The sequence below is a fragment of the Ammospiza nelsoni genome, chromosome 7, assembly GCF_027579445.1.
Source record: "Ammospiza nelsoni isolate bAmmNel1 chromosome 7, bAmmNel1.pri, whole genome shotgun sequence".
Lineage (NCBI taxonomy): Eukaryota > Metazoa > Chordata > Aves > Passeriformes > Passerellidae > Ammospiza > Ammospiza nelsoni.
The window spans coordinates 8,688,633-8,976,990 of record NC_080639.1 but is presented as its reverse complement, the minus strand read 5'-3'; the positions used below and the strand labels follow the sequence as shown (position 1 = coordinate 8,976,990).

The 288,358-nt window shown below is 38.3% G+C and overlaps 2 protein-coding genes and 1 long non-coding RNA gene across 7 annotated transcripts; all 3 read left to right on the top strand.

Moving 5' to 3' along the window:
* The first annotated feature begins 28,416 nt into the window (after nt 1-28,416).
* Nucleotides 28,417-29,056, top strand: LOC132075748 (uncharacterized). Its single transcript, XR_009418817.1, has 2 exons — nt 28,417-28,514; nt 28,824-29,056. It is a non-coding gene; the product is annotated as an uncharacterized LOC132075748 (long non-coding RNA).
* A 103,755-nt stretch (nt 29,057-132,811) lies between these two features.
* TFPI (tissue factor pathway inhibitor) lies at nt 132,812-189,785 on the top strand. 5 transcript variants are annotated; one of them, XM_059475846.1, is made up of 9 exons: nt 132,812-132,915; nt 165,232-165,351; nt 172,625-172,825; nt 178,024-178,062; nt 181,352-181,540; nt 182,611-182,769; nt 183,247-183,339; nt 188,879-189,061; nt 189,414-189,785. In XM_059475846.1, exons 2-9 carry the CDS (start codon nt 165,237-165,239, stop codon nt 189,524-189,526), a joined length of 1,092 nt encoding a protein of 363 aa, XP_059331829.1. In that variant the 5' UTR covers nt 132,812-132,915; nt 165,232-165,236; the 3' UTR covers nt 189,527-189,785. The 5 variants fall into 5 exon arrangements, with proteins under 5 accessions (XP_059331829.1, XP_059331832.1, XP_059331831.1 ...); XM_059475848.1 differs by lacking the exon at nt 132,812-132,915 and adding an exon at nt 155,565-155,706 and having other exon boundaries at nt 181,364-181,540; XM_059475845.1 differs by lacking the exon at nt 132,812-132,915 and adding an exon at nt 155,603-155,706.
* Nucleotides 189,786-195,210: 5,425 nt separating this feature from the next.
* Nucleotides 195,211-259,048, top strand: CALCRL (calcitonin receptor like receptor). The gene is made up of 14 exons (XM_059475505.1): nt 195,211-195,294; nt 195,449-195,576; nt 228,091-228,190; nt 229,215-229,359; nt 230,847-230,957; nt 231,874-231,986; nt 234,062-234,153; nt 239,102-239,228; nt 240,601-240,754; nt 241,954-242,014; nt 242,132-242,198; nt 248,727-248,945; nt 249,303-249,344; nt 255,254-259,048. Exons 3-14 carry the CDS (start codon nt 228,140-228,142, stop codon nt 255,473-255,475), a joined length of 1,404 nt encoding a protein of 467 aa, XP_059331488.1. The 5' UTR covers nt 195,211-195,294; nt 195,449-195,576; nt 228,091-228,139; the 3' UTR covers nt 255,476-259,048.
* The last annotated feature ends 29,310 nt before the right edge of the window (nt 259,049-288,358 follow it).

Here is a 288,358-nt window from a genome sequence, read left to right as displayed (position 1 = left end):
TTAATCAGAGTGGTTTCATAAACTTAGCGGTTTAGTGATATTGCAAAAATTGTCTTAAATGGTGTTGCAGATTCCCCCTCAGACATGCTGTCTCCAGATTCAATAATTAAAATGTAAATTATGTGCCTTTATTGAACAGAAAGCTGCTGCCTTCTCTAATGACAATTTTGTGTGTTATGGAATCACACCTTTAACAAAAGATCATCTCAGTCTGACTGCAGATCAGAAGTAACCTTGTAATCAAGAATTCTCAGAAGATGCAATTCAGTCATTAAATCTGTGCTCTGTGGCAGGTCACCAGCTAGGGTAGTGTCCCCTAGCTTAATGAAATATTAAATCAGTAGCTGAACTATTGATCCATCTTTGCAATTAAGTATACTAAAAACATTTAACAATGAAATTCTGGTGTAGGCATGATGCTTGTTTTCTTTCTATGACAGACACCATATGGGGGGGTTATTTCCTTTTTTTTTAGTGGAGTGCATGTCAGTTCAAATTTTATTTCTTCAGGAACAATTTGTAATATGGGCTGGACTCTGAGTGACAATGGAGTGACCAGCACTCTAAAAACCTCTTAATGTTTTAGATGAAAAATTGCAAAATGCTCTGTCCTGACCAACAGACTATTTCTAGGTCTCTCCTTACTGGCAAGTCCAAACTAACAGTGAGGGAAAGGAAACTTCTGGAAATCTTGTGGATCCCTCCCAGCTCAGGGTATTAAAAATAAAAAGCAAACCCCCAATATTTGGATTATAATTGTATTGCTTTTCCAGGCTACTAAGATTTGAAGTTATGTTGTGCACATGGGTAGAATAGGCTCAAAATGCTATTACAGCAGTCTTTCAGTGGGGTTTTTTTTGTTTACTTCAAAACTTTAAAATTGGTTTCCAGAGAACCCTTTGGAAATGAAATTGCTTTCTTGCTTCATACTGGGTATCCTGCTGTGGTGCTGATAGTTGCAGTCAAGCACCATGATTTTAAATATCATGGATCATTGAAACATAACTTTTTCTCATTTGAATTATATATAATAAACATATTATATTGATGGAAGCCCACTTCTCAGGTTGGTTATGATATTTATTCATGAGACAGGAGCAGTAAAGACTGCTTTGCTGGTCACAAGTAATGTGCTGTTTGTCATGCAACAGCTCTGCTTTCAGGAAATGAATACCAATCTTGGTAGAGGACTTGCTAGAGTAATTAAAAATTGTGAGGGAGGAAGTGTCAAAACTAATTTTTGACTGTTTATCTTGTTTTTTTTTGTGTTAATGTGATATTGATGCATTGCAGTTGGTCTTGGTGCATGTACATCTTGGGTACTAGAGGCAAACTTAGGAAAAGGATTCTCATTAGACATTTTATGTACAATTTTCAATATTTATAAGGAAGAATAGGAAATCTTAGCATTCAGTGTTTGGTTTCAGTTGAAACATGCTTTGAGGATACTAGTTTGTATTCACAAAGGAAATTTTTTATTGTGTGCATCACAGAGAAAGTTTATTTTAGTCTGCCCTTGACAAATAAATGTTTGTTTTAAAGGAAAGATTCTTGCAGGAAGTTAGTGGCTCTACAAATAATGAGTCTGGAAACAAATGGAACCTCTCTAGACTTGAGGCCTTATTGGTTTTTTACTGACTCAAAGAGGAGGGGGAAATGTCTAGGAAATATAACCTTTCCTTAGCTTCAAAAGAGGCTAAATAATCATCTGGCATTATCTGTAACTCAAAAGCTGTTCAGTAGTTTTATATTACATTTTAAACATAGTTTGATGCTAGAAATTTCAACAACTACATGAATCATTATTGCCTTAATTTTTTCCCCAAAAATTTGAAGCCCTGAACTTTAGTTCATTATTTAATAATATAAACTTTTGGATTTAATAAAACTTCTAACTTTATCCCTTGGTAATCTAGTGATCAGAAAAGGATCTTTGGTAATGCCTAATTTAGGACTTCACTTGATGTATGCAGAGCTTAAAATTAAAAAAATCAAGAAAACTATTCCTTTCAAGTAAAATAATGGAATTTTTCCCAGGTTTTGGGAACTTATTCTTCCTCCTACTACAGCTTTGATACACATATCATATGTAGTTAGATATTTCATGCATATGTTGTGACACTTTGTGTATGTTATATATACATAGTTTACTTTAGGATTTATACAAATGCAATGGAGATAAAAGCTGTGTACCTGGTTTCCAGTAATTTAATCTGTATCAGAATTTCTTCATGACTTTCCAAAATTTAGTTACTGACTACACTATTTCTGGGTGTAGTGATGGCAAAACATAATCAGTTATGCATTTTTACCCTGATGTGGGTAGGATATGTATTAAATCAACAGATGTTGAGTAAAAACACTTTTGAAAGGAACAAAGGAAATATTACCTAAATCTGGTGAGGTTTTTTGTATGTTTTGGTGAATTTGGGATTTTTTTGTGTTTGTTCTTTATGTCCCTTTGCTTTAAAACTGTCCCATTTGGACAACAGTGAGCTTTTTGAGTTATGTGTTCAAAGTCTTGTATGCAAGTCTGTGCCTTTGGGGTAATGAGCAAGGCATGACTAATTTCTAGCAATTTGGTCTCTGGACCATCTCCTGGAGGGCTGAAATAGTCAGATGAAAATGTTGATTTTAATCAGCCTCTCCATTGCCTGATGTTTCAATTACAGCAAGTCTTAGCTTAGCACTCTGACTCCTGTCACACTACATCTGTGTTATTTCTGTAAGCCTGCCAACAATTTCCAATTCTGCTCACTGTTAGAAACTTCAACCCACAAAAGCACAGCCCCAAACACAAACCTATGCAAGCCTTGCTGCAAAGCCTGTGAAGAACTTATTAAAGCTGACTCTGTTCATTGATGTTCAGTGTGATTGGGCATGAGAAATAGCCTCTGTGGGCATCACTGAGGTCTGTGCATGTGGGCATGCTGAAGTTGGGTGACTTCTATCACTCTGCATGTATCACATCTTGTACTACTTCCTCAAATTAAATTCTGTGTCTGTGGAGCAGAAGTATGAAACTAGCTTAATTTGGATTTTGGTTGGTTTTTTTTGTTTGTTTTCCATTTTTTTTTTAAATTTTTTATTTAATACCTATTTTAACTAGGTTACACTGAAATTTAAAGGACAAGAGCTACAGAGAGTTAGAAACTCCATTGTGGACAGTTTCCTGGGATTTACTGGGTTGAAAGCCCTTGTGTGTTTTCAGACTTTGCCTGGCATGCATCTTGTCAAGGGCAAGGATTACACTGTGGTTTGAAAGGCGAAGTGATTCCCAGATGATTTAGCTAGAAGCTCTGGGGTTTTCAGCTCCATGTAGGAGGTCTGTGTGCAAAGGAAAGGAAAAAAAAATTGTATTTTTTGAAACGGTTTGACAAAGCTGTTCTGAAGCATTAGTTCAGAGCTTGATGCCATATACATCCAAATCTATCCCCAAGTGTGTCCTCTGAAATTACACCAACATGATGGGTGGGGCTGTCCAACATGCAGTTTTGAAGGAACCACTTTAAAAGTGCTGGGTTAATACTGCTGTATGAAAGCTGTAAAAGATATGTGAGAAACCAAGGTAAAATAGCATCATAGAAATACCAATGGTGCAGCAAACAGATCATGCCCCTTGACTGAGTGAGCTCAGTCAGATAGTATTCATTATTTACTGATATTTATTTACTGATTATTGTTCATTATTTACTGTCCACTCCAGTTGCTATTATGCCTGAAGGAATGGTTTGCCAAGTGCATCTCTTAGGTGGGAATAGTGGCAGAACTTCCAGAAGAGAGATGAAACCTCTTAAGTCATGGACACTCAGACTTTTTCCTATCTGTGTATGTGATAGTGAGCTACAGCTCATTGCTCAGCATTTTTTTTGTTCCAGCTTAAAGTATTCTAAATAATTGGATGCTGTTTTTCCTCTTAAATATTTTCTTTTATTTCTATACATATAGATGAACACAGATAATAATTTATATTTTGTTTTTTTAGTCTTGGTATCTTGTCTATCTATTAACAAGGTAATCTTCAGTTGTCCTTACTTTAATTTAGTCTGATTTGTTTGGCTCTGTTCCTTCAGAAGTGCATTGCCTGATATTACATCCAAAAGTGAGAATGGTGGATGATTTTGGTGCCAGGCAGCTTGTATGCTCTGGTCAGCAGTCTCTTGGTTACTATACCTCCTTCTGGGTAGTCAGGATACAGGGTGACAATAACCAAGTGAAGAGGCCAGGATGAGATGACAGTGATGTGACTATAGAAGGTCCCCATGCTGTGATATCTCTTGGAACTGATAGCTGGATGAAAATATTATAACTATTTGTCATTTCTGCAGTCAGTCCTGTGGTGACTGCTTTAATTCATGACTTTATCAGAGTTCTCCTCTCCTTAAGTATCTGTTTAAACTAATTTTCTAGGTCCAGCTTGTACTTATGCACTCTGGATTTTAGATTTAGAGGTTTTGAGTATTTGCAATTATATGGTTTCTGATGTCAGGCCAGTAAACTGTCTATGATTATTGATGTTTTTATAATTATTCTGTAACTCCCAAATATATTAGACTGTACTTTGGTGTACACTAAATCTCTGCATTTATTCTAAACAGATGTGTTCCTTGTTAGTACTTGAGGCTGTAAAGAAAATACAAGTTCACAAATGGGAGTGGAGCTTGTTCTTCTGCGCTGTCAGAGTCTGCCTGCAGACCTAGGGATGGTACATGGACCAGAAGATGGGGACTTAGTGAGGTGTTTCTGAGATTGTTCCCTGGTTATGCATGTGTGGAAAGACTCCCACCCTGTTCATGGTATTTAACATCTCCAGATGTACCCTTCACCATTGTTGTGATGCAGGGAGCAATCTTGTGGAAGGAAATACGAAAAACAAAGGTTTGGGGGCATGTGGTGCATCTCCCTCTGCAACAATTTTCCACCTGTTCTTTGCTGTCCCTTTGGTTTTTTGCCATTTTTCTCTCACTTTCTCCCTGTATTTTAACCTCATCACCAAATACAGGAATGGAAGCTTTATCATTTTCAGAGGAGAAAGTGAACTAATGAGTCATTAAGAAAAAAATGTGCTTTTTGCCAGGCTTCAGGTGCAGTTATTTCCCACAGATGGCTCTCAAAGAAACTTGTTCTTAATGCTGGCAGACAGATTTCTTTCTGAATCATCCAGAAGTAATCTTATATCTGGAACTATTTTTTCTGCTTCCTAGGTCTTTATTCTCTCATCCCCTGCCAGTGAAAACATTTGGGATAATGATTATTGTGATCATGTCATACAGACCTTAGTAGGCCTATGCTCTCAGTTTGTCTTTCAGGATGGAGAAGGAAAAGTCAAAGAAATTAGCTTTCCCCTTGATGAGTTTCCTTTTGTGTTACTGTTTTGTATATCAGCTATACTTGATACCTCGTTCTAGCATCAAATTTTGTCTCATGTCAATGTGGTGTTGTACACTCTGCCAGTTCAAATAATTGACCCAGGTCTGTCAAGGAGTATTCTCTTCAAATACTTTGTTTAAATGCTACGCTGACACAATCAATGTCTCTTGGCTTTGGAAAATTTAGTAATCAGTCTTCAAGTTGGAAGTCATCGTGTGGATTAGTGTTTTTGTGGAGCAGAGTATTTAGAAAATGAATTTTCTATCATGTACCAAACTGCTGTTTTTATATCTTAAATTTATTTCTGCTAGTGGAAGTATTATCTTTTTTAGGCCTTTTTCCCCTCAAAAACTTAGGGAAGATTAAGTGGTTTTGAAGAGGCTCATCCCATGAATAAAGCTTGGCTTGGTCCAAGTTCCACCAGAAGCTGGAACCTTGCAAAAGATGGATTAGGGGAGAATGAGGTCCGAATACCAAGTGTTTTTGTTAAAAGAGCTGTTCAGGGTAGTGGGAGGTTGGTACACAGTTATTTAATGAGTTCTGTTTTGATGTCCTCATTACTATGGTAGAATAACTACACTTCTGTCTCCAACCCTTTCATAATTTTACACAGAACCAATGAATATATGCTGAAGTGTTTTTTTATAAATCAAATTTAGTATTGCAAAAATCAAAAGAAATGTGATAAAATGTGGGCAAGGGTTTTAGCATGGCAATTAAACCTGCTGCACTGAAATTTAGAAAAAAACCCACAAAACACTGGCTTAGCCGTTTTGTCCCTGCACTTGCCACCTGCAACAGATTATTTCCAGCCTTGCTTGAAACACTTTGAGATTGCTTTATTTGTTAAAAACTGGCAATGTGCTAAAGCAGTCCTTTCTGTTAAGTGTGCCATTAATTACTACCTTACATTAATTAAAGTAAATGCAATCATGAGGGCAAGCTGGCAGTGTTCAAGTTAATGACCCAAGACATCATTACTTAGCACAACTTCGAAGCTCATTCAAGCGATTTGAAACTGTAGGAATTAGATTGAGCTATGTGGTCATAAAATGCTAAAACCCATGATTTTAGCCTTTGTGGGAAACTCTTGATGGATTTCATGTTAGTTTGAATAAATTGAGGGCAGAGATAATTGCCCAATACTGGTGTTTGTGCAAAAACTTGAATTTGAAAGAATGTACCTGCTCAAACTTTATGTAAATGTGCAAAGTTTGTGTGCTGTTAAAGGTGAGTGCACTGAAGTACCCATTGTGTGAAATGCTGCCTCACCTTTAGGAAGCCACTGTCCTCACCTGAGATGTCAGCAGCAAATTTAATATAAGACAAAATATGTGAGCTAATATCAAAAAGGGGGGAGAAAAGTAATTGCAGTTGTAGATTGTATAGGCCTGAATTAAAGCTTATTTGAAAGAATGAGTTCTAAACCTTCATTTACTTCAGGCTTTGGAACTTCACTGAGCTCCACTTTGAGTCACATTTGAATTCACATTTTCTATTCTGTTTGACTATTTCTTGTAGATGACTTGAGATTATTAGAACACAACTCTTTGAAACAGTGGAGTGATGCAATGGAGATGGCAGAATCTCTCTGATTCATTTATGATCATGTTTTGTGATTCCAATGGCTATTCACTGATATCGTATTCAGGTGGGATTTTTTGGGCTACTTAGAATGGTTTTGGTCTTTAAACTATTCTTGATGCATTTGCATTAAAGATAAAGGTGTAATTATAAGGAGACATATTAAAGGACCTGTTTAACAGCCTCTTCTGAAGCTACTGTTTGTTTTGGGCACTATTGCTCTTAAATTTGAAATTAACAGCATAAACAAGACAATACTTAATGAAGTCATACCATCAATATATTCTTACAAATGAATCACTTATAGAGTTATCCAAACAAAATACAGTTGGTGTGACTAGAACAGGCTGGTTAAATCAGTATGTCTGTGTGATGTTTCTCTAGCTGTAGGTGAATACAGTCAGTGTCAGCTGGCGAGTGAGGTCCTGCTCACTTTGGTGTCCCAGCTCACTTTGCTCAAAAGTGAAATGAATCTGATCTTGGTTAGTAAAGCAATCCTTTCCTGAATCTGATCTTGGTTAGTAAAGCAATATTGGAAAAAAAAAGCTTTGCTTCAACTTTCTGCACTTAATGTTTAAATGACATTATTGAGGGAGATAAAATGGCTTATGCTGACAGATGTGTAAGGATTAACTTTCATTGCTCTAATGTTTTGCAAATTGTTCTTTTATTTAAGAGAAATAAACTCATTGTGAGCATTGATTTATGAAGGAAGGAATGGGGAATAAACTAATGGATGGTAAGAATTCCTATGCTTATGCTAACATGCCATATAATTGTGCTTTCTGTTGTTTAACTCTTGGCTCAAAACTCATAATCTGAGTCTGATTTCTGTTGTCCTTAATAAATTATTAGGGATTTAAAGGAGAACCAACAACATGGCTATCCTATGGAAAGGAAGTGTGCAGAACCTTATATCTGATGTTTTTAAGACAAGCCATTGGTGTCCTAACCCTATGCCCTTTCCTGTAACAGCAGCATACTTAGACCCATAATCTCCTCTGTGTTGTAGGAACATGACAGCACCTGTGGTGAGAATTGTGAATAATTGTAATGGAATCTTCTGTGGTAGTTGGTACTGGAAAATAACTTTGGAGGGGGGCAAAATTGCCCTTTTCTACAAAATTACTGCTAGATATCTATTTCATGATTATTCTGGGTATGTTTACAGAGTTGCCACAAGATTTGCCTGGGCTTTTATTGTGTCTTCTGTAGGCTATAATTCTTTTTCAAGGCTGCTCTCCTCCAAGGATCTATTACTTTCAAACTGTCGATCTTGGCTTAAACATTTTTAAGGTTCAAATATCTGTCAGAGAGCAGAATAACTCAATGTGACACGTTTGCCCAAAGCACTCAGCAAGAAATCCTGTGAATGATTATCCGTGTCTTGCAACTTCTTCAGGAAGCAATGAGGGAAATAAGTGAATCCTTGCTGAGGACACATTGCTCAGACTTCCTGCCAGCAAATAAAAAATCTGACGTATGCAGCACATAAAGCAATACTGAAATGACAGCCACCTGATGAGCTGCAGTGTGGTAAATAGCTACCCCATTAGAGATGCTGGAGGGAGAAGGCACCAAGAATGCCAAAATATACTTATTTACAGCAAGAGTGGGCAGTGGAGGTAGAGAAGTAGTGAGAAGAAATGAGGCATGAACTTTTTCTAGTTCAGAGCATGAACTGACAAAGCTTTGGTGGCCCTCAGCCTGTACTTCTATGCAAGCGCCACGCTGCAGTAAAACACTTGTGCAGTTCAGGGGTCTAAATATAGACATGTTCATGGTGAGATTGATTTCACAGGGTGCTGCAGATGTCTAAACAAAGCATCTGGGAGACTGAAGCCATTCTAAAGGGGTTTGTTCTTTTTCTGGTAAATGCACAAAGCAAGGAATGTGAAGAACCAGAACATTGTTCTGATAAATGTGCCAATAAAGAAAGGATTTTCACTGCTGCTCGGTGGATCAAAAGACATTTTCTTAAAGTTCAGAAATTTCTGTCATGCTTCGGGAAGGGATGAATGCCAGGGAGTGTTCTTACATTTCTATTTTCCCTGATATGTTTCCCAGAAAAAAGAATGTGACTAATACAGTCTTTGTATCTGAGTTTAAAAAACCAAAGCACCAAACCAAAAACTCAAAGCCACAAAATACTATGTAATACCTCAAATATAATGATTTATTAGTGTAATAGTCCCATTTGGTGTTGATACTTGGTAGTCTTACAGACACAAAATGTATTTTTTCCAGCATAAAGTAATGGGCCTCTGATTTTTGGGTGGCATTATCTCCTCAGAAGCAATGCTGATGATCTGGTATAAGGAGTGTTGTAATCTGTACCTGTTATATCTAGTTTTGTGCTGAAGCCTCACTGGTTAATACTAGGCATCTCAAAAAGTAAATAGAATTTTAGAAGTGCCACCTCTATTTACTGTGGCTGTGTGCTGATTTGAGTGCAGTGGTAATCGTGGTGCAGCTGTGTTTGTAGCACAAACTGCCCCAATGAGAAACAGAAATCTGCTGGGTCTATTTCTGCTTCACATGTTCCAGCCATGGCTCCATAGCTGCTCACTCTACATGGCTGAAGGAATTGCTGTGGTACTCTAAATACAGCCTGCAAGAATTAGGGAGTTGTAAGTTTGGGGTTTGGTGTTCTTCGAAATCTTGCCATTTGTTTATTTTACTTTGTAGTGTGTACTCTGTAATACAGAAATAGATTACTGTTATCCAAAAAGTAAGGTGTCAAACACCTGGCTTTGTATTTATCTGAGGCATGTCTCATTTTCCTTTGGTTTATGCCTTTTCAGTCACAGAAATTACAGTTAGCAAGTTTCATGAGAACTGTGCTGTTTGTGCCAAGCAATGTGATTAATTGAGATGTCTGGCCCCATCATACTATTATGTGGAAGAACTGGTGAAAGTCCTAGTAATGTGAGTGAAGAAGTTTAGTTTTACTTTTTCAATAACTTTCTAATTTCCTCCTTTCTACACTGAGAACCCTGTTTGTTTCTCTTTCCTACCCTGCATTTGAATGCTTAATGTTCAAAACGTATGTCTCAAATTTCCTCTGGACAGGAATGTTGATAAAACAGTGTAAAAACCAAACAAACAATAAAACAAACCCCAAAAAACCAAAACAAAAACCCCAGAAATCAAAGTAATAGACCACTCATAACCTACTCATGTCAACAAACTTTAGAGAAGACAATATTATGGTGGCGCTTTAAGCGGAAGAAAAAACAAAAAGACAGAAAACACCAAACTAAAAGAAAAACAAGAAAATCTGCCAAAACCCAACAGAAGGTGTTGGAATACTTAATTTCTCTGTTAGACATTACAGTGTTATTTTGCAATGTTTAGTGAATTTAAACCTGGTCTACATTGCAATATTTACAAAGTTTTCAGTGAGAATTCTGAACTTTTTTTTTTGTTGTTTGAGGGATGATTGTATCAGTGAATTGCCAGTTTTCAAAACTAACTGTCCTGGCCTCTGGCATTTAAGCAAGTGTTTTGGAGGTATTGTTGCAGTTCAGAATGTAATGGCAGCCTGTGTTTGCAACTTAGAAGTCAATGATGCTGAATGAAGATATACAGATAATTTGGATTGACATTCAGGACCATCTTGGTGCCTAAACCTGCATCTATTCAGATTAATTCCCTACAAACTGAAGTACTAGGGTAGCATGGCAGGAAATTACTTTGTGCATAAATATTTTATCTTGAACATTTTAACAGCTTTGTTCTTATGACCATATTACTCATCACTTTCACACTAACAGAACAGTAGGAAGACTTATGCTGCAAGTTAAGACTATATATAGTGTGGAATTTGTGTTGTGTGTATTTGCTAAGAAAGAAATGTGCTGCACTTCTCTTGCTTCCCTCTATGAACTACGTATTAAATGTATGATTATGCTGGGGTCTTCTATGTGTGAAGATAGCACCATAATCCCCATGCAAAACAGCATTTTAATGCCTATTTCAAGTTTTAATAGGAGCCAGAGCTCTAACGATAATTAACCAAGTATATGGGAGTTATAGACCTCTTAGGTCTTAATATAGAAAGGTATATAATTCAAATAATTCACTATTCAATTATTGAAGGAGGCAAACACCACTGGCTGGAGTTAGGAATGATGTCTCTTGTAAATTGCTGAGGCATTCCTTAGCCAAGTAAAATAATAAATTGTATTAATTGTTCATCTGCTGGTTTCTTGAATTGAGAAACAGGGAAATTCGTTATTGTTCCAATTAACTTTGGCCTTTTTTAATGTGATAATTAGGATGACGTCACATAGGAGACCTAGATCTAGTTGATAATAACACTATTAATTCTTGGTCCTAATTTTGATAAACTTCTCATCACTTGCTATGTTTCCTGATCCTTTCTGAGTAGGGGAGCATTCTTCTTCAAAGCAACTGAGCAAGTTTGTGCTTTGTCACAAAGATTCTGACAATAAGTTAGGAGACAGTCCTTGTTATTGGGACATGTATTCAAGTAATGCAGAAGTTAGTTTTGTTAGTAATGAAGCTGTGTAAACTCGACCTGAAGACCTCCAAGTTCAGGTGTTATTTTTGTGTCAGAGAAGGAAAGATATCCAAGACTGGCCCTATTTAATCCATGATTTCAAGGCTATGTGTGCATAAACCTGATTTTTGATTCTCTAGAGTTTTTTCAAGAACCTTTCCGGGGAATTAACTGTAACTCCACCAGTAGGTTGCACCCTGTCTTTTTTAAAGCCTGCAGGTGGGTTTAAAGTGACAGCTCTTGTCTTGACATCTTAACATGCATTTGAAGATGAAAGAGTTGACTTGCGAAATCCTTGTTGCAAATTTAGAAAGATGTTGAGAATTAAATGGATTATGATATTGTATTAATATTTATAAGCAGTTTTAGAAGTTAAATCTTCAGTTGTGTAGGAGGCTTTTCTACAACATGATATGTCATGTTTAAGTATATAGATTTTCATATCAAGAAACCTGTTTTTTTTTTTCACTGTGGTTTGATCTGCTTTAACAGATCAGAACAAGGCTAGTAGCTTTATGGGCTTTGATATCAGCTCAATTATCAGATGTTAGTATGCAATCTACTCCTTTAAGTAGCTCACATACAGAAAAGTTTGAGGTCTGTTCTGTGTTATGCTGCTCTGAAAAATGGGTTGTAGTGGTTGGCTGGGTGAGGTAGGTTTTCTGCTCCTTTTCAAAAAAGTTGGCTGGAGAAGCCAAGTTAGCTGTCTGAGAAATCTACTTGAATGACTTAATTCTTTTAAGGCATGCAGTATTTCCAGTTTAAGCACAGATGAAGATCTGCTGAATTATGCTGCCCTTGCTCCACGTAGCCCTCTATTATTTCTAAGGGAGTGCTAAGGTAATTTATGAATAAATTAGGAACTGAGCTGAATCACTCCCTGTGTGCTTTTATTGAATAGCCTATAGCATTCTTTTTACTGCAATTCAACAGAATAATTTCCAATGCTTTTTCGACTCTTCAGATTTTCTTATTTTCCGTTCCTTGGGCTATTAATGTCCTCTAATTGACTCTGAAAAATCACAACTTCTTTCCTATTTTGAAGCACTTTTATCAGTAACTCTTTAGCTTATCTATGTGTTCATAATCTTCAGAGGAAAGAGTTCCTGAATTACTTCTCATGGAATGACTTAGTCAAAATCTGTAATTAAATTCTTAATTCACTTGAGAATAATGTCAAGAAAAGAGGAGTTGCTATGTCTTCAGGTCAAGTGTGCACTCCAAACTCTATGTAACTTCACTTTATTTCATTACTGCAGCTATACAGTACAGATATCTGTGCAGGCACAGAAAACCCTCTCTGGGAGGAGTTGATAGTTTTAGTCTGACCCATACTGTCTTTTCTCTCTGAAGTACAGCCTGAAGGTCACTGTGAGGTAGTCAATAATTAATAACAGCAGTGTGCCAGGCAACTAGACCTGATTACCCTTGATGTACCTTCCACATCAATGTTCCTCATTCCCAGGATATGCTCCCAGGTGGATCTTGGAGAGGAGTGGGGGAAGGAAGGAGCTGTTCTCTGACTACTTTTTACTCATTTTATTTTTGAGTGTTTCTAGAATCTAGCACTGGCAGCCTTGTATTGAAATTATGCTGCTTGAGACGAGAAAGAAAGCAATCAAAGCCTCCACCTCAGATTTTGGACTACTGCTTTCTTTCAGTCTCTCTCCAAACATTTTTGTCAATCCTATACAGCCACCTAAAGATTAACTTCTATGAAACTAGAAATTAAACTCTTAGTCCCAAAATTTTCAGTGTTTCTGGAGATATCCACTGAGAACAAACACCAAGATTTCAAGTACTTCAAATAAAAATGTGTGGGAAAAACTACAAAAGACTGTCAAACAGGTGTAGCACAGCTTGTCTTTACACATTTCATTAAACAAGAAAATTAATTGAGGAGTGAATTAGATATTATACAGACTATAAGTAATTACTTCAAATCTAAAACATTTCTAGTAACCTTTCCCTGCTACTTCACAACTGTATATTCTCATTTTAGCTCACAACCTTTGCACTCAATTCCTGCCTTACTTGGAGATAAACCACCTCCTCAGAATGTTTGAAAGAAAGCAATTGGATTTCTCACGAATTTGAAGTCTCTATCAATTTTGCTGCTGCATGCACTTGAGAACTTTCAGATCACCTTGCAAAAGGTAGCAAGTGACAGGCAAGCAGGAAGTTCCTAAGTATCCATGCTGTGCCATAAGATTTTCATACTTGCATCTGCATCGTTTTGTGTATCAAATATGTGACTTTAAAAAGTTAAAAGGTATTGTGTGTAAAAGCTAATCAATCTAACAAACGTGGACTACAAATGGTTATAAATATTCCGCACTTGATTCTTGGACAATTGCCACTAATTTCCTTTGATAGAGAATATATCACTCACAGTTCTGTCATTTCTACTCCCACTCACACATTTTCTTCTCTATGTTGAGAACAATAAGAATGAGTACAAAAGAAAACACTGAAAAACATTTTTAATGCTTTTCTGTTTATACTGTATTTCTGTATTTCCAAGCTCTTTAATTCAACTGGGGAGAGGCTTTCAAAGCATCTTTTTTTCATGCTATCCCTAGCTTTTATACTCCTTTGTCTGACTGTTGGAGTCTGAATTAAGATTTTTCACTTGCAATATGGTAACAGAAAAATTCTGAGTGAAATATTTGTAAGTTCATTGTTGAGTACTCCAGAGCCTACATCTGAATACAATGCCACAGAAATTTCAGAATCCTGGCCTGGGTGCTTGAAAGATGGAAGAATGTTGGGAAGATTTAATAATTAATTTCTCACCATGTTTTTGTGTGTTTTTTTTTAACATCCTGGGGGCTGCCAAATACCCGTGTTTCTCTTTCTCTGTGGTTGTGTACCTTCATTAATAGACACCAGTGCAAACTTCATTGCCCAGCATTAGCTTCTGTTGCTAAGCTTCCTCTGTGTTCCAAGGTGTCGTAGGCTGGCATTGAGTCTACTTCACTGACACCTCCTGAAGGGACCACCTAACTCCTGAAATTGTAAGGAATTTGGAATGCTTCTGAGTGCTGGGTGCACAGATGTTTGACCTTGAGCTCAATTTTGAACCACCTCTGTAATTCAGGCTACAAGAGTGCCACTTGTCAGCTGTACCCATCCCTCTGAGTCTGGCTTCTCCTTACTCTGAGGTTTTCTAGAAAAAATACTGAAGCTTTTGCCTGTTTAAGTTTCTGGAATGCTTACAGTTATTGCACATTAGAGAAAAGCTGAGGTCTCTCACAGTAAGATTTCTGGTGTGATAGTCAGCCTTCCTGGCCTGAATCTTACATGCCTGCCCAATGTTAGCACTGCCTTGAAAGTGGCTGCATGAATCAGTAGAGAGATGAGTGATTATTTTCCCTCCTGAGGTGCCACATTTGGTGTTACTGTTCAGCAGCATGCTTTACCTTACTGCAGGTTTATACATTTACAGAGAAACTTGTCAACATGATCTATGTCCCCTTGGTGTGTAGGCATCACAGCAAGGGCAGGTGGCTGCTGTGTGAGAAGCTTTGCCCACTCTAATTCAGCAAGCCAGCAATAGCCAAAATACCTTCTGGATTAAATGCTGTGTTCTGCAATTTTCTTTTTCCTCAATACTGAAGTGACTAAATTCATAAAACAGTAAAAAATTCAATTTAGGGACTAATATTTGTGTAAATTATAAATCAGAAAACTATTTTTCCAAAGCTCAATGAAAAGCAGTGGACTTCTTTAAGGCAAAAGCCCCTCATTTTCAGGTAAACCAAACCATTCTTCTTAGATTTCCTGCTGTTATTTACTATCTGGGTTTTGAAAGTGAATATTTTAAAAATGTGAATCATAGGAATTGTTCCGACATGGGACTCTCCTTTTGTTTCTTTCCTTCCTTCCCATGTTCAGTATGTTATTGATTCTGACCAAGAATAACTTTTTCCTGAGTGGAGATGAAGAATCTGAAGCAAAACTCAAGTTTCCAAAAAAGTAAACTACATGCCAGTTCTTCTCAAATATAGTTTTGATTCATAATTTATATGTGCACACAAAACTGGAACACACTGTCTATTGCCCACTTCTAAAGTTCTTAAATTGGTTCTTGATGTCTTGAAAAATATCTTCTGCAGCTCTTAAAAAGAAGGTGTTTGTAGGAGAGGGTACTTAAAAAAAGAAAAGGTGGTACTTGGTTCATATTCAGTATTGGAAGTTGAAGTTTTTTCTACTTTCCACCATGTTATTTAATTTTTTCACCATGTTATTTTTTTTCTCCCTGACTTTTATATTCTATATTTAATTTATTATTAACCTTTCCTCCAAGAAATTCACCAAGTCTGACACCTGTGATCTTTCCTGTTATCCGTCTGTGCTACACTTTGTTCAATGCACTGCAGGGTCTCTCCAAAAGTACTGAATACGCTTTGGAGCTGGAATACATACCTGAAGAACTTATTTGCTGTTAAATACTTTCTGAAAGCTTTTAAAATAGTACTTTAGTGAGAATCAGTGATGCAGCAATGTAAGCGTCCTCGGTTAAAGAAAATTCAAGTGTTATTTCCACAGTCTAATTCTTTTGCAGAGTTCTGTATTATGACACCCTCATAAAACAATGAACATTTAACCTGATGTGTCTCTATTGGATGCTGAAGGTTTTCTGATGGGTCACTTTAAATACCAGCTGTTCACAAATACAGGCTATTGCTTTGTCAATGAGTTCAGAGCACTATAGAGTTACTAATTTAACAGTTGTAAAATAGATCCTTCTGCTGTGAATTAACTTAAAAATGCTTGGATTCTTCCTAATGTTCAGGGATTATAGATCAGGCAGAAGGAAAAACTCATTCCTTCTCCTACAGGTAATAGATGTTAAGCACTTCAAAAATAAAGGCACTGAAGAACTCGTGGCATTAACCTTAAACTCCCTCATTTGATGTATATCATAACATACTCTTCCAATAACTGTTAATATTCCATGAATTACTTAAACATCTTATGTCTTACTGCTGGTTACACACTGTCAGTCTGTCTCACAAACTGTTATTCCTGCCATTATAATGTTATTTTTGTGTAATTCAAACCACCAGCTTGGTGCATATAGAAAAACAGTAATTCACAACTGGGTAGGCTATAACAGAACAGTTTTTGTGTCACTGGGGGCTTGGTGCCTTGGGGTATTTAGCCAATTAGAATGGCAAGATATAATAGAAAAAGAGTTTGAAAATCTACTGTAACTGCTTTGTGTGTTCTGCTTAAGCTTTCTCTGGGAAGCATTAAATTGAGTTACAAGGCTGCGGGTACAGTCACATTGCACTAATGTGGCTCTTGCATGCAGTCTCTCCACTTCATTAATAGCTCCCTACCAATTTTGCAGCCTGTGAGCCTTGAGCAGCTGTACACTGCTGATGTTCAACAAACTCAGTGTACGAGTACTTTTAACTCATTTGGCACACTTGTGAACAATTTAAATAAGTGCTATTAAATAAACTACCAGAATGCCTCTGTTAAGAGTTTAGCAATACCTTTCTTAGTGTAGTGCAATGATATTTTTAGAATGCTAGAACAATCTCTCTACAGCATGTTGTTTTTTTGGCTCAGTATTTGTCATGTAGAGCATACACAGACTGAGTTGTTCACATCAAAAACCTCCTCTGAGGCTGACTTTAGGGTTTATTAATCAAATAAATAAAAGTTTGTGTGTGTGTAATAAAAGTAAATTTAGGAAAAGGCCTAAATTTAGGAAAAGGCCTAGTAGGCTTCCTGCTTTAAGATGTAGCTCCTCTTGCCAAAATTTTCCAGACTCGGGTAATTTTTCTCTGCATTGCTCTGCTTCCTGATTGACTTCAGGGCTTGCACACCAGACGAGCACACTTGGAGAACTGAGATCCAGCACTGCTTTCTAAAGCTGCCTATTGCTCAACATCCTGCATAGTGAGTCCTTCACTAAGAACACTTTTAAAGTGTGTCTGTACTTCAGAATGTCCTCACAGGATTGGGAATTGCCTGTCTGTCCAGCTAGAAGCTTTGCCAGCAGCCAATATCTTAAAAGTATGAAAAGGTTATAAAATATTACTGAAATTTGCTGAAAGGATCTTACTCATCCATTAGGTCTGTTAAGGAAAAGAATGGATTTCATTTTTCAAGCACACAAATTATAGCAAAGTAATGCTACTGCTGAGACCTGCATTAATTGAAGCAACTAGTTTGTCTTGGTGCCTTCATAACCTTGATGGTGCAAGGTAGTTCAAGGGTCTTTGGAAGGTTTTTAGGAGAAAAGGGTACATTGCTGCTGGTGGCTGGCAGGAGATATGTATCAAAGCTTAGAACAACCTCACATCTTTTCTGTTTGTAACTGATTCATTATTTTTACTTAGTATTATTTACTACTAAATTAAAAAGCTGAGTTGTAATTGTATGCTGGCACATTTAATGACTTTTTCCCCTGCTTTAAAAAGATACTTGTTCTGTATGTGAAGCAGGCTTCTTATTTTCTGACTAGCCTTACACTGGTGTGACAGCAGTGCCCATCTCTGGGGTGCCCTGGGGAGGGGCTGCTGGGCAGGGTTGCTGGGCAGGGCCATGGCAGCAGCAGCTCTGCTGGCTGAGCAGGGGCACTCCAGGATCAGGTGCTGAAGCACCAGCAACACCTTTGTCACCTTTGTCATGCTGGCAGGGGACAGGCAGGGGCCTGGCACAGGGATGAGCAGACCTGAGAAGGGTTTGCTGTGCTGTGCAGCAGAAAGGGAAACCCTCACATGCGTGAGCTCCCTGCTCCTCCCAGCAGCAGCATGCTGGCACCTCCTTAAATAATGCATCTTTCCTCTTGCTGGGGTAGCCCATGAGGATTTGTGACCGGATTGAAACTGAAAAAGGAAGAAGCATGGCATAGGTTTGCATTCCTTCAGTCCCAAATCCTCCGACATTGTTATGTTGTTCATGTTTCTCCTCTAAATTATTTGCTTGATTATCTACTCTGTCTGGAACTGGTTTTTCATCTGCACTCTACTTGCTTTGCTTTCCTCTTTTTCTTTGTTTTCCTCCTCCCCACAGAAATAGCAAAAAATCCTTTTTTCCCACAATTTTGCTTTTTGAGCATGGTGAAAATGAGAAGTAACTTCCTGCCTACACTAAGGCTGACCCCTATTTACAAGATTTTCAGGTTGAGAACTACAGAGTGAGGTTATTTGAGGATTAAGTGTAGGAAGAGTCTGTCATGAAGTAAACACCATGCAAGGTGGCACTAAAAGTGAAACATGGCCTAGATTTACTGGGACTGAAATTGGTCTGATGTATCTTTGCAGCTGGATACCAGAGCAGGCTGCTTTTAGTGTTCAGTCTATTTCACAGATGGCAGTGTACTACTTCTCTTCCATATAGAAGGACTTATGTGAGCTCACTTGTGCCTTATCTAGCAAAACAAAGTGAAACATTTATGCTGCTACAAGAATGTTCTGGCAGGAAAAACATGAGCACAAACAAGGTACATTTTTTCCATTTTAAATCCTGGATATTTTGTGAAGTATCAAGTGGAGCTTTCACAGGCAGCTTGGATAGGAATAGCTAGCCTCTTGCCATTTTTAGCACTTAGTTAACTATATTTTACCAGAATTCAAGCCCTTATTAGTCATATGTGAGTCCATTCTGTCTTAACTAGGAGATAAGTAAAAATCTTTATATGGTGTTGATATTCTAACAGCTTTTCTCTGTTTAAGTGTTTATATAATATCAGCTGATACTGAACCTCAGCTTTGGTTTCTCTTCAGGGGCTGAATATTATGACAATTATCTGAATGAATTTATCCCTGATTAAATAAATTCTATTTTGCTTCAAGACTTCATGACCATAAATTTCTGTGATCACAGTTAAAATGGCCCAAGCCCTGATTTATCTGTCAGGCATTTTATAAGTGATTTAAATTTTTGGCATTCTATTGCATCCCAAATTGCAGTCACTGTCTACACTGACATTACAGCAAGAGCTACAGCAGCTTTTCTGCTTACTGCTTTATTCCATTTAGCAGTAGAGAAACACCCATGTAGACAAATGTCAGAATAATTAAATACTTATAATAAAAATTAAAATAAACATGTTTTCAGGGTATTTTCCTGATAGGAAATTCTGATTTATGAATAAAAAAACATTTGATTTTGATGATAAAGTTGAGAATAATCATAGAAATAATAAAGATTTTTTTAATAGAAACATAAGCAAAATTGATTGCTCCTGCTAGGCATTTAATAGGTTTGTAGGTTGGCTACATCTATGGGATTATTAAGCATCAGTTGGTAGTTTGGGCAAGTTTGCTTGGGTATGTTATCAAAAAGATTTCTTTTTCTGGAAAGTTACTTGAGGGTGATTTGTAACTTTATAGATCTGACAAGAACGGGTTTAATGTCTTTAGGAGCACTTTAAGGAATTTTGGGTGGTTGCTTTCCCAGCTGAATCTAAGAGCAGTGTCTGTGGAGAGTTTTGTCAAAGAGTGGCTTGAGGAGAGAGGACACAGCCGAATTGATTTGATAGAGATGTCCTAACTAGGGCAGAGGCCTTTTTGCAGGCAGGGTGTCTGTTGAGAAAGCAGCAGGCTAAAGAATGGAAAAGTACAAGACCGTGGTTAATTCCAAATCTTGCACCTGCAAAGATAACGTGTCCTTGGGCCTAGCGGAGGATGATAAAGAAATGGACAGCAAGGTGTGAGATGTAGAGAATGTAGGCCCAAAGGAATGTGGATGAGCTAATGGTATAGTTTAACCAATAGATTGCTTGGCTTACAGAATATTCATGAGCTTATTATTTGCTGTATAAGTGTTTGATGCTTTCTTTAATAAACTGGACCTGTGATGAAACACCTGGTGTCCGGGTCTCCTTCCATGACAAGTGTCCCCTCTTACTATGACTAAATTGTTTTTCTCTTTTGTATCTCACCAAAAATTGGGCTGCCTTTTCTTTTTTTCCTTCTAGAAATAAGTTCTCTTATGTAGATGCTTTACTGTACCATCCTGTACACAACCTCCCAAATGCTATCCCTAGATTCTAATGTGATTTAACTTAATCCACAGAGATTTTTGTGAAGATTAATTGGCTCTGAGTCTATAAATCCTGATTTATTTGATGTCTTAAGCATACACTTAATTATTAATGGTGTTCTACCTATATTTAAGGAATCAACTGTAATGTTTGGATAAGGATGTGAATAGGTGAAGAATGTATAGAAAATTGGTAAGAATGTAGACATTATTTTTCTTAAAGGGCATGAATGAAAGTGGAGACAAAACTCCTAAGAGCTGATAAACTATCTTTAAATGTGTGCTCTAAAGCAGAATAGTGATGGGTTTCTTTACTTGATTTCCCCACTCTTCACATCCATCCCCCAATTACTTTTCTCAAATTGTAACACAATTTCTTTTTCTTTGTAATGAGTAAATGGAAGTGTCTCTTGGTAAAACTACTTCAGTTAAACTTTTGTTAGTGCAAAGTGTGCTCATTTCCTCTGTGGAAATAGTGGAATCTTTCCTGAACCTCATTGAACTAAATGCTTGGAATTACAATAATTATGCAAATTGAGACAGAATGGCAATTCTGCAGAAGTGGTTGATTCCTGCAGACTTTTTAAAAACAAAACCCCATTAAATGTACCTGTCACATCTTTCTGTGAGGAACACCAGAAAGCATTTTTGGAAGCTGACAAAATGGTTTTTAACAAGTTTGGCAGAGTCTCTTTCAGACTCACCTCTTTAATGTGCATCTTGATACAGAATCCAAGAAAGTTCTCTTTGTCAAGAGAGTATAATTTTTAATTTATTATTTTACTCTTTTAATATATACTTGCATTTAAGCTGATTTTTAAAATTCAGTATAAACATGTAATAAGTCACAATGAAGAGAAATAATTCTGAATTTTGGGTTCCAAAATATGGTAGTTCAAGATATGTGATCTCATCTGCATTAATTTTTGAAATTAAATGGTGTTTCATCTAACAAATGCAAAAAAATATTCTTGTCACTGAATTACCATAATGAAATATTGTTTAAAAGAAGACAGTAATTTAAAGTTTCATGCTGTTAGGTCTTTTTGTTGTTTTGTGCACCTTAACCTCTCAGTACCAGGATTCTACTTTATGCTGCTACTTCCCTGTGATAACTCTAAAGCCAGCTTCCCAGACTTATTTTGCCATTTGACTTTTTAGGGATTCTTGTACTTCTGTGGTTTTTCCTTTCTTTTTCCTGTGCTGCTTTTTGGAGTAGTCAGAAATTCTTCTCAATATTTACCTTCAAAATCCTTCTTACTACTTGATCCTTTTGTGGTGCCTAGAGATGCTGTGTAATGTTATACATGGTAACATAATCCAACAAACTTGTCAATTTTGAACTGTTATAGGCTCATTGAGAATGTTACAAGCCCCTTAACCTTTGCAGATTCTGAAGAACTAATTCTATCATATTTGAAACCAAACAACGACAACAGAAGTGCTGAGAATCAAAGTTATTCTGATTACAGGAGTCTGCCTTTTGACCAGCAAATATACAGCTCCAAGTACGAGATGTAAATTTGGTGGTGGAAAAAAATAAAAATAAAAAAAGCTGTCAACATTGCTTTTGTGGCTGCAGTGAACAATTTAACTCAGGGACCTTTGCCCTCTTTCATGTTAGTATTGATCATGTAAAATATTAGTGTCACCAAGTGCTCCTGTGCTGAAGAGAGGAGTGTACAGCTTTTACAGATTTAGCTCTGGCACAATCCCTGCTAAAGAGCCTTTGTTAGGAATGGGAAAGCTGTACACCTGTCTTTGAGTTTCTGTGTGGGTGATTTAAGCTAATTCCCCTGGACCAGTTTTATGTGCCATATGGGGCTTAGGGTTATTTTAAGGCAATTGCACTTAAAAGGAATTAAGCAGTTGCCTAAAGAAGAGTCCTTATTTTTCTTTTCATGTTTATATGATTTTATTCCTTGTTTTCTTGGTTTTATTAAGAAAATGACAATATTAAGAGCCAAGTCCAGCTTCTTTCACCCATGGCTACTAATATGTTTAAGATCAGAACAAGTGGGCTTAATTGGAAAATACTTCCATACTGCTAAATGTGCTATAAGTGACAGCAGAAAGTTCATGTTGGAATAGTTTTGTGCTATAGATAAAAGGAGTTACTGATTGCTGGATAAGCAGATAACAATGAACACTGGCTCAGACACAAAATGCCTCATCTTCTATCATGCTGACAATTTTCAGACCAACTACTGCTTTGCTTAACAAAGCTTACATTTACAGCAGTAGATATTCCAAATGAGGAATGTGACAGCTACTGTGGGGGAAGAAAAAGGCTATTTTTCTCTTTAGATTCTTTTTAGCTGATTAAATAAACCTCTGATCTCTAGTTTGATATTTAAGTTTTTGAAGTCTGTGGAAGTATTTGCCACCTGATGTACCCGTATAAACATAATATTTCTTTAATGCTGCCCGCTGTGGCAATCATAGTTTAGAAGAATAAGGACACAGCTTGTTCTCTCCTGTTAACTCTTAAATAATTAACCTTAGAATTGTGTTCACTTAAAAATCACAGGAAAATATCCTAAAATGTAGTGAATTTCAGAGCATTGTCTCCATCAGTCACGGCTGTGTCTATAAAAGCAGAGACAGCTCTGATAGGGGTTGGTCCCAGTGTGACCTGACTGGGGTTGCTGTCACCAGAGCCACTGAGGGGAATTATCCCAGTAGGGAATAGTCATTTGTGCCTAGATGGTATCAGCCTCCTAAAGTATTTGAAAATTTGCCTAGAGCAGCTTCAGATCTTATCATGTCTCTAATGGTTACATTTTATTGGAAGCTTTGTGGACAGCCAGATAAGGGAAGCTTATGAATGTATATTTCCATGGTATCACAGTACATAAAAATCCCCCTTAACATAGAAAAAATGGAGTGAACACTTTAACTCTAGTTTAACAACTCCATGAGCAAAATTTGACTGAACACTTTAGTTTAACAACTCCATTTTTTTTTTTTTTTTGCTTTATTTGTACAGGCTTTCATATGACTACTAACCTGTAGGACCTGTGAGTTTTAGCATTTTTGGTGTCTAAAACTAACTATTTGCTGCTTGTGGTAAAAGTTTTAGCTAAGTTTGCTTACTTAAATCACTGCTTACAGTAGTGGCTTTGAATACATAACAAAGCCATATTACATACAAGATATATACTTGTAAAGCATCATAGTGAAAAGTCTTACTACCTGCAAAGTAAAAATTATATTAACAATTCAAACTTATCACCTCAGCATGTTTTATTCTAATACAAACCCATTAAAATATTTAACCAAATGAGATCACTGCTGGTCTAAATATACTTTGAGTATTATACCTATTCATTTCAGTGTAACTGCATGTGTTATCTAGTACTTATTTAACTGAAAGTAATTTTCCTTGTCTTTCTAATATTATTGAAAAGTCTTTGAAGTATGATCTCTTTTTAAGAAGCAAATTTCAAGGCTATTGGTAATAGAGAAAGTGAAAGCAAGCTGTCATGTATGTTCAGTGGTATAGAGAGAGCTGATGTTCTCTGTGTATGGGGCAGATGCACCTCAAGTCTCACCAAAATGAGTAAATTGTTCAGCCAACATCCTGTGTGTGAAATTAGCATAAGACAATTATTTTTCATTACTTTTTTAACTTTTATTGCATGTTGCTCAACAATTAAAATGTGTTGTTGAAAACAGAAGAATCTTGCTGACTCCATAGAAACTTTTCCATGTTTCCCATTTACCCAACACTGGGTCACAAATGAAGTCACAGCTGCAATAACTTCTGAAGCAAACAGTTCAGCCACTTAAATCTCAGTAGAAGCCTAAAAATTTTGCAATGGTATTCCAGCTTTTCTCATTGGTGGTTATAATAAAAGTGGGCTTGGGCAAAAAAATCTTTGTAAATGCTATGACATGGTTCTAGGTGGATGATAAGTTAGCATAAACCCTATTTGGATCCTATCATATGTAAACCAGGAGAGCTCTAAAAGCTCTGGAAAGGGCTGGTCTCTAAATCAGGTTTGAGCAGGATAATTTTCATTTCTATCAATGCAACTTCCTGCATGCTCAGGTGGGGCTTTTTCATGCTTCTTGTCCTATTTTAGAGATTAAAGTAATGGCCTCTGATTTCAGGATTAAAAAAAACCCAAACAAACTGAACACTTAAATCCTTAGAACAAGCTTTCAGTTCTGCAACTAAAGGTTTAGCTATCTGATGTTCTAATTAGGTCAGGATTTAGTAGACAGCATTGACATCTTTGCTTTGTGCTCAGGGTGTTGTGTGAGTTGTTTTGGGGTTAAGCTGTAATTCATGGCCAGCCTTGTTTCACACTCTGCTTCATAACTTCAGCAAAAACCATCTTTAGCCACGTGTGATTCAACCTTGTCACCTTTGTGGGCAATGTCATGTTGTAAAAATTAAGGTATTTAGAAACAATAGAGCAGAGATGAGCTGAGAGGTGATTCTTGTAGGTTTGGTATTTTTTGTTCAGCTGAGGGGAGATTTAGTTTCAAAGTACAGTCTTAGATTTTGGAGAAGTTGACTTAGCATAGGTCATCTATTGTTTGAATTGAAAATGGGGCTGTATACTTAGTAGCACCAAATTGTGTGTGGTTGCAAGACTTAATGTTTTTCTTATTAATGAGGCCTGTCTTCAGCCCTGGGGTAGCTTTGTAGAATAGCTGGTGAATAGCCCTGGAACTGCAGTGCTCATCCTGGGAAACATGGGAGGGAATAAACCAGGCAAGCTCTGTGCCACACAACTCTTGTGATGGGAATTGGGATGGAAATTCCTGCAGTACCTTGGATGTGTCCCTGTGGCAAGGACTGGATGTCTATCTTTGAACTGCTTGGGAAGCATTATGCATGTCTGATGAAACTCTTTTGTCTTAGGGTCTATCGAATAAAATCATATCTGAAGCTTGTGGACAGAGGAATTAATTGCTAGGTACTGCTGGTTAGAGAAATAGTATAACTTAATTTATTTTTCCAGTTGCATTTGACAGTTATAGCCTTGGTGTTACTTCAGATCACTGCTTATTCTTTTTCTTAATTAGCTGATAAGGACACTTAAAACTTGGAATCCCCAATGACTTTTGTGTGGATATAGATATGGAAGTAATTAAACTGCACTTTTGAGTGCTCTTGACGCTCATGTGCTAATAAAACTCTGTAAATGTCAGGTGGAAAATGGAATATAGCTACTGTGCTAATTTCTGCAGTTTGTAGAGATTGAATGGTGTGATAGAAATCATTCTTCATTTTTGCTCCATGGAAAGATTCAATCTAACAGACCTCGTCAAGATACCAACTGGAAAAGTTGAAGTTTGTGACAATGTTGCAGCTCTTGGAGAGACCAGACCCTGGTCCGCCTGGTCTTCTCTTCTCACAAGAATTTCCAGGAACTGGGTAGTGCTGGCTGCATAACACTGATCTGTCCCTCTTACCCAGAGATGACTGTATTTTAAATACTTTTTCTGACCTGGTGACGCACCAAGTGTCTGTGCTTTCTTCACTATTAATAGAAGTAGTATAAATAGGTGTTGAGATTTTAGTTTTTTCTTTTTCCTTCAATAGGGGAGACCAATAAAAATAACAAGTTCCTATTTTGGTCTTAAATTGCACATCAGGAATGCATTTTTAAATGCTACTTCTGCTGCTATGCAGTTATCTTTGCTGAAAACAATGTTCTGTTAAGTTGACTATTGTGAAATCTGGAAGAATTTAAATGTCTTTTGCTAGCATTCAATTTTTTTGTTTTGACAAATTTGGTAGTGTGTAAACCATAAACTTTAATTTGTTTAATTTCATTTATGGTTACTTGGTGTTTTCTTTGTCCTAACCCCTTTCTGCTCTTGATCAGAAATGTAAACTGTCTCAAATACTGTATCAGTTTGTATAATCAATAAAGGAAAATAATTATTTAGGAGTAGATTAATACAGTGTAATCAAAAGGGCATTGGAAGAGTTGCAGGGGGTTAAAAAATTAAATAACAGTCTTAGCTGGAGTGGTTGAAATAAGAATGTTTATGCTTATTAATGGTTATACTATGAAATGAATGTTATCATTTTTGTGTGCTGGGGGATATATTGATGTCTATATCATTTCCTTGCCGTTTTAACTAAGAGGAAAATATGCAGCTGCTGTTGCAGCAGTCATGTGTGAGATGGTCATCTCTGACACCTTGCAGGGAAGTGCCATTGTAACAGGTACTCCTCAGGTAGTAGAGGGGGACAGTAAGAGACATTGGGGGTCAAAACCTACACAGATATTTGTACACTGATTGCACCAAAGGACAAACATTTATCCAGCAAGCCTTTTTACATGTGGGGGTTTGTAGGGAACTTTTTCCAACTGTGATTTAACTTCCCCAAAGCAAACCCATTTGCTAATTCTGTTGATCTCCAAGCCTATTTTATTTCAAGGAGAGTCCCTAAATGATTTTTTCACAGCTACTCCAAAAGGAAAGGGAGTACTATTTATGTTTTTGTATTGAGAAGCAAATAGTTGCGTTGCACACATGGTTCAATGTGTGTATCATTTCAGGGAAAGTTCATCCTTTTCAGATCAAAGACTTGAGTCTTCTGTAAATAACCAAAGCAGTTTTATGGAAATGTTTTCATCACTTATGTTTGGCGTTCTACTTAAATGTTTCACACAGGAATGTAATATTTATGTTTGAGGTTTTTGTTTATACTTTGGTGTAAGAACAGGGATTTCAGTTTCCTATATCGTATTAATTTCCATGAATTTGCATCTGTCCACTTACAATATATTAAGGATGCTTGAGGCACTTATGTGAATAAATCTAGCAGAAGAAGGAAGGCAGAGAAATAGTGGTCATGTATGTCAGGATGGCTCAATCACAAATACTGGCTGTAGCAGTATTATGCAGCATGGTTTATCCTCTGAGATGTGATCTGCAAATTTCACTAAGATTGATTTTCTGAGCAAAAATTGCCTTATGCAAGATCAATGGCCTTAAGTCTGGTTAGCACTAAATATCATATATGTGAATATTAGTTATGACTGCTTGGTGAAAGCTAGTTAGATTGGTGGATTCCTAACAGAAAAATGTATGTCAGTACAAAACCACAGGAGCAGTTGGACAAGGAACACCATGCCCTTGATTGCTTTGATGTTAATAATGCCCTCTGCACATTTGATCAGCACAGGATGTAATTCTGCATCAGTGAAGGGGGGTTTGTGTGCTTATTTCTGTTTTGCTTTTTCTCTCTTTGCTGCACAATTCCTTATTCAGCATTCAGTTTATTTTTTTGCCACAATTCATCCTTTAAGGTGACCAACATGAACAGGGGGCCTGTGGGATAAAATGAAAGGGAAGCATGGTGCTGTGAAGATGTCTCTGCCTTTGACTTATGTTTCTTAGGCTCCAAGAGCACCTAGTAGTTTTCTGCTCAAGAAACCTCCTTGATGAATGCTGTTGGAGGCTCTTGAAGTGCAGCCTTTGCTAGGTTACAAAAACAGGCTGTGAAGGGTACCTTTCCTAATGTATAGGTGAGGATGTCTTGAAGTCAAAAAAGCAGCTTAATGCATGTTGTCTCTTTATGCATTTGTTTTTAAAACTACCCATACCTTAGTGGACAAGTATTTATATAGAAAAAACTGATTTTCACCCTACATTTAATTTTAGTAGTTTTTGTTTTCCCTTATCCTTCTCTCCTCAGTTTGTGTGTGATCATTGCTGCTGACTGCTGAACTACAACATCTGTGATGAATAAACTAAAGGAACACAGCCTGATGTTTGGGTCACTGGCTGGATTAGCAGGAGTTCAAAAAAACTCCAAACCTCAGACGTTCTATTGCAGGTGTATCTTATAAAGTTGCTCCTTTTTAGCTGTTTCCCTTTCTGGGCATCAAATGACTTTTGTGCAGTGTTTTCAAAAGTTTACCTCCTGTTTTGGCTTTCTGATGCCTTTTTCCAGAGATTTAGCCAGCTACGTTTGAAGTATTTGGGATTGTTGGACTCCTCTTCTGCAGGCACAATAACAGACCTACAACAACTGTGTTTCCAGGCACTGGTATGAAATAAAAGCAGCTGGCTTGTTAGCCCAGTCTTAGCAGAGGAATTTGCAAGCCCTGTGACAGCGACTGATGCAAATTTGCAATCCTAGTTAGTTTTTGAACAAAATAGTAAATAACAATAACTTCCAGTATAATGCTGGGTTCCTGAAATCCTAGCTAAGTAATTTTGGGGAATAGAGAGGATTCCTCTAGCTTAAAACCTATGTACTCTGTGTTGCAAACCTGCTCCCTTGAAAGTACTTGGGAAATCTTTACTTTCTGTATGGGAATATCGCAGAACCTGTGTAAATTTTTTTTATTTTCAGGATGAAATGTGAAACCTTCTAATTTATGACTCATAAACCCACTGAAGCAATGACACTACAGTCTGTAGTTTGAGGCTAGGATCAAACTGAAGAAAGGAAGAGCACATGTTAATACACCAAAAAATTAATTCCCTGTGATTCCCTGAGTGGTTTACAAGCAGCCCATTGTTTGAAGATGAAGCTGAAGAAGATGAAGTACGATAGGAATGACTTGACTGTCACTTTGAAAGAAAGGAATTTATAAATGCATGAAAGAGAAGGGGTTGTTTCTGTTTGTGCTTGAGTACATTTCCCTGTAGGGAGACATGTCAGATGCCATGGAAATAAAAAGCAGCTTCTTTGGCATGTTGTATATTGATTGCTCTGTCATCGACAGTGATCTCTGCATTGATCTGATGTCCTGCCACACTTCATGCCCTGTTCTTTGCCTTAATGCAGCACTAATAAGAGTTGTGATAAGTGGAAATATTATTTAACATGTTTTTAATCTTAGCAAATAAGAAATAATGTTTTATCAGAAGTGTTGTCAGTCAGTGCTGTTAGTGTAAAGTCACACAAAGTCACACATGCAGTGTAAACACTGCTAATTTGAGCATTAGGGAACTTCTGTCTCAGCATATTGTACATGTCTAGGCCATGTGTTTTTATTGTGAGGTATAAAAAACATCACACTCACTCTGTCTTCTGTGCTTAGCTGAACTTGTAGGTCTGTCTCTCAAATTCTCTTTAATGAGTAGAAGTACATTCCATTTCACGTTTCCCGACCTCTACTCCATGTAAAAAAAATGAAGTAGAAACATCATAAAATAAAGGAAATATTTTCATTTTAGTCTTTGTAATGATTTCAGGAGATTTTCGTTGGCCATTTCAACAATTTCATTGTTGTTTCTTTTACTGCTTTTTACTAAAAAAATGTACTAGGCTTATTGGTGCAGGACTACATTTCCATGTGATGTGTTCTCTAGCTCTGTGGAGTGCTTGCCTGCCTTCATTTCACTGACTCTACTTAAAATGCATTTTCTGCTTATAAAAAAGGGAATAGAAGTCTTTCTTTTATTCAATATGCTTAGAAGTTCTGGGGAAACCATACTTGAAAGACAGAATTGATTTGGGAAAGTTATTTTCCAATTGATGGTGAAGCCTGACACTAAACATTGTGTATGAGCTATGTGGTATTGGAACACAGACTGCACTACACAAAATGTTGACAGATGCTGCTTTCATAATATTTGGTGGTGTTCCTTAACACAAAATACACTGCCTGACAAATCTTTGGAGCAGGCTCAATGTTCATTGCAAATTGCCTATGATATCTCATGGAACAACTGGAATCTGGCTTTCTGAGGAGTAAGGGCAATGCAACTTCAAGTTCTTATACGAAGAGTTAATTTAATGTGATTTTGCTATTATGTCAGGAGTGCAACTCAGTTGGAAACAGTCTGTGTAACACCCGGTCTCTTGGAAGCTCTCCCATCACTGGGGAGCAAAGGCATGTTTAATTTCATGGAGGAAAATCCCCTTTTCCTTCTCCTGTCTCTTGAACTTAGAAGGCACTTAACATTTTTTCCTGCAGAGCTTTTTATATCAATGACTGGTTTGTTCAAAAGATGCAAAAAAAAAAAAAAGCTTCTCATGATTACTTCAGGATGTAGCTTGTAAATGCAAAATGGATCACTGATTTCCTCTCCTTGGAATGCTGTTCAGTCTCCAGTGGGTTATCGTAGGCCATTTTCTTTGCAGATAAAATTTTTCCCGAGGCAGTTAAGAACCATAACTTATGTTACTTATGTTTTTTCCTTTCTTTTGGGAAGAAAGTTGAGTTAGAGGCTCAGCGGCTACAAAAATACTCCAGCAGTCCAACTTCTTTTATTTATTAATTTAAAGGAAAACTTGTAGGCTTTTGAGGAAAGGGATCTTGGTATCTTCCGTTCTTTGTGATAACAGGAATTGGGTCTTTCCCCTGCAGGGGAGCTTCTCTCCTGTCATTTGTAGCAGGCTGCAGTCCCCATGTGGCACCTTGCTGTGGCCAGCAGCCCTTGGCTGGTCAGCTGGAGAAGGCACCCCTTTACTGGACAGGATGAAGAGATGTCAAGAAAGCTGCCCAAGATAAGTTTGAGGTGTTTGACAAGATGACGGCGATTTTAAGGACAAGTGTTGCAGAACACATAAGCTTTTAGTTTAATGAAGTTATTTGCAAAATAATTTTCATTTCCTAACATGGATACTGGGAAGGAAGAACACAACAGGTGTGTTTGATTTTTAGTTTTGCTCTTCCCTGGAGACTCTTTCTTTCCTTCTGCATCTTTTTCCTCATAGCCATGTGCTGCTTGATTCCTTCTCTCTGTAGTTGTACAAATTTTGTGAGAATGTTCCTGGTTGGGGCACATCCTCCTCTTTTCTGAGGTCTGACCATGCCAGAATAAGTTCTGAGTCTAGGAACAAGTCAAATAGAAGCCTCCAAAAGGTAAGATTTGGGATGTAGTGGCTTCTACTCAAAAAAGCAGTGTTTTGGGGCTTGTACATAGTGTTAGACTTAGCAGAAATTTTTCTCTTTATATTCTTTTAACTTTATTGGTAAAAATTCTTGTTTTTCTAAGGCCATGGCTTTTCTTCGGAAATATTCTCTAGTTTGTCAGAAAAAAACAGAAGGATTTGGGAGCAGTGAAGAAGAGGGCAGAGTAAAATGGGAACAGAATCATATCATTGTTGTCTTAGCATACTGCGTTCAGTACTAATGTACTGTATTCTGGGATGGTGAAGTTGTATTGTTGATTTACTTTCTCAAATCTGTAACAAGTATTTTATGGGGCTTGGGAAAAATTACTTGGCATTGCTATATTGTGAAACTGAATTATTCACTTATTTGAACTTAGAAATTATAAAAAGATACTACCAAATAGTGAAGGTAACAAACAGATGCCCTGATCCTTTCACTGCCTTTCCTGAACGTGGTTCAAGGAAATTCAGCTGCAGCCTTTTCAGGTACTTGTATGCTTGTTTTCTCTACTAATAGAGAAGAGACACATTGCCAATAGCAAACGACAAATGCTGAGTGATACAGGGAGTACCAGCTTCAAGAAATATCCAACACTGCCTTTCCAGAACTTGTAAAATCTATCCAGATTTCCATTTTGCATGCAATTTTCTAGTCTTTCAATGATGTCTTATGTTTCAGATCTCTCTATAAAAATTTAAGTCTGATTTTTATGTTGAACTTAGGTATTTGACAGAGGTTTTGTTTTGCAAAAATCCACAAACATTTTTAACTGTTAATATCTAAGTTGATGCTTAAACATTTTTGATCATCTTCTGCAAGGCAAAACATATGTTGTATTCTGGCACTAGACTTTCTTTGGATTTCTCTTTAATGCTATTTCCTGAGTCAGGCTATGCCTCCCTTTTGCAGGTATAAATCAGAATAGTAAATGGAAGAGAATGGGAGACAGGACCTCTAATCCCCAGTCTGTCAGTTGTGGCTTTAGGCAAGTCACTTAAATTGTGTCTCAGACTCCCATAAAATGGGATAACATGTTTCTTGCTCATCAGGGTATTGTATGAATCGATTCACACTTGTAAGATTTTGCAGAATGCTTCATGTTGCAGCATTTCACTCAACCTCCTGCTGCACTCCCCACCCCCTGCTGATTTCTGGATTTGCACTGGCTAAAAGAGACATGATGAAGAGAAGGAAGTAATTCTAATTAATATTCAGAAAGATCGAAGTGAAAATGAATATAAACATGAAGATGCCACTTAGAGCAATATTGTCACAGAAATCCACAAGTCAGTAAAACTGCCCAGGGTCATTTTTATCCTATGGTCTCTTGTCAGGAATCTGATAGGCAAAGGAGATGTGTGCTGGAATTTAGTGGACACTGTAGGAAGGCGTGAGAGCAGCAGGCTCACTCTGCCCTGTGCTGTACCAACTGCATAATACCCCAGTCATTTTTGAGCCAGTGGATGCTGTGGCTCCTACAGGGTCACTTTATCCCTGTTCTGGAATATGTCCTCTGCTATAGGAGTTGTTTACACAACCCTGTCTGCGCTACTGCAAGTGCAGCTGGAGTGTGCTGTGGACACAACGCAGGGCATCTGCTGGCAAGCTCCTATGGCAGGCTTTGAATGATACCACAGAACTTCCACTGCATTTTTCTTCAATTTAAATTGTCTAGCCTTATCTTTACCTGTCTGGAACTCAGCACAGATTGTAGATTGGGAAGGACTCATTAACCATTTAATTACCCTTTATGAGCCAGACTAATGATAAGCACAGGCTGGACCATCTCATGTAGGCAATTATGGCTGCAGATGCATTTGGAGCCAAACCCTGTTATTCCTCTTGTGTAGATGGAGCAAATGCCATCAGAACATCCCAAATACTAATCAGGCAAAATAACACTTCTGTAGGGAAATTGCCTATATCAGAAATTCTGATGAAGGCAAAACCTGCTGAGCAGTATATGTGATTTGAATTGAACAGGTGCGGCTTCATCAGTAAAACTGGGGAATGCAGACCAAGACAAAGCCTTAATCTGACTATTAGTTTCCAGAAAATACTCCCTGTGTGTGTATTTTAAATGCTAATTTTAATCAGTGTAAGAGACATCTAAACTAGTCCTGGAACTGCAGTCCTCTTGAGAGCAATAGGATTTACAGTGTAGCCTGTTTTCTGATGAGTCTCCTCAGCAGTCATATGAAGAGATGCCTAAATGAGCAAGTATTGTGTTTTGGAAGCTTGTGACTTTGAAAATGTTTCCAGCTGAATTTAAATTTAAATTCCAGCTGAACGTTTCTCTGAATTTAAAATACTAAAACTGTAAATTTCTGAGTATTTGGGCATTTGGTGTGAGAGAGCCTGATTTGCTTGTGGCACTCTATGTTCAGGGTACTAATATGCTCCTGGTCAGATAAAAACAGGAAAATCTGGGAGGAGGAATGAGAAAGGAGTGTAAGGAAAGTAACAGAAGACTTGTGTGCCATTACCCCATATGGGACACAGCACTGTGCTACAGGAGAACAGTAAATAGCATTGTTTGCTGTGATGTGTGAGGAAAGCTTTCCCCTTATGTGCCATCATTATCTGCCTGTGATAGCTGTCTGCATGGATTTAATAATGTCATTAATTACCTTAGAAAATATTACTCTGATCTGATTTCTTTTTATTCTCAAGCAGGCAAATTGTAAGAGTGCCCAGAAATAAAATATATGAAGTGGTGCTGTCAATTCTTTCTTCTGATCCTTAAAATGTTTCTTAAATTAGCATTACAAAATAATATCAGCATCTATAGTCATGGTCAAATCAATTCTGACCAAACCCCTGCAGGCCATGGTAGCAGTGTAACTGCAGTGTTCTTATACTATAGAAATGACACAGTTCAGAGCTCAAAAGCCTCCCAGAGGTGGTTCTGTGTTGTCAGTTCTTTGAGTAATGGATGTGTAACACTGTGGTTTTTCAAAAAAGGGCTGTGTGGTTTAAATACCCAAAAATCCTGTGGAGATCTGCTCAGCAAATGATAATTTGAAAATCCTTTTTAGGAGTAGGGACAGCTGAAAAGCAAAAAAGTGAAAACGTGAGAAAAGCTGAATAAATTCAGGAAGGTTAGTATGATTGAAAATGAAGACCTGTTTAAAAATTTAGAAGTCCTCTGTGGTTGAAGAAACTCTAGAGATAATATAATCCAATTGAACAAGAAAGTATCATGAAATTGTGCCAACACTTTTGATTAGTTGTGAGATGAGTGTCTCTTCAGAGGGAAATCAGATAGAATTTGAATAGTGATAGCATCTTTAATGAGCCATTTTGAGTAGTCTTTGTTTTGAGCTCAGGTTTCCATTTATGTGCAAATACACTGCATTAGCAGACAAAGGCATCAAAAGCAAAAATATTATCATTGTAAAAATTAAATTTGTCTTTCACAACTTCGATTATGTGTGGATTTTTAAAATTGAATCCAAATTACTATTCAAGAAGTGAAGATAAATCAATCATAAATCTGAGTGACAAATAACATAAGAGTCCTGCTGGGTCTATTTTGCTCAACTTCCTTTCTCTGACAAGGGCCAGCAACAGATGTTTGGAGAAGAGGCAGGAGGAGAGAAACACAGAATAATTCCCAGTCTTTCTAGAGGGAATATTGGCAGATTCCAGAGATTTGTGATTCAGGGACTTCCTGCTTTAGAGTTAGTCACTGCTTTATAAGAGAGTAATAACTAGATGCTCTGGAATCTGAGTTTGTAGGTTACTGTAAATTGGTTCAGATGGGTTTTGTTAGATCAATTCCTACATAGTGCACAGGCATGTGTGTGAATTACCCTTTCCATTTGCAAAATGACACCCTCTTAGAGAGAAAAACAGGAGAGAGAGAATTTGAATTGCTTTTTTGACCCCAGAAGACTCCTTTCAAAATTCCTTGAAACGAAAGTATTCCTCACAGGAATGAGTAATAGCTTACCAGATGAAGAAAATGTGTGTTTACTGCTTAAAAAGATGTCTGATTGACTTGATTGAATGCAGACTGAAAACTAAAACTTTATTAAGTTTTGGTGTAGATTAGCCAAATGATCAGCAAACATTAAATATTTAAATGAAGAACATTATAATCCTGTTGTGGGAAATTATCCAGAAATAAAACAATGGAGGGGAAGCTTGGACACAATTTAAAACTAGTGGAGGCCAAGAGGTTTTCTTCATTTAAAAGCATTCCTGAATCAACATTTTATTATCTTTTCCATATCTTTTTGCTGTGCAGCTTGTGCTTGGGAAGTTCAGGGGTGTTGGGGATAGAATAGTTGTCTTAGAATTGAAACTGTTTTCATTAAGTAGTGCAAAGAAATACTATAAAAGGTACAACAATAATTAATTCCAAATATTGATTTTGTAGTTCCATACAGCAATTTTCTGAAAAAGATACTGTATGTATATTTGCATGTTTTATGGTAAAGTTACCCATTGGGGCAGCAGTAATTTTATTGATTTTTTTTTTGTAACACAACTTCTGAGAATATTTTTCTACCTCTGAGACTGTATTTCTTAAAAAGAACCCAAACAGTGTAGTCAGTCCTAAGGATAGTCACTAGCACTGTTGTTTCTTTAAGTTCATTTATTTGTTGTGATTGCCTATGCCTTAATAGTTTGCATGCCAGACTGTTGCTCTGCACTCTTGGATGTACGTGAAAGAGGGAGTACGTGCTGAGTACATTTCTTAATAATTCTGCATAATTGGTGCTCATTTATTAAGCAGGCACTGCTGCAATTGATGCCCAAGGGATGAGGAATGAGCTTCATGGGTGATGGGTGAATGCTTAGCACTGTGAAATGAAAATGTTTAATTCATGTCTATTACTTTTCCATTTACTTACATGAGAACCTGTGTAAAATTGAGCTGAAAAGTTACTCAGTTTGGATTGCCTCTGAGCAGATTTATTCCAGGATTAATTGCCTCAATTGCCTGCAGTTTTCCCTTCCCAATTTTATTGACACTGACTGCAGAGTACTGTCACTTGCTTTCAGTTGTACACAGGAGTTAATCAGCACAAGTGCTCTCAAGATCAGGCGCTTTGTCTCGGTGTAGGATACGTGATTATTCACTTGGATACGATCATCTTCTCATCTTTGCCCCTTCCAAAAATAGTATGCAGGAGGAAGCACTTTACTTTTCAGTGAGATGTTTGCTGTGCTTTTGTTTTCCTTTTCCTCTTCTAGTTTTGCCCTTCCTTCTCAGGTTCCAGACCATTTTCTAGGTACTTTTTTTAAATGCTAGAATCCAGCAAATGTCAATCACTTTTGTTACCTAGTCAAAATTTGATTGCTGAGTCTTTTGGATTCTGTGTTCCATGACAGAGAACAATTAGTTTTGTACATTTCATTTCTATCATCAGTTTTTTTTCTAAAAACCCAGGGTGATTTGACTTTATCACTCTGATATTGATTTTCCCATGAGCTTTAATGGCATACTTAGTAGTACACTGTGTGGCCTAAAATACTGAATAGGTGTCAAGAATATAAAGTGAAACTGATTCTAATTGGTTACTCAGCTTTTTCATCCCAAATAAGTGTGGAACTTGTAATTTCTTCAAATGCACAAACAGGATGCCAATAGTATAGGTATTTTTCTGCAGTTATGGGCAAATAAAGCCTCCTACATCATACATATGTCTTCTATGGCATTAGAACACTGTTCTGGACGACTTTAAATTTGTGCTGACTGACCTCAATCAGCATTATTTTATTTTGAAAAAGCTGAGTAAAATATTGAGGAATGCCTTGAAAAATGGAATACATCAGCACTGCTTCAAAGAATTTCACCATGTGCTGTTTTGTTTGGCTACTGCAAGGGTTAACAGCAGTCATTGTTTGTAGGATCTCCAGGTTGTTTGCTGATTGATACCCATAGTGGTGTTGCTGATTTATGCAATGTCTGAGAAGAGAAGCATTTTGTTGAATTTCTTTCAGTGTAAGCTAACACCTTCCCAGTTACCTTCATGTTATCACACCTCCAGCACAAGAGTTGTGTCTCTTGATGCCAGCCTAGCCTGTGTGGTGTCAGCAGGTGACAGTGCTGCACTCGTTCCGTTACTCTGGGAAGTTTGGTGTGATCAAGCTTTCATCCTCACCATGAATGAAACTTGCTCTAGAGTTACTACACTGCATCTTTTTAAGTCCTTATGGTTTCAGCACTGCAGCAACATCATGTGGCAGGTATTCAACAAAGGCTTGGAGCAAGTACAGAGACACAGGAGGTACTTGCCTCTGTCATAATTCTTTCATGTTGCAGCACGTATTGTCAAAATGTTAATTAAAGCATTACTTCAGGTGTATTCAGATGTATTTAACTTGTTCCTTAACAATTTGGCCTGTTTTAGGTTTTTTACAGAAAAAAAATCAACTCTGAATGTACCAGCCATAATGTTGCTTTACAAATTACCTCTTTCAGCCATGACTTCATTTTATTCCTGATTTAGTTTCACCTCATGTGGAAAAATTTGATTTAAACTCTGAAAATGTTGTTATCATTTTCTCACTTCTCAGTTGCATTCAGTTTGATGTTTTCAGGACATGATGTGATTGGAATGGGCCTGTTGGAAGTGGCTTGTTTTTTGTCAGCTTAACACCATTTCAGCCTTCATCTGTATGTTTCCCCAATCTTTGGAACTTCTCATGCCATTTTTATAATGCTTCTGTCACTTACTAATGAGGCCCTTGGCATATAAAGAAAGTTGATATCTCTATCTATGTTCATAATATTTTTGGGTGTTTTTTTTGGTAGGAAACCTTGAATACTCAAAGGCCAAGTTTTTAAGCACTTGTTTAACTCATTGTATTGAAAGGTACTAATATTGGCTCCTGCATTTCTACTGAGAGAAGAATAAGAGGGCTGTGCATAAATATCTTCAGCAGTTTTGAGGCAGGAACTCAGCTTTAGGCAGACCCTGCAGTTTTGACTGCAACACCAGGAGTGGATTCATCACATACAGAGAACAGTGAAGTCCTGTGATTTGCATGAATCTTTGCCTGTTGCTGCTTGTACCTGCTTTTGGCTGTCTGTCTCTTCCCATCCCTTCAGCATTGCTGTAGTTCTCAAATCTTTAGTTCCAGCCAATATTTGTCCTCTTAAGGCTGCCTGGAAAGTGTGAAAGGGCAATTATTCAGTAAATTTTCTCTTTGCTGAGCAGGTGCAGTACTAGCAAGTCTATTTTATCTGTAGTGACAGAGTTGGAGCAGCTCCCTTTGAAGGAGCTCATGGTGAGCTGTCCTCCATTTGCAGTCCTGAGACCTGAGCTTGCAGGGAGGGGCTTTTACCAGTCTGTTGGAGTTTGAAATTTCTATTGGTTGAAACAAGTCATGTTGAACTGCCTCTAATTCAACTGCTGCAACTCATAGCTCTAAACATGAGAAATATTTTCTGTAGAAGCTGAACTTCATAAGAATGTAGGAAAATCCATAAGGAAGACACTCTAGTCAGAAGTTTGGAGGCAAAATGGGAAGAGATTTAATGTGGAACTTTAACTCTCATGAGAAATACAGGAAATGCATCATTAAACTGCAAAGAGATGAGCTGTGCAAAGATGAAAGCCATAAAAACACTCTGTGGCAGGAAAAACAACAGAAAAGTAATAGGTGCATGGTCTGACTGTCAGAGGTGCTCAGCACTTCCATCAGTCACTGTCAGGAATCTCTGCAGCTCCTTGGCACATCCAAAGCTACCAGAGGCAGTGAAAGACAGACAATTTTGGTCCTTATTCTCAAAAAATCAAAGAACATTAAAAATAGTACCAAGTGAGGTTTTTGCTGTCTGCTGCATGCAAAATGCCTAGCATGTTGCTTTGTGAATCCTGCATCGTGTGTATTTCCAGCGCTTACTGATTTTAAATAACGATTTGTTCCTTTAACAATTTACCACATTACAACATCACTGTTTAGGAATGAGCATCATCAGACTTCTCAAAAAGATAGCAAAAACAAAATTAGAGTCTTTAGAAACAGATTAAAGCAAACTAAATGAAAGAATTTTCCTCAATTTGCATGGTTGAAGGAGAAAAGATGGGGTCTGCAAACAGCATAGGCATATTGGTAGATTTTTCTTGCACAAAAAGTTGTCTTTTCATTGAAAAAATGTTTCAGGGCATCTAAAAAATTTGAGAAGTGCAGTGAAAGTAAAATATTTTATATCATTGCAGAATAAAAAAGCTATTAAGAAATATATGTGCAAGGAGGATATTAATTTTACTGCTAGTACTTCAAGACTGATTGTTCCATTTTCTCCCATTCTGGGAAAAGTACAAAAAAAAGGACAGGACTTCTTTGATGTAAATGAAAAACTAGTTAAGATGATGAATTAATAGAAGTTGTAATTCACAAATTCTCATAACTGATGTAGACTATTCAGTTGAAAACACTTTTGTATCAGTAGTGCAGCAAATAGCTTTACTTCTGCATGGAATTTTGATACTTATTTCAGCTGTATAAATCAGAATTTTATTTAGACCTTCTATGTGAAACTGAATGTATTTCTGCAATATATAGAACAACTTTGGAGACATTTTACAACTTGAGCTGAGCTCAGAGTGATGAAGAGGTTAGTATTCAAATAAATAGAGGAGTCATTAATCAATGGAATCCATTATCTAAGATCTAATAAAATTGGAGGAAAAGAAAAGCATCAGGGTACTGATATAAGGGCTGATCATAGGGGTCAGACTTGAGCAAATATTCTTGTGCAGCTTCATGGAAAGCAGCTCTGGCAGTCTCAGTCTCTTGTTCCTGCAGGTGATGAGAACTCTCCAACAAGGGAAAGAACCTTCATGTTTGCATGCACTGATCTCTTGGGTAGGCTCTGAGGGGAAACACTGAAATCTTTGGATCAAGGAAAAAACGGCTACAGGAAAAAAGGGGAGCACACTGAACTTGGAAATAGGCATTATGAAGGCTTTCATTTTTTCAGTCAGCTTGAGCTGATAATGGAAACGTTCATGTGATATTAATCAGAATATTGGCTTCTGCTATTAGTCTAGAAATGCACGTTTGAGGAATGAGCTTATTTTCTTAAATGTAACTGTCATTGATGAAGAACTAAAGGTCTTTTTAAAATAGAAGAAGAAAAGCATTAAATCCATTACTTATGAAAACAAATATTTTTCCGCTGCCTTTCCCTGATGGTTTTTAAATTTCTACAGTAACATCATGGAAAAAATTACCTTTTCAAGATGTAACAAATCAGAATGGGATTTTGTGTTTGTTCCATTATTGTTCCAGTACAACAATTTCAGCAAACACTTTAATCAGTGTAGACATATGAAAAAAAAAGAAGAAACAAATAGGATCGCATGTCATCCATGTTTGAATTCTCATGTCTGTAGGTCCAGATTTGCACAGAAAATTTTATTTGAATGGAATTGTTTTCAGTTGCTCTAATGTGTTCAACTCTTTTTCTGTGGTCATAAGTTTACTGATGTGATGTTTCTAATTTTTATGACTGCAACAGGCAGTGCATATTAAATCTTTGGAAGGCAACATTTGACAAAATGAGTTTGGTTATGACTGAATTTATTTTCAAGTCTCGTTCATCCAGCTGGAATGTTCTTTTTAGCTGATGTTGCAGCACTATCTCAGGTACAGAAACTAGCTAGCCTGTCAGCAGTTCTGTTCTGAGACTGCTTAGGCCTAACTTAGTCAATGTTCCCAAAGTTTATACTGTACTGACTTCCCAAAGTTTAAACTAACTAGTTTATACTGGTTTATGCATCTTTTTACTAATGCGTGTTCCATGTTTTATGTAGTATTTTGCTTAAGGACTGTTTTCAGCAAAATTTACCTTCATGTGTATGTATACTCTGCACAATCAGTTGTGCACAATCAATTGTGCAGCTGTGATTGCACATGAAAAAGGAATGCAGTCAGTATTTGCAAAATGTTTGAATTTAAGTTTAGACTGAACCACCTGCAATTTCCCAGCTCTGCTGCCTTCCTCTGAAATAGAGCTAAGCTGTGCCTCAAGTCAACTTGTATTTCTTGGAAATGCGTGATGCAGTAAATCTCAGCACGTAAATGCTTTGGTACCTTGAGAATACATTGGCTGCTGGTGTCCCTCTAGAGCTGGGTGCTACTGCATGTGTTTATCCCAGCATTTAACCTGCTGCACACGTATTTTGTGGGCTAAATTGAGTTGCCCTGTGAGCGCATGCACCCTGCCCACAGCAGCGTCGGTGGGAGAACACACCTTGCTCCTGTTTCAACAGGCAGCCCCCTGCAGAGTACTGCTAACCTAGACCTGCCAGCCTGGGCTCTTCATCTCCTTCCTCCAGGCTAAAGAACCCAGGTTAAAGTTAACCTAGTTTTAAGCTGTACACAGCAGGTCTTTGCTCCTTTTTCACCTTGGCTGAAATAAAAGAACACTTTTAGGATACGATTAGTGGTGCTTGCGCATGGAGATATTTCTCTTTGAACTTTAGAAATTACTTTCTTCAGAGCAAGCACCACCTGCTTGTAAATCTTTCAGTGGATGTCTTGCAAAAAAAGGAAACTTGGGTAAAGCTGTGACTGACACAATCTCATGTCAGTCATGTTTTAACTGCTCCCTGCTGACACTAATGGGGAGTTCAGAAATCTTAATGTCATAATCTTGCTTTAAAACACACAGGCCCTGAGTCCACACACACATTAAATGTTAATATGCTGATAAAAAGGAGCCTGTAGTTATCTTGCTAAAAGCTATTCATAGGCAAATAAGATGTATTAAAAGCATAACTGTTTTATTGCACTCAGATGACTAGAACAGCTCCTAATAGTGTTTCTGCAGAGATAAAATACAAAACAGAATTATTATACCTAATGTGCCCATAAATTTGTATGACAAAGGTTTTCCCCAACAGCAGGTATAATGGAAAAACACCCAGAAGAATGTAAAGACTATTTATTACTTCAGTGGACCAAGTATAGATTTTTGATGTGGCTTATTTCCATTTGTTTTATATTGGTGAAGACAGTGTAAGGGACTCAGGAGAGCAATAGAAATGATGTGTGATGGGCTGGGAAGATGAAGTGGAGAAGAAACACTTTTTAGCCTAGCTTTATCTATAGGGGAGTTTGGACAAATACCATTGATTACAAAATTATGTTGAATGCTTTTGAAAATGCATGAAATTTGACAAGTTTGAAAGAATGTTTGAGTTACTCATGGAGATTTTTAATCTCTAACTTACAATTTTTCTCACAAGCATGTCTGTCATTTGTCCCGTTGACAAGAGTAAATTATTTGAAACCAGAAGATTTATAGCCATGAACAAAAAATTAATTACACACCTCACGTGCATCACTATTGACTGAGTTGTCTTTCCTGTAGCCTGCTGAAATTAGATGATGAAGTGGATGGGTTTTCATGGTGTGTAGCACTGTGCTTCAGCTAATTACCAGTGGACAATAAATGTGTATCTCTCTCCCTCAAATACTGTACCGGGGAGTAGTTAGTTGGCTTCATTGCTAGGGTCAGGCTGTGTGATGGGGAGCTGGTTTGTGCAATATTTTGACTTTTCCATTGAATTCCATTGATTTCCATTGAATTTTTCCAAAATTCAGAGTTGGGACTTTCACAGAAGATATAGACAGGTGGGTGGGGAAAAAAAATCCATGGAAATCCCTCCATGGAGCCATGTTGCATTATTTATTCAAATGCTTCTTGTATGGGATTTTATCACTTAGAATAAGGCCCTCTGGACAGAGAACTATGTATTTATAGCATGCATGACTTTAAATCAGTTTTGCCTTGCCCATGGTATCATGGGTATGAAGTTTGAAACATGGAAAAGCAGTAAAGCTTGTCATGTTGGCTTTGTTTCTTATACAAAGAAAGCAAAAATACTGTTGTCACTCAGTAATTTCAGTCAGGGGTAGATGCAAGCAGATCTCAATTTAAATTGTCATTAACAGAATCACAATACCCAATAAAATTGGGTTCTGACATTGTAATTGAAGTAGATAAGGCACTGAGAGCTCTATGTAGTGTAAGGGAATTATGATATGAAGCACAGGAGGTCATCTTTGTCTTATTATGAAGACCCATAATACAAGAATTCTTTGCCATGCAACTACAAACCTGAGTCAGGGGAGACTTTGCCTCTCTATAAACAAAAATGCAGTAGGAATGTGATAACCTTGCAGAATAACAATTTTAATGACAGGGATCTTGTGTGTGTGTATCAAGAGCTTTAAGTGATTAATATTTTTTTCTTTGCTATTAAAATGTATATATGTCAGTTTAACCACTGAAAAAAGCTGCTGAAAAGCATTTCTTTTTCCTAGGCTTCTGTTGCAAGTATAAATTGCAGTATAAAGATTTGAAGGCTGATGTTGCATTACCAAATCTGACATTGCTCCTAAACAAAAACCACCTTGCTCTTCTGGGCCACTGTAAATCCCACAGTAACAGGAGGAACGAGAAGACACTTAACTGTAAGGCTCAGTATTGATGTTTTTTATTAATACCACCATTTTGATTACATAAAATACCAGAATTATTGCTTGGATAGGTGCCATCCATGCTGCTTTTCAGCACTGGCGAAACTACTCAGGCAGAGCTGGGCTGGTAAAGTGATTTTAAAGCATTTTAAATCAAAAGCTCAATTTTTCAGTATTTCAGAAGCTGTGATTTAAATATATATGTGTTTGCCTCTACCCAAATGTATTTCAAGTTACAAATGAAAGCAAATAGTTGATTTTACTTAAACTGTTGCCAACAGACTAAAGTGTTTTTTCAATTTCCATTCAGACAATTTGGATTGAAATGAAATCAAGGTCATGCCATATACTGTTCATGTTTATGAATGCTGCCTATTTTGACCTCCTTTTTAAACCTATTGGAAGATTTTTGTTTTTGTTTTGTTATCTAAAACTGACTTTGCAGATTTTTGTAAATAGATTTATGTTCAGGTTCTGCCAATATTTATTTGCTAGTCTGTGCAGATACTGAAGGTGTGACACACATATATCAGGATGACAAAAATTCATTAGCCTTTATTATAGGCAAAGCTGAACCTCTGAAGTGGTAATTCAAACTGTCCTTTAAAATGCTAGCAAAATTGAGATTATGCCTGAAGAGAATCCCACTACAGTCTGCTTTTTGTTCACTGCTTGTAATTTACGGACTCCTGAGACTCCCTGTCTCTGTGTTTAACTTTATGCATGATTTGCAACTATACAGTGTTCTCCAACATCAAATTTTAAGGTAAGGAGACTGGAAAAGGTAATTTTGATGCAATTCATAGATATCTGCACCCTGTGTTTCTGGCCTTTTTGAACCAAATTCTTTTAGGTTTTTCCTTCTCCTTTTTCTTTTTTTTCTGCTGTAGATGTGGCTGTACCATATTTTATGGTGATGAACTTCATGATCTTAAGTAATCTGATCATGCAAGTTGATCCCCTCACAGTAACTTACCTGTTCTGGAGCAATATGGATGCTGAAAAAAGTCTCTTAATTTACTAATAAGATTTTCAATCAAAAGATAATGTATTTGGTGATGTGTGCTCTAAAAACGTTGGAATGTGATTTTATTTCTTTTCCTGTACAAATATTTAAATTATGTATATTTGTGTATGTATTGATGTTGTTTGTGCTATGATTTAAATAATGTAAAGTGGTTGCCTAACTAATACTTTCTCTAGCTGTGGTAATGAGCATTATCCCTTAAATGAGCCTCATGTCTCTTGTAATAGTCATTTGAGGCAATACTTATTAAAAAGTGAAAATATGATTTAAATTGTGTCAGTTAAAAACTCCCAAATCATGGGCATTGCCTTCCCATCAATCATTACTCTTCCTCTTCTATTCCACAATCCTGCTTGTAGTACAGGTGTAATACTCTGCCTTATTTCAAAAGGAAACATTGAACACCTGCTTGAAAGGAGATCTGTCAAGAAAAACACCCCACTAACCAAAAAACCCCAAACAATTTCCCTTTACCCCTATCCCCATTAAATGGAGCCCCTCTGGGGTTTGGAGAGGCTTGGTTTCCATGGTGTGACATCCTGATGCCCTCAGTTTGCATTGAGGGTTTCTTAATGCAGTTGGGGTTCCTTAAATTGCAGTGGCTGGGGAAGTAACTCTTGCCAGTTTGGAAATGGTTGTTAAATGTGATTTTACAGTTACTGTTCTCACCATTTTACAAAATCCCACTGAGATTAATTAGTGCCAGGGATAAGGCAGGGCAGAGGAGATTTACAAAGCTTCCAGCACTGCATTCAGTATTGATGGCTAAAAGCCTTGTGTTCCCCACAAGGGGAATTGATGTAATTTGTCTGAGCACTTGGTGTTTGTAACATTTCTGGGATGTTTTCTGGAGGAGCTGGGCTCTTGCTTGAACAGGCAGTGAATACCTGATGAATTGTCAGTGAGGGTTTGTCAGCTTGGCGTTGTTAATATAACTGTGTAAGCAATCCAGCACCCTACAGAGTTATTCCTCTCTGGTCCTTTGCCTAAGGCTCCCTCAGCTGCAGTTCTCCTTCAGATACTGTGGTCTTTAGTAGGAAAAAGACCTTTTCCTCTCCTTTCAAAGATCAGTGCAGGTAGATGATAAATCCTACTCCTGGAAGGTAGCTTGTATGGTTTGAAACTACAAGACGATACAAATAGAATATCTAATTACTCTCATACAGCTCTGTATATGTTATTCCAGAAGATGGGTTCTGATCCTTTATTTTAATATTCAAATACTGATACAGGTTAAGGGCTCTGGCATATTGGCAGTGGAGGCCATCAGTATTGTGGGGGCTTTTTTTAAACAGATAAGTAGATTTTTCTACACTGAGCTACAAGACTATTGGAACCCTAGGTCTGTGCTCTGGAGGCTCTTGCATCACTTGTGAACTTTGCAGCACTTCATTAATGAGGTTAATTTCTGGGGTTCTGCCTGAAGTTGAGCATGTGTTGAAATGTGTCACCCAAGCTTTCTGCTTAGCTTGTGCTGTTACATTGCCTCCTCAAAGTTTCTGCAGAACTCAAACCACCAGGCATGAGAGGAACAGGTCAGCTTTTGTTAGTATTGTCACTGAATAATATTGGAATTCAGATCAAAAGCTTTCCTTTTTAAACCTGATTTCCATGGCCTGGGCTGTGTCATGACACAGCCTTTTCACCAGCTGGAGCTTTTGGGGCCAGTATTTGTTCTTTTATAATTACTAGTTGTTCTATTATGAACTAGACATTGTGTGCACCTTTGTTCCACTGGCCCTCTTTTGATCAATAAATGTGTTCAGTTGCTTTTCCTTGCTCATCTAAAGACTTTCTGCATCTGTTTTTTGTGTGACTTTGTCTACAGCAGCCAGGATGATTTGCTTTTCTGCATTTTTAGAATTGGAAAGACTTCTTGTAACTCAGAGGTAGAGGGGCAACAATTAAAAAAAAAAAAAAGACAAACTAATGCCCAAATAGTCATTGATTATATGCTGGGTTTTGAAAACAGTGATTTTTGTTGATACACTTCTATTTTTCTCTCAAAAATCACAAAGAGTGTGATAGTCCATTTGGTTTCTTGAAATTGGGTAGGTTGCCTTCCTTTCCATGCCTTTGCTCATACAAACAAGATGTCTGGATAAGTAAAATAAAATATTAATTCTTAACTGAACTTTCTACCTAGAGTTTAGGCTAGACAATAAAATATTCTTGACTATATGTGATTATGTTCTTGCTTTATGATTATGTATTAATGGTGAACTGTATTAATTTCTTGAACTTTATAACATGAGTTAAAGTTCTTTCTTTGTTTGGTTGGGGTTTTTTTGTCTGTTTGTTCACTTTTCCTTCTAACACCCTGCCCTTGTAACATCCCATAAGGACAAGTTGGAAATGTTAAATGAATTCCCTTTTTGCTGCTAAGGTATCATGAGGCATGTAATTGCACTCCAGGTGCTGTTTAAAATCTGACAGAGATAAATTTAAGTTGGTGGTACAGTATAATAACAACAGAACTAGACAGATGTTTAACAAATAAAGTAAGAAAAGTTTCAGAGACTGCTCTGAATGGCAGCAAGGTTTTGCCTGTTGTAATTTCCCTTATTGTGCATCTTACTATCTTTCTACTGTTTCTTTGAAGATTTCCTGGTTTGCCTACAGTGACACTCAGTTGCAGAAGGCATGTGGATGAAATTGTCCCCAGAACCTAAAAACACAGGCCATAAAATGCAGGCTGTACAGGTAATCCCTGACAGAGCTGCTCTGTGTAATGCTGATTCTGTAGGTTCTGTGCACTTTGCTGGCACAGCACCTCCAAGGAAGCCCGTGCTGATGTGTCCTTTTTGTCCAACTTCAGCCTTTAATGATTCAGCTGGCATTGCTATTAATAACTGGACCGTTAAAATGCATTATTAGATTAGGCACAATTAAAGGGAATGTTTTAATTCATTTACAATTAAGTGTTACATGTCAGTTTTGTCATGCTTTCACCAAATAAATATTATGCTTTAACATTATGGTCTGCTAGGCTCTACAAGTTTTGCAAACAATCTGGAAGAAATATCTGCTTCAGATATCAAGTCTTGTTTTCTGTCAGAAGTGATACTGAAATGCTTGAAAGTAAGCAGAATCTGAACAAAATAGCCAAGAGCTTTCTTTAAATTTAAATCCTTCTAAAAGTGAAAATGCTTTGTTATGGCTTTAATGTGAAAGATATGGTTTGAAACCTATTTATGATACAAGGATGCTGTAATAGAGACTGTTTAAATGCAAAGAGAATATTTGGTTGTGAGCATAGACACAGAGACCTTCAACAAGAGCTGAAAATGGTTTGTTCTCTGCCTCAGATGGGGCTCCTGTGCCACACCTCAGTGTCTAGCTGGGCACCACCAGTGACCCCCTTCACTGCTTTGCTTAGTGACATTTCCATCAAGATTTATAACCAGGAAAGGAAGGGTAAACATAAACTGCTTCTTCAAATATTGTAGGTCTGAACAGTAATTATTTATCAAAAAAGTATTAAGCTATTTCTGTTTAATAAGTTGATGTTAAGAATTATGAAAAGAGATTTTTGTGGTAACTTGCTCCAGGCAGCACACTGGCTTTGGGTGCCAATTAAAATTCCCTGGTAGAATTCCCTGGCAGGGACTGTGGTGCGTGGTGGGTCACCATAGAGTGAAATACTGTGTTAAGCATGTTATCATCTCCTTTCTTGCTCATTTGAGGGGTTATCACTGAAACCATTCCCCCTCTGAGATGTTTTTCTTTTTCCAAAGCAAAAGGCACTTCCCCTCCTCCTCCCCCCACCCAAATCTTGCTTTGGATTTAATTATAAATTTTACTGCTAGGGTACTCCATCCATTTTAACACTCTCAACCTCAATCTCAATGTGTCACAGCAGCACCAAATTATTTTGTCAGTTTGTGTTTTAATGAGAGCTAGGATCTACTTGAAATTGGAATTAGCTGCTGTAGTTCATGGCATTCAATTTTCCTCGTCCCCGCCTCATCAAAATATTCACCAAGCTGCTTCTTTCAAACTTGCACTTTACTACTCAGAGCATTTACATGAATAGCAATGGAGCTGTTTCAGGGATGAGCAGAATTTATAACTTCTGTGGAGGAGGATGCTTCATCACTCCTTTTAAATTCACTTATGGTCATCAGCACATGAAGTGCTTTCTGTCCTCTACTGTGAACAAAAGTGGAACCAGCAGCCACCTGATTTGATGGAACAGCTCTTTTTCCTTTCTCCCATGCTCTCACTACCACTAATGTGTTTCTCCCACCCTATTCTTGTTTTGCTAATTCTGTTACTTTTTCTTTGTGTGTTCTCTGCCCTAGAGCCTCAGGCTACCCTGCAGAGCTGGTTCAAAAGCTGTCAATTCAGCAAAGCAAAAAAGCACAAGGCAAGCTAGATCCAATTGTTAATTACAGGGTGAGATGTCAGGATTTGTCAACTCCAGCAGATGATGAAAGAAAGAAATTGTGCTTAAAATCCGAGTGGAAGCTAGAATGTTCAAGTAAATGTTCTTTATTAAAGAAAGAGGAATCCAGAAATATGTACCAAAACAAATTGGGAGAACTTCATGTTCCATATTTTTCTTTGTTTTCTTTATTCTCTCAGCATAAAACCCCAGCTCTCTAGAGTTATCTGATGGTTATCTATGCACACACAATTTCTTTCCGAATCACTGGACATGCACAAACAATGGAGTTTTTCAAATATCTAAAATGATTCTTTTTCATTCTGAATTTTCCATGGACATTGATGATATTAGTTTGTTAAACTGATAGTTAGGCATGTATTTATAGAAAAAGTAATTGTATTTTTATAGTGAATCAATATTGCATTTAATACTAAATTTATACCTCATCTTAGGTATGGTCTGTTGAATGAACTGTATCAGGACAATATGAATTTTTTTTTTTAGATAATCAATCTTTTTTCAATTTTCTTTTTGCATGAAATGGTTGGAAAATTGTGTTGGTGGTTTTGTTTTAGTGTTCGGGAAATTTAAAGGTGTTGCACAGGCTCAAAAGGTATTTTTCTATTTCACAGTGATAAAATATGAGGAGTCTTCTCACTGAGTGGTTACTGGTAAATCACAGCAGCCTTAACACAGAAATCTACTTTCTTCTGAGGCATTTTTCTAATCTTTGATAATGTCTTTCCTGTGGGATAATATGTTGCTACTTCAATAGTTCCAGAGAAATATAAGCCAGGGCAAATAGAGCTCTATGATTATTTTATGTGCTTGTGGGTTAGCTTATAGCAGTGCAATCCATTCTGGGAAAAGGACAGTGTGTAACCATAAATTGAGACTGAATTGATTCACAGCTCTTTTTGTTGTGCTTTATTTTCTGAGTAAACACTGAAACAACTGAAAACCAGATTTTTTTCATCATCGTTGTGATGCATAGCTGCTTTATGATCAAAACCACTTTAGTGTGGTTTTTTCTTTTCCATTTTGCATTCGATGAGGCAGAGAAGAAACAGCTGTGGCCTGTTTGGGATGGGGTCCCAGCCATGTGCAAACTGTGAGCACACAGCCATGCAGAGCCAGCACTGTGTCTGTGCACTGCAAACAAAAATGTGCAGGGAAGCTGGGGCCAAAGGAGTCACTGGAGCACATCCAGATGCCTGGAAGAGCTGCAGTTACAGGGCTTTGGGGATGCTCTGCTGTGAGGAGCCCAGCTCAGCCCCCAGGCCATGTCAGAGTCCCAAAGTGCTGTGTCAGTCTCTCCCTTTGAGCTGGGAAGGTGACAACCTGTGATACACCATGTCTAGCACCTATAACAGGCTGCTTTGAAACATCCGTCATGCTTTATTCTTATTTGAAGAAAATAAGCATTCTTTGAAAAAAAGATAATTTTAACTGTGTGTAAGACTGTTGCATGATTACAGTGGAAGTCTCTTCTCTTTCTTGTGTACTGTACACTTTGCAAGTTGCAAAAAAAAGCTTCCTATTAAGCATCTGAGAAGAGGATGCCATTAACAAAAATGAAGCTTATAATTGGATGGAATGGCTAAGCTTTTTCTTCTCTGAGTCTCTGTGCCTGGGTGTAAAGGCACAGTGCTACCTTTCAAATTTGCAGCGCCCCTTAGAAGGAATAAACTGATTTGCTGTGCTGCTTAACTGAAATAGAGTTAATTTTCTTCCCAGTAGCTAGTGTGGAGCTGTGGTTTGCAGTTGTGCGGGGAATAGTTTTTATACCGCAGCAGTGTTTGGGTTATTGCTGAGCAGGGATTGCACAGTCAGGGCCCTTTCTGCTCCTCACCCCGTGCTGCCAGCAAGGGGCCTGGAGGTGCACGGGGAGCTGGGAGGGGACACAGCTGGACAGCTGACCCAAGGGACATCCCAGACCATGTGGCTTCATGCTCAGTGTATCAGCTGAGGGGAACGTGGGCTGCTGCCTAAGGGCTGGCTGGGCAGCAGCCAAATGGTTTGTTTTTAGTTGCATCACTTGCCTTTCTTGGATTTTATTTCTTTGTATTTTTTCCTTTTCGTTACAATTTATTGGTTTGACTTTTTGGGTTTTTTTTTCCCTAAATTATTGTTTGAAATTATTAAGCTGTTCTTACCTCAACCCATGAGTTTTCTTGCTTTTACCCTTCTAATTGTCTCCCTCACCCTGCCAGGGCAGGGAGTGGCCAGCTGTGTGGGGCTTAGTGGCTGGCTGGGGATAAATCCCAACACTGGAATTACTAATTCTACCTTAGGTTTGTCATGCTTGATTCCTTGACTGTAGGCAAATTGTATTTTCAAACCAGCTTCTCACTGAGGTAATTAGAATGATTAGAGTTCGCTGAACTACAAGTGCAATTTTATATGAGGACACAGCTGTAAAAATTTCCTTAGAATAATTTCATTAATGATTATTTGATACCTATATACAACTTCCTTTCTTATTAAGAAAGAAGTAAAATAGACTGAGGTGCTTTCCCCAAATAAATCAATATAACTGAAGAATTAAATCAATGACAGCTAAGCCATTAAGTGTTAATTCATTACCTGTGCTTGCACTTAAGTTTGTGGAAATGTTTGTGACTTTACATTTGCAATTACAAACTAAAAATAAGAAACTGTATTTATAAATAAAAAAACCTCAAACCATTGTTTCCTAAAATTCTGTCTGCTGTACAAAATTTCCTAATTTTGTCCATGGCAGCTAAGAAATGAATGTCTCCTTCGGAAAGGAACAGCGTTCAGCAAATGACCTTCATTATTAGTCATCCATATCTATTTGGCACTGCTGATTGCCAAAAGAGAAATAATTTCCTGAGTGAAAAGATGGGTAAAATGAGATTAACATTTGCCCCTTCACAAGTCACTTAATGTGAGCTGCCTCCTTCACAAACTGAAAATTGTCTGGGAACCCAGTGAACATTTGATTTCAGGAAACCTGGAGCTGGTGCCCTGTAAAGTTCCAGTCTGGAATTCAGTCCTGGTTTCCAAATGAGCATCAACAGCAATAAAGTCTTCTGAAGATCATTATCACAAGCCCTGCAAAATTTTTTTTGAGAAGGGAATATGTGCTGCTAAGAGTTATCATCTGGTTTCAGTGCAAACTGTCACTTCCAGATTTTCTTTCCCTTGATTTTGTAAGGCACAGCAGATCTAACACCTTCAGAGTCAGGGGAGGAGTGATGCTATTGAAGCCTTGTAACTCTTTACCACTGACAGCAAAATCTTACAGATCTAGAACAAATGGCTCTAATGCTTTCTAAGGTGAAAATAAAAGGTTTTTCTTGTTTTTCAGAGTAAAACAGAAACAGTAACTGCACAATACACAGAAATAACCTGGGTGCTTTATGAGAAGTCAGCACAAGGAGCTCGGTTTGTTTGCTGCCTTCTAGGCATTTATGGAAGGTATAGACGTATCAGAGGAATAAGTTATTTTTAAAGTTGTTTACCTCTGGGAAACCAAGTCCTGCAAGGTCATGAAGTAAAAGATTGTTGGAAAGTATTTAATAACTTTAAAAACTTGTTTGCCTCCTGGTGACAAATTAGAGAAATGTATTTCCTCTAAATTTTATAATCTGTAGTAAAAACCACAAAATATCCTGATGTTTAGAGGAGAAGTTTGTGAGGTTTTTTGAGCTTTTTAATGAGTAGAGTTGTTGGTTTTTTTTCTTTTAGGGACCATTTTCTGTACTGTGGCTTTCAATATTAGGTCACAGTACTTCTCTTTGCTTAAAATTCCTGTGCCATTCATATAGTGGTTTTTGTACATTCTGTTATAATAGATTTGATTCAAAACTCACTGGAATTACTTTTTATTGACCTGATTTGTTGAACCATGGAGTCAGAATTACCTAGGCCAGAGGTCCAAGTAATGAGTGAGCCTACATCTTTTTCAAGCCTTGTGCATGTTACTGAATTCTATAGACTAAGAATTTTAAATGCCTTAGTCTTTACAGTAAAGTTCATGTTTTATGCCTTTATCTGGCTGGGGTTCTGGTTTTTGTCCAATGAATCTCTTTCAATAGAAATATTTTTAGCTTGAACCAACTTGGAATACAAATAAAGAAATCCATTTCTCTGTTTTAAAATTAGGGGAAATGGCCTTTGCTTGATTAAATAACTTGATAAGCACATATAAGGGAGCTTGTGTGGATCTCTGTACGACCTCCAGATTTCTAGTGGCAGAGTTCCAGTATGTCTGTAGATTATGCCCAGCCCCAAAATCTTCCTTTTATTCATCTTCATGCAGACAGTAGAATACATGAGGCAATAGGAAACATAAATGTGCAAGATAAGCACCCATTTTATTTTTTACAATTAGAGCCCCAAAAGGCTATTAACACAAAACTTAGCTGAAACCCTCCTGAACTGGGCCCCATTGCACCTGTGATGCATCCAGTGCCAGCTTTTGCACTCCAGCCCAGCTGGAAGGTGAAAAACCCAGAGTTTCCCCAGGTAAGAACTAAGTAGAACTGCTTCCTGTTTCATGCCTTTAGAGTAAAGATGAAATGGGGAAGAAAAAACATATTCTACCACAGCCTGAAAGCAAAACAGTGAGAGGTGACCCAGAGGAAACTGACATATGGAACACGCTTTCATTTATTGCGCTTTCTGATCCAAGTCTTACTTCGTTTCCCCCTATTTGCAGCCCTGGAAAGCTTCAATGTAGGTAATAGACTAGAAACATAATGCTGAATTTCCATCTGCTGTGGGTGGTTACCCTGCCCACACAGCCCAGTGTGACCAGCACAGGTGACAGATCCTGACAGGACACTCGCCCACGTGGCAGTGCAGCTGCTGGAGCCTTGGTTTCATTTACACCACATAATTACTGTTGATTAACGCAGGTACTGATTTGCATGTATTGTGCAGGCTCTGTAGAGAGTCAGGGCCTCTCCATGGCCTGAAGCAGGCTCCCAGGGCATGGAGCTGCCCTTTGCACTGGAAGGGAAGCCAGCAGCAGGAGGAATGGTCCCCTGGGACAAGCCTGGGAGTGACTCTTGGCACAGAAAGGTGACATTGCCTCACTGACATTGCCCAAGTATTTCCAGCCTGGCTGGAGTCACAGCAGCACACTGGGGCTGCTGTGCTGATCTACAAAATGAACATTTTAGTGATGAAAACATCAAATCTTTCTTTTCCTTACCCATTTCTGATAGAACAAGGTGTCTGGGCTTCATTTCCCCATTACAAGGCTGAGGTTCAGCACCCAACTTGTCCTTTCCTCTTTTTAGCATGCTTTTTCCTTTCATGCTTGGGCTGCCCTTTGGGATATGCAGATGCTGGCAGAAAAATCAATGATAGAGATCAGTGGTGTTCTACTTAAAACTTATATTTGTCTTTGTAAGATCTGCTGACTTCTGCTTTTGTGATGCTTTCAGAATCTTCCTTTTTTCTCTGTGGCTGCTCCAAATCAATGATGAAATGGGCAGGGTATGGGTTTATAGTCCTATTGACTTTGTTCTTTTACAAGGCATCTTTACCCTGAATGCAAACTCTCGTTCCTACAATATCATTTGGATCATGAAATCCTTTTAATTTTTTTCTTGTTCTTGAGCCAGCAGTCATTTTCTTGGGTATTCTTTTTGAAGGTTTTCCTGAATGGAAAGTCACAGACTCTCATTTTAAAGGTAATGCAGAGCAAGTGCAATGCTGACTTTACCAGTAAGTAACCTCAGAAAAATATATACCTTATCTTTGCTATTGAGCTGGAAAGAAATAGTATTACCTTTACAGGTGAACTCAGCTCTCCAGCACTGAAAAAATTAAGTCTTTCTAGAATGAGAAAGTTATTCTGAAGGGTTTGTGGTCATATTTTTTCATATTCTCATAAGGTATATTTTCTGTTTTCTTACTTCATTACTCTATTCCAATTCATCCCCTCCTAAGGCACTTTTTGTAATCTTCTCCTAATATGTATTTACCTGCTTCAGGCTTTTGTGAATGGCTATCAAGTGACAGTTTTGCTGTCACATAAACACTCTTATTCAGTTAAGACCTTAATTAGCCTCTCCATAATTTTCTTTATTTTCATTATCCAAGTCCAGTATGCCTCTGTCCTTCTTTCAGTGGAACTATTACAAAACAGTTTGTTTGAGATTCCTTTTTGATCCTCTCCATGGTACATGAATGTACACAGATATATTTTATAAATATGTAAAATTCTATACTATTAAAATATGGTAAATACTAGAGGTGTGAAAATGCTGACCTGCTTGCTCATAAAATAATTATAAAAGCATGTTTATCTAGATATATTCTCTAACTTTTCTCTGTGCTTCTAGGTAAAAGATTTTGCTTGTAAATATACTCCATAGATGCTTTTCTGCTTTTAGAAAAGACACCTATCATGTTTATGCATAGAGTAGGACCAGTTGAAACACAAATAACACCATTATCTTAAATTACATCTGAGTTAAGAATTATGTTTAACTGAACTTCAATTCACTAAACACAGAATTGCAAAATCAGAGTTACAGATTTCATCTTGCTCAAATGTTAGGAACCATTGGATAGCTCAACATTGTCATGTAGGGTGAAAATATTTCCTTACAGAAGTAAAAACTCATCAGAATAACACCTAATAAAACCTGATTTATCAGTTTCACATCTGCCCCATGTTTTGCTTTATGAAGCACTTAATTAGATCTGCTATTGCTGTAAATCTCCCTTGTAACAATATGTGTAATTTGTTCAAAGTAGTTCACAAATTTATTAATGCCTCTCGTTCAGCTGCCTCTCCTTATCAGCCAGAGTGGAGAAATCTGTGACTTTGTCTGAAGTAATTATTTAGCTTAAAATCAATTTCACTGAACAAGCTGGGAATATAATTGCAAAGAGAAATACTTATAAATGATCTGTCAGAGAGGACTTGGGGTGGTGCTGTACTAATCCCAGAAATGAAGAGGCAGTTCTGCCCTCAGTCTCCTCATCCTGGTCTGACACAATAATTGATTGACATTGATTTCATTTAGCATGGGGAAAGGAGATTTAATGGAAGCAATGGTAAAACCTGTCCAAATGGACAGTCATGCTTGTGGTAGATGATAATTTGAAATGAAGGGCTCTCAAGATTCCTTTTCATGAGCAACTTGTGATTTCTTGGTATATGGAATGATGTACAAACAACAACAATGGTGTGCTGAATAACTTTATTTCTATCTAACAATCAGTGAGAAAATCCAATAAAATTGTCTTGACCTTTCCTTCTGCTCTTAAAATTTCTTCTTGTCACATTTTATAATTAAGACTGCCTTCAACATTTCTTTATTGAGGTAATTTCAAGGTCTCTATACCTATGAGCCATAAATGATTAGTGCATTAATTTTGATTTTAAACATTGAGACAATTTTTTTTGGATCATAGGTGAGCTCCCTCCCATTTTTTGCTGTATTTTGTGCCTAATGGCATTACCATGATACTGTCAGAAATAAATTAAGTATCCTATAGATCTTTAGAGCAAGAGACAGAAGGAGTTTTTTATGTATAAGTCCTTAAATCTCTTTCAGTTTAATTGCTGGTTGAAGAGCTTACTTGGTGTTTGAAATGTAGTTCTTGTAGAAATCAGTAGCAAAAAATTGACTAAAGGGTGGGTATCCACCTGTGGATTTCACATAGGAGAAACACAGTATTTGAGTTTAATTTAATAGAGCCCTATTCTATGGCTTGGAAAATACAGAAAATGAAATATATAGAGGGTGTGGTAAGAGTGCTTTCACTACTTTTTATACAGAAAATCTGACTAAAACTGAGAATTCTTAGCTTGGAAGAAAACTTCACATGCCCTGCAAAGAGCGTATTTTCTGATAGTTATTGATGAGACAATAGGCTGCTAAACAAACCCATCAACCTGCAGAAAAATGTAATTGCATGTTTAAAAGCAGCTTAGCTGAGATGAAATAGCTTCTTTTTTGGATGTTTAGAACTCCAAATATTGTGAGGTTTATGCTGTAAAAGCTCTTAAAAAGCCATTTATTTTTCAGTAAATGTATTAGAAAGCTTTGTTTAAAAAGCTTTGGTGACTATCATTGTGTCATCCTCATTTTACCTCTCTGTTACCTCCCCAAACCCATTCCTAAGAGACTAAATTGATGAAATTCTCAGGAAATAAATAGGGAAAGGCAGATTTTCCTGGTAATAATGAGAAAATTAGACAAATTTGGTGAAAATATTCCCATTTAGCTGCAGCAGGAATTAATTTTCAGTGACATTTTCCAAAAGTAAGCATATATTCAAAAAGATCCTCAGGGTTCAGAGGAGGTGATAGTAATTTGCTGGGAGAAAAAAAGACTACTTTGTAAACCTTGATTTTTTTTTTTCCTAATTTAATTTCAAGCAGTTCTTTGTCTTGGTTTCTCACCTTTCTGTAAGGAAAAGCTGGCATGAAATACTTGCAGATTTTTTTACTGCAGTGAATTTTCTAACCAAAGAAGTACTGGATTGTCATATTAGCTAACTGGAAATGTGCCTAGTTGGATTCTAGAAAATTTCATATTATCATTTATAAATTATGTATTCATATAAAATTTAAAAAAATTAAAGTTTATTTTAGTATTGAAGCCTTCTGTAGTGGATGAGAAATAAGTTAAACAGTTATTTATCAAGAACCAGATTTTTTTTCCACATTTCTCAGGCTGCATATTGAAAACTAAACATGCCTCAGTTTGTTACAGGTTAATGAAAATCTTAATTTGCTAATTCCTTGCAACTTACTGTGTCTACTCTCAAATTGCATAATACCAACATAAGCCTCCTATGTTAATTAATTTTTTGTGATGTAATGAATATCTTAAACTTAATTTGTCATCTAGATCTTTGAAGCCTCTCCTCAGATCTGATTCAATGTACACTGATTTTTGGACTACTAGAAAGGAAAAACAAGACTCAAACCCAAAAAACCTGAACATAACCATTATGCTTTATTCTACTAAATTTCTCTTGGTGAATTTGGGGTGTCAAAGGCAGAAATTGCCAAACATGCTCTTGAAAATTCGTTGCAAATTGATTCACTTGGAAGCACAAATGTTTACTTAGGAGTGGGAGTTTTGAATATTGTTCTAAATCAGACAGTTTCTGAAAATTCCCACTCTATTCACGGAAGTGTAACATAAGCAGGAAGAGAGAATTCCAGCCACCTTCCTACTCTGAGATAATTCCCCTCAAAAATGCCACTAGAAAATCTAATATTATGCCTTCTGTAGGAGAGAGAAATTTCTGTTGCCCCTAGGGAGCAGTAAATTATGTTCATGTCATAATTAGCAGCATTAGGATGTTGCATTATTTATAAGGATAGAAACACTTCCAGCAACGTGACATCCAGGTGTTATATGTGGTGGTATGGATGAGCAGAGTTATGTAATTGTTAAATCCCCAAGGGAAGACATGACTCACACTGTCTGAGGCAATCTGGAGGAGTTAATTGCTACAAATATTTGCCAATTAAAGGAAAATGTTAAATCAGAAGATAATTCATAATTAAAATAACATTTTTATGTGAAAGATGGCTAAAACCTAGTTAGCAAGCCACTGCAAAGATGTCTTGATAAACACCCATCTTTTGAAAATCAGCCTTGCATTAGATTGTGCTTGTAGAGTTGGGTACTAATTCAGGGGGATGTTTTTCATTTCTCTGAATTAATGAGATTTCTAGCAGACCTGGTTAGCTTAAATATTTTACTAACTTGAAGTTGATCTGAGAGATGAGTTTTCAGTAGAACCACAGCTGGACTGGGGAATGGGATAACAGGAAAATATTTTTTTGTGTATGTATCCTTCTACACATGAGTAATTAAAGTTGAGGTAGTAATTTGAGCACAGACCTGTTGACATAGACACAGTAATAGCATGCTTGCTTATTCATTTTCCTTAATGTAACTGTGTTACCTTTCAGTATTGGAAAATACAGTTCAGTTTTGAAGATGCACTTTCCAGTAGATGTTACTTGAAGAGAAAGTAAATACTTGTAAAACAAAATGGGAAAATGATATTTTGCCACGGCTTGTACAGGATGCTCTAAGCCAAGAAATAATTGTTAATTAAAACTTACTACTTTAGAGTAAAGAGAAAGGTGTAAAATCTTTCCAGTCAGACTCCTGTGATGCCTACAAATAGAAAGCTTTTTATAAGCTGAGTCTTTTTGTTGCTAGGACTCTCTCTGCAGCGATTTAATTATGAATTGCAAAGTTTAATTTCTGCTTGGAGGAGATTCACCCTTTCCCTGCTGCTCAGCAAAATGAACAAGCAAATTCCTTCACTTGGTTTTGAATTCAGCTAGGGAGACAGATCAAATCAGAGCAAGATAGCCAAGTGCTGTGTAGTGTCATCATCATCACGTTGCTACCAAACAGGAAAACAGGAGGCCAAGAGGAGGAGAGAATTTGGGTACAAATGCATTTCTTTATCCAATCATACTTGTTTTTCTATAGTACTGTAGGCTACAAATCATTTTTCTAGGGCATGTGGCAGGCAATTTTAAAATCAATAAAAGAACACAAAGACTTCTGCAGCTGAAACTGCAACCATAGCTTGGGTTACTGCTGTAAACAAGCATTATTTCTGTGTAAAGTTATTTATAACATTTCATGGTGCTATCATAGTTATAATATCTCTGCTGTTCTGAGCTATTTAAGCCTCTGTGTTAGGGAGTTCCTCTGTGTTCTATTGCTTCAAGACTGTTTGCATCCAGGATTTGTGAGTGCAGTGGTAGTTCTGGTTGGCATTGGGAGGTATTACATTGGGAACAAAAGTGCTTAGCTTAGCCTTATTTTACCAAAATGTTTACCTGTAATAACCCACCTGTCCTTTACAGCAGCCTCCTGAACCTTTGAGCAGTCAGACCTGAGGATTGAGTTTAATTCTGAGTGGTTGCAATATCCTGAGGGGCCGAGACCTGGAGCTCCATTCTCTTTATTCGTTCTGCAAGTCTGAGCTCTCCCAGTGTTTTTGGGAGTACTCTGGATGGAGCGAAACTAGATGGCATCATTTTCACAGCTGTAGAGTCAACAGTTCAGTTGACTCTCTCCAATGAAATCAGAATCTCTTTTGACATTTTTTCCTTCAAAATGCTGACCTTTTAGCTGCAGTACACAATTTCTTTACTACCATAGGAGTAAGAGTTCAGCTTGTTTTATGTACTGAAATGCACAAATAAACAGGGTAGGGGGGCGCATCAATGGATGTGTATCTGCACGTATGTGATCCTCTGCTAGTTAACAGAGGGAAGAAGGCACTTGGAAACAGGCATTTTCAACGATAAATAAAGTTTGTTAATTGTGTCTGTTGGGCTGTGGTTCTGGTGACTCTTGTCACTGCCAAAGCTATGCTTTGTGCTTTCCAGCTCTGCTGCCTCAGGTGGATGGCTGAGTTTTTATTTAGGGCCCATCAGTTTTTTGCTGGCTGTGTTTGGACAGATAATAGGTACAACCCATTTCCGAGCTCAGAAATCAGAATTTACTATGCTTTCAATTTTGTATAGTGGAGTGAGATGGAAATAATAGAGCACCTGTAATGTTTCTTTGGATCCTGAGCCACTGACCTAGATTATGTGACTGAAGTAGACAAAAATGTTCAGTTTCTTGCCAGACAGCCCGCAGTGCATGAAATATCAGGTTAGCTGGTTCACTGAAATCAAAAAGTCTTGAAGAAAAAAGGGGAGAAGTCTGACTATAAAACTCAAATTAAAAAAGGTTTGAATATTAAACAAAAAACCCAGAAAGTGTAAGTAGAGCAATTTAAGTTTTACCTGTCAAAAATACCTATTGATGCTTTTTAGGATTGTTCAGAAGATCCTATTTATGCCATCTATGTGTCTAAAATATAGAAATACCTTGGCATTATTTATATATTTTCAGATTTTTATCTCTACACGTGACTTGTAATGTGTTTTTTATACTGAATTATTTGACCTTTGTCTCTTTGGTTGTTCCATATCTTTCACTTGTTGAAAGTATATTTTTTCCAGTTTTGTTGAATCTGCAAAAGTTTTTCACAGACTCCATTAAAATACAGCTGAACTTTGCAGGCAGCTGAGGCTTAAAGACACCAATAAGATTGAAGAAATCTTGTCTGGTTGCCAGATTTTACATCTAAATTCAGTATTGTTGTGATGTGATTTATTCAGAAACAATCTTCTTGGGTCATGGACTGCTCTGTAAATACCAGTGATGCTCTGGAAGCCCTTGGTGTAACAAAGTTGCTGTTTTTTACCCTCTTAGGTAAATGTTTCTGGGAGACATCATTCTCAAGTCTCTGCATTTTTTCCAAGGTTCACACAGAAAACATCCCTGTCACTAAAATATCAAGCTGTGCACTGGCTGTATTTCACTGTCTGTGGTTGGTGTTAAGGTGTCATAGTCTGTAAAGCAGTTAATCAGGTGCAGAAAAGCAGGTAGAGTTGATGCAGCCCATTAAAAATGATGATAGAAAGATGTGCACACAGGCAGTGATGGGCAGGTTTTCCCTATGGAAAAACCCTTTAAACAAAACACCTCTGCAAGGATTCCTGTTTGCCTTCCTAGGAATGGAAGTGAAGATGCGAAAGCTGCTGGGCTGCACTCTGAACAAGGTGCATTCATGGGAAAAAATGGGATGTCTAGCAAGAAATGAAGTGTGCTTATAATTGCCATGCTATTAGTCTAGCAAAGAGCAAAGTGCCTTCTGACTCTTGTGATTGACTTATGGCTGGGAGAGCAGAGGGCTCTGCTCTGGGTGTTTGTCTGCAGTAATAAGCAGTGGAATTAGTCCTCTGGGTTGGCTGAAGTCCTGCTGTCTTCTCAGCAGCTGGCAAACACAGTGAAATCAATCTTGCATCTTTCACAACTTCTGGGTTCAATTTAGGAAATAAATACAAAAATGATCAGCATTTTTCTAGCAGATGAGAGAATGAAATTTACTGTTATCATTAAGCAACTTCAATCATTAAGCAACAAGGGCAAATACATCACAAATTTATGCATGCCACTCATGCTGCTCAGCATCAAAGGCAGCAGTAGCCTGAGAGTTCTATTTGTTCATCCTTTTTAAATCTTCAATGCAGAAGGGCTTCCTCCAAGAGATCCCTGTGCCTATTTCATTTGGGCTCTAAATAGTCTGGTTGTGGAGTTTGCGCCACTCCCAGTCTTATCTTGACCCTTCTCATTTTGGACTTTCAGGGGAGTGTAACTCTGAGTCATGGGTCTATGAAACTGCTGCATTTTGGTAGCCCTGAGGGGTAGGCTGGGAAATTGGGTTTTCATCTCTCTACACTACCACTATCTTATTTTGCAGCCCCAATTGTTGCTTCTTGCACAGGGAGACTGATATCTACCAAACCTTCTTTAAAATGTTACTTCATGAGAGCAGGCATGGATTTGGTGTATTGGCAGACAGAGTAATCCAACCCTTTTAAAATTAACTATTTCTGCTGTGATGTTTCCCAGTTTCTGCCACATCACCTCCCTGCTGGCACTGAGTAGTGCTGCACCCTTGGGACTGCCTGTCAGGGCCTCTTTTCTGAACCATGGCTCAGGCTGTTGCTGTCAATTTTTATTCACAAAACGTTATTCTATGCTCCAGCTAATTCCTGTCAAGGTCAAACATCTTATTGCCCTATTTAGCGTGTGTAGAATAGCTATAGCATTGTTCAGAGGGAAGAAATACTCTAAGTTGTGGTTTTGTCACCCAGATCTTGTCTGTCTCTTTTGATGCTGTGTTTTTTTATTGCCCTTTTGTGGTCTGACATTATGTTCCATCTTGTAGCAGGTGGATGTTATTTTTTTTTCCCAGTTAAGCAAAACTTCAATAATTACAATTATCTAAAGTACAATTATCTAAATAGAAATGAAAATCCATATCTCCTAAATGGCTTTGCAAAAGTTGACTGTGCAGCCTGGTTTTGTCAAACTAGTCTGCCTAAAAGTGCTTTCACAATAAGTCCTTTGTGTGGATTAGAGGTTATTGATGCTTTGTTTCTTGTGTGCAGTACATGCAATGTGATATTATGTCAATGAGGTTTAGGTGGCCTTTGTAGGATATCCCCTTTTATGTCCTTGAAGATTTATCACGTTTCTTTTTTGCAGTGTGTAATGTGACAGGCAATTCAAGGGACCCATGCAGTTTGTGCCTCAGTTTGCTGTACTGCTGCCTTAAATACACTAGCAATAGTACAGGCTATACTTGAAATTTTCCAGGTTTTGGTTCTCTTGCTCTGCTTTCCTGGGTGTGTCTAAGCAGTGACACTTGGGTCACAACCACAGGTGCTCCTTCTCAAGTCAAGGAATTTTTCAGCTGTGCTCAGTGATGCTGTGTTTTGCAAAGAGCCTGATTCACTCCTGAGGCAAACAGGACATTATGCAGGGAAGCATGACAAGTTTTTCAGTGAGGTTAAGTGGTGCTGCTTATCCTTGTGGCCTCATTTGCATCCACAGCAGCAGCTCCTTTGTCATTGCTGCAGCAAAGGAGGGAAGCAGAGCAATCCTGACACGTTATTTCCGGCACTGCAAACAGCCAGGAAGCCACCGTGCCAGGTAGTGCCTTTGCAGGAATGTCACCAGCAGGGAAAGGACCAAGAGTCCCTGGGTGCCACTGCAGAATACCAATGTTTCCCCCTGTCCCAGTTATGGCCTTATGGGACAGTCTTTTAGGTTACTTAAGTAGTTGTTAATTCAGTTGCTAGGAGATGCAATGTGTTAGATCACTCCAAGAAATGTTTTTAATGAAATCCAAAGAGACTATGGAATAACTCTTATGTTACCAGACACTTGATAAAAAGGGGAATTGGCAAAGATTTAACCCAGTTGTGTATGGTCAATGAAAAGCCCCAGGTCCTGTTAAAGGCTATGGATGTTAAGAGGGTTCCAGAACAAACAGTGTTAGTGTTACAGGCCTGTCTACACTGAGAAATTTATTCTGCTTTTGACCTGGGCTGGAATAAACTTACTACTTAATTTTACAGTGGAACTTACTGCTTTTGTAAAATGTTTTTACATTTAGTTGTGGACCAAAAGCAGAAAAGATGCAGTTGAAACTGATTATTCCCTTTTTTAGCTTTGTGCTGCCTGGGGACTTCATCAGTTGAAAGAAAAGCATTTCATTAAAAACTCTGGCTTCACTGACCTCAGTGAGGAAGGAGGTTTATCCCCTGCCTTTAGAGGAAGTCTCTCTTTGATGAGAGTGAGGAACAAGGATCAAATCCAAGAGCAAGCAGAGTGAGTAGTTTTCTATGCTCTCTCTGTTAGACAAATAGAAACTTTTTGTTTCTCCCTAGACTGTACGCTTTGCACCAGTTGGGGTCCAGAATTAATCCTGATAAAACATTTAAAATTTAAGGAGCTTCAGTGAGATCAGTTAAGTAATTGTGAAAGAAAAGTGAATTGAAGCTTTAGTTTTGACTAAATTTAATAGTGGTTTACATTTCTTTAAATGTTTAGTTAATAGCAATTATCAGACTTGTCCAAGAAACATTTTAACCAATAAAGGACAGTGTTATGGTAGAATTGAATTTGAATCATGTTGTAAAGCATGAAAATGTACAAGATTTCCCATTTCTAAAAGAAGTTTTAGAAATGAACATTGTGCAATTAGCTTGTCTATCTGTCAGTATCTATTGTTCCAAACTGAACTTCAGTGATTTCTTTTGAAGGGCTAATTCTGTCGAACACACACTGAATTTGGCTTCTTTTGATATTTCAAAAAGCTTATTGTCCTTAGGGTTATAGATTCTAGAGCTATTTATCTATCTATTCAATAAATTTCTGTAATTTTGGAATCAAGACTGACAGTTTAACCTTAGCTATCAAAATCCTTTTTAAAATATATACTTTATGCTAAAGTACATCATCAGGGGGTGATTGTTTGGGTTTCCTTGCAGTTGTGCCACCAACTTTTCCTTTTTGAAATTGATGGATCTTTCAAGACTGGAAACAGTGGTTTCTGTTTCTATGCACATCATTTATCTCAGCTGTGAGCCCAAAGTGCAAATAAGGAAAGTTTCCAGTTTTGAACTGGTAGAATTGCCTATTCTCAGCTGTATGAATATGCATAACGACTGCTCTTTTGCTCAGCACTCTGGGGGAGATGATATTGAGTTCTGATTTTGCTTTATATGTGAAGTCTGCACTTTGATTAAATAGATTAAGCAAAATATTCATTTAATTATACACAGTGCATATGTACAGCATCAGTATGTTATTCCTGGGTGGATGAAGTAGCTCTTTCCATCTAATATTTTTGTTTTAGGGTTATTAATGTCATTGTCTCACTGTGTTTTCTCTCAGCTATGATAGAAGGCTGCTGTGCAAAGGATACTATTTGATGTGTGATACTCTTACAAGTGCCAGTAGGGTTGCTCCTTATAGTAGGCACTGAAGAGCAGCTGTTAAAAGTGCTGTGAGGAGTATCAAATTGTGCAAAATACTCTAATGATGGTAAGGCTGTGGACAGAGTACAGAGCAATCTTTCTGATGGCTCAGGTTTTAGCTTTCATATTTTTCAGAATATGTGCTGCTTTAGTGTGTAATATTAGGGGATGGTGAGCTCTCTTCACAGGGCAGGGAGACAAAACAATTCCTTTTCTAGCTGGGGACCAAGGACAAAGGATCCAAATCTCAGGCCCAAGAGCATAAACAACATGGACTGAAGAGAGAAAAACAAGAAGGATGGGACTGCATGGGCTGGAGCTGTAGTCAGAAAATTAATTCCAATATGCAAATGACCAGAACTTAAAAAAGTGAGAGACGCCATGACCAGTTGTGCATTTTGTGGCCATGTTGAGTCCATCGTGCTCTTGTGCTGCCCAAGGTACATCCATTGAGGCCTTTAAATGAATCCCTACTTTATTCTTTAGCTCTGTCTAGTCTCTGTTCTAGGCCAGTCTGCACAAGGCGTAATTTCCTTCCTCTGGAGGCAGACGGGGCTAGAAAAGCCCTGCTGGAGGGCAGTTAGGGATGGGCAGGAGAGCACTGGCCTCTGGCTCACCTTGGGAAGGGCTGAAGGCAGCAGACCCCTCAGCCAGCCCATCACACCTCCTCCCTGCCGGGCTGCCAGGGCTGGGGTGCTGCTGCTGCCCCTCTCCCGGCTCTGACATTTGCCTGCTCTGTGAAACGAGCCTTATCTCAGCTCTGCAGCTGATGGAAAGCCCCAGGAAACCATTGATCTGCTTGCTTTGAATTCAGTGGGCACCAGATTGGGATCATAAGGAGAGAAGATGAAATAATGAAAAAATAGTCAGATATGCATTAGAATCTTCAGCTGCTGGATTATGAAGAACAGGGTGCATCTGTGGGGGAACTCCCATGGCGTCAGTGTGCATCATTTCTCATCTTGAACATATCTCATCAAAGAACATATTTGCTAACTATAAATTCAACATTTGACATTATGAAATCCAGCTAGTTGACTAAATTTAAAAGCAGGTTTGGATAGAAATATTTTTTAAGTTCTGTTGTTGCGACTAGATCAAGTATTTCAAATTTTCTTTCAGTTTTTGCGTCTGCGAAGTGGGGAAGTACTTTGGTGGCATGTTTTTGTAGTTAACTAAGAAAATTTTATAGGGTTGGAAGCCTGGATCCTTTTCTAAGTGGCAGGGACCTCTAGGAGTGTGCGGTCAGCAGCTTTTAGAGTCAGTGATCAGCCTGAGCAGTCCATCATTGCAGAGAACTCATCGATGAGGAAACAACAGTAGGTAAAATGAGACTCCATCTGGGCGAAACTGAATACCAAATAAAAAATTTTCCAAATAGACTATTTTAGGTAATAGAAATTAATTAGAAAAGCAAATAACAGAATTTTCCATAATTGTTAAAATAATTAAAGCTATATAGTCTATGATGGGTATGATTAGAAAGAAAAAAATATGAAAGGTGTCCTAACAGAATTCACTGGATCTAAGTGTCCAAAATGGAAAATGTCACATGGGCAACTGAAAAATACATTGCAAGTCAGCTCTGCAAGACCTTGAACTAAAAATAGGTTCTTAGGTTAAAAAATAAAACATTATTCCCCCTCAAAATATGTGGGGAATTGCAAGAAAATGGATCTCCCCTTGGGGGAAAAACCCCAAAAGTTCTTTTCTTTAATTTCAAGCTAACAGGTGAAGGAAATTTAATTCCCATGGACCAAAAATATGCTTTTCAATGTGTTGGGTTCTTTTTACAAGGTTTGCTGACATTTTAATATACAGCATAGCAGGGAGTTCACACCTGTTCCTGTCCTGAACATTCTGGTACAGAAATTGGTACAGACTAAGAGGAGAACTCTGGATATTTGCCTTGATTACCACACAAAATTTTTCTAAAGTAGTTAACAGGTTGATTGAAAAGGTCTGATTTTGACCTGTTGTGATGCTGGCTGTTGCTTCTGATAACAGTCCTTAGTTTCTAAGCTGATTTTAAACTCTCCAACATTTCCTTTACTCGGAGTCCTAATGTGGATCACAGCTGTTTGTGATAAAGGCACAGCAGGCAACAATTCTGTGACAGAACCTTGAAACAATTTAAATGCAGTAACTTCAAACTGTAAAACTGGTCAACAAAACCAGTTTTTATTTTGTTGCTTTGTCCTGTGCTTTCTAGGTGAAGAGCTTGCATGTACACAGAAGAGCTGTAGAGCTGCACAAGATTTGCAATGCTTCAGTCTCACATATATAAGGTAATCAAGTTCATCTTTCCATTCCTAAGTTATTTTGTGAAAGTGTTTGTGTTTGGTTTACTAAAGCAAAGAAAAAGGTTAGTGATGTGAGCTACATAAAATGTACTTAAATAATAAAGAGAAAAAACAATTAAGTGTTTTCCAGTGGCTGTGATGCAGTCAGCCCCTGATATTTTTCACTTCGTCTCATGTATTTAAATATGTACTACAATCTACCAAAAAATAGGAATATAGAATAAAGGAAATCAAATGCAAATAAATATTTAATGCAGTTTATATTAGCTGCCTTTGTTGAGAATGGCAATAACTGAGGTTCCTGGCAAAGGATCATTGGAAATTCATGTCTGGGGGAAGGAAGTGAAATGAAATACTTAATGTCAAATAGTATGTATAAATAAGATATGAGTAAGGTGCCTATACCAATATTTGACTTAGCATTCTTGGAGGAAAATCTGATAGTAAATCTCATTAAATGGTGTGATATACCAGTAATATATTAGGATAGTTTAATTTTAAATTCTCCTGGCATCAGCTCTTTTAAGAACATGTATTTCTGTATCATGCAAATAGTTTTCCTTTAAAGCACAAATTGGATTACTCTCTGCTGTTCAAATTAATTGTCATATTACTATCAATAATATTGGATAGAGTTTCCATAACTCTTTCAAACTGAAGCATTTTAGTTGTATTGCTGTGTTAATCCCCAGACTTAGTCAGACTCTTAAACCTTTGAAGAAATATGAGAATAACATTGATTCCAGGTAGTTAGAAGAAATTGCTTAGTGAGTTGATAGATTTTCAATTATCTTTTATTAGAGGTGCTTTAAAATATTCTTAGAACAAGAGAAAGTTTCAGAATTCCAAAATGCAAGTGTTTTTATTTGTCAGTGGCAAGCAAGGATAAATCCTGCTCCAAATATCTGCCCTAAAGAGAGAGATTCCTAAAGGTCTTCACTGCCTAATGCCCAAAATACCATTATCTGTCTCTAGCCTCACAATTTAATGGGATAAAACTGTTTAAGAGGTGTTCTCTCTGGAAGTTTTTGTTGTATGTTTTTTGCTTCAAAAGTTTTAAGGATTTGCAGGATCTGCATATTGAGCCCCTTGTCTCTCCTTGTGACCAGCTGTCCTGAAGTGGTCATGACAACACACAGGTGAGTCTGGAGTTGAATCTTAGCAGTAGTAAGATGATGTCTAACAACAAAAAAATGGTGTTTTATGGTTACTCCAGGTATGAACCTGAAGGGCATATTGGCGTTTACAAATGATTTCTGCATGTGCAAACGCTTTCAGAGTAAATGTTACAGCTATTTTAGTAGAAAAGCGTTGTTTTCCCTTTGTGACAGCTTAATAATTAACATCAGGGTTGTATTAAACAACTACTAATGCTTTGAGGTTCCTGGGTTAAATATGTTCATGTGTTAGGGGACTGCTGTGTGTTTGTCAGCTCTCAGGGATCCATCTGTATATGTGACACGGCCAATCCATTGAAGGCTTGATTTCCAAGCCCTCTGTAAAGCCTCTGTCAGAGTTGTCAAACAATGATGAGGCAGAAACTACAATTTCAGCAGTATGTGAAGCTTTCAATGATAGTCTTTTGTGCAATAACAAACACTGGCAGTGGCCTGTGTTGCTAGTCAGTATGTCTAAATGAATACACCCTCAAGGGCAGCCTTGCAAATACCTGTCATTTAGAAGTAGATGAAATTGGAATTTCCCCCTAACTTATTGCTCATATTTCCCCATCCCACAAGTCGTTTTCAGCTATTCATACATGCTCATCGTCTAGGTTGGCGCTAGAATTTGGCGTCAGATGAACAAAGTGACAAACTAACTGTAGGAATCAGAGCAATGCTTTGTAGAGTGCCATCTCTCTGAATTAGGGTGGTGTTTTTGTGAAGCCTGAAGGGATGTGGCGAGCAGGGCTGAAGTGTGGGGGAGACTATGATGTGAAAGCCCTGCATGCTTCAGCCTAACAGCAGTGATATCTTGGAAAAAGGCTGTTTTCTGTTTCTATACGTGCTGCATGCACATGACTATACTTGCATATGAATTTTGTTTTAGTTTAATTTGGGGATAATTTTATTTCATTCTAAGCACAGGTGGTTTTGAAGCACCGTTTAAGCTCTGTTTATTTCAGCCTATGATTATTTGATTAAAAAAGACTTTGGAGAGAAAAAAAGCCTGTGTGTTGAAATTGGAACAAAGTTATGTATGTAAAGGTTTTATACAAATAACAATCTTATGAAAGACATAGGATTTGTTAAGTATAAATTTTACGTTCCAATCATTAATCATTCCTAAATTTTTAAGCCTTAATCAGATTGCAGAGAGAACAGTCAAATACTGAATTATGAGAGAGGTACCCAACAATATCAGAAATCTAGTTCAGCACAAAAACAACAGCAACAAATTTCTAGCAGTGACTTTATGATAGCTATTTACCACAAACTCTTTCTAATGAGGGCATTCAAGCAGTTAACCTTGAATTTACCCTTTAATGTGGTTATACAATTAAATCTATCTCACAGATGTGTTCCCCTATAGATCATTTCTGATATAGCAATGCTGTTTCTGCTTTCATGATTATAAACTGAGTGAAGTATTAAGGCTTTTGTTCATTAATTCTTTGTCTTGTTCTGTAATGATATGATTTTGGACAAATGAGTGTTATCTGCACATCACTGCAGAAAATACTCAAATTTCAAATATAAACAATGTGCAATAGTCTTAACATTTTATTTCAAAGAATAACCAAGCTAATCTTATGGAATCTTATTCAGTTTATAGACTGTCTTGGATTTTTCTGTAATATTTTCTGCTCTTTTTTTCCCTGACTTTCCCCATAATAAACTCAATTCTTAATACAAGATTGGAGTGCTTTAAGATACGGATGGCTGGTGTATGACTAACAGTGTTTAATAACACTTGTGAGAATGACTAAACGTTGGCTGAAAATACTTCTCTGCACTGGAACTGCAGTGAGATTGCTGTGCTGAGAAAATTGCTGTTGAATCAGAATGCTGCTCAAGTAAATAGAATAATTTGTTTCTTTCATTAGGGTCACTAGACAAATTAGCTGCAGCTTTTCCTACAGACTGGCACGACTACATTAAATGTGGGAGAGTGGCAAATGCAGAGAAGTGCTGATGGAACAAGGAAATGATTTGAAATATTAATTCTGTGGAAGTCTGTCAATATTCTCTGCAGATGAAATTATCCTAGTGTACCATGATAAATTCTCAGCTGTAACAAATACAACCAGTCTCTTATTTATGTCTGCACATTTTTATCTTCCCTGAGTCCTTCCAGTTGTTATGAAAGTCAGCAAGGAGCTGAAATATAACAATTTCTTAACTGAACAATTTTAAGATGGGTTGTTAAATCTGGCATTTAACTGCCTGGTGACCTTGTTCCCAAAGATTGCTGCTGTTGTGGTGCAGGACAGGAATCTGCTCCCAGAGCCTGCTGATACTGAATGTGCCACCAATGGAAGCTGTAGCACAGCAGAGGCTGCACCAGTGCCACCCTTGTGCGCAGGGACACTGCAGCCCAGGTGAAAATTCATGTCCCCAGACCCCACAGGTGTCAGTCCCTTTGGATTCACTCTGGGTGTCTGCTGTGTGCAGGCAGCTCCTGCTCATCAGCATCAGGGCTGGGGCTCTTGGGCTCCTTTGCAGGAACTTTCAGTGGTCATGGCCCAAGGCTGGAACAAAAACCTTCCACCTCTAAACTGCCGAACTGGAGAAGTACTTGAGGAAGACTGCAAAACCAACTTCTATTCCTCTTCTTTAAGTATATTGTGTAAATCTCCTCCAGATCACATTAGTAGAGTCTATAAATTTACTTGTTCATTACTATTGTGAATCATCATATACAATCCTTTCGCCTGCTTTCTTTATCTCAAAACCAAGTCCTTTTTTCTTTAGATCATCCACAAATGTGCTACAGATCATTAAATATCACCCTCCATCCACCCTCAATTCTTTTATGTTTCTAGGTACACATCACAGCCATGATTTGTGTATGAAAAATTAAGTCTCAAAACTCCCCCAATATTTAAATGCTGAAATGTATTTCTGGTCAGAAATCATCACCTGCAAGTGAACACAAATGTCGGACTGGTAGAGCAATGTACTCATGGGACAGTTTCTTCGTGAAAGTTTTCAGAATGTGCTGCAAGAATACTTCTTTTTCTTCTAGTTCTGAGGATGTTTCTTAGTTCTTTTATTCTGTTAGAAGGCTATGAACTAGATAGGATCAGAATATTTCTTTATGTAAGTATTCTGATTCAAAGTCCATCCAGATTTAAGTCATCTTATCAGGCTGAAGCAAAGGCATTTCAATATTTAACAGGTGAGAGCAATCTTATCCAACAGCTTTCCCTCTATGACCAATATTCTGTAATAACCAAACATCCAGACATCTCTTTTAGGGGGTGGCAGGTTTTGTTCCCATTGCTTTGTCCTGGGACACAAAGCTGCTCACAGGACAGGGAAGCATGGGGTGAACTCCTTCCCAAATGTGTCCCTGGCATTCTGCAAATGAGAGCCCTACCCAGCCTCCCCCCTGAAAATGTCTTTGGTTAAATCCTGGGTAGATTGTATTTCTGTCAATTGTATTTCTATCCTCATAGTCTAAGAACAAGTTTAAAGTTCAGTATATTTTCCTGATAAAAATAATTTGGTTTAGTTTTAATGAATAAGCTTTTGATTTTGTTTTAGTTTTTAGTACCCTGGAACACTGTGAGAATTAGGAATTTTTTTCCACGCCTTTTGTAGCATACATTAGTGTTTTTGTCTTACACTCCTGAAGTGTAACTGCATGACTGCAGTGTACCAGAAATTACCTTTACCTACCTGAACAGTGAGTTTTTAACTTCCCCTCTGTTATGTTTCATCATGTTACACATGATGAAATCTTTTTTCAGTGACAGCTGTTTCAACTTGCCAGAAAGGCAATAATTCACATAATAATTCAATGCATTTTTAAGCACTGTTAACACATGGAATTTCATCTACTGGACATATTCCCTTGGCGTTTTCCTGCTTTTCCTGCAGCCAGGCTAGAGGCACAAATGTTCCACTGACTATTTTACCAGGAGCAAGGTTTTATCCACTTCTGCCTCTGTAATCCTGACGCTGAGGCAGCTTGGTTTTGTAGGAGAGGCTCAATTCAGCTAGAGAAGATGTCATTGCCCAAAGATAATGACTTTTTTTTAATCTGAAACACAATTTTGTGGGGAAGTACTTTGGCATGAGAAGCAGTGCTGGCTTTTTCTGATACATGATTAAATTTTGCAATATATACTGCATTCAGTAGTCAATCTGTAAGTAGGTACAGCTGAGCACTTCAGGGTTAGGGCTCTCTGTTCTCTATGCAATGCAAAAATCAAAACATGGAGGCAAAGAGCTCCTCACTCAGCCTTAGGAACTTTAGAGATCATGTTTGGTTCTTTGAAACTGAGCTACGTTGTCGGTTATGTTTTGATTGCAGAAGTGAGGTAGAAAAGCGTTCATCAGGAATGTTTCATGTGATGGTATTTTATTTTTGTATTATTTCCCTTTCTTTGTTGTATTTGGTAATGAAAAGAGAAAATGGTCTGAGTCAACTTCTGAAGGCACACTTAGCAAAATAAATCAGGAGAATTACTGTAGCAAGGTGTTGAAATTAAAAGCTAGCGTGTGCTGCCGTTATCCAGTTCAATAAAGGTTTCAGAAGAAAAATACACATATGAATCCGTAATTCCCAGGATAATTCTGTTCACTGCAGTTTAAATTCCACAAGAAAACCCAACAGGAACTCATAAAGCAATGCACCTTTAACAATCTGCATAATGCTTTTATTTACAAATTGACTTTGTTCCAAAAGGAGGTATTTTTTTAATAAGCATGGTGGACAGAAATAAGGCATGGATGGCTCCAGGGACAGTCTGGAGTTGGACATAGTTGGACAGTCAATAAAGATTTTGGTGCTACTTCATAGAACTGGATCTTGTCCCCACTGGTAAAATTTCAGTGTGGCATGACAAGTGTCAGGTTGGTTATGTGAATTCTCTTGCTGAAGCATTCCACTTTACCCTGGCTATGCCTTTGCTAGAGGATGCAGAAGGAGTGATTTTCTTTCTTGATTTCACACCTGTGATGAGGAATGGAAACCCCTCAGTGATGGGGACTGCTGCTCAGTGCTGTGTCCTCTAATTTACTATTTAGGAAAATACTATAGAATTAAGAATTTCAGCTGTGGTTCTCTTGGACTGAGGGACAGAGTTCTGCATAGGCTTGCATCTCAAAAAGAGCTCTTAAACTGCTCAGCCACTGGGAAGAAACAAGTAATTGCTATCTTTGCTGATCATTTTAAAACCCCAACCCTGGTTTTCTGTTTACACATAAAACAGTTCAGGGAAAATATTTTCAGTCTTTTTCATTTCTCTGTAATTATTACTCACTCTCTAACCTCTTTAGCATGCTGGAGTACAGTCTGCTTTCTATTTGATCCAAAAGGTTAATATCTTCATCCTCAAATTGTTTATTGCTAGAAATGGAATTGTGTGGAATCAATTATTTTGCGATGTGACTAATGAATCACACTGGCTTCCTGTCCTATGAACTGCAGTTATCTTACTTGACTAAGCAATAGTTTCCAGCTGCATTTATTCACCCTGAATTCAGCTGGCATCTTTCATCAGAGAAAGTCATCCATTGGTGCCCAACAGCTCTTTTTTCTCTTTTTTAACTTTAGGCTGGGTTACTCTAATCTAGGCAGCAGCTATTTATGCTTCAGATAATATTGGCTGGGTTTTGGTACAACTGTTCAAGTTCCTTCAGGATGCACTAACCTAGTAACTCAAATAGTGATTCCTGAAATTGGTAGACTATTTGGAAAGTATTCCTTCAATTCTCTGTTTACTGATTTTCTTAGTGAAAGGGAAATATTAAAGAATATACCTAAGTTCTGTGCCTAAATACGTTTCATAATCTTGTATCAGGAAGTAATTAAAATTCAATTCCCTCAAATAGTCAGGCCATTTAAGGAAATGTATTCAAGCATAGAATAGACACCACCATTTTTTGGATAACAAATGTGCTAAATGGGCATTTGGCATCTCTACCATTCTTCAGTCATAAATGAATTTTATACTGTCTTTGCTTCAGTGGCAATTTAGGATTGAACTGTTGCCATGCAGTCTATACTATGACACTTAGGGAATCAAATCACAGAGTCATTGGAGCTGACCTTAACTCCTCAGTGATTGAGACTTAGAATTTAGAAATATTTCACTGATACAAATTTTGCTTTATCTATTCTAATGATAGATGTTAGCCAGACAAGAAGTAACCCTTACAGAATTCAGCAGCGTGAGTAATCTGAGTTTTTTGATTAGATAAGTGCTGATATCGGAGTATCAAGATAACTGAGTTTTTAATGCTTAACATCCTATCCCTATTACCATATCACACAAATGTTTATTATTAGTCTCTTTTTGCTTACATGCTTTGAAAAGGATGAGGTCACATACTCCTGATTTTTGTTATTTAGAGAATAGTTTTTGAAGAGTTGAGTAGTTTTACCTATATCTTCACCAATTGATGCTTGAAAGCACCTAATAAACTAACTAAACTATGAAATAATGCTGGCTGCTCTCAGGAACACAAGGCAGGAACTGCACAAGGACAGGAGTGAACAGTATCTCAGGATAAATGTTGTAATTAAGGATATTTCCCTCCTATTTTCATGTGAGGTCAATTACAGTGACCTGCTTCTTGATATCACTGAACAATAATTTATCTGTTTAGCTACAAAATGAGGGGCTTATTTAAAAAATGAAAACTCGAAAGTAACCCACCAAGATCAATTTGAAGCAGCACCCCAGTTAAAGTGGTGATTTACTGCAGATATTCAGAGCTATAACTAAGTCTCCAGTGGATGCAGACAATAGCAAGTTAAGTGTTACCATTTATCAGCTGAATTTGTATCATTACCCCAGAGTGTAGAGAGAGCTGCTTTGCCCTTACTGCTGTTCTGAGAGCCTTTCAGGGAGATGAACTGTTAGAGCAAATCTGGGATCAGTAAACAGCCCATAGGAATTCATCCATTTATGTTGTTTTGGTTTTTGGACAGCAGATACATTTTCAGTAGGAGCTTACTTTCTTTTTTAAAAAAAATCTTACCTCCCTGACATGGCTGCCTTGTGTGCTTTAGAAATGCATCCAATCCATCTCACCATAAGCACCCCCTTGTGTGATGCACGGAGCAGTGAACTGGGGCCAGGCCACTTAGAGGGGATTGATTTTTCCCCTCAGAAATGGTCATACAAAGTTCAAAGAGGGTGAATGAGTTAATATATTCATACTGTTGCTATTTTAAAATGGGTAAAATGTGTTCTGCAGGAGATAGTGGTGGGGAGAATAGGGCAGAGCCACTACTGAGTTTGCTGCTCTAGATATGATCAATTGTCATATTCCATGCTTTGCTTGCTTCTTTATCATAGGCCTGGTGTTTTTATGTACAAGTGATTGAAATATGCTGGCATTTAGCATATTTCTCATGGTTTCCTCTGTTGCTGTCCATTGCAGGATCAGCTGTTAAGATTTGGGTTTTCTTTATTTCATGGCTTTTTTTCCTTCTTTTATATATGATTTTCTTTATCATATCCACTTCCATACTAGACAAGCTGGATTTTTTTCTTATGTATAGCTAAATGAATTTGAGGGTCAGGATAAGAACTATGAATGGATCTTAATTTTGATGTTTAGTTACGTAGATATTTATTCAAGAAAAAACCCAGCAATGTGATTTTTCTATATTGGAAGGGGGCAGGGAAGAGAAACTCCTGAAACTACTAGATTAAAAGTTTTTGGAATGGTTTAGACTGTCAAAATAGGATTGTGGATAGTCTTGTGAGATTTTGTAAAAACTAGTGTTGTGGTTTTTTTCCCTGTGGTATGGCCCTTATGAGTGTAGAAACCTTTGCTTTCTGTGTAAGTGTTTACTTATTTTTCAAGGTTAAATCCTTCTCTGCCTGTGATGGACAAAAAAATTGCATTACCTTTCAATTTCAGTCATTGTAATAATCTCATTTTACTTGTTGTCATTCTAGTTCTTTAGCATTCACGTTTTACCTTATTTTCTAACTTCCTAAATCAACAAGAACAAGCTGGCAGCCAAGCTGGCAGTTGTATGACAGTGCCATACAGAAGGGACTTACAGCTTTTAGGATGTAACAAATTATTTAAATTCTTGCAATTTGCATGATAGTCTCCATAAACTGGCATATGGTATCATGAGAAGGCAAAATGCCAGTGTAATATCAGCTGGCTGAAAATGCTTGGAAATGACAGTGAATACATTTTCAAAGGATTAAAAAGCATGGCCTAAGGAAAGTCCAATGCAAACCTACCCTGAACATGTTTGATTCTGGTTAACATAAAAATAGATCTGCCATGCTTTGAACAGTTTTGATGGAAGTGTTTGAGCTGCAGTGGACACAGTGATTCATCCTTGTAGGAGCAGGCTCATGTGATGTAACACAAAATGGAGGAACATTTCTTACAATTTACTACATTCTAAAGTGTCAGGAATCAAATGTGCTTCTGCACAATAAACAAAAAAGAGAGAAACCAGTCACAGTTGTGGTTTCACAAGTCCATGACAAAGTGCCATTCATATTTAGAAAACAAGGAGTTTGGTCACAGGGTTTTTGCTTCTCCCTACAGCCCAGGGGTGTGTGAATGGAAATTGTTGACTGGAAAAAATGTAAAGCATATACAGCGATGTGAATAAAATTTATTGCAAGTTATCTCCCTCTATTTCCATAAAGTCTGTCCTTGAAGCATCCTGATGCCTTTGGTCTCTGTCCTTCCTTACATTGATCAATGCAAGATCAAATTTAAGGATAACAACAAGGAACACAGTAAGGACAAAGCATCTGCAGCTATTCTTGTCCAGTAGCATACTTGAAACACATGAATAAACCCTGGCTTATTCTTGAAAACTCTCTCAGGCTTTTAATTAAAAATTTTTTTTCTAGTTCACCACATATTTCTGTAACCCTTTTTCTGTAGTTAGAAATTCCCCAGGCTAGCTCTGTTTGGTGCACCCTTTTTTCCAGCTGAGCTGGATGTGTCTTGGTGGTGTTTCCTTGAATGAGCCATTGATTTATTTAGGGTTAAAGCCAATTTCTCTTATGTCCTATTTTGCCCTTTCTGTTACAGTCTTCACAGATTACTGCAGGAACTCCAAGTGGCAATGCTGTTTGTGAACTGAAACTCTAAAGAAAAGTGAAAGAAACCTAAATTCTAATTAATTTAACTTTTAAGTAAACAAACAAAAGTATTCAACAGTTAAAGTGACTTTAATCATATGGTGCTGTTTGATTTGAAAATAGGAAGAAGCAAAAAATAAAGTAGGTACCCATTTGGATCTGCATCAGTCTTCCTTGTACCTTATTATTCATGTTGTGTGCAAACAATTGTATGTGTGAGAATAAATCCTTGGCTGCCATGGCATCCAGTTCCCAGCCCTGGCATGGAATGTGGGCTTTGTGAGCAGTGAGAACTGCATCTGTAATAAAGTGCTTGCGTTCCCATGCCTGCACCAGAGGACCAATATAAACTTTTATGTGGTATTTGTGGTATTATAACGAGCAAAATTGCTGTTATTCTTTTACAGCTTCTGGGTATTTGAAACCCTGATAGCATCCTGAAGAATTTAATGTGATGGTTCCATTTTATTTCATTTTGTTTATAATTCATTTACTATGTTATGCTGGGTTGGAAGGGACCCACAAGGGTTATGGAGTCCAACTCCTGGCCCTGCACAGGACAGCCCTGGGATGACATCCTGTGCCTGAGAGCACTGCCAAATGTTGGTGGAACTCTGGCAGACTTCATGCTCTGACCACTTCTCTGGGCAGCCTGTGCAGTGCCCAACCCTCTGGGTGAGAAACCATTTCCAGCAACCAACCTAAACTTCCCTCATGTAGGGAAGCCACAGAAGGTTTTCTTCTCTGTGAGCTTTTGCTATTAAATGTCTATTAAATAGGAAAAATTAGATCTAGATTTATTATGTGGCAAATTATTTTTTTCCAATTCCAGACAGCAGTTTGGATAATAAGAAAGTATTAAATTTATTTTCAAACGGTTCTGAAGTCCCAGGTGACTAAAAATGGCAAAAAAAAAGAATTGGGAAGGATCCATTTCTTAAGCTCTTCATACTGTAGCTCATATGTTGTAACAACATTATTTATGAAAATGTAGTTTTAAGGTTTTTAGAAAATAGTTTAAATTATTTTTTCACAAGATTTTCAATTCTGAAAGGGTTTCCCTCTAGAAAAGTCTTTCATAAGTGAAGGTCCCAGTCCAGAGTTTTAATCAGACCTAGACAATTAGTCAGGTTTTATTCCCCCGTAAAATGCACCTCAAAGGACTGTTAGTGTCAGGATGTGATGGCATTCAGTGCTCTAGGGCTTAAGGGAGGATTCATCCTATGAAGACCTGATTTCTGTGGTGGCTTTTTAATCAGAAACAGAAATATAAATTAATGATTAAGAATGCTTGGCTCAGTCAGCTGGAATAAATTCCCAAAGGTGAAATTTCCCTGTAGATGAAAGCTTAGAAGCAAAAAAATCAACCAATAAGCTTTGAGGAGCTAATTTGGAGAGGCTGAGCATAATCCATTTGGCTTTAGGAGTGGCCAGGAAAAAGGAGGATGCTTCTTGGTGCTAGCTGACAGTCAGTGAGACAAAAATGCAATGTTGTGCAAGTACTGCTATAAAGAATGATCAGAAAAATAAAAAGGCTTTTGTCTGTTGGGAGAAAGGAACGAATCTGAGAATCATCCACACTCTTCCTCTTGAGGCCTGTCTGAGAGCCTGAGGCTGAATGTTTGTTCCTGTAAGAGAGGCCCACAAATGGGGGAGGAAGCTGTATGAAAATAATAAACCCTCCAACCTGAGAGTGAGAGAAATATGAAGCTTCTCACTTTTCTCTGTATTACCTGCTTTTCCTATCAGCTCTGGCTTGCTTTGGTGGGAGAGGAGAGAAGGCACAGTAGGAGAAATAGAAAGCACTAAGTGTTATTTATTTTCTCTCTTTAGAAACGAAGATAAAGGTGCAAAGTTGGGTTTGACTAATCTGAGTTAACAAAATTTGGTTTTTTTCATTTTTTTGGGTAGCAGAGAGGTAACTTGGAAAAAGGAGCTTGGAGTTTTTTAGCCATTATCTCTGAGGGGAGGGGACTGTCTTTTCTATGATATATTTGAATCATACTTCCCAAGCAGCATGGAAAATTCTAAATACTGGATATTATTTTAGGATTAAGAATAACTTAAATCAAGGGTCTAAACAAAAATTCCCTGAACTCAATGGAAAGGATCTCATTCTCCCCGTTAGTACCTGGATCAGATTTCATTCTCACTGAATAAATGAACACCTTCCCAGACGTATTTACTAAATTGAAGATTTATTTAACTCTTCTTAAAACTGGTTGCTTTCAGAAAGGCACATGTTGTAAATATTCATGCTGGGATAAATTTGCTTGTCAGGAGTATTTAGTGCAAGTGATCCTTGCACTTGGAAAAAACATCTTGTGTTTTTCTGCCCAAGAGCTCCGGTAAGTTTTTGATGGGTACTGTAGGCAGAGATAGACTGTTCTAAATACTTGATTTATCAGGATCCCTGACCTTACTGTCATCCTCTGTGGCTGGCATTATCTTTGGATATTGAAGCAAATAGAATGGTTTCTCTGAAGTGCTGTGCAATTTAACTCCCATAACCTGTGCAAAAGGCACCAGATGTTTTTGAGGTCCCAGGTTCCCCATCTCTGCTTTGAACTCATCTCCCTCCCACATGGCAATTAAAGTTTGGTTACAGCAACAACAGCTTCTTTTTGAAGGCAGTGACAGTGTTGTCTGATGCTCTTAAATTCTGGTTTAAAATACCATCTAAAGCAGTTAAATGGGCAGCACATCAAAGCATGTCAGGAGCTGTAAAGGAAAGGCTGCTGCCTTTTAAGGCAAAATGATAGCAAGATTAGCATATTTATAAGCATAAATGTTTAGAGGACAGGGTTTTGTCCTCAGTTATAGCCCTGGAATAACTTTCTTTGTCATTCAAAACTGAAAAAAAACCTTCCAGATAGAGCAGCCTTATGGGGGCCTAATTCAGGAGAATTAGATATCAGAGAGCTAAACCCACATTTTTTTCTCAATATCCTATACTCATAATATACTTCCTGTCTTTTGCTAGAAATTGACTAGAAATTATCTATATTCCAAACTCTCTATTTCTAATACTTGATTGCATAGAAAAATCTTTTCAGCTGGGTGGCTGGAAAAGTGAATTCTCTATGTTTTTTTCACTATGAAGCTTTAATTTTATCCTGTGACGCTCCAGGGGTGAGTGCCAATGATTTTCTATCTCACAGGGAGGAAAACAGCCAATAATAGATGCAACCATGCTTTTAATGTGTTTTTTTAATATTAAAAATAAAAGATGGAACTAGGGAGAAAGAGGTCATTCATCTTCTGTCAAAAATATAAATGCAGGAAGAGAAGGAACGTATATATATATGTGATTTGGTTTTATATCAAAGATGAATGCAGCAAAAATGCATAATAGATAATAATGCATACTTCACTGCAAAGTGCTATGGAAAATCTACATTTTCAGAAGTTTCCTATGATTCCAACTGCTTTTTACTTAAAAGTAGAGACCTGGAAAGCTTTTATGAACCAAGATGTTTGCTACTGACATTATGAAAATTTCTTTTCACAGCAGAAGTAATTTGCTTGAAAACTTGTATGTGAAATTCCTTCCTCTTTATCTACTTTAAGCCAGAATGTAGCAAATTAAATTCAATAGGGAATAAAGGATAAAACAAGTGGTTTCTGTGTTCAAGATTGTTAGAGTAACCTTATTGCTCCAAGGAGGATATGAAAAAAGTAATTGTCTTTCTATTGCAAAAATTCTTCCCATGTAAGTGCCTCACTTTGCTTGAGAAGCACAGCATTGGTTGTTCACCTCTGCATCCATTAGCCACTTAAACACATTAAAGTGCTTTAAAAAAATTTTACAAAAAATTTAGGCTTTTACTGGTCATTGTTCATGACAGGTTGAAATAACCTTTTTATTCTCTATATATTTTCTTGTATTTCCCACTTCTTATCTTTTGTGATAGAAAAAAGCATCACTGTTTTTAATTAAATGAAGCAATAAAAATCAGATGTTGAAACTGAGAAAATAAGTTCATAAACCTTGACTGTAAACCTTGTGAACATTAATGAGCATATTTTATGAAAAAAATAATCTAAACAAAAAGAAATTACATGATAGTAAGAGATTTAGACTGCCACTCTTTACTATGAGTTAAATATCAAGTGGTTTCTATGCTTCTTATCAGCATTACCAATGTTTTTTCCTTCAGTTCTTGGACAATGTCATAGCAATTACTAGAGCAGCAGTCTATGTGAGTGCCTTGGTAATTCCTGCTGGCAATAGAAGGATTATAGATACATTCCAAATTCAATTTAGCTTTAATCCAATTATTCTCAATTTGGGATTGAGTACCCACATCGTACAGGCACGGACAAACCTCAGGGTTTACCTGGCAGCTGAGCTGCTGGGAGTGAGTCTGGGCACATTTTGGGCTGCTCCCAGAGGTGACAAGAGCACTGCTGCTCTCTTTGTGCCCTGCCATCTGTGACCAAGGGGCTCTCAGTTCTCCCTGTGAGCAGTGACAAATCGCTGCTGCTCCTGGGGCTGCCTCGCTGCAGCCAAGTGTGCTGCTCTGCTCACTGTCACCATGGATGGGCTTTTTGGGACAGCTTTCATCATATAGGCTTTTGCTATGGAAAAAACAATAGTTGAAAGAGCAGTAGATAAGCTTGTAATTTCAAAGTTTATTGACGCTTTGGTGTTTTTTCTCAAATGTTCTTAGGGGCTGAATGATCACTACTGTTTCTGTTGGCTTCAGGGAATCCTATGTCAGAAAATTTCTTTTCACTTCTGTCTCAGCATAATGGTACTGATGAGAGAGATGTGTAATTCTGGTGTCTTCATGTACAATTAAATTCACATCCGAACATGAGCCAGTGTTACTCACTTTCCCATGCAATTTTGTAATTTTTAGTATTTTGCACTTTGCAAAATATTAAAAAGGAGGTCAGAAGAGGTGATGGAATAACACAAAATTCATCAGAAATTCAGGCTGAAAATAACGCTAAGTACTGGTTTGTGAAAGCCATTGCTCACATTATTAAGCATTACTGATCTTCTGAGTGTCTCTTCCTTCTTTAATTCCCAGTGAAGTGATTTGGCTGTGAGGAGCTGTGCGGGTGCTTTGTGTGGGAGTGCTGACACAGCCCTCACAGAGCCCTGCTCAATGTCCCCACTGAGACACTAAGCCTGCTCCTGGTTTTGTATGGGCTGTCAATATTCCCATTCCAGCTCAGAGTGAGCAGTTTGTCCCACCTAAGCTCTCCCTGCATTGTCAGGCAGTGCTGGAAAATCTGCTTTAGCTTGGCACTTGGAGCTGTCACACAGGTGGGTGAAGAGGTTGCCTTTTTCTGTCTTGCAGCTCTTCCTTGCTGCTGGCAGCTGAGATGCTGGGCTAGACTTTATGCTAAATTAAATATGAAAGGAGTAACATTCAGGAAGATGAAGGAAAAACTCTGGATTGGGGCCAACATCAGTCCAACATGGAGTTTATCAGATGAAACATGTGTCTTGTGGTGTGCTCAAGGTGGTGGTTTAAACAAACACTACTGTATGAATCAAGAATAGTATACAGATTACCAAATATCAAGATAATATGAACAAGATAGGCATTTGCTAAAACTCTAAGCAGGAAAAAAAATCCAATATCTTCCAAAGGACCTTTTAATGTTTTTCTCTGTATGCTTTTTCCTCGACCTCAGCTGTCCTGTAAGTCACTGCCTTTTGTAAGTGGCAGTGAAATTCCTACAATAATCTATTGCACAGGTGCATGGATGCTCAATAATGCTTTTGCTGAACTTGCTTTTCAACACAAGCAAGGAATTGACAGGAAGGGTTGTTTTTGCTTAACAAGGATTAATGAGTTTTGATGTCTCTGACTGGGGGTAGTGCAGATGTAAATTGTTTATTCAGCTTAGGGCATTCATTCCAAAATCAGATATACAAGCCTGAGACATCAATGCTGACTTGCATGTTCTCATCATATTTGTCATTTAATTGTCTTGATTAATATTCAGCTTGTCAGCCACGTTATCTGCCCAAGCACTCCAAAAATCAGTAGCTATGGTCTGGTATGGCTGAAACTAAAACAAGTTGATTCTCGTATGAGTTAAAGTATCTGCCATTAAAGTACATTTTCGTGTTCAGTAAAGCATGACCTGTCACCTTAGAGGTGTAGGTTTTATATTTTCATTACTTGATGGTGATTTTGTCTCTTCAAATGTGTGCACCTAACCAGAGGCTTGGAAATGTGGAAATATGAAGCCTTGGGCAGGTGGCACTTGGGAGAGAAAGATTGCATGGAAAAGTGTCAGAAAAGCACTGCACAGCTCCCGGGGCAGGAACTGGAATCCTTAAGGAGCAAGTCATTTAGAGAAGCACTGAGCTGCTTTCTCACAGGCTAAGCATTGATTTAAGGAGTTCTGGGTCCCTTTTTCAGTCTCTTAGTTCTTATCTGGTTTTCTATCATCTTTTATTTTTACTTTTCCTCCTACCCCACCCTCCACTTTACTCTTTTGATGGCATTTAACATTTTCTAGTGTCTTTCACAATTTCTCAGACAATCTTGTCTCTCTTGAATGAATAAGCCTTCCTAACCCTAACACCTGGTAACACTGGAGTTCTTCAAATTAAGCAGAAGTACAATTTAGCTGGAAGATTGATGTAGCAGCAGACAGGCAGAGTAAGTTCACTTAAATTGCAATAAGTAGATACCTCCTAGCTAGAAGCAGGAAAGGGAATTTGTTACATGATAATCATGAACTCGGGCACTTGGTAGTAATGGCATAAGGCTTATTCAGTGCATTTTTCCATGAGATAAAATGGATGATGGGATTGATTGCATTAATATTTACTAAATGAAGGGAATTGGTTTGTTTTCTTCATATTTGGACTCAGATCAGTGGAGTACTGCAAATATTTGCTGTTGGGTCAGAGATGGGGAAGGCAAAGGATATTGCCCATAAGCTGCTACTGCCTTAGTGAGAAAACATCTACAACCATTTAAAAAAAACTTTGAATGCTGCTGCAGCTGTGAAAAGATATTTTTTTTCTACTCAAAACTACTTCTGCTGTTACCAGTACATGACAGGAAGCTTTGTAGCATTTGGATCATCAAAGCCAAACTGATCAAACATGTATAACAAGAAAAAGTGAGAGCATCTATAGTCTAAGTCTGGAATCTCAGCGAGAGGTTTTGAGAGAGTTTTGTATAGCTGAGAAGTCTCCAATGCTTCAGTCTACTCTTCACAAATTCAAAAAAGATTGATCTAGATAGGTCTGTTTGTGAGAATATAATCTGGTTTTACATGTGGGCAATTTACAATAAAATGGGAGATGGAATCCTATTTTCTCATGTTCTTTGAAATCATGCCATTACACTCTGCAGGAATCTTGTTTTGTGGAATAGAATGAATTCTCAGTTATGATGAAATTTGTATCAAGTTCAAGCTTGTAGCTATTTTGGTCTGTACTTCAGCATCTCTCAGAGTTTTCTGAGAATAAGAGGGGTGGTGGTGATATATTATTAATGGTATCCCAGTGCTTTAGTTTGTGGAGGTTTATTTTACATTTCATATGTTGATGGGCCTGTGTGGGCTGTAAAAAAAGAAGTTCTGATGTTAAAAAAAACCACAAATATCCAAACCCAAACATTTTCATCCTTTGATTCCAAGGCAGCTAGTTGTGAAATTTGGAGCTGCTTCCACAATCACAGTTACAAATCCAGAGGGTACAGTCAAACTACTTAAATTGCAGTGAGACTTATAGAATATGTATGGTTTTTTCCATTGAATATGAAAATCTCTGTTATCAGCATTTCATCTCATATTGGTTGTTCTCTATACTAAAGAGCCCTTCTATTTCAGCTTGTAGGCTAGGTAAAAAAAAAAAAAAAAAAAAACAACAAAACAAATGTGTCACAACAGTTCTTAAATGATTGTATTTGGGTTTGTATTGTTTTGTTTGCCAAGAATTTGCATTGGAAAGAGCAAAAGAGTCGGGAAGAAAACCCCTTATTTGGCTAGGTTCATTCATGCTGATCCCTTAGGAGGTTTCCTACTTTCTTAGCCAGATTTATTTTGTCAGAGGTCTCTGCTCTGACCCTATTCTGTCTCAAGCTGGTTGAGAACCTCAGTGAGCTCTTCTCCGGGTTTGTGCTGTCTCTTCTTCTTTGCTGCCATTGAGCAATCCCATATGGAGCATAATCCAAGTGTCTCATCTAGTTGGAGTCAAGGGCTCTTTGATTCCTGTTAGTTTCTGAGAAACTGATGATTTTTCATGTGAAATGATTTCAAAACAAGTTTTGTTTGTGTGGTTAAGAACATGGGCAAGGCAAGGCTCATCTTTTCCAGAATGTCCTTGTATGGACCTAAGATTCTCTGAAAATTCCAGTCACAGAAAACATATTTCTTGAGTGAATGTAACCCTACTATTCATCTGTCTGAGAGAAAGTCTGTTATAAATAAAGGCTAAACAGTGTAATTTTTCTTTCTTGTCAATAGACACCTCATATTTTTCAATCCTGTGTGTTAAATACTTCAGAAGAGTTATAGTAAAAAAGCTGCTCTTTGCATGTCATGAGCACAAAGATTTACTTGAAAAAAAATTTGAAGGAACTTAGTCTAGGCATTAGTAGAAGAGGTTTGGTGGTTTTTTGTTTTTCAAATGAAAATTTCATAATTTTCACTCTGAAATGGATTTCAAATTTTTATGAGTTTGAAGTTCCCTATTTTATAAAGAAACTTCTGCCCTGGCCTGAAAATGTCTTTCTTATTTAACTAAGTGGCTTAATGTGAGTTGGAAAAGGAAGAATGAGTCTGAGAGACTATCTAGTTGTGAGGCTTGCCACAAAAGTGGGAGGAAAAGCATCTAACTAAGCAATAAAAGTCTAATAATGAAATGTGATTGTGTACTACACTTCTGCATGGCACTGTAAAGATGTAAAACACTGTGTAATTGCTGTGATTTATTAATGCATTTGTATACTTTTGTAATAGCTCTAGTACTTTCTAATAACAACCAATACATATATAAACACGTTGTTGGCAAAGCTGTTTTAGTCAACCAACCGCTTCTGAATTTATCTAATTCTTGAGCCATAATTTTACTATGCAATTTGGAGTTTTCTGCATATAAAAAGCTCCTAATTTCTTTTAAATGGGACCTTGAGGAATTCAAGCCTAGGAACAAGTTTATTTAATGGCTTAGTGAGTTGCTAACACACACTGGTTTACAGCTACTTGAAAGTAGTAGATGATTTCCCTTCTCTTTTATGAGATGGATTTCAGTTGTTTTCTCGTGTGGAACTCAAGGTTTAACAACCACCAGGTATCTTCTCCCAAAGTGTAACCTCAGAAAGGGGAAATTGTTCAAGTGGAATAAACCCTGTATTCTGCACAGACTGAGCAGAGTTGCTTTGCCCAGTTCCTCAATGGAACTGAGCAGATTTCAGGCTGCTTTCCATTTCTCAAGCCCAGCAGGTTCAGCCTGACACCAAACCCTGCTGTGGCAGCTGGAGGGTTTGCCCTGAGATCCCCAGCAGCTTGTGACAAATCCATTCCCATCAAAGCTGTGGTCACAGCACAGAGAAAAGAGCCAACTCTTCAGTATCTCCTTTACCAGTGAGTTAAATTTAAACAGAAGAAAAAACAATACCAAAACATTTTGGCATGAAAAAATGGAAGCAATGTTTCTGTTTTGAGCATTAGCCTTATTGAGAGAATCTGATTAATGCATTTGTCAGGTGTTCCTGGTGATTTTTGCTGTCATGTTTATTTTTGGTACCTCTAGTATCTCCTTTCTGTAACATTTCAAATCTTGTTTTTCCTATGCAATATTAGCTTTAAAACATGACCCTATATTTCTACATTTAATCTCATTGCAAACTCCTCCTGTGATAGAGAAAATCCCTTTCTTCCCCAACAGATCTCTTGTAGAAGAACTTATACATTTTTTTCCTCTTGAAAAATAGATTGATGCTTCCTAAAGCAAGTTTACCAATTGTTATGGTTTGGGCCTGGCAAAGCCAGAGCCCCATGGGTACACCTTCTCCCTGGTGTCTGCTGTGAGATGTGACCAGGAGTAAGCAAAGCAGGCTCCAAACTTAACATAAAAAAAAATTTTATTAACTAAACTACACACAAACAATTACTAAACTACACACAAAAGAAAGAGAAAAAAAAAAAAAAACAAGGAAAATGAAAACCTCACAAAAACACTCTCCTCCTCCTCCCCCCTAAATTCCCAATACAATACATCCCTCCAAAATCACCAATCCTAAATCCAACACCACCCTTCAGATTAGACTTTCAGCTCCTCAAGAGGAGGAGGAGTCCTTCCGTGTGTCGTGGTGGCCTCTTCCGTCCTTGTTCCGGTGCTCTCACCACCGAACAGGGATCAGGGCTGCTTCCAGGGTTGTCTTTTTTTAAGGATGCTTTGTCCAGTTCCAGAAAACCACAGTATCTCACACTCTCACCTTTGGGACATCCGTCCCCCCCATATTTTATATACCCCCTGGGGCCGAGGGGTACCCACACTGAATCTTCTCTGGCACTGGGACATTTCTCCCCCTGGACTCAGTCTCTGTATGCCACGGAAAGATAGCTCTGTCCATGGCTACTCAAAAGAGTCCAGCATAAAATGCCACTCCATCTTCTCCCTTCTTTCAACATCTCTCACTCTCTCTCTCTCTGGTGCAGGCCTTCATCACTCACTCATTTCCTTAGTCCTCCTCCACTGTTATCACACGTCTAGGAAGGGTTAATGTTCTGTAGGGTTTTCATTGTCCAAAAGGGGTTAAAAACTCCTTCAGGCGGCTGGACTCCTGGCTGCACCCCCCCCATCTCCTCAGCCGGGCTGCCTGCTGCCAGCACATGTTTACTGAATTTCAAGGTAACACAGGCTGCACTCTCTCTCTCTCTGTCTCTCTGTCTCCAAAAGGGGGGGGGAAGGATGGCTGCCCGATGTCTCTTGTTGCTCTCCACCCTTCCATCCTCCAAGGCCTCCTGACCCCCATGTCTGTCCAGGCCCAGGCCTACCGCATGGCTGCCCCTCCCCCGCCCAGCGGCAGTGGCTGAACGGGGGAGAGCTCCAACCTCGTTCCCTCGAAGTCCCAAGAGAGCCTCCCAGCGCCGAAGCTCTGCTTTTAACCCCTGGGTGTTCTCGGAGGTGTGTCCTAAAACCCACTGGCTACCCTAGGTGCCAATATCAAAATCCAAGCACCCATTGGTTTGACCAGAACATCCCAGAATTCCCCCTTCTTTCTGGTCAAACCACCACACCAATCCATTCTTCTTTGGTCTGTGCTTTATGTTTTGTTTTTGGGTTTTTTTTCTGGGGAATGGGGTTAGCAGGATGTTAACAAAAGCTTAAATATTATCTCTAAAGGCACTTTAACCTAGAGATTTAGATCAAAGGACATAGTCTGTAGGTTTAAAAGGTGTATTGGAGTTGTGTTTTGACTCTTAGCTTGGCAATATGTAATAGGCTTATCAAAGTTGAATCCAGGGAAAAATATCCAGAGGCCCATGTGTCTCTCTTTAAATGTTTCAAAATGAGTCCTATTTCTTTTTGCATAAAGGTTGAAATGGGAAAAGAATTGAGCCTAGATGGGAAACTTGATTTAGACCATAAATTGAGATTTATTTTTTTGTTCCTCTCCCTCTGTTCAAGATCTTGAATGTTCAACTACATTTGCTACAGGAGGCTTTGATTACTCTCTTTCACAATAGGTTATAAAGAATGGTAAGGGAAATGGGATGTGATGTGTATCACAAATTATTTAGAAATGTGAAAAGCAGAAACCATTAGAAAATTCAGCCTAAATTGTCAGCTAGAGAGGAAAGAAGCTGTCCCAAAGCTGAGAATGATCTGGGGTTGATAGGCATGGCAGATGCAAGGGGGCCTATCAGCTGCAGTGTGCCAGTACAAGTTGCTAATTCTAGGTAGATTAGTCTGGAAGAGCAAAGGGCCGTGAAGTGCTAATTACACTCCAGGACACCTGCTCACACTCAGATAACTTCACCCCATCCCCATTTGTGGGATGACTTTTTGCTGCTATGCAAGTGTGGCTAAACATTGTTACAGAACATTCAATTGCTGTTTAGTGCTACCTGACATGACGTCATCTGACAGGATCTCCTTTGGCCAAGGGAGGATTTTCTGTGTTGCTCAAGCCTCAAAATAAAAATTCATCCTGTGTATGTGCTGTACCTGCCAAGTTGGCTCTCTAATCTGAGTTAATAGTCCCTTCATACATAGCACAGTAACCATTCCATTTCAGAGACATTGGAGCTGGAGCCAAAAGTTAATGCATCTAAATTACATAATGATCATTTTTCAGTGTACAAAAATGACCTTAACGAAATGGGATGAATAAGAAGTCTCCTTAACACAGTCCATTCCACCCCAGTTTCCTGCACAGGGCCCAGTGGAGGGACAGCACCCCAGGATGGGATCCCCAGGGCCAGGTGTCTGCCCCAAGGAGGGTCCTGGCAGCTCCCTGTGCAAGGATACAGAGGGTTTGGAAGTCAGTGCCCTGCTGAGATTTCACCTCCAGTCCAGCAGCAAGAGGGGGGATATTTACCCCCCACCTCTGGCAAGGAGTCCCTTACTTGAAGGCTCATCTCCTTTCTTCCAAAGTAGGTGGTTTATAACCCTGCTTTTGAAGATGCAGATGGAGAAAGAGCAGAACTCCGGGACGAAAGCTCTGTTCCAGAGTGGGGGGAACCTGGCTCCTGCACCCACTAGGGGTGCTCAAACCAACCCCTCCTGGCCTCTGAGCTGAGCCCAAAGGGCTGGGTGCTCTGCCTCAGAGTTGAGCTGGGGTAAAGAGGTGCTGTTTGCTTTCTTTATACTTTTGTGTCTCAAGAACATTTCTTGCAAATGCATTACTTTAGAAATTTCTTGTAAAAATATGCTGAAGATAGCCTGAAGGCTCTTGGCAGAGACTATAGCTTTATAATAAATTATTTTTAAGACAAGAGGTGATATTGAATGCTATTTTAATAAATGTCAGTGAAGGCACAGCATCGTGACAGAGGGGCTTTCTTGAGGTAAATGCTTCACCCTATGGAAATGTTGCTGTAGGAGTCCTGATGATTTTCTGCACTCTAGAGGGACTTGCAAGCAGTTCTTTAGGGCTGAATGTCTTTTCCAGCCCCAGTTAGTACAATCAAAGGTTTTCCTTAGCCACAATTATCATGTTCAGACTGCAGTGTGATGATACTTGAAGCCGCTGATACACTGAAATATATTTTCACTGATGAATTGCTGAAAAAGCTGAGCAGGTGGGTGGGCTCCAAACTTCTCTGTGTCAACAGGACTGACAACAGGATCAATAGGATGTGACTAGGACAAGAAAAAATAGTATACAGAGCTTTCCTTGGAGTATTTAGATAGTATTTTGTAGCAGTCCTCCATTTATTTTATGTATTTCAGGGTCAAGAACATTTAGCTCCTGTCTTTGTGAGCAGAGGGCTCTTCTGCTTTTTGAGCAATGCCTGATGAAATGGTGCAATGGTTATCACAAAATGATAAAAATCACTAGCCATTGCAGAGCCCCGGACTCAGTTAATAAATGGAACTGTGAATAATTACAACTTTATAAATGGTTTCTCAAGAAAAACAATTGTCAGAAGAATGAATGCAGGGAATTGCAGCAGAATATTCAAGCGTGTTTTCAATTTCTTTAGAAGTTATGATTAATAGAGTCAGCCCACAGAATCTTTTATATCTGCTCCTGGCCTGCAGAAAGCACAAGGCACCAGCATTGTCTGAAGCCATTTGAATTATGAGAACTGAACTTTGCATTTTACAAGACAAATGAACTTTACTTTTTAAATTGCTTTCAGTCTGAACTTCTTGTGTTTAACCACTGACTGCAGTGTCAGGGAAACAGGATATAGAGTTTGCTTCTAGAGTGACACCATGAATTTAGCAGAATTAGGTAGAGATTTGATTTGGTATTTCAGTATTTATCCTAAACTTGCATCTCCCAGTGGTTTTCTCCACTTTTCTCCCCTTGTTTTGAAATTCTGAGCAATTCCCATTGATAGAAATTTGAGTTTCAAATCCTTCTTTTTTTTCCCATAATGTTTTGCTATTGACAGATAAAAATGAAAGAACCATTTCCTAAAATATTTTGTTTCATTTCTATTACTGAAAGGCTGAAGGGATTTGATTTAAACTCAAAAAAATTTAAAAAGGACATTGTACCAAAATTTTCCCTGTTCAACCATGAGGTATAGTTTAGAGAAGGGTAATAGACAGTATAAGCTTGTACATGCTGAGGAGGAAGTTATTTCTTTCTCTTCATTAAAATCAAGAAGAGACTTTGTTTATAGTCATACATTTGATTCAGAGACTGAACTTCCTTCCTGATTAAATCACTGGGATTTGGCAAGTATTTGCAATTTCTTATCCAGCAGGTCTGTAATATTCAGAGCTGTATCAAAGTAATTAAAAATAAATGTGTCTGAAGCTCAAGTGCTGCTATGTATACCTGAGTGCATGCACACTCTCAAAGTGAAAAACAGGTCATGAAAAACATCTTTTACACAAAACTCTTGGTTATCTTGTATCTGTGTCAGTTTTGTAAATCTTCTTTTTTTCTATAACTTCAATGAGAATATGGAGCAGTCTACTATGAGAATGTATTCATCACTTACTCTGTACACAGAAAAAGAAAAACAATCCTAATAACTGATAGCCTGTTATTCTCAGTGGCAAAAAACAGGGTACCTGATTGATTTCACTCTATAGTTTGCTGATCTTTCTAAAATGAAGGAGCACTTTGGGCAATGTGCTGGCTGTTTAATGCATTTGGAAATGATTATGAATTGCAGCTTATTTTGCTAAAAGAAACAAGCTTGTGTAATTCTGTTCAGATTAGAGTGATCCTAGACCCAGTAGTTTCCAGTTAAGGAATTTACAGAAATTTTCTTAGTTTTGGTTTCCAAGCATTGCCTCTATTTATCCTTCCCTCAAAGTTTATGCGAGTTATGAATTCTGAAAAAAAACAAATCAGAAATGGGTAAAAAACATAATTCCCTCTTCCAAATAGGTAAGTTCTGTTCCTCCCCATTTTCCTCCAGGATCAATTCTCTCATACTCCTGATTTTCTATTCTGATTTGGGCTGACCTTTTCCTTCTGTTCCTGGCTCATGTGGACAAACAGAGCCCCAAATATTGCCCAGCTCTAGCAAAATGCTGGTCCTGATTGCCTCAGAGATCAGCTTTTCTCCTTGCTCAACCGAGAGCCCACAAGGCTAAGCAGGCAAGTTTGGTGGCTCTAAAATGGGACAGAAAGGGGGCTGTGACAGTCCAGGGACTTCACTGAGAGCACTGAGCTCCATCCTCTTCTGCATCCAGCAGAATCAGAACAGTTCCTGCCTTGGGTACTGCCCTCCTGGCCACACCACTTGTTCCTTTCCACCAGCATTTCACACAATTTCCACAAGTCCAGATCTTGGTTTACACTTCTCCCTGCAGTGTTTAGTCAGGACATGAGGGGTTTTTTGAGCAGTAGCATCAAAACCAGGTGTCATTTCTTGTCATTTAGTGTACGCTTAGTGCCCTGAGCTAGAAAATCTCTAGAAAATCAGCAGCAGGTAATAGAAGTCAGCAGCTCCTGGCTCAGGGAGAGAACCTCAATGGAGAAACCCCACCCTGCAATGCTCTGCCCTAGCCCAGGGAGCTGAGTCACTGCATTCAGTCGTTCCTGCTTTTCATTTATATTGTTTTCCTTTGTAATGCTGCTTGAATTCTCTCTCCCAGATGGGTTTTGAGACACAGTTTGGAAAACCCTGCTTTCCCAGCTGTTTGGCACTGCAGGAGCAGAACTATCTGCCCTGGGGCTGGCTCTGTTCATCTGTCACAGACCCCTGAGACCGTGAAACTGAAAATTTCCATTCACACAGACTCTGTGTGGGGAATGCTCACATCAAAAACAAGAAAGAAATCTGGAGGAAAAAAATTAATTTAGCCTAATGGTGGCTGTTTATGTGAAAGGAAAGATCAATATTTGTTAAAGACACAAGCTCACAGATGTCAGGTGAATGGCAAAAAGATTATTATATTTAGGATATTTCTGCCTTTCTTGACCCTTGCCACAACAGTAGGTTTTCTAAACCCTTCTCTCTTCTTATTTACTTCTTCTGAATCAAATGAAATTTATTTAATTTCCTAGGTCTCCAGGCATTCCCAGGGCTGACTTTGTATTAAGACAGATGCATTATATACAAAAAAAATCTTGGGAATGAATACAGATGCATGAAACACTTCCTGTAATACAGGATTCCTTATGCCAAACCAACACTCCTTTAAAACTCTGAAATATCCAATTAAATAGCCTAATTCTGTCTAGTTTCTGTCTCAGCCTCGGGTCAAAACAGAAATGTCATTGGAGTGGCTTTTCTTAAGATAGTTAATATTCCAGTTTATTGGAGTAATGAAGCTTGATACTGGGTATAAATTAAACCTTAATTCACTACCTTTTAAGTTAAGAAAACAGTTCTGAAGTTTTTTAAGGCTTGTTTTGCCTTTTTTTCCCCCTGTTATTCAAGAAATCTGTCTTCCTCTCTCCTCCAGAAAAGAGAATTATTTAAAAGAGAAATATTTCTCTTTTTGGCATATTTCTCCACATTTTTATCATGCATACAAAGCTGAAAAAATGTATGAATGAATCCTCTAGTAAGGAATATCCAATATTTTTATGGTTAACTAAAATATATGAATCTGTGAGCTGTTTATTAGTGTCTAGTGTGTGTTGAATGTGTGCCCAATAGGCTTCTTTTCTGTGTCCTGCTTTTTGGAGCAGATGGCACTGTTTTCATTTTCCCTGTAAAATAAATGAAGAACAAATTTGAATGTAAAAAATTTGTTATATTCTCATAACAAATTAGTATAAATCATCCTAGGAGGTATATTTTCAGTTTTTCATTACATAGCTTTCTCATTACAAATCAGACAGGGATAAGAGAGCAGTAGGATAATTTTCTTTTAAAAACTTAGGATTTCTGTACTTATTGGTCTTTTGATTTGGAGAAAATTAGAAGCAGAGATTCTTTTCTTGATGTCTCTGAAGCAAACATTGATTTTGCAGGGAGTTCTCTCAAGGTATTAGTACTGTGTTGCCCCATCTCTTGAAATTGCTTAAGGTGTTCTGGTGAGTTTTACTTTGCCATGGGCAAAATTAAATGCACTTGCCCACCCTGAGGCTTTAGAAATACTACCAGTATTTTTTGGTTCAGTGTTCCCTGTGGCAGATATATTTAAGGATAGTACCTAAAACAGGTACATTTGTCACTGTCATATTTTATGAAAAATCCCTTTGCAGGAATTTTCTTCTGAGAAGCTGAGAAGCCTCAGAAAATAAATGAAAACAATAATTATCTGATTGCTTGGAATGTGGTCTGGAGGTTGCTTACCAACAGGTACATCTTTGATTGGTTCCATAGGAACTGTTTTTATTTAATGACCAACCCCAGTCCTGCTGTGTTGGGCTCTCTGAGACTGTGACAAGTTTTTATTATTCAGTCTTGTCTAGCCGTCTGATGTCTCCTTTCTCTTTCTTTAGTACAGTTTTAGTACATAATTTTCTTTTAATATAATATCATAAAATAGTAAATCAGCCTTCTGAGAACTTGGAGTCAATTCTCATGTCTCACCTCGTCCTGGGGACCATCATATCACGGCAAAAATTAATAGCCAAACATTTTGAAAAAAGAAATCTATGATTTTATCAAGGGCTGGACAAAACTCCTCTGGAATCAACAAAATTCTTCTGTATAGTTCAATGGGACAGCAAGGTCAGGCCTTCAAAAATAATTTGAATTTCTTGCATGGTCAGAAAGGCTCAGGGGGACCTTGTTCTGCTCAGTTAGGTTTAATGGGGGATGAGTAACTCTCCTGTTTTGCAGCCAGATATCTGAGAGGACACATATTACAAACTGTGGTGTTGCAGTGGGATGGGGAAGTTTCTGTGGAGCATGTGATGCATTCCAGGACATCAGTGCTTCCCAGATATGCACAGATATAATTGATGCTCTTTCTTCTGTGGATTTTGTACCTGTGGTGCTGCAAGGGAGAGGCTGAGTGTGTCTTTACTTCTGACCTTGCAGAATCTGCTCACAGTAAAGAGAGGGAAATGGCAGGGTCAGAGCCCGGGGGAGCCCTCTGTGCAAGAGTTGCTGAGGTGCTGTTTCCTTAGCTAGGGGACAGAAGTAATGGAGCAGCAAGGGCTGGAAGCAAGGCCAAAGCACTGGAGACTGCAGGATGGAAATTCTTCACTGCCTGACAGCTTCTGTGCAGACCTACTGCTCAGGACAGCAAGTACTTTCAAGGATGGTTTCCTTACAAAAGAAGATTTGATATCACTATAGATGACTTCTGCTGAGATCAGTTCTGACATGAATCGGTGTTGGCTTTTCTTTTTCCATAGCAGCAGGTTTCCTTTTTTGTCCCTATTGTTTAAGAGCAAAATGCTGCTTTGGGGGATTCAGTTAATGCTGGCACTAAGAGCTCACCATATGGCAGTTCCATCACAGTTTACATTCCCTCCTACAGAACTCTCAGAAGAGGTATTTTAAAAATTCAGTATTATGCTGTTATTCATCCCAAACAGCATTTTATTGTGTTGTCATGATAGTTTAAAAGAAGATATGTGTTCACTTATAATTAATGAAGAATCAAATTAATTTTTTAGCAGCACAGCAGTGAGAATCTTTCCACAGACTGCAAAGTTCTCTCAAGCAATTCCGCATTTCAGTACTAGTTTGTGGTACTAGTTTTGCCATACTAAACCTAATGAGCAATAAGCAGCAGAGAACTGAAATTTTTATAAAGCAGATCTAAGCCATCTGGTTCCTCAGACTGGGAGAAAATGAGCATGGAGCACTCCTGAAAATTTGTTATTCACAGAGCACAAGAAAGCATGGGCTTTTCACATTCTAGAGGCATGAAAGGTTTCATAGTGAAACCTTTCAGAGGTTTTATAATGAAAAATCTTCAAATAATTACAGCTTCTATATACACTAAATTATTGCAAAATGTTTTTCACATAAATAAACCTCTTGTGCATGCACTGTTTGCTTCAAATCTCCTTGATGGAAATACTGATATCTTGAGGCCTAAATGTCCACTGATGTGCTGTAGCCTTATCATTCACAGAGAAATCTAATGGAATCCAAACCTCAACCTCTTATTTAAAGAATCTACCACAAAGTTAAGGCAGCAGAGAGAAGAACATTTACACTGTAGAGAAACTTCATCTGTCACATACAGAGCAATGTGTATTTCATTAATTTAACACAATTGTTTTCAAAGACATGATAGTCCTTTATTGACCATAAAGCTTGGTGTATATGTTTTAAAAGGGTAAATCTATGATTTATCTTTATCTCACTTGGTTCCCATCGTTTCTAAAGTACATGGTTCTTTTGTGGATATTATTTTTCCTGAACATCACTATTGGATATGATCCATAAGCAAAAGATATGTAAATTAAAGCTGAGTGTGTTCTGAGGTGTGTATGGCTTCATGCAGCCCTCTGAAATCAGGAATATACACTTAGAAACACTGTACTAGGCTTTTAATTAATTATAAATGCTTTAGAGTAACTAGGAATAGCTGCTTTATGTAAAAATGAGAAAGTCCATGATGTAGGTAATTTGGTTACAGAGCATATCAAGTGTGTCTGTAAACCAAAAGAAAAAATTGCTAAAGCACATATATGGACAGAACTTAAATCACAGGGAGTGATCACATTTAGAAAGTTGATTTCTCTCATTTTTGTGTTATATGTGCTCTGTTGTTTGCAAAAAAAACTCCAAAAGTCCCTTTTCATTCAAATAATTTACTAAAAACAATATTTCTCTAAAGTCTTGGCCAATGCTAATGGATGGGTTATGTAAATCGTCTAGGGAGGAAAGGGGGGATTGGAAATTTATTTGCTTAAAATATGTTGAGGATTGAGACCTTGACAGGTGGTGTTATGATCTGGATTTATTTGCTGGTCTTTGCACATATATCAGTGATCAGAACCAAAACAACTTTAGAGTAAACTACACTTTACAAAGCATTTCACTCTTTAGAGAAAGGCCAAAGCATAAACTGCTGCTATTCCATGTTTTTCAATTAGATTTCCACATACAGGGTTAATTCATCATTTCACACTGGCTTCCTAATTTTAGAATGATGGAGTGAGAGGGGGGTGGAACTGGATGTTAAACAGAACTGGGGTAATTTTTTGACAGCTGTGTACTTTCATCTTGAAGCCTTTTCAAGTGATCTTTCATTTCTTCTGCCTCTGATCTTGAATTTAAATCTGAGTAGTAGAGTATTAATACATCACATTTGCAATGGTAGTGTCCAAACTTTTGCATCAAATAACCCTCACATTAATATTGTTCATTTATATATTTGCCCTTGAGGCTATACCATGAGAGACCCATATGAGTCAGTGAAGCACTTTTCAAAGTATTTTTCAGATTAATGCTGAAATTAATTAGCAATTAATAATGAGATCTCATTTCCAAGGTTTCGAACAGCAGAAAAGAAAGAATTACACAGAAAAGAGGAAAAATTCAAAATTTTGTAGACACAGAAACCTCTTTGTTTCCACAGTGACATGGCAGTAGAGCAATCCAAAAAGTAAGGAGTGTTAGACTAAAAGAAATGAATGAAACTGGAAAAAAAAATCCACAGAATGTAAAAGTGGTAGTAAAATAGTTATGTAGAGCCTTAGCGTAACATCATCCCACAAGAGTCCAAAATTTAGTAATGTAATAGGTGCTTAAACAGGAAAAAAATCAAGCAACAGAATAATATGAAACCAACGCTCTGATTCATGTTATGCTTGTAAGCAGTAACTAAATTGTTATGAACATGTTACTTGGGTGTCATTATGTAATAAATCATGAATTTGTCTCCTTGGAATTACATGATGATTTCTAGATACAGCAGAATCCCCCTTGTGTTCAGGGGAAATAAAATCCCCAATGAGCCTCAGATCCAAACCATCCCAATCCACCACTTTTAACCAGGTGAGTCTGAAACCAATTAGGAACGACAGATAAAATAGAATAATTTAAGGTTTGCCCAGAAATTTAAGGGTAGGATTAATGAAAACAAAGTTTAATCCTTTGTTTTAGAAGTGACTTGGGTATGAATGCTGTAAAATAAGGAATATATAAAGGCATGAGTTATATTTGAAATAACCAAGAAATTTTAGTACAGCCTTCAGGGAATTGTGACAACCTTTCAGATTAGCAGAAGTTGTCTAAACACTGAAAACAACACTGGATTTTAAATTCTCCATCTGAGAGCACAGGGTTTGTGCATCATCAAGAGGATGGCCAACACACCAACCAAAACCCCCCACAACCAAAATGAAAATAATATTCTAAATCTGGAGATAAAAGTGATAGCGTACCTCAAAAATGTAATTTCTTTCAGTCAACCATTATTTAGTAACCTAAAATCAAGAAAGATGTAGTTAAACGTCCTTTAAATGTAAGGATTGTGGAGGAAAAACACCACCAAAAAAGAATGTTATTCTTTCCAAATAGAGTAGTGCATGCTTGTTTGAAGAGTATGGCACCCAGTAATATCCTTCTGGGAAGGCAAGTGTTGCTGCCCAATTTAAGAGAAGGAAAATAAAACCATTTCATCACAAAGTGCACTAATCCTTTATTCAAGCACTAGTTCCAAACCCACAAGAACAATTCTTTTCAGTACATACTAAAACTTGGAGTCCTAAAGTCTTTGTATGGTCTGTGCTACATAAGCCATAAATGCATCCCTTTTTTCCATGCTTGTGTTGTTCCTTAGCACATCCTGCAACTAAACAAAACTGAAAGTATTCTCCAAATGGAATTCAAGCCTGACTCTTTATTGACATTTTCCTGTCCTGCATTTATTCAGCAGAAATCCTAGAGAAGCTTTAGAGCTGAGATGTTTAAATTGAAGACAGTTCCAACTTCCAGGCGTTCTCCTATGAAATGGTGTGTGTTTATGCTGCTGCCCTCTTGATTAGGCATGGTTTCAGAAGGATGAAAAAACTTCCCAAAATATTCTGATAAGAATATTTCAGTGCAAATGTTGCCAAAAGCTGACACTAAGGCTATCAAGTGTGAAATGAAAATTAGAAAGTCATTGGACATTGATTTGAATTAACTCATAATGACCTGGTTTATGTTTTTGGCCTCTGGAAAGATTATTAGAACATAAAAACAACTTTCTGTGAAGGGCATAGGAGTATTAATGAACATGTGAATATGAGCAGGAAATGTCTTCTGTTAAAGTCCTCAGGAAACAATCACCTTGCTAAAAAGTTGAAGTAGACACTGGAATGGGATGGAAACACCAGAAGAGTCTAAAAGGGAAATGCTTGAATTTCAGAAGCAGGAACAGTGGCATATCTACATCAAAAGCTTTTTCAGCTTTTAAAAGTGTAACTTAATCATAAACTAGGAGATAAAGCAGCATATGGTATTGTGGATTGTGTCATGTTGGTGCCTCTGCAAACTGACTGAAGGTCAGGTGTAGGAGAGAGGCAATGAAATTCAGTGTTTTTCCATTTTAACATTCTTGGGTACCCCATATAAACATTTGTGTTGTCAGTGGAGCTGTAACAGTTGGTATGGACTGAAAATCTGTTATGTTATTGTGGCTGTGAGAATGTTATTCTTTGGATATACTTTGTAGGAATTAAAACCTGAAAATCATTATGTACTCCTGGAGATCTTCTCAAGAACTAAAGAGGAAATTGGGGTTTATTTATGGGCTGCACCATAAATTGCATTTCTTCAGTTGCATTATCTTTGCATTTTTGGAAAAATCACCACCCTGAATGTAATGATAATCTCACTCCAAGGGCAAAGTGTCTAAACTGGATTTCTTTCTTCCATAGTATTCTAGTTTTGAGATGATAATGCTCTCAAGAAAGGGAGAGACAATGGAGAATTCAAATGCTGAAATAAACATGTAATTCTGATTATTTAAGTAGTGTCAAGCTTAGTTCCTTAAAAGCACCATCAGTTGCATTCTTAGCTTCTTGTTTGAGGGATGTTACCCTAATTATTCATCAACAGATTCCATGAAATAAGATTTTATACAGATCATATACAGGCGTGTTAGAATTCTATACATATGAATGCTTTCTTCTGTGTTTTTGGTGGATTTTGATGCAGTTTTTATAGGATTTCTTTATAAAACCTATATATTTCAGGAAAAAAAGAAAATGTTTAAATTAATTCTAAATATGTGTAATATTTAAAAGAAAACACATTATGATATGTGAGCTACAGTATATTTTGAGGGAAAAAACCCAGCAGCTTTGAAAAGCAAGCCAATCTTTGTGGGATATTTCTGTTTAGACATTTGGCATTGAATATGCTGTCACTAGGAGGGTCTTTATTTGAGAGAAGGAAAGTTTGGAACTAATAGCCAAAACCTCTCTAATTGACCCCTTGTAATTATAATATTGATTGAATGTTAGTCATGTTAGTCGTTCTGCTCTTCTTTTATTCATGAGTTATATGGTGAAAACAAGTGTGCCGTGTAAATTTCTCCTTAAATGACAGTCCTTAAAGTTGAAGAATTTATATCTTATTAAGAGCATATCTTTTTAGTACTTGGAATGGATAAAAGCCCTTAGCTGGCAACACCAGCTGGAGTTTTGATTCTTGTGCTCTATAATCCTGAAGACCTTCTGAAATATTTCCCTATGTCACAATTCCCAACCAGAGCACTGGTGAGAGAACTGTAAAAATCCAGGGGTATTGCTGAAGCTTCACTCTATAGCGAGCTGGTAAATCTGCCCTTCCTGTGATCAGAGCATCTTTAATGGACTAAATGATGTTTTAGAAAAAGTACCTGGTTTAAAGTGACGAGAAGTTCTGATAGTGGGGAAGTTCTTACCTGCAATTTAATGAGATTTGTGCCTTTAGCACTTGGGGGTAGAATGGAGGGAGCAGGTGATTTGTAAGAGAAAGGACGACTATACAAACATTCCAAATTTGGATTGAGAATGTTTCTATCTTGTGCTTTCCTTCTCTGGGTTCAGATTATGGCTCAGGATCTCTAGCAGAAGCTGACAAAATAATTTTACAGGTGATAAATGTGGCTTAGTTGCAGTAAAGTCAGTTAGCTTAACTTAAAGTGCTGATGTGCATTAAATGAACTAATCCAGCAGGATTTTGCATTGTTGTGGTGCTCTTGTGCTCTCCACTGCAAGCCTCACCTGTGGGTGTTGTCAGATTGATGAGCAAGTAAATCATGAGCCAAGTTCTCATTTTTCTACCTAAATACTGCATAAAGCATCTATAAATGCTAAGATATTTAAAACTACTTTGGGAATGTCTGTTCTAAGAAAAAAAGCATCTTTTGAACGCGAAGTCAAGATTTTAAAATTTGTTTCTTTTGTGCAAGCCTCCTAGAAAAGAACATTCCAAATAATCACAAAAATAGACGTAAGTATGCATTATGAATATTGGAAAATGTGTGGAAATACACACACATAATATATATATATTGTGTGTGTCTGTGTGTGTGTACATCAATACATGTTGAGGATAGTGTTATGTGATGGGGCATGAATTTCTCAGTGTAGCATTGTAAAATTAAAATTTCTAGAAGGGCTATTAGGGGAAACTATTCTCAAAACCAAGAAAATTTATTATAGAGTGCGCAAGATATTTCCATATACAAACATTACTGCAGAGTCTATCTAATCAGAGGCTCACTGTGCAGCATTTTATTAGACTTCTTTTAAAATGCGTAAGATCTTGAAAATGAAATCTTATTTCAAGATCAGCCAATGGTGTTTTGTTTGTGAAAAATAGGAGAAGAACACCCTGGGATTCTCTTTCTAGCACAATTTCTAAAGATGTTGTGGCTGAAATTAGCAGGTGAGGTGCAAAGGTGGGCTGGACAGGTGCAGGGTGCCCAAGAGCTCTGAGGCAGCATCAGGGCTGCCAGGGCTGCAGGCATCTTTTTTAATAATGCCCAAAAACTTAGGGAGATTCTGATTTCTCAAAGGTGAAATTTGTTACAACCTATAAATTTCTGCTCTGTAATTCCTCACTTCTCTTTTTGGTGATCCTTTTCTCTTTTTAAAGATAATAATAGGAAGCTGATCTCTATTTCTAGTTAGATTTTTTGGGTGTTCATTTAACAATGCAAGATGGCAAACTCTTAAGAAACAAAAGCAATTGTAGGTACATCTTTGGGGGTTTATTTAACCTCATTTTCCATGGTGTTAACTCCTTAGTAAAGGCATCTCACCCAAACAGTGTACCTTGAAGAGAAGTTTTCAGAAAGATATAATATAAAAACCAAGTTTCTCTATTAGAGCAGTGACAAGGATGGGTGGAGAAGGTAGTTTTGTACTTTGGTTTGAAACCAGTAGAGCTGACAGTTCCTAGGGGTCACTGTTCAACATGAGGGACCTTTAAAGAAATTCCTAGAATTCACCTCTATTTACTCATATGGCATGTATTTAGATCATGTCCTTGGATATTTATCTAGAAAATTCCTCTGATTTTTTTTTTAGGTATTTTCCTTTGCTGTTTATTTTAAAAATGTATAGGCAATATTTTTTCTTGTGGTGCAGAATTGCATGTAAGTCACAAATATAATGTTTAAAATGGCAATGTACAAATAACCTGAACAACCTTTTCCCTGCTGTGCTACTCAAGGTTTTGTACTTGGACAAAACTGAAATAAATACTGAATGTCTGCTATGAAATGAGGTCTAGGACCTAGAAGTAATTGCAGTAAAATATAAATTCAGTACAGTCTAAACTATGTTCACACAAACTTCTCTTACTCCAGATCTTCTCGCAGTGAAATTTCTTGTGCATCCTGGCTGAATTTCTCTTGGGAATTTGATCAAGCAACAAACTCACTAGAAAGACCGTGAGTTCAAACTGAAATGGCACCTTCTGTGCAGATGTTAATGCTGATTCAATTTTAAGATAAACTGCCTGTTACATTAAAATAGCTGAGGGATATTTGGAGGAAGCAAAATACAGGATTTCAGCCAGGAGGAACAGTTGGCTGCAGCATCAGGTGCGTGATGGTTCAGAGCTCTTGGCCCCGTGTAGGAAGGGCAGATGCACTCCTCCAGTGTGAAATAACAAAGGTGGAGCTCTGAAGATGCAGCTTCGAAGAGTGATTATGGCTGAGAATACTCCTAACCTGTCAGGAGACTCTTCCACTGCAGGTCATGGCAAAAAATTGGGGTTTTCTCATTTTACGTGCAATAATGCTGTTTGTGCTCCTTAATGGACACCATAAGGATACAGCTCCTGCACAGAGATTGTTCTCTGAAAGAGAAATTTCTATTTAATATAAAATACAACTATTTTAATGAACACTTGGGAAACTTTCCAGGTGCAATTTACTGTCTTTATCCTGATGCAGGGAAAGAGAGCAGCTGTTTAGTCTGTAGATACTATTTGATCTGGCACAGTTGGGAAAAGAAAGGTCTGCAAACATCTATCCTTATTTATTGATAAATTCCTGTCCTTGAAAGTTATTTTCTTTTCAGAAGTCGTATTAGCATTATAGCAACTTTAATCTGAATACTGTTTTGCTACAAAGTGGAAAATTTAAGGGAAATCTTGTTTGCAAAACCAGAAAACATTATTTAACAAAAGAGTTTTCATTACTGAACCTTCCAAATGCAGCCCAGAATTGTTAACTCACTGCTGGATGTTTTATTCCTCTGTATTCTTTAAAAAATATATGTTGTCTAAATTATGGTAATTTTTTTGTGTGATGGATGATATTGAGATATCATTCTTTTATTTTTGCTGGGTTATTATTTCAAGGAGTAGACTTTAAGTAGTTCTCCTTTTTCTCTTTTAGAATTATTCAGTTGTCCAGTCAAGAAACTTGGAGGGATTTTGCAACTGCTATGAGTGACTCATAGCAAATATTTGTGGTGGGAGCATAGCACTGAAAATAACCCATTTTGTATTGTATTCCAGAAGGGAGTGGGAAGGCAATGAAGGGAAAGGAACTTTGCCTGAAGGGAACTTTCCCTGAGGGGCAGAGTGCACTGAAAAATGGAATGACTGTCTCAGAAAGGATATAAGGAAAAGTACAAGCAGCCCACAGAGAAAGATGTATCCCATAGAAAGCTAGATCTTAAAGGTTGAGGTACTATCAGACTTAAGCAATAATTGTCAAGAGAAAAACACAATTGTATTTTAGGAGGGAAATTAAAACTGGTTAAATGATATTTTAGTCATAAGATAAAATGATGAGTTCATGTTTGGACAATAAGGGTGAAATTGGAGATGATCAAGATATTGTGCCTGAACTAAAGGAATACATTACCTCAGTTTCCAGCCAGGGTAATAATGTGGAACATGAGGATGGAGGCAGGAAAACTGCTGAAATGAAAATAAGCATATCTGGAAAAAATAGGAAATTAAGTGTCATAATAAGGATGAAGAAGAGATAGACAACTTCTATTCCAGAATACTGAAACTGCAATAAAACTGCTCTTTGAAAAAGATAAAGAAGTTAAATAAATCTATCAAACTGGATATAGTAGTAGATAAAAATTTACTGAGGTAGGAATTTATTGACCTGGCTTATTGAAACCTGTAATACTATAACAAATACTTCAAGAAAGAAAACTTAAAGACTGCAGTAAAAGATGAAAAGAGAATTACTGGAAGCTGATGATACCAGACTGCATGGATTGTAGATTGGACAGAAAATTAAAAAGTATGAATCTCATGCCAAAATACTTGGCCTGCATTTTTCTGCTGAGATTGACTCTACCATCTAATAATATCATCAGCATACAAATCTGAAGAGAGGAATTCATTACCTAAGTAATGCACTATTTCATGTATACCTTCTCCCCCCATGTCTTTTAAATTATCTTAGGCTGAAAAAGAAATAGGGCCTTAATATAGTTACATTTATGAGTTGTTCTTATGGTTTGCAACTGTAGAACATAAATTTGTTCTACATTTTAATACTGAAACTCTTTAGTTATTAAAATTATTTTAATTTTTCTAGGCTGTACTTATATATTTTTATTTAGCACAGAGGGACTTGTAGTTCTCAGAGCTGTGCTAGTGTAGAACTATCTGCAATTATTAATTGATGCAATAATTAGATTTTTTTTTGGGTCCCCATGTCAGTTTAACAAGTATGAAAAATAAAAGTAGTTTTCTGGGGATTTGTAGAACAAGTGTAGTACATAACATGCAAAAGCTAATTTACATTTTTTTGTCAAAAAAGTGGTTCCTCTCCAAAGGGAACAATTAGCACTCTTGTAACACAGAGCCAAGAGCAAGTCAGGCTTTTCAAACGGAACACAGCTGACTGCTGTATTTATTGTAGGAAGTATTTTCCAATTTTTTCCTCTTATTTTATTATTAAATCCACATTTTTTGCAGGAAGCTTTACTTTTCTTCAGAAAGAGAAAACCAAAGGAGTGTATTTTCTTGATTATATCTCTTCTCTTTTATGCTTGATCTTACAAACGCTGATTTTCCTTGTTTTGCCTTACAGCTTTTCTGTTTTGAACAGACTTGTGGATTTTGTTTCTTTCAGAAATTAAGATTTTACTAGTCAGAACAAATCAAAAGGGGGTTTAGCTGTCTGATAATATGCAATTCTCTCCTTGGATATTTCATGTACCCAAGTGCTTGATTTTATGGTACCTTGGCATGTTGTATTGGGCACTCATGGAATTAAACCTGTGGGGAGTGCTGTGTCTCCAGCACATCAATGCTTCTCCCAGGCTCTCGTTCCAGAGCTGTTCATTTAACCATTCCATTTGCTTTGAGCTGCTGCTTGTTTGTCTGAGAGGCTCCAGCATGAGCCACTGCAGTCAAACATTTTCAGTTGACCTTAAACCACATCACTCCTCATACTCCTTTTTCCTAAATATGTGGTATTTTATTTCTAATTGTGCTCAGTGTTCAAAGAGAGCCTAACTCTGCCAACCACAACACTTCTTCTGCAAACATTCTGCTGCACAGTGCAAGGCTCTGGTCCTGCTGGAGCCACCACCACGGTGGCAATTAATGGCCCCATGATGTTGCCTCAGAATTTGCTAAAAGGTGGGCTCACAAGGGCCCAGGACTGAGATATGGCGATGCACAGCTAAATATTTAATCTGCTCAATAGTTTATGCCTGCTGCAGAGCAATGGTTGTCAAGCAGACTCACTGCAGAGCAGAACTGCTGGACACTTCCAGTATATTCCTGGCATTTGTATTCATTTCAGCTCTCTGCACAATTTTTATTACATTGTCACCTGCTGTTTTTCAAATGACAATTTATTGGTAAGAAATTCATGTCCTGCTAAGCACCATGTCTCTCTCTCTTCCTCCTCCACACTTGCACAACTTGTCATTTTTTTAATGTATCTTTTGATGTAATTTATAAATTACATGTACATGTTGGGGAGAGACAAACTGAAGTGGCTACAAAGCAGCAGCTGTAGCTGCAGCTGTTTCTTTCCTTGTTTACTGTTGGTTTTTAATCTAGTGGAGTTTAACTCAAAAAAATTGACAAATTAAATTAAATCTCCGTTAATGAGTGCTGTATACTCACTTTCTAGTTCAGAAGGGTACATAAATATTCCAGCACATATTTTAGATTACTACCATGCGTTACTTTTTAATTAATGACTCTGCAGCTGTTTAAATTTGAAACATCAGGTTCATGATTGTTTGATAGAAGAGTGTTAGCTTCAAGAGAGAGATCAATACACAAACAAGATTACCCAAACCCAGTATATCAGCCTGCTGGTGAAACCAAAGTGGCAGCTGGTGGCTGGGTTGATTAGCAGTGTTCACAAACCATGACTCCAGAATGTGTGTGAAAAGGATGAAGAAACCATCCAGGGGGCAGATGACCAAACAATTAAAACAGGTTTTGTTTTTTTGTTTCCCTCTGAAAGAAACCCAGATGAATATTGAATTGATATCTGTTAGACAGAGGGGGGAACAAGGGGAAACAGGAGTTTATTTGTGTTTTTTACCATATGTGCACAGAGGGACAGCTGAAAAGGTGCTCACAGGATCTCTGTGTAAAGCAATCCCTCAAGTTATGCTTTTACTCAGTTATTTATACAGGATTACTAAATCCAGTGTCTGAACAGCAAGAGAGTATCAGGGAAACTTCCAAGTAAAATACAGACAACTTATAAATAGCCAAGTTGTAGGGGTTGTTATCCATTTAGAAAAATCTTGGGAAAACTTTTGTTTTGTGTTTTCCTAATGCCACTTCCCATGCAAGTGCAATTCCAAAATTCTTATACTCATATGGGAGATTGCCACAGTCCTTGTCCCAACCTAGTTTTTAGTGAAAAACGTATCCAAGTAACTCAAATATAAATATTTTTCTGCAAAGAGTGAGAAATAGGAAAAATTATTAAATCTATTAATGTACATATGTAGTATTTCTATTCTTCCTGGATAAGATATCATGAAAATTGAACAAATCACAAAAGTGCAGTTGCCTGTTCAACCACCATGTAATGTGTGTCAAGTGAAGAGACTTTGTTCCCATTATCACCAGCTTGCAGAGATTGTATGGCCCTGCCTAATCTGTGATGCCTTCAGTTTTCAAAACAATATTCTGGACAGATAAAGATTTGCATTCCTACTATAAAGAAAAAGATGGCCTAAGTGTTCTTGTGGTATTTATTTTGCTTGCCACATTTGTTCCAGTTGAATACAAAACTGAGGAGAAGGAATGGGATGTAGATTTTGGGGATCCAGCCCACATATCCATCCATACCATAGAGAGCATGAGACCATGCAGAGGCTGAAGCTTTTAGTTTGTGGCTTTATAGAATTAAAATCCATTCCATTTTTTAATACTGCTTAGACACAGCTCTCCAAGCTACCTTCAGTCTATAACACCGGATTCTAAAGGGACTGAGTAAATGTGAATTGAAGTAGGAGAATTTGAGTTTGGTTTATTACAAAATATTAATGGAAACCAGCTCATTTAAGAATTTGCATATCATTAGACTAGTGCTTTCCTCTAGGCAATAGCCTGATTTTGCTGTGGATTAATAGCACAGGAAGCCTCTGCCAGTTTATCCCTGTTCCAAGTACCCCAGGTTAGATGAAACACCAGTCATATGCAGAATTATAAATCAGTACGTAAACATCTTCAGTTTAAAAAGCCTAAGTTAACTTTAAATTTAAGTAACGCATTATTCTTTTTAGAGTTAGAATTTGAAAAGGGGAATAACATGATAGAGTCCAACAATGTAATGTGCATCCCAAGAGGAATTACACAAAAATTTAAATTGTGGAAAATGCCAATGTGATGAATTGTTTAGGTGCCTGTGTTCCATCTCTCTGCAACTGTGTGGGTTAGATGGCAATTTCTATCTGCTGATTCCTATGGCCTAAAGTGTGAATTTAGCTGCAGTTTTTCTCATGTGGATCAGCATGAATCACCAGCATGAGTAAATTAATACTTATGGCAGAAACACTCCAATTATCTACTGTGTGAGCTAAATATTTAATAATATCATCTGTCAGTAAAGGACTGCTGTATCCTCACTGTGGAGTAGCCTAGAAAAATTAATATATAGGATGTTAATTTGCTGAGTAAATTCACAGATATAACTTAGTTTCTGAGCACAAAGGTAAAACAATTACTTCTTAAGAAATTTAAATTAAACTGGTAAATCTACAGACATTACATAGCAGATACCAGTTATATTTTTTTGCTGGAATAAATGTCAGTATGCTTATTCCTTTTTCTGTACCAAATTATCACTAGCATCTTAATGTCCATTAAAAGAAACGGAGAGAACAGGAAACTGATAATTCTTGTCTTAGGTGAAGTAGATAAGAATTTTCCTAGATTATAACCAGTGAGATTTAATGATCTGATTAGTTTGCCCTACACTTACACCAATTACAGGGAAAGTGTCATGTGTTGAACACCACTGAAATCAGTCTGAAAGCATTAAGCCTTTGACTTTGGTAATGTTTTGTTTCAGAAGTATTATTTTTGCTCTACAGGCAAGAAACAATCCTTAGAACCACAAGGTGGGAATGGCTATATGTAAGGCTATATCTTAAATGTAACAAACAAACTTTAAAATTACTTTATTTGACTTAACTAATCAGTACTAAGATGATATAGAGTTTTTGTAACCTTGTCATGGAGAGATAGGATGTGTCTTTCAATGCATGAAAAATTACTCTGCCCTGGTTTGGCAATAAATGTTATAGCTTTACTGTTTTCTTGGTATAGCTCAGCTATAAATGCTTTCAGCTTACCTTAAGCTATTAAAAAATGATTGTCTTCCAGGGTTGGTAATCAACCCTGAGATTTCCTGCAGCTTTGGAACATATCACATGGAGTGGAGATTTGATCACATCCACCTGGGGTTTGCTGCTTCTGCAGGTATGGACACAGGCAGTAAGGCCACAGAGAAAGGGAATCCTGGGTACCTTGCAGGGAACAAATATTTTTGGTTTGTTTGTTGTGGTAGGGTGTCCTCCACAGTGTCCCTTGGCTGCTATGTAGCCCTTGACATGCAGCTGTAGTGTTGTTTTGATTTTTTAAGATTTTTTAAGCTTTTTGATGTTTAAATTCTTGTAGCAAACTTTCTTGCACACTTTCTGTAAATAACTTATTGTTTTGCATTCTTTTATAGAAGAGGAGAAATTTGATAGGCTGTTAGTTTGTCCAGTGTCATTGGAGAGGTGGCACTTTCACCCTCCAATCCACTGTCGCTTTTGGAAAACCATAAATGTCGGAGTCAGAAAATAAACTTCCCTTTTTTCTTCACCTTGAGAGCAGCAGTGTGTGCACTTGTGTTGTTTCGTGTCCTATAGTGACACTGTAGTTCAAGATGAGCCCAAGATCCAAACTCTGTGCAAACTTGCTGTGTTGGTTTTGCACTGGCCTTGCAGCAGCCCCAGCTTCCTCTGGCTCACTGAATCCATCAGCCTGCTGCAGCACAGAGTGCCCTCAACACAGCTGAATTAATTGAAAAATTCAAATGATTAGTTCTGTTTACAGCAAAACCAGCAGAGTCTTGCCCTTGGTATGACTCTGAGTTCCCAGTGAAAAACAAGATTGATGATTTTGTAGAAAGGTTGAGTGTCTGAACAGAAGTGGTGGCCTGTACAGACACTCTTTTTAAGGAATATCTCTTCTGCAGACCAAAGCACATATCTGGACTCTTTTATCAGAAGAATTATTAGCTTGTTCCTGGAGTGTAGTTATTTGTTTGGAATGTGACTGCACATATATTACATATGACACCTGCCAGTTTCAGGTCCCTGCTGGATGTTCACAGCCCTCAGAGCCTTGGAGTTATGGTACAGATACTGAAGTGAGAGGTGTGCATTATTTCTCCATGAGGCTCTTCTGATCCACTGTGATGACAGGAACGTTAAATTAAATTCTCCTCTCACTTTCAGTTTTCTGAAAGCTGTTTGAGAAACCTCAGTTATTGTCCAGAAAATTGGGGCTCAGCAGACAAGGAGCAGCTACAACACAAGAACATGCCAGAAGGTTATTCAAAAGGAAGCTTGTGATGGAGGATTTTATTATTATAAAGTACTTGCCTCAGAGATTTTTCTCAGCTCTCAAAGTTGCAAAAAAAGGGACTTATGCTTGAGTTCATCCAAGGTAAAAAAGGACAGCTTTGTGCACTTTATTTGCAAATAATCTCCTTTTCCAGCTTGAAATTTGGTCAATAACCCCATTATTTTTTTTATTGTGCCCACTTTATACTTTTACTCATACCTTCTGTTTAAAGTGCTGTGTGGAAAGACTGCTATTTATTTGGAAAACTGCATGGAATATAAATGTGGTAGTCCAAACTCAAAGGTTATTTTTAAACTAATGAATACATGTATTTTCAAACTATTGGTTTCACAATATCTGGCACAATTACACACAGAATTTCCAGTAAGCAAGTTGCACTGGTGTCACAAACTGTAGTTGTATGTGGGCATCAAAAAATTTCCAAAGCAAAAGGTCTCTTCTGTAAACTTATGTTCCATAGCAAAAACATTTTACCACCATTACAAGAATATGACTTGTGGAAAAGCTGTTAACACATATCTGGAAGAAAAATTTGCTCTTTAAAACTGAAGAAAAAAAAATAGTGCTAAAGGATTTTGAAAGCTTAAGTGCAGCAATACATCATCCAGCTTGCCTGCATAGTGTCCTTATTTAACGAAGGAAATGAGAAAAAAAATAGATCAGTGTAAACAGAAAGATGGGAATTCTCATATATTTCATGCAGAAAGTTTGTAGAGTCATTCCCAAAAGCATTGTGGGCATAATTGTGTCTATCTTTTGTGATCAAAAAATGTAGGCACTTCAGTGAGAGATTTGCTGGCTCACAGCACAGGGCAGAATCTGCAATTGTATAATTTGAATTTAAATAGTAGATATTTTAATCTTTGTGTATTTATGGTTCAAGTTTTTTTTCAGAACCAAAACAAAATGTGTCATTTTCCCAAATAACTTGAAGGACCAGCAATTAAAACATAGAGCTTATGGGAGGAAAAAAGTGTTGTCTCACAGGGTGTTTTGGGAGTGAGAGAGTCCTACCAGCAGGGATTCTGGCATTTCCTTTGATATGTTTGTTTTGTTTGCATTTAAATACATTCTATTTTTTCTATACCTAACTATGTTTTTCAGTTTGGGCACTGGGAGGTGAATAATGGGCTGAAATTAAGCAGGTTTTCTATCCTAAGGATCTTTTTTGAGTCATAAATTGCCTTTTTGTGTATAGCAGTTTTATATAATTTGAATAGTTTGTTTTCTGTGCATGACTGTTTGCACACATTTTGTAGGTCAAAAAATTGAATTTTTTTCTTTTTTTATTTTGTCTAAGTTTGATTTCATGTGCAAGCCCTAGTCTTTTATGTTGTTCTGTGTTCTTGGGATAGACTTTGATATGTTGTGCTCTCCCTGACTTCGTGGGAAAAGTTCAGCTTGAAAAGTGAGAGCTGCCCACACGTCAAACTTTGCCCTTCAGGCAGGCAATGTGAACACAGCCTTTTTCAACCTCCTGAAAAGGCTATTTTCACAATCACAGGAAAGAATGAAACCAGCACATTGGGGTATTTTTCTTATATTTTACTTTCCAACTTTCACATTAGTCAAATGACATTTTCCCTTGTGAATTTGACAGATTTTTTTTTTTTGTTTCTTTTAAGACCGATTTTCTCTTTTTAACCATGTGTAAATACTGTTCTCTGACTCTTGACTTAAAAGGTGTTACTTTTCTTATTTAAGCCGAGGTGCTATTTTCAGAGAACTGGAATAAGTGCTGTGTCTGCTTATGTACTAGTTTGAACTCCTTTAAGAATATTCCAGGCTGACGTATTTTCAGAAATAATAGAAATCTATTAGGAAAGCAGTTGCTGTTTTGGTATATGGGTGAATTGGTTGTGTTTTTGTTCTAGCCACCAATCTGCCTTGTTTTACAGAATTGTGGAATGACTTGGCTTGGAAAGGACCTTAAAGCCCTTCCAGTTCCAACCCCCTGCCATGGGCAGAAACACCTTCTGCTATCCCAGGTTGCTCCAAGCCTGTCCAACCTGGTCTTGAACACTTCCAGGGATGGAGCTGCCAGAGCTCCTCTGGCCAACCAGTTTCCTGAATATTTCTCAGGAGTCTGATCTACTTCTCTTCTTGAAGAGGTTTTTGCACCTTTTATGTGTTCTGTCAGCTAAAATTGATGCAATAACTCTCTGTAACCTAAAGTATTTATATTTTTTTAAGGTTTTGCAGCTCTTAAGGCAAAGTAGAAACAAGTCTCCTCTGAAATGACAGTACAACTAGGCAAACTCATAGAGTAAACCTCTGGCTGCCTAAAAATAAATAAATAAAATAATTAAATAAAACTGCAAAATGGAGAGCTGCATGGTGGTGCTGATGAGCCAGTTGAGTGCAGTGTTTCAGCACTTGTGTGCTGCAGATGAACCTGATGACTTAAGGCTTTTCTCAGACTTGCAGCTCTTCAGCTCTATACAACTTTTTCCAGTAGCCCAAGACAATGTTTGTACAAACCAATCCTTATAAAACTGCTCTAAAATACTTCTGTGTGCCCCACAAATAGGGCAGTTGCTTAACTGTCTCATACAGATTTCCACCAAAATCTGGCCCTGAGATTAGCTCAGCTGGTTAAAGCATGGTGCTACTAATAGGAAATTTGTGAGTTTTTGTATATGGGCTATTCACTTAAGGGTTGCACCTGATGATCCTTGGTAATCCTTCCAACTCAGAACATTGTCATTCTCTTCTGTACCAGCTGGGCTGTGTTTGTGGGTTTGAGCTTGAACAGCAGCTCCTGAAATCCCTACCAGTTAGAGGAAAGAGAGCTCCATTTGCAGTGCTAGAATTTCATTTTCATGGCCTCTCAGCAATGTTGTTCAGTCTCACTGCACACAGTACATGTTGCTTTGAGAAAAAAGCTGTAAAAGCTTCACTACAGATTCTCATCCTCTAGTGTGAAACCTGGTCTTTGAGGTTTTTTATTATGTTACTTCTGTCTTGCATGGAAGTTGAATGATAGCTAAAATCCATTTTTATTAAATCTTGTGGTTTTCTCTAGAGCCAGATCCCTGGATTTTCCTGCCTGACCTCTTTGTAAGTTGTTATCTGGAACATTTAATAGCAGTCAATGGTTTTTCCCCTAGTTTTTACAAAGGGGTACTTCATCCAGCTTCATTCAGCTTCCCATTTGTTTCTGCTTACAGAAAATCAATTTTTATACTTGCTCAGCTTTAAATTAGGCCTAATCTTAACTTGTTAGAGCGACTGCTTATAGGCAAATTCAGATTTCTCTATTCACCATATTCTGTCTTCATCCTTGAGACCCATGTAGTGTTGGTAAACACAGTATTTTCTTTCTTCAATCTGTTTTGATGCCAAGATCATTGTCAGAGCTGAGTTCTGGGGACTGGCAAAGAAATATTAGTGTCTCTTCAACATTTTTTTACATTTTTTTGTATCTCTTTACCTTAAAGTCTGAACCAATGTTAGAGTGAAAACAAAAGTATACTGCCTTGGTGTCTGACTTTGGTAGCCTGGGTAGTTTTGTGCTATATTTGCACTTATTCTGTTTATAGTGCTTGTGATGCAGTCATGATTCAGGAGTCAATAACATTATTTCAAATCAGAGACCTCAGAAAAAGCTAAAGAAATAAAGTGAAATACAGCTACTGAGCATCTAATGAGTTGTGCAATTCTGTATTAACTACCAAACCAACCAATTTAATTAGTATCTCTTTACCTGTGGAGCACATTCTGCAGGTGATTGCAAAATATCCCAATATTAGCACCTAAAATTAGCAAAACCAGAAAGACTCCAAATAGAGTGGAGGTTTCAACCCCAAGTAATATGCATAATTTAATGTGGTACAAATATATTCCAGTAATTATCCTGATCATAATATTTTAATCATTTTTAATAAAATTATTTGGTTTTGTCTTCATAATTATTTTTAATTAACCATCTGGTGCTTGGCCTGTGCTCTCTGCTGATGGTGCTCTGTTTCTATTTTTAATTTTTCTGCTTACAGTAATGGGGTCTGGCTGTTTGTGAAGAGTTATAACAGGAGAATCGCTTTGCTTGGCACAAATAAATCACAAGTTTAACAGAACATGATGTTGGTGTTGACTCAAAAGAAAAGATTCTTGAATTGTAAAAATTTTTAGAAAAGTTTGCAACTTAATTTAAGAGGTCAGCACTAATTTCTAGAGTGTGAAGTAGTCTGTGGAGACCATGGAGATGTAGATTTCTTATCACCTTCATACAGATCATTGCCTCCTTATAGCCTTTGTAGTACAGTGCTCTCAAAAAATCAATGTGGATTTAAAAATGAATGTCCATACCTTAATGAATCATTCAACTGTGTTTTAAAAGTTGTTTCACTTTCTTGGGTTTTTTTTCAAAAACATCTGTGTGATCTGAAACAAGAATTGTGGAGAAAAATAAAGTCGGCACAGGGAAGACTTTTATCATAAAGTTTTCAAAGTCCACTTGGCTGAAGTAGGACAGAACTCCCCCTTGGGAGAGACTTGGAGTTATTTCACAAGGTCCATGCTGACTGCAGCTCTGCTTCTTTATGAGCCAGTCCTCATCAATCATGTTTATTGTTAGCAGTCCAAGCTGTGTGTGTGTTAAATTAACCTCTTTTCAATCTTCTTTGGCTGATCTTTTACAACACTACCTCAATGCATAAACTGGGTGTTAAATAATATATATTTTAATTCTCAGGCTGAATCCTTACAAGATGCTGCTGTCTTAAATCATACTTCTGACAGTCTGCTGGAAAATATGTGATTTTTGAAAAGTAACAGAAAACAATTGTTCTAATTTGCCTTCCCATATCACAGGAGGAGACAGCGATCATCTCTCTTTGGAGAGCACTTTCTGATTACATTGGCTCCTGAGCACACCAGATGTCCTTTTGGATACCCAGTGGCAATAAAAATTAGCTGCTCACCTGCTTGAGAGAGAAGAAGTAAAAAATTGTGCTCCCAAGTAGTATGCTTCAAAGTATTTTAAAAATATTTCTGCATATCACAGACCTCTTAGTATTTTCTCCAAATTCAAGACCCCCTAGGGTGGGTATTCCACCGGATTCCCATCAGTGAAAAAAGATTTATGATCAAGATAAATTCTTACAATAGCACTTGAAACCAAGTCAGGAAACGCATGGAAAGCCTTCCCATTCAACAAGTGTGCATCCATGTGCCAGCAGCAGCTTTAGTGGAGCTTACCTGCCTAGAATTAGACTAAACTCTGAGTGATCAAAACAGATCTTCAAAAAAACCCTTGATATTCAAACTTGAATATCAAAAACCTGATCTTCAAAAATATTGAGTCACACCTTGAAAAGTCAAAACTGTAGATAGGCCTGAACCGTCCATAACTTCCAATGGTCCCTGAGCTCCCTTTTTACATTGCCTCTGTGTATAAAAATGGGCTAACAATTTTAATGTGGAGATTACTTTTAGCTCCCTCACAAACTCTTTCTCACTGTGTGACTCAGATTTTGTTTCTCCCTCTCTGTTACTTGCATGGATTAATCTCTAACAAAAAGACTGAAAAGAGCAAGGAACTTGTCTTTTTGTTCCAATCGGTGTGGCAAACTTTATCTTCTACCCTAGCAAAAGCAGCTGAGATACGTGTACCTGATATCACTGAAGGATCTTTACCTTTTCTCAACACAGCGCAGCTCTTGGGAGCTGCTGAAGGGAATGGAACTCCTCACAAATTGAAAACTTCTTTTTTCATTCTTACAGACACCAAGGCTTGGCTTGCAGAAATGAGCTGTGACATGGGGTAACCTCTCCAACGAAGTGCTGCAAGTTTTCCTCACCAGTGGATTTCTCAAAGTGTTCCTCTGTGTATTTCATGATCAAGGCCATGCCTGTAGGGGGATGAATAAGCAGAAATACTGTGGAACAACACCCACAGGTCTAAGTTACAATTTAAATTAATTTTAATTAAATCTGGATAACATATGCATGTTATTTTTTTTATCAATAGAAGGATGAGCAGGTGAATAGAAATCAACTCTTACCTTCCTTTCAGATGGAAAAAAATCCCAAGATGCATTATGAATCCAGCTAATGAGAGATCCAAACAAATTTAATCTAGTGGTCTTTAACAACACAGATCTTTACCTGGGGAGTTCCATCTGGTTTGAGAGCTAGTGTTGAGCTAGCAGGCTTTCTAGTAAAGTATGCCTGTTCTCTGTGACAGATAAAACCAACTTTTAAAGAAAATTCCATTATTAATTATAAGTCCTTTTGAAGCCCAGACTCCAATATCAAAGCTGCAGTTTCTTCCTATTTTTGTTTTGAAAGTACAATTATATATTATATTGATCAATTCCAGTCTCTCAGTAACTGACATTTAATTTCTTTTCTGTCTTTTGCAAAAGCACCAATAGAGTGTTCAGCTCTGAAGAGAAATGTAGCTCTTCAGATGGACTCTGTTCTGCAGTTCTGAGCTATATGAGGTATTTTAGACAGCTTGATTTTTAATAAGCACATTTTGCTCAGATATGGCTGTAAAGAAAGACTTTATAATTCATGGGAGAATCATATCTCCGTGAATTTGATAAGGGAAGATACTATGTGACTTTTATATTTTAATTAAAATAAGGAGAGACCAAGGTCCATCCTCCCTCTTGAGTCTTCTGTCAGCTGCCAGGTTTCATGAGACTAGTGAAGTTAACCCTTTCCCAGCCTCTTGAGGGTGTCTGTGTTCAGTCTTTCTGAGTTCCTGAAGGGGACAGCTGGGGACAATAACTCACAATTTGCTTGAACTGCAGAGCTTGCATCTCTCACAAGAGTTTTCTATAAGTGTGCCTGAAGTGAATGTATTTGGAAAGTGTTGGAAGAGGAGAGGCATAACTGCCCACAAAAGATCTCTGCCTCAGAGTAACCAAACATTCAGGATTCCTGTTCAGAAAGGAGCTGCCTGACCCCACACAGATATGCTGTGCAGCAGCACTGCTACTGCCAGACATAAATGAACACAGTGAAAAATGTCTGACACAAGCCATGTAACTAAACTCTGACGGTCCAGATTTATTCACGGAAGGAAAACATGCATCAAAGAATGCCAGCTTACAAGGCCACTGTCTCTGCCTGAGAATGATTGAGCTGAAGTTTGTCCAGGGCAGGAAATGCATCCTCCTGTATCAAAGATGTCATCTATTGAATGTCATATCACAGGTGAGCACTATTCAAAGCAGTGCATGGCATACATTATTGAATTAGGACAGATCTTATTTTTCACTTTCCTATTTTTCAACATAAATGAAGACAACTATGAGACAAGTTTTTATGTGGCATTATCATACCCGAGGCAGGCAGGGATCTCACAGTCATGGGTCACCATCCAAGGCAATAGGGACACCATTCCTCACCAGTGTAAGCGGACTTGTGTCCTGCCATGAATTCATGCTCACTTTCTCCAGAATATACACACTTCACTGTGTATGTTCTCCACTATATATACTGTACCTTATGTACTGAAATCAGAAAGTTTCTTCATCTCTGTGACAGTGAGCTCCATATCACCACTTTTTCTAACAGCTGGGAAGTTGAAGAGATGCAGTTTGATCCCATTTTATCTCTGCTTATGTCAGTGAAGGGTATTTTGTCTGATAAATCAGCTTCAGAGTGAGACCTCTAATGTTATTTTCTAGTGCAGTGTTTCATAAGTGCAATCACTGAAATGTGTTTTTACATTTGATTCATTAGCTATTAAATGTACCTGAATAAATGTACCAATTTTCTCTGAAGCTTGAATCACACTCATTAAAAATCTGCAGTTTTCCATTAACAGTTAGCAGGGATAGGTGAATTTGCAAGAAGCCCTTACAATAATGTTTTGCACAGAACTGGTGACTGATAGCTGCTGCATAGAGGAATGTTTTTAGTCCAAAGTTGTGACCAGTGCTTTCTGTTTCACAGGTTCTGAGACAAACAAGATTATATGATCAAATAGAGGAAGGAACTGTGTGTTTAATTCAAGCATAGGAGGTTTTATATCCTTATTTATGGAAAGCCACTGTAAAGTAGACAAAACCAAACTCAAAAGGGATCAGGCAAATCCTAGAAATAGAGGTTATTTTGCAGTACAAGTGCATGATTTAAAAGTTGAATGTAAACCTCCAAGTCTCTTAGTAGTTGCACATGCAATCCTAAAGCAATAAAAAAGTTGTTTCCAAGTCCAGAGCTAAATGTAATTTCAATATATAAATCTCACTCTTGGGGAATTTGCGTGTTTTAATTGTTGTTATGCTTGCTTTGGATGAACAGTGGGCAACTGATGGCAAGATTTGTCTTCATATTACACCAATTAAAAGAGAAAGGTTTTGGTGACCTAACAAGAATTACTCCCCTGAGTCTATACATACATTTGTTTATGCTGAATATGGGGGGAAAAATATTTTGATATAATAAACAGAATTTCTGATGTTCATTCTCTTCATTACTAGAAGATAGGATGGTGAGAGAGACAATTACTTGTAATGTGATTATTTGAAACCACCACTTTTGCAGTGTCCTTAACACTGGAGCATCTGATAACACACAGTTTAGTGGATATGAAGTTAAGTCAACTGAGTGGTACTTGGGTGAAAACAGCCTCTTGAAAAGCCATAGCACATTGTAAAAGCAGTAGAGTCAAGGGACACCTAACCAAACAGCAAAGCTGTAACAAGTGATGTTAAATTCACTTACAGGCTTTCATTACCTTAGAGGAGTTTAGGCTCAAGAACAGAAGCTAAAATGCTCAGGAGCAGAGATTTGCTGGCAGTAGGACATCAGACTCTTTCCAAGAGTCACCCAACACACCACACTCAAGCCCTTGACTAAAACAAGACACTTGTCATCCCACAGGATCAGGTCTTGCACAGGCACTGTCCCATCAAAGCCACTGTTGCAGCAGACAAAAAAAGATCTGCTGAGCATAGCTGAAATCTTTCACGAGAGGGAATCTGGAGACGTCTGCCTCTGTGAATATTGTCTTTCAGAAAGCTTTTGGTGTGTGAATTCATGTGCTTACAGAACTTTCATGGTGTTCATTATGTTTAATGAAGTTTAATTTTACTGCCCAGAAAAATAAAGAGAGATCAGTGTGAACTTTTGGCTTGTTCTTCAGTCATTAGGATTTTGCTTGATCTTTATGCAAAGTACTAGCTCTTAAATTTGATGCCACTGATGGTGATGTAAGATTTTAAATTACTTGGATTCAAACTATGGCTACTCACATTTTCACTGTGATTCTAGGGAAACTTTCAACTCTCTATCTCAAATAATAGTCATACTGCTGGCTCACTGACTTCTAAGGGATTTTCAAGCAGAATCAGATCTTCTGCTTGTTTTTAAAGTAGTTTCACTGGAGTAAGAACAGTCTTCATCACGTGAGAATATGGTTCTGTGTTATTAACCCTGTGCTGGGACAATGATTGAAATGCCTTACTTTGAAGTGGCAGTAAGATATCACCCAGCAACTTAGAAATGCATCTAAAATGATTCTAAGTGCATTCACCTTTCCATTTCCTTTTTTTTTTCTTTTCATACAAATCTGGGAATGTGCTCATGAGATACTGTCCATTAAAGAGGCTTTGTACTATTTGATGGTAGAATTCCACTTTTTAAAAAATCTTACCTAAATGGAAGTGCTGGCATTTTTCTGATAGCTCTGGTGATGTGGAAATTGGAGCTGTTTTCTGCTCCCTCTCATCCCCTCAGTATTCTAGTTATGCAAGAGCTAATTTGTGTGGAAATGAGAGAACTGATAGTCTAGCCAGCTCATTAGGTGCAATTAAAAGAAAACCATCCCTCAGGGCCAATGAAAATCACTACCAGAGAAATAATTGTTCATGTTAGAGGGCTGTCCTCCCTTAAGCACAATAATATTATATTGGTGTGTATTATTCATGCACTTCTTAAGGCTCTACATGAAATAAAACTCACCTTCTTGAAAGTGAAGCTGGCCTCTGTCTTTTCTTATAAGTAGAGGTTAACTGCCACAGATTGGCAAACTTCTTTAGAAAGTTGATTTTCCAGTGTCACTTATGTAATTTGATATTTCAAGTTTTTTATTAAACTTTTCAATGAAAAGTTCTGTAACAGAAAATAGAACATTAAGGAGTATAGTATAATAGCTGGTTGAAGTTAATGACTGTGTAGACTTACTAAAAGATAAAATTTTGCAGTATAGATTGTATTGCAACATACCCAATGCAATGATTGTTGAAATCATTCATCTGAAATGATTCTTCAAAACAAAATTATGGAAGCTATGCTGGGATCAATTATATTGAGACTTTCTTTTCTTCCAGCACAGGAGTGTTTTGTAGCAGTGAATATTTCTGGATATGCAGATGAATCTGCTGCATCCATCCTTGAAACTCTGATGTGTGCCACAAGTGGCTGCTTATTTCTCCATTTTCTCAGATATTTAAAAACACAACACTGATGCATGTTCATCACTGCATTCAATATTGACTTGTTTGCTGTGATGTGCTCTCAAGTGTTGATATTCCATCAGTTCCTGTTGAACAGGCTGCAGCCTTTTCTTCAGGGAGACTCTCTGGAATTTAGCAGATCTCAGCATTAGTAAAACATTCCCAATGATCATCCTAAATGTTTCATTTGTTCTCTGTCACACTACTGCCTCAAAATTGCCTTCTTAGACCTTTGTCGGTGATGTCCAGAGATCTCTGGAAAAAGCCCCAACTTTTTGGGTTTTTAAAGTCATAAACGATGATATTTTTCTCTTATGATTGAAGATAATAATAAAGAGCATGATTCTAATTTCAGATTCTCCCCTCTTTCATGTTGTAAAGCAGTATTTCATAAAAAAAATGATAGGTAACTTTGAAGAACTGAAAATAATTGCTGTGATACATTAAATACTTCAGTATAATTGCTATCTGAAAGCCACAAGCAAACCTACTACATTAGTTTTTTCTTTGCAATAAAAGACTGACACTTTCCAGAGCATCAAGATGACTTAATTTGCTGTAGAATAAAGAAAAACATTTGTAAATGACAGATTTAATTTTTTTCCTATTGATCAAGATTGCAATTACTAAAGCAATTAACATTTTAGATCTCCATTAGGGTGCAAGTGAAATCTAAAAAAGTTTTTAAATTACAGGGTGTTATTTTTTTGCAATAAAATGGATTACCAGTAGTTGTCAGGAAGTTTAGCAGTGAATCATCTTCTGATACACAGACAGAAATCATTCTGTCCTTCCAAAATGTATGTGTGCCAAGTAAGGAAATAGTACCTTGAGACACTATGTTAACATTTTTTGTGTTCTTCTATTGAAACAAAACCAATTGGTCTTCAGAATCTTAGCTTTTTATTCGGGTAAATCAGTTAACAGAATTTTACACAGCTGATGAATGATCACATTTGACCTTAATTTGCAATCATCAGTATCACTGTGCAAAAGCTAAGGTTTGTGATTAATGTTTTATAAGGCCAAATGTGTATTGTACACAAGGGCTACACAAGTTTACAAAAATTAGCTTTAAAGGAGCAGTGAAGAGAAAATCAGAATGCTTTGTCCTGTATTTTGTCCAAGGTAATTTGAATTTAATATACTACTTTTGCTTGTAAGCATGAGGTTTAGTTCCACTGGCTCTGATTATCACAGATTTTCTCCTTCCAATCCTAAATTAGGGTTATCATAGAAACACTGAAACTAAGAAATGAAAAAAAAAAAATCACCTAACAGAAATATGAATTATGCCAAGAATGTCCATTAGCGTCATTATCTTAAGTAGTTCTGAATCAGTGGTTTTCAGAATTAGGAAGAAATGTCAGCAGAATGTCTCATTCTGCTACATTATAATTACAGATTAAGAGTAACAAGGTTACCCACCTTTCCTCATGCCATGATGCCCAGCAGGACTGTCCATTAGAACAATAAATATTAAATTAATGGAGGGAGGGGAGGAGAGAAGAGAACTAGGGAAAAATTACCCAAGGATAATAAAAAAAATAATATAATCATAGGGATCTTATATGACCTTATGAGTGACACAACCTTCTATCACCTCCCAGCACCCAGGGGAATTTTTTGGTCAGAACCCCTGAAAAATAAGAATGTCTGTCTGATTATAACATATAACTTATTAGGAAATATAATGGTGGCAATTTTTCTGATACCTTGATCACTTTTTTTATACCTTATCTGCATCTCAGATGAAATTCATGGTGAAACTAACAAAACTTAGCGCTTGAGAAGTTTGAATTTAAAAGTTTGAGATAGAAAATGAGAACTACAATATCCTAATACTAGTAGAAAATGCATCTAGAAAGGCAAAATAGCTGTTGGGACTGGAATGTGGTATTTTGTGCTGTGTCAGTGAACTGATTTGGTTTTTGAAGTGTTTCTTTAAATTCTTTTTATTAGTAACCAAATTCAGTTTATGTCACTGATACAAACCCAATATTTTGGCCCAAGAATAAATCAGTCAGGAGTCAAAAAGATCACTGAGACAAATGAGAGGGAAAATTGAAATCCATTTAAATTATTTTTTTTCCTCTAAAAAATTATTACAGTACTAAAGTGTAACTGGAAGCTTTACAGTTTTGAGAATTCAGGCTACAACACATTAAGAGCCTTTGTAGTCTTAAATAAATGAGAATGAGAAAGAGGAGAAAAAGATGGGTAAACAGCAGCAGTAAAATTGAAAACAATTCAGCTACAGTAATTCAATAAATTAGTGGCAAAATGGGAAGTATAGATCTCACTATCACTAAAGAGTCATTCATTAAACTGAACTATATTTCAATTTTTATTTTTAGGTGAAACTTGGACCTGAGTTTTTTGTTGCTGTCAGACGTATGCCTGTGTTCATTTCTGGCATTATTTTGGTTGAGCTGCCTCAGCTTTATCTGTAAGTAGTTTCTGAAATAAATGCCATTCTTCACAAACAGAGATACTGAAAGAAATGAAAATGCACATTCCTTGAGCTGCTCGTGCTGGTAGACAAAGGAATGGGAGGGAAGAAGTATATAATGTATAAGGTCTTTGAATTGAAATGACTCCCCAGTTCCTTAAATCTCTCTGGAAACAGTCCCATGTATGAAAGAGATCAGTTATAATCTAAATGCTAAGGAATGGTTTCTATAAACAAAAATATATAAATTTTTCTTTAGTAACTAGGATGCTAAAGAGTAAAATTCCTTATTATCTACTGGTTAGCTACTTTGCCTTCTAAGTAACTGTTTCTGCACTGCTAAGCTTTGCATATTTTGGTGAGGAAACAAACAGTACCCTGATAGCAGTAAGAACATTCTGTATTTCTATGATATTCTGTATATTTTCTTTCTGTGGTATCTTGTGTTTGGGCTTAAACTGCAACAAAGCATTATCAGAACTATCATTATTAAAATGCATGCAAGTCTTCAGCTCTCAAGAGATGAATGAACCAGTTTCAGGAAAATGCTGAAACAAAGCAAGGAAAACTCACGTGGAAAGTAGTGCTGGAGGCTCAGCATATGTCTGTGACAAAGGGTGTTTGGATTTGTTACAGTGTGTGTTACCTCTGCCTGGAGAAATTTATTGCTCTCAGGTAATGAGAGCTCCTTGGGAGCACAGGTTTAGTAATTGAGCCACAAAAGATTAAAGCATGAACAAACCCAAACCCTGGTACATTTTGTTTTCTTTGTGACTTCCAAGTGACTGCCTCAGCAGCAACTGCCTTTTCCTTTCCTAATCTGAAACAGTTTCTCAAAGATAAATCATACTAATCATCACATAACCATTCCCTGCATCCACTTCAAAACCAGCAAAGATGCTTTGATCACATTCATGTTTGATTAAGGTTTTTGCATAACAATGAAGAATATTAAATCTTTGGTGAAGCAGAAAGCTGAGACTTTTAGATCTGTTGCCAAAAACAAAGCTCGGCATTTACCTATCTGGGGAATCAACTTGTACTGGATATAAGCAGTCACAGGGCAAATGGTGCTCTATAAATGATTTATTTTTCCAGACAGTTTCAACATAATAAAGGTAAAAGACTGAGTGGCTTGAGGGAGAAGTTGTTGGTGCATGATCTATGTGGTTTTCATCAAGATACTAAAATAGTTGTCCTATAGATGCTCATTAAATGTTTTAGAAGATACTTTAGAAGAATTCATTTGGGTTGAATTATGCAAATATGTGGATACTTGAGAAGAAACTCTTTTAAAAGGGAAAAAGGTTGTTTGTTTGTTATTGTATTCTCATCTAATAGTATCAGTCATGTCTTGTTGAAATAGACTCTGAGTGCCAAAAGTATAATGTAAATTCTATTTTTTTCCTCACATGGATCTAAAAAAAGTCTATTATTTTCATTCTGACTGGCTTTCTTCTCATAAAGAAGTAAGGGATCACTTTACTTTTGAATCTGTTCATGGGAAGTGAATCTGCTTTGGCTACCTATGCCATAAGAAAAAAAATTTGAAGTTGTTTTCTTCTGTTCATTATGGACAGCAAATTAAGAAACAAGTAACTACATATTCCTTATAATTACAAGAAAGATGATTTTTGTACCAGGGTTTTCTCATGTAAGACATAATTCTACTGTGTTTATTTCCTGCCCTCAATTTGGTTATTTTCTTTTTCTTGTTATCAAAACAGTTCAATTGTAAGTGAAGAAGAGTCCCAGAAATTGCAAGGTCTATTGAAGAGAACTTGCTGTGCTTTAATACAACAAGTAATAACAAGCAGTGCTTGACCTGTTTGTATATAGCACAAGCTGGGGCAACAAAGTGGTAGCAAGAACTACGAATTATTGATCTTTTTCCTGCTCTTTTTTCTCCTCTTTCTATTAAAGCATTGATCTCCACACAGGGAGAAGTTCTGTTACTGTTGTATTGAAGGCAAATTACTTAAGAACCTGAAACTCTCTAGTTTGAGTCAGTGTTTTCCTTGTTTTTGTTTTTAATTAGTCATTGCCAACAAAGATAGGGAGCAGGTAGTTATGGCAATGGAAACCACTAAAATATCTATTGTTCCTTTGTCCCTGTGCCAGGATCAACAATTGCAGGTACTATTAAGAAGCCCATAAAAATATTTGCTCTGGGAAGAGGTTAGCAGTGAGAAAATATTAAGGTGAACTTTAAGTAGTGAAGAAACTACTGAAAACCCTAAAATTATCCTTAGTAGAACTGGAGACATTTTATGACTCAGTCTGTTTCTGCAGCTTGTTTCCACTAAACTTTGCCTAATAACATGCTTAACTTCTCTTCCCTCATCTCCAGTTTTAGTTGTTACAGAACACAGATGCCTGCTCTAATAAATAGACAAAATTGATGCATGGTTATATTTCCTTTCTTATGTAACCTGGTTCTCATTCTCTCTTTTTACTCCACACACTTTTTGCTCCATGTCCCTGTGCTCACCTCTAGTCATATATAAACAGCACAGAATTTAATACACAACAAAGTGGCTTGTGTTTATTAAAAGTATTTCAACCAATACATGATCAATTGAAATTTTCAAGGTTAGGAGCAGTTGAGCAAAGAGTATTTATGCTACTCACTGGGCTAGGAGCAGGAAGTGCCCTTGAGAATTTACAATATGATTTCATGGAAGATTAGGAAAAATCTCTCTCTTAGGGTAGCCACAGTATCTGAATTCACCATATCCTCTATAAATTTAATGCAGATATAACAGTCTTTATGCTATTATTATCATTTTCCTTAATAGAATATTTAATTTAGTTATCCAAATAATACAGTAAAAAAATTTAGGAAGTTTAAATTAAAATTTAAAAATTTAAAATTTAGTTTAAAGTCTTCATTGTGTCAAAAAAGCTCCAAAATGTAGAAAACGTGTCTTAACCTACGCAAAATAGTTATGATCTCAGTTAATAAGTCTGTGATGTCATCCTGAGTACCACAATAATGATTTACTCACTGCATTATCTATCATCTTGAAATACAATAAGATAATTCATTTTCTTGGCTTTTGTTTTGAAGTAAACAGTTTTCCATTGCAACAAAAGAGGAACTTTCCATTGATCATGAGTTATGGTCATTGGAGGGGGCCTTAAAGGATCATTCTTATCTCTAATTGAGGAAAGTGAGATGGCTACTGCTGTTTTCATGCAGCATAAATACAGATTTACTTGAGTCTAGACAGAATTGAGGTTACACCAGATAAACAATTTTGCACAAATTTGACCTATCCATTTTTCTTAATTTAAACTATTCACTTCAACTAGTTATTTAGTAGCTGATAATCACTTTAGAAAATGAAATTTTTACACAGTGTTTTTTTCCACCAAATAAACTCAAAGCCATATCAATATCAATTTGTACTCATTATACTGAATTTCTCTGCAACTGTCAGAAAGTTACTTAAGCATTTCAAGTTATACCAGCACTATGGTATTTAAAAACTTATTCAAAATATGTACCCTAACGGACTGTCATTCAATCTTTGATTAAAACTCTACAGAAGGTTTTTGTTTTTCCATGAGCTTACCAATGCACAACAAACTTTTAATGCAAATTTTCCTAAGCTCTGTCATCATCAGCTGCTCTTAGTTCCACGTAATCTCAAAGGGTTTTGTATGGAACCAAGAAACACCTCAAAATCAGCAGTTACAGGGCCTGTCCTGGAGGATGTTTCAGAAAAAGTCAATAAAGAAAGAGAACTGGTCAGCTGGTGGGATGAGCCCTGAGGACGTGGCCTCCTCCAATCTGAGCATCACCTAATAAAGTCAAGGAATATCCAAGGGTAAAAAAAAAATTGATCAATTAATGAAGCAATTGTGTGTCTCAAGAGCTCATGCTATCAAAAAAAAAATTTCTGGGGAGATGACTTAGTGAATAATTCTTTAACAGCTGCAATTTCATCCTTCATATAGATACTCTAATTATACAGGAAAGCAATAACAATTAAAGGGTTATCAGTAGTTCCTATAAAATCAATTGGACAAAAATGAGGAGTGCTGTGAAAACAGGGTGGTTCTCCCCCTCCATCATCTTCACAGACAGAGTCCTATTTCCTTAAGACTGCAAATCTAGCATCTTTGAGCATTGTTTTCATTGCTGTTTCAAAGCATGATATGAAAATAGACAGTTCTATCTCTTCCCTCTTGTAGATTGTTATTTATCACAAAATTAGATGATCTTGTTTTTACAGCACATGCCAAGGAATTTTATAACATTAACTCATCTTCCTCCCAGTGAAGTATATGAATGGCAAAAGCATTCTCTTCAAAGAGATGACATTCTCAGAGTAAAAGCAGTAATATCCAAACAATGCTGAGAAGGAATATGAAAGAGACCATTTGTATTTATTATTCTTTGTGTGAAATAAAACCAGCAAACACAGCAAAAGCAGCCAGCTTAGTGACAGTGTCACATAATTAGGAAATGCTTGGTGAATGAATAAAATACATTTATTTCCATTATACTCTGATCAAATTGTTCTGATGGTGAGCTCTGTGCATATAGAAGAGGATAAGTAAATTAAAAATGTGGTTTTTCTTCAGTCTTTTCCATGTGCCATTATTATTTTACTAGTAAATAGCCCTTACATTTTAGTACTCGTCTGGGTCCCATTGCAGCATTCTTTTACCTTTATTTCCACAGCAGTGTTTCCACAAAGATATCAGCATTAAGCTACATTTCATTAGCATGAAACTACATAGATTTTTCAGATTTGGAATAACGTGTGGGCTGATTGAGTTTAGTGGTTTTTAAACAATTTGGTTTTGTGATATGTCTTCTAATGGAAACAAAATTACTGTTATGCTCCAGCTCAAAATGCTGGAGGCTGATGCATCTTTCCTGGTTGTAATACCATTTAGGGATTCCTTGGATACCTCTCAAGATAGCCACCAGTTTTTAAGAAGCAGAATGTTAAGACTATGGACTCCAACTTGCAATTGGATTTGAAGAGAGGAAAGTGTTGGTAACTCCCTTGCTACTGCAGATATCATTAATACTCTTCCCTGAATTTCTTTGTAGATGTTTAAAAAACACAGGAAAAACACCCTCAAATTAAACAGGAGGATTACACTGGGTGTAAACTCAGGTTGGTAGCATAATTTTCATTAAACTGCTGGCCAGACTGAAAATAATTACATTATGCCACTGGTTCCATCAGGGAAACAGAGTGAGCCCACATTGAGTGAGATTTTATAAAAATAAATTAATAAAGCTCTTAGAACTCTGCGTACTTTGCATATACAAAACCAACCTGGATTTTTTTCTTTGTTTTGTTTATTCATATGTTCATACATTATTTAATACTAGGACTAACAAGAATTGATGAATCTCGTCATGCTTTTCAGAGCCTGAGTTATGGGAAGTGACACAACTGAGAGTTATGCTTGTTTTATGTGGCCTACAGGCTTTATGCAGAGTGCCATAATATATTTTACTCACATTTCTATAATATGACTGTAAACAAATACTAGTTATGAATGTGGTCCCTGTAAGGAGAATTTGTATGGAGTCTGTGTGTGAAGGATTATTGATTCCTGCCAGAGCTGAAAGTGAGTAGTAGGTATGGTATATAAATCAGGAATCCATTATACAGGTGCATTACTGCCCGAAACACTTGCTGGAATTTTGTTGTTGTTATTGTTTTGAACATATGATTATTACATCAAGATATTTTTCTTATTGCTTATACAGTGTTTTCCACTCCTTCACCTCTGGGAGCAGCTGCAGAGTCCCCAGGGCAGGACTTCATCTGCTGACCAGGGATAAGGCAGAGAACAGAGGTCCATGACTCTGAGCAAATTTTCTAGGACTGGAGAAGTGGTGGTACCAGAAGGAAAAATACTTATTGACTTTTTCCATCCTTCCAGAGTCTTCCTTCTGTGCTGCTCATTAAAGCAGCCAAAACCAAGGCACAAAAAGGAGGCATCTCTCACCCTGTATAACAAAGCTGTCCACACTGCTCTGTCCTTCAAAGGGCTCCTCAGGTCCTGAGTAGCGACTTCTTTCTACTTTTTTGCTCTGTTTTCTTGAGCATTTTCTCTCAGTCTCAGTCCCATATTTGTTCTTGTGCTGTGAGGATACAAAATAATAAAAAGGTTTAAGCTGGGAGCTTAAGACTTGCTTTCTCAATTTTTTAGGAATTACTGCTTTTCTAAGTGTAATTCAAAACTCTTGTTCCCAGGTGGTCTTGTAAAGTCTGTGAAGATTGTTTTCTTTCCTTGATGCAATGCTATTTTTTCAAACCATGAGGCAGAGCCCTTGACTCAGCTCTAGTGAAATTTACTTAGCACCCAGAGCAACTGTCAGCAGTGGTCAAGAAAGCTGCTTTGGCATTTCCTACTGGGATTTTCATCCTGTCTCCTGCTTCACACACTTACCAGCTTAGACCTAGCCCCTCACACAGTAACCTTCATCTTTTATCAGCTTTTCAGTGAACATTTTCCTCAGCTTTTTGCTTCTCCACACACTGCTCTTCCTTCAAGTCCTCTCTGTTTCATGCTGCTCCTTCACCCAAAGGATTTGCTGGATTTCTCACCTGATTCTTCAGCCCTTTTTGCCCAGGGAATCAGCTGTTACACTCTTTATGTCTATTTGTACCAGCTGTCCCCCAAAATGCTCTTGTGAATAATTCACTGTTTCCTGCCCAAACAGTACCACCTCAATTCCTCCTGGTCAAACCATTCTGCTCACTGCAAACTCTTCTGGACTCTGCTGAGGAAACCCAAACCCTTCAGCTCCTCTCACTGACATAGCTCAGCGCCTTACCTAAACTCTGCTTCTGGAGGTAAACCACAGCTTCCCACCAAAATCTTTACAACAATCTGAAAATATTTCTGTTTGTGAATATGGAAATCAAGCCTTTGTTCAAGACCAAGGAACTTGTGAATGTTCTCTTTTTTTGTAGACTGAACTAGAGGATGTAGGGTAAAAACAGAGAAGGGAGTGAGCGAGGCAATTTTCTTCTTCACATCATCTCCAGTATTTTGGGGATCATCCTGCATAGGCAGAAGAAATGATCAAGCGTAGGCAATGGGGGAAGCAATAAGTGCAAAAGGGATTTTAAACATGTAGTTCAGGCACTGGATGAAATTAATTCTACTGAGTGGTGTTTAACTACCTCTGGAATAATCCTCCACCAATCTGCTTCTAATCAGAGCTGGCCTGCATCAGAGTGTGCTTGAACACTACGAACAACCAGAGCACGTAGTGAGAGTTCCACCTACATAATGGAGCTAAACTGACTGCAATGATGAACATAACGAGGTGTTACTAGAGCCCCAAAAAATGTATGAAATACAGTCATTAGAGCACATTAACATTAGCACCAGTGTTTATCAGGCAGTGCAGGGCTGCAGCCCACTGTGCTCAGTGCTGTCACCTGGGGTGTGTTTGGAGGAGCAGCTTGTGCTGATTGGGGTGTCCATGTCTTGTCAGGTGAGCCCGTTATGCCTCAGGCACTCAGGTGAAAGCAGTAACACTGAGTCACACTGAGCCACATCCAGAGCAGGGTGACTGCAACTGTAGTCTGCTCTCTTATTCTATGTAAAACCTCTTCTCCACGTGTTTCAAAACACTTTTATGGTGATATTTGAAACCTTGATTCTTTGGAAAGTGACCCTTAATCCCGTGAGAAAGAGGGGTCTGGTTTGGTTTCTTTTTCTTTTTTTCCATATTCTCTGCGATTTGAGGACCATCACACCCTCCAGGCGAGGCAGTGCCGGTGTGTCCGGGGATGGGGGGCTGTGGAGTCCTGGCTCCCTCAGGGTCGGGGTCTGTCCCATCGTTCTTCCCCGAAGAAGGCAGTGCCGGGCCGGCCCCGGGCTAATTGCGGTAATTGATTGCAGGTGAGCCGCGCGCGGGCTAATTGCGGTAATGAACTGCAGGTGAGCGGCGCGGGCGGTTTGTGAGGCAGGAGGGGCCGGGCGCTCCCCATCAGTCCCACAGCCGGCTCCGAACGGGGTTCAGCGGGAGCTGCCGCGCTTAATTCCTCATGGAAAGGTTCGGGTTGTGTTCTTTGTGTGCGTTTGGGTATTTTGTCGGTTTTTTTTGTTTTTGGGGGTTTTTTTTGTCTTTTTTTTTTCCTCGTTTAAGTTAAGAATGATGGCGGCTTGAAGCTCAGCAATCTCCAGGTGAGCGCGGTCCTGTGGGAAGGAGCGGGGCCGAACAGTGATTCACCAATATCGCCATCAGATTTTTCCTAAGCACCTGAAAAAACTAATAATTTACTCACACGTCTTTATTTATTATCTTTCCTCAGTGTTATCACCCAACACGTGCTGGTGGAGGAGCTGCCGGAACAGCCACAGGCGATGGGAAAAGCCCATGGAAACTGCAGGAACGGGATGGGCCGGGCCCGTTTTCAGGTCAGGTGTGCATGGAAATAACGCTTTGTGAAATACTGCAAATTTTGGCTGCAACTTACTTTTACTGCCCTTTTTTCACCCTGACAGACTTTGCTAACTGTGTTCAGTGGCTCAGCTGATGAGGGTAGTAGCTAATCAAATTCTTGAATAATTTGGAATTGTAGCATCTGCTGCATCCTGATAGGAGAGGAAGCAGAACTGTGTGTGGCTGGGAATGAGTTATTAATGAAGCGATTACAGAAACAATGGCTTTGTTCTGCTTTGTACCTCATGAAAGCTGTTAGCTTCTCTGAGGCAGGAGGAGGAGGGAAGAGATGTTTCCATTAGTAGCTGCCAGCATCCCAAAGTGTTCCTCGGGTATTGCAAAGCAGAGCAGTGTGAATTGCAGCAGAGATAAGGGATGGTAGAAGCCACACAAATCTGCTCTGTGCTTCTCTAGATACCATCACAGTGTGTTATGAGTAAATCAGGGTAGCAGCATCTGTTTGCCATGTATGTAAACTGCGAAGTAAACTCTTTGAAGGTAAGGAAAAAATGTTTCTGTTTTGAGTATGAGAACACCTTTTTGTCTAGGTGTTAATATATTAAAAGTAAAATGAACAATAACCCACATGAATATTTGAACAGTTTAATCGCTTTAAGTAGGCTTTGGGGAGCATTTCTAGTAAACAGAGTAACTTTTGTGTTCATAAGCACAATGCTACAACAGTCTGACCCCAGCCTGGGTTAATGGGAAGTGATAGAATGAATGAAAATCTCAGTTATAACACCAGATGCAATATAAGGAGTGGTTTTATTCTCTACCTAGTCCTGGGAGACTAGATGTGAATACTGAGTGTGTTTAGCAGAACTGTGCATTGCTTTCCAGTTAATCATTAGAATAGAGCAAAGCATTTATTATTTTCCAAGAGTGGAAGTAAAACCATTCATAGAATATTGATGAGACAATGTGTTTAAGGCTCAGGATTTTCTTTCCTGTGCAGATTCTGGGGCAATCCACAAAACTCCCATTCCCTCCAGTTTGGCCTGTGAAAGTCACTGCTGCTTAAACTTTCTCTTGTTTCTTGTGGTTGCTGATGATCAAATGATTAGATAATGACAGATTATTTTAGCAGAGTTCTCATGAACTGTGCTGGACAAAGTTGTTAAAGGACAAGTGTTGCATAGTGCTCCTTTGTCTTTACCTATTTTTCTCCCACTATAAAAATACACAAAAATTGATAAACATTTACTTAATCACTTCTGACCAACCCCAAGGCCTGAGTATATGGACTGATTCTTTCTTTCGCTCTCCCTTGATGGAATCTTATTTAGTTAGGATGCTAGTGCTTTGCAGAATTAGGCACCAAAGTTGGCCAGACTGACTAAAACATGGATTTATAGAGTAGAAAGAAAAAAGAAAAGTTTTTTCAGCAGCTTTTATCTGGCTACATTTTTTGTCTTGCTTAGGTTTGACATTCTTTTTGTGACAATAACCTTTTCAAGGCCTTTTAGAGAAAGGGCACATGAGCATTGGAAAGAGTTATTTGTTCACCAGCAATTACATTATTCAAGAAAAATAGGTATGTTACAGTTGGAGAGCAGAATTTTATGTGTATTTTAAGATAATGCCATGATAATTAATATGAATATTTTAATTTTGGCCTTTCTTCTACTTCTGTGCTGCCTTGCCATTAACAGGCAGGATTGTGCCCAGTAAGTTGGTTTGAATGAGTTCAGACTTCAATCTGAGATTAACCCATTGGATAGGAGTGAAAACTGTCCAGCTTGTAACTTAATTAATAAATTCCATTTTTAAATTTGGTAAAATTGTTCTGTAGTGAAGAGCACTTTTTTTGTTCTGCAATGACTTAGTAGAATGGTTTAAGAAGATTCATTGCCAAGCAGCCTCCCCTAGAAATGTGACCTGTTTTTCCTTACAGTCAGTTTGGTGTTCCCCTGCCTGAGTAATGAGAGTTTAACTCCCATGCCATGAATAAAATTGTGAGATAGTGTGAACTTGGGAAAAAATGGCACAACATTTCTATCTCTTAGCTAATATGCGTTTTTTTTTAAATAAATACATGGTGGTTGTGTCACATTTTGAGAGCTTTTGTACCAGCTGATAGAGATTCCTTGATTGAGCAGCTGATTTCTATAAACAGCCCATGTGTAGGCAGGGTAGCAGGAGGGCTGATGGGAGGAGTAGGTTTTATGTTTTTATGCTGATCATAATCATGTAGTGACTCTGGAGTGTGGGGGTGTGCAGAAAAGGTAGTGGAGAGTTACATGATATTTCTGAAAGCAATAAGGGAGAAAAAACCTCCAAAAACCACTGGGGTATTTACTATGCAAGAGGGAACAAGAAGGTGAGAAAGGCAGGTTTGCTGGTCATTTCCAGCTGCAATTGCATTTAAAACACAAGTGTTTGTTTTTAAAGGTTTTTATAGTGGCAGATGAGGGCTTGCAAACTTGAGAATTATCTAAATTATCTACATCTAGATGTGCTGTGAAATAAGGAAACTGAAAGTGATGCTGCTGGAGCCTCACTATGTGATCCTCTCCCTTTTGTTTGAAGAAGATTGTTGATTATCTTTGCTGAGATCAGAGTTGAGTGAGGACAGCCGGGTGCATGGAAACCACGGGAAAAAGCAGCGTGTGGGAGGCTGGGAGATGTAGGAGGATGTCCACCTTTGGGAGGCAGGGAATTTTTAAACTGATGAGCATTTGAGCTGTGAAATGCAGCATTGCCTCAAGAAAATGTATTGCCTTGTTAGGAGAAGGAAAAGGCATTTTTTTTTCCCAGAGTGAAGAGAAACCAGGCGCAGTAAGGCAGGCAAGGGAAGTGACAGTCCCACATTGCTGCCACTTGCAAGTAGGTTCAGAGGACATTGAAAAAGCAAGGAGTCAATGGAATATCCTGTCTGAGCCGTTGGCAGTGAGAATTTCACAAATGAGATCACTGGATCTTTTATAACATGAAAAACAACAAGAGTTTAGATAAAGCTCCATCTTCAGTGCTGATGGCTCAAATCTGGTTGCAGTTACTGCCTTGTTCTCCCTCAGCTTCTCAGATTAATGGCTACATATGTGCCAGCTGTTTCCTTTTTCCACCCTAAATGTGTCTGGAGGTACAAAATGTAGTCCCCTGTCAGAGACTGTGTATACAGAATGGGCCAAATGAGAGGTTTTGGCATTTCACATTTTAGGGTGGACTTGTAATGTAGCTGCCAGCTCAGAGTTGGCTTGTTGCTAAACTGATAAAATACATAATTGAGCCAGGTTTCCAGCCTGGCATGGATGGTTTGGTTTGGAAGAGAAAGATCACCCAGTGACCACTCCCCTGCTGGAGGATCTTTCACCCTGTGTGTGTGGGTATGACCACTCCACCCACCAGGTCTTTGTGATTACCTTACTAAACCTTCAAATGCAGCAACCCTGAAACATGCCTGTTGTGAAATGAACCTGTCAAGTACAGCTGCAACTCTGAGTCTGTAGGGTTTTGAATTTATTTACTTTTTAATAATTTTGTCTTAGATTTTCTGATTCTAGAGACAATATTGAGCCACAATCCCAATACAAATACATCATTACAAATGCCTGCATTTGGATTTGTGGCTGTCTGCCTATGGAATGGTTGATCTGTGTCAGAGCATTCTCTAGCACTATACTTGGACATTTTGAAGTCCTTTCCCTAACAACTTGAATTAATCAAAATGTTGCCAAATAATGCTCCCTTATCTAATCTAATGACTTGTTCATGTTAGCTTAAATACTCCCTGTGTAATCAAACTACTTAACAGAGATATGATTAAGTATAACTTTATACATTAACCACAATGTATGATTTATGCTGTCTACCTTTTGCTGGGGGAGATTAAAACTACTCATATTCTGAGGAATTCCACATTCTTTCAGCTTCTTTAAGCAACTTAAATCAGTTTTCTGTGTTTATAGAAGTTTTCCAAAGATAAGAAAATAGACGGCAGACGTTGCTTCTCTTGTTTTTCTCAAGAATTATTTTTCTCTACTACAACCAATTTGTAGTCTAATGTTTCCTACTAAGATATGTGACCCCAGTCTGGGAAGACATTAGGAAGCAAAATTTAAGACTAACAATGCTCTCCAAATCAAAAAATTCTGAGGAGAGGTGGATGAATATAGGGAAGGATTTTCTAAGGAAATAATTGAGTTGTTCATCCTATGCAGGCTCGCAACTTTTTTCAGTGAGATGGCCCGGAAAAAAATTAATATTTGTTTATATTTCCATTTCAAAACTAGGCCTGAATATCCTTGTATGTGTAGAGCAAGAGTCTGCCTTAGCTGTGAAGCAGCATGGTCTCTGTGGGTGTCATATCCTGTTTTCAACCTGTCTGTGTGTGCTGCACTGCATCCAAATCATCTTACACTGGGTTTACACTTCTAAATTAGCCACAAGGAAGCTGGAATGCCTGGAAGATGGTAGAGGAAGAAAAAAACATGGATTACATCTTAACCAAAAGAACATGCTGAGTGAAAGGGTGATGTTCATCTTGTAGTGATGTACACCTCTACTTTCCATGCAAACTGTTTTTTTTTGTTTTCTGAAAGTAGCTTAAATTGGCAACTAAAGGAATGCAAGAATAAGTATCAAATTTCATACTGCTTTTAAAGTTTTTTCCATTCTTTTAGAAACATAGTGTATGGTATTAGTTTTTTCCTCTTGTTGAGAGAAAATTTGAGGAGATAGACTGGAGAGGTGAGCATAGCTTCTTGTGTTTTGTGGGTTTTATAATGAACAGAGCAAAAACACTTCTGTGACTTGCAGTTTATGGTGCAAGATGGAGAGGAAGTTTGGTGTTCTGCATGTTTTGACTTTTAAAATGGACAGAGATGTGTTCAGGTACTAAGTATTCTCTTAACTTTCATGTTTTATGTCATTCAGTTGTTTTATGTGATGTACATGAACCTCTGTTCAAAAACTTTGTAAGCATTTAACTATTTATGCAAATTTTTGATGCCACATTTTTTCACTGTGCACTATTTATATTTTTAAAAATATAGAAATATTAAATTTATTTTATTACTGTAACTTGTCTCATCTTTTACAAGGCTGAATAGAATTTGGAAATTGTTCAGTTTTAGCATTACAGGAAATGGCTCAAGCTATGACTTTTACCATAAACTATGTTTGCAATCATTAGCACTTCAGTTTCTCTATTAATAAGCACCAGTGTGGAATTACTATGCATTTTTTGAGATCAGAAAGTATGGATTCATCTGGTGCTGATTATCACGTTACCACATGTTAATTATGCCTGGCAAAAATTTTGTTCTTTTCCATTATATGTTTGTGGAGAAGCCAGTTAGTTCTGCTTCATTTCAGCAAACTGGGCTGATGCCCAGACAACTGTTAGCAGCTTCATTGTCATTATTGATACTGAATGGCAAAATTTGTGATTATCAGGGTGAACTGTGCAACCTGAAAGGGAAATTCTTAGACAAACATGTTTATGTTTCTTTTCCTTTCTAGTTATGCCATGGTCAGGATAGCTATGTGTTCACAGGTCCTGTTGTTTTTATTGGGTATTTCCATCAATTAAAAAAAATAGCCTCATTTTTTGCCACTAGTCTTGGTTATAAGGCATCATGGCCATGTGAGGGACATCTGTTCTGATAAGTACCCGAGGAAAACACCAGTAATGCACTCAAACTGTGATTCAGCTGTGTTTCCCTGAGGTAAATCTGCACAGCCAGGACTAAAACCCATTTTAGTGGATAGCTGTGCTACAGTGACTTTGTGATTGTTGCTTTTTTTAAGGAACAGTTGTATTTCAGCACCATCTATAGGTATTTAAAGGAAATCTACTTAGATCCATGGCAGGATTCACAAACGGATTCTGCATTAATTGAAAGTGAGGTTGTTTGTGACAACTGCATAACTGCTCTTACAAACATTTTTCAGCTTTCAGCTTGGTTCAAAAATGTAGTAGCATTCTATGTAATATCTATGAGATATAACAATAAATTTGCTTTATTGAAGAAATATTTAGCATGAAACTGCATGATCAGAGAGCATGAGAGGAAGCTTCATGAGATGCAGTCTTCACAAACAGTGCAAGTTTTGCAGGCTTTGCCTCTTCCTGTAACAAGGGACTGGGAGAAAAATTAAAGGTTTTTAATAATGTCAAATTTTCGCTCAAAATAGGTGGGTTTTCTGTACTTTAGAAAGTGTTTTTATTGATTAAAGCTGCAGAATCTGCCTTCACCCTTAAACTTATTCAAATCTGGCTAAGATTTATAGGTGCCTGGTACATTTTTGGATCCAGTGTCTCTTTACATGGAATGATTCATGTTTTTGAATTGGGAAAGAGTGTCAGAATTACTGGCCTTTTGAAAAAGAGAAGATATGAGATCTTAGGTTGCCTGGTTTTCTCAGAGGAAATAATATCCCAGAAGTCACAAATGCATGAGATCTCTGAAGGAAAATTGTCCCATTATGCCAGTGCCCACTGAATTTCATTTTAATATTTTATGCAGAACTCTAAATTTACATATAGCTTAAACAAAGGGCTTTTGTTAGGTTTTATGGGGTTTTTTTCTGTGTGTTTTTTTTTTTTTTAATTCTCTGTCCCTAATGGTTGCAAAGAAGAGGACAGAAGTGTTTGTTCTTCCTAGTCAAGCACTATAGGCAGTAGAAAGAGAATTTTTCAGGACCATAGAAGGGATTGTCCCTTTTTATGACAGTGAACAGGATTGGTAGCAGATGATATGAGGAAACATCACTGGCAGATCTTTGTGTTTTGTAGCAAGTGATATTTAGTTATAATAGCTGTTCCTGCAGCTTTCTGTAGGAGATGCCATTTGTTTCTGCAGATATCTTTACAATTGTACAGACACGGTTCTTGTGTTGTGCTTTATATTTGCCTTTGGATAAAAAAAAAATCTGCTGTAAATATTGCTACAAGATCTTTTCAGTTGGTAAGGTATTGAAGAGACAAGGGAGAAAGGAAGAAACATAAAACCATGAAAAATCTAAAAGAGGGATAGGCAGCCCTTGCTTGTTGTGGTTTTGTTTATTTTTAATGGATATGGCGACAACGAGAAGTTAAGTGATCTTTGCAAGAACAGTTTAAAAAGATGTTATTCTCCAGAAAGAGTCTGTGGCACTCCTGCAACCCAAAGCAGAAGCAGTCCTTTTGCTCAAACCCTCTAGTGCCTGGCTAGGAGCAGATGTTGCTGTGGGTGGAGTGGGGAGGGTCCCAGTGAAGAGCCTGTGCAGGATCAGACCTAGGTTATAAACCTTGGGCTGCAGTCCAACACCGAGGAAGAGCAATGTTGGAGCCTTGGGCAGGAAATCTTCTGCTCTGCTCCTGCTTTAATGCCTTGGCATGGTCAAGGCTTGAAAGATGATATTTCTGTTGTGGAGCTCCTCATGGCTTTGGGGCTTCAGGAGCCATAAACTGCCATAGATTCCACACTCCCTCTTGGTGAGCTTTAACTCTGTTCCTGCAGGGTTTGTCAGCGTCTGCCCTTCCCTCAGATCATGGCAAGCAATGGTGCTTGTCTAATCACTCTGTGAGGGTCACTGGGGCTCGTTATCTATAATGAAATGCCTAACAATTAAAACGTACACAATTTTAAGGTCAGAGAGAAGTAAGCTGGTTTTTGGCCAACAAAGCTGCTACAGCAGTGATTAGAGGAGTTTGCTCTCATTAATGGTGACAAGCAAGAACCACAGACTTTACTTCATAAAAGTAATATCTACTGAAGTTTCCAGTATTTTTATTTACATTATGTGAGCGATCCAGCAAAAGAAATTACCTTATAGTGTGGTTGTGTGTGAAGAATGTGGTTCTTGACATCCAGCCAGCAATGTGAGCACATTGTTCCAAACACGCTTTGTAAGAAAAGCCAGTTGGGGGAAATGGCCCTGCTTCTCTGCTCTGTGTTTCTGGAATGGAATCTGTGTTTTACGACCTTGGGGAGCTTGTGGAAAGGAATAACATACTGGTCCAATGAATAAAGAGTGTTTCCTGAAGATGTGCTTCAGCTCTCCAGAACTATATCACTGTGAGCCTCCTCCCTTGCCTTGAGAGTTATGGGGCTCCAAGTGCCTTCACTCCTTGGCCATCAAATTGGTGTTTCTAATCAAGGGTGCTGAAAGCACTGCAAGGGCTCACCCTCTGCACAGCAGCAGCGTTGAGCTGCCTTGCTTTGGGCTCTGCTCCATCTACATCATGTCCTGTCAATGAATAAAATTGCTTAATAATGACTTCAATTTGCATATTTCACACTGATTGAGAGCATCTGGTACAATTCTTACTTTCAAATCCTGTTCATGCAATATAGGTCTGTTCTGTACTTCCACAGCAGCAGATAATGCTTGAAGAGTTAACTACTTAATTCCTCAGAGGCTATAATTTCTACTTACCCTCTTATCAATGGTTATTTTCTTTTTTTATTTTCTCTCTCTGATTTATTTTGTCTTATAAAACTTTATGTTGTATTAACAGACCGGATAACTTGTTCTATAGCTTGTTAAATAACTCTATCTTGCAGAAGTTAATCTTAATTAGGTCTGGAATTCAAAAGCCCTAAATTGATACACAGTTTCCAGCATTATCCCCGGAAGCAAGGAATGCTTAAACAGCTCATTTTGGGGAAAAAAAAAAGAAGCATCAAGAAATGAAAATTGATTCTAACTAAATGATTCACTTAATTTGTTACTTCTTAAAATAGACTGCTGTGGACCCAGGTTTTTTTTTTTTTTTTTTTTTTTTTTTGTGTTTTTTTGGTTTTTTTTTCAATTACAGTATTTCTTTTTGCTTAGGTTGTCCATAGAGATGTATCTTTTCTGGAAGTTTACTCTGTGTATCAGACAATCTTTATGGCTATAACTCAGACTTAGAAACCTGAACAAATAAACAAAAGAAAAACTAGTCAAAAATTACAGTGACTGGGCAGGAAGTGGTTGAGCACTTAGCAACTAGGGAAACTTGTTCCTTGATCCCCTCTTTTTATGTTTCAGTAGTGAGTTGGAAGTAGCATGAATTCAAGCCATCATTGACCCTTTTTTGTAGCAAATAGATTGAAATCTTTTAGCTCTTTCTTATCCTCAGAAAATAAGTTATGCCATACATATGCACATACATTTTGGGGCATGTTTTCTGTTTTAATCCAGCAGCTGTGGATGAGCAGAGCATCTCATACAAAATAAAAAAGATTCCTTCATTCAAGTATTTATTTCTTCATCTCCTGTAGATCCAAAACTGTGGGTAGGAACAGTTAGAAAAAGGTCATTCTACCAAGAGGTTTCTCTCTTCAATTGGAACAATCAAGCCTTTGTCAGCTACCAGATGTGCAGGCAAACTGAGAGGTGACCTGTGGATTGATCCTGCAAGACCAAAAGGGCTTGTTACCTCCATTAGCTGCACCATTCATTTACAGTTTTCTTTCTGTTGTCTTGGATTGAAATCACCTTTTTGGAAGATGAATTTAACTAATAATATGCTGAAAAATCCCATCTTTTATTCTGTACAGTAGGATTCACTATTGTTACACTAAGAAATTATTTTCTTCTTTTGAAGTGGTTTAAGTGATTGACCTAGTGGATGTTCCACATGAGGGGGCTTTGTGTGTTTGTGTGTGTTTTAAAGAGCCATGAATTATAATCTGGCATCCTTTTGTAATTAGTCATGATGTGTTCTTCATGTTTTCTTGTGGCAGATTCCAAAGATGAAGTCTTTATAATCAGAAGCATTTGTTCAGATAGGAAACTGCTCTGTGTAAAAAGCATTGACTGTATTGCAATGACTTTAATAACAAATAACTAATGCAGAGACAAATTTAGGACTGTGCAATAAATGTTTATGTAATTTTGTGGTGGTATTGACCAAAGCAGTAACTGTTGTATTTCCAAAGAGATACAGAAGTTCCCCTGGGGAGCTTTTTAAAGCAGTAAATATATTTTTGAGTGCTCCAGAACTCCAAGCAGAGGAAATCTGAGTTCTTTACTACTGACATCTGCTAAGATACCCATTTTTTAGATTCTGGTTTTTGTTTTCAAGGCCTTAAAGCTTATACCAACAGCAATAAGTAAAACATCGTTTCTTATCAGATTGTGTTATTTGTGTCATCCCACAAAACAAAAAAAATTGTGTTTTAAATCCTGGTTAGAGCTTCTGCATTCTTTAGGCTTTGACATTAATAGGAACCCCTTGTGCACAGAGAAGTTGAACCTCACAGGTTTCTGTATGGTCCAGGTTACTGAAACACCTCTGTAATTCAATTAATGTGTTATTCCAAGAAAGTATAGAAAAAGCAAGTGAAGAAATGGAAATTAATGAGCACGTGCTACAAAAGTGTAATGCATCACATGGTGGCCGTGCAGGGTCCACCCTTGGGAATCCTGCTTCCCCCTCTAGTGGTTAAACTGCTTTTCTGAGCTGTGGGCTTCCACAATCTGACAGAGCCAAACACTTGCAGATGTGCCAGAGGATGTTGGAGTATCTCCAGCTGTGAGGTGGCAATTATTCAGCTTTCCACTTTGTTTCAAGTTTTTGCTTCTTTTGGAGGAGAAGAGATTCTCACAAGCAGCCACTGTAATACCAGGGAATTAGTGTGGTTCTTTACTGTAGAAAAATATCATCAGTGGAGGACTGACCTTTTTCCCCACAGCCACTGCTTGGTACCACATACAGAGAATATTTTCTGTGTCACCTATAAGTGGGAAAAACAGTTGGCAGTTGGTGTTATAAGGTTTTATTTGTTGAGGGGTGTTTTTGTGAGTTTGTTTTTTGTTTGTTTGAATCCTTATATTTTAGAAAATCCAAGCATGTGAACAAAACCATCTTCACATATTATACAGTGGGTAAAAAAATCACCAATCCTATTTCCATCCAGAAACATATTGCACTGTTTAACCTCAGATGTGCAGATTGTATTGGGGCTGATAATGCTACACTGAGCAGGCTGGCTGCTTTCAAGGTGGTTTTGAAATGAAAAGTAAATGGGATCTTTGCAGGCACATCCCAGGCATTGGTATAAAACATCAAGGTCCATCTGTGAGCTGGGGGAGAGCTCCAGGCTTGGTTTATAACCAGCCCTGCTGGTTATTGCAGAGCTGAAGGAACTTCCTTGCATTTCACAGACACAAGGAGTAGTTGGCCACAGCAAAGGAATAAATGCCATCTTCCCTCTTTGATAGCAGTAAACACTACTACACCTAAGTCACAAATGATCCTGAGAAATCAGCAGCACCAATCAAATGGAATATTGCTAAGTTTAACCTTTTTCACTAAAGAGCAGTAACAAGTCACCAAGAAACTCTTTCCATGTTTGGTGTTTCAACCACCTTAGCTTTGATACGCCCTACAGACATGCCAGGTCTTGACAATAGATCATTAATTGATTAATCAGCACTCCTTAATTTCATAAGCAGAAAGAAGGGGTAGTTCATTATTCACACAAATATTTGGGTTAAAAGTTTTCTGCTGTCTCTAGTGAGAAAAGCATTGATAGTTGGGAATGATATTTTGGTCAGAAAAATGAGTAATCTCTTTAAAAATCAAAGAACCTTCTTTCAATTATGTGCATCATCTGTGTTTTGCAAAAAGAACTTTAGTTTCAGAATTGTTGTTTTTTTTTTACTGAGGGAAGACATATTTTAGCATGATTTTTTTTTCCCCCAGAAATACTTACAAAACCACCACAGGGATTCATCTTTAAATAAGTGTCTCTTGCTTGGAGCAAATAAAACTTCCTATTTTTTCTTTTCCTTCTGTTTTCCAGCTGGCCTGTCCACCTGCCTACAGTCTGTATCCAAAAAGCAAAATTCAGAAACCCATAAGATCTTTCTGTTTTAAATGGAACAAAACAGTGATAATGCTGTGTTCTTCATTTATTTCTAAAATGTTGACATAATATGAAAAAAAGCAAACTAAAGCACATAAATCCAAAGAAAAAAGTCCAAATTTGTATCCAGATTGATAGCACTAATTTAATCAATGGTCATTGTGTAAGAAAGAAAATTGTATAGTAAATTCCAAGATGCCTGTGTTGAAAATGGTTAATTATAATAGTATATGTTCTCATGAATAATTTCTTTTATTTTTTTTTTCTCATGAGGAACTCATAACTCTGAAAAACACTCAACTTTGCTCTCTTGTTATTTTTGACCCTATCCTCTGTTCCCTGCAGTACAGTAATAGAAACTAATAAGCACCCTGAAATTTGAAAATATTTTTGCCCGTTTATGTATGACTTCATATTCTGTGGAACAAGTCCTGAAAAACTTCATTTTCTCCTTGCATTTTGGTGTATGAACAATTCCAACCCTGGTCTGGGTCTGTAATCTCTTCGAGCCTCTCTTGCTTAAAAAGCTTTCATACTCCTATTTTTGTCAGTTCAGTAGTAAGGACACAAAAATAAGAGAGAAGTTTGCCATTTGTCACACTTGTGAAATTATTTAACCTCAAAACTTGGCATCCTCTGTCCTGACCAAGTAGGAAAGGCTCTGTGTGCTATTACAGCTCATTGTAAAATAAACCTGGAAGGAATAACTGAATGAACAGAGCCCTTTTAAAGGAGGCTGGTAATCACCATCTGTCTTTCTGCATCTATAGTTCTTGTCTTAGTTTCCATTCCTGGCTGGAATCTGTGCCAGTGCATTCCAGAACTGCAGGGTGGCAGAGGAAGGGTCTACCTACTGTAGATCTACCTGCTGTACATGTTCCTCAAAATATTTAAAATTGGAAATATTTCAACCCATCTATTAATTGCATGCTTTCTTTTGCATCTACCATCAAAGTAAGGTGCTTCTATTTATTACTTTTGTTGTTGTTATTATTATTATTACAAAGCATTTAAAGGAAAAAATTAATTTGGTCAAATTATATGTGAATATCTTGAGAAGATGAAAAGCCCCCATGAACGCCTTGTATCTATATAGCAGCTGTTTCTCCAAAAAGCAACAATTTTTTTAAAATAGAATTGGAGGAATAAAATCTGTTGGGGGGAATATTTAAGCATCTTTAATTGAATGTGTTCCAACACAGCACTCTGTAAAAAAATCTGTGTTCAGCTTGTATTTAGCTATTGAGAAGAAACTGTTTCTGTGTTTGATTTACTGCAAGTAGCTTGTATTAAAAGCTTTGAAACATAAGTGCCAGAAACTGTAACTTGTTTTTGTGAGGGTTATCTGTCAAAGAAATTTATATCTGTCTTTTAGAGGAGTCACCCGTGCATTAGAGCAGGGTGTGTGTATTACAATGTCTTAGCTCTGGGCAAATTTTCTTACCCTGTGGTGTAAGCAAGCAAAAAATATCACCCCAGCTATCTCCCAGGCTGGAAAGTAATCAAATAAGCTGACAGGCTTCTGCCAGAATCTAGTGGAGATTTGTATAGTGCTAGAAATAGATTGCAGAGGATCAAAGAAAAATATTGAGTAATTCTTAATCTTCTTTTACCAATAGCACACAAGCTTTATGGAAAATCCTCCTTCACTGCCTGGTTTCTTATTAAAACAGGCTAATTCAGGAGAGATGATGAGAATATTGCAGTGAGAGATTCTTGCCAGTTAAAAATTTGCCACTCAGCAGATCAGGATTTTACTAGAACTGTTTGGATTTTCCCACAGGGTCCACACACTTTTCCATATGTTGTGAATACAGCTTTTGTGAGCATTCTGAACAGTCCTGTTAAACTCTGCTTTACTAAGGATGCACTTAGCGCCCAGGAAACACCTTGAATACTGGGTTTCTTTGTAGTGACCCAACCAGGATCATTGCATTGTTCTCAGTCCTCCAGACTTCTCAGATTCCTTTCTGACTTATCCTCTGGTAGCACTCTGAGTAACCCCAGCATGAGAGCCATCATTAGCTCATTTCTGTGAGAGCTCTGCTGTGGATACAGTTTAAATTGCTTCATTCATCCACTCACTGAGAGGAGCAGCACGCCCGAACCTGTGGCATGAGATAAGAATGCAGCATCAGGAAATTCCTCTGCAGCAACCTGTGGTGCTCTCCTCCTTTCAAAAGCACTGCCTTATTCCAGAGCTGTGTTTAGAGTTAGGCACACACTTGGGAGACTTTGGCTGCTCAGCATTCCGGATGTTTACTCTTTGTTTTGAAACCAAAATGAAAACTCCTGTGGGAGGCATTATGTTCCATTTTCTGTCTCCTGGGGAAGGTGATCTTGCCAGGGATCTGTTTTGGTTTGTTGTTGTTTGGTGTGTTTGCCGTGAAACAGTTGCATGGAAGAGATGTTTTGAATCCCACATCTTCCTTGCAGTAATTTTGCTTCTGAAGAAAGGAGGAAATTATTTTACCACTGACTAATTTGATGGATATCAGCCATCTAAGGTGGCTCTTGCCTAATGAGTTGGAAAGGGCTTTCCCACCTGGAGCAGTCTGACAGGACCTGTGACACACAACTTTTATCATGTCACGAGTTTCAGTACCACAATGTACACAGTATTCCATGTTTGGCACAGTCTTCTCTTGATTGATTAGTTTTAGACTTCATACAAGATTTTTTAAAATTAATTTCTAATCCAGCACTTCTCCCTTTTTTGAAGTGCAATCTGGTATTTACTCTTCTCCCACATGTCTAATCTCATTATTTATTACTTATTTGCTATTACCAGAAAAGTAATAATAAAAGAATAAAAATCTTTTTCTCACTGCTAGGCAACTTAAGCTTTGCTGAAGATGGATGAGTGCTCTGTCATCTGTGAAACAAAAAATTGCTTCCAGTTTCTTGGAGGGCAGGAACTTGATAAAAGATGGGCAATTGTTCTGAGAGTTGTAAGCTGTGAGAAATGGATTTGTAAAGAATTTTTAGAACTTGATAGAAAGCTTGTGCAGTTTTGAATATTTGTATGTAAATATTGAGATAAGGTATGTTGATTTATGAAGTAAATTATTTATGCTATTATTTACTAATAGCAGCATTGTGTGGCAAAAGCTAATAGGCTAAAAACATTTTATAAAGTATTATAACCAAAGAAATATGTTAGCTTCTGATAGAATGGCATTGAGTTTTACATCTCTTGTGTCTCGCTCTTCATCGAGACTGATAATGGAATAAAATCTTTTAAAACACCTCTCAGTTGCCCCATCTATAAAAACTAAGAAAACCAAAGTAAGCACTGTGTAAATATCTGCTCCCTGGTGAGCATGTGCACTGCAGTCGCTCTCACAGGAACAAGTGGCTGGGTTTAGCTGTCTAACGACTTCTTCTGAGCACACTTATAATTGTTTTGCTTAGAGATGCTGGCTTAGATACTGGATAGCAACTGATAAGAGGCCATGTTTGGGTGGTGTTTTCACCATCACCACCCAAAGGACTTTGCTGTCTCTATGATTCCTAGAGAAGCCTTTTCCTCTCCAAATGGAAGACTGCAAGTCAGTGGTCTGGGCAACCCAGCCTCAGGAAGGGCAGGTCTTTATCACCGTAGTTGTTGATAATGCTTTATTTTGGATTTTAGCAGATTGGAAAACAGGTTTCCTGCTTGTGTGCCTGGGTTGCCTTCCTGTGAGTGGGGCGTGAGCAGGCAGGAGGTGATGGAGCAGAAGTGACAAGTGGGGCAGGGGGGCTGGGGGGCTCCAGGGTGCCCACGGTGGGCTGGGGGGAGCAGAAGGCAGCAGGTCTGGCCCCGGGGCAGCTGGGGCTGGGTCCAGCTCTGCCTGCCGGGAAATGCTGCTCAGGCTCCCCAGAGCTGGCAGCACGTGGTGGTGTCCTCATTTGCCACCTCCTTCACTTAACCAAACCCTTAAAATACTTCCCTGAAAATGTTCTGGGGGACTCCTGCTGCTGCTCCTTATGGCGCGGCTTGTGCACCTCCTGCACCTGATTCATTCAGCTGCCGCGCCGCGGGGGAAGGCTCAGCCTGGGGAAACTGGCACGGCGCAAAACCCAAAATGACACGCGAGGTGGCCTGGGCGCAGCCTGGAGAAGCACCTGTGACTAGTGCCTCCCAGTCACCTCCTCTGAAAAGAAAATAACCTTCATTTCTATTCATCCCACGCCAAGATGAAACACAGGAGTGCTCACAGCTTTCTGAGAAATCAGCAGGAAGTCCGATGAATGGCAAGTTCTGCTTGTTTTGTGGTTTTCTATCTAAAAGTGCACTCCATTTAATTGCAATTTGTTTAATTTAACAAAAAGTTAGAAACAGCTAAATAATACTGTAATACTACTAATAATAAATTAGAATATACTTCTAATTGATGATTTTGGTGCTGCTAGAATACATTTCAAGGGGGGTTGGAAAAACCCATGTAAGGAGTCTCTGACAATGTAAGCCACTTATGTGCATGCTTAAATTAGTCAATTTTCAATATTCTGAGCATGTTGAGTTGTGTTTCTTGCACTGTTTAGCCTTGTCTCACTTTTTTTAAAGCAAGAGATAGGTATTTTAGATATTGCAATAGTCAATCATTTAAATTTACAGCTTATGTGAACCTACCAGGAACTATTTTTGAATTATTAAGGAAATATTAATTTAATATGTGCATTTTTATTGATAAATAAGTATATTATTCTGGTATGGTGTGTGTATGTATATAAGTAATAGCTGAAATATGTATAGTTTGCATGCATAAAAAGATATTCAGAAATAAATCTCTCATCAGAGCAGTGGAAATAAAAATGGGCACACAAATTAAAAAGGAAAGAGTTTTAAAAGTTTAATGGAATATTTCCCCCTGAAAGCAGAAATTATCCTCAGGCCTGAATATTTATAAATATTTAACTTGTGATAAAACTCACACTGACTGCGACCTGAACAGGAATGCAAACCCATGATAATAATAAAGAAGGAATAAATACAAGTGTAGTTGCTGGCTGTTTCCACATAGGACACCAAAGCTCTCAGTGCTGCTACAGTGACATCCAGTGACTGAGGCAGCCAGTCCTGGGCTCAGGCTGCTTTTGGAATGAGCCCTAAAGGACATGGATGGGAAGGGATGTTTGTTTGCTAAGATCTTTAGTGCAACACTGGGCTCATTAAGAGGATAATTGGAAATGCCGTGGGAGAATGAACAGGATGATAAAAAGGTAATCAAGAAAAATGATGTGTTGAATGAATCCATATCTGTTTCAGAAATAGGCATTTGCTGAGCCAAACAAGGAATATATTATTTTAAAACAAGTGCTTTGTCCAGTGAGGCAATTTGTTCCATGAGCCTACACACACCCTTTTTATTATTTAACAGAATTCAGTAGGTAATACTTATACTCTATTTTGCTGCAGATATGATCTACCTCAGATCTAAATGCAGCTGTATGATGAAAAGTTCTTTTAATTTTTCAAATTAATGAAACAAAAAGACCAAAAAGAAAAAAGAAGCCTGCCTTTTGTAGGGAAGTTAATAAAATGCTCACTGTCCTTTTACATAAGACATCCCTTTCTCTGTTTTGGTTGAAGATATTGTGATGTTTAATGAAATTCACACTTCATAAAGCTGCTGGCTCTAAAAATGAGTGGCATTTGATTCTGACCTGACCCCCTACTTCGTGAGTTATACAATTTTATTTTATTGGATATGAGTTTTGAAATCTCCACATTATTCCAAATGTCTCCTGATATCTGCTGTACTTTGATTCCTGTAATTAACAGAAGTGGCTTATCTCTGGGCTTTTAAAAGATGTAGTAATGGGAACTAATTTTTAGGATTTCCACTTCAAAGTATGCTCCAAGCTACTATCCATCTTTTACTTTTAAGAAATTGATCAGTTAAAAAAAAAGTATCTGAGTTATATAAGGTCACAAGCAAAAAGAAATGCACAGAAAAATTAATTAAAATAATTACAAGGGAAACAAGGCTCAGACGGAAACAAGAAATGTGAAAGTTTCTCACATCTATTTTCTATCAAGAGGCAGTAGTTTGATTGTGCTACAGGAAAAAAAGAGAAATTAAATCCTTAGGGTTGCATTGCTTCTCCCTGCTCATTCTAAACAATACTCAGATTATTAAATATGCTGGGTATTTAACCCCTGCTTCATCTGGTATCAACACAGATGATATTCTGGTGGTAAGCTAATACTGGGTTTCTGTAGGATACAAGAAGACAAAGTGTTCTGCCTAATAGAAGGAGAACCCTTTTTTTTAAGCCCTGGATTTGATGGAGGGAAAATTTTGAAAGCTCATCTTCTTTCAGGAAAAAAGAACAACAGTACCAGCTGACTGCAGAACCTCTGTACTTCTGCTGGTCAAAGCAGAAGTTGAATTTCAAGAGAATCAATTGCACAGCTGGGCTTAGGAATCAGAAAGGCAGATGCGGAATGTTTTCTTTGCTGCTGCTCAAACAGGCTGGGTAGCTCAGCTTGGGAAGATTTTCAACTAGTAAGAAGTTGATCTGATAATCACTTTCCTCTCATCCATCATTCAGTTCCTTTCCTCTTCTCACCCCTGAAGAAAAAAAGCACGTTAGGATAGTCCACTTACCCAACTTACCTTTGATACCCCTGTTAAAGATTTGACTTTCAAAGCACAAAAGCCCAATAAAAAAGCCCAGCAAAAATAAATTTGGATGTCAAGTGTTGAAGATTCTTCCTTTTAAAAATGTTTAAATATTTAGATGTCTAAAATATTTCTAAAGATGTTTAAATATTTCTAAAGATGTTTAAATACTACATTTCCATTAGTAATGGTATGTGTTACTTAGTTATCGCTAGTTTGGAGTGAGGACAGAAACAAAGCCTAAATTTTTGGAGTTGCCACAATGTGCTATCTCAATGTTCTGCTTTCAGGAAAAATAGTGACCTTTTATGTTCATTTCAGTTTCAGTTGTTAGAAAACCCTTGAGATAGCCATGTTTTTAAATAAGATCCGTGTGTTACAGGAAAGAAACAATAGGAGGGGAGAGAGGAGTGCATCAGAGAGACAGCTCTTCAAGTGACAGCTGCTGGATTCTGATCTTGCTTTCACTAAGGAAGGTCTTTCACTTCCATTCACATGTTTTTAGTCAGCATTGAAATATTTAATACTACAGAGACACTATAATGGGAGAAGTATGAACCAGTAATAGAGCTATTTGTAAAACTCCTACTGAAAGGAAATTAAACTATATTCCTCTCTTTCTCTATGTTCCCCTTTTAGAACCTAGCTAGGATTTTGTGTGGCTGTGGCGACAGTGACTACCACATCTTAGCTCTCCCTCTTAGGCTCACTGGGCTGAGCCAGCTGTGCTGGTGGTGAATCTCCTGCCAGATTGATAAGGATTCTTTATCCTTATGAGGATTCAGAAATGCCCGTGCTGTCCCGTCTCCTAGCACCAGTAAAAGCATTAAGTTATGACTCAGTTTGTTGGAGGCAGGAGGCAGACAGCTCTCAGCTCTGAGACCTAAGCAGTAGGAAAATCAAATGGCATCGCTAGAGGGCAACAAGACATCACAGACTCTGTTTAACTCTGTTAAAGCTCGGGCAATGTCACACCCTCACCGAGGAACAGCTGTTTGAGGAACAGTTTATGTAAGCCTTTGTGTTTTCTCGACTGTGTGACACAGTGAATCTTGCTTCAGAAATGATAACGCCTAAAATATTAGTTTTATTATGTCTGGACAAACAGAATTTATAATACAAGTCTGTATTGCTTTTTCTCTGTTCTGGTACAGTAAAACAATTACAAGATTGGATATTGGTTCATCATTTTAATTTCTGAACAGCATATACATAGGTCTATGGTGAATTATGACATATTGTCCTAAAAACTCATCCACTATATATGAATGAAAATGTACAGGTTAGGAAAATTTGAATTTGTAATTAACTGTCTTTCCCTTCATCCCTCTCAGTCAGCATGAGCACCAATCCAAACTGGTAACAGACATTGCAGGGGACAGTGACCCTGTCCCACTCCTCTGCAGATTTTAGGGTAGTTATTAGCTTTTACCTTCCATTTCCTGCTGTCCTGCTGGCACTAACAGTGTTGTCAGTGTAAAACCAGCTTGCCGCTCTGTGGTGGAAATGTAGGCTGTGTAATGCAGGGATATGGTGGAGAACCTGGCCTGAGGCCACTGCTGTGTTTCAAGGAAGAGTCAGGTATTTCTAACCCTTGTGTTGGAAGCATTTTGCAAATGCCAAGACTTTCACCATTGGTATTGTTATCCTTGCCGACCTCGTGCAGGCCAGCAGAGCTCCATGCTAGGGGTTTCCTGGCATTGCACATTGCCTCCTGTTCTGGCTCTTGGAAAAAGTGAGGCTGTCACCACAAGCAGCTTCATTGTGAGAGCTCCCAGCTGACAATGTGGAGTAAAGGGAATTTTCTGTGGTCAGAGGGTAGCTGGCAGTGTGCCTTTTTAAGCAGTGTTTGTTTGTTCATCAGGTTTGTAATGATGCTGACCTCTTACACAGACCTTGCTTTTCTAATTCCCTCATCTCCCAACTTGTTGGGAATAATTCTATGCACTTTCAGAAGACTAATTTCTAATCACTTCAGCTTTGAACTCTTCAGAGCCAAGTACTGAGTAGTGCAAGTATATAGAAACAATATTTTTCATGGCACCTCTGCTTTAGTTTACTCTAGCTGCACTATTGAATGTATCTGCTAATTGGTACCTCCTCAGGTAGGGACGTTTTCCACTGTGACAGACAAGAGTTATCAGCAGGCTCCAGGGATTAGTGTGATTGTCTAGGCCAGGTCAGAGCTGAATGGAATTCTCTGGTCACACTAAAGGTTCAAATCAGTTTTGTTTTCATCTTCAATGTCTGATTCCAGTTTCAACTGAAGCTTTTTATGTTGTAGTTATAATACAAACTAAATTAGGAGGACAACTAAAATAATGCCTGGCAGCTAAAATAGGAGGACTGCATGTGGGAGCTGGAGAGACATCGAGAGAATAGAAAGCAAAACTGCTTATCTGAAAATGAAATAGTTTTCTTGGAATTTTTCTTTTGAGTATTCATCCCTTGAGCACATGGTGGCATTTTTACTCTCATCCCATTTTATTATTTACCAAAGACATTTTTAGTCTAACCTTTAATCAAAATAAGGGTTTCATTCTCTTATATGTTATTTAAAGTACTTTTCTTTATATGTTTTCCTCCCCTTATTTGAAAATAAGATATCAAATGTGTTTTAAATGGTAGCTTTTCCCTTTTATTTTTTCATGTCTGTGTGGACTACATCTTTCAGAATTCCTTTGAGTTACTTGAGTAAGGTCTTGTGAGAAAAAGGCTGATGTTAACTCATCGACACAAACTATGAAAATTTGTTTTTGTGTGTGTTCACAAAAAAAAACTTCATAAAAACTGCAACAAAAATATCCACTTGAAATTATGGCCAGGCCCAGTCTCAAGATTTGAAATAAATTTGCAATTTCAGATCATTCAGCATCCAGCACAACTAAAACTAAAGAAACTTTCTTTGTCAATTTCTTGTAGAGTGGAGCAGGTTTGAAGCTATCCACACAGATTCTTGTTCATCCATCTAGGTGCGTTATCAAGTGGAGAAGTATGTACATTTTTTGAAATCTATTGAGTTTCTGTTTTGTTTCTGTTGTAAATGTACAGACATTTCTTTAAGTCAGGGTGTAATTTTAGTGCATCTGCTTTGGACTGTCTTTGTTGTGACCCTCAATTAGATTTATGGATAGCACTGATAGACACTAATTCTTACCACAATGATTTTCATTTGCTGTGCTGTGACACAAATGACAGAGTGTCCATTTCCTTTTCACTGACCTCTGCAGCTGGCTTGCCTCTTGCTTTATCTGAGCTGGTAATTAGTAACTGCAGAGTAGAACCTGGCCCCAGCATTTGAACTGTCCCTTTGCTTTGGGAGTGTTTCTAGTCCATTACAGGAGGGTTAATCCATCTGGTTATTGACCCAGTTAATAGTAAGTAGACTCAGCTGACTACTGGCTTTACTCTGAAAAGTATTACAGACATTTTTACAGTCAGGAACAACAGCCAGGAGATCCAAGGAGCTGCCAGGAGCCCTTCTGTTTGTGTCAGAGATAGTTAATCCATTAACTGGCCAGGACAAACTGCCAGTCTCGTTCAGGATGGTGATGAACAGCTGAACATAACCTTCAATGAAAGTGATTTAACTGCCTGTTTGTCTTTGCCCAGAAATAATTACAATGAGTTACAGCTACTGACTGTGTAGGTTATTGTGCTTCAGCTGCTATTTCTGTCTCTCTTACTGGGAAATTCCCATCCTGTGTGTCCAAGACTGAGATTCTGGCCGTGTGTCTCTGCGCACACGAGTTACGAGGTCTCTGGGGTCTCCCCATCCCTATCATCAGCCATGGTACTCTAATGACCCTAAAACTCGAGTTTTGGCACGTACTGGTGTGATGTTTAAATAGATGGGATGTTGTAGCTGCCGGCAGAATAACTTTTGTGAGCAGCTCCAGACAGCCGGCTGAGCAGCGTGGCTTTGTTTGAAAAGAACAAAACCCAGCATCACACCGCATCCCTTAAACTCGCAGGGAATAACAGAGCATCCTCGCGGGCCATGCCAGAGCCTGCCTGCCAGGGACAGCGACTGAACCATCCCACAGCCCCTCACTCTGTCAAGGCGCATCTCGCTCCAGCCCGTGGTGTTTGGCAGCAGCTCTCCCAGCCCCGGGCAGAGGGAGCATTCCCGCCGCTCCTCCCCGGGGATCGCTGCCTGCTGCCGGAGCCAGCCCGTGCCAGGGCTGCGGTTCCACACCGAGCTGCGGCAGCCGAGCAATCCATCCCCGGCAGGCAGGGACCAGCTCGCAGCCCTCCCTGTGCAGCTCCACACCACACCCCTCCAACGCGGATCGCTAGGGGAGGATCGCACCCAGCTCTGATTCAGGAATTCCCTCTTTCTTCAAGAGCTGTTGCTAGGAGTTGGGTGAGTACTTTGCAACAGACTTTCGGTTTTAACGCGGTAATTCTTTTCCCTTTAGCTGCCGAAAGCAGTCTCGGCTGGTGGCTTTTCGTTACAGGCAGTAGTCAGATGTTTAGATTCAAAGTCCAGCAGAGTGCTGCAAAAAGGGAGAGACTTTTCCTCTCCAGATTTTAAACAGCAGAACAACGAACGATTGCACGATTAATACAACTACCGTTTGATTGCCATAATCTCAGTCTCAGGTACTTTAAGCTCTAAATCAGTTCTTGGAAAGGAAGCTGTCTTAAAGCTGAATAAGTTAATTCTGACCAATAGCTTGAGTTTGAAGAAAAGCTCTTGCTTTTTTACAGTGGATGCAAGAGAGGCTCGATCCAGAGTAGTCTGCCAGGCTGCTTCAAATCAGCCTGAGGCAACTAACTTCTGAAGCAATTCGTGTTTTGAGAAGTACAGGAAGATTTTAGGACAATCAAATAAAGCTGTTAAGACAGAAGCCAATTTCACTCACTGTATATTTGAAATGTACCAGAAACTAGTGAATGAGGTGTCCAGTTGTTTCAGTATAACAAACACATTCTGCGCTCCAAAAAACCAGAATGTTTTTGGTGACTTCTGTAATATTTTACTTAGAACAATTGATGTAAACTTCATTTTTAGTAACTTTGTAAAACAAAGAAGTGATTCTAGCCTGTACTTTGAAATATTGCTAGAATTGGCTAATATGTTTTAAAAAATGCAATTTTAATGAAGAAAAAGCCATAACAATGGGAAATGAGAGGCAGGGAGAAAAACAGCAATTTGTTTTGGGGGAGGAGTGTGTGTATGGTCAGTCTGAGTCAGTGCTCCAGGAATTAGCCATGAAAGTGTCATGGGAAACATGTAAAGATATGAACCTTCCTTCCTGAGTGTCTTATGGGCAGACACAGGAAATGCAGCTGTCAGTGCAGATAGGGACAGCAAGGGCGTGCTGGAGGAATTGCCAGGCACCTACTTGGGCAAAGCTGTCAGCCTTTGCCCTTTGGAACCTTCTGCCCATGATTTAATTTCACTAGGAGACATTTATTACTGTCTGTGAGGGCAGCAAGTATCTGTATCCACCACAGATTCCTCTGAATTATTCTTCAAGCTGAATTTCAGAATTATGATCAAGTTTACTTTGGAGGTAGTGCACACAGAACAGTGCTGAGGAGGTTAAGGTGATTAAAGTACATCCTGCTCTGGCCTTTTCCCCTGTCAGATAATGCCCCAAGTGAAATGGTTCATTAAAAAACAGCCATGGGGCCAATTGCTCGATGAATCCATTTATTTGAAAATTTTATGACTTTTATGCCAGAGAGTCACAGAGTGCCCTTTAAATTGCCTTTCAGTAATCTGTGTGTTTGTCCTCCCATTGTACATTACCAAGTTTGTAATTTTTGGGTTTTAAAGCATTTCAGCTCCCTGGCGTAGCTATGTGACATTTAAGGAGCATTAACTTTTTAGTGCAGTGCCCACTAATATTGCTCATGAAAACTTAATTGCTATTCAGTTAGTAATATTCTAAATGCTGAATTAGAGTTTTATGTTTCTGACTAAGGACAGATAGAAATTTAATGACATTGAGTTTGTCTATCCCTAATCTCATTGGAGAGTAACTTTGAAAGCCCAGTAGTAAAACTTTGACCCTTTGGTGTGTATTTTAGATCTAAAGGGAAGTGAGGGACAGCATTTAAAAAGGAGGCAGTTTTCTAGGAAGAGGAAATGTCAATAAATAGAAGGAAAAGTGATCTTAGAAACAAAGCAAGGGTGTAAAAGAAGGAGCATCCTAGCAGACTCAGAACGTGTCCAGATCCCCAGTTAGAGAAGGAGAATTCCTCAGCTCCAGTTCTGCCTGCAAGGACTGTTTGTTTCTCAAATAACTCTTCCAAGTGCATAAACAGTAGACACTGGTACCCAAGTGTTCACCTGCATGGGGACACTGATATTCTTTATGCAATTCTGATTCTGTGCATCTTGGATCACTTTTAGGGCACAGAACATAGACTTTTCCCACTGATATATCAGTGGGATTAGGATTGTTTGTGAAAAAAACCCAATCTCCTCTGGGGAAAAAACATACCGTTACACAATCTTTCACATTCTGGAAAGTTGCTTTAATATCTACATTTACTTTAAAAAGGTGATTCTGGCAGTAATTTTAGCTTGCATTGTAAAATAAGGTGGTATCTGCTTTAAGGGCTTTTTTACTTTCATGATTTTGTTGTCATTCAGTTCATTCTGAGAATGTCTGCCAGAAGGACTCAAAGCATTTGCATAGGAAAAAGAAAATAAATTTAAAATTAAAAAAAACGAATATTAGTAGAACTTAGTAGCATTGAGTTTTACATGACTGTTATATCTCAACTGTTGAGCAAAGTGTTTAAAATCTGTCAAATTCCATTAGTTATTGGTGTTGTTTGTTTGGGCTGCATTCTGAACAGACATTTTCTCTCTAGAGAATCAGGAGAGGCTGATGGGCTCTTACCTATCTGCAGTTGTTCTTCACACTGAAACCAGAGAAAACTGTCTTTAAGAACAGGGACAAATTACTCACTTCTCTGTTTGTCTTATGAAACCAGTTTAACTTAACAATGGGGACATAGTACCCCTGGGGACAGAATGAAGCAAAACCATATGGAGAATTGTATAATTCCTTTCCCCTCATAGTTACTTCACAGCCAAATAGATTTATTTTAATCCTTTTCATTTTCTCTCACAACTCTGTTCAGTTTCTTAATTACTTCCTGTGCTGTTAATACAGATATTTATTTCCCATCCCTAGTATTGCTGCCACCTTCCCTGATGAATAACTGAATGAAGCTCTGAATCAGGTAATTAGAGTTACAGTTTAGTAAGAAATTAAAACTAGGCTTGCTGTAGGGTATGAGTTGTATCACAAGAAAGGTTCAATTTTCTTTCAGAAAATTGAACCTTCCTTCAGAAAACAAAGCATTCCAAGAGAACTAATTTTAATGTAGCTACATTGAAAAGAGTAGTTTCAGCAAGTTAGAAATACAGATTTTATGTAAAGGAAGTGCTCAATTGGTGTTGTTTTTATGAACTTCAAGAAAATATTGGCATTTGCTTTGTGTCCAGAGGAGCTGGCACTGTGGGAGATGAAGGGAATACAATCCTTTTTTTCTATGGCATTGTTATTTCATGTTGGTTTAAAGTGGCTGTAGGATGATAATCTGAGGCAGTCTGAGTCCTGGCTGATTCCCACTGAAGGCAGTTTCAGCATTTCTAACCTTTGTGACCATCACAAATCCACTGCAGGAAAAGTGGCTGTGGTGACTCCAGCTGGGAAGCCAGACCAGGTGAGCTCAATTTGCCTGACAGATCAGGGAAATTTGTGTTTTGAACCTCTGTATGTGTGAAAATGTGATTGATGTGATGGTGAGGTTACAAAAAGTGAATGGGTATGACCAAAACCAGTCTTAAGAGGCATCACTGGGGCAGCAGTTTCCTCCTGTGCCTGCCTGTGGTATTTTCAGCACCTGAGCGTGTGCAAATGGGAAATTACACACCACTGGATTACCTATGTATAATATAGTGCTGAAATTACTCTCCCCACTAGAAAAGCAGGTTGTGCTAAGTTAATTGAAGTCTAAATTCACTTCTGTTTATCCATAAGGACAGCTGAGGCTTGAACACATGGGCTGGACTTTTCCAGTCCAAACTGCTAGGAAAAAAAACTTCATAGCACTTAGGTGTAATTAATATTGCAGCTTGTTTGTTTTGCTAGTGGATCCTGTGCTCTGGGATGGTTTTATTAGGATACTGAAAGCATTCCCTGTTTGAAAATAAGATGGCCAATATTTTTGCTACCAACGGGTAGTTTATGTCTGAGCAGTTCAGGCCTGAGTGTAGAGGGGGTTTTTTATTTATTAAGATTTATGAAATTATGTAAACAAGTTGTTCACGTTATTCCACATGTAAAAATATTTTGATAGGAGCAAAGGATTTCTTTTCTCTGTTGAAAGCTATATCAACATGAAAATGAGATAGTTATGTGATTTGCTGCAGACAGACCCAGTGGTCCTGTGAAAAGTGCAGTTATTTTAATAAATCAGCTTTGACTCTTGCATCAGGTGCTTGGTGAGGGAGTTAGGAAAATTGTTTGGAGCCTTCTGCAGCCATGGCTTTCTGTCACTACAGCTCTAGCTGATTATATGCAGTTCCCTGCTCTTGGGTCATGGGTACCATGTATGGGACACCTGACTGGGCCAGGCAAGAACGAAAACTCAGGGGAGGAGGAGTTTAGGGTCTGCAGCTGTGTCACACCAGAAGGTGAGTGGAGACAGGATGGTAGAGGTACTTAGTGCCAGATGTGAACAGACCAGCAGAAGGGAAAAATAGGCCCTGGATCTAAGCTGGGAAAATGGAAAACGGTTTTAAAGCAAGAGTGAAAGAAGCTAACAAGGAAAATGAAAAAGCAAGACGTCCACAGGCATATAAGAAGGAAGGGACTTCTTGTGTTGGGTTTATTAATTAACTTATTTTTTTATATTTCCATTTTAAAATATGACAAGCTTTTTACTTTCAATTATTTTATCACCTGTTCTTGAAAAGCAGCATTTATGACCTTCATAAAAGCAGAAAGAAGGTGGGAATTTAAATCTGAATTAGTGACATTAGGTTATACATCTTTTTAGCATAAAAGCTAATAAAAACATTAGTTTCTTCCAAATTTTCTTCATAGTTCCCAGTTTGCACTTCACTTTCCAGGTCTCACTAGGTAATTTCAGAGACTGGAATAGTGCAGCAGCAAAGCATTTAAGCTAAATGGTGAAAGGTAGGTAACCAACCAAAATTCTCTTTCCTGATAAGAAGGAATTTGAAGTTCTTGGAGGAAGCAGATGGAGTTCCTTGTCCCAGGACTGACACAGGCTGAAAGCTGCCACAGCAGGGCACAGAAAAAAGGAAATAATTTGAGATGGGAGTGGGATTTAAATAGGTTTGCTTTCAGTCAGTAACGTTTGCATGCTCATGATTCACAGTGCACTGCCTGAATTTATAAAGCTGCTGTGCCAGCACAAGGCTCTGGTGGCAGTCAGTTAAATTGACAGCTCATCACTGACTCAGGTACCACCACCAGAACAGAGGTGGTGGAATTCCTGCTCACCCCACTCTTCATATTTACAGCTGAGGGAATGAGAAAACAGCTCCAGACCAGCACATGTAATAAAATAATAGTAAAGGGAACGCTGACTCTGCCAGCTGGGAGACAATGCTGCAGATAAGACCAATGAAACCTGTGTCACATGAGTCCTAGGAGGCCGTGCAAGATATCACAGGGCACAGACAATGCCTCTGAACTGCAGTGAAATGAAAAGGTCTGCTTTTATATCAGAAGTGCTATAATCCTGTCTAGTTAGGCCTTTTAATCCTTCATTTTAGGCTGTGCTAAAATGGACCTCTGGCCATGCACATCCTACCTTCTGCTATTAATTCCTCTACTTAATTACATCCTCTGCCTTTTTGTGTGTGTGTGTGTTTCTGTTTCCTGGGCTGTCAGTGTGAATGAGTCACTTTTACCATCATTGCAATGTCACTTTAGGCCTTTTTCTAAGGATTTTTTTTTTTGGCTACTATGGGAAATGCTAGTTTTATTTTTCTTTTTCCAGTTAGTGTGTTAGAGATAAATGCCACTCTGGGAAAAAAAAAAAAAGCTTGTGACTAAACATTCAGGGAACTACAGAAATTGGTGTTGAAGAGACTGCTTGGTTAAAAAAAAAATGTCCTGTCTCCAAAGGCTGCAATGGACAAGATGCTGGGTTTTATACTTTTCTGGTTTTGGTAATAAACATCTTGAGATCTTCCTTCTATTTTTGTTTTGGGTGTCAGGTGGAAAAGTCTTGGCTATAAGGCCAGGTAGTGAGGATCTGTTATTGGGAGCTTCCAGTCTGCCTTGGCTACCTGTGTTTCAGCCTGAGGGAAGCTAATGGCACTAAATGAAAGCATTTAATTAAATGAGTAAATAAATCAGTGCCAATTATTATCCACAGACCTTTGATCTCCTTTGTCAAGTAAAATTCTTGTTGTCTGTTATAAAATGTCTCATTAAAAGGGGAGGGAGTTTGGGAGCAGTAGAATGCCAGTTCCTTAGGAATTGTCTGTATGAAATATACACTAATGACATGATGATGTAGAATATTAATGCTGGACTGATACCTGGCTGTCCTAAGCTGGAATCCTTCTGGAGGAAAAGGCTTTATTTACTCTCAGAAGTTTTCAGAATGTGGCTGAAATAATCAGAGAGTTAAACATGACCTCTTTAAAATGGAAACATTTCCTATTTTTCTCATGACACACAGTTTTTCACCATTGTGTGCATTTGACATTTTACTGAGCCAAATATCATAGTTTAAGTATTTTGAATTTTTCACTCCATACAAATACAACAACAACAACAACAACAACAAAAAAATCAGAGTGCTTTAAAAAAAAAAATTACACCAGTATCATAAGAGGCTTACAGCTTCAAAGTTCTGTTACTGGGCAGCTGAACATCCAGTCAGAAAACCTGGACTTTTTCTAGAGGGTTTGGATTTTAATTGAAAATCCAGTGCCAAGTACACTTTGATCTGGGATTTCATCCTTCCTTCAGGAATAATAAGAAATAATTAGACTACGGAAGGATTTAAGCATTTTATGACCAAAACCTTCGCCCCACTCATCCCACCTCCACCCAAAGCTGACCCAATGTTCTGGGACTGTGTGACCTCCTGGGAAGGGCAGCAGGAAGATGAAGGAGGCTGTGTTTGCTCAGGAGGCCTTGCAGCAAGGCAGATAGGCTGCTGCACAGCCTGCATTGTTCCTGTTGGGAACTGGCCCAAGCATGGGGATGCCCAGTTTTGACACACTTTGACCCTTCCTTTTAAGGGAAATGTAGGAGTTGAGTGGAAGAATAGAAATGCTGTATCCTGGGAAGGGTTTTGTTCTCTGTACAAATGCAGTAATTTGTCCTCATAAACACACAGTGACAGTGCTGTATGGTAGCTCACGATACACACAATTCTATTTCCAAATGGAAAAGAAAATAGGAACTGATTAAGGATTTCCACTTCTGCCTGATAGCCTCTCTTCTGCTTGGGGAAAAGCTTTTGAGAATATGGGATAACTCGCTAAAAACCGATTGCTACATTTTGCAATCTAAATCTATACTCTGCGGATTCCTGGAAGAAGGAACCAAAGCTTCAGCTTAAGTGATAAAAACCCAAATTCAAATAGAGTTTTGCTGAACTAGTGAGAGTTTTGATGGTATGTTTGGAAAAACTCAAACATGGAAAATGAGGGCTCAGGGACAAACATGGGATTAATCCATGTGGATAATTAGCAACTTCCTTTATGAAGAGCCACAAGTGAGCCAATGATTACTTCTAAGGAAAACAATTTGCTAGAAATTTCTCTTTCCCATGTAATTCAAAAACTATAAATGTGTTTTGTAATTTTTTATTCCAGTGACTTCACTGGAACCAGGAAGTTTGAAAGTTATTGCTTTATATCTAAGTATCCAATCTGAATATTTGGTGGTATTTTTGCTTTAAGTGAGCCTAGACAATGTCAAATGATCACCAAAATTTTTATATTGTAATGATAATTGTCTGTGCAGTTCTTTGAGTTTTTTTACTTAATGTTTCTCTCCATATCATCTTTATTAGTTGTGGATTTATTTTAATTTCAGCTGATGTCAAACTAACATCACAAATCAGACGTCTCTCAAATGACAAAGACAGTCTTGGACAACTTCAGGTTACCATGCACAGAGTTATTGTCTATTTTGTATTACAAAACTGTATATAAGGGATTGTAAAACTGGAGTTCCAGTTAGAATTATGATAAAGGATGCTATTTCTATTTCTTTGAAAAATACTCTAGCTCTTCCTCATTTTTTCCATTTAGGCATATTTCAAAACTTGTGCATTGGTTTCTAATCCAAGAGAAGTTGTTCTATCTCTGCTAGAAAGCAATAATTTCCAAATCTGTTTGCAGAGTTAAAGAATAGTATTTGAGGAAAAATTTTAAAATCATGATTAAAGGCACAAAATGAGATCTGTATTAGTTTGCAAAATGTTTTGCCAAACTATATGTGGATAAAGCCTTTTAATTGTTCCTGTAGAAATTAGGCTTAATAATTGGGTCTAGAAGGAATCAAAGACATGCAAGTTTTTGTTTGTTTTGGCATGAATGCATTATGATGTGGAATTTACCATGGTCATATTTTCTGGCTAAAAAAGAAATTCCTTTAAAACCAAAACTTTTGTTCCATTATAAAAAAGGAAGAACTCTCAGTAGTTTTCCCTACATTATATACTGAAGCCTTCTAAAGGGCATTGTCAAATTTAAAAATTACCTAAATAGTGCTTTCACCAAGAGTTGTTTTTAAGAATTAATTCCCTTTTTATGATATGCTGCAAACTGGGAAAACACTGAGTATGCAGAGGAAAAAATGGCAAAGTTTTCTAGAGAGAAATGAGAATTGTGGCTCTGATTTGGTGAAGACCATGCTGTCTTCACAGGCATGTTAACAAAAGCACTCAAGACCAAAGAGTGTCTGAAGGTTAGAAACTTCCTAGTCCTTTGATTTTAAGTTTTATTTATTTAATTAACATAGCAAAAAGAAATTTAGTACTGTACTTTAAGAGAAGAGGGTAGGGAACTCCCTTCTATTCCCTATCATGAATAAGGAATTAATCTGTTGGTAACAAAGAAGACATTGGGTCTATTTTCTGATTAAAATCCAGAGATCCTTAAGGAACTTTTAGTTAGTTGGAAAATATGTGTTTCTAAAAAAGTTAAAACAAAAGTTTTCTGGAGTTAATTTCATGTGTGCGTGCATAACCTCATCTTTAGCAACCTGAACATGCCAGCTGCCACGGAATAAAAGCATTTTTCTTCTGTCAATGATTGCACTGCTTCAAAGTGAAAAATAATAGCTCTGAAATTAAGTTCAGAGGTGAAGTTCTCAGTATTAAAGAGATGCACAAGATAGAAAATGCTGCTGAAGGCGCTGAAGCCTGTACTGCAAAAAGTTCACTGATTCCTCTGAAATGGTATTTAGTAATTTGGGAGCTTGCTAATTATAAAATGATTAAACATTTGTTTGAAGATGTTGTGGTAATGAATCTAGTTTCTGCAGATGGAGTAAAACTTGGAACTATTTGACTTGGCAAGCAATGCTAATTGTGCATTTAGCATCACGACATTAAAAGTACCAAGTGTTACATTTTCTGTCATGATGTGTTCCAGGAGGTGATTTCAGTTGGGGCTTAGATTGAAAGCAGTAGCAGCGCCTCTAACCTGGACTGGAGCTGGGACAGGAGACTTGCAATCCTTGTCTTGTGTTTCATTGTGCTTGCAAGAGGTTTATACTAAAAGAGCTCACATTACCTCCAAAGCTCCCAGTTTGTCTGTGTGCCCACAGGGCTGTGCACTGCCCTGCTACTAACTTTTGCAGAATGCTCAAGGAATCTGACTGAATTTGTCAATTCTCACTTTTATGTTACACAGGAGAAATGAAGGGAAGAAAGAAGGGACGTTCCTCACCTTCACCCTTGATCTTGCTGCTCTTCTGTATCGCCGGGCATGCAGCTGCTGAGCTGGATGGCAGCAAAGAAGAGCATGTTGTGGGTAAGAGATCCTAGAAAACACCTAAAACTCAACCAACAAAACCCAAACACTCAAACAACAATGCCCACTATGTTAAAGTGCACTACAGATGTAATTCTGTACTTGAGAACTTTTGTGGGAAACGTTTGAAATTGGTACTAAGTTAAAAATGGTGTATAACTAGGAGGGATGCTTATAATTATCTATTAAGCTTTTGCAAAATTGTCTTCTGCTGGGGCTTCTGTTTACCAAGCTTTTTGGAACATCTAATCCTAATCAAACACTGGGTTAGATGTCAAGATGATTCCTTTAAAGCTCTGCTTTAGCAGCATGGAAAAGTTCAACGTTCAGGCAAGGAAACATAGAGCTGGTTACTCAGGCTTTATTTCCTCACATAGAAAAAGCAAAAATATGATTAATACCATTGTAGATTGATGTTGCTCTGTTCCATGCACAGATCTCTTGAGTCACAGTTAATTTGCAAAGCTGGATTTAAAGATGCTACAATTACTGTCCTGGTAGTTTTTTGGGGCCTTAACCGAAGGTCTTTGTATTGCCCAAGGGATTTGATATCACTGAATAAATAAAGGAGTTGGACTTGATCCTTGTTAATCCCTTCCAACTCTGGATATTCTACAATTCAATGACTGAAAACTCACTAGTCAAAAATTTTTGGTAGAAAAGCAATGTGACTGTTAGAAATGGGAAGGTTCTTGATTTTTCACCATGGTAAGATCATTGTTTACTTCACTGAAATTAAGATCTCTCAGAATTCTAGACTGGATATCATTGTGAAGGGTATTTCAATTTGTTCCCAAACAATTCTGAGAAAGATGAGGGAAACATACTCTGCTGGGGCCACACTAAAATATTCCTTTTTCCTTTGAGGAAGTGACTTGAAACTGTGATCACTTCCCTAAGCTGCAGAGGATTCTGGAGTGGATGCTTTTGTTTGATAAGTCTGATTTTGAAGCGCAAATGGAAGTGAAGCTAAGGGGAACCTTTTTTGCTATTTTTTGTCCTATTTCTATCCAGATTATTTCTCTCTATCAGACTTTTGCAGCAGTGTTCTTTGAGCCAGAAATAGTAGTTGTGCACAGTCATGGCTATACTAATATAGGACCGTGTCACAACTAGTCACTACAATTTAATGTATTTGCTGTTCCAGGTGAAGTGTATGACTAGAATGGCTGTGTAGTAAAGACTGGTTCATGCAGAACAAACTTGTTTCCCTTAAACTCTGAAGTACAAAAATGCCCTTTTTGTTTGAGGGCAAAGCCACATTTATCTTTGCCCACAACTCTTAGTGCTGTGTAAATTCTTAGCCAATCTTGCAGGTCGTGAAGGCCAAACCAGCTTGCACATTTTGTCACCATAACAAGAAATCTGATGGCTTAATTTTTTTCCTCTGTTTTCTTTGTTTATAAAAGAAAATAAGTAAATAATCTCAAGGAAATTAAATAGTCATTTTAATGGGGATTATTTTTTCAATGGTTATTTTGCAACTGGTTACTTAGGATTATGTGACCACTAACTGATTTAGCAAGAGAAACAATTCTGAACTTCTGGCTTTAATTCTGAAGTAAAAACCCATCAGATGTGAGGTTTAGATATTAAACTAGGATCCTGTTTTTGTGACTACTGAGGACTCAGTTGTAGTGTTTAAATAAAAAAGCTTTTGCTGTACTGTTTTCACTAAATATTTAGATTGTTGTTAATTAAAATTTTATTTGTGGTTTCTCAAGATTTAACTTCTGGACTCAGACTTTACATGTCAAAATTTTGTGGGCTGCAATATCATTGATAACATTTGTTTTTGATGTTAGATGATTATAAAGCAATGACATTTTACCCCAGCATTCCATAAATTTCAGGTATTAAAGGATAAAATTGATTCTGTGCATCCATTATTTTTAATGTCATACTTTTGGATCACATTGAGTATAAGTGCTTTGTGAATTTAAGAAGTGGGCTTTTGTCTATTTTAATCACAGTAATAATCAAGATTGCAGGGTCAAGCCCAATGTAATAAAAATATTTTTAATTTGTTCTCTTCCAGCAAAATCTGTCATTTTTTCCATCAATAGATAAGTGTAATAACAAAAATGAAAGGTATAAAAACAACCAGGTTATGCATATTGTTCATCAATCCCTTATGTGGTAGGCAGCACTGTAGCTGATGTTCCAAAGCCTGAAGAAAATGACTCACAAATTGAATGTGCTTTTTATTCATATGTGAAAGCTTGCCAAGAATAAATGTGCCTGCCTTAAAAAAAGTGTAGGAAACACAGGGTAGGAAGAGCACTGAACAGTGTGTGGGTGGGAAGCTGTCAAACTGACAAAGATGGAGAGAAAAGAAACAGCTATTCATCAGTGACAAGGTGCTTAGTATTGATACCACTTACCAAAGGGAGACATTGCCAAGGAAGGCTGGAAAGATGACAGCATATCTTTATAATTAAGGATAACCATGGAAATTCTTATAAAGTTAAGGAGACATAACCTAAGCAAACTAAAACAAAGTATTTTTACATAAAAATTCAGAAATACTTGTGATCCTTATTCTCCCAATTCATATCTCTCTTTTCTGAAAAGCAGCTCCTCCATAACGATTACCTTTCATATTTATTGTGCTTCAGGTGCAGTATAGAAATCAGTTCATTTTCCTAATTACAGGGAAGTCTTTTTATCAAGCAGCCATGTGGATTATCCACAAGAGTCTGAAAACCAAATTAGAGTCTTTTGTTATGCCTATATTCAGAGGAAAGGTTTTGTTTTCACTGGTGCTAATGTAAGAGGATTAGAGGCATCATTCACTACTGCTTTTGTAGCACTGCCCTGCTTTCTAGTGAAGTGATAACAGAGCCTTGCCTGGATCACCTGTGCTCAGGTGAGCATCAGGACTGCCTGCAGCCTTTTGGAGCTCTCTCAGTGAAATGGCTGCACTGAAATCAGGAGTGGTGTCCCCTTGAGTGGCAAAAGTTGCTGTGAGAGTGACAAAAAAGATGGGAATGGCTGTGCTGTATACAGGAACAGCCCTGGCCCCATCTTGTTTGACAGCTGCAAAAAGCAGGAAGGATGAAGGACTGGAGGAAGAAAGGAGTGGCAAAAAATACCTGCAAGGAGCTCATTCTCATTGTCAGCCATTTCTTGGGCTTTACTTCGGGTCTTAACACAGACTGGGGAGTGCAGTGGCTGTTAAACAGAGCAATGGGTGTTTAGGGCTCATGTAAGGGAGCCATTACATTAAAAAGTTTAAAACAAGGGAGAGGAGATTTTGCTGGGTTTTTTTCCAGTTTTAGTATGGGAAATAATAACTTCTGTGTGACAGTGAACATCAGCTGTAATCATTATTTAATGTATTTATAACAAAATGTCTTGGTCTAGGCTAGTACAGTCCTGCAATTATACCAGAATTCTTTATATATTTGAACCAGGTGTCTAAATTGGATGAGTAATAAATATCCAACAGAACTAGATCTAACATGGGAGCCTAAATTATTTTTTTAAATGACACATGCAATGTGCTATACTTTAGGAGAATTAATGCAATCATAAATACAAGATGGAATATTAATGTTGAAGCACCTGTGTAACAAGGTTCTATTTTCTGTTAAGTCAATGGAAGTTACAGAGCATTACAAAATTAATTCAATGTTAAAGTGATTAGTATTAAAATCAATGTCAAAAGGCAAGTGATTTTGTGTTGGATTAAGGAAGAAAGCAAAGGACAATTATTCCACTCTATTTGCCACTAGTAATGTGTCAGGTAGGGGATTATATTCAACTCTCAGCAGCACATTTTACCAGCAATCCAGACCAATAGGAATCATCCAAATAAGAGTTATGAGAGGATTAGAAAGCAAGGCCAACAAAAAGATGAGAAGAAAGGAGTTTATTTAGCATGGAGATAATTAAGAGGAGATAAAATCTTCCAATTAAAAGAGAATAGGTAGAGATTTGGGCTACTGAGCTGATGCCGTGAGTGCAGGGCAGCTGCTGCACCACCAAGGCTTCAAGCAGCCAGGGAAGCCACTGAACTTGGAGAGCCCAAAATCAAGCTGGAGAGTATAGGAAACAACATTCTCTCCTGCAGCAGCCTTGAATTGCAAGACACAGATGGTGAATTGGAAAGTTGAAACTGATTTACCACGTGTGTATATATATGGGTTTAAATTATTTTGTCTATGCATTAAGTAAAAATTATTTAGTATATAATGAAGAATATTTAGGCAGCGTATTACCAAAAAAAGGGCTGTCTTACACAAAGAATAGTGAAATCCTAGCACTGACTGCTTCAGATTTCTTGGAACTTCACTTGGATGAGAAACTCCATTAACATTCATTCAAGTGTTGTCTTCCTCTGTTTCTGCTGAGGAATTTTCACTGACTTTCTTGACAGACATCTTCAGAAAATGTCATATCCTATGCCTTTCACACCTAAAATGTAACAACACTTTGTCCCAGTGTTCAAGAGCAGAGGATGAGTCCTTACACTAAGAATTAATTTTGTCAAGGTATATTCCACAAATGAAACAAGTACAGGCAGATGTGTGTCTGTGGGCAAATACTCCTGCTTGCCTTCTCATCTGCTGCTCTAATCTGAGAAGGAAAGCTAATTTTATATCATCTGTGTGAGTTAAGTGCTCCCAGGTGTAAAATAATGGGGAAGAATTCTTTCACTGTTTCCAGACAGAAGGATGATTCAGTTCCGACCAATCCCTTGGAGAGCTCTTCCTTCAGAGTCGCTTGGTTACTGTTTGGACTTGGAGGGTTTGGCCCCTGGGGCTTTGACAGGGTACAGATTTTGCTCAAACTATGGCAGCTTTCTAGCATTCCTAGGAACCTGAGTGATTGCCAAGAAGTGTGACACAGTTAGTCACTATGTTCTCAGCAGATGTCAGGACATCTGACAGTGGCTAGCAGCATCCCTGTGACTGCAGGGGAAAGGCCTTAGGAGGTAACCAAAACAATGATTTTGCTCCGTGGGTCTGGTGGGAAGTGGGCTAGGAGTGGAGAGCAGGAAGTTCCCAGGATGAACTCTGCTAAGCCTTTTGTTCATCCTCTTGGTGTAGTTTTGCAACAATGCCTGCATGCTGTTTTTGTTTGGACAGCCCACCACACTGGGGTGGTGCAATGCAGCAAGAAAACGAGCTGACATAACTGTGCGTCTGAAATTTCGGTGGTTAGGAAACCTGGTCAGTTTTCACAACCTCTTGTAGACTGAACTGGGTCACTGGCAGGGGTCACAGAGGGGATCTCATTTCTGGGTGCCAAGAAAATGACGTGTTCATAAACCAGCTGCCAGCCCTCACCCTCACCACATCTGAGTTGGATTGGTTTCTGTGGAGCTCTGAGTGTTTTGATTTAACATTTCAGAAGTGAGTTCATAACTTACTGAAAACTTTGGTGCTTTGAAGGCATTTTTTTTCCCTGGTACTGAGCAGGGGAAACCCAAAATTTCATTTTGCAATGCAGTATCCTCTCAACTTTTTAAGTTGAGCCTTTTTAAGTCCCTTCCAAAGGATTCCCAAGTCTTTTGGAGAACTTTAGAACATTTGAAGTCCAACTTGGCATTTATCGTGACTTCTAAGTACCAAATCTTTGTGGGGTCTGGAAGACCCAGCTAATGAATTCCGGAATCTTGTTTATCAAATCTAACATCTCTTATAATTATTATTTCATCAGTATTTCCTATTGTATGGTCTTCAATAATATTTTCAAATCTATTATACCCAGCTTCAAAATCCGAAAATTGTTTTCAGCAATATGGCATAACTCACAAACTATTTTGGGGAATATTTAAATATAATTTTTAATTAGTCCTTTTTATATGTATTTTAACACCAAATGGTCTACTTTTGGAAAATTTGATTGTGTATTATGATTGTTCTGCTGGTAGTAATCATGTAATAGAGGTTGTTAGTTTTTCGAGGACTTAAATGCTATTCTTGAAAAGATTTTAGTGCTGAAATTTGTTTCTTTTCTGTAAGTTTAATAGTTATAATCAAATGGAATAAAATAAGTAAACTTCCATGGACCTCAGTACTTCTAAGGATTTATCACAGCTCTTAGAATTTAATTCAAGAATTGTATAATAAGGTCAATTTTAGGTGCTAAAATTAGATATCCACAGAGCAGGTGGGTAGTAAGTATACAAGTTCCCTTTTCACCATGTCATAAGCCTGATTTTTGTGGATTCTTTTAATTAACACTGGAAACTTAAACTAGTAATAGTAGGAATCTGTAATGATTATGTTATCATGTAAACTCTTCTCCTCTTCCTTGTTTTATTCTCCTTCCTGGTGCACTGCAAAGAGCACAGACAGATATGTTTGCATGTATGTTTGGAGACATCAATGTTCTAATTAGCTGTAGGAGAATGAATGAAGAACCTTAGGTCTGTTCTGGCTCCTATGGCAAGCCCACAAAGCTCTGCAGAGCTTTCAAAACCGTCTAGGATAAAATACTGTCTTGGAAAAGCAAAACAGAAAAAAGCAAAAAAAAAAAGTAGTAAACCATATATTTGTAAGGGAACGGTATCAGGAACTGGATTGTTGGTCAGAATTTCCTTATAGACATTGACAGGGTGAAACTTTGGTAGTGTTCTTCACAATGCCTATGAAAATTTATATAGAACATTCCCTGACCTAATATATATTGAGAGACAGAAATGACACAATTTTAAAGTGTTTTGCCCTGGCTTTCTAGTCGTTTGCTGTTGAAAGCTGTAATGCAAGAACGGTGGGATGAAAGGAAAAGGAGTCCGGTGCCTGTCAGTGGTGCCAGCAGGGTTTGTGTCCCAGAGAAGTGCCATCTGACAGGAGAGGGATGCCCTCTGCAGGCCTCCGGCCGTCCCACACTGCTCCCTGGCAGCTCCTTTCCGAGCCAAGTTCTCTGGGAGCAGTGCATGGAAGAGAGCCCAAGGAAACCTTTCTGCCCTGGTGGTCTTCGTGTCTTTGTGTGTTTTTGTTATTCAGCGTTGCACCCCAGCTCCTGTGACTCAGGCACGCTCCATGACTGTTTAGAGGTTTGTGATGAGGAGTTGAAGTTTATACTGTGAGCTGTTTTGGTGGAAAATTGAAGCCACACATTTGAATTGATCGAGTGGAATCTGTGTTCCAATGCAGATGATGTTTTTCTTTTGACATCTGTTCAGTGTGCTGGGAGCTCTGCAGGCAGATGTTGTGCAGTGCCTCTCTAGCAGAACACAACAAGCAACCTCATCTGGGAGTTACACCATGCAGTGTGCAGCAAACTAACTCAGCTATTCTGCTTCTTCTCTGTGCTCCAGGTGCTGGTTTGCCTCCACTGAAGCTGGTGCACTCCTTCTGTGCCATGAAAGCAGACGAAGGCCCGTGCAAAGCCATCCACATCCGATATTTCTTCAGCATCAAGAGCCGCAAGTGCGAGGTGTTTGAGTATGGTGGATGCCATGGCAATGAGAACAACTTCCTGACGCTGGAGGAATGCCAGGAGAAGTGTGTGCCAAAAGGCCAGTACCCATGCTCTCACCCTCCTACCAAGCCTTCATTTCCAGCTGTTATTTCTCATTCACAAACCACTTGAATTTGGGGAGTAGAAGCCCTCCTCAGTTGCTATTATGACAGAAATACGACTCCTCTAGTTATGTTCCCAAGTAGGTTGTAGTCATCTGAATTATTTTATGTGGTACAAGCAGACATTCAGGGTATGGAAACACAGGTAGGTTTTGTAGTGTACCTGTGGAATAGAGGCACCAATGCAAGGAATCTTATTTTCTAGCTAGAACCTTGTTTTGGATGAGTTCTTAAGAGAAATTGAGTTTGAGGCTGGGCTAAGCTGTTGGGTAGCAAACAGGTTCTTTATTGCTTTCAGAGTGTCTAACCCAAGTTTTGAACCCAAGTTTTCCTTTACTTGAGAAGCTGATAGAAGTTGCCAAAAATTTTGGCCATCTTCTCTGCTTCAGCATAATTACTGCTACAGTAGAAGATAATTCTCATTAAAAATGCCAGTTACAGCTATTTTTCAACTTTGTTTTATTGAAACCTCCTCAGTTAATCATTGGAAAAAAGAAAATGAGATCTAACATAAGATACACAGCACAATATGCACCAAGGGTATTGTTAATGCTGGTTTTGCTATTAAAATTCATCCTTGTAATTAAGGTTTTCAGCATTGGACACATTCCTCACACAACTGGATGAAAATTAGAAGACTTGTATGTTCTAGGATTACCATAGGGCCACTTGCAAGCACAGCAAGTTCTTATAGGTTACAAAAAATACTTCCAAGAAATTTCAGATTAGAAAATTGATTTCAGAAGCTCCTATTTGGGTTTTCTGACCAAAGCTGACTGCATATGTGACAAGGTAATTTATAGCTTCAGGTTTTGTCTGGCAACAAATGTAAATGTCTCTTACCTATTTTTTCCATCCTTTCCAGAATTTATGTTTACATAGTGTTTATATCAGGCTTTAAATCAGTTACATTGTCTGTTTTTTAGCACATCTGTATTTCCTGATCAGAATTACTCTGCATCTTGTTGCTAAATTTATTTAGAAATCTTAAAGTAAGTATCTATCTCCCAATGCAGTGTTACAATAATGGCTGGAGCTGGTTGCACATTACCCAAAGTAGTATTTCAAGAGTGTTTGTTAGTTTTAATGCCTCTAATTTTATCAATCTACAAATGTTAGTAAGCCATTTCCATATTACTTGAAAGCATCCCTGGCCTCAATGCCTTTGGTCTTTCCCAAGAGGAGACTTCACACATTTTATTTACTTACCATGTATTAACTCAAGATATTATTTACCTTTCAGATCTATTTTTCTGAGCTGCTGGTGCCACCATAATTTCTGTTCAGTTAAGTTTTGCTTTTAAACAACTGTATGCTTATAAAGCTCTCTCTATCAGAATGGAAAAAAAAAAAAAACCCTAAACAAAACACTGCAGAGTTTCACCAAGAACAGGTTAAAGTCAAAAATTTTACTCCATTTTTTAAGGGGATGACAATTTTCCAGTGCATTTTATTCTAAGGATTAATTTGAAACTTACCTTTTGATGGTTTCTGGACAGATCCTACTAATAAGCCTCAGAGACCAGAGGTGCTCCAGGGAAGAAGTGGGAAGGGTCAGTCATAGCATTGGTCTGTTTTCAGGTGCAATACATGGGTAAACACAGTGGTAATTATAGTAAAATAATATTAATTACTAAAATGGCATCCCATCAAGAAAGAGGTATGTGGAAATCACAATTCTTTGAATACTAAATAACATAACCTAGCATTTCAAGTAAAAAAAAAAAAAAAAAAAAAAAAAAGAAAAAGGGTTGACATGAAAAACATTTTGGCCTAAATGCAAGCACACACAAAATTCAGAAACCTCTGTCCTACTTGGATCTGAAACAGATCTTAAGCAAAATCTTCCTGAAGTGGCTGGAAAGGGAAAGAACCTAATGAATTTCTTTTTATGTTGAAGTCTCAGATACTTCCAGAAGTGTAGATTACTATTTTGGTGCTCAATTATCTGTATTTGGTATTTTAGCAATTGGCAAGAATAAAAGCTGTTTACAACACTGTTCCTTCCCCAAGCTATACTCTTTGTGCCTTTGATTCATCATACCTGAGCTTAAAAAAAATACCAAAGTAAGATAGAATTCAAGTCATAGGTTTTAAAATCTTCCTTACAGACTATTGTATGGGAGCAGATCTCATTTCTGGGCAGAAAATCAAAGAAAGAAGGAATTCATTACAGATCATGAATCTGTTTCTGGTTATGGCTCCACCAAGTTTAAAGAGTAAAGCCTTTCAAGACAAAAAATTGAAAATTATAGTTTCCTTGAATAGCAGTCAGTTTCAGAAAGACCTGGAGTCTAGGATGTGAATTAGCTGCTCTTTGACACCAGGCTGGCTCTTGGTGGTTTCCAGGGTTTGGTTTGAGGTTTCAGCAGGACCCACAGCATCTTTACCATGCTTGCAGTGGGGTTATTTGCACCCGCCAGAATCTCATCCAAAACTTGGCACTTCCTGTCACAGAAAATTTGGAGTGTTTCTCCTCAATTTCAGCTTAAAGGCTAGGACAGAGGAATAAAAGGGAAAATTCTGGGCTGATAGATGCAGAATTTGGAATTTAGTGTCCAGAAGTCATAATCAGGTGTCACAAGTGAAGATTTATCACGTTGTTTCTTGCATCTGATGCTGCTGTTTCCAGAGAATAAGTTGAGTTGGAAGGGACCCAGTGTTACTTTGATTCTGACACACATGTTGGATCTGGAAAAGATCTTCTAGAGCAAATCCTGTACTGGCATATTTTGGCATAACTCTATGGTGTAAAACTGAAAGATATTTAAAATGAGAACTGGCTTAGTGTCTACATCTTGGTACTCAGCCCATACACTTTTCTGTCTATGAGTAACAGTGATCCAAGACTCTCCTAGAGCTGGATCTGCTTGGAGGAAGAGGAGAAACAAAGGCTCATGATCTCTGTATTCTCTGAGTGGATAAGAGCAGATAAAATTATTTAGTGTTACATGCAGTGTGCTGCAGACCATCAGGCATAAAGCAAAGTAAACCCTTACATTAATCCCTTTTGCTAACATAATACAGCAAAACTCTGTATAATTCTATGAATTTTTATTAACTCTAACTCAGTCTGTGCAGTATTGTAGTATATAGTTGTATTCATCTTACTTACATTTCCAGTATTTATTACTGTAGGAGATCACTATTTAGTGACTGTAGAAATGAGAACAGTATTGATAAAAACAAGCTCAAGGGCAGCTATCTAATATATGCAAAAATTCACAATAAATAATGCGATCAGTCAAAGTTTTTGATTTTCAATATTGAGCATAACTGCAAGAATAAATGAGCCAACATGAAGGACTTACCAGATCAGGATAACTTGTTAGCAGTTTGGAATCAATAAGCCACCAGGCAGAACTGATTGATGTCAGTACTACAGAGTTGAAAGAGCCCAGCTGCGTTCTGGCCACTCTAAGGCTCTCCAAGACAATCCTCAGATTCAAGATGAGTACTTCGGAATCAGGCTTCCTAGAAATGAGCTGTATTTTTTGTTTCTTGTGCCCAGTGCTCACAACTTCAGGGAATGAAAAAGTACTTTCTAAGGGGAATTTGCCTATGGGTTTACTGGATATGAGTATAATCTCAAATGTCATCACTCGTACAAAGACCTTAATTTTCAAGGCCATGAATATAAATTTTAGGCTACATAAGCTTGCTACTGTGAAAATACCTGCTCTGATAAATGGTTCTGGTCAGGATAGCAATTCTAATGTCTATTATTTAGAGTGGATCTGCTAAGAAATACACTCTGTTTACAAAAAAGAAACCAACTCAGATGAAGATTTGGATTTTTGACTGAAACCAGAAGCAAAAACCCTGTTGACATGGTACCAGGATTAAGATATTCTAGGCCTGTATAAACTCACAATGAAATTTTCCTTTTCTCTGCCAGAAGAGTAGAGATCACATGCCAAAGTATGATTGCTGATTTTGCCCCGAAGGGGACAGCTGAGTGAGATTAGTGGAACGGCCTGACGTGCGTGTCCGTGTTTAGGTCATGGGTTTAAATGCTGAGGGCCAAGCCTCCTACTAACAGGAAAAGCTGGAAACCTGTTCAAAGAAATGCTACATCACTCTGAAGTGCGTGCCATGCCTTTAATATTTTTTAAAGGGTAACAGCTGCATTGTCCCAGAGGTGGAAGGAAAAATGTGTCATGACAGAATTTCTACCCAATAGATCTGCTTTGAAAATATAACATCAGCACGTTTCCAGAGAAAACTAGGGTAGAATTATGATCCAAAAGGGCAGTAAAGTACAAAACAAGAATTATGAAGCAATGCAAATAAGGTGACTAAGGCAGAGTCCAGAAGCTGCTGGCCACCTTTCTGTCAGCTGTCAAAATATTGTTGGCCTTTCTCAGAACTTGTACAGTCTGCTCTGCCCTTGGACTTCTTAGCAGTTTTATGATTAGACAGTCTTCTACGAGGAGCAGAAGGTTTGTTTTCCATCTCTAAAAAGGAATTTGGGGTTGAATTAAGATACCCAGTTTCTCAAGCTGATACGATAAAACCCAGGCTCCTGCATTAAAAATGAAAATAACAACTTCACTGCAGATTGTGCAGGGAGAGAACCATGCAGACCAAGTTTTCATCTACAGCACCCTGGGATACCTGGGGATAATTGGCCAGTTGCAGTTAATTAATATCATTAACTGGAGGAGAAAATCTTCACTCAGGCCCTAGATGGCAGAGCAGAGGGAATTGGGTAGGATGAGGGAAGTCCTGCTGTCTCCCTCAGCCAGCTCCACAGTATGAGCAGTATCAGGAACTACAGCAGTCAGGTTCTTAGTCTGCTAATTATTCCTCTTTTGAGGAGTGAGATGGCATGATGTAGGACCCTGGATGCAGTAGCAAGAAGGGTAATTTCCCTGTTCAATTCTAAATTGACATAATTTGATTTCAGTACTTGCTATGCTGACAAGTTTCCAATACAGCAGATCTTCCTATACAAGGGAATTGATGCTTCAGTTGTCCACAATGAGCATTTGTGCTACTTCCCAAATAAAGATGAAAAAGAAAAGGAAGAAATTCTGTTTTCTTGCTTCTCATTGCTAAACACACTGTTATCACAGGTGAGACTTAACATATCTGCTTTTGCTAAATACTTTTATTTTTATTTTTCTTGCAGAATTTCCTCAGAAGATGGCATTAGCAAAAAATAAGAAAGGTAATTATATTTACATCATAATTTAAGATTCCTCTACTACAATAAGGAGTGTATTTTCTTCTTTTGTTAGCTCAGAACAATACATAATTTATCTTCTAACAAAAACAGCAATGTCAGTTTAAAATGAGTTAGACCAAATCTTCTTCTGTCTTCGTCAAAGAATTTGAGGACAGTTGTGGTCACTGAAGATGGTAGCTGCAATCTCTTCTCCACAAAATAAATACATAATTTCTCTTTTTTCTGTAAAAAGAGGAACTCAGCAGAGGTTCAAGCATGGTATAATTAGCCACGATGGAGAGCTCTTATCATGTATTTTGAGAACAAGCTAAATGCTTTCTACTAATGCCTTTTTATTTTTCTAAAAGTATGGAAAAAATTGCTAATTGCTCTGAAACAGAAGTCTTTAAGCATTGTCTGTGGAGGGGCTACCAGAGGTTAGGGCTACCAGAGGTTAGATGTCCTAATTGCAAATCAAACAGGGGAGCAAGTTATCCATTCCTGAAGGGACAGACTTATGACAGAACTTTAAATTCCTGATACTCCAAGCTTCCAAAATAGCCAGTGTTAAAGAATTGGGAGTCCCTTACTGGAACACTGTTGGTCTGTTGAGAAAATTAATGTTCCTAATGAGGATATTTCACTTTAACACTGAGTAGAGCTTGTGAAGACTTACTATACCCTTCCCCTTTGCACATTGGAGATTCACCTGGATGGGGCCCACTGTGGGCAGCCAGAGCTCCACAAACACAGACTTGAGTACACTTTTCCACGAGTCAGCTCCTCTTTTTCTGCTTTCTCTCCTTCATCCCTGAATGGGTGTGCACTTGTCAACTTGTAGAAATGCAAACATTTGCACTTACATTTTGAAATAGACTATAATCAAATCACCTATCTTTACAGAATGGTATTTGAAATATTTTCATATGAGATGATGGTTTTCTTTTCCTGTTTTCCTGTCTTTTCTATTCTTAATGTGTTACAAAAAGTCATGATTATATGTGGAAGCTACTAAGGTTGATTTTCCACATATGCTGCAGACTTTGGCACTACTTCTTGTAAGGGCTGACCCTAATTCCCTGCTTTTAATGACAAACCAGAACACATCCTGTAAAATTCAGCCCATGGCTATCATCAGCATTATTGCACATGTACCATTGCATCCACTAATGTAGTTTTGAATATTAAGCCTTTAGAGAAAGATGTGACATTTAGAAGTAGAGTACTGGTTTGTGTGGTGAGGATTATATTGCCTTCATGAACTTTCTCTTCAAAAGTGACTATAAAAGTTAGCCATGAGCTCATCTAATTTGGACTAAATTTCATTTGCAAGAACCTGCAAGACCATTTTAATATAAGACTATTCTAAATTAAAGACATCCGTTTTTAAGAATCTGTCATAATCCTGTAGCCTACTTTGCATACTCTTATTTTTACCTGCCTTCCTTTTTCAGTTGACATCTATCTAATAATCCCTTTGTGTTATTTCACAGTATTGATGAGGGAATTTTTCTGTAGCTCCTGTTTTCTGTGAGCTCCTAGGAGATGGAACAGATACTCCTGGTGCTGCTCCCTGTCTAGGCTCCTGCCTCACCTCTGTTTCCAGCTGGGAGCACAGCACATCCCTTGCACATATTTCTCAAATTTATTGCTCTGTGTGGGCTTAGCTTTCTGAATTTGTGCACATCAACAGGTGCTGCCTCTGTGTAGTGAGAGGGGTGAAGCGCCTGAACTGTGGATTACACTCACTGGCAGAGCATGACACATTTGTAATGAAGAATCAAAATTAAGCCATTCAGGAATGCTAAAAACAGTTGATTTGGTTGCTTTATTCAAGAATATTTTAGTGATTTAATTTTGCATATGATCTCTGAAAATTATTTTTTGCTGTTCATGAATTATTATAAAAATTGAAATACAGTATATTGCCAATTAATTCTTGGAAAAGCACTTGTGAGCTATTATAATATCTTGTATAAATTCAACATGGGCATCAATAGCCTTTAATAATTATCTTGTTCTAGCAATGAATTTGAATATGTGCCTACCTAAAATAGGTGTTATAGGATTAACTTCTTTGCAAGTGGATAACATACTTCTAAAATGTTAGGAATTTCAAAGTAATTGTTATATATATATATATATATATATATATATATATATATATATATACACACACACACACACATATATATATATATTAATGACAGCTGGCTGCACACCATTTTAGTCTCAATATTTTGTGAATTTTCACAGCTAAGGAAGGCCTTTATATGTTACACCTGCCAGGACTTCAGGACTTTCTTATATGATGGTTTAGTAGACTTTTCTCAGCAAGTGAGCTCAGACAAGAATCATATTTCATAAAAACTATTATCAAGAATCTGAGAATTCCTCTGCATATATTTCTGTATTGTTACCATGATTTTAAGCATACTATTTCAAGAAAAAAATGAATATCATGAGGAGTTGACTTTTAGGGATTGTCATATGGCCATGCGTTTTTCTTCCCTGCCAAAGGATGTGATATCATGCTGTGATATTCAGTCAAATTATGCAATATTTATTTGTTAACTTTTCCTTGGTTGATATTGTAGTTACTGATTGCAAACTCAGAGCTGGGACTGAAATAATGTAGGATAGCTGCTCTGTCTCCCTGTTTCTGGTATCCTTTAACAAGGATAAACTGAACTGCTAGATATTTTTTCTATTCTATTTTAAAACTCCTTCCTTTTTTCTTCTATTTGAGCATTGCTTTGTGTTAACATTGAGGGAAACTTAACTTACAAGGATGTATACTTAAGTGTGAGTGATCCAGCTGAGGTTCAGGTCTCCTTTAAAATCAGAGTAAAAACTAATTTTCAACTTAAAACCTCTATGTTTTGGAATTTTAAACGACTCATTAGATGACATATTTCAAGATGTAATTTAGTGGCTACTTGAACAAAGCCATAAATACCCCTATAATGTTCCAGTGTAAATATAAATAATTAAATATAGAATAAAATAAATAATTACTATAATTAAATAATATATTATGATACAATATATTTATAATTGTTTTTACTAATTATTATAACATTTAGTGCATTTAACAGTTTATTCATATAATTATTCAATTAAATATTATTATAATTAAATCTAGAACAAAAACAAACAAAAAACCAGTAGTTATTTTATAGTTGGCCTTTAGCCCAAAGTCACAGGTTTATTTTATAAACTTCCTGCAGATCTGCTGTTGTCTTGGGATGCATTTTAGTTCTTTTATTCTCTCACCCTGTTCATCATTTAGCATTGTTTCTAGGACAGCCTGACTTCTGCTTCCACGCCCAAGAGCCCGGGGTGTGCCGAGGGTATTTTACCAGGTACTTCTACAACAAAGAGACAAAATTGTGCGAGAAATTCAAGTATGGTGGGTGCCTAGGAAACCAGAACAACTTCAGGAGTTTGGAGGAGTGCCAGAATACCTGCGAAGACAACTGTGAGTTGATGCTTTTAATCACTCTTTGTTTTACTCTTGTATAAAAAACTGGTGTGTTTTGAAGGTATTTTGCATGGAAAAAAGGCAATTTAGGGTGCCCTGAGGTGGCAGTAATTTATATATGAAATTTACATTAATTATACGTATTTTTAAATGAAAGTACCAAAAAGTAAAGTATGGAGTAAAAGATTCATGGGTACAATTTAAGGAATATTACATGACTCCTACATTTTTACTTTTCTCACGACGGCTAACCTAAAATCTGCCATTTTTTGGGCTGTATAATACCATTAAACACTTGTGTATGTTTTTAACCCATAGGTCTTCATATACTTTCAAACCAAGTCTTGTAATGACAAAAGGTGCCCATATAGGAATTTTTAACTCACTGTGTATTGCTAGCTTCCCACCAAAGATTCCTGTAACATCTGAGTCCCTTGGGAATGACTTGGCTGTGCAGCTTAGGCTACCAAAGCCACTCAGACTGACCACAGATCAGTCATTTGCTTCCTTGTCCTGCTCATTCCAATGAATTGTTCTACATCAGGACATACAGTGACCTTCAGAGCTCCTCTCCCTTCACCAAATGCTTCATTTTATTCATAATGTGAATACATTTTCCCACCAAGGGGCTCCAGACCTTTTTATCTTGCTTGGCTCTAGTGGGCCTTTTTCCAGCACTGTTTCATAAGCTGTCATTTTGGCAAGGGGAACTCAAGCTTATTCACACTTAGAGTAGAAAAGACCCACTATGCTTCTTTCTAAAGATTTTTTTTAAAATTATAAATATAGATCCATGTGGATTTTCCCTACTTTTGCTGAAGCATTTCTTCCTGGGCTGTACTCCTCTTTTACCTTCTGGACTAAAAGTTGCAGAATATTCTTTTCCATGGCTTTAGTCTAAAATAACACCTTCATGTACATGTGCATTAACATCCAAGAAGAGAGGGTTGCCATGATCTAAATAGATTAAAGCTTTTTATTTTTTTATCTATTGAATCGTTACCGATTTTTGTTTTTTCTTAGCAGTTTTTGCTATTTTTTTTTTAATTTAACAAATTTATTGCCAGCTGTTACAGCTGAAGAGCATCCCAGCACTGTGAACATCAGCTCCCCAGCAGCAGAGCATCCCAGCACTGTGAACAGCAGCTCCCCAGCAGCAGAGCATCCCAGCACTGTGAACAGCAGCTCCCCAGCAGAAGCACCCAGCCAGTCTCCTGGGATTTTTGGTAAGAATTTTCTTTTGCTGTTTATAATCAAGCCTTTGATGCTCCTTGGTTTGTCCGCTGATTTTTCCCCATTTATTTGTGTATCACTGGAAATATCTGAGCACAGGGAAGTCTTTGACATTAAAGTAGCTTCAGAGCCACTTTGCTGCCAGCAATACTTATTTTGCAAAAGCCTTACAATTGCAAAGGTTAGAAGGTCTGCTGGCAATATAAAAATAACCTTACCAAGCTGTGTACAATTTAAATTTTACGTCAGTAAAATGAAGGAAGAAAAAAGAACTCATTGCAGAGTTGTTTCAGCAGCCTGAGTTTCCTGAGCCTTTGGGCCTTAGAGATGTTGCTTGGCAACTGGCATGAGCAGTGGGTTTGAGCAGGGCCAGCAGGTACCGATCACAGCTGATTGCCAGAGCTTGGATGTGTCTGCATATCCCACCCTTGACTCTTTCACACCCACTGTCTCTATTTTTTTTCTTTTAGGTAATTCACTGCCAGCTGCTCCAAATGAGGAGTCCAACACCCTGAACAGCAGTTCCCCAAAGGAGGAGCCCAACCAGTTCCCCATTTTTTTTGGTAAGAATTAGCTTTTGCAGTTCTTAGCTCTCAGTCTTTTATATGGATTGCATTTCCATTTCAACCCATTTTATAACATTCTTGAGACTAAAGAATAGGTTTTGATCTTTGCCAAAGGATTTGATAAGCAGAGAAAGCCAAAGCAAAAGAATGTGTCACAACTTATGGATCATTCATAAATATCAGCAAGTGGAAGACTGACCACTCTCTTTAAAAAGTGTGCACTTCCTAAAGGCCTGATTAATACAAAGAGCAAAAGCAGTGCTGCATAATTCTTTCAGTCTAAATCAATATTTTTGTAAGAATCTAATAGGCAAGTGATTTAAATTCCTTTCATCCATTAAAAAAGAAGGACATTTGGATTTTAGAACATAGCATAGTATAATATTTAATACCAAAATGCGTTTATTTTTACTGTGACCATATAAACTCACTTTTGGATTGAGTATAATCACAATGAGTATGAATTAATTTAAAATGCTTTAATTAATGTAATTAATTTTAATTTCATTAATTTAAAATGTCTCTCCAAGGTATTTTTGCACTATGTATTATAATGCAGATGGGACTCTGGATTCCCTTTTACTGAGGAGGGATAAGCTTTGATAGTATCAGCAGCTGGACACTGTCCACTGTAGGTGGCTGCTGCTTGCTCACACTGTGCAGGGTGATTGAATTTGAAGTGTGTCATTTTTATGATCCACAGTTGTGCAAGAGGAAGCAACAAACAGTTGGAAAGAGCCTGAGCATTCTCACCAAGTATTTATGTTGGTTTTTTGCTTTTGCACTTGCTTGCACTTTTGAGGACTGAGTGATGACGTAGAGACTCGCATTTTATATGTTTTTGCATTTTATATGTTCTGTAAGATAACAGGTGTGTAGGTGGCATTCCTGTGCTCTTTGCTTAGAATGGAGTGTCCAATAAAGCATGAGTGTGTGCTGTACTCTGATTTTTGCCTGCACTGTAATCTATAAGCACTGCTGGTTTGATGTTTCTGTACAGTTGTGTTGTTTGCCACGTGCAAAGCGTCAATGAACTCTGTAATTTAAATGAATGAATATAAAACAGTAAAGATTTTGGCAACCTGTTTTACTGAAAACTGTGATTTGTGTAAGGTCTGCTAATAAGTCTAGGGACATTAAGGGGCAAGCACATTCCCTGAAAGTTTTTAGTCACAGTATGAATACTCCTCCAAACAGCTAACCTATGCCAGGAAAGGAGCATGCTTCACTATATTTTCTTAGAGGAAATGGAAAGGGTTTTGATTGTGTCAGCAACAGGGAATTTTCCTGCACAGCAGACTTTGAGGGTAAGAGAAAGAGAACTGAAGATTGATGGAACAGAGTCAGTGTAGCAGATGGGTTGGGTGAGAAGCGCAGCTGTGGAAGGACCAGGGAATTTCCATGGAAAGTCTGAAGATCCAACAGGTTCTTCCTAATTGTGTGACCTTTGTCTTGCCCTTGTCTGCCTCATGCAGCTTCCTGTTCTGTTTATCAGCTTGTACCCTTCAGGGGCTGCTGGAATGGGCTAAAATCAGGTGATTTTGGCAATCCCACTAGAGAGGAAAGCCAAAGCTGACCGCTGATTTCTCCACAGAGACCTGGAGAACATTGTCTCCATTGTTGCTCTTTCTGGAGGTGCAGCTATAAAGTGAAGCTCCAAAGCAGAGACAGGTCACACAAATGTGCAGGGTAACTGTCTGTAGCTTTCTGTGAGGGACAGGAATTTGAGTGAACTATTTGGGATGGAGTGGCTGATGTCCATCTCCTCAAGCATAGGCAAATTGATCTGCCATTGTAATATCTATTTGCTATGCAGATTGGCCTGGTTATGTATCTTTTTCAAAGAATATTTAAAAAATTAAATGTAATTTAGTTAATTTACACTTTAAAAAATTACAAGGAGTTGTCTCTTATAGAATACCTCACCTTACAATTGACAAACTATTTCATCTTGATTTTAAGAAAAAAAAAAAAATTTGGTATGTGTAACTCTGTAACAATATCAGGTTTTTAGATTTTCAATATAGTTGTTGATTTTCAGAAGAATAAACTGTTCTATAAATAAATGGCCAAATAAAGCAAACCATGGATACAGACATGAAGTTTCTAGCACTCTCAGTAATGAACTTTCTGCAGAGATTGAAAATATAAAATAGTTCTGGTCTCCCTCTGCTGAAACATCTGTAATAACTTTTACTCTGTGCAAACTAAGAGAGAGTGAGGCTAAGAATCAAAGCTTTCATTTTATGTGGTCTATGGTAGAAAATTGCAAGCACTATACCTACATTTGATTTGGGAGATTTGAGTGGGAGACAGGATCAAAAGTCAACTTTCAGCTCAGCGAATTTGGAATAGCACAAGGATGCAGGTTCTGTGAGTACAGAGTCAGGGTCATCTTCTGCTGATATAAATTGGCACAGTTCTATTTGCTTTAATGGATCTGCACCAATTTATACCTGTGGATTACTGTCAAGTGCAGCTGACTCATTATTTTTGTAATAGCCTGTCCACTTGAAGATTCTTTTATTTTCGCTTTGCTGCAACCAGAAATGAGGAGTTGAAGTCTGCACATATTGAAAATCTGGCAATAAACCTGAAGCTTCATGAATGTCACACACTCGTGTCTGGGGAGGAATAGTGCTCACTGCATTCCCTTTCCTCCCAAGATAATTTCAAACTTGTTTTCTAGTGTCAATCATTATCAGCAGTCCATTGTCACACAAGCCCTGCAAAGCCTGGGGTTGGGGTTCTCTCTGATAAATGTGAGTCTTTATCTAGATGTGCATTTTTCAGAGATTCTGAGATTGATTAATTTCTGATTTTTCAGAAATTATGATCATGTCATCTGTTTATACCTCAGGGGGATGGCATTCAAGAAAGAGCTGTATTATAGGAACTGAATCTTAAACCATACAATGTGTACCTCTTCTTTTTTATGTGGTTTTGTGGCTTGGGGGACTTCTGCTTCTTTCATTTTCTTTTTTTCTTCATAAAAAAAAAACAGAAGAGAAAACTTTTCAACAACTCAGAAAAATGGGGTTGTAAAATGAAAACTTTAGGGAGAGAAACTCAAGAATAGGCATAATAGCTCAATTTTCTGTTCCATCACATCCATAAATACACCTTGAGGAACTGGAGGTGGACAGAGACAACTCACCTGCTGTAATGTCCTGGTGACACTGTTTACACACTGCCTCACAGGCTTTCACATTGTCCTGCCAATAGACACACTGGGCATGACACAGGGAATGTTTTCTTCTTTGCTTACCTGAAGTCAAGTATTTCAGTAATCGACACATTCAAAAAAATTCAGGATAAATTTTATGATCTTCATGATAGAGGAAATTATGATAAGTTATTTAGTTTTTATTTTAAAATACTGATTTTTTTGGGAAAACATGTCTCCAGGTGGCAAAATTAAGAGGTTTTCTTCATGGGCTGGTTGCTTCTGTGAGTGAAGAACATGCAGGTGTTTTGAAGATAAACAAGGAACAGTGTTTGGTATTTTAGGCATTTATCTGACAATGATAGGGGCAAGGAATAACATATTTTTTGGGAATAATACGAGAGGGATTCTGAATAGCACCTGGCTCTCTGGTGCACTGTGCATACACAGGCAGTCCTTGTTTACCTCATCACTGGCTCCATGGTTCCCCCAAATCTTGCAGTCATTGTGGGAACTCCTTCCTGAGGGGACTGTGGACTCCCTGGAGAATTCTACATGGCAGATAAGTAATTTGCATTACAAAGTGTGTATTTGAATTCTCTCTTATAATTAACAAGCCTGTGCTGTCTGGCCCTTTGCTCACTGGCAAGCCTTTCTGCTCTGTTCTTTGCAGGCTCAAAAATTAGCAGGTTTAAATAGGCAAGCCATGCTGAACATATGCTTTGGGAACTACCCTCCTCTCCAGCTAGAGAGAGAGATGAAATTAGTTCCAGGCTCAAGAGTTCTCAGAGCAGTGCCAAAAGCATTGCTTTAGTTAATTTAACTACCATCTTCATTATAAAAAACCAGTAGGTTTAATATAGATTTTATCACATTGTGGACTTGTACTCTGGACCCACAGTGAAATTTGGTCTTCCAATTATGAAAAGAAGTTAAGAGGTTCTCATTTTATAACTTGAAACTAACTTAGTGTATCTCAAAAAAGCAACTCATTACTCGGTTTCTAAATTTCAGATTTTTTTTAATAGTATGAGGTTGCTGACACACCATTCTATTTCCCAGCCATTTTTCATACTTTTTCACCACAACTGTTCAGCTATTTTACGTTTCAGATAAACCATTTTTTTTTAGCAGCTGTACCATATGTAAGACACCTGAGACACAGCATGTGCTTTTTGAATATTTTTCAGCCTCCTGCTTTGCCCAGGTTTTAATGCATAACTTCTTGCTTTCAGCAGCTCATCTGCTTCCCACTTTTGTGACCACAGGATGTCTTCAGCTTTGCAGTAACCCAAACTATTTCCTCAAATTTTTACTTTGTTTTTACACTGAACTCCTTCTGTGTGGCTTTGTATCTTCAAGAGTTCCATCTGAGTGGCTTCACATTTGCGTTTATGCATTCATTTATTGAATTTATGCACCCAGTTCTGCTGTTTCCTGAGGAAAAATGGTGCTCTTTTGGGTTCCACGTAACTGCTCCCATAATGGCTCCCATTCAGCTTCTTGCAGCCTGTGCAGCAATTTTACCAGTTCCTATTTTGTTTATTAGTCACTATGGGCTGATAGATGATGGAGCTCTTGCAGGTTTGGGAATTTTGGCATGGATTTGCTTCTTGAACTTGTTCCAGTGCCCAGGTCCTTTGGCTGCCCCAGGTTCATCCTCCAGTGTTTCAGTTCTCACTTGCAGCCCCCCTGAAGGAGCAAACCAGCAGCCTCTCCTTGGAATGGTAAAATCCTGCCAGCAGCACTAACACACCAGCATCTCCATTCATTTCTGCACTTGCTCTTCACATTCAGTGCTTTTTTTATTCTGCAAGTTGCAAGCTATGTTTTGTAGCTGCTCAAAGGCTGCTGACAAACCCTGTTACTTAGGTCAAGATTTCTGTAGTATTCAACAAACTCAGCACTGAGGTATTGAATCTTACATTGGAAATGCTGGGTACTTTTACCTTCTCCTTGATTTCAGAATGTCTAGCAGTGATTTGGTCTGTTAATTATTAGAAATATTACAACATTTTTAAAGCTGTCCACGTTTAATTTATTTCATGTCACTTTCTACAAATGCTTCACTTGAAACTCCTCAAAATGCATTTGTGTTCTCTCTCCTATGGCAGAAATGGCAATTTTATCACTAACAACACAAGTAAAGGTATAGCTTTCAGGTAAGCTCCTGCTGGCAATCCAAAGACAGGATGGCATTTTACTGTGCTATTTTTTTTTTTTTTTTGTAACCATAAAAGATGCTTATGCCAAGTATCTTGGATTTTCAGGAGAGCAGAATTAAATTTGCCAGCGAAAATTTCAAATAATATTGGCATAAAACTGAAACGCTGCAGTGTTGTCTCACCTTGTTTTTCTTGGTACTTTCAGAACCCCCTGCTATCCCTTCCTTGTGCATGACCCCCATGGACAGAGGGCTTTGCAGAGCCAAAGAATTGAGATTTTTCTACAACTTCTCCACGGGAAGGTGTCGCCCATTCAGCTACAGCGGCTGTGGTGGGAACGAGAATAATTTCGTCTCCAGGAAGTCGTGCCTGAGGATCTGCAGGAAAGGTATGGGAAGTGCTACTGCCCCCGGCTATGGCTCAGAGGTAAATATTGCGCGGGTCAAAATGTTCTCTCGCCACTTTTGGTAGCAAGCATTGCACTGATCAAATGTAACAGCTGGAAGTCTCAGGAAAGTGAGGATGGAAATCAGGAGAGATACAGAGCTAGAGAGAGAAGGAGGGACAGTAAGTGCAGTGTAAAGGAACAGCAATAGCACAACTTGGCATTGGTCAGGCGTATGAAGATTTTAGGTAAGACAATGTTCTTTTTTTTTTTTAATTAATTGAAACAAGCCTTGTCTCTTATTTCTGATAATCTTGGATGTCTTCTAATGTTACTTTGTTAATTTTGCCTTTAGGATTCAATAAGAAAATAGGTGAAAGAAGACTAATAAGAATCAAGAAAAAAAGAAAGAAACAGCCAGTAAAGGCCCTGGACCTGGAAATCATGCCTGAAGCAATGCAACTTTGATTTTTATGGAAATGTGATGTAAACCTCTCTTCACCTGTGAATGAAAACCTTCAGTGTACACCATTAAAATATATTTACTGATTATTTTGATTATATATTACTAAGCTGCTCATATTTTTTATGTATTCCTCAACTATGTTAATAAACATTACCTCTTACTTTGCTAAAGGTTTTTAAATTGCTGTTTGCTTGTATATAATTGTCAGAGCTGCAGCAGGACAATAAACAGTGGCATTGAATGGTTAAAATGAAGAGAAAATTGGGATTTAATTTCTTACCTTATTCTTTTTGAATTCTATTTTTGTACTAAAGAAAGCACAATACTTGTGAAAGAATAATCACTAGTCAAGCATGATTGTTTCAATCATCGATTAAAAGATAGGTGTATTGCTATAAAAAAGGAGATAGGTACTGGATTTGTTTTAACCAGATTTATTTTAGGTTGTGCAGGCCTAGATTTAACTCCATTGAAGTGCATATAATTACAGTACTGTAAAATGTATATGAAATCAGAATTAACCCATGAAAATCCATAAAGGGAGTGTTAAAGCTGTAAAGGTGTAAAACAGAGTGGCAAATTTTTTGAAAGATTTAAAATTGTATGTGTTGTGGTCATTGATTTTTATCCTTGTTACTGATCCAGACTCATGGCTAAGCTTTACTGCTGAAATTGTTAAAAAATTATGCATTCTAAAGACTAGAATGGAGGGGATAAGTAAAATCAGATATTTTTCTACTGAAAAGCACTTTTACTGAAAAGCACTTTCCTGGTGCTTAAGTCCTTTCATGGCTCTTTCAATCTAGGATGCATTAATTCTGATTTGAAAGATTCTCAAGGAACGGGAGTGCACAGCAGAGAGCCTCTGCAGAGCCTTGTCCTATAAAATGTATGAGCACCACAGACCACCACTACAATAACCCCACAAATAAAGTGCAGTTCTGCCAGGGAACATATAAACTCCACGGAATTCATTTGGCACATTTTGTCCCCTGGTTTCAGTTTTAATTTGCTGTCTTCCTGTTCTGGTTCCTGACTCTGCCCTTTCTCTCCAGGTTTCGCTGCCCTTCCTGCAGCTGCCCTTCCTTCGCTGCACTTCCTCCAGGAGTGGAGTGTGTAGGTGTGGGTGCCCTGCAGAGGAGCAGAGCAGTAGGGGAAGTACTCAGGCCAGCTGGAATCCCTCCCTGCAGATAAGTGTAGAACCCATGGATTAAACTGCTCCCAGACCTCCCCACTCGTCCCATGGCACCTGCCTGAGCACAGCAGGTCGTGTGGCCTCCCCAGGGACAGTGGATTTAGGCACATTTGGGTCAGGATTTGCCCTCATGCCATGGTTACCCTGCTTGTGCCTGCCTGGCCAGGGGTGCAGGTGAGGGCACAAATGTCTGCACCTCCACTTGTCTGCATCTCATGGTCAAGCCAGTAAAATATCTGATCTTCCACTCTCAGCTGTAAACATTTCCCATGGGCTGCCAATATTACAATTTACATAATTTCTAGATTACATGATGCACCTCAGAGGGAGGCAGAGCTGAAGTGACTCCATTAAACTAAAACATTTAGGGATTTCATGTAAAAGACAAGGGAAATCATTAAGCCATCCCACCAAGAACGTGGAAAAGGATTTGTAAGCTTTGTGAGATTGATGAGATTACAAACTAGAATGATGAACTTTCTAAAACAGAATGTTTTGAAATGAGACAATAGATATAGAAGGATAGGAGAGAAAAGATGGATTTGTGTGTAGATTGTCTTGTGATTCCTGTGTCATTTCATGACAGTGTCTCTCCTTCAGGCTTCCAGCAACTTGTCCCTGGCTGCCTGGACTCAACACCTAAAAAACCCACATGGGAAAAAAGATCTAGGGAAAAGATCATCCTTTCTGTCCCAGGAGAACCCTGGCTCTGTGGCTGCTCTCCATTTTATAAGTTTCCTTCTTGCTGAGCTCTACTGCCAACTGACAGGGTCTCCTCCCTGAGAGGGATGGGTTTCTCCAGGACTGTGAGGCTCCTCCAGGGCTGCTGTAGCTAGGACAGGACTGACAGGTACTCTCCCATCCTCTCCTACCCCACTCACACTGCACTGAAGAAACTTCTTGTGCTGCCGTAGTACACTCTGTAATAACAGCAATAAAGGTCTCCAGTGAGGTCTCTGTTGTGTCACTGTTGAGACAGAAGGGAATTTGTACTGCTAGCATCTCAAGAGTTGCTCTGTTTCAACTGACTAAGAAAACATTTCTCAGTGATTCATCTGTCAGGCTTGTTGCTTAGTGCAATGAGAATCAAGGCTGCAGTGTCACAGACTGTAGAAACCTGATTATAATCAGGATTTGATCAGAGAGTGCAGGCTGCTTTCAGCTGTGTGTGCACTCAGCTTGGCCACCACACCAGCCATCCAGCTGTTTCTGGTTTTGTTTAGCTCTACAGGACATAGAGCTATTTTTTTCCCATAAAAAGTCCAAACTGCAGTGTGATATGATCTTCAACATAACAAGAAGTTTCTTTTATGCCCTTTTGCTTCATTCACTTCCTTTTGCTCCTGTACTTTCCATAGCTGCAGAACTATCAAATCCAAGAATAAGAAAAAAAGATCTACGCATTTCCCAAAGACAGCTAAAGGATGAGCAGGGGCAGAATTGAGGCACAACACAAGAAAAGGTATGGACCAGGTGCCAGAATGCTGAAGCAGTCAGAACATGAGGCTGTGCTAAGTTGTTAGAGTGACTGTACAGTTCCACTTGACCAGAGTCCATTCATCCAGTCATTTCATTCCAGAATTTTCTCCAGTTGCTTTGGAGGGGAAATGCAGAGTGCTGTGAAATTTCTTCCAAGCTGTCTGAAAACAGCCAACAAGCTGAAACAGTTTCACAGAGGTTTTGATGAATTTCCATATATCATCTGACCTGCAATAACTTGGTATGTGCCCTTAATCCACGCAAATGGTAAAACAAAATATCTTTGAGAAATAATTTAGAGTACTTTTCTTCATTCTTTTTTTCCTCACATTTTTACTGGTATGCCCTCCTTTCTCTCCTTTTTATTTTCTACCTCCTGCCTCACTTGAGCCAGCATTTCTCTCTGCATCTCCAGTCCACTTATTCTCTCAAAGCTGTTAGTTTTTTATTTACACTTTGAGCAAGTCTCCATCTTTCTAACTTCTACCTTCTCAAACTTAGCGAAGGGGACATAAGGGTTACATTTCCTAGCCAGTTGTTTCAGTGTTTCCCCAAAGAAAGAGCGAGGTTCAGGTAAAAGCAGAGTTGTACGCTTGTGGTGAGTGGGTGTTCACACAGGATAATTAATTTCTGAAATTAATTAATTCCTGCATTAATTAATTCCTGCATTAATTAATTCCTGAATTCCTCGTGCGCCGCTTCCGCGCCTGCGTTTATGCCGCGGGTGGCCGCGAGAGGGCGCTGGCGGCGCGGCGAGCGCCGGGCGGGCTGGCTCTGATGGAAAAGGAGGAATTCCCTGGATTTACTCTCTTTTCTCGCTTTTAAGCCTTCCTTTGGTCCCAGTGCAGGTGGTTTTGCATATTTGAACTGCTCCCTCCTTCGCTGTCAGCAAGCAGGGCAGCCTGTAGGGTGTGATTTATGCTCCTCGCAGCCAGGGGATGGGGAGATGCAAGGGAGGCACCGCGCTCAGGAGTGCAAACTGCACCAGCTGAGGGGTCTCAGGTATCTGTAGAGTATGAGTAAATAAGTTTTAATGTTACCTAAATCAGTAGAATATAAAACTTTGTAAAAATAAACTCCAAAACCCCCCAGAGCAAGCAACCAAGTGAAAAAAAAAAAAAAAATCCACAAAAATGCTCACACAAAACTCCACTGACTTTGACCAGCCAAATCAAACATGGCCTGTGTCATGCTAAAACATGTCTAGCTAATTCAGGTGCCTGTCTTGGAGCTGTGAGCTTGGCTGGGATAGATGGATTATTCTCTAAACTAGAGTGTGCAATGTACCTTGTTGCAATCTACAACCTAGATCTTATTTGTCTAAAGCAACGCTACCAAGATCACTCCTGCTGAAGTTCCTGTACCTGAGATGACACCGCTACTTTTAGAGAAGTTAATTTCCATCACTGTTCAGATTCAGAGCTAATTCCCAGTTTATAGGTGCTTACATTGCCTAGAGGTTTAGAGTGCCAATCCTTAGTTCTTCACTGATTATAGAAATCAAACATTCTCCTTTTGATGAGAGATTCTAGAAGCACCAAATGAGTATCCAAGCCTGCTTTTTTGGTAACCCTGGAGTGAGATTTCACAAACTGTATTGTCTAGGGGCCATTTGTATTTAAAGTATTCCTGGCCCTCTTTTCCCTCTTCCAATTTTTCCTGACCCTGCATTGGGGCTGGGTGTTGTTTGAAGTTATTTGTTTATTTTATGGAGATGTCCCCCTTAACTTTGTGTTTCTTGCTGTTTTCCTTCTTGAGGAAAATGTTTTCAATGCCTAGCTCACAGTGTGTTCCACAAATGATGCTGCTAGTAACAAAAAAGAAAAAAAAAAGTGGATAAGTGACAGGTGGCAAGAAACAAGCAAAATATTTTATGTTGGTTTATCAGCAAATTTAATGGTATAATTCTGATAAATCTTTGTCACAATGTGACTTTTGGAGAGCTCTTGTGGGTTTCCCTAAGGGAGTACTGGTGTTACAGGTGTTCATATCATTTGAGTTTGATGCTCCATGCACTCCCCATTTGTTCAGCATAGTGTTGTCCTGTGCATACAGTAACTCGTTATTGGTTTAGAGGGCACAGATTTGGTCCATAGTACTGGGAATTGATTGTATAAAAACATTTTTAGTATCTGGTACAATATTCTTTGAATATTCTTTCAAGAAAGAAAGTCCTTCTTGTAGAAAGACTGCTATTCATTTTGTTTTATCCTCTCTCATGGCAGTTTTCAAACCATTCATACTTGTGCTTTCAGATCACCAGTGTTTAGAAAAAGATAGAGTAGAGAGCAGCAGTAACAGTGTTCCTGTTGCTTTTTTTTCCTACTCTTGATACTTCAAAGACTTATTTCGTTAATGCATTGTTTTGTACCCAAGAAAAAAATAATGGCACTGTAAATTATGCACCTGCTTGTAAGTGAAAATTTGAATCTGACCTTTGTAGCTGAGGAATAAAGGTATTTCTGTGCAGAGCTTTTCAGCCCTTAGCGTATGGAGTGTCACGCAGCCGCTGGCAAAGGAGTTGTGTCAGGTCAGTGTCACTGAGGAGGAAAGCATCTATCGAGTACCCTTTGAATAAAGGTCCAAACTAATCTGTTTCTACGGGTCTAGCTGGACGAGGAGGACAAATCCCACAGGCTCGATACGTGAAAGGACAGATCCCGTGGTCTCTCCCTTACCCGCAGAGCAGTGAGTGTTTTGCGAGCGGAGCCGCTCCGGGCCAGGTGCGGGCAGCGGGCGGGAGCAGATGGCAGCGCCGGGGCCGGGATGCCACGGGAGCCCGGCTTCCCCGGGACACGCCATTCGGGAGAGAACAGCAACTCGGGGCGGCCGCGGGCGGGGTCGGTGATGTAACAGGAAGCTCTGATGTTGGGCTGTTGCCGCCGCCGCTCCGCGCTGCCCTCGGACACGCTCCCGGCGCTCCCGCAGCTCCGCCGGGACGGACGGACCCAGCCCCGCTCGGGAATACCCGCACCGGGGTCCGCTCTCCGCTGGATAGGGGGGCACTGGGAGAGCTTTGTCTGAGACAGCTCCGCACACTGAGACTGCTCCGCTCAGCTTTATCTGAGACAGCTCCGCACACTGAGAGAGCTCCGCTCAGCTTTATCTGAGACAGATCCGCACACTAAGACTGCTCCGCTCAGCTTTATCTGAGACAGATCCGCACACTGAGACTGCTCCTCTCAGCTTTATCTGAGACAGCTCCGCACACTGAGACTGCTCCGCTCAGCTTTATCTGAGACAGCTCCGCACACTGAGACTGCTCCTCTCAGCTTTATCTGAGACAGCTCCGCACACTGAGAGAGCTCCGCTCAGCTTTATCCCAGACAGCTCCGCACGGCTGTATCTGGAAGCGCTCTGGCAGCAGGAGCCCGGCTGGTGAGTGCAGTTTCATTGTTTCTTCACCCTCGGTGCCGCCCGAGCGCAGCAGGAGCCACGCGTGTCTGTGTGTGTCTGTGTGTGTGTGTGTGATCTGGGTTCAGCCTCGGCGTGGGATGCGGAATCCGCGCCGACATGGGCTGCGGGGAAAACCTTCCTTTATTTATAGCGAGCGAGGTGTTGAGCTGATTTTATGACTGGTTTTGTTATCGTCTATGCATAGATAGATAGATAGATAGATAGAATGCCCAAAGCAGCGCTGTTAGCATTCTGCCTGAAACCTCTAATGTTAACTAACCAAATTTCTGTCTTTGCGTCTGGAGAGAATTAGAGGCTCATTGGCTTGGAAAGGGTCCTTAAGACTAATTCAACACAACTGCAGCTCTTTCAATAGAGGCTGAATTAGGTGATAAAGTGGTGTAGGTTTGCTTACTCTGAGTATTTCTCTAAACTTACAGTACCGGAAAGAGGTCGTACTTGAGTTGTTTCATAATTAGGTTTTGTGTTGTAATTACACAACTTAAAAGATAAAGCTACTGTTTTGTTTGGGCTTTCTGCTTGCTTGAGGAAAAGTTGGGCTGCTCTGAAGCCTGTACGCGTGCCGGCGTGTTGCTGTTTGAGGTTTTTAACCGCGAGCACCGAGCTGATTTATTGACAGCTGATTGCCCACTTTTCCTTTCCTCGAGAAACCACTGAACGGTGACAAGTGTGTGATTCCGTGCCTTCACTTGATAGGCAGTTTAAAGCCTCGCCGCTCCTCAAGCTTTCCAAAACAGACGTGATACCCTCTGCTTTTACAAACGCGGTTGCAGTGCTGGGATTGCCAATTCTAGTCATTCGCTCGTGTGTGTAAGCAGTGGAGCCATAGAACCAGGAAAATAAATCTTGTTAGGCTATAATTCACACCTGGATTTCATCTACAACGAGTCCTTCAGTTATCCATGCAATTTATAAGGGAAAATAATGAAATAATTATAAAAATAACTGAGTTTTTTTTTTTCTCTTTGCGTTAATGAACTTATGCCAGGTACCTTGGGGATGGACTTTGCTGCTCTTACAATTGTGCCAATGCAGTTTTCCCAGTCTTGCTGTGCCTGCTGGGGATCTTGTCTTCCCTTGCACTGATAATGCTTCTAACAGCTGAAACCTGTTCAGAGATGTGCTCTGAATCTGAGCTCCTCTTGCTCACTGCATTGGAGGGAGGCACTCTAGGTCTCGATCAATATAAGACCACATCTGAAAACAGATGTGTTTTAAAGTACATATGCTGTGGTACTGTCTGAAATTTTTAATTAAGAATAATAATCTGCATTAGCGTGATGTTTTCTTCTCTAGTTTGCTTGAACTCTCATTATTTCACTGCATATAGGAGCAATCCCAAAGTCTTTATCCAACTTTGGAAATCAAATCAAAAGTTTTGGCAAAAGGCACTTGGTGACTAAGTCAATGGAGATGGCACTTCACATGAAAGGTGCTTATGTTGTTTTAATGATCAGTGCAGTGGGAACAACTGTGTTTAGAAGTACACCAGCTAAATGATTTAGATTCTTATTTGTTGTTCTTTACAAGCAACCGGTGTAGGTTGAGGTGTGTGTGCCTACAGAGGATGTGACAGACATGTGCGTGTTTGCAGGCTGGGTGGCAGAATCTACACTGTTTGCAGGTTAAAGCAGAGACAGGCAGAGCATTGATATAAAACAGTGTGACTGAACTTTTCACTGGACAAAATGAAGTACCTGGATATCTAAGATAGATTTCAGATCCAAGAATTGCATTATGTGTGTCCTTTCAACTTCAAATGTTACTGCACCCTGAGTTTCTGATCAGTTGGGGTCTTTCTCTGTGTTAAGAGATGGAGCACTTGTCCCTTTGAATAGGCTTTTCTTGCTAGAGCACTGCTGTTGAAATCCTGGCCCACTGAGAGCCAGTGGGAACTTTTCCACCAACTGTCAAAGGGCAAGACATTCCTAAATGTGGGTATTTTTCTTTTGAAGGAATTATACATAGATGGTCATCCATCCAGGCGCGCACGTTCTGCTGTCTGTTTGCAGTGGGTTTTTTTGGTACTTTGTGTAATTTTTGAGTACTTCTGTTGAAAAATATGATCTGAAAAACAGATGATGCCTGTGATCATTTGAAAAACAGATCTGCCTGTGTCTCACTGGGTGACCAATGCCTTACTTGGGTCAGTAAAGGTACTTATACAGGTTTGTTCCATGGGCTACCTCAGAATTGCTGTTCAGATTATAGACCAGGATGGAATTAAGAACTGAGGGGAGAAAGCACACTAAAAGATTTCCTTTGACACCTGTATAATTTCTAACTTGCTGCTGTATTCTGTGCATTTGAGGCAATCATCTTTCTCCAGTAGCATTCCTGGCTTGTGCAGGAGCTGGGTAAGATTGGACCCATAGAAGTCCATGAAGCCATGCAGTCATGAAATTAAAATGGGTTTGTGGTCATTTGGAAGAAATGATATGTTTTATACTGGTATGTTTTTAATAATAACATGTATTCAGTGACATTTAAAAGAAGTGTATTTAGTCACTGCTGTAGTAAATGCTGGGCATAAGCTATCTATTAAAGCCATTGAGGAAAGTCCAAGTCCACAGTTAGGAAAACAGTTAGGAAAAGCAGGATTTCTCCTTTAGAAGCTGTTCCCATCTGTTGCCAACGTGTTTACGATGTTCTTGACTTGGTACCAAAATCCCTTCAGTGCTGCTGCCCAGCTGCCACCCCTGTGGCTGGCACACACACACACACACACAGCATTTACCTCCCCTCGGTGCCCCTGCCACCTCTGCTCTGCAAAGCTCTGTCACTGTGTCCATGTGCAGCAGTTTCCTCAGCCAAGCTTATTGAAAACTTATTGAAAACAGCCTTCACTTGCTCGTGGAACTGCTCTGTCCCTGGGAAGTATTTTTAGTGTTTGGTGTAGCAAATTGTCAGAGCTCTGGAATTAACTATATCCTCGGTACTGCTGTGTCGAGGAAGGAATGAACACTGCTACCATCAAAACAGATGTGAGCTGGCTAACAAATAACTTTTAGCAGTAAAATAAGTGTGGTTTTATATGTGTTTATGTGTATTAGACATATAATACCATATTTGCTATATTATTTGTACATGCAATGCATGCAGGTCCATTTCATGCTGATTTCCATTATTGCCAATGTAGCAACTAAAGAGAGAATTTAAGTTTACAAAGAAACTTTCAAAGGAAATTAACTCTAGACCTTATCCTTTGTTTGGAAAATGGGGAATCACACATGCTAATATTCCGACTTGCATACATCTGAATGCTGCATCTTTCTAATGTTTGAAACAAAGCAGAGAAAGCTTTCTGTATGTGGACACAACCTGTTGTTTTTACTTTTTGTATTCACGTTGGCAGTTCTGATGTTTTCAGTGTAAGAAACTTGTACAAAGAGCAACAGAAAACAGCCTTTTTCTTACCTGTTACCTTATTGGAGAATTCCACAGCCAGTGTGGTAAAATAGAAGATCTTATGAAATTGGGTTCCATGAGACCATTTGTCTTTAGCTACACTTTTTGTTCTATTTTAGAATCTGGGCAGAGCTGAAAGGCTAAACTTTCACATTTTTAAAGTTTTAACAGTTGTCTCTCATGCTTCAGTCTCCCAAGTTTGTTTATACTGTTTACATTTTCCCAGCAAAGTCATCCTTTTTCTGCCCTAGCTCTGTGCAAACACTTTCAATCATTTCTGCAGTATATGCTGTCCTAAAGTCATCTATTTCGTTCTTTGGAAACATGCATTTGAAATGCACTTAACTCGTTCTAATGCATCGAAAAAGACTTTCCTTGAGAAAAGCCATGTTCTTCCTTCAAGAAAAGAAATCAGACTCTTGTGGTAAATTTGCATGTTTGTCTGAGGTTGTTGCATTTTAGTATATCCTAAGTGACACTCAAGCTGCTTCTGGTAGTTTTGGCCATTTTTAAGTTGTAGCTGACCATTCTGACTGGATTTTAGAAAATAAAACAATGTTGCATTTTTGGTTTTATATCTGGGACATACAGGCTACATTTGGAAAAATATCCCCCCAAAAGTTAGTGATGAATTTGTTTAATGAAGCCCATACCAGTCTGACTTCCCCTGTAATACCATGAACAGAGAGCCAACCAAAGAAATTAGTAATTTTTTTTTCTTTTGATTACTATGTTCAAAGCACCTACACCTAACTCATACACTGTTTACTGAATGTTTAGGCTGAATATCTTGGGTTCCTAAAAACTTCATCATCTTTTCCACCTATTCTTTGATATTATCAGCTTGAAAACTGCACTGTCTTGAATGTGTGTATGGGCACAAAGCATCACTCTTTGAATTACCATTTAGATTTTTTCCTTTCTTTTTTCCACACCCATTACACTGGCAAAATCTTGTCAATTAATTTTCATAAATTTTATGTTCTGGCAATTCTGGTAGAGTTTTAGAGTTTCATTAAAGTAAAACAAAGGATGTACTGAGAATGTTTTTGTTATACCCAAAATAATTTGTTTTAGTATTTAAAAGGATTTTTTCCACGTTAATATTTTCAGCAATTAATGTAATTTGTCACCAAATGTTATGTCCTAGAATCCTTCCTAGATAGAAGTTTAAAGACTTACTTTTCAGAAATGAGTAAGACTTTTAGACACTCTACTTCCTTTTTCTGTGGTTCCATCCATGTGTTTATTTAGTACCCTAAATGGAGGGAAAGTATTCTACTCTGCAGCCTTTTATTGCTAAAATGGCATGTTTTTGCAATTATTATCCTGAGATATTCTGTATAATGGCAATATCTGCCCTTTAGTTTCAGTTAGTGAAATCCAGCAGGTGTCACTCTGGGGATTAAATAAGAAATATTACACAAACAGAGATAATATTTTTAAGAATTTAGAAATATTTATTCTAATATGTTTTTCCAGAACAATTTTTTGACCAGGCATGCCTCCTTAAGTGTGAAATTTGGTTTTTTTGAGTTATATGATTTAATGTGTCTATTCATCTTTCTGTGTGTCCCCTTGAACATGAAAAAGGACAGACAGAACTTGTACCCACAGGTGACGTGGCTGAAACATAAAGAGCTGTGACTCAGTTCAAAATTGCCTTGATGATATTAAAAAAATGTTTTTATCATCTTCTTTGGGGACCGAAATTGCTCTTTTTGTTGGTGAACATTCTCTTGCATTAGTGATGTGTTTTCAGCTGTGATGAAGTCAAGGAGGTGCTTCTGCAAGTGACTTACATTGTGAGACAGTTTGCACACTGTTTGTGTTTGACTTACCAGAAATTGATATGTGAGGTGGCTGATCATCCAAACTTCCACAGTAAAAAAGTTTGGAGAAGAGAAACTTTGCCCTCTGTCACAGAGTTTCAAGTAAAAGCCAATGTTGAATTTTTTGGTGTGGGGAAAAAAAAAAAGACTACTTTATTTCTTAGTGTTTCTTTAGAGAATGATGTAGTGATGTTGTATTGTGGTGGATTTTTATGTGAGAGTGGAGCTCCATATTCTGAGAGTTTCATATTGTGTGGAACAGGAATATGATCCTTAAAAATGTGTGGTTTTCTAGAGGGGATTGTTGTTTATTTCCCAGACCATGTTAATTCCACCTTAAACAGAAACAAGTACCTCAGCAGGCATCTTTGGAAGGCAATCCACAAATACAGGTCTCTCTTTAAGTGGAAAGAAACTTTTTTTACCAATACATGCATACATTCATATATTTTTATATAGGCATATATATTTTTACAGATCTGTCTTTTATATATGTATTTTAAAAATAATCTCATTCCAGAACTTGTAACCTCAGCCTACTTTAAACAATCCAGTTTCCTTTCTCTCACTTCTTTCTCCTGTTTAAGCCCCCCATCCTGTTCCGTTTTTGATTCTATTCAACTTCCTTTCCTGTGATGACTCTGAGTGAGTCACTTTGCCAGGCATTAAGAACGTGGCTTGACAGTATTTCCAACAGCTTATCCTATGCTGCCTCATGCAGATGAAATTAACCTCTGCCTTATCCTTCCTCTCAGAGAAATCTCTGTCTTCACACGTCCAGTTTCTTGGAAGGGGAAGGTGGGGGTGGGAGCCCTTTCCATAAATGACCCTGTTGAACTTCAGAGCCATCTTCCTTGTACCGTAACATCGCCATGGGGAACCTCTTCAGCATTGACTCACTGTGTTCTGGGCAAAAAATTACCTCCAGTGAGCTCAGAAAAGCCAAATTAAGGCTCTTTCCTGAGCGCTATTCAAGCCCTCTCTGCGTGGCTACCACTGCACATTCTTCATTCTTTATTAAATGTGTTGTTTATTGCATTAAAATGCACGGAGGGCCACCGGGGCTGCTCTGGGTTTGTGTGTGGCTGGCAGCAGCTGGGAAAAAAGCACATGCTAAGGAGGCACTTAAACACTGAGCTGAGCTGCTGCCTTTCTTGTGGTTATGTTCGTGCCAGCCCAGTGTGGGGCTTGCGAGGGAGGGTTTGTGTTTTTCCTTTGTTTTGGTTTGGTTTTTTGGTGGATTTTTGTTTCTTTTTCCTCTCCAGTTTTAGAAGAAGTGGGTAAAGAGGGATTTAAAAAAATGGTTTCAATCTGTTAATTGTGTGTGTGTGTGTCAGGAAATGAAAGCCTTTCTGCTGAAAACAAATGGGAAATTATAGTCCTAGAAAAGAAGAACTTTAGAAAGCAATATGCAAATAAGAGTAAGAATTCCCATCAAGTTAAACTCTGCTGTTGTAGTCTTCTCCTTGTCCTAGAGAGCCCAAGGATGTCACCTTCCATCATTTTTCCCTAAGGAAGGTGTGAAAGATTGTATCAGATGTAATTTTCTGTGTGTTATGTCTTAGGTGCAATTAACATTGCCACCGATTACACACTAGTGAAAACAGATTTTTGTTTCATATTTATTTGCTATCACAGTGTAGGTTTTATCTAAAACAGGAGTAGTGGTTACAATTGGAAGCTCAAACAATTCTGTCTGGAGTACAGTTGTATTCATTTGAAATTATTTTTAGTTTCTCATTCTGGAAATTCTTAATTTCTGACTAAAGGAGGTGATCTTGGTCCATCTTCAATTCTTTAAAGTGTCATTATTGGGTTGATGATGGAAGTCACAGCATGGTCCTTTCAGAGCCTTTTGTTCCCCCAACCCCGTGTGCTCGATGTGTTCTATCAGCATTTAGAGAGTACCTAGGAAAATCACTCAGATGTTTTTAACCTTTCAGCATGATCCACTGGCATAGCTGCTGGGCCTGGGTTTTCTTCTCCCTTTTCTCCCTCAGTTATTTCAGCAGAGCTTGCACAAGTAGAACTCTTTCTTTACAGAAGATCCCTCTTCTGAAAACTGTGCATGCAATCCAGGGGGAGAATTCAGACAATGTAGTTTAACTGGACACTTTTTATTTAGGGCTGCAGGGATATAAAATAGTTTGCTGACATGCTAAGCTTTTCCTAGAGTCACATTACAGCCCAGTGAAGGACATGGCAGTAATTCAGGGTTTGTTGGAAGGCTGGCAGAATACTTGTGCTGTCTTTGTGGGGGCACTGGGGCACCGGAGCATGGCAGGGGCTGCTGCCACCTCCAGGGTGCACAGCACCAAAAGAACCCTGGTTCAAAACAGATTTTAGGGACCAAAACCCTTTCTAAGTCAGCTTAGGCAAGGAAAGAGAAGTTTATATTGTCCAATGAGGACAAACTGGCATGACAGAATTATGGGTGATAACTCAGCTTCCTCAGGGAATGCACGTGTGCCAAACCAAAGTGTTCAAAAATAGCTTTACACCATACAGGAATGTGGAAATTGTTAAGCCAGAGGTTTGTTTTGTTTTATTTTTACCATTTCTTTATCCCTTGTGTTTCATAGAATTCTGAGCTTTTATATTTCTAAACATTTACAGATTTTAAGCAGGACATTGTCCAACTCCTCCTTCCTTGAGTGCTAATTAACAGTAAAACAATGAAGCCTGGTAGCAAGGAAGACAAAGTGATAGAAGGAATAACAAATGCACAAAGGGAAAAAAAAAGTCTGAACCCTAAAATGTTGTTCCCTTAGGAAAGTGAACTGAAGAAATCAGTAAATGGAATGATGTTGCCTTTAGCATAACTCTCACTGCAGAGACAAGGCTCAATCAGATGTCCTGTGGCCAGTCAGAATTTGATAAACAGCAAGATTCCTGTAACTGGTGAGAAACCACTGCTTGTCTGTGACATGGATTCACAGAATGGTTATGAAATCAGTTGTCTATTCAGTGTTTTAATTAGACAGCAAAACCAGATGCTGGGTTTCAGTCCGTGGTCTAGTTCAGGTGTCAGTAACTGCAGTGCTCAGTTTAGTTCATCTTTCCCCACGCAGAGAGCAGGTGAGATACCCAGCTGTCACACTTGGAAGATCTTTATTACCACCTTTCCTATTCATCTATGGAACAGGACACCTCCTGTTTCTTCCACCATGTATTGTCTAAAAGACTCCACAATCTCTCAGAATTTATGATTTTTCCACTATTAATTCCTGTTGTTCCTGTAATTTACCCTTGACAGGTAAAAGGATTCTGTTCTCTCCTCAGTTCACAAACCACTCAGGCACTTAGAGCTGAATATTGTTATTTGTCTCATTTGAGTTCTGCAGAGATGTGGGGTGGTTTTGTGCAGATCTCCACATGCAGTGAGCAGCTCAGGAGTGCCAGGACTGTCTCCTCACCTCCAGGATGGGCAGGATTCGTGCACGTGCAGTCCCATGTTGCCTTGGTTCCTGCGCTGCCACGCATCCGCTATTAAAAATTCTGCTGAATGACAGTAATAGAGAGGAACAATGGGCTATTACAGGATGTTCAGACAGGGTCATTGCAGTATATTTTCTTGCGCAATCTTGTTACGAACAAGATTCATATTTACCAGCTTGTTTTATTTGTCAGCACCCTGTAACTAATTGGTGTTGTAAGGCTATGAACTGCTCATTTTCTAGCAAAGGTCAATTTGATGAAATGAAGTTTTTTTCTAATAGCTCCATGGAAAGCTGCTTTTCCATATTTATGATAAATGTATGGATTTTTAAAGTATGGGGTAACTATCATCATTGAAAAAGTAAAGACAAAAGGAAGTTTTTCACCGTCAAACTGCAAATTAGCTTTAAGGTACTTAGCAAAATGAAATCACAAAATCTTGTGATGGGGCTGTTGTACTGGAAAACTTAGGTAGACCATTTAAAAGAAAAATGTGTTGCTTTTGAATTTTGAAAAGAAAATGGCTTATTTGCAGCGGTGCTTTTTGACATCTAGGATATTTTCCGTGGTTTGCAGCGCTTGGAATCCAAATCAGTTCAGTTTTATTTAAAAGATAAAGATGAAAAATAGCACCTGGTTGAAGCAACAATTGTGGGCTTTTTCTGTGGGCAGTTGAATTAACTTTCTGCCTGAAAGACACCTGCTAATGGGCACAGTTGGAAACATTGGAGAAGGTTTCCAGCTAATGTGAAATAAGGAGCTCTAGCAAGAGGGAATTCAGACAAACTTGGGAAGACATGAATTTGGCGTAGACATCCAGAAATTAGTAAAATAGACTAGAAACCAGTCCACAGGGATTTGGGATGCTGATGAAAACTGCATTTGTTTTCGGCATTGTATGAAAAGGCTCCATTTTTTATCAAGACGTGCCACTTTATTAGCTGTGAAAACGGTTGTCTTTGTGTTCCTGGAATAAACACAGCCCAGTTTGGAATCCTGGGCTATATTTGCGTAAGAGAGGCTGAGGAATGGAAAACTGAGGGCACTGCAGGTCAGGGCTGAGGTTAGCAGGGCCGAGAGGGGAAGTCTGGCAGCCGAGGATCCCTCGGCGTGGCTGTGGCTGCGCCTTTGCACGCGAGCCGGCCGCGGCAGGCACCTTCCTGCAGGGGAACAGGGGACATGTCCACGGACACGAGGTGACAGCGGGGGACACTGGCGTTAATGCTGCTCCTTGAAAGCTCTTCTGAGCTGTACAGCTTTTGTCCACTTTGACAAATGGCTCGTTAGAGACCAGTCATTTTTCCTCAGCTCTCTGACTCCTTTTGAGTCTTCAATCCTAGAAAACCCTTCAGGTTACTAGGAGCACGCTGACAAAGTCCACATCTTAGTGAGACTGTGTGGATGATGCCCAGAGCACAAAGCAAGGCCAAAGGTATTGTAAATGCAGGCAACCCTGATGAGGGGCGGGGAATGATGCATCTGATTTGATGTTCTCAGAAGGCTAATTTATTACTTTATTATACTATATTATATTAAAGAATTCTATACTATTCTATACTATTCTATACTATACTATACTGTACTATAGAATACAGAAAAGATACTTACTGAATGCTAAAAAGATAATAATTGAAAACTGGTGACTCTTTCCAGAGTCCCGACACAACTTGGCCCCAATTGGCCAGTGAGCCAAAACAGCTCACACCAGAATCCAATCAGGCAATCACCTTTGGGTAAACAATCTCCAAACACATTCGGCATGAGCAAAACACAGGAGAAGCAAATGAGATAAGAATTGTTTTCCTTTTTCTCTGCGACCTCTCGCTGTGTTTCACCTTCTCAGGAGAAAAAGCCCTGGGCGAAGGTGTTGTGTTCAGAGCATGTGAATGCCACACAAAGGTTTGCAAACCCTTTAAAAGCAGTTAAAAATGCAGAGGGAAAAACTAGGGATGAGCAGGAAATATTGAAGAGTAAGTATGTGATGCTGAAAATTTCTTGTACATTGGGTGCACAGCACTCCTACTATTGAAAGGTGAGATACAGAGGATGCTCAGTAGTTATTTACTAATGTTACTTGTATCTATTTAAAAAAAAATAAATATGTATCACTTGGTATAGAAAGGGCCATGTGAACTGCTTAGTGTAAAAATAAAGAAACTAAAGAAACTAATTAATGCCAATCAACAGTATTTCTGTCTCAATTAACTGCAGAACAATAGTTAAGATGTTCCTCCTAAAACACCACATGATCTTATGTGGATGAAGGCAAGCAGTTTTATTGAAATTTAAAAGCTCCAAGCTCCAAATCTACAATACATGTGGATTTCCAGAATCCACTGGTAACTTTTTTAAGCAAACATTTAAATATTCAGAGCATTGAGCATGACAAAAGGATTACAGGCGATGATTTTTTACATCAATTTTCCTAGAGAGTGACCAGTTCAAAGAGCACTAGTTTTCTTGGTAAATATCATTCCAGTAAGGTAACCACAAAGCAGGTTAAAACCAATTTCTTTTGGGTTTCCAGAGGGGAAACCTGCAAGTGACTGCTGAAAATACTTCTTTTGATGAGAGAAGAGAGAGAAAGATTGTAAGCAAACTTTGATAGAAAATAAATTAGTTACAGTCCCAGAGAGAGGGAAGACCTCAGTTTGTCACAGACAGATGGTTGTTTCCTGACACTGGGCATTTGGTTAACAGCTTCCAGTGTTTGATAATGTCATAGGTCATATGGATTCTGTGTGTTTGGGGCCCTTTTGGCTTAACAGGAAGGGCACCAATTTATCTAGCAACTTCTCTGTTTGAAGAGATTCAGCTGCCCTTCCTGCCCCACTTTGCAGAACCTGAACTTTCAAAGACAAACCAGTGCTGCTCCTGGGAATTTAGATTATCTAGACCTTTATTCCCAGCTGAAAAGGTAAATGCCCCAAGAGATGGAAGTAATTATTTTCATTCTGCTTTGTGTTCCTCAGATCTATTGACTCTTCATCTGCCAGAATCTCTGTGTAATAACCAAATGTGTCTTCATTCTTTTCCCTATGCTCCAAGAGTCGTGGGCTTTCCAAAGCTACATTTCCAAAGCTGTCTGTTTTCACAAATGTCTAGATAAAGGAGTTCCACTTTTCTGCACCCCTCTGGAGGAACTTACTGTTCTCTCCCCATAAAAACAGAGTGTATATGTTGTAATAAAACAAAGCATAAAGGCAAACTTATGTCAATAACACAAAAGGTGTTTGAGCTAGGAATCTCCTCTCCCAGAAGACTTTTTAGCTTATATTGTCTTGACTGCATGAAAGCATGGTTTTCACAACACCTCTTTCTAAGCTGCATCTCTTGCAAAGAAGTGCAAGATACATGCGTGGAAGTTGTGGTTATGTCATTGTTTTCAGAAATTAAACTACCTCTAGTTTTGTTGCCAGCATTGAGGAGTAACAGAAAATCAGTTGTTACATTGCTTTATCCCCCCCCTCCAAAATGTAGTGAGCATATTATTGTTGTTGCTGATGGAAGATCCCTTTTCTCAGTCTTCCAACTGCTTCAATATTTTCCTTGTTTTGTGTGAGGAAGGTAACCTTTGCAGCATCCTGTTTTATTTACCAGCCATATCTGTAAGCTGCAGGGATCCTTCCTGTTCGGCTCACAGCACAGTGCTCAGCACGGGAATCCTTGCTCTTCATTAGAAAACCATTTGGTAACAAACTGAATAGCACTGTGACTTGTGACTCCTGTCAGAGATTTGTTTTAAGTAGCACCAATTAAAGCTTTTTTTCAAAACTGGAAAAGTCTGAAGTGAGTTGAATTAAATCAGACTTCTCTTGCATCTTCCCTAAAATCCAGACTGTACCATATTATACCCTGGTCAGGAAAATGAAAAGTTTTGTGACCGATCCCTGTCTAAGTTTACACATCTCTACAGTTCCTCCTCTTTTGCCGCGGTTGGAATCCAAGTACAAAACTACTATGGAAAAAGGCTGCTCTTGCGTTTCTTCTGGCAGGCTCATAGCCTGGGAGTATCTAAAATATCATCAGAAAGCCTGTTCTCATGAGAGTCCTTTCCAGATTTCCAACAAATCTGGAACATTATCCAAGGAAGTGTAGAAATCTACACAATCACACAGTTACAGCGGAGCTTGTGGTTGAGTTTCTTTGATGTGGTGTGGCTTTGTTGGGTGTGTGGTTTCATTGGTTTTCTTTTTTGGCTTTTGGGTTGAATTTTTTTTTTTTTGGTTGCTATTCTTCCTTTGTCACTTTGTCTAAAAGGACTTTTGTGTAATTTTAGCTTGTTTCTTTGTCCCCTTCCCTTGTTAATGTTTTTGTTGGGTTTTTTTTAAATTCAGATTTATCATTTTCCATTCTCTTATAAACAAGTGTAATCTTATGAACAAGAGTCTGTTAAATTGGAGGGTGATGAAAGTTTTGCAGAATGAACTATAGAACAGTTCATACTAATTTTCTAATTAGAACTGGATCACTAATGAAGATTCACTCGAATTAATGGGTGGATATCATTAGATAAAATTTGGTTTATTGCTTAGTTTCAGGTAGATATAGTACAGAGCTTTATGCTAGTGGTAAATCAGATTTTCCTTGTCCACAAATCCTTTCTAGATGTACATATTTCATAGTCTGACAGGGTCCCCTCCTCAGTTCTAATGTTGCTCAAGATGTGCAGTGCATGCAGAGCTAATTCTGGGAATCTCTGTGTGAAGTCAGAGAGCACCACGAGCAATGCAGGCTGATTGCTGGGCAAGGTGAAGCAACTGTCAGTGCTGTGGCTGAGTTAATTACTCACCAGCAATTAATTCCATGGCCTGAGCAAGAGCGCCCTGAGACCATGTTATCATTCCAGCACAGCCCTGCCAAGCAGCTGGTGCTGCTCCTTGTTTTTGTTTTCTTCTCAGGGAAGTGGGATTGAGCTCACTGGAAATGTTTGTCATTTTTCACTGATGGAAATCAGTAAACATAATCACTCAAAGAAAAACACATTTGCCACACATTACCTGTGTGGACAAATAGATGTTTTCCAGTAGTGACTCCTATTTATGGTTCCTGGGGTCTGTAATAGGTAAACTAATAAGATATGTGTGGTTTAAATTGTATTTATTTATTAGCATGCATATTACCCTTAAATAAAGTTTGATAATCTGATAAATTTAAATTAATTAGCCTTTTAGGAGGAAACCTTTATCTGTGTGATGAATGTGAGGGGGGGAAAGCATTGGTCAGCATAAATTGTGGCTGCAGAATGGTGTAGGGTGCTCTTTTAGAATTCATCATTATTTACTTACAGGTGTTTTCCTGGGGAAAAATTTAGTTTTCTAGCTCCTACATGCTGTTGCAGTGGCTCATGACGAAATGTTAACAACATAATATACTCATATATTCACTTCTGAGGGAGAAAATCCAGCTCTTGGTAAACTGATAAGTGTTTTTGCACTGAGACCTGTACCAGCCTCTTCTTATTATCCTTAATTCAGCAAACATTCATAAGCTTAGTTTCAAATTGCTCTTACTAGATAAATTATTGTGCCTCTGTGCACTCTGTTCATAATATGATGGGGCTTGGATAACATTAAATATACAGAAGGCTACTTGGTTTATCCAGATATTTATTTGATAGCAGCTTCATATTTGAAGAGCTGAATTTGTTCATCCATTCCCAGTATTTGGGCACCAGCCTCAGCACCATCTCACTCCTCCTACTATAAATTTGTACAGAGTTTTTATGTCCCAATCTGCAGATCTGCAACAGTAGAAACAACACATGGAAACCACGTGTCTCCAAAATAAGTCAGGTCAGAGAGGATTTGCTACTAATAATCTGGTCTCAAGTCAAAGGTGGTTGTATTTGCTGATGAACTTGATTTTGTTTTCCTTTGCTCCTAATTTGTGAGTTGGCTCTTGACTATTGCAACTGAGTAAGTAGTTTAGCTTTTACAAATTTTAAGTGATTATTAGGCAACTTTTATAACATGAGGGCCAGAAATGTTCAGGCTTGCATGGTTCCAAGGGGTCAGTGTATGATCATGCTCTACATTCATACCATGTCCTGTGCATATTTGTACCTTGCAGCTGCAGCTGGAGAATGTTGTAAAACTGACAAATGTACCAGGTTTCCAATGAGTTGAAGTTAATGTGCCAGTTTGTTTCTAGATACTGGGATTGAAATCTTTTCCTCACTGTTACCTTCTGTCCCATCCTGATGATTTTTTTTATTCTTAAGTTTTTCAGAATTTGTCTCCACAACAAATTACTCTTAAGACCAATTAATGTTGTGGAAACAGATGTTTTTGATTTGTTAGCAGTGACATGTTGTTTTCAGGGATCAGAATATTTCAAGGGTCAGGATATTATATTTTTATATTGTAATGCAATTCACGCTTTTCATTTATTTTAGAATACGTAGTGTTGTTTCACAGGTGTAATTTAATTGGAATCTTTTTTCTCAGGACATAGGATTTCCCATCTTGAATCACATATAGACCAGTGAGCTTTTGTATCCTCCTTTTGATTTCTGTATATACCCTGTTCATGGTGCTTCCTGAAATGGAAAAAAAAATGTATATGGCACCTTAAGAAACTGAATTTATTTTTCAATTACTTGTTTACAGAAAAAATAATTTCTCCCTAATGGTCTTGGGAACTATGTAGTACTTTGAGACTAACATATCTTTAATCTAACTACACATTTAGCTAACAAGATAGTATATAATATTATCCAGACTTGACTGAAAGGAGTTGAATGTAACATCTTCAGTGTTTATGAAAGCGATATGCTGCACTATATAAAGTAACACAGTATTTTTATAATTATCAGCCATTAATTGTGTTGACTTCCTTCTCCTCCTAGAATTAGCACAGAAAGGAAGGCATGCTTGTGTTTTGTTTGGAGCTTTGATCAACAACAACTCCCTAACTTTCTTTTTTACTTTACCAAACTTGAGGCTCAAACAGAGTCAGATTTTGTCCAAGTGACAAAATTTTGTCAGAGTGACAAAATTCTGATTTGCCCCCTAAGCATTGGCTAAGAGTACAGCTTCACTTCTTAAGGAATGGTGAGGAACTGTGCACAAAGACACTTTGAACATCTGGGTTATTGAGGGCAGGATCAATACACTCCACCTACTCAAATTTTGCTTCTTCCTTCATCTACAAGAAATTGGATTAATAATGTCAGCATCAAGCATTGTGCATTTTAATAATTTTTGATGCCCTCAATAAGTTAGTCACACTTCAGTGACTGTGTTTTGCCTGATGATAGTGCAAAGGTCAATGAAGTATGGAAAGAATAAATGAAATAAAATCACAGTTTCTGCAATGAAGAAGCTTATCAGGGAAGAGCCAGGATCACACCCAGGTTTCTTCTGGGCAGGGAGGCCTGACAAGCCAGGAGGCACTTCAGGAGAGTAACTCTGCAGAAATGGCATGGAGCAGTCAGTTCCCAGTGTGCCCTCAAGCTGTGAGAATAGCCCAGGGAGAATGATAAAAGTATGAAGACTCACATTTGTAGTTGTCTCAACAAGTCTGTCTCTGCAGCTAAATTAAAAAACCTTAATTCAAGTTAACTGCCAGGTGTAACAAGAAATGAGAGAACTTAGAGATTTTCAAGGTTTTAAACAGTTTGTAGCTCTTTGACTGTTGCATAGGACATAAATTTGTCTTAAGAGTGTAAAGATTTGCCATCAGAAATTTTAGAGCTTTATAATTTAGGCAGTTCTGCTTTCTTACTTTTATGAGCTTCAGTACGAATAGGAAGTAACGTGCAATAACGCAGAAGTTACTGAAGCATTTCATCCCTTGGACATAAATGCAGCTAATTCTGAAACCCACAGCTCAGACACTGCAGTAATTCCTCAGCTGTCCCTCTGGGGTGCAGATCCAGCTGGGACAAGGAATGCTGACAGACCTTAGGATGGAGCAGCAAGTACGTCATAACCACTTCTGCCAGGAAACCAGTGCAGTCCCACGGTGATCATCTCCACTCTGTCACAGTCCGGCAGGACAGGGGATGTTGCTGAGAGAAATGAATTTCAGCTATTTCATGGTAGAAAAGAGCTAGACATGCATAGGTCTGAGTTTAATACAAACTGGGTGAGGTTTTTGTCTTGTTTTGTTTTGAGTTTAGAAAATTTTTTTTTTGCCTCAAAGCCTAGAACAGACTGTCATAAAGAAAATTTCAAGTTACACTAGTCAGAGGTCAAATACAAATGAGAGTGAAGTTAGAAATAGACTTTCCACAGCCTAAATTGTGCAAATTGTGAAAATTGTATTAGAATTACACAGTGTACCTTTCAAAGCTCGCTACCTGAGTATATTGAGAAATAAGAAGTAATTAAAAGTCATCGTTTGATTTTTATAGAGTAGGAACCTATTACTTAAAGTGTAGTAATCTTCCATAGATAGAACAGTTTTGGTAGCAAAAGTGGAATTATAAGAAGACTCCATGGGCACACAGGGCAGTAATGAGGGAAGCTCTTGACACAATCCACACAGTCCTGGCTGTTGGAAGCTGCATTGCTAGGCTGGTGCCTGTGACTCAGGATATCCCTTTCTGCTTTCACAAAAATCTCTTGGGCCCCTAACTTCCAGCTGAATACTCACCATGGAAGAGACCTTGAGCAAAACTTAGACCTCGCAGAGCAATGTGGATCCACTTTATTTATTTATCTATTTATTTATTTTTAGTACATGTTCTGTTTGAGTTTTTCAGCTCTTCCAGATGTGGTGAAACACTTGAGAGCACTTACTAATTTTTCAAGGGACTATTTGGATTTACAGCTTGGTCTTATTTCAGTGCAGAATAGCATTTCCCCTTGAGTATATCAATCTCTTTGCCAAATATTGTCTCTACAAAGACACATTTCTTTGAGCTCCCTTGGGAAGCAGGGAAAGGGGCTCCTGTACTTCTTTTGTAAGGTTATATCTTCAGAGCTGCTGTTTTTTGGGGCTGCTTGGCAAAGCCCATCAGTGTCAATTACAGCCTCAGAAACAAGAGTCTAAGCTCAACAGGGAATGATATTTAAGTAAAAAATGATCTTTGATGGGAAGGAATACCACCCTTTCCTCCACCCCCTCTCAAGATCACTTGACTCTTTGGTCCCTCCAACCTGGGAGGAGCTGTTTCCTGCAGAAAGGGGCTGTGTAAACAGGACAGAGCAAGGGCAGCCCCAGCGCTCATCTGTCCTGGGGCAGGGGCTCTGCAGTCACTGCAAAACTGCTCCAGTTGTGTTCCAGATCCTTCCAGCCCTGCTGAGGCGAGCTGTCAGCTCTGTGGTGGGAGCTCACCAAAAATTTTCCTCCTGCTCTCCTGGCTCTTGCTGGTGTTTCTCTAAGAGTTGTACTTAGCAAGGTGCCCTTTATTTGCAGCCCTTGGAGGTGGCCCAGTGTGTGTGACCCCCTTTCCTCAGGACCTTTGGTTCTGCTCTGGGCATGTAATGATTCAGTGACTTCAGTGAAAACGAACAGAATGCAAACATGCAGTGTGTTTTTTTAAATTCTTTATCAAATTTTATTTTTGATTTTTTTTTTTTTTTTGGAATGGGTTTAGTTAGGAGGGGCTCTTTTTTTAAAAATGATTATTATTCCTGTTCCTTCAGCTCAGCTGTTTGTGGGGGAAGGGTTTGTAGTGTTGCATGTTTGGGTGGGATGGGATGATCCTGCACTCAGGCACCTGCTGCTTCCTGGGAAACCCACCAGGCCTGGCTCAGTCCATCAGGATACAGCAGATCCATCAGGGCCAGGTTTGGCAAGTGTCTCTGACACCCTCAGGGCATCTCAGAGGGCACAGGGAGCTCTGTGACAGGCAGGGAATTTAACCTTTGGTGTTGATCTGTCTCCTGACCCACACTGGGGAGGAGCAGCACTGGCAAATGTGTGCAGCCACGACTGAGTGCAACCATGGTGCAAATGGAGGCTGTAGTAGAGAATCTTTTGGTCTCAAACACCCCACCTGCAGATTTGAACAAGCAAAATGAGAGACAGAGGTTTATTTCTAATGGTTTTGTGCTCTCTGCAATATTTGCATGTGTTGATCACCTTTTGCTATTGTAAAAGGTCATTTAAAAATAAAAAGATGATCCTGATTAGCTGGGCAGGTCCATTTCCACTGCAGCAGCATGTGTTGTGGGTGTCTCTGGAGTATTTTTTGGAGAGCAAAATAGTTGGTGGTGCTGGGACTTAAAAAGCTCAAGTTAGCTTCTGAAGTTGACACCCATTCAGTTCCTTTGTTTTGTTTGGAGTGCAGGGATTTGAGAATTCCTTGGTGTACTTTGAACACTGTGTATAAATTCCCCCAACTAAACGGATGTAAAGTTGTTCAAAATCACTTTTAGTTTGAGTGTTTCAAAATCTAAGAGAAGGCTTGACTCTGATGTCTGCAGATTTTTAAATTGATCCTCAATAATGGTAATTATCAGGTGCTGGATTTTGAATGTACTGTGGTGTTAAATGGATAAATAGCACTAACATTACACATGCTATTTTAAGGTGAGTTGTATTCTATTTTACATTGTAGTGTTTTTCACAGTTTTCTCTAGGAATACATTCTATGAAAAGCAATTTTCTCATGCTTCCAGTCCTTCCTTAACATTCTTGTCCTCTGTCAGGATGGCCTGCTTCAGAGCTGTGATTGCTTTTGTGGTTATGTTTAAAGAGATTTCCAATTCCTCTTAGGTTTTATGGGAGCAATGAAGGAATCAGGACAATCAGATGTGGCTGATAAACAATGACCAGAATCAGACATTCCAGCCACCTTTATCAAATCCTGTCTATTGCAGGGGACTGTTATTCACTGGGAGGTGGCACTGGAGTTTCATTACACCAAGTAGGTAATCCCCAGCTTCAAGCTGGGAGTTGGAATTGCAGGTGGAACATGATGGGAAGCTGTATCAATTTGGTTCTCAGAGGCAGTACTTCACAGCTCCAGGTTAAAAACTGGTGTAGATGATAAATGACTGGTAATTTATTAGCAGAAATATTGGTTTATATTTTCCTGACTTTTCATTACTCTAGGTTGTCTCTTAACCCAAGGAATTTACTCTCTATTTGCAGTCCTTCTGTTGACAATCCCAACAGAAATGAATGATAAATCCATTGCTAATTGCTGAATGGATATTTAAACCTCAGCTGTGACACAATGTGCAAAGTGATGGTGGGCAAATCACTTAAATTCCTTTCTTTTTGTCCTTTTTTTTCTTCCAGCACATTAAAAGTTTTATTACTTATGGCCTTCAAAACTGTCAGTTCTTCTCAAAAACTGTAAATCCAAGTGGACTGATCCTAAACACACTGTACTTCACACTGGTATTCACTCCTACAGAGAATGAAAATTATATCAGTATTAGAAGCTGAAATTTATTTATATTCCACAGACTGTCTGTCAGACATTCACCCACAACAGATATGTCTGTAAGTGCCACACATGCCTTAAGAATTCTTTCACAGAGCCCTTAGTGAATGTATCAACTGACTCCCAGCTCTTTGATTTAGGATCAGGTTTTTTTAATTCTCTTGTTCTTGTCTTTCCTTTATATTCTTTTTTTGGTGCATCTCTTTGACCTTACAGGAGAAACAGCATTGAAGGGCTATTTTTTATGATTTTCTTGCCAGAACTGAGACCATTTTCTTCACAGAGTAATGATTGTGCATTGATAGCATTATTTTCAGTGGCTGACCTGGCTGCCACATTTGGATTACCCTGAACTTCCCATCAGTTTGGTAGTCTGATTCCCAACAGATCTCATATTTCATGTAGTGCCTGACCCTCAGAGATCACCAGCCAAGTGGGGTTCAGAGTTCAGATCTCTGGGTGATGGCCACTCCAGATTTAAATTTTTCTGTTCCTTAAAAACACTCATCAAAAATCTCCTCCTGCTCTGCAAAGCTTTGTGAAGTAATGAAGCAGCCTGAGGATCAGCAGTGATTACACAGGTGGTTGCAAATGGTGCTTTCTGATATCTCAGCATCTTAATTAATATTTGGGAAATTATGTCTTTTAGAGTAGAAAACCCAAATACGCATAAAGTTTTCAGGGTCCTTCTTGATCAGGGTTTTTATCGAATCCATTCTTGGCTTAGACAAAGCTAAAAGTACTTTTCTTCCTGCTCTATAAAACATTTATATGATATCTGGAATAACTAATGCCATCACTAAAATGCCACTAGTTTTGGAGTGATATTCAGGGAGTGTTTGGCACTGCAGAGTCAGTAAAGGCTTGGGATATCACAAGGGAACAGCAAGAATAAAAATGATTTTGTGATTTCTGTACCCTACGCTCATCACTGAGTGTTAACCAAATAGACTTGTGCAGTACTTGTTTTCTAATTCTCTCTTGAGAAAGGGAAATGTATTTACTGGTTGGGGAGGAAACCAACCAGGCTTTATTCCTGCAAATTTGTATTTCTTTTGGAATCCTGGAGGAATTATGGCAATGAGAAATTACCTCATGAAATGTTAACCTTGTTAACATTAATATGAAATGTTCTTCTTGTGGTGTAGGCCTGTATCAATTGCCAGGCATTTTTGCTTCCATAAAATCACTGACAGGGTCAGTAAGAGATGTACTGTTATGGAATTCACCTGCCAGCAAGACTTCCATACACTTAAGAGTTCAACACAGAAATCTTGTGTCTGAAATCTCCTTTGGAAAAACACAGCCAGTTGTTCTTAGAGCTTCAGAAGAGAACACCATTCTCTCTCCAGCATAAATGCTGATTAATTCAGAATATCTCATTCATCACCTGCCTGTTTCAGCAAATATCCTGCTCTATCAACAGCAGGAGGAAGCCAGTGCAGGAGAAATCTGGATTTCACCAAAGGAAGCTTGGCATAAGCTGCCATGATAGAAATAAACGCAGGAGATGTTTTATTTGTGAATGGTTCCCTCGCTCGGGCGATGTTGTTTCCGTTGGCTCCAGCAGTGTCAAGGCCATTGATGATGAAAGTTCTGAACTGTTTTTCCCCATTGCTTGGAAAATTGTCTCTGCCTCCTCCCTCCCTCCCTCTGTCCCTTCCCTCCCCAGCCAGATCTCTGCCAAGCAAGCAGCTGTGAGCAGAATTTCTCAGCAAGATGAATTTGAGTTTTCACATGCTCTGTGGGACAGGATGCACAAATACGGCTTCGAGAGGGTCGCACTTGAGGGGTGCAAGTCTGGAGTTTCTGCAGGTGCATTAAATGGATGAGCCTTTGAGATGTCTTATTATGTTAAAGAATACAGGAAAAAATTAAAAATGTATGCCAAGTGCATTTCTCAGTGATTTTGGTACCTCAGTCTGAGGGAAGTAATGCCTGCAAGTTTGATGTCCCAGCTGTGCATCAAAGCCAAATTAATGCCTGAGAGTTCTGCACTGATATCTGAGACACTGACTTAAGAATGGCTGGATCTGCTCTATTCAAGTACAGACTCAAATGATTCTTTTTTAACTTAATTTGGGTAGACATCCTTATAAAAGCTTCCCATCAAATTCCATGCACTTTGTTTCTGCCAAGGATTTTTTTTCTGGAGTGTGAAATCAGTCTGAGGCTTCTGTGAGGTTTATTTTTCTCAAGGAAAATAAATGCAGGATGTGATTATGCAGAAAATATGGGCACCTATTAAAAGTCATATAATATTTTCCATGCTTGCAGGGAAAATTTTCATTTGCTTGCAATTTTGACAAGCTCAAACCCGAGATTTTTCCATTACATTTCCTGCCTTTTATATTATTGTTATTATTACATCTGGAGGGGAGAAAATGTCCTTAAATGTAAATATTTATGTGCAAATAAAATTTGTATGCAATTCATGACCAGAATAGCTGTGCTTGATGCACATTCCTCTGCTGTAGCTATAGTGCCTGTAATAGTAATGTTTTATTAGAAACTATTATAAACTTGTAATGTTTTATTACATTTGATATTCTTGTACAAGTGAGACTCCAGTTTATCAAGGCAGAGATTTTTGTGTCTGATTTATGTACCATTTTTAACATCCGCAGCATTTTATTTTGGTTGTCATTCAGGTAAGAGAGGGCGGAATGCTGCAAAAGGATATGGAAAAGTCTGTTTGCAATTAAAGGAACACTAATTGCACTTCAGGGACCCTGTGTAAGATACACTGGTCTTTCCCACGGCCACACCCTGAGCATATGATCTTCAACTGAATTCATGGAAACATTCACACTGCTTCCTACAGATTGCAGCTGGCACTGTCCGTGGAGCTCTGCCTGGCAGGGAGCGCAGGGATTGCTGCGATGGTGAGGGATGCAGACGGGATGCGCCTGAGGAGAGCCGGGCACACAGAGCCTGCACAAGTGAGGGATGTGGCACTGCCCCGGCTCCAGGCATGGCAGGGAGGGCCCTGCTGACCCCCAGATGTGTTTCTTTGGCTGTCAGGCTGTGCCAGAAAAATTTTCAGCTCCGCCAGGCACTGCTAGTTCAAATTTTTCACTGCAGCAGGAGCTCTGCAAGCAGGATGGTTTCAGTAGCACAGATTCCCTTCTCTGTTCACAGCATGAAAATGGCACAGGGTATCAGCTGAAGTATATAGACTTGTGCCTGTCCAGTTTTCAGCATGGCTGCTCTCTGGTATTTCAAAATGTGAATTAAGGCTTCAAGATGCAATTGCTGCAGAAATTTGAAAATTAGAAAAGGCTTAGCTTCCTATTTTCAGGTAAGGATTATATGAAATTTCAGGTGGAAGAAATTTTGCCTAAGCGGTATCTCACAAAAGATATAGAAATACATTATTTCAGTTAGTGCTAAAGATTTATACTTAGTGCTAAAGATTTCTACTTAGACTAAAAGACTGAGGTCAGGCAAAAAAGAAATTACTCTTCTAAAAGTGCACATTGACAATGATAGTTCATAAAGATCAACACTCAAATATGTTCTAGGTGGTTGAAAATGGCATTGCCTGTCCAAACAGTCATAAGTGCCCTTTGGGGGATTGCATGTAGCAAAACAAGCTGAGACTCTCAAGTTTATTTCTACTGGTGCCAGTTATTTTTTTGCCCTCTGTGTCCAGATCAGAATGAGGAATGCATTGGGCAAATGCTGAGAGGGGTTACTGCAGCCACAGGGTAGCAGTTTGCATCTGTTTTATGGATCTAATTTTGTTAAGCTGGTTAGTTAATTGCCCTGATCCTGTAATTGACTTTTAAACTGACAACATCTCTAGCAAAGTGTTTCTTTCTCCCAGATGCTTTGCCCGTGTCAGAGTTTTGCTTAAGTTGATATTCCTGTGGGTGTGGATGGAGCTGAAGGTAATTCCCATTTAGAATACTTAGAAATAACCATGGGTAATACTTTCCTCTGTTTGGCAAAGCTAATGTTAACTCAGATTGACAGAAAATAATGTTAATCCAAAATACCATTTGCTTTATCAATATCTCAGAAGGAAATGTGGGCAGAGGATGGGAAAACCTTCTATCACTGCCTACTTTATGGCTGCCTTAGCATGATTTTCTGCAGTTAGTCTGTGAGGAGAAAGAGCAATATCTCCCTGTATATATGATAAAAAAGAAGGCTCTGGTTCTAAATGTAAAGAGAAAAGCTTTGTTATTGTTGTTGTGTTCTTAGCCTGCCCTTTGGGGATATGCATCCATCATTTCTGCCCTTAGAGGTAATTTCCAAGCCTTTGCCCTCTGTGTGGACTTCAGCAGGTGCATATACCAATTTGCAGGCATAGAAAAGGACACAGAAGGTAATTTCCTTCCATACCGCTCAGATTTACTACCTCTGGTTTAACTTTCTTGAGTCTCACAGTCTCCTTTACAGCCTGTGTGAGCCCAGCTTAAACCATTTGCTGTTAAATTGCCATTTTAGTGATGCAAAGACATAGGAAAGATGGGGAATATCTGTATCTAATTAAAGCAAAGGAGGCAAGCTGCACACCACTAGAACTCCAAAGTTTGGTTTTGGCTGATGCTTGTTCTTGGCTTTTCTACAGGGTGGATTAGAAGTTTTGATAATTTAGCACAGTATAACATGTATTGTCTAATATTCAAAGGGTGAAATATTCCAGAGCTTGCACTTTTGACTTCTGGCATGTGAAATTTTAAATTTAAGAGGAAATGTTCTGAACTGTGGTGACTTAGCTTGACCTCGTAAAGGCTTTGAAGTAACTGGTGGTTTATTTAGTTTTAAATAAGTACACCAAACTGAATTTTTCTAAAGCTGCCTTAAATTTACCTGAAGTTTTTTTGACTAGTAAATGCATCAGAAATATCTAATGAGAGAAAATTTAAATATTTGGCATGAACTGTACATCTGAAATTTCATCCTTAGCCAAAATAAAATCATTGCCAGTGAAAGCTGCCTTGGGGATATTTTAGTTCTCTGTCCTGCATTTTGGGGTTTTGTTTGGTTGTTGTTGTTTGAAGTACTTTTTAAGTAAAAGAAAGAAGTGCAACAAAGTACAACACAAAATTAGAAGACTATAGTGCTTCTGACATTTCCATGAAGAGTTTATTGCTACATTTTGTCCCTCAGTTCTGGTCAAGTCATTGACCAAAGGTGAACCCAAAGCTGGACACCGGTTCTGATGCATTGGCTGCACCAGCACTTTGTTTATCCTGGCAAAAGCAGTTCCCTTTCCTGGCCACCTGCTCCCTCCCCATCCTGCTCTGAGCTGCTGCTGTGCCACAGTCCGCCTGAAAATTAAATATTTAATTTAAAAACTTGTATTTTGAAACTTTATCGCTTTACTTAGAACTGAATGAGGATACAGTTGTGCATAAATATTCACACTTCTAGATTCTAAGTTTACTGAATTCACATTTAGATTCTAAATGTGAATCCAAAGGAAACTGGTGTAAAACCTGTGAGTTTCATAGGATGTGCTCAGCTGCCAAACTGGGCCGGGGCCAATGAGAAAAAGCCTGAGTGGCAAACAGAAAAAAACAAAAGTCCTGGTACATTTTGCTTAGCCCATTTTCCCATTGCCTTGTTCTGACCTTGAGAAAAGTCTTTGAACTGTGGCAATACTGTTCTTGTAAAATTAGCATGTGTCAATGAAGAAATAACAAAAAAACTTTTAGAACTCAGCCAGCTGAGAAAATTCCTTCATGTCGTAAACATTTTCACAAAGGAACCTTTGGATCTCTTTTGGGTCATTACTTGGTAAACAGCATCAAGCAGAGTCATTCAGATAAAAAAGGCACTGCCTGAAAGGGGCACACAGAGCAGCAGCAGGCTCTGAAGCTCTTAAACAGCAGTGCCTGGGAAAAACCCCACTGCAGCATCTCAACCAGGGCTGTTACACAAGCCCTAAGGTCTGTCTGATGAATTCATACATTCATACTGCCTTTGCTTTAATTCAAAACAGAAATAATTTTGCTTGAAGGGGGAGAAATTTTCCTTGGGGGACTATCCTGTATTTTTCACATATATTGTAGGATTTCTGAAGTTGAAGGGGACCATGAGGCTCATTGAGTGCATCTCTCTGCTGCTGCCAGGACTACCTAAAATTAAATCCTATGGCTAAGAGCATCATCTGTATATAAATGTATCTAGATAACTATACCTACATACCTAGTAACAAGGTGGGAGCTCTCCAGTTTGCTAATAGCTTGAAATCCATGGGAAAGAACTAATGAGCTATTCCCTTTTATTTAAAACAGTGTGTCAGTTAGAACATCCATGCCACATCACAGCAGTGGTTTTGGCAGAAGTAAAATTGCAGGGAAGTTTACTTGGATATATTTCAAACCCATTTTTAAAATTGCTATAACAGGAATATAATACAGTTTTAAAAATTTTTAGAAGGGAAGTGCCAAAACTAAATCACTTTGATCCATCAGCTGTTAGAATTTAATAATTCACTATTCTGCCATCACCTTCCTTTCTGTTAATAGCTGTTTCTGGGATGTTTGGTAGTGGATTTTTACAGATAACTTCATTCAGCAGAGCAGCCTCCCTTTACAACTGCTTTGTGCTTGAGTGATTGCTCTGGAATTTCAGTGCCGTGGCTCCCAGAACTCTGAAGTGAACATGGTGAGTTCTGCCTGGCAGCATGTGTGTGGCTATGCTGATGGATTTTAGGCACAAGATACAGCTGGGTTAGGGCTATGGGGTAGAAAGGGTTAAGCTTGTAAAAGAAGGATAACTGTGTGCTAACACAATAGTAGTCAAATAGCACTGGAAACTGGAGGCATTAGGAGCTATAAACTGCTGGAAATCACAATTGCATATCTTGACAGCAAAGCCCCAGCAGTCTCTTGGTAAAGATTTTATTTTGCCAGAACCTCTCTTGCCTTCCTTTAACAACTAGTTCCTCAGGAGACACAAATCATTTTACTTTGCATCAATATTTTTAAAATTCCTATGCGGCATCTCTTTGGCAGGGTTAGATACCCTGCTGGCTTGTACCTGTGACCCTCAGTGAGTCCTGGCCATTCTTCCACATGGAAGTGCACCATCTCTACTCCTGGATTCATGTGTCCTAAAGTCAGTAGGAAGTTCATAATTTTGGACAAGGAGAGACAGAGCCTTCATAATTTATAGGGGTGGAATGGAAAGCACAAGGGCCAAGAGAAGACTTTTCAAATGTAAAATTGAGGAGGAAATACTCTTACTGTTTTTATCAGTGGAAATCCTATTTTAAAGAGCCAAAATTGGTGTGATGGGTAAAACCACAAAAAATCTGCTCTGCAGTCTGCTGTGTGGAGAGGACTAATGTTGACCAAAGGCAGGGATTGCAGAATATGCCAGGGAAAGAACCTTGTAGACATTCCCTCCTCCAAAATCTTATTTGGAGGGCTTTGTTGTGGTGGCACTTTTTGCTCAGGTTTTTTTGGTTGGTTTGGATTTTAACTGGACCTCCTCAGAATAACTTGCAATGTCATCCTCACCTGTGAACTGCTCAAAAGAAGTGTCAGAAAATAGAGGAAAACTAGCACCACTATCACTCAGTCATAGGTTCTTGCAACTTTAGGTGTTATTGGAACTGGCCACGAGTGTTGCCAATTACTGCTAGTAATTTCTTTTGGGTGCAGGTGACAAAACGTATCTGAATGGTTGCCAAAAGCTATTCATGGGAAGAAGCACCCAGGAGTAATTTAATCTGTGTAATCTCATATGCAGATGGTTCTGCAATCTCTGTGAGGCCTCTGACATGCAGCCAGAGTGATGCAAAAGCAAAAAGTGTGCTAATAAAGAGAATGCAAGATGTGAAACATCCCAATGAGCCAGTCCAAATTTCCTTCTTGCACAGACCATGTACCATGAGCCCAGCACATGGCCCAGGAGTTAAACAGTGAGGACTTTCTCCTGCTGAGCTGAACTGCCACCTGCACAGGGAAGGTGTTGCAGAATAACTCAGCGATAAATTGGGATATGCCACTGTGTCTCTTTATTTCTTTTAATCCCCAAGAAGACAGTAAATGCCATTGTGCCTCAACTTCTTCCTAGGAGAAACTCCTGGAAAGGAAGGTAGAGAGAGAATGTTTGTGTTTTATGAGGGAGAATGTTGTATTTTATGTACCTTTACTTGAAAGCTCCATAATTATCAGGAGAATGGAGTATTTCCCACACATACAGCTGTGAGAAATTATGGGATAGTATTCAGCAGTTTGTTCAAATCCTGGCAGAAGTGATTCCCTCAGAAAAAAAAGGCAGATTACCCAAGTAGGAAGATTTCCAAACTGCCTTGCATTGTTCTGTAATGTAAGTGTGGAGATTTTGCAGCCCATCTCCAGGACTCAGCAGATCTGGTGTGTGTTACTGCTTGGCTGGTGCTGCCCGCTTGTGAAGCCCTTTTAGCCAGAGAAGTATTTCCCAGAAAGTTTGTGTGAGTGAATATGTGGAGGCTCTATCTGGAATTCCATTTGAGGCTACTAGTTTTGTTTGGGTTTTTTTTTTTTTATTGCCAGTGCAGTTTGAACAGAAATTCAAATTAGGGACACTTTGAAAAGTGTTTTCCAACTTGTTTTTGCCTTTATGTTGGGCTGAAACAACCAAACACTGCCTGAGGTTTTAAATACTTCAAGTTGTATGCCTCCCTCCAAAAAGAACCAGAAGTAGCAAAGTGCCAAGAAAATACCCATCCCGACCCCATTTTCAGATGAAGGTTATGTATCTGTATGCAAACATGTTCAAGTCCAGTGTTACAGGGTTACAGCACTCTGCAAGGTAAATAATTTACACTGCACAAGTTTTGTGGTTTTCTCTTTGTTGTCTTTGGGAGTGGTTGTGTTGTTGGCTTCTGGGCACATTAAAGATTACCAATTAGTGAAAAATATTTGGGCATTTTTGGATGGGCCTGCAGTGCCATAAGAAGGCTCTCCCTCTTGTCCCACTCCCACAGAGTTGCATGCTCACTTGAAGTCAGATTTGAGAACTGCTTGGGGTGGAAGCTGCCTGTGTTTTTTGTTTTTTATGAAATATGGTTTTCAAGTTCGAAAAAATGATTTTATTTTCTTTTTAATGACTGCTTTTTTTAACCCTTTTACTGTATGGTTGAAAGGGGAAATGTCTGGAGCTCAGCAAAGGTGCCACTTATTCCTGGGAGGATGGGGAAAAGTTATAAGTAGAAACAGCTGATGAGGCAGGATGGCTCTGTAGAGAAAGCAAGAGGAAGAGAAACGGGAACATCTGTTAAAGCCATACCAGTGACTGTTTTGGCTAAGTCCAGCTTGCAGTTCCTTTTTAATTCCTCATTCTGCAGTAGGTGTCACTGCTATCAGTGACAAACACAACCTAGGCCTTGGCAGTATCATTACAGGCAGCTCCTTTTTTGTTGTTGTTTTGCTTTAAGTTATCCCAGTCTTCACTAAATGCATGAATACGCACCACAAATAAAAATGTTATTTCAAAGATCTGAAAGATCTGATTTACCATTACAGTTCCCCATTCTTTTCTCTCTGATGTTGCCTTTTAGTGGGAAAACACTTCAGCCAGAGGACTGCCAGACTCAGTTTCAGTCAATACCTGCCTTGTAAATCCCAGCCCTACTGGCTTTTGTGCAGATTCCCACTGTCACTGAGTGGAGTCGAGGGATTCATTCAAGACACTCAGGTTAATCTCCATCCAGAGTTCTTTTCTCTGCCCCATGGTGGACTTGTCAGATTTACAACAGCAGAACAACTTGGGAAGCATCATGATGTGAGGAAACCTACGAATGGTCTCTTTTCACTATTAATTTCTTGTGTGCCTAATACCTCCCGGCTCAGAGAGGGAAAGAACTTCCAGAGAATTAGTTTTGGTTTGTGTCTCATCAGAGCAGATGATTAATAAAAGCAGCCTGACTTTCTTAGCAGCACTGGCTTGCTGCCTCAGTCGATGGAATATATTGCTGTCCATCCCTAAGAAAGTTCTTAATTTTCTTTGGAAAGGTCTTGTTCAGACTAACTGGAATAAATGTTGAGTGAATAAATTCATGTAGTGATGCAAGAAATGCTTTCCTGCAGTTCAAACAGGCATCTGAATGACCTTCATCCTGCATTCTGTAATTAAGTCCATAAGTAGGGATGTCTAGAACAGGGCAGTGGTTGGGGATTTTTTTCTCTCTATATGTTAGCAACTGAGAGAAACGAGTGGAAAGCACAGAGTGCATTATAGGCTTGACTTGACATCTTATCTCCTGGGAAGAGTTAATAATTTAGCAGCAGATACTGGAGCAGTTGATGGGAAATGTCTACAGAACTACTAGGACCATTAAAGGAACTGAGCTAAGGGATGACTTTTGATATTGTGAAACAGAAATAAACTTGGACTCTGAATCAAAGCAGATTATTTCTGCCTTTGTTTATATGATGTTGTATCGTCTAGATAAATTAAAATAAGCAAGGCTAAGTGAGAGCAATATACAAACATGCATTTTAAATTTTTCATCCAACATTTGTTTTAGCATAAAGATTTTTGGAACTATTGTAGAGAAAATTATTTTGAACTCTTTTTTTTTCTATACATGTATAGAAAACATACACTAAATTATTATTGCTGTTTTCTACTTGTGGTTCATCTCTTGGCTTGTCGTGTGTGCATCATTTTGTGGGTTAACCCTGCACAGATGTGCTTTATCATACTTGGGAGAGAAAATATTGGTGAATTATTTTACAGTAAGTTATTAATTCCAATTTCCTTAGAAGGTCAGGGTTTTTTCCCCTAGGAAAACAGACACAGCTGTAAATGAATAAAACATGTGATAAGTTTGAATTAATCACACTTGCCCCCAGTTTTCATGCAGAATTGAGCTCCTATTGCCCTTCTGTTAATTTAGATATATTTTAGATACCTGGTTTTAGTGAAGTCTCAGTCATTACACAAACATATTTATTCTTTAGCTAGCAGATCAAGGTCTTTAAAATTATCTATTCACTTTAGTTCTTATCATGTGGGTTTTCCAGGCAATTAGTAGCTCAAACCAAGGATATATTTCATATATGCTAATTGGTCTTCCTCTAAGTGTTTTAAGATCCTTCAGATTTGAATTTCAGAGTCTCACCTGTGCAATTTGCAGCAGTGTTCCAGGATTGCATGCCACTGGTAAAAATAGAAGGGAGATTGTGGATACAACTTCAGTCTGGGTTAAGCGGGCACAGCTGATTTTACAGCACATTTCTTGTCTTTGCAGCAGGCTGTGCAATAAACAGCAGTGATTTCATATTTAGTAGTTCATATGTCCTACAAAAAGCTGTTTATTGTACTCTAGTTGTATTAGGAGGACCCAGTCCCGGCGTAAAAGCAGAAGAGTTTGATGTTGAATGCTTGCTTTTTGTGACTGGGACAGGGGTGAAATGAGCTTTTTGTGCCATAATCTCGGCCTGCCTGTTTGTCCTCCCCCATTGCTTATTCTCAGCTAAAATAAAAGCAACTACTGCTTTTATTTTAGCTGAGAACAGCTTCATTAATGCTGCCGCAGTGAGATACTTGGATCTTTGGAAATGTGGTGTAGTTGTAATAACTAAACTGGATGTGCAGAGCTCTTTTGTCGCAATGCAATCAGAAGGTTTTGTCTCAGTTCCAGTCTCAGCTTTGTGATCTTCTCAGGATACTTCAGGACACTGAAATATTAAGAGACAAGGACACTGAAATATTAAAAGGCAAAACTCCTTGACATTTCCCTTCCTCTTGAGGCAGTAGTCATGGCAGGGTTACACTGAATAGATGGTCTATGTGCTTCATAAATAATTGTGTATATTTTATGCTTTGGGTGAAATTTTCACTTCAAGAATCAATTCCAAGAAGAGTCTGCAGTGTAGGGTGGTCATAGCTGGCTTGGGTATTTGTGTTTTCCTCGCAATGACAGATAAACTGCATCTTCTGCAGATACAGAAACTATTTTGCAGCTCACAGTGAATCCTTGCTTTGCTGCTATCATCCTTGTGAAGCTGGAAGTTCAGGATGAAGTGGCTTCTCACTAGATCAGTTATTTCAGAAATGGCAAAATTAAATATCAGGAGCTCTGAAGAAAATGGGAAGCAAATGTGTGTGTTTGAAAGTCTGAGTGTATTTGAGGGAACTGACCTGCAGTGTGCAGTGGGCTCCAAAGGCAGAGATGGCCAGAGTGCAGTTTGTGCCTGGGGCTGTTTGCTCTGGGGTTGGCACAAACCCTCTGAAGGTGTTGGTTGAGGCACTGGAGGCAGCAGAGCAGGAAAACCCTGCTGCTGGAGCTCAGTGTTGGAAAACTGAGTGCCTTGTTTTGGTGCATCCCTGTATATTTCACATGGCATCACTGTGTGTGAACAGAAACAGAAAGGACCTCCATCAATTTGTTTTAGTTCAAAAATAAAATGTGAAACTCTTTTATCAGTGTTGGCTTTCGTTAATTCCTAAATTTCTTTCCTTTTTTTTTTTTTTTTTTTTTTTTTGCTATTGCAGTTTGAGTTCATTCAGCTACAACATAAGATTGGCTGCACCAGATCTAAAAATGACAAAAATCTGGATCACATTTTTGCTGCTCTTTTCATTGGTTACTATGGTAAGTCTTATGAATTTTTAAAATCACTTCCAGCCTTAACAATCCTGTAGAGGGTACCACAGAAATTATTAATAGGGAAGCACAGAAAGAGCTAATCTTGTGTTCAGATGTAGCTCCTGCACAACAGGATCTTTATCTGTCTTCTGTTATCTGTTAAATTCCTTTGGCAATGGAACAGATGTAGTTTTCACCTGTGCTGAATCCAGCATATTCTCTGCTGGCTCAGAACAGTAGCAGTGGACAAGTGACACAGAGTCAGTACCCTGCAGACCCCAGGAAGAGCAGGAGGAGGAAACTAACTGAGATTCAGACACATCCTCAGAAATTGTAATTTCATCCCTTGTACAACAGTGGTACTGTATTTCAGTCTGCAGCTTTGTTTTTCTGTGAGGCTTAGTAACTTCCCATAAAATATTTAATTATTGTTAAAAATGCACTTAAAAAGTTCAAGTTATGGTCAAGATCAATTTTTTAAAGATTTTTTTTTATTTTAATTTTAATACCTATCAAAGTGGATGACTTGTCTTTTGAATAACATTCTCTATTCTGAGGGTTGACTTTATGGTTCACCTGACTACAGAGAAACCAAATAGCTCTGAACAAGCTAAATGCTTCAGTGCAAAAAAATGTATGGAAGATCATTTTTTATAAAAGATCACTTTTGGCCTGACTGAAATGTCTTTTAGATTAAATTTAGAGATATTTTACTGGGTTTTACTAAAGCTGTTCATATCCTTCTGACTGTCTCAGTACTTTCTATGCATGCTCTTCTTTCTATGCCATTCTTATTTACAAATCTTGCCAGTTGTTCCTACCCTATGTTCATTCAGGAGATGTTTATCAAGATTCAGTAGTAAGAATTACCAGAAAAACATAAAATCATATTGTCAGTAATAAGATTGACAGATCACTCTCTTTCAGTAAAATAATATTTAATGTACAATATTTGAAAAGATAGATGTTGAAAAAGTGTATGTTGGAGCTTGCACTTGTGATTTGCTAAAAGAAGTGTTTTTCTTCTTAGTTCTTTGCTACTGCTTCTCCTGCTGAGGGACAGCAGAACTCCTCAATGGACTTTGCCCAGCTGAGTGTTACACGGAATAAAATCATGACAGCACAGTATGAATGCTACCAGAAGATCATGCAAGACCCTATTCACAAGAAAGAAGGTAGAGATTGCTTTCTCATGAGGTTTTACTAATAAGTTGTCAACAGATATTACTACAGTAATTCAGGATCCTGTAGTTATATTAATTTCTTATCTTGCTAGCAATTCTTTTTTTTAGGTTGTAACATTATTTTCCCAATTTTTTTATAAACATCACTTTGGGATGCATGAAGTAATATGTTATGCTATCTGCCCATAGCACCACTTCAGATACAACACAAAGCTTTTCTTTCTGATGAAATAAGACAATGTTAATTTAAGTAGATAGCTACATTAAAAAATCATGACTAATTAATCTTACCACCTTATTTCATTTCATTTCATGCTCTTTTTATATCTCTGTCTGCCTGGTCACATCTGCCTTTAAAAATTGTAAGTATCTTACTCCACACAGTTTCCCTGCTCTGAGGGTTGTGCTGGTGTCATTACTGCTTTTCCTGATAAGTCAGAGCTGACCTCAGCCACCCCACCTGCTGCTGTATTCATTTGGAAGCTTCTGGAAATGCTGAGTGGCTTTTGAGGCAAGGAAAGGTGAAATTGTGTTCTTGTACAAAGAGATTTTTCTCTTCTGAAATGATTCTTTGGGGGAGCTGAGTGCCTGGAGGTCAGGACTGGATGCAGACATGGCAGTGTAAGTTCATGCCCACAGCATAAGGGGCCTCACAGCTTCAGAATGATCTGCACAAATTGGAAAACCTTCACATGAGGAGGAATGACAGGACATTTGAGAGCTGCAGCCTTTGAGATGGGGACGTTAATCAGCCTTTAAAAGAAAACTGAAGCTCTTCATAAATAATAAAAACATCTTGAAATTTGTCGGGAGGCACACAGAATGACTGTGTCATTGACTTTTGGGAAGGAATCTGTTTGTAAAATGCCAGCTCATTCTCAAGGAGGTTTATTTAGGCGTTGAAATGTGTGTGAGCAATGAGGCATTGGAGCAGGCTCTTGAGGCTCACTGGATTCCCTGTTCCTGGGGCTCTTAGGGAAGTGTTTGTCCACAGTGGCTGCTGCAGGCTCAGCCCAGCCTGAGGCAGAGCAGCTGGGGCTGCCTCCCAGCCAGCCTTTCTCCTGGCTTCTGTGTTTTCTATGAACAAGCAAACACATGTACAGGCTTGGTGTACATCCAAAATAGAAATAAATTCAGTAAAGCAGTCTTTGAAAGAGTGAGGCTCTTGGCTAAGGTACATTATCGACTACAAATCAGTTTAGGGGGTTTTGCCCACCATGTTCTAGATCTGAGGTTTGCCAGTTGTAGATATAGGCCATTTCAAGGTGAAGGAGAGAAGATTTTGAAATGTGTTCAAAGAAATGTATGCATAAGGAACTGCTATCTCTGTTAAGTGAAGTTTTAATCAACCACTGCCAAATCTTTTCTCTTTTTTCCCCCATTGCTGCAAACCTACCTTACCCTGTCCTACACCTTACCTTTGAAAGACCATTCTGAAGCAGGAGATATTTGATTCCCAGGTCTCTCTTTGTTTGCAGGTCCTTACTGCAACAGGACCTGGGATGGCTGGTTGTGCTGGAGTGACGTTGCTGCGGGAACCGTGTCGGTGCAGCGCTGTCCTGACTACTTTCAGGATTTCAACCCATCAGGTATGACTGCATGGGCTTCTACATCAGTGTATTTCTCACTGAAATCACAGTCTGGGGGCTTGCTGTCTCTCGTTTGCCTCACTCAAGTCATTAGTGCTCCAAGATTTCAGAAACTCAAGATTTGTTATTTGCATTTTCCTTTTATCTCATAGAAATCTGACAAGTTACTTATTTTCTTTCCTGAGCTGTGTCCCTGAGGGATTCTGTAGATTAGCAGTAGGAATTGAAGTTAGATCACACTTTCTTCTTCGTAGAGATGAGCATTTCTGACAGACAAGAAGAAATATGACTTACTGCTTTACCTCAGTTTAACAGTTGAAGTTAACAAAGAGGTTCTCCCACTTTGAATCATTTCCTGTTTCTATGGGCTAAGCTTTGTGAGCGTGTGGAAAATGTAATGGATTTCTTTGTATTTCCCAGGGTCTTTTCATGCCTATTTGATGATAGAAATCACTGTGTTTCCAGCAATTTTCCAGTTTGGTTCTTTGAGCAGTTTTGCTATTTATGTTTTCCTGCCTGTCCAATACTAATTTATAGTGGTAGGATGTTAGTTAATTCAGTATCCATCTTAGATGTTAAGCAAGCCATTTAAATATTTTTGTCACTTCATCTGGTAGTTCTCTAACAGTTAGTTCAATGTATTTTGATACTTAATGGATTGGAGAGGGAAAATCTATTTGTTTTCTTAAGGAGAATCACATCATCCCTTGCCCTTGCCAAGGAAAAGCAACAGCCTCAAGTTTCTCAGAATTCATAGTAACAAGCAAAGTCTCTCTAGTCATATTAATAAAGCTGTCATGTGTTTGCCAATCTTTATTAAATGCTTGGCATCAGGAAAGAGAATTTCAGTGCTGACTGTTGTGTTTTTCTTTCACTTTTCTTCTTTTGTTTTTCGTTCCGTCAACTCTGATTGCAGAAAAAGTTACGAAGATCTGTGATCCAAATGGGAATTGGTTCAGACACCCAGAAAGCAACAGGACCTGGACAAACTACACCCAGTGCAATAGCTATACTCATGAAAAAGTGAAGGTAGGACAGGAATGAGTGCGTGGTACCCACGTCAAGAAACTGACCTGAGAATCTTTACAAGTTTCTATATGTCAAAAGTAGCGGGTCTGTGTATGAATGCTATTTCTATAGATTTCAGTTTGTCTTGAATATGCCCATCCATTACAAGATTTAGAAAAAGAAAAACTAAATCTCTAAATGACCTCTTAGAGTTACTTTGTGATATGTGAGAATACAATGGGCAAAACTTCATATTTTGCCCTGCTCCCCAACTCTATGTCCACTAATACTCCTTATGTTTATGAAACATTCGGTCATGGGAAGAAGCAGTAAATTGAAACTGTGAATTCCCAAGAACCAGGAATACAAACCACAGACCAGGACAGGCTGTAAGTTAATTTGGATCTCATGTTAAAGGGCTCAGTAGAAGCAGACTGTGTCAAAAAATCTGTCCTGTAATAGTTTCTAACTGCCTGCACCACTGCTCTTGAATGCCTGAGGGTACTTAGTTAAAAACCATATTGGGCAAAAGATGGTTACAGAGGATAAGGCGTTTTATTATTGCTTTTTCTGAAATCATGAGAGTTTGATTTTGGTAATGGCAGTTTAAGTCTATTAGCAGAATTACCATAATTCATTGGCTCTTGCTAATATTGTGCTGGGAATGGAGGATATTATTCAGAAAGGAGCAGATCTATGACAATCCCTCTTTATGAATGGTGAAGTGGTTCCCCTCAGGCTGTTTTGCCAGCATATTCCAACTCTGTCACAAATCTGAATATTCCACTGTATGGAAAAACAGCTCCAAGGACAGCCTTACTGCAGTTGTGTGTTGTTTTGTTGTTTTGCTCTGCAGCAGCATTATCTCCTCACTGTGCCTGGAAGGTGGGTGGGACACTGCACAGTAACTGGGGCTGTTGTGCTTTGTTAATTCTCATTTTTAGTGCCCTCAGCAGTACTCCCTGCTCTACCATGCTCTTGTGCCTGTTCTAAAGTGTGGGGCAATCTCTAAATCCTTAAAATGCCCTTCTGCCTGGGTTGGCCACTGAGTGAGGGGGTGGTACAGGATATGGACCTGTCCCAGAACAGCTGCTGTCATTTATACATCTCAAATTTTAGCATTGGGGTAATGCTCGATTTTTCTCACTCACAAATTGTTCACTTTCTGAATTTCACAATAAGTTCCATTTATACCTATTGCATTGATGTTTGGTTTTTCTTTTAAAGGACGCTATCTCATTTAAAAAAATAATTTTAATTTGAAAATTTCTAGTGCACATTCAAGAGTTACCCTTGTGTCATCTTACAACCTTCTTAAAGTTTTACTTGTAATCGTTTTATCATTTTTTTAATCTCAAAAGTCAGTATGTATAGCAAGCTGCTATTACTCTGTTCTAACTTAGAATAATAAGTTCAGGGGATGCACAGAGTTTGCAGTATGTGAGCATTTGGATGTGCTCTAACTCTCCCTATGGAACCCAAATAGTTGTGCTTTATTGTGTGAGTATAAAGTTCAACCTGAAAATCTTCCTTTCCTTATGTGCCAGATTATACCCTTACATTTAGTGCAGTAAGGGTTTTTTGCAAGACAGATTCCATGACTAAAAGGAAAGGTTTGCTACTTTCTGATAAATCTTATTAGTAAATAAATATATTAGCTACAAGAATGAATGATAACATGAACATATTCCAAATATTAAATCACTAGTCCCTTTTTTTTAACCTTTTTTACCTATCCAGAGTTTCATAATACCATAATTGGTAGCAGGCTTATTTAACATAACATAATATTGAAACATAATTGTGACTATTTAACATAATAGTCTTCACTGTTTTTGAGTTATTGTCAATTTTTTCATGCCCTTCCTGAAATGCTCAATAAAAACTGAATTTCCAGTACCATAATCATAGCTCACTCTGAAAATGCTGAGAAAAGACTTGTTCCATCATTACCTGAAATGGTTTTGTTTTCTTTTTTTGTCCTTATTAGTACTAGTGACTAGAAAGTCACTTTCATTGCAAGAAGAGATGTATAAATATGTGCTTTATCAGCAGTAGCTCTGTCTGAATCACTTGGCTTTGTTTTTGTCTTGCAGACTGCTCTGAACTTGTATTACTTGGCCATCATCGGACATGGACTTTCAATTGTATCACTTCTGATTTCTCTTGGCATATTCTTTTATTTTAAGTAAGCACATTTAAAATCCTTCATCAAATCCCAGTGGTTGCCACAATCCTGGTTTCAGTGCTTTGGAACACCAGCCATCCAAATAAAATTAGATCAAGCAGGAAGGTGAAGAAAGCCAGTATATAGGTTTGCCATTGGACTTTATATTGTAGTAAAAATGCAGGTTTCTTTTCTCAGAAATCTAAAATCAAAAACCTGTAGAATATATTGAAAATAGGAAATGGGAAAAGGTTTGTTCATTTTGGGTTTGTGATGTCTGGATTTTTTTAGTGATAAATGACAGTATGATACTGGGAACTGGACACAGTGATCCTTGTGGGTCTCTTCCAAGTCCGGATGTTCTATGATTCTGTGTTATGCCAAGCATCAACTGGACTAAAGAGCAAGTGGAAACCAAAATAGTGATGACATTTGATAGGTACAGTAACATTCCAAAGTGGTACTCACAAAACATGGCAACTGTAAGGGAAGTAAGGCTGAGAGCTACAGTAGAAATGGAAATAGTAAGAATAATCCCATTTTTTGATTCACAGTATTGTGTATGACAGGCTTGTCATCTGCTGACTAACAATTATGTCACCTTCTTGAAAGGAAGTTTGAGCAGTGTGTCACCATTGTCCCAACAGCTCGTAATACAATACACAGGCCTTTTAAAATTAGTCTTATTACTTCATATTTGGTGAACTTTCATTTCTTCCCTATGAAAAACTTGTTTTCTTTTCTTCTTCCTTTAAGAAGCTGCTGAGGCCTGGTGGAAGGGTGAACCCAGGAGTGTTGCCACATGGGCAGAGCTGAGAAAGACGAGTTGTTCCCTGTGCCAGCTGCTGCTGTGGCCAGAGCAGGCTGCCCTTGTCAGCCTGCTTTAATCATTTCATAAACACCTTCTCCTTGGCACTGCACATCTGCCCCTGCTGCCTCCCTCCGTTTCCTCCTGACATTTAAATAGCAATAGCAGGTACTGCCAGTGCCCGTGGATGCTGCTCTTCTCATGCTGTGGGCTTTGATTAGGTGGAGGCAGCTGATAGCTGATTAAAAAGAAAAAAAGTTCTTTTTAGTCTGTCTGAAAGCAGCACTCCCACTTTAGCTGTGCATTATTTCCCCAGGCTCCACAGCATTCCTGCAAATCCCCCACAAACAGGAGGGTTTCAACTTTGTAGCCTTTCCTTTGAAAATCCAATATTCAAGATGGCATTTCAGTTTTTTCTGATCTCATTTCATGAGGAGAACACATATAATTGGTTTTCAATCAATTTCTTTTGTATGATTTATAAAAACAACACTTCTTTCCAAATTCACTTTCCTTCCACAAACTCAATGTGTGAAATGGCTCTGAGTCATCATAAGAACTTTGATTTTGCATAAAAATGGACAGTACTGTTGCAATAAATGACACAAAGTTTAGCAGACTAAATCTCTAATGTGACAGGAAAAATGCTTTAACACATGGGAAAAGAAAAGGATTTGGAGTAGGAGATGATTTTATAAGTTCACAGAGAGTCAAGCATGATTTTTCTATACAATAATATGAAAACCAAAATAATTTCATCTTTACTTGTGGCATTTACTGCAAAAGCAGGTGATCTGCTGTGCTGCCATCCTGTGTCATGTTTGTCTCACCATCCAGAGATTTTCTTCTCTGGGAGCAGGATCATCCTTCCTCAGAGAACCACAGGGAATTAATCCAGACCCACAAACCACATTTTCTAGACTGTGGTTATGTTGGGATATAAAAGGAAATTACAAAATTCAAAGGAAGCTGAAGAAAGTCCTCTGCAAGCTGTTCTCTTGGGATGTACAGTTCCTCTAAAGTATTTTTAGTAGCAGAAGGGTATTTAAGGACCTAGATTAATACCAGGATGTATTATGTATCAGCTAAGGCTTGGATAATTATTCATAGCTTTAACAGGTGGACTTTTTTTTTCCCTATTGTGGGGGGTGTCTTTGAATTTGTCATTTCCAAAACATTTAATCTGTAAGTCAACTGACAGTTTCCAGATAACATTTTCTGGATTTCTGATCATTAGGATATCTTTAGATCTGACTAGGAATTTGGAACTTTTCCTCAAAGGAAATATCAACTGTTTGGGATTTGAATTATTTTTTAGGACTAAAATTTTTCTGCGTTTTAGGTTTTGTTTTTTCTTCATAAAATTTTCTCCTTAGAAATACTTGTCCAGCTTGTGACTTGTGTTCCCCTAGTGCATTGGAGTTCTTGGTTTAACAGAATGAGATGGGTCATAGCTTGGAACTCTGAACATCTCTGAAAACTCATCTATGAGACATAAAAGACATAAAAGTAACTCTTTGCCGTGTCTCTGCTTTGTCATTCTGTAGCATACTCGAGATCATGCACGTGATGCAAATGTTAAAAATAATTGCATGGTTTGCATAAAGAATGAAAAATGAGGCAAGAGAATACTTTAAAAAGCAGTGATTTAGGATAAAGGCGAGCTGCAGTTTCAAAGGTGCCCCCACCTAAAATCAAAGCAGACAAAAAAAAAAACAAACATTTGTTGATCAAGTGTCACATCAAATCCCATGACAGCATTCACACAGGAGAGCAGCAGTGTGTTAAAGAAAGAGAGTGGGCAAAGCGCTGATTATTGGATTGTTATGGAGACAGAGCTACCTAAATCACTCAGTTAATGTCATCTGAACAGATCATTCCCCTGGGTGCTTATGTGGATCTCACAGGTTGAGTTTTGCAGTATTAAAATACCATAAAAACTTAGATCTCAAACCCACTTAGGGGCTTTTGAAAATGTCACCCGTTTTCCTGTTGGAGAAATTAATTGTTCCCTGATTCCCAAGATATACAGGAGTCAAAAAAAAAGAAAAAAAAAAAAAGAAGGGAAATAAATAATATAGTAGGAAGTCTCTCTTTATTTGAGGTTTAATTGAGGGGTTCATCATTCAAATGTACTTAGATCTACTTAGATCATAAACATGAGAATTAAGTGATTAAAGGATATTATGTCATTAAGATAAACAGTGAGAATAAAGGACTATAGGAAGGATAACAGGAGAGAGAGGGTGGGGAAGCTTGGGAAGCTTAGGAAAAATCTTTTTATTACCAAAAACAGTCTTAGTTTTTAAATGTCATCAGTCTTGCTTTCTGTTTCTTGTCCGGTGATCCTCTCAGTCCTTTCATGCATGGGTGGAGGTGGGTGTGGATGGGTGTGTTTGAATATTCAACAGGAACAGCTGCGGGATGACCCGGAGCGATGGCCCCATTAGCTGTACGTGCTCTTCCTCGCCTGAGCCTTGAGTCTTAACAATAAGCAGACAGAATTCCAGAGCTGTTCAGGACTTGTTTACACAAAGCCCTTCGCTGCAATCTAGCATTGTCTCTCTTTTCATATATAAACATACAGGGGGGAAAAGAAAACACAGAAAAATACATTTGCAAAGAATGTAAGACCCTGTATGTTATAATAATTAAATTTTATCCTTTTTTGGGTATTAAAACAAGACTCAAATAAAATCTTAAAGAGCCTAATGGAATATATTTTTCCTCAAACTCATATGCAACCCTTTTTCCAAATCTTGAAACTTTTTCTTTTGTGTTTTCTTCAGCCAAATGACACGTGGTAACCAAAGTTTCCTGTAGGTCCCTGTTAAATGGCAGCACTGGTTAGAGAGGGGTTTCTTTCTCTTTGCCCTGTTTTTAGTGCCATGGGCTTGGAGTGTCTCAGGGCAGTGAGTACTGTGAGCTCAGTGCAGGGTCTGTGGGTGCTTGGTGCCCTGCAAAGGATGCAGCCAAGGCTGCCCTATGGCCAGGCTTGTGGGGCTGTCCTCTTTTTCCTTTGGTCACCTTGGTTGTTTCATCTGTCAGCAGTTTTCAATGTACTCCTCCAGCCTTTGTGAAGATTCCATATCTGCATTTCTCTGAAAAAATACAAAGGTGTCCCTTCTATCCTCTCAAATTAAAAACAAATCACCGATGTCCCTCCTTTATCTTTTCTTCCAGGCATGCTATTTGAAGAGGCCAGAAAACTTGACTTAATTTTTTTTCCCTTGGGTGACAGTTTAGACGTGTCCCCTGCTGCCCTTTTGAATGTGCTTCTTATTTCTCTCAGTGGCACGTGTGTAAGTGGTAGATTTTCTCCCCCAGCTGGTCATTCCCAAGGGTCAATCAGCTGCACTCCATCTCTCTGGCCATGACCTGGGGACAGGCAGGTGTGGGGACTCTGCAGCAACTCAGTGCTGTCTCTGAAGCAGCCCAGGAGTTCACTGAAAAGCTTGAATGAAAAGCAGTCCCTCCTCCTTGATTACACTGAGTTATTCCTGCTTCCTCTAGAATGGCAGAAAAACAGAAAGTTGCTGCACCTAAGTTCAACATTCTTTGATATAGTTGAATTTCTGTTTGGTTTTTTTTGTTTGTTTGTTTTATCTTTCAAAGATATTCTCTCTTTAATTTTATTGCAAGATTAAAAGCAAATTTTAGAAATTAACACAATTAAATGCAGTTCTCTAGGGATTTTATAATTATGTCCTATAAATTGTTTATAACTTAGTTATACACAAAAGTCAGGGGGAGATTTGTATTACTTTGCTTATTTAGATAATTCTCTAGCTTTGGGCTGAAGAAAAGGATATGAAAGGTCTGATTTGGGTAAATGGAAACAGGGTAAGACAGCTTCATCAAACACAGGTGTGATAGGTAATTGGGAAATTCTTCAGGAACTAACCAAAAGAAAAGTAAATCTTCTGAAAATTATTATCAGCATTTAAATAGTTTTCAGCAGGACACTATAAGCATATTGGATCTAAATGTACTTTCTTTCTTCCCTTTGCTGTATTAAATTTGCTCTGGACATGAAGAAAGTGTTGGTGTAGGACTTGTTAGTAAAATCAAGAACTCTAACATTTTCAAATGTCAGAGTTGTCCCCAGGTACACATAGCTGTCCTCCCATGTACTCATTTGTTCTTGTTTCTCTTTTCCAGGAGCTTGAGCTGCCAAAGGATTACCCTGCATAAAAATCTGTTTTTCTCTTTTGTTTGCAACTCTGTTGTAACAATAATTTCACTGACGGCCGTTGCCAACAACCAGGAGTTAGTTGCAACCAACCCAGTAAGTGAAAGTCTGGCAGAGTGTGCGTGTTTGTAGGTGAGTGGCTCAGAGAGTGCTGCAGCAGAGGTGGGAGTGCACAGCTGATGGAATGCTCTCTGCAGATGTCTCACAGTGCCTGGCACGCTGCACTCTCCAGGCTGTGGAATGGTAAAAGTGGGGCTGAGCTCACTGGATGCCTCTGCCCAGCTCCACAGAGTGGTTTTTTGCCCTGAAACAGCTGCATCTATTCTACATGGCTGTGCTTTATTGTGAGAGTATAAGGGTCAGGGAGGCTGACAGCTGAATTCACCAAGGAAGGGCAGGAAAAAAGGTTTTGCAAGACGTTTTGGATCTGTCTTATGGCTTTAGCATGGCCATCTTCAGTTAAACTAAGAAAAATTTTTATTTTTGCAACACAATATTCTAAAGATGAAGTACATAAACAAACAAATCCCTAGCTCTGGCTTTATTGTTTTTTAGACATGGAAGATAAATCTTAATTCTGAAGTTAGGTTAAACACTGCAGAAGTTGAATTGAGTAAAAAGATGATTTCCTTTTCTCCTGTAGAAGCAGTCATCAATGTGCTGGAAAACATACCTGAGATAGCTGCTAATAATCATCATCAAGTGAGTTAGGTAGCAGAAAATGGTAAAACAATATTGGGTTTTGGTTTGTTTTAAGCCAAGTGGCAGAAATGCAGAAATAGAACAATCAAACAGGCAGCAATATTGGAAGGATGGGAAAAAATGTTTTAATGTGACCAAATCTGCAAGTTAGCTGTTGCTCCTTGTTCACAACCTCACGTACTTCCCAATAAATTATATTTATAGCATTTCAACTGTAGAATATATTTGGAAGCTAAATACAAATAATAAATGCCAGGCTTCTCCCGAACCTACTGTGAGCTCTCAGTCCCTATGTGCAGTTATGACTAGGTTAAAACTGGAAGTATTGTAAGCATTTTAAAAACATAAATTGTTCTCTGAGGTAGTTATATGTTGTGATGGGTAAAACTGAGAGGAGATTACCCACATCAAAGTACATTTCTTGTGGGGTTATTATCAGATAATTTAAAGATTTGGAATGGTTAAGTGTGGTAAGGTTTGCAATAAGGCAAAATATCATAGCAGCATTCTGTCACGCTGGAGGATGTCAGGGTCCTCGTGTTTGAATAATAAAAATCCAGACTCAGTTATTAGTTTTATGTCACCACAAAGTAGGGGATTGTAATGTGAAGAAAACTCTATTTTAAAAAGTAAATAAATATGTAATTGTATTGAAAAGCAGAATAAACATTATTTCCAGTGATATTTTTTTCCACTTTGCAAATAAAACTCTGAGATTTCTGCAAATTATAAATTTATGTTATACCCTGTTTCTTTTTCCCTGCAGGTTAGTTGCAAAGTGTCACAGTTCATCTACCTGTACCTGATGGGTTGCAACTACTTTTGGATGCTGTGTGAAGGCATTTACCTGCACACACTGATTGTGGTGGCTGTTTTTGCTGAGAAGCAGCACTTGATGTGGTATTACCTTCTTGGCTGGGGTATGTGCTTTCACCTTGTGCATTTTCAGGTCAATGCAGCCTCTTCCTCCCTCAAACACCCCTACCTTTGCCTCTCCGAGCTGTAGCTTTGAGTGACCATGGCACACCCCAATTCTTTGTCTGGAGTGTTTGAACAAGCTTAGAAATGTTAATGTAGGAAGTTGTGTGTACCTCTGCTGAGAGAGGGAGATTATGCGTCTCTGGAGTCAGGAAGTGACTCCTCCTTTGTGTAGAGAAAATAGTCTCCTATATAAAAGAGACCTTAAGAAGTAATTATTCATTGTTCCTCACCTCAAAGATGTTTATTCAGGAGTGAATGTTTGTTTTCAGAGAAGTCTCGCCGTGCCGAGGGTGGAGGGTCAGGACTGAGTTGGAGATGGCTGAGGATTTATTTTTCCAGCACTTCCATTTGACCTGTATTGTTCACTAAGCAAACACAGAATAGCAGTAACTGGACATCTCGAGTAGTATCAGTATCAAAACCAACAAGCCAAGCCCACTCACCTCGGATAATGCACAAGGGCTTGTTCACAAAGTGAAAGTGAAGGCTCTGGCAGCCTCCCTGCACTGGCACACCCAGCTCCAGTGTGATGGGTACCTGGGTCACTGCCCCACTGCAGGCACAGCTGGGAGCTCACAGGTGCTCAGCAGCTCCTGAAGATCAGGCACCACCAGAGGGTCAAGGGCCCCAGATGACTAATTTACTTATTCTTTTCAATTTTTTTTTTCATTTGGCTTAATTTTCTGAATCTAATTTCAAAGTTGTTTTTTTAAATACAGCAAGGTGTTGATAGTTTGTCCTCATACCAGTGAGAACATGCTCTCCACTGGCCACACTATTGAAGCTTTGCTCATTAATGCAACCACCATTTTAATATTACCTTCCTATTGCTGGAACTGCAGATTGCAGCCTGAAAAGCCTCTGTTAATGAAGATAACTTGTATTCTAAAAAGTTGATTTGCCTTTCCTGCTTGTTGCTGTGGATTTCTTGGCAAGTCAGTGGGAATAAGGTTTCACACAGCCCTCAGAAAGAAATCTAAGGAAAGAAAGTTTAAATTGGTCCATGTTAGTTTATTTTCTCTGCAGGTATATAGTTTGGGTGAGATGAAAATACAGAAGATCCTACAAAATATGCAAGTTTGCTTAGGTATTAACCAGGTTTTACTAATGAAGAAAATGCTGGCTTTTTTCTCCACAGGTTTTCCACTGATCCCTGCCTGCATACATGCTGTTGCAAGAAGCTTATATTATAATGACAAGTAAGTAGCTTCAGCTTGCTTTGCGAAACTTTTATATTTTCTTTAAGGTAAAAAAAAAAAAAACCAACAAAGCTAATAAATACCTTTTCTTTTTCTTTTCCTGTTTGTTTTCTGTAGTTGTTGGATCAGCTCTGATACTCATCTGCTTTACATCATCCATGGCCCTATTTGTGCTGCTCTCTTGGTAAGCATTTTCCAAATAATATTTTGTTTTCTTGTTTTTTTCCTGGCTGCTCTTGGTGGGCTTACAAAGGTAAGAGCCTTAAGCCAACATTTAGAGGTCACTGTCACTTGTGAGTCTGCTGCTTCACCCAGCAGGTGCTTCAGACACACAAGATACAAGAAGTCTTGGCCTTATTAAGGATCTGTGCTTCTGGTCCTTGGAGAAACTCAGGGTTTGCAGTGTTGATTATCATTCCACTTAAATGTTAGAGACAAAGAAGGACTAAACCTTACCTGGAGTAGTGGAGGGGAATTTAAAATCCTTCCTTGAGCTGAGAATGCCTCTCTTGGCCAGACTAATTGCCAGGTGGACCCTGCCAGGAGCCTCACTGAGCCGTGGCCAAGCAGCCACCAGACTGTCTGGGGTTCAGGGAGGGGCTTTGGGTGCCAGGACTGGCTGTGGTGGGAATATGGGATGGAGAGAAATCACAGCAGGTGATTGTGAGAGAGCCAGTGCAAATGGTTCTGCCAGTACCTGTGACTGGCCCTGTTCTGACACTAATTTAGCACTCTCTGCTTTGGCCACTGGGGTATTGCAGCTCCTCTGTTTCTGGAGTGCTCAGGAAATCTTAGAGCACAGTGTTCTGTCTGACACCCCAAGTCAGTGCCAGCTCTATTCAGTGTTCACTGCTAAATGAAATTCTGGGTGAGTAACTGAGGACATTACTGCATAAAAATCAATCTTGTAGGTCAGTTGCACCAGGACTGGATTTACCCCATGGAATTCAGGCAGTGGATTGTTGCTAAATAGAAATAGGTGTGCACTTAAACAACTATCATAATTAACATAATTAGCATAGAAGCATTCCATATGTCATTAGCCCCTGATGGTGTCTGACAGTCATTTGTTTTATTGAAGCAAAAACCTCAAGCTGATCTGGCCAAACTGCTGGGTCCATGGCTGCTGACTTTGCTCCCCACTTTTCAGTTCACAAAAAGAAGTTGATAGGAATAAAAACCTTTATGGAATTTCCTAACTTTACGAAAATAATTCCACTTTCTGATCTACACTTTGCCCTTCTGTTAACTTGTTAATGAATACCTGTGGAGGGCATTCAGTGCATGGAGGATTCTCTCAGAAGACCATTGCATAAATCCTGGGATTCTTGTGAATCCCTTTTTCATTCACAGTGAAATTAACTAGTGAACTTAAATTTTGAAGACTGTGATACCATGACAGACCTGAGCCCCTGTGTGTGGGCAGCCAGAGCAATACCCATGAAGTCATGGAGATCTGTGACCCTTGGGGTGTGGATTATTGCTGGTAATCTCTTGCCCTGTCAGACAGGTCTGCTGTATCTGTTCATGTACGGATCTGCTATGCTCTAATCTGTAAACTTAAACTCAATTCTAAATCCTTTCAGTTTTTATTCTCTCTGCTTTACACAGGAGATGAAACCCTGTTTTCACAGAAAAGTATTGGGGTTTTTTTGTGGGTTGTTACTTTCATTGTTCTGGTGTCTCTTCACAGATATATCACTTAAGTAAAACTCTTTCAAGCTGAACAATAATTAGTATTAGAATTTGCTTTAAATAGCAATGTAAAAATTTGTGTAAAAACTGTGAGACTGTACTATCTTCCATGAAGTGGCCTCATTTTAGGATGTAAGGTCATTTTTTTCTCTTTCTAAGCAGTGGCCTCCATAAAAATCACACTGCAAGTGGCCGGACTCCGGTGGGATTCAAATGCTCTGGATCCATCCCAAATGACCAAGTCTTGTTTCTATTCAAGGCCACATTCGAAATGTTCTTTGATTTTACTGGAGGCATAATAATCATCTCTGTGGGGTTGGTCTGGGCAGGGTCTTTGTCCATCCTCTTTGCAATTTACAACTTTGTTCACCTGATATTCATATATTTTTCGTGACCGAACTAAAAGTGTTTCTCTTGTATTTTTCTTGCCTCAGTACAATGAGTAAATTTATTTGAAAATCATCTAGGAATAACAGATTAAACTGTGCATCTTGTCTGTAATGTGAAAGTACTTTAAAGGAGTTGTTTTCCTTTCTGGAGGCAAAAAAAAAAGATTTTTTTTGTTTCAATTCAGAAAAGACAAGGCAGGGCTAAAGATGTTAGATTAAATGCATGTGTTTAGGCTTTGTGAACAGAACCCTCATTTGCTTAAGCAGCTTGCTTGCCAGATACAATTTCCACACTTTACTAAGCATGACCTGCTTTAGTAGACATTTAAGCAACAACATTAAACTGCAAATTAGATAACGAGGGGGAAGACACTGTTTCTATTTGCAGGAGCAGATCTCAAAGAACGTGAAGGGGACTGTCAAGTGGGTGCCAGGGAGAATTGGCAGAAACCAATGGGAATTTAACTCTTGTACACCACTGAAAATCCTACAATTACATAAAGTTAAAAACAACGCTGCTTTTATGGCCCCTGTTGTTACGTAACTGTGGTCAGTTCTTCTGCCAAAGAAACAGGAGCAGACATAGGTTGCACTTTGATTGGAATTGTCTTCAACTGACCATTAAATTACAACTGTCTGCCTAAGCACTCACAATTAAAGAAACAGAGTGGGAATGAGACAGCAGAGGGTGATGTTAGTTTGCATGCTAGACAAATATTGATCAAAATCGAGGGGGGAGGGAAAAGGAATTGGTTTGCACTTCAGTGAAAGCAGTAGTGATTTCATGTAGACTTCAGATGTGCCAGTGCTCTTGTGGTTTTCTTTGTTTGGGTTCCACTGGATTACTTAGCTATGCCATTTTTTATATAGATATTGTCACAGGGATGTTCCTTTCTCCCTGCAATAATGTTATTTGTTGGTGTTGCAGTCTGACAGACCTCTACAGATGCAAGTTCTGAGTGAAGGTGTGCTAGAATGAAGCTCAGGTGCTCCCCTGTCTTTTATGTCCTTGTGTTTAATGATTTTAAGCTCAACTTGGTACCAGGCTTAGGAGTTTAGAAGTTGAATGCTCAGTTGTGTCCAAGCAGGCAAAGAAATGGAGCTGAACAACTGTACTAAAAGCCAGGCAGTGGCTACCAACTCATAACTAAAAATATCTGAGTGCCTTGAGTGAGAATGGTCTGTTTATATCATACTGAGGAAGAATTGAAACAGAATTTAAACTAAAAGGATTACTATACTACTTAGTGCAAACTCAGCATGGAGAAAAGTAGAAATATCAGGGACATGAGGAGAGTTTAATTCAAAAACTGCAGCCCCTATTGACTTAGGAACTCAGCTTCAGTTCATTGTCACTCTCAAGCCAGACTCTAAATGTTCCTGAGTTTCCAGTATAGGCACCAATACATTTTTTGTGTCTAGGATTGCCTTCTCTGCCTTTGTTTCTATATTTGCTCAGTTGCCTTGTTCAATTTTCAGGTCACTGTGGGGCTGTTGCTATTTCACTCTGTGTTCATTGTGCAGATAGTGCAACAGAGCTCCTTTGGGCTTTTCCAAAAAATCACAATCAATTTGATGATAATGTGCATGCAGGGAGTTCCACTGCCCTACTTTTGCTTAAATGTAAAAATCTACTCAGCACCTTACTTAAAACCAGGACCTGCTTTCATGACTTTAATTAAAAATTCAGTTCATCCCAATCTCACTTTTATTTTCTGACAGAAGAGATATTCATCAAAAACTAGTGCTACATACTTGTACTGACACTCATCCTGTTCTGCTCAGCTCTGCCCTCTGCTTTGCCTCCTCCCTTTTTGCTATTTGCAGACTCTTTGCATGCTTAATTTTGTGCATTTTGGGTTTGGTGGGTGAAACAAATAAAAAAAATCCGTGCATATTTTAAAAGAACTCCCTCATTGGGTACTGCAATTTATGCCTGGCTGCTGCAGCTTTCATCTTCAGCTAGCACTTAAGGACAGTGTTATAGGAATTGGCCACACTGCCAAAACATGAGAGGACAGAAAACTCAGTGTTTGAGATGTGTTAATGTTGAACAAGTAGATTTGAGAAGGATTAAATTTAGAAATGGAGGAAGGACTCATTGTCTGCACGTACAATAGGAAGTTGGATAGGGATCGTGGGCTACATAAAATCCAAATAAATCCCTTGAGAAAGAGTCAGAAGACCTTGGGTGTTTAAACAAAGCTTAAAGGTAGCTGGAGGCTTCCAGGAGAACTTCATGCAGTAGTTTCCTATGTAAAACAGCTTCCTGTTAGAGTTATTTAAATAGCATGTAAGTAGAATATAAATAACATCCCATATCTGTAAAGGACCATGTTGCTATAATAGCACAGAGCTATTTATCCTGAAAGCCTGAACTGACAGAAAGAATTCTGTCAGGGCTGTGGAGCGTGACAGCCACAGTCTGAAATGCCTTCCCTGCTTGCACTTGTGCTACAGCAAGACAGAGAATTCCTCCTAGACCAGAAATTCTGATGTATTTTAGAAGGGATTTGTCTGTCTGTCTGCCAGATTCTTCCCCTGTCCCCCATTTGTCTGTAGCTGTTGGCAAGGGCAGACAGTCCTGTGGAGGCAGAGATGGAGCAGAGCCTCTGTCCCTTCCATAGCAGCTCCCCAGAGCACCTCTGTCCTGTCTGTGCCTGGGACAAGGACAGGGACTGGCTGAGCTCCCAGGGTCTCATCTGCCTGCAGCTCCCACCAGGGGCTGCACAGGAGCTGAGGGTGGGCTGGGATCATCCCCAGGGCTGCTGGGGCTCTGGTTCCTCATCCCTGGGGGGTTTGTGTGTATCCATGCACATACCTGTGTGTGTGTGTGTATCCAAGCACATACCTGTGTGTGTGTATCCATGCACATCCCTGTGTGTGTGTGTGTATCCATGCACATACCTGTGTGTGTGTGTGTGTATCCATGCACATTCCTGTGTGTGTGTGTATCCATGCACATCCCTGTGTGTGTGTGTATCCATGCACATCCCTGTGTGTGTGTGTATCCATGCACATACCTCTGTGTGTATCCATGCACATCCCTGTGTGTGTGTGTATCCATGCACATCCCTCTGTGTGTGTGTATCCATGCACATCCCTGTGTGTGTGTGTGTATCCATGCACATCCCTCTGTGTGTGTGTATCCATGCACATCCCTGTGTGTGTGTGTATCCATGCACATCCCTGTGTGTGTGTGTATCCATGCACATACCTCTGTGTGTGTGTATCCATGCACATCCCTGTGTGTGTGTGTATCCATGCTCATCCCTGTGTGTGTGTGTGTATCCATGCACATCACTCTGTGTGTGTGTGTATCCATGCACATACCTGTGTGTGTGTGTGTATCCATGCTCATCCCTGTGTGTGTGTGTGTATCCATGCACATACCTCTGTGTGTGTGTGTATCCATGCACATCCCTCTGTGTGTGTGTGTATCCATGCACATACCTGTGTGTGTGTATCCATGCTCATCCCTGTGTGTGTGTGTGTATCCATGCACATCCCTCTGTGTGTGTGTGTATCCATGCACATACCTGTGTGTGTGTATCCATGCTCATCCCTGTGTGTGTGTGTGTATCCATGCACATCCCTCTGTGTGTGTGTGTATCCAAGCACATCCCTCTGTGTGTGTGTGTATCCATGCACATACCTGTGTGTGTGTGTGTATCCATGCTCATCCCTGTGTGTGTGTGTGTATCCATGCACATCCCTCTGTGTGTGTGTGTATCCAAGCACATCCCTCTGTGTGTGTGTGTATCCATGCACATACCTCTGTGTGTGTGTGTATCCATGCACATCCCTCTGTGTGTGTGTGTATCCATGCACATACCTCTGTGTGTGTGTGTATCCATGCACATACCTGTGTGTGTGTATCCATGCTCATCCCTGTGTGTGTGTGTGTATCCATGCTCATCCCTGTGTGTGTGTGTGTATCCATGCACATCCCTCTGTGTGTGTGTGTATCCATGCACATACCTGTGTGTGTGTGTGTATCCATGCACATCCCTGTGTGTGTGTGTATCCATGCACATCCCTCTGTGTGTGTGTGTATCCATGCACATCCCTGTGTGTGTGTGTATCCATGCACATACCTCTGTGTGTGTGTGTGTATGCTACTGTAAGAATGCCAAATCTACTGTTTGTCCAGAGGAATATACAGCTCCTTGTAGCAGCGTTTTGGTGATTTTTATATTATTATTCAGATTTTACCTTCTCTTTAAGTTTACCAAATTCATGTTTGAAAAATAAAAAGTAGGGCTTTGAAGAACCGTATTTAAATGCAAGGAGGGAAAAGCATCTTCCTCTCTCTTGACCAGCTAGAAAAGAATCAGTCCTTTACCCATGCACTGTTACTGGCATCAGAGAGAAAGGTGTGTAGGTTATTACCACTGACAGGTACTTTGCTTAGAGAGTTTGAGGAATGGGTGTGGATACTGCAAGTTTGAGCCACATCTCAGTTACTTTAAGGTATTTTCAAAGATGTTTCTCTGATATCTCTTGTGTAATCCCAGGGTGATTATACAAGCAGTGTGAGTTTGTGTTGTCTGGTTTCCAGTCTCACAAGTCAGTGTGTGGGATTATTTTCCAGACCTCTTTCTCAGTGTCATTTCCTTTTCTGACAGGTGAACCTTTTCTTCCTGCTGAACATCGTTCGTGTTCTCATAACCAAGCTGAAAGACACCCACAAGGCTGAGTCCAACCTGTACATGAAGGCAGTGAGAGCCACCCTGATTCTTGTCCCTCTCCTTGGCATCGAGTTTGTGCTGTTCCCGTGGCGGCCCGAGGGCAGGATCGCAGAGGAGGTGTACGACTACGTCATGCACATCCTCATGCACTACCAGGTGGGGACAGCAGGCAGCCCTGCCTCCCTCAGCTCAGAGCAGCTGGCATGGCAAGCAAATCAAGAGAAATAGTAGTGTATTGGAGTTTTTAAAGATCTTCATCCATAGTTTTTGATTTTTCAGTATGCTGGATGTTCGTTTACTTACCTTCTAATTTTCAAAGGAAATGTCGTGGTAGAAAGATGGCCCCATGTTTTTAGTGGTCTATTTGTAGAACTAGTTCATCATGTTGAGATTTGTCCTGCATTTTCTGTGCCATCTATATCTGAAATTGTATCGCAAACGTTTAATTATCTCACACCTGAAATAGCCTACATGCATATGAGTTAAAGCAGAATCTTTGGTTTTATTTTACAGGGTCTACTGGTGGCTACAATATTCTGCTTCTTCAATGGCGAGGTAGAGTAACAACTTTTACTATATCTATAATAATTTTTCTTTTTTATATGCTTTTGTTTCAGCAATTAAGGAGGTGGTAATATTTTCTTCCTGGTTTTTATTTTTATGTCTAAATTTGTCTAAATTAAAAGAAGAAAACAAAGTATCAGGATGCCAAAAGCAGAGCTTGGAAAGGACTGTGGGATCATTAATGGCACCATTAAGTGTGTCAGGACTGATTCTTGGGTGCTGAGCTATACACATTTGTCTTGATTAAGAAATTGAAGAGAGTTGTCACTTTGCTATAAAGTCCAGATAAATTTCATAACACTGAAAAGCAGTTCAACACCCAGAAGGTTTTTTTGTCTGTGTTGGAAGCTGTACAAGATGTTATCCTGGAGAATCACTGCTCGGTCCCTCTGTAGCAGGAACAGGACCACACTGCACAGGTGTTGCTGGGCTGGGCTATGGCTGTACCCCATGGCAGGGGGCTGGAATTGGATGGTCACTAAGGTCTCTTCCAACCAAACTCCTTCTATGAGTCTGGGACTGTTTTATGAGGCTCCCTGGGAGAATTTTAGGCTGAGGTTTGGAAAAGTGTTTTTTAGCACAAGTGAAAAGCAGCATTCCAACAGTCAGACCTTAACAGCTTGGTGCACTTAGGGCAGGAATTTGTGTGGGTCACAAGTGCATGTTTAAGGCACCATGATCAGCCAGTTCCAAGGACAGACCTCATTCTGATATTAGAGGATTGTGCCAGGTGTCAGCAATAGATGGTATTGATCCTGTTGAAGCTAACAAGCTTTGCTGTTATCTTGGCTAGCTCAAGGTCCCTGGAGTGCACAGGGTGACTTTCATGTGGAAACTCTTGCCCCAGGCTGTAGAGACTACACTTTCAGAGGCTTAGTGTCAGAGGTCAAAGTAGTAGGAAGGCTAAAAAAATATATCTGAAATTGTTAATGTTGCTCTTGCTTGCAAAAAAAAAAAAAAAAAATCCCAGCAACCCCAAAACAAATGAACAGAACTACCCCCACCAAAAAACTAACTGGCAATTTGCCAGCACTTTTGGCAGAGGAACAATTACAATGCTATAGTTATTCTTACACATCTGTTTGCTCATTTGTTCTACATTTAGTGTGGTTACAGTGTAGGCTGTAAACAGAAAGTTGGGAGTAACCAGATGTTTTCCTCAGACTGAATAGGGTTTTTTTATCTAAAATTGTGTCAGTGTGTTTCTATAGTGTTACTGGGGAGTAATTTTTACTCAAAGGTAAATATTTCATTAATGCTAGAATTGACTAGTGTGGATTGGCCTTCCTTCTCTTCCTAAGTCCAAAGCTGACAGAATTGCAATGAAACTACTATGGACTTTGAAGGTTTATTTGTGTGTCTTTGTTGTGTGTCCCCCCACCCAAATGCATGAGTCTCACTGATTTTATTTTTTGCCAAGGAGCCAGAAAAGATGAAGAAAGGCTTTGTCTGGGGTAGGGGCCTTGATCTGATATTACCATAGAGTTGATGCAGGTTCAAGTCTCTACTGATACATTTATTTCCAAACAAGAACATCATTAAGTGTTCTGGATTGGATCTGATCACTTGCCCTCACTCTGCATTGACATCTCACTCATTGACACTCTTTCCCTTGTACAGAGCAGAAAGCTCAGGATGCCTTCACAATGCCATGGTATAGTTCAGAATGCCTTCTAAAAACAGATATTTTGAAAAAAATCAGATTTTTCTGCTCCAGCAGAAAATTAAGGAGGAGGGGTGGAAAACCATGAAATTTCTGCAGTTTTTGTGAAAAAATATTGCCCACTGCTCAGTTCTGTCTTCATCCTTGTGCCTCTTCCAAGGCTGTTTTTAATTTTAAATTATGATTGATTTTGGAATCTATTCCTGTAGCTGTTAATATTTCATTGTTACAAACTCATATTTTTTAACATATCCTTTTCTGCTGTGTAAGAAAAACCAAACCTGAGTCATGCCCTTAATTCACCATGGGCTCATCAGTGGTAAAAGATGAGCTCTTCCACAACTCCTGCTAATAAGTGAATCACTGCTTGAATATCTACTGGCAGAATAATATTTAAAGGAGGATGGAGGTATTTTAACATTTATTAATTTAGGAGTTCAATTTTTAGACCATAGACCTTGACTTAGTTAAACATAGATGTCTGTATTTGCTCTCTAGAGAGTGGAAATTTATCCTTTTTAAACCACTTTTGGGTTCAGTGCTTCAGTGACCACCATTTGCTTTTTTAAAATTATTTTCAGTACACCTTGCTCAAGAAAGAACTTAGTGCTTTATAAACAACTGTATCAGTAAAGAAATGCAAAGAGGGAGAATGTAGGTAGGGAAAAATGCCCAGCACAGAAAAAATGTCTTTCCTTTTTCTCCTAAAAAGTTCCAGCCCCAGCAAGTGAGGCTGCAGGCTGGAGGTATTAGCAATTAAAAATTGCTAAAAGCACTAGTTTCTTTCTAAGTCTTAGCCTGTTACTGTACATTTTAGTGTGTACCACATATCAGGAGCCAAATCCTGTTCAAGCAAGACACTTCTGGCTAAAAAGTGAAAGAAAGTGATCTGCTAAGATAGAACTTCAGTGAAGATGAATTAAGAAGTGTGAGAAAAATAGCTGGTATGTGCTGCTGACTGCAGCCAAGGAATATCTCCAGTTTGCTGAGCAGAGCAGCCAGGGATGGCCTGTCAAATCCAGTTCTTGCAGGCACTGCAGCTGCTGGCCACAGAGCTCCTCCAGCCAGGGTGGATGTGCAAGCCCTTCAGCTTGGATGCTCTGTGGCAGGGCTTCCCCAAGGACACTCACAGCCAGTCTGCTCACAGCACATCAGGTTTGCCAGCTTCAGATGGCCTGGAGTGGCTTTTGGGCTCATACAGGCTGTGCTCAGAGCAGAAGCTTGTCCCAGATGTCTAATAAACCAGTAGGAAGATTCCTGTTGAAATTTTAATAGCAGGTGCTGTAATGACCTACATGACCTGTGTAAGCCTTGTGGAGTTTGTTTGCTTTTTTCCCTTCATTTCACTGCTCACAGAAACGTTGCCATGAATATCATAGTCTCAGGTTTGCAAGGTTACACAATCTGTTGTACAATAGATGAGATAGATGAGGCTGTGTTGTGGTTTGCTTTGTTTTTTTTCTCCTGGTTGGCTACTGAGCTGTTTAATTTGTCTGGTATCCAGCATCAAGCTACCAGTGTTATAGGGCTGAATGGAAGGAGTCCTTCCTGCAAACTCATCAAATCCAGCCATTATTAAGTTATAAGGTGAGAAAGAAAGAAAGAAAGAAAGAAAGAAAGAAAGAAAGAAAGAAAGAAAGAAAGAAAGAAAGAAAGAAAGAAAGAAAGAAAGAAAGAAAGAAAGAAAGAAAGAAAGAAAGAAAGAAAGAAAGAAAGAAAGAAAGAAAGAAAGAAAGACAGACAGACTGACTCTTCTGGCTGGGACCAGCATCTCTGTTAATGACTGAGAAACACAATTATATTATCATAATGTTTTTTCATTCAATGCTTTCCTTAATATACTTTCTTGTAACAAATTTACCAAGTTCTGCCTCTCCTGAGCTGAATTTACAGCTCCATGCCACTGCTCAAAGCTGAGGAGAAAGTGGTGAAAGCTCTGTTCTCACTCAGTGGGCAGACACACGTTGTTAAACAGAGCGTAATTGGTTTTTCCCATCATTTTCTATAAATGATTGGAAGGTTAGAGAAGACTGAAAGCCACTCACAACAGATGAAAGGATATAAAACCCTCCAAGAAGAGACACACAGCAGGACAGGGGTGCAGTCCTGATTCAGCAGTTATGGAGAGGCTTTGGGAAGAATGCCAGGAATAGTGGCTCAGTCAGAAATGCATGGAGAGAGCATGATGGGCACTGGGGCAGGCAGGGAGGAAATGCTCTTTGCCCATGCAGGAAACCCTTTCATAGCTCTGTCCCTGGCATGGGGCAGCTGGACTGCTTTCCCCTGGCACTAGCCCCAAGACACTTGTGTTGCAGGGATGCTGGTGGCTCTCAGGAGCTATAGAATCCTTTAGGATTGGTTAACAAATGCTATTAAACAAGCAAAAATAAGATGGACAATTGTTATTGAAGGAACCAGGAGAAGTGTGGGAGAGGAGTGGAGTGTGTAACTTGGCAAGCCTAGTTAATCTCCCAGCTCTGCCAAGAGACTTTTTTGACCTTGTTAAGCCATTTAGTTCCAGTTGCTGGCATTTTCCCCACCTCCAGCCTGTCTTGTCTAAAGTGAAAATTGCTCAATGTGTAATTTTTTGCATGTGTGTCTACGTTCAAACTCTGAGCTTATTGAAATAACTGACTGTGAAAGGAGAACAAATATCACATATCTTAGTGATGAACGCAGATTGATTGATTCCAAACTAAATTCCAAGCTTCCCCCTTGGAAAAGCTGGAATTTTGAATATGCTCCTTGTCTTGGCTTTATGATCGATTACAGGAGATGGATTCAAATTGTGCAAAGACTTAAGGTTCTGTATTTGCTCTATTCTATGGTTCCATGCAATGCATATAATGATTAATCAAAAACTTCCTATGCTGAATCAAGAACTCACCCTTTAGGCTCTGAAGAAGTGCACAATTTTTATATGAAAATCAGTAAGGTCTGAAACTCAAAATTATTAAGATAATTGATTTCTCAGTGTTTGAAGATTTGTGTTTAGATGTTTAGAGTGGATTAGAAAGGTTTTGTGAACAGTAAGAAAGCACTTCCTTTGCTCTAAAATGCTAATCTATGTTACTTGTTTTATACTTTTTTCCTTACTCTATCATTTCCTTGTGAAGGATTTGAGAAATACGAAGTTGTCCTTTAAACAGAGGTTTCTGACACCAGACTGCAGGAAGTCTAAAAACTACATCCCTTTTCTTGTATTTATTTTTATTTTTCATTATTAAAGCCAGAGTAAAATTAGACAAAAGGAACCATTGTGTGAGGGAAATGGAAAGCAAACATAAACCCTGAAGACATATGGAAAATCCTAAAAATATTTACCCACAATATAAACAATTAATTGGAGCAGTCACTGTTCACTGGTTAGCAGATAGGACTGCTTTCTGTACAAAGTTTGGATGAAAAGGAAATTAAATATTCATGACCTGTAGGCAGTTTTTTTTAAAGTAGAAAAATGTTTGAAAAAGCAACAACAGGAGCTGTTACCATTGTTAGCATTCCCCACTTGGCAACTGCCCTGAGAGACTAATTCTGTGGGAATTTCATTAATGTTGCACTTCATGGCTCCACTCTGGACAGGTGTTTAACCATATTGGAGGGGAGGAAGGCCATGACAAACATCACATCCTTTCAGTGCAGACATGTAAACCAGTGGGGCCTTCAGCTATTTTATCAGCTTTATTTTTAACTCTGCTAGAAACGTGCAGTTCAGGAATTTGTCCTTCTTGTCATTTGCTTAAGGTACGGCCAGATATTGGAAAGACTGACTTGTGCTAAAATCATGTAATGATTACAGTAAATTATGGTTTTTTGAGAGTAAATGGATTTACAAATGCTGAGGATGTAGGCTTTTGAAAATAAGGATGAACAAAAATTAGCTTTTTCACCTCTGTTTCTGATCTGTCCTACACTGGACGGCAGCTCACAGGGGAGGATGCAGAAAGTTGTGTGGCTGCTGTTCCTCCTGTAGCCTGTGCTTTTCCTGAGCAGCTGGTACACTACAATTGTAAAGTGCCATTACTTCACACCAAATTTGCTGAAAAATGATGCTAAGTGGTGAACAATTCAGAATTCAGAACTTTCAGCCTCAAGTGCTAAATGGCCTGTAGGTGGGTATCCTTGCCCAGGATTTCTGGGCCTTGCTGCCCCATTTGCTGAGACACAGAATGAAGAGACAAACAACGAAGCCCCTGAGCCGTGGTTTACGTGCATTTTGCTTTCTCTGGGGGCACAGGTGCAGGCAGTGCTGAGGAGACACTGGAACCAGTACAAGATCCAGTTTGAGCACAGTTTCAGCCACTCGGACGCCATGCGCACGGCCTCCTACACCGTGTCCACCATCAGCGACGTGCAGGGCTACGGCTACGGCCATGACTGCGCCGGCGAGCACCTCAATGGAAAGGGCTACCACGACATGGACAGCGTGGCTCTCAAGACTGAGAAGCTCTATGGCTGAGGGGCTGCCCCCTGCCCCATGCCTTGTGCCAATCCACAGCTGATCCAGCGACTTCATGGCCAGAAGATCTCAGCTACCTTGGGGTATGTTCTTCTCCTAAACCGACACGTTTCTCGTGTGTATGTGTGTGTGTGTATATACACACGTGCATATATACTGCTGTTTGTGTTTGTGTATCTATACAGTATGGACATCTGTGCATATATATCTATGTATGTATGTGCATTTATACAAGGATACAAACTTTGCCTCTTCAGTTTCTACTGTGTAGACAAAGTTGGCAAATTTTTGTACAAAGGGAATCAATGAAGGATTTCTTATTTTCTTGGAAGTTTGTATAAGACTGTGCTGTGTTGAAGCCACTTCTTTTGCCTATAGAATATTAGAGTGTAAATACCGTACTCTGTTGTCTTAATTCAACCTAAAATAGAACAAAGCAAAATGGTTTAAGTAGGTGCAATAACAAGAAGTTTTCCAGGTTCTTTTTTTGGTCCAGTATTCATTTGGCTGTCAAAAATCCTGACAGGTAGTCTGAGGTAACAGATTCAAAGATAGATACTGCTGTTTTGGTTAAAGAGATTGATGTTTTGCTTTGGTTTGGCCAGTTTGTTTTCTTCCCCCTGTTTTACACCAAGCACAGAGACACCACTTCCAGTGTGAGCCTTCATGTACTTCTGTACTGCAATGTACTATCTTGCACCGAGATTTGAGCAATTTTATTGAAGCTATTTCAGGATATTCAGAAGTGTCTCCTTCTGCATTGTATGGAAGTTTCTTCTGGATTTAACAAAGACAATACTGATGAGGCCTCACTGCCAGAGCAAGGAGTAACCTGAGTCACTGTAAGTCCCTCCAGACACTCGTAGTAACTGCAGCTGGTGGAACTTCACTGTGTGCTTCAGGAATTTACTCAACTGGAGAAGATCATGTACAGAATTCCTTGTGGCATTGTTCTGATTTTACTTTTATGTATTTCCCTGGCCATATGCTTGATAACTTATTCCTTCATTCTTGGGGCAAAGTTTTGGTTAATTTTGTGGCTGTTTCTGCTGCCTGAGGTGAGCGTGCAAGACTGAGCACAGTGCACATGTTATACTACCTTTAAAGCCAGTACAAGACTCAGACCAACCAAGCAAACTAATGTTAGTTATTCTCATTATCTGGAAAATCCAGTATAAGTTTTGTATTACAAAGGTTCAAAACTTTATGGATTGTGAATTTCAATATTATTTTGGATTGGTTGAATCTGAATCTCTGTCTCAGTTAATTAGCTAAGAACAGAAATTTATATGTTGTTTCTTTGGTTCTGCTGGTGCATAAAGGTCTCACTGAAAACTAGGAGGTTGTCAGGAAGGTCTTGAGAAAATGTATCTTTATAGAAACTTATATTTTTCTTAATCTTTATGCTTTAAAGGAATAGTAGTTTTGTTAAGTGAAATAAAAATGCTCAAGAATGAGGGCATGAAACGAGGTGAGTTCACTGAAAAGTAAAAATGTAAGAAAAAATTTTATCCATTTCATTTGCAGATAAGTCTACTTGAAAAACCAAAACTTAGTCAGAAGAAAAAGTAGATGCTGGAACTGTAAGAGACTATTTTGCTAATGAGCATATTTCTGATGCATGTAGTCCAGTCAAAAAATTGGAAGACAATTCTCTCTGAGACCAGTTTGAAATAATTTTGCATACAAAATTATTGTATACAAGCCACCTTGACTTTGACATTTAAACATTTTTGTCAGTAACTTTTCTCTATGCTTCAGCAGTGTCTAGGTAATTTTCAGTGTTTATTACTTTGTGACTTCATAAAGTGTTTAATGCTTTGTACTGACAAAGAAAACATTAGGAGGACATGGCAAGGTCCTACCACTTGCACCTTTCTTTAGGTTTTTTTTACAGTTCTTTTGTGTGGAGATTGAACATAGGAAGTGTTTTATTAATGATATCGTTTCACAATATAGAATTTCAGCTAGGATGCACAAATGAAGGTTTCTCCTTTACTGCAAGGCTGTCTGGTCAGTTGATGGGGATGATTTGAAGAATCTGTTGGATCGTGTAGAGTAGCGTGAGATCTGGCTATCAGATGTCACATCTCTTAACTTTAAGAGTGACAGTAACAATGTCTGTTACAACATGACTACAACACGACTAGAGGTTATTTACAACTCTGCTTGCTGATCTTTGTAGTGTTACTTAACATTTGTGCCATGTTCTGAAGATATCAGCGGTGCAGAGAATCCCTGCTCCAGCTTTACATTTGTGGGACCAGATCATCAGCTGGTATAAATGTGTCTTGAGTTCCCTTTGCACAATCTGCAGGTACCACTGAGACTCAAAGCCCAGACAGGTGTCTGTCCATTTAAATGTGCTGTAAACCATTTATGGCACATTATTAGACAATTATTTCATGGTACCTGGTGGATTGTTGCTGTAATTAACACATAGATGTTGGTTTATCGTTTGATACAGTATTAGACTTTAATTAAGCTTCAATCTCAGAGAGACAGTTCAAATTTAACAGGCTACAGATTTTGTCATTTAATATCTATTTCTATTAAAGAAATGTGTAATTATAATTCAGGAGGGAAAATTGTTTTTATTTGGAAATTTCCCTAATTCTAGGTGGACAATCACAGCTTCCTTCTAGGCACACACTTCTCCATCTTCACTTTGGAAAAGAAACACAGCCAGCTGGATGTGCAAGAAAATCTTTCTGGCTGTGAAGGGTCGCATGGTATAGCAGAGCTGTATTTCCCCTCTCCTGCTGAGGTTAGATCATCTCTTTTCTAATTTACATTGGAAAATACCAATTCCTTATTTTGTCTTCCTACCTCACCTTTTTTCAGTTTCTACATAGCTAAGAGAAGAGTCTGATTCTTAAAATGTTTTTCTGTCACTGTAAGTTAAAATCAAATTTTTATGCTGATTTCTCATGTCTCTCTCTACTTTACAGAATGTTGTAGTCCATAGCTGTCTTCTCTGGGATGGAAGTAAACTCTCTTTTGGTGGGGCTGTGAGATTCCTTTGAACATGCAGATTATTATTTGTTTATTACTTGTTATTTGCTGTTTCTTTTTTTTTTTTTTATTTACGGAAGATTTACTGTATCAATCTACAGGGGCTACAGCAATAGTTGTCTTACATTTTTTATCTGTAACACCAGCATGTTATGATTCAATGAGAGAAATGTCTATTTTTAATGCTACTGTCTTCAATTAATAAATGGCTGCATTGCAGGGTCCCTCAGTTGGTTTTTTAATGTTGGCATTTATGTTATTCAGTTTTTCATGGTGGTGATCTACAAGAGTATTTGGCTGTAGAAATGCTGCAACGTGTACTCCTTCTGATGTCAAGAAACATTTGGGCTGGCAACCAGGCAACATTCATTTATTGTACTATGTAAATAAGATTAATAGAAGCTATGGCATTGTATTTATTCCTTACACTAAGAAGAAAATGGAAAAAATGTGAAGTTATTTTTTTGATTGTTTCATTTTCACCTTGTTCATATGAATCATGCATTTTAATTGCTGAGAAAAGTATTGTTTCTGATCAATAAAATATTACTCAATTTATTCATCTCTCTTGTGCTGTAATATAACAAAGCTGGTCTAAATTGGCTTTCACAGATGTCTTAACTCTTTGCTGGTTAAATATTAACCCAGGGAGAAAGTAATTACATAGAGTTACTAACAATAATGCTGGTTTTAAGTGTTTTTCAATACTTATATTTAATACTAGAGTACCGAATTTCTGGAGGAAGTTTGTACAGATAATATAAGATGACTGGACATAAAATTATTTACCTGAAAGTTTAATATCCCTATTTCTTGTCTTCTGAATCCACCTTTTAATAAAAAGTTGTTAATACTTACTTACCTTAAGCCAAAATGTCTGTTTCATCAGGAACTAACAGCAGAGACTAAATTGAGTGTATCTGTCTTCTTCAGCCCCTCAGCTGAGGAGGAGGTAGATAAGCAAACCTGAGCTCAAATAAAAACCCCAAGGAATATTTGACAACACATGGGGATCTTAAATACTGGGTGTTAATACTGCTGTCTGCCTGTTATCCCTATTTAAAGTGTGCCAATACCCATCCAAAAAATGCACAATATCCTGCCTCTCTTCACGACTTCTAAACAGCAACCTGTAATTGCAGGTAGGTTTTTTTGATTTCCAGTTCCTGGGACCAAATGTCAGGCAGTGAAAATTGTTACAGACTCTAAGTTATGTCTGTTCCCTCAGTTCTTTACCAATATTCCCCCTTACTGATTCTCTGTAGGTACAGAGTTGAAACTGGTCCATTTAACAATTATTGTGTACTGTAATGCAATTAACTGTAGAGAAGAAGTAAATCCAATTCCCCAAATCCAAAAGCTGCTCCTTACAACATTTTATTGTAACACACATGGCAGTAGAAACATAAATGTAGGAACATAAATGACAGTTACAGTAGCATTTTCCAGTGCAGTATATGCAGGTTCCCAATAGCAATTAAAAAGCAAAATGAAACCCAGCATCCTAACCCCCTCAGGCTAAACTGTGATCCTTACACTTTCTATATAATTTTAAAAAACTAAGTGTCCTTATACACAAGTAGCCTCACAATAATTGAAAAAAGCTTACCAGTATTCGATCAATATTGGCACAGAATTCTGTTCCACTCTCTGCAAGATACAAAGATTACTGCCTTTGAAAATATTCCAATTACTCCAATACTGTATCTTGCACATCCTTGTCGTGGCAGTCACCATTAAAGTCACAGTTCTAAACCAAAGTTTTAGCTTTTGAAAATTATCTGACTCTGAACATCCATTTGCCAAGAAAATACGAAATTCATTTTGAACTAGAAATCCAGTCCAAAGTGAGTCTGACTGCAAGTGCAGCAGTGACAGACCCCTGTTTATAGTAACAATTATCTATCAATCACCCTATAGCTGGAGCTCTTTAACATCTTTTAAACCATACTCCCTAAATGAACAACTCCAATTTATCCACATGGAGTTCACACTTCATTTGAGGCAAATGAAATACAAGATTCTTTTTTAATTAAACTGAGTTTTATCACTGCCCCCTAAATATTAAATACATTTTCAGCCACTACTTCTAATGACTACTTCAAAGTTTTCTTCCCCTCAACAAGATTCACCACTCTAATTAAGAACTCTTACAAAGAGAAAAGATCATATGATTATTGCTAATTCCTTTGAAGCTTAACTACAAATACAAAAAAAAATTAAAGCCAGTTTTCTGAAAAGTGCTTGCACACTATTGTTAATTCCTGATTTAAGATGAACGATCTTTCCTGGAAATTCAGATTTCACAATCAGTATCAAGATGAAAAATTGCCACAAGGGAAAAAGTGCCCAGAGGTGCTGGTGCTGTGTGGTGAATCCAAGTTTTATTGGTGGATTCAGGCAATCTAAACTGAGTTCTCCCTGTGAAGGAGCCAGGAGCAAACCCTTCTATGCAGAGAACTGGTTTGGAGCCAGTGGGCCCTTGGCCAGTGCTTGGGGCAGAGTCCAGCAGGGAATCCCAGAGCTGTACAGCAAACACATAATCATAAGACATGCACAAATTATCAAAGGAGAAAACAGGCTTGAACACAAGTATCCATGTATTTGCTTGGTTCCTTACCTTGATATTTGCAAATGAAAGGTGACAAACGTTGGCCTGTAGCAGAGAAACTCCTCCCAAAGGTTCTCCATGCATTGCACAGGGATCACTGTAAAGTAGTGGTATCTGACCCAGTGTAGTCCACAGACAGCTGTTCCATTTTGTCACAGCCCACTGTATCTCCAGTGCCTCTACAAATAAATATTTAGAAAACAAAATACTGAATTAGTAGGGAACAATATTTAGATGCTACACAAAAATAAATTGCACTAAACAGTAATAGCTATCACAGAGTTAACACAATAAACATGATGATGATAAAAAAACATTGCTAGATATGAGGGAATTAAAGGGGACAAAAAGCAGAGTAAACTGTTCTGTGCCTATTTTTTTTTAATGCGGTATAAAAAGTTTTCAAAGCAGAGCATTGCTACCTTTCAAACCACATATTTATAGACTTAGAGAAATTATAATGACTTTGTCCCTTACACTCCCCTGGATGTAGACCTAAAACAGCAGAGAAGAGCTAGGAACACAAATACACAATCCCATTTTCCTTAGCTAACCTTGAACAGGAGCCAGAAACTGCACATTTAGTTGAGATTTCCAAAGTGCATTTGGCAGGGTATCCTGGAGAGGTCTGCAGCCCACACCTGACCTGTTCCTGTTCCTCACCAGGAACTCCCATCCTGGGATGCCAACTGCACTCCAGCAGCTGTCCTCAAGCACTGGCTCCTTCTGGCACAGTTTGGGCAGATGATTGCAGTAAGAATTTCCTTGCTCCAGGGTTTGCTTCCAGAGCATGCAGGCATTCAGCCACCAGATATACTTCAGGAAATGAGTGAGGTAAAGGCTCTCTGGGGCTGCAACAAGAAAATTCACAGCAAGAGCTCTCAGTCTGAGATGACCCGAAGATTCCTCAAGTTTATTATTTATTTATTTATTTATACTATTTTACTAATTTTTTTCACTATTTATTTTTACTAGTTTATTATTTATATATATATATACTATTCCATGGGTTAGAGCACACTGCAGTGACAGTGTCTTGTTGTTCATATTCCCGACCCTCTTACAAAAAACATCTCCATTTAATATAACTGGGATATTCTTTATCCAGATGATAATGGACTTGCTACAAGAATTTAGAAAGTTAGAATATCAAGGCCTTCAAAATCTTCATAGCAAATACCTGTAGTAAAACTAGTTAAATTTCAGATAAATTCAAGGTATGGACTCTGAGCCAAACACTCCTTTCCAGTCCAAGTGTGCATTTGCTATGAGGTGTAGAAATTGTTTTCCTTTCCTTCTGTCAGTGGAAAATGACAGCAGCTATTTTTCATGTACAGCTAATTACCTCTTAATTTTCCCCACATGGACTTGTTTCTAACAGTCAGGAGTGCTCTAAATAGGCTTCTTTAGCTGTAATTAAATAGCTTATTAGAATGATCTGCAATTCATGTGTAAAAAATTCTGAGAGAAGAAGGTTCAATCAGGAAGCTTTCACAGAAATAATGAAAATATTGAAAGCAAAAATAGAAACATGCTAGTAGCAAAACTCTCTAAATGTGTTTTTGTTGCAGACAACAACAGCACTACTTATAATTATGTTTTCATTATATAATTATGTTTTCATTATATAATGGAAAAATATTTTTATCTTTTAAGCCACGTAAAGTGGGTTTTTTTAGAAGTACAAGCATTTAAAGTGGTAAAATATACTTCCTATTTAAAGTCCAGCAAAATATTGTGAGTTTTACACCTTACTGTCTGTCCCATCACCTCAGGTCTCAATATTTCTTCAGCACTGGCATGATTTTTCTTATTTCCAATAAAATCTTCCTCCCATTTCTTAGTATTCACCAAAGGCCAGACCCCAGCAGTAATCTGTGCTCTGCAAGATGCTTTGCTTTCCACCAGCCATCCCCAAAGATGGAAACTGGAGATGGAAACTGCTCCAGCCCAGCAGCCTTTGCCAGCTGTGCAGGAGCGGTGCAGAGGGACAGACACCAGCACTCCCTGAGTTTCATGGCACAGGGATGAAGAAGTGCAGCCCCAGAGAGCCTTTACCTCTCTCATTTCCCAGGCAAAGTTGTTCTGGCACTGGGAATAACTGGCATTGCTCCTTCCTGCAAGGAAGAATGCGCAGAGCTGGCTTCTGGCTGGACTCTCCCTGCTGAGCTGTGGAATCTCTGACTTTCTCCTCAAGCGCTCCTTGTTTTTGCCTTTTAGTGCTGTTGAAACAATGATGGGAGCAGGAATCCCCAACAGTTCCTAATGCAGTGATGGCTGCAAAATAAAAGCCAGACAAATCTAGGAGTTTATCCTATTCCAATCCAGCAGAAGCATAAAATAAAGCATAGAATTACTGAAATACAGAGCACACTGAAAGCAAATAACACCAAGGTCATGGGCTCAATCCCTGTTCAGACCACTCCCTTTGGAGTTGGACCCAGTGGTCCTTGTGGGTCCCTTCCAGCCCAGAACATTCTGTGATTCTGACCAGAGACAACATCAGTATGCAGAGCTTATAGAGCAGTGTTACAAAAACAAACAAAACAAACAAACCGACCAAAAAAAGCACAAACCAAAGAGAAAGTGAATAAAAGAGATGCTTGTACAGAAAGGGACTGTCTCTGATTGAAGAATTCCAAAAACAGTCTTTCTTCTGTCCTAATTGCAATTTAGAATAAAGAAAAATTTCACACCCATCTATTTGCACACTCCCCACTGGTTTTCCAAACACAGACATGCTGATGAGAGAAAAAAAAAATAAATTAAGAGGGAGCCTGGGGCTTCCTCCATTAGCAGCAGTGGACACAACCCACTTAGAAGAAAGGAAGGAGGAGCAACCTCACACATTTCTTTTGCCTTCTCTTTTTTTAATTTCCTTCCTTTTATGCACAACATTATATCATCTGGCCTTATCTACAGAGATTCTACATGATGAATTCCTTAGCCATCCAGCCCAGTTTTCAACGAGTGCCAAGACAAAGGAATCATTCTTATTTCTGTTAAAGCAATACTCACTGTCAGAGGTATTTAGTGTAGAATTAAATACTATCTCTTTTGTCTAGGCTAGATAGGAAAATTCCCATAGACTTAAGTGAAGCAGTTTGGGTAAGACATCCAGACCATCCTGACAGTGCTAAACTGAGCATGACCTTTTTAAAGGTTGAAAATTCTTTCTTTCTCAATAGTGTCTCCCTTGGTTGCATCTGAAGGCAACAATCTATAGAATGATTGGCCTAGTAGTGGTTCCCTCTGAACTGCAACTAACTAACTTATAGAGGACTAGTGTGAGTTTGGGTTAAATACAGGTGGGTGTGCACCATTAAATAAATAAAACTTAAGAAGCAAGTTTTCCCTGCTTGCTTCCACCTACTCCTTGAACTAGCACTGTTGTCATTTTCACAAACCAGCAGCATCCATGCAGTCTGCCCATGGAACACCTTTCTGGTGTGTTCCATTCACCAACTCCTTAACAGCCACTGGGAAGGAGAAAATTACTGTTCTTCTTAACAACCATATGTGAAGTCAGCTGGTCAAATGCAAAATGAGTTGGAATCTGTGGTTTTTCCAACTCATTTTGCGTTTGACCAGCTGACTCTCTGTTCATTCTAACTCTCCTGCATGAGCTCTGTGCTATCTTTGCTGAAGTCCTGTACATTTCTTTTACAGCACTTATTTGAAGCAGCCTCTGAAAGTGCATTATCACCTACAGGCAGGAAAAACATCAGGTTTTAAAACTCTTCATAGGGGTGTGTCCTCTAATCAAGGGCAAGGTAGCTGTGCACTCTGATGGACATGCTGTGTGTTTAGCAAGGAACACTTAGAGAATCAAAATTTTCTTCAAGTCTCAAATAATCAACATCTACAGGAGAATGTGAATTACAACAAAGGGAGAAAATGTGCCCTGAAGTACATTAAAATACACAATGAAAGAATCAAGTTAATGGTGCCTTCAGAAAACTGACACTGAAATTATTACCTTTTCCTGGCCTTTTGTGTTATGTTCTCAGGCCCACAATGAACTGAAAGATGTGATGTACTGAAATCATTACATGTGCATCTGGCTTCAGGGCACAATAGGAGAGAACAGAGGGGTACCTGGCAAAAATGGGTTCCCTTGTTGCTAAGATTAAAGGATTTTTATCACTGCTGCCTCATTGCCATCATCATCATCATCATCATCAGGATACTGCAGTGAATCTCCTTTTCTAGACCCAGTGTGATTTTGACCGGTGCATTATCTGCACTGTGTGATAGTTGCAGGTCCAAAATTACATTTCCTTGCATAAGAGAGATGTTTAAATTTAAAGGAGGATGCTGGCAGGTATTTCTATATCACCATTATCATACTCCATTTTTCAAACAAGAAAGCTCAAAGGACATACTAAAGATACATGAAATATCACCTAATATGTTCTTTTGAATGCAGAGAAAGGCCCAACAGACTTTTCCTCATGTGAAGTGTAAATAACTGTTTAAAATTGGGAACAGGAAGATCCTCTCACTAACAAATGCATGGTGAGAACAACATGTTCTCATTTTAGTGATGACGGAAAATTCAGCAAAAAAGAATTTTGCTTCTCCCCATTTGCTTTAGTCTTGTCACTATATTTTTGCAAGCTCCCTTTCTTAGTTGGAAATGACAATATTTTAGCCTCTCCAAGGATGTGTCAGTAAAATCACAGCACTCTGAGGCTCAGAGTTTATTCCCTTGCAGATGAATGTGGGTGCCTCTGAAGGCTGAACCCCCAAGGAGCTGTGAGGTCCAGAGCCACCCAGCTTTGCAGAGCTGCATGTGCCCTGCCAGAGCTCAGAGAGCAGGAGCTGAGCTCTCATGGCAAGAGCCATTTTTACCTGTCAGCTCAGTGCAGGTCTCTGAGCACCCAGCCATCCTGGAAATAAACTTGTTCAGGGGTCCTTTTTTAGCTGACACTGGATTATTCTCTTCTTTCTTGTAAGCAATACAGGAACATCTGCAAGAGAAAAGCTCCTTGAGACCTTCACCTCTCCTGTGAATCTGAACAGGGCCAAACATATTCTGCTCTTTTATTGTTGAAATATTTAGTTTATTTAGCTATCTTGCCTCCTTTGTGTCTATCTTAGCTCTGTCCTTTTCAACAGCTAATATAATTTTTAATGTTTTGGTTTATTTAAATCTGTAGCAGTACCCACCAGCACATGCTCCTTTCATACACTAGCAGTTTAGCTATTCCAGACTAGCTACTCCCATTGAAAACACTCTTCCTCCAGAATAAAAATAGGTTTGTGGGGTTTTTTACTTAAATTGCTTTATTTCTGTTAGAAGAAAATATTTTAAACCATGAAGTATTTTTTCTGGAATATCTACTCTGGCAGATGTCCAAGCACAGTTGTCCTATCAGTAGCAAATGGGGAAGTCAAACAAAGCTCTCCAGCAGGCCAGGGCATATTTTGAATCAGCATCTTCTAGTATTAGGTCCTTGTTTAATAATTTTGTGTTAAAAATTACTGTTCTTGTCCACTTGCAACATGCCTTCATATCCGGTATGGCCCACCATTCAGCAAAGAGTCACAAATATAATTTATCTAGGCAAAGACACTGAAGATATCTTGAAAGAATGAAAAATATAAAGGTGCTACAGGAAGCTTATAAGCCTTCAATAACTGTGTTGCTCAAAATCTGAGTGGGTGAATGTGTATTTTGCAAATGCACAAAAGCACAGATATTGGCAATAAAACAAATGCTACAGACTAAACTCCATTTCCACCATGAAATACAGTAACTAAACTCCCTTCTAGGAAAATCAATAAACTACCTTTTTAAAAGTTCTTTACAGAATTACAGTTTCCAAATATTAAGGAAATAGTGAAGGAAATAATTGTTCACTTTTACAACAAGTTGAAAATATTAATTAGGAAATTATTTTGTAAGGAAAAGGTTCATTATTTTTAAAAGGCTATGATAAATTACAGAACAGCAAATCAAAATATTTTGTACATCCAAAATATAGAATATGAAAAGCAAAACTCTGAAATGCCAAAATGTATCATATTCTTCTCTCTCTTGTCTTTTGTCATTTAGCCCAATATAAGTCATATGTCATTTAGACCTATATATACAGGGTTTATTCATCCCTAACATTTTCCTTTTGTCAACACATAGCATCATTCCAAGCACAGTGGATTAAATTTACTCTCATCACCAATTACTGGTGCAGATCCCGGTTTTCATATCCCTGCCTTGCACTGTGGCTCTCCCTGATACCCATACAGTCCTGTTAGAACTCAGATCTGCTCTGACACAAACTCCAGCTGCCTCCTTCAGCTTCCAGAGGCTCTGCCTGGAGCTGCTCCCTGCCCTCCCTTCCAGCAGCCTCTTGGAGCTTTAGGAGCAGCCTGGGACAGCAGTGTTGAGTCAGCTCTGATATCGAATCTAAACTTGCCCTCTGTCAGCTGAAATACCCTTCAAGAGATAACAGCACAATGACTTAATATCTTTTATGTTATTTTGTATCTTCTTACCTTGAATGATAACCCTAGACTTTTAAAAAATCATTACAATGGCATTCATATTTGGGGCAAAATAAGAAAGTTGCAGGGTTTTTTCATGTTTTCTGATGTCACACAAAGCAGAGAGATGCTTTGGGCTTTGTCCTTTTAGTCAGTACATTGAAATCCTTAAAACATTCCAGGTTTATATTCAATTTGTGAGTCATACTTTATATCTAAAACACTCATCTGTCTGCTCTTGGAAATGAGAGGAATTTGCCAAGATAATTTTTGCAAAAGAATTTTTTTTGTCTTTTCAGACAATTTCAAACAATGTGGCTTATCTGTGACTCCAGACTTTCTTTCCCCCAGCCCAACCTAATTAGATTACAAATATTTTTCTCCATCTGATCACAACAGCACTAGGATTTGTTCGTGTCTCTGATGCACAAGCTGCACAAGACGATTCTGCTCCCAGCTGGACTGTGCCAGTACTCTCCTAGGAAAGGTCTGCACACAGCTGAAGTTTACCCCCGTTGTCCCAGTAACAAAACCACTCAGCCTGCTCACCAGGAGCTCAGCCCAGCTCTCATCCCTCCAAAGCAGCAGTGGCAGATTGCTGATTCATGCAGCTCCCTTGGGCACAAACCTCCACCAGGGCTCCCTTCCAAGGGAACCGCTGTGCCGGCAGCCGGGCAGCGACACCGCTGGGACCTGCCACAAATCTGTGGGCTGGGAAATCTGTGTGCTGAGGAATCTGCAAACCTGCACGCTGAGAAATCTGCATGCTGAGAAGTCTGCAAATCTGCATGCTGATAAACCTGCAAGTCTGCACGTAGAGAAATCTGCATGCTGTGAAACATGCAGAGAAACACGCTGAGAAACATGCTCAGAAATCTGAAATCTGCACACTCACAAATCTGCATGCTCAGACATCTGCAAATTTGCATACTCACAAATCTGCAAATCTACATGCTCAGAAATCTGCAAACCTGCACACTTAGAAATCTCCACACTCAGAAATCTGCACGCTCCCCAGATCCTGATATTCAGTAGCACCAATTCCATTATCCTTTAGGTACATGTTAGAACCCTGGATGCTGAGAATTTCGGGCTTTCTGTGCTGAGGGACGCAGACTCCCAGGAGAGCACTGCATTTGACCTGGGGCTGTAGAGAGTGTTTCCAAAATTCATTGATAGCACTGGGATTCTGGGTGTGTAGTAGGTTAGAAGCATGTAATATCACAGGGTAGAATACTTAGAGTTTGGGGTTTTAGAATATAGTAATAAATATGAAGCAAGATGGAAGTTTTAGGGTAAAGACAGGTTGTTCTTCTTTACCTTCTTTCTTCTTCACCTTCTTCCTTCTTCATGGGTTTGGGTGATATTTTGTAACTGGACAGAAACGTCCACACTGCGGGCTTCAAGTGATCAGTTTTTGGGTTAAAAGGAAAATAATTTAGTCATTTCTTAACTGGAAAATTTGGCCTTAAAAGACCTTGTAACAAGAGATAGTTAGCCATTTTGTGCCTTGCTAATGAAAGACTTCAGAAGGCTGTGAGGATGTGACACTGATAAGAAATAATAAACACCTGAGTCTGAACATGAACCATTATCTCTAGTGCCTTCAATCCTGACCCCAACTGAGGTAAAAAAAGCAAGCAGAGAACCCACACTATGGGGTGACATTCCTGTTTCTTTCCAATGTTGCCCTGAGTCTCTGTGATGATCTGTTTCCTCTTTTAGGTTCCTGAATAAATCTCCACATTCTCATGGTACTGAGCACAGGGTAAATGTATCTGAAGTGGAGAAGTTGGCAAATCACAGCCTGCTGTAAGAGAGAGTCCAAAGGGCCACAAGTTGGTATTCTGCCTGGTTCTTTAAATTGGTACAGAAAAACACCAACTGTTGGAAAAATATCTGACATAGCATCTTTCAAATCCTAGTTTTAAAGAAGATAAAATCTTCCCTTTCTTCCTTATTTAATTATTTTGAATCTGTTCATACAATACAGCCCTTTGGATAAATTTATTCTCTCCTACAGCTAAGTGCCCATTCTTGTTTCTCTGTATTTCTGCCCAGAATGATCAATGTCCAGCTGTGGACACAGGAGTTCTGGGCTCACTTACAGCTTTCTTCATGTTACCTGCAGCATGGCTACTTCACAGACCTTGCTGGCCCATTGCTGAGCACACATGAAAAGCACATTGGAGAGGTTATATAACTCTTAGCCACAAAAACCACTGGAGGGTCCTTCTGCTCTAAGTTGATATTAAAAATATAAGAAGTTCTTTCCAACTTTTGCAATACAAATGGTGATCTTCCATCAGGTAGTTGCATGTTGAAGCCATGCACAGCACTCAAAGCAGAATGAAGATGTCTTGTCTTCCTGAATAAAAATGCAGCTGAATTTGACACTGGTCTTTTCCAACCCAAAGTATTGGTAGTTCTTTTTTGTGAATTTATATGTGTGAAATAAAGACAGTAAAGACCATAAAAAAATAACTCACAGACATCTGAAGTTTTCTACAAATATAGGTTTTCTCTTAGGGGTGATAATTCTGTTGCCTGTTGTGCAATGTTGTGAATTTAGTCTTATATTACTTTTTTCCTTCTCACTGACAGCAAGAGATTGTGAACTTTGACCAGTGACTGTGAAATGCTCTGAACACTCTTCAATCCTCATCATTATTTCAGTTTCTTAAAATGTATTAACAACAATATTCAGAGGACACGTTACAATTCCACCAATCCAAAGTGAGTTTTCACAAGGAGCAGGAGCTGCCCTGAAGGTAGCTAACGGTTCCCAAGGTGGAGATTTACTAATTGCTTGTCTCAAGGTGATCAGAAACAAAAGGTGCAAGGCCCAGGGGCTGAAGGAATTTCCTCCAAACAGATAACTGAGCTATTCCTCCTGGAAATGCTCTCACTGCCTACAAGGCAATGATATATTTTAGGTGGTGTTAGAATTTTTCCTTCTCCTTCTCCCACCCTCCATGACAGAGAAGCATTCTGGGGTGAATCATGCTGCATGTAACATAATGAGTTATCACAGACAAGAAGCTGCAAATAAATGTTTTTCTTACATTGAGTTCATATGCATTTTCTTGGAAGGGTAAGAAAAGGAGTGCTTGATAATTGAATTACTGTGCTTCCTTACTGAAGTCACTTCCTGATAAGCAGCCAAACTAATTGGCTAAAATAAATGAGAGAGCTTGAATAACCCAATCATGGCCAGTCACAACTGGTGCAGTATTATACTAAGCCAACATATGTACTTCTAAACAATATGTACCAGCCCAATAAAACCATTATGAATTTCTTGTAGTATTCGTATTTCTACATTCCAAAAGGTAAAGTCATTTACAAGAAACCACTGCCAAAGATCTTAACACTATCTTTAAATCAACCTTTGTTTTTATTTTCTTTCCCAGAATCAAGTGCTCACATGAGCAGCTTTTACACTGTATTTTCATTAAAAATGCTTTAAATCACATGTATATACATGAAAACCCCAAAACCCACAATCTTTCATCTGAAACTCACAATGAAATAAGCATAAGAATATTCCCATGGAAATTAAAGAGTTCTGTTATGCTATCTATAGACTATACGGCTAAGTAGTACTGAATGTATTTGCAGAAACTTTTAATATACCTTAAATGAACAGAACATGCAAGTTCCAAATATCCCAAAAAGCTTTTTTGAGAGTTCTATTAAAGTCATTCCAGCTGTGTTATTGAAAGTAGCTCCAGTCCTCAATGCAGTTCTTTCATGTCCTGCCACCATGTCAAGGACCTTTTGTAATCTGTGCTTTGTCTTCTATAAGAAACCAAGCCACAGAAAGCAGCTTGCTTTGTTCCCTTTTCTAGTTACTACTTTTTCAATGTTCTAACCTTAATTCAGAACATTTGGTTGCATTTGAAAAATGCTCATTTAATTTAGAGCAACAAGCTTGAAAACTTTCTCAGAAGTTCTGCTGACTAGAAATTGTTCTGTTTCTGCCTATTAGAGTTCTTAGCTACACAGTTAGGACTGATAAATAATCTGATGCTTAAAAGTTGTCTATCCTTTATTGGGAACACCCTTAAACTGACAACTTTTGTGCTGCTGGAATTTATGAATTCTAGAGTAGAAATAATAAGATTTGCAAATGTTCTTTACCAAACCTCCCAACCTCTTGGCCCTTTCCTGCTGAACACGTTTCACTGGTTACCTGAGACCCTTTGGCATAAAGTCTGAGCCTGATTACACAAATTAAACTTCTTTAAACTTACCTTTGTTGAACAAATGACCAGACTTTGCTATGAAGTTCTTGAAAAGGGTATCCACATGAGCAGAATGCTCCATGGAGGGGCTGTGTGTGTTTGAGACAGTACAGTAACAACATATTTTATTCTCATTGCAATATGCAATGCTGGAAATCTTCACAGTGTAAATGTGGGGCTTTGTTAATGAAAATACAAACATGAGAGGGGCCTCTCCATGGCATAAGGCTGCAGTGAAAACAACTAGGGGTCATTGGTCACCAAAGCCCCTAAATTATTTTGACTCAACAGTTTTTATACAAATTATTCCCTACTAAACAAGTGTTTTGCAGAACTAAAAAACTGATATTCCATGAAGGAGCTGGTTTCACTAACAAAAAAAAATTTAGGCATAAAGCTCTTGGAAGACCTACAATATTCATGCTATTTGGTATAGTGGACCTGATATCAAACAGTGCATGAAAACAAACACTGAGTTTGGTAGTGGAAACTGAACTCTGAAAGAGGCAGCAGCATCCCAAGTGAAGTTAGTTAAGCCTTATCCTAAAATAGCACTTACTTTTGGTGATTACTTTGAAAGATAAAAGGCTGTTTCCCGCTTCTTCATGGGCTGACTAGCTTGGTAGTGGAAATTGGAGGCTTTGAATGTAGAAGTGTCTCTGCCTTCAGCATGAATTTCAGGTCATCCCCAGCTGCCTTGTGCTGGCTGTGTCTCAGGGGTTATGGTGAAAGCCTGTGGGCAGCTTGCAATGGTTGGGGAATGGTGTCAGTGGAGTTTCAGAGAGAGGATGACCCTGTTAGGATGCTGCAAAGTAATAAAGCATATTTCAGAGAACATAAAGGAATGAACAAACCCACCAACAGATTTCATGTAGAAATCTCTGTAGAAAGAATTTCCTTCCTAACCACATGTGGAAGTCTTAATGACTTCACTGTGTATGAAACAGTGGGATATTGCCAGTTATGAAACAGGGTATAAAAATCCCTATCAATGAACACCAACATCCTGCATTAATGGCAGCCAAGGTGCACAGGGAATTCTAAACCATCAAAAGTTAAAATATTCTGCAACCAAGTTCATGCCTTAAAGTTGATGAGCACTTAACATCACTGCACAGAAAAATGATTACCCTTGAATTCATTACCTTCTCATCTAAATTTCAGACCACTCTAAGACACCTTCACAAACCCTATGAATTTAATTTACTACGACTGCAAAGTAGATTTTAACATACAGAAAGTGCAGACTCTTTATGGCAAATTTTAAATTATTTTTCCATTCAATTGAAAGTACAGAGTGTGAATTTCTGTTTATAGAATGCAATTTAATCTATGACATCATTAATAGTCTAGTGGCCACTCTGTCACACTGTGTACTGTGACTAAGAAAAAGGAACTAACCCAAAAATGATACAAACCTCCAGTGGCAATTTTCAAAAATACACCTACATGTGATATCTGAATTACTCTGAAACTATTTCCATTAATATTATACACATATGCCTGAGCAAAATAATCATTGCAAGGTAATACCGTGCAATAAGCAATAATTACTAAGCATTTCTTATACTTTCTCCTCTTTCCTTTACTCTCTTTCTTCCTGGGGCAAAAGTTCACAAACACAGGACTGTCCCATCTGTTTGCAAGATGACTGTTACCACTTACACTCTCAGCAACTTCAGTTTACAAATATTTGGCTGCAGTAAGAGATGATGTGCTTTTCATTGTTCCATCTTTTTTCACCCAGACTGAACTCTCACACAAAACTCCACCTTAAGAGTGATAATTGGTGCTTAAATAACTAGATTAATTAATATAATGTTTTCTTTTTACTCTGCAATGTTCAAAACTCCATAAAGGATCAGGACTAACTGCAGGAGCAATCTGGAGAGGCACTGCTGCTACACTGAAGGGTTTACACTTTGAACAGAAAGCAATCTTCCCCCAAATACCACCCTCTCTTAAGAAAATAAAGAAATAAAAACCAGCCAGCACAGAGCCTTGGAGCCCCACAGCAGCACAAAGCAACAGTACTGAGTGCTAGGGAGAGGGAAAAAGCTCTTCTCAGTTGGGATGCTCAACCATCAGCAATTGGATTTCTTGATGGAACACTCTGAATGAGGATGTATCACAGCATAAATTGCACATTTCTTTCACAGTTAGTGGAAATATTGTTTGTGGCAGAAATGATCACAGTGTGTATAAGCACCAGGACATGAAACACACCAAAATACCTTCTTTGGTGTAGAATGTCAGTGCAAAAATAGATTGCTTTGGAATGTTCAGGGAAGTGTCTTTAAAAGGTTTGGATCAAAGGCGCTGATCAGAGGATTTTACCAACCAACATGTAAAAGGCCAGAGTTAGTGCCTTCCATTAACCCTGTTAAATTTACATGGGGATTCCAAATAATTTAATTCTAAATATATGTACTGCTCAATATGTAATGAGACCCAAAATAAGCATTAAGTGTTTCTGTCAAAGGATCACCAAGAATGTACACATAGCTCTGAGCAATGTTTGAAAAGTCTCTCCCTTGCTGTAACCTTGGGCAGGAACCTGCTGAAGATTCATGAGTTCTTAGTGACTGTGGGAAACTCACCAAATTATCCCACAATAAAAAAGGGCTTTATGCACCATATAAAGTTCTCAGCCCATTTTTTGACAAAAGCCAGTAGGGTTTGTTAGATGGACATTTTAGCAACTGAGTCACAGATTTTTAAGGACTTTAGGTGAATTGTTCCCTAGCCATAGGTCTAACTGAACAAAAGTCAAGGTGAATTTTTATTTGCTATCCTACTTAAAGAAGAAAATGTAATTTTATTTATAATCAAGACTGATCTTCTATCATCTGACAATTCCCAAGTCTTTCTTCAGAATTCATTTAGAAATATGACTGATGTGAAATACTAAATCAACTGGAAGCCAGCTGTAAAGTAAAAAGGAAGCCAGGAATGCTATAAAAAACACCATGGTTTCTAAACTCCAATTTCACCACTTGCTTTCACAGCAGAATTGTTGTATTAAAAATATGCACTTCTCAAATATTGGGATTTAACTTTGGGACTCATTTCTCTTTGTCAAAAGTGTTTTTATTTTGTGCAAACTTTGCCTGTTTGCTGAAGAAGAAATTTGCAAGATTTTTTCCAGGAACCAGATGATACTTATGTTTTTGGAAACTCAAAACTGCCCAACATAGAATTCTTAGGGAAAAAAATCTTTTTACTGATTCTCCTGAGTATTTATTAAGCAACAAATTCCACAGATCAATTTATTTTTCCTGATAGGAATAAAAGAATAATTTATAATCTTAGTTGATCCAATTAATAAAAAGTAAGGGAAAGAAGAAGTAAGGTACAACAAATAATTACAGCATCTCATGCACTGCCACCAAGGCATGGAACCCATTAATAAATGTGTTATTTAGTATTTAAATAGTTACTACAGATTTGGAGAGAACAGGACTCAGATGAGGAACCTGAGTGTTGGAGTAGCTGATGAAAGTGGCATCAAATGCTGGAATAAGAGAGAAGAAAGCTGTTGTGGGGCTCCAAGGATCTTGTTTAGAACAACCCCAGTGGAAAACAAGAGATTTTGGACAGTTGGTCAGGAGTTGTGCTCTCGAATACACCCAAAAAACATGCAGTGGGTTGGTTATTTCTTGTATTCCTGTTTATGTTGCCCATTGTCAGACATTTTGACACACCAGAATGAGAAAATTGCTAACAATATTATCTCCAAAAAATCTGAGAATTAATCACTGTGGTTTTGAATTATATTCCCAAATATTTCCTCTGAACCATTCATCAAAAAGACTGGGAATTCTATGGCTGTTTTGATTTTTCCAGTTCTTTAACTTTTACCCCAGCAGCTCAATGTGCCTCTGCATGAGTTGTGGAGACTTTTCAAATAACCTCCAAGACAAAATTATAAAATTTAATGGCATTTATATTCTGCTGAAAACAAGAGAATTTTTTAAAAATAAGAAAAAGAAGGAAAGCAAAAATTTCACAGGTGATTCCTACTCATGTTAGGTTGATGTATATATATATATGTATGAGATTAATCCAACCTGGAACAGCAGACTCGAACTCTGAAGTTTTATTTTTTATCATTTTCAAATCATATAAATCAACACAAGTTTTTAGTGAATAATCCTAAACAATGAAAGCATATATTCTTAAATAATAGAGAAAATATCTTTGAGCTGATGGAACAGGGGGAAAATTGAACATAAGAAATTTCATCAAAATCCAACTACTGCAAATAGATTCCTACTGTGGTCTCTTTTCTACACAGTGGACATGCAGGAGGGAGAGCTCCAAACTGGCAGCACCCTGGCTCAAACCACAGACAGTGGTTTGCAAAATAGCCTTTCAAAGAGGTCTCCCACATTTTCCCTTTTCGAACCAGCCAGCACAACAAGGACTCAGCTTTAACACCCTGATTGTCTTCTCCTTCCTGTTACCTGCTGAGAACCTTGTTCCTCATCTCCTTTTGTCATTGGCTCCACAACCAAGCCTCCAGCCAAGCACTGAGTGGAATTCCTGCTGCCACAGGATGGTTTCTCCTCTCTCAGTGCCAGCCAGCACCATGAGGGACGGCCAGAAGGGTGTTTGAAGTAGATTGCTTCATGGCAGTAACATTAAAAAGCACAGAAAAATCTCTCTCCTGTTCCTTATCCTCACCTTTTGAGCTGTATTTACATGGTCAGGGTTGCACCCACCTGCACACACAGTGTTCAGCCAGCAGTGCCTGCCTGACAGCAGCTGAGGAAGCAGACTCCTAAAGAAAAAACAGAACATTCTGAGACAGATTTAGGTACATATGGCCAGGGTAAGAGCTTCCCAGTATGTTAAAATATCAGTTTATTATCCATAGGCTTGTTACACTTGGATATTAAACTAATGACATTAAGTATGACTTTTTCAAAATTTTTTTTAATTTTGAATTTTTTCTTAGACACAAAGAACTATACAATTAAAAATGTAGTTCCAGAACAATATTAAACTTTGCATCATTTGTATTAGACAAATATGGTCATACAAAGCCAGGCTAGAAGCCAGATTTGCTGAAATTCAGTTATTTTACATCAAACAATACTTAAATTGAACTATTTTTCCTGGTTTATTAGAAAAACAAATTACAGACGTATGGGGATTTCTCTTGTTTTAAAACAAAAGAAAATCCAGAGTTGTTCTCATTTTAAACATTTTTAAAGAGGTCACTACCCTGTTGATTTTGATGCACAGAGGTAGAAATTCATTATCAGATGTTACATGTTCACATCACTTATTCTTCTAAAGAATTAAAGATTCTAAAGAAGAATTAGTGATAAAATATTCTGCTAAAATATTTCAAAATATTTCAAAATTAATTCCTATTTAATCACTTCTCTACCAGATTGACATAAAATGCCACAAAAGCAAAGCCAGCTAAATTCAGATTATAAAGAGGTAGAAATTCTAATCTTCATAATGCTTTGGAGCAATCTCCAGCAAGAAAGCAGACAGGTTTTTTGGTTTCCTATTAAAGCCTCTGAACTTCCCTACATCTGAAAGTTTTTACAGAAAAATATTTCAACATGAGCTGCTTTACAATGCTGGGTCACTCTCACATGTCTGCTAAAATGGAAATTAGAGATAACTGACAGTAAACTCAGGATTTAATCCAGGGAAATTATTTAAATGAATGAGAAGAGTGGTAACCCTCTGCACAAAGGCAAGTTTTGGGTAGCAGGTGTCCTAGTAACAAATATGAAAAGTTCCTGAATTCACCAACAGAAGGAAGAAGGAATTTTTCTCCTTTGCTGTAATGTCCTTGAAATTATGCATTACCTGCATTCATGTCATAGTCTCCCCAATGTTCTTCCTAGTGAATTACTGTGGTCCCTCAATTTATTGCTCCAGAACTTTGTTCCCCTTACTGCTGAGCAAGGACAAAACAAAAGGAGAGCTCCTGCCCCAAAAGCTTTAATTACCATAAAGATGAAGTCTCTGCTGGAAGACAGTAGGCCTTAGGAAAATCAATGTATAGTCCTTCAAACCCGTGGTCACTTTCCTCCTTTGAAGAGCAGTGAGCATTTCTCTTTTCTTTCCCTACCCCCTCTCCCCAGTGCTGTTAAATGCATCTCTGAAAATTCATATCCCTGCCTTGAATTTAACAATTTATAGCTCTGCTACTTCATGTGGAATAACCAGAGAGCCTGCTTCTAAATTAAGAACTTCTTCAATTATCTTATTGCTAGCTGCATGTTGGCAGCATTTAAATTAATGAGAAGAGCATTCATTAAAGATAGCTCAGGGACATGTCTGGGAATGCATAATGTGCAAGCTCCAGCTTTTGTCACAGTTACTGTACTAAGTAAAGAAAGTTCTGCTTCAACCCCCATTTCTACAGATTGTACTGTTCACCATTCTATACACCTTCTGTGGAGTTGAGCAACAAATTTATTTTATTTTGTGAGTCTTAGTTTGCTCTAAACATGGTTTGGTTTAATTTTAGGTAATTTCCTTTTACCAAGTTGTGTATCTCAGGCTAAAACCTATCCAGTTCAGCCTCCAGCAGGACTGGGATTCTAATTTACAAATGAAGAATGGATTTTATAGAGGAAAACTGGAGGAACATTTCTTTAGGACATGCACTGTTATATCACTGTGGTTGGTTTTAAATGAGTTTTCTGCAGTACACACTAGATAATGCTAAATCCAAAAAGATAGAATTTTGCATATATATTTAAAACCATTTTAGAGGCAACAGTTTTATTTTTGCTCCTTCAGACTTAAACCATGTGTTTTGTGGTTAAATGTTGACAAGGGCTGCTTAGAAAGAACAGAAATCCTGTGCAGCATTTTCTGGTGCTAATTCCCTGAAATATAAACACCAGTGTCTTCTGACATGATACAGTCACTTTGCTTAGAAAGAAATATCATTACAGTAGTGACACTCTGAACCTATAAATAATTTATAATCAGTGAGTTTCACTATGGATTCTTTTAGAAAATACCATCATGGTGGTAAAAGACAATTCACTAAATCAAATACAGAGTGTGTGTTTCACCAAATCCAGGCTGTTAAACAGGTAGCCCTCAGTTATCTGTCAAGGAGGAGAGAAAGGCAATCTGTTTAATGCTCTGCCTGGGGAGTCAGGCAGTCTGGATTCTGTTCCCAGCTCAGACCTTCACCATTAGTCAAGTCACATCATTGCTCTGCTCTTCATCCCACATTCTTAAATGAGATAATGACATTTCTCTTATTATTTGGTCCCTTCCAAGTATAAGTTCACCATGACAGAGGCCCATTCCTACTATATATGTCTAACTCCCCTGTGCCTTGGATTTTGTTTGGGTTTTCTACATGACTCCTTGTTTTACTAATGACAATGGAATTCATTGCAGCATTCATTTTTAAGGCTAAAACTTACAATAAAGTCCCCAAAGCTGCCTAAATAAGAAAGAAGTAGATACCCATAAAAACAAGTTAAAGAAAAAGGAGAGAATTCAAACTTAGAGGAAAATTGTCCTCTTCTCAGCAAAATTATTCACTTTCTGTTACAACTTGGCAGCCAAAAGCATCAAAGAGGACAGTAAATCAGTGTAATTATGATCTGGATTTTCAGAACAATGAGGAAACAGATTTACTTTCAAAATCTAAAATGCTTAAATAAACTTCTGGGTTTTTTTTTTTTTTTGTTTTTCTGCACCTGCTTACTCTTTGTTTCTTAGTTTGTTTTGGTTCTTTAGTTGTTTTTTCCAGTTCTGCAGGGAGTTTTGCTTTTGCTAACAATAGCTCTCATTCAGGCCTCTTATTTTAATCCCTTCATGGTTATACATGTTACAAACAAACACAAAGTTGTATTCACTCTCAGAATTGTCCTCATCATCTGCTTTTCTTCAGAGCGTGCCTACTTTTGCTTCATGTGAACCCTAGTGAGGTGTTCCTGCCTACAGTGAAAAGCTGTAAAGAATTGAGGACCCCTCAGGATTCATGGGAATCTTAATTCTGCTTGCAGTTAATGTATCTCCACTATGGATCCTGCCTTAAGAAACATCAGAGTGAGCACACAAAAAATACCGGTGTCTTCGTGGGCTGACACTCCCAGTGGGAAATCTCATTAAAATTAGTGGAAGCTCCAATTAAGGTATTTCATTAGAGCCTTGTTCAGGGCATTAGTAGAGGTGTGTGCATCAGCTCTTTTTACAGCTGACACACTGTCCACAAGCAAAGCCAAAGCAGTGGAGCAGCAGCTGATCTGTATTCTGGGCCAGACACTGCATCAAGGATCAGCCCTGCAAGGCTTCAGCACAAAGCCACTCACACAGGTTGTGGCTTTCGGGCAGGAAAAAGGGCTCATGGTGGTCCCTCTGTTGTGAGAACATTCACTCAGTTTCTCAGACTGCACAAGCACACAGGCAAGTTTAACTTTTGATGAAGAAAAGGGGGTCAGTCCACCTTCACAACCGGGATTTTCAGGTTGCAGATGGACTGACTTTAGTTTATATTTTACTGTTTGCTCTGCTGTCCTACTGAGCCAGCAGCTTTCTTACTTGCACCTCTGTGCCTGAGCAAAGTTCCTGCCTGACAGGACACAAATTCCCTCTTTAGGAACCACAGCTTGGAGCAGGGAAGATTTGACTTTTGCCCTCTTGTGCCAATTTAAGCACTGCCAATGCAACTTCACTGCCACACATAAAATATTAAATAGGAATTGAGATGAGATCAGCACATAAAATGATAACATACAGCCCAGTGCAGGAACAAGTGAACTGGCCTGCTAGAAACTGGTTTTAAATATGAGCACAACAAATTTTCTCTGTCCAGTATCAACCTAGGAGAAGGAGGTTTTTGTCTAGGAAGCACTGTTTCCTAGCAGGATACTGTGTTTCTCCCTTATTGCCTCTGCCTTTCCCTGGGATTTGCAGTTATAGCTTACTGTATAGTGTGTGTTCCACACTGGGAAAACTCAATCAGAAAGGAAAAAATGACAAAAGCTAAAATCAGCCACAAATCCAAAAACAATGGCTGCAAAAAAATTGTTGGAATTTGTTTTCTGTAGCAATAAAATCATTAGCTTCTCTTCCAAAACTTAAAATACAAACCAAAAAACCACAAAAACCAGAGTGCAATAAATACTACAGAAGCAAAATCTAATTCTGGGGAAAAAGAATTCTACCTAATGCAGTGAAGAATTTGAGAGCAGCACATTTTCTAATAAACAGCTTTACTTCAGGATAACTTGGTGAGTTCCAGTAGGGATTCTAAATTTAATGTCATTTTTAGACCATGACTGGTCTGGTCTAGTAAGTCTCCAGAGTGAGGAAACAGAGCATGAAAAGGCAAAGGAAGGAACTGTTCTTTCCACAGATTAAATTCTGTGTCTGCAACTAGAAAGAAGATTTAACTCTCTCCCCAGCTTCTGCATTGCCTTTTCACCAGCCCTATATTTAGATTTAAAAAAAAAATAGGAAAAAATGCCATGATATTTAAAAAATTGAAGAAACAAAATATATTCATAAAACTTGGTCTGTTCTGTTTAGGAAGTTTCAGGGAGTATGTACAGATTTGTTTAATGTTGCAGCACCACTGACTTCTGAAAATTAACTTCCAGTTTAAAATGCAAGTTTTTATCCATAATAAGAAAGTTGACAATATTATTTGAATTTACACCTACATTATAAATTCTAAATTTTTTACTCAGCCTTCCTAATGAAGGGGAAGGTGTCATTTTCTTTATAAATGATATTTTAATGGAAAAGTACATTATATTACTATTAATCATGCGCTGTTATTTTTAAGGCTGCAGAAAATGTAAAATATTTACTTCACTGACAGTAAACTGCTGTAATAAGCAGTTCTGAATGAAAAAGATTTCCCTTTATTTTGGTCACAAGTCAGACCAAAGCTGCATCCTCTGAAAGTTGTATTTATTTTTAATAAATTCATTCATTTCAGGAAATTTTTGCTCAAATTAGTAGGATTTTCACAATAACAAAAATAAAGACAAATGTTGCTATATTTTCACATATTTGGTTGGACCAAATATGTTTTTTTCCTAATCTTTAATGTCAAAAATGCCTTTAACATTGAAATGATGCAAATAATCAAATGACCTTCTAATAAGCCTAGAAAAATTACAATGTTAATATATAATTTAGAACACTGGAAAGATTTTCTGAAATGAGTTCAAAGAAAATCTCTAGAGTCAAGAGAATTTTATGGAGGAAATATTTCTTCCCTTGTTTTTAGCACAAGATCTATACATACTTTGGGCAACACAAAAACTACCCTGTGACTATAATTTATGCTAAAAGTACAAGTAGCATGGGAAACTCTCCTCTTTTTTTCTATGAAGTTCAGAAATTATAAAAAAGCAGTTTAAGAAGGTTAAATCATATATGGGTGTGTGTTAGTGGAGAAAGATAGAGAGACTGAAGCAGGATGCAGAAAAACTTTGCTGGAGAAATATTTTGAAAAAGAAGTTTTGATTAGATTGATTCCCTTGGTATATTTAAAGCTTAGTATAGTTAAAACTCATGCTTGTCTTGAATTAGTTGCAGCTGAGGTTAACATGATTTTAAGTCCAGATGTAATAAGAAATGCTAGAAACAGAGGAATAAAAAAATCTCAGAAAGTGACTGAAAAATCCTAATTTTGTGCAAGCCAATAAAGGCAGGGAATTGTTAATACCACTGCAAGAGGGCTGTACAACTGAAATTGCAGGAAAGGAACTGGCACTAGAGGAAAATAAATCAAAGGCTAAACAAAACCTTTACATAGAAGAAAAGAAAAAAGAAATCAATCTAGAAGCTGTCAAGGAACTTGGAGAATGTAATGTACTGAATGAGGCAATGGCACAAGGAAACAAATGTGGAAAGAGATAAGAAAAAGTGATGAGAATGCAATAGGAAAAGCGTCGAAGAGTGACATAACTGATGAAGTAAAACAAGAAAACATGGGCAATAGGATGGGACACGTCAGCTGTGAGATCATCAGGGAATGCTGCAGATCCTTTTCATAGCAAGAAGGAACCTGCCCCAAAAGCAAAGACTTCCACAGATTCTCATCTTAAGTTTAGTCACATATATTGCATGTATTTGCCAAAATACCTGAGAAGTGGTGCTCTCCAATTACATGACAATTGTCACACCTTAATGGAAATCTCTGCATTCTGAATAAGTGATTAGTTATTTAGAAACAGAAATATTATCAAGGAGGAAAAGTTTAGGATCCAGTTTGGGATGAAGAGCTGCTACTGATGTTTTATAAAGCCAGAGCAAACCAATTAACATGAAGAACTTGTCAGTTTCTATGCTATTTAAAAATAGCTCTGTGAACCCTGTGAGGTACTGTATGTAGTCAAGTAATTCAAATTTACAGCTGAGGTAGGAAATACTCAATTTTGTTGCTGAAATTAGAGGGGTTTGCACATTGACACAAGTGACAGGTTTCTGTGTCCATCTTCAGAACATCCACAGTTCAGAGCTTCCTCTTCACTTCCAACACAGTGTTCATCTAACAAAAATTAGGAATCAGAAATTAAATGCTTGCTCTCTAATATCTGACATTTGGCTTTCATTCTGTCATTTCTTCAAGATGCTTTTATTTTGTGGTAAATTTTCCTTATGGCTAGAGTCTACTTTGAGAACTTAATTCTCAGGCAGAACTAGTGCTGTGATCACTTTAGCCCTTACACATGTAAGCTAGTATTAAAAGCAAGTTTAATCTTTTTATCTTCTCAGAAATATCAATGGAAAATTTTCCCTTTGAGCTCAAATGCTAATTTAGAGATGTGAAGACTTACTTCTGCTTGTTTTATTTCCAGTGAGATTAACTTTGACATGCATATGCATCCCCATAATCCCATGTAATAGAGCTCCAGATTAGTCCTGAAGTTTTTTTAATACATATCATTTGTCATACAATAAATACAATGATGTTTTGGAAGGAGAAAAGCTACTGCTTGGCTTTGTTTAAAAGTCAGAAGTAATACCAGAGAATTGCCATTGTCTTTAAAGAAAGCAGAGTTCCTTCAGACAAGAGTTAAGAATAGCAGATGAAAAAGACAGTGGAATTGGAAGTCAGCAAAAAAGGCAGAGTAAAGAAAAACATATTTAATTTGCAAAACAGCAAATTATTTCAAGCCACAGAAACCTTTTTTTTTAAATAATTACTATTTTATACATTAAAAATGTATTTTAATGTATAAAATACATTTAAAAATTAATGTATTCTATACATTAAAAATAGTTCCATTCATTAAAAATGGTTGGCTGAATTGAGTTTAATAAAGTAATATATTATTTTCTTTTAGCACATAGAACTATGCCTTGAAATTGTCTTGACAACATGTCCAAATGATAAGTTTGTTCAGGTTGTCTGGTTTACTGGTGAAAACAACAAAACCCATCAAGTACCCCAAGATCTGAAACTCCATCTGTGTGCAGTCTCACATCTTTCAGAACTAATAAAGGTGCTGAAAATAAAAATGTTTTTCATAGAAATATCCCCAGTGTGTTCTGATTGCTAACACTGTAGATTCCAATAAAAATAAAATCTGAATAGCAGCTATCAGCTAAAATTTGGCACTAGAGTGAGCTACATGAGAACAAACTTCACATTCACTCCACCCTACATTGCCTTGGGTATACACAATACACACTGCTCTAACTGCATTATTTTATACATAGATAGATATAGATATAGATATAGATATAGATATAGATATAGATATAGATATAGATATAGATATAGATGATATAGATGATATAGATATAGATATAGATATAGATATAGATATAGATATAGATATAGATATAGATATAGATATAGATATAGATATAGATATAGATATAGATATAGATATAGATATAGATATAGATCAGCACAGGCCTACAGTGGAGAAGAGATAAATTTAAAGACCTGAGATGGGAATTCTATTATATTAAAAGTATAATTATTCTTATTCTCTGGTCTTTGATAGGTGTAGGAGCTCCCAGTATTCGATAGACATTAAAGCATTGGCATGAAATTAAGTTTCAATAAAAATGCTTTTATTTGAAAGATATACTCTAACTATGTGTCCTTTACCAACTATTAAAAGAAAAAAAACAAGTGTTCTGCTGCATTTATCATAATTTGTGCTAGAGAATAAATACAAAAGCAGGTGGTACTGGTGAAGAGAAAGTCAAAGCTGAAAAACCTTAATAAAGATTCTTAGCAAAGGTATATTTAAAGAAAAAAGGGCTTAAAAATTTCATATCCACAGGCTCAATTTAAGTGCCAGGGCAATTTGCTCCAAGTGTACAACTGAATGTACAAAATCAATATGATGGGAAAGGTACTGAATGAGAGTAGATACAAAAAGTGAAATAATGTTCTCATATTCCTCCCACACACTTACATGGGAAGCTGAACTGAAATTTCCCATAAAACCCCACACATTATATTTGCAGGCTGAATCATAAAGACTTAATTGCATTACAATGAGTATAATAAATAAAATCCACATATTATCTAATTTCCTAGTAAGCCTCCGTGTGCAATAATGAAATAAAATGCTAAGACAAGCAAAGGAATCTGTAAGAACTCAAATTCCAAGATTCCCATTAGCAATTTGAAGGCCTTCTGCAGTTTATTGCCTCAGCAAGAACTCTTCCTGCTCTCACAGTAGCTGTAAATTACAAAGTATGTCTTTGTACACACCTTTTCCATCCTCAGATCCTCACATGCTCAAAATAGATTTTTTATGTCACAGTAAAATCATTGTTTGTGAACATAAGGACATCTTCTAATCAGAACTTCTGCTGGCAAATCTTAAGGCCATTTTTGCTGGAACCAAGTAATCAGGGCATAACATACTAGACACTATTGTGACTAGAGCCAAAGCAACTTTGAACAAGGAATTAATAAAAAAAAATGCTACCTACAAGAAACTGGAGGATTTATTTTTCTGTAATGCATAACATAATACGTTGCCTTAAGTAGAACAATTAATTATTTTTGATTTCCAGTGGCATTCAAACCCTCTCTACATTTTCTAGGAAACAAACTCATTGCAAATATTTGGTCAGTTTTCCTCATGAATAATGTATTGCAATTACTCTCCATATGAACTTCTAAAGGTAGTTTCCATCAAAAAATCAGGTTTCCTAATAACTGCATTATGTCAACCACTTTGGTGATTCTAAGATTAGGACAAGGCTATCAGCAGCTCTGAGCTTTAGGCCATATGATATTGGCTTTTACAGCAGAAATATAATTTAGTTGTCTAACTGGAAAGACAAAGCTGTGTCTTCTGAATGGAATCTGGTTGCAGACAAAATCTGCAGTTTCATCTTCACTTTAGAAAAATAAGCACGCTGTAATATTTCCTAGGTGTGTCCCACAGGGAAAACAGAACAATAAAATGCATTCTTTTCTTGTCCTTAGGTTTTACATCTGAAAAAAATAGGAATGTTCTTGTATTCATTGTCCCATTGTATCTCTGCTAGATCAGATAAACTGGGCATGTTCCTTCTGCCTTTGAAGTTCCACCACTCATCTCAGTGATAGAGGGATTTGAGCTGTTTATTTAGACAGCCTCTAAACAAAGAGCTTGAAAGGCATTGTATTCAGTTTATGCAGTAATACCCACCCTTCATTTATAAGTACAAGATATCTTGTTCTGTTATGAAAGTACATGAATTAATGGAATGATCACTGAAAAGCTCACAATCTAACATCTTTACCATTAGACTGCATTGTTTCTTATCAGCAGTTTTTTCCTGTCCCATGGGAACAATGTTTAGATTTAAACAACCAGCCATTGAATAACCATGGCAGGGGTTTTTAAGATACATTAGAATTCCTATTCTTCCTAAAGGCGTTAAAATTTTGCTGAGACACAGCATCCTGGGGAAAAGAAAATCTGATTTATTTTATTAAAGAAAAGGCAAAGTGGCTCAATAAGTTATCTAAGCCCGGTATCAGCTGATCCTCAAGGGTACTTAAAATTATAACACAAGTCTGGCCAAAATGAATGTGTGGGAACTCACTCATTTAACAAATATAAGGAAATGAACTTCTTTGCTGTACACTTCCTACAGTCCCCCCTTTCTTTCTCAGTCCCATTTGAGCCTCCACCTTCTGCACCACCGCCTAAAGGGATTTTCCTATCTCTGTACACATATTCTCTTGAAAATCCAATGATGGAAAAATTGCAGGGCTCACCCACCAGGTGTTGATGCTGTCAGGATGTGGGAAAAAAATTATTGCACAGCCTGGTGAAGAAAAGTGGTGGAAATGTTCCTTGGGTAAAGCAAATTCAAATGTTTTGTCAAATATACTTCTGCACAGTATGAAGAGTTTGTGTACACAAATTGAGCTCAGAAAACCCTCACCAAACTCCAATCTTATGAAATAAAAATTTAGGTGAAAATCCTGAGTAATTATAATGCTCCTGTTGTCTTAATTGCACTCCAGGATTTGTTGTATTAAGGCAAGTTTGCACCCACTAATGGGAAATTTAGAAATTGGAAATAAATTTACCAGTATAACTGCATATATACTCTCTCCTGATATGAAATATGTTGGGGATTATGTTTTTTCTCTTTAGTAACCTTTATTACTCTAACTTGAAATAGGTTTGGGCTCCAAAAGCACCTGAAATACTGAACTTTGATTACATGCATGTGAGTACCTTCCAAATATGGCTGTTGAAGGAGGGAAGAGGGAGAGGAAATCTCCTCTAACAAGTATAACATTAACCAATAAAAAAAATTTAAAAATTGTAAATTGCAACCTACTTTGAAATGCTCAGATAGTCAACAAACCATCCACAAAAGAAAAGAAAAATCTTTACAGAGTTTGAGATGATACAAAATAGCAGCAGTCCCCAATTTTATTTACCTGTGTTTATTGTCACCAGAAGGATGGGTATGCACATTAGAAGGAGACTAAAGCTGCCTCTCTGGGCTTAGTCCTCCTTTCACATGGACTTGTGTGAGCAGAAATAAATGTATTCCAGAATCATGAAGTCTCCAAATCACATATTCACCACACCTCAGACTAAAGATTCTATTTCAATGAAAAACAAGACTTCTCTTGGTCAATTACATAGACATCTCAGGAAAGGGAATGTTGGGGGGGTGGGAGGAAATTGGGGTTTTCCTCCCTTTTCCTTTGATATATTGGAAAATAATACATGATTTTTCATGAAGAGCTACCAATTCTTTTGTCTCCATTAGTAAAGCAATTTGCAGTACTAAATGAGCAACTGTAGACTGTGACATAAAAGAAGAAACCTCAGAGACACACTTTAGCAACCTGATATCCTGCAACACGTTTTGTAACCTAATTTTATTCTGTGTGAATGCGTGTTAGGGGAGAAGCCACTGCCTAAACATTCCTAGACCATTCAAGAGGCCTTTGCTTTGAGGTATTAACAAGCCTAACTGCTCTCAAATATGAATACAAAACCACCAATCCTGGTTACAGCAGCGCACACTAAACCCAAAGGCACCAGGAAATTCTGGTTTTGTGTCCCT

Coding starts and splice junctions, on each gene's coding strand:
- TFPI (XM_059475846.1), top strand. CDS start 165,237: ATGAAGGGAAGAAAGAAGGGACGTTCCTCACCTTCACCCTTGATCTTG. Junction 172,826..178,023: donor GGAGAAGTGTGTGCCAAAAG/GCCAGTACCCAT, acceptor TTTTTCTTGCAG/AATTTCCTCAGAAGATGGCA. Junction 189,062..189,413: donor CCTGAGGATCTGCAGGAAAG/GTATGGGAAGTG, acceptor TTTTGCCTTTAG/GATTCAATAAGAAAATAGGT.
- CALCRL (XM_059475505.1), top strand. CDS start 228,140: ATGACAAAAATCTGGATCACATTTTTGCTGCTCTTTTCATTGGTTACT. Junction 229,360..230,846: donor CCCTATTCACAAGAAAGAAG/GTAGAGATTGCT, acceptor CTTTGTTTGCAG/GTCCTTACTGCAACAGGACC. Junction 230,958..231,873: donor TCAGGATTTCAACCCATCAG/GTATGACTGCAT, acceptor CTCTGATTGCAG/AAAAAGTTACGAAGATCTGT.